The sequence below is a fragment of the Pavona decussata genome, unplaced genomic scaffold (assembly GCF_977016875.1).
Source record: "Pavona decussata unplaced genomic scaffold, jaPavDecu1.1 SCAFFOLD_191, whole genome shotgun sequence".
NCBI classification, from domain to species: Eukaryota; Metazoa; Cnidaria; class Anthozoa; order Scleractinia; family Agariciidae; genus Pavona; species Pavona decussata.
The window spans coordinates 1-288,358 of NW_028145600.1; the positions used below are offsets into that span (position 1 = coordinate 1).

The 288,358-nt window shown below is 39.0% G+C and overlaps 16 protein-coding genes, 4 long non-coding RNA genes and 2 pseudogenes across 33 annotated transcripts in view; 12 read left to right on the plus strand and 10 right to left on the minus strand.

Moving 5' to 3' along the window:
• The first annotated feature begins 21 nt into the window (after window positions 1-21).
• On the plus strand, window positions 22-990 carry LOC146462099 (uncharacterized). The gene has a single exon (XM_085086038.1). The coding sequence runs from the start codon at window positions 22-24 to the stop codon at window positions 988-990; it is 969 nt and encodes a 322-aa protein (XP_084942164.1).
• A 9,121-nt stretch (window positions 991-10,111) lies between these two features.
• Window positions 10,112-56,640, plus strand: LOC146462100 (uncharacterized). Its single transcript, XR_014857216.1, has 2 exons — window positions 10,112-10,320; window positions 56,256-56,640. It is a non-coding gene; the product is annotated as an uncharacterized LOC146462100 (long non-coding RNA).
• LOC146462101 (uncharacterized) lies at window positions 13,392-28,383 on the minus strand (annotated as a pseudogene). Its single transcript, XR_014857214.1, has 2 exons — window positions 28,320-28,383; window positions 13,392-16,469 (listed from the first exon to the last, which is right to left on the minus strand). The product of XR_014857214.1 is annotated as an uncharacterized LOC146462101 (transcript).
• LOC146462102 (uncharacterized) lies at window positions 34,687-80,632 on the minus strand. Of its 4 annotated transcripts, none has more exons than XR_014857211.1 (3): window positions 80,520-80,632; window positions 61,109-64,283; window positions 34,687-34,798 (listed from the first exon to the last, which is right to left on the minus strand). XR_014857211.1 is itself a non-coding variant. In XM_085085982.1 (2 exons), the coding sequence occupies exon 2, from the start codon at window positions 64,270-64,272 to the stop codon at window positions 62,908-62,910; it is 1,365 nt and encodes a 454-aa protein (XP_084942108.1). In that variant the 5' UTR covers window positions 64,273-64,283; window positions 80,520-80,632; the 3' UTR covers window positions 61,000-62,907. The 4 variants fall into 4 exon arrangements, 2 of the variants coding, with proteins under 2 accessions (XP_084942108.1, XP_084942109.1); XR_014857212.1 differs by lacking the exon at window positions 34,687-34,798 and adding an exon at window positions 35,163-35,496 and having other exon boundaries at window positions 61,968-64,283; XM_085085982.1 differs by lacking the exon at window positions 34,687-34,798 and having other exon boundaries at window positions 61,000-64,283.
• Window positions 47,565-48,434, minus strand: LOC146462103 (uncharacterized; annotated as a pseudogene).
• Window positions 80,633-85,865: 5,233 nt separating the features above from the next.
• LOC146462104 (dynein axonemal light chain 4-like) lies at window positions 85,866-87,941 on the minus strand. The gene is made up of 3 exons (XM_085086001.1): window positions 87,763-87,941; window positions 87,578-87,661; window positions 85,866-86,575 (listed from the first exon to the last, which is right to left on the minus strand). The coding sequence occupies exons 1-3, from the start codon at window positions 87,844-87,846 to the stop codon at window positions 86,411-86,413; spliced, it is 333 nt and encodes a 110-aa protein (XP_084942127.1). The 5' UTR covers window positions 87,847-87,941; the 3' UTR covers window positions 85,866-86,410.
• A 44-nt stretch (window positions 87,942-87,985) lies between these two features.
• Window positions 87,986-95,929, plus strand: LOC146462105 (endonuclease V-like). 2 transcript variants are annotated; one of them, XR_014857215.1, is made up of 9 exons: window positions 87,986-88,227; window positions 88,670-88,847; window positions 89,598-89,732; window positions 90,852-90,891; window positions 91,189-91,301; window positions 92,047-92,118; window positions 92,863-92,991; window positions 93,855-95,193; window positions 95,335-95,929. XR_014857215.1 is itself a non-coding variant. In XM_085085987.1 (8 exons), the coding sequence occupies exons 1-8, from the start codon at window positions 88,169-88,171 to the stop codon at window positions 94,032-94,034; spliced, it is 906 nt and encodes a 301-aa protein (XP_084942113.1). In that variant the 5' UTR covers window positions 87,986-88,168; the 3' UTR covers window positions 94,035-95,929. The 2 variants fall into 2 exon arrangements, 1 of the variants encoding a protein (XP_084942113.1); XM_085085987.1 differs by having other exon boundaries at window positions 93,855-95,929.
• Window positions 95,930-97,144: 1,215 nt separating this feature from the next.
• On the minus strand, window positions 97,145-97,775 carry LOC146462106 (anaphase-promoting complex subunit 10-like). Its single transcript, XM_085086000.1, has one exon. The coding sequence runs from the start codon at window positions 97,747-97,749 to the stop codon at window positions 97,192-97,194; it is 558 nt and encodes a 185-aa protein (XP_084942126.1). The 5' UTR covers window positions 97,750-97,775; the 3' UTR covers window positions 97,145-97,191.
• Window positions 97,776-97,804: 29 nt separating this feature from the next.
• On the plus strand, window positions 97,805-104,929 carry LOC146462107 (splicing factor 3B subunit 5-like). Its single transcript, XM_085086002.1, has 6 exons — window positions 97,805-97,867; window positions 99,914-99,950; window positions 100,731-100,776; window positions 101,489-101,612; window positions 102,912-102,973; window positions 104,649-104,929. Exons 1-5 carry the CDS (start codon window positions 97,865-97,867, stop codon window positions 102,960-102,962), a joined length of 261 nt encoding a protein of 86 aa, XP_084942128.1. The 5' UTR covers window positions 97,805-97,864; the 3' UTR covers window positions 102,963-102,973; window positions 104,649-104,929.
• Window positions 104,930-107,802: 2,873 nt separating this feature from the next.
• Window positions 107,803-112,289, plus strand: LOC146462108 (uncharacterized). Its single transcript, XM_085085988.1, has 2 exons — window positions 107,803-108,311; window positions 111,650-112,289. The coding sequence occupies exons 1-2, from the start codon at window positions 107,943-107,945 to the stop codon at window positions 111,989-111,991; spliced, it is 711 nt and encodes a 236-aa protein (XP_084942114.1). The 5' UTR covers window positions 107,803-107,942; the 3' UTR covers window positions 111,992-112,289.
• Window positions 112,290-113,718: 1,429 nt separating this feature from the next.
• Window positions 113,719-118,371, minus strand: LOC146462109 (uncharacterized). The gene is made up of 3 exons (XM_085086012.1): window positions 118,003-118,371; window positions 115,123-116,205; window positions 113,719-114,596 (listed from the first exon to the last, which is right to left on the minus strand). The coding sequence occupies exons 1-3, from the start codon at window positions 118,230-118,232 to the stop codon at window positions 114,392-114,394; spliced, it is 1,518 nt and encodes a 505-aa protein (XP_084942138.1). The 5' UTR covers window positions 118,233-118,371; the 3' UTR covers window positions 113,719-114,391.
• LOC146462110 (uncharacterized) lies at window positions 118,339-134,935 on the plus strand. The gene is made up of 13 exons (XM_085086011.1): window positions 118,339-118,571; window positions 118,694-118,849; window positions 125,075-125,212; window positions 126,654-127,227; window positions 127,623-128,416; window positions 129,748-129,864; window positions 130,556-130,642; window positions 131,266-131,388; window positions 131,488-131,561; window positions 131,879-131,968; window positions 132,913-132,966; window positions 133,230-133,277; window positions 133,399-134,935. Exons 1-13 carry the CDS (start codon window positions 118,449-118,451, stop codon window positions 133,754-133,756), a joined length of 2,736 nt encoding a protein of 911 aa, XP_084942137.1. The 5' UTR covers window positions 118,339-118,448; the 3' UTR covers window positions 133,757-134,935.
• Window positions 134,936-137,329: 2,394 nt separating this feature from the next.
• LOC146462111 (uncharacterized) lies at window positions 137,330-137,752 on the minus strand. Its single transcript, XR_014857217.1, has 2 exons — window positions 137,620-137,752; window positions 137,330-137,588 (listed from the first exon to the last, which is right to left on the minus strand). It is a non-coding gene; the product is annotated as an uncharacterized LOC146462111 (long non-coding RNA).
• A 1,580-nt stretch (window positions 137,753-139,332) lies between these two features.
• Window positions 139,333-167,915, plus strand: LOC146462112 (myosin-IIIb-like). 3 transcript variants are annotated; one of them, XR_014857210.1, is made up of 31 exons: window positions 139,333-140,172; window positions 142,871-142,996; window positions 144,186-144,331; window positions 144,613-144,764; window positions 145,430-145,526; window positions 146,388-146,465; window positions 148,299-148,373; window positions 149,023-149,107; window positions 149,624-149,736; window positions 150,713-150,839; window positions 150,976-151,094; window positions 151,650-151,869; window positions 154,199-154,302; window positions 154,554-154,651; window positions 155,236-155,311; window positions 156,553-156,599; window positions 157,669-157,725; window positions 157,851-157,908; window positions 158,712-158,792; window positions 159,328-159,452; window positions 159,676-159,727; window positions 159,858-159,923; window positions 160,221-160,320; window positions 161,143-161,341; window positions 162,289-162,459; window positions 163,180-163,273; window positions 163,879-163,978; window positions 164,653-164,786; window positions 165,548-165,611; window positions 165,712-166,356; window positions 166,743-167,915. XR_014857210.1 is itself a non-coding variant. In XM_085085975.1 (30 exons), the coding sequence occupies exons 1-29, from the start codon at window positions 139,734-139,736 to the stop codon at window positions 165,572-165,574; spliced, it is 3,366 nt and encodes a 1,121-aa protein (XP_084942101.1). In that variant the 5' UTR covers window positions 139,333-139,733; the 3' UTR covers window positions 165,575-165,611; window positions 165,712-167,915. The 3 variants fall into 3 exon arrangements, 2 of the variants coding, with proteins under 2 accessions (XP_084942101.1, XP_084942102.1); XM_085085975.1 differs by having other exon boundaries at window positions 165,712-167,915; XM_085085976.1 differs by having other exon boundaries at window positions 139,334-140,172; window positions 163,183-163,273; window positions 165,712-167,915.
• A 3,581-nt stretch (window positions 167,916-171,496) lies between these two features.
• Window positions 171,497-174,287, plus strand: LOC146462113 (uncharacterized). Its single transcript, XM_085086025.1, has 2 exons — window positions 171,497-172,917; window positions 173,693-174,287. The coding sequence occupies exon 1, from the start codon at window positions 171,765-171,767 to the stop codon at window positions 172,602-172,604; it is 840 nt and encodes a 279-aa protein (XP_084942151.1). The 5' UTR covers window positions 171,497-171,764; the 3' UTR covers window positions 172,605-172,917; window positions 173,693-174,287.
• Window positions 174,288-195,575: 21,288 nt separating this feature from the next.
• LOC146462114 (forkhead box protein C2-A-like) lies at window positions 195,576-197,636 on the minus strand. The gene has a single exon (XM_085086005.1). The coding sequence runs from the start codon at window positions 197,089-197,091 to the stop codon at window positions 195,946-195,948; it is 1,146 nt and encodes a 381-aa protein (XP_084942131.1). The 5' UTR covers window positions 197,092-197,636; the 3' UTR covers window positions 195,576-195,945.
• An 8,855-nt stretch (window positions 197,637-206,491) lies between these two features.
• On the plus strand, window positions 206,492-212,047 carry LOC146462115 (uncharacterized). The gene is made up of 2 exons (XM_085086028.1): window positions 206,492-206,650; window positions 211,328-212,047. Exons 1-2 carry the CDS (start codon window positions 206,532-206,534, stop codon window positions 211,623-211,625), a joined length of 417 nt encoding a protein of 138 aa, XP_084942154.1. The 5' UTR covers window positions 206,492-206,531; the 3' UTR covers window positions 211,626-212,047.
• An 11,809-nt stretch (window positions 212,048-223,856) lies between these two features.
• LOC146462116 (small G protein signaling modulator 3-like) lies at window positions 223,857-272,306 on the plus strand. Of its 6 annotated transcripts, none has more exons than XM_085086055.1 (31): window positions 223,857-224,027; window positions 235,285-235,475; window positions 242,748-242,811; window positions 243,277-243,410; window positions 244,130-244,207; window positions 244,756-244,815; window positions 245,190-245,246; window positions 245,725-245,859; window positions 247,165-247,281; window positions 248,143-248,283; window positions 249,039-249,122; window positions 249,822-249,917; window positions 250,853-250,984; window positions 251,409-251,463; window positions 252,870-252,917; window positions 253,157-253,227; window positions 254,392-254,459; window positions 254,710-254,797; window positions 255,827-255,881; window positions 255,983-256,032; window positions 257,367-257,425; window positions 258,859-258,952; window positions 260,502-260,572; window positions 265,473-265,521; window positions 266,075-266,131; window positions 267,373-267,401; window positions 268,350-268,412; window positions 268,830-268,889; window positions 269,837-269,900; window positions 270,496-270,535; window positions 272,088-272,306. In XM_085086055.1, the coding sequence occupies exons 1-31, from the start codon at window positions 223,952-223,954 to the stop codon at window positions 272,159-272,161; spliced, it is 2,460 nt and encodes an 819-aa protein (XP_084942181.1). In that variant the 5' UTR covers window positions 223,857-223,951; the 3' UTR covers window positions 272,162-272,306. The 6 variants fall into 6 exon arrangements, with proteins under 6 accessions (XP_084942181.1, XP_084942182.1, XP_084942177.1 ...); XM_085086056.1 differs by having other exon boundaries at window positions 270,499-270,535; XM_085086051.1 differs by lacking the exon at window positions 223,857-224,027 and adding an exon at window positions 229,559-229,788.
• Window positions 262,156-263,904, minus strand: LOC146462117 (uncharacterized). The gene has a single exon (XM_085086058.1). It carries the CDS (start codon window positions 263,758-263,760, stop codon window positions 262,156-262,158), a length of 1,605 nt encoding a protein of 534 aa, XP_084942184.1. The 5' UTR covers window positions 263,761-263,904.
• Window positions 272,307-276,029: 3,723 nt separating the features above from the next.
• Window positions 276,030-277,518, plus strand: LOC146462118 (uncharacterized). Its single transcript, XR_014857219.1, has 2 exons — window positions 276,030-276,399; window positions 277,445-277,518. It is a non-coding gene; the product is annotated as an uncharacterized LOC146462118 (long non-coding RNA).
• Window positions 277,519-277,540: 22 nt separating this feature from the next.
• On the minus strand, window positions 277,541-283,504 carry LOC146462119 (uncharacterized). The gene is made up of 2 exons (XR_014857220.1): window positions 283,265-283,504; window positions 277,541-279,582 (listed from the first exon to the last, which is right to left on the minus strand). It is a non-coding gene; the product is annotated as an uncharacterized LOC146462119 (long non-coding RNA).
• Window positions 283,505-284,357: 853 nt separating this feature from the next.
• The window catches only part of LOC146462120 (gamma-aminobutyric acid receptor subunit gamma-3-like), a 16,983-nt gene continuing 12,982 nt past the window's right edge, over window positions 284,358-288,358 (plus strand). For both annotated transcript variants that reach the window (XM_085086013.1, XM_085086014.1), the window contains exon 1: window positions 284,358-284,621. The gene's annotated coding sequence lies outside the window, so the exon portion shown is untranslated. The remainder of the gene's footprint in view (window positions 284,622-288,358) is intronic.

The following is a 288,358-nucleotide window of genomic DNA, read 5'->3' on the forward strand; positions in this document are numbered from 1 at the left end:
GCCACTATCGCTAACTTGGTGATGGAGTACATAGAAGAAAGCGCAATTGCCACCGCTACTCATCCTCCACGCTGGTGGTACCGATACGTGGACGACAGCCATGCGTGTCTTAAGAAGGATTACATACAAGAATTTCATGATCATCTGAATTCTGTTAACCCTAACATACAGTTCACCAAGGAGCTTGAGAAGGATAACGGGCTTTCCTTCTTAGACACAACGACAACTCGAGTACGTGGTCGCATACAGGTCAGTGTGTACAGAAAACCAACACACACAGATAAATACCTCGATTACAACTCCCACCACCCATCGCAGCACAAGAGGTCAGTCGTTAATACTCTCCTTCGCAGGGCCCAAGAAATTCCATCAACAAATTCGGGGCGGTCTAGAGAGAGGACACACGTCATCAAAGTGCTAAGAGATAACAACTACCCTCTGCGTTTTATTCGGAGTTGCAAGTCCTACCACAACGCTCTCCGCCGCGATTCAAATACCAACGACGCTTCCAGCGCTAGCGCACCTTCAACGTCAACATTTGTTGTTCTTCCGTATGTTAGAGGCGTCTCTGAGAGAATTTCGCGAGTACTACGCAACAATGGTGTTAAAGTGGGTTACAAACCTTGCAATGTTTTGCGCACGCGTTTCCCGAGACCAAAGGACAAACCTTCTGCTTTGCAGTGCCGAGGTGTTGTTTACAAGGTCGGCTGCACTGATTGCAATTTCGTGTATTATGGACAGACTGACCGAGCCTTGGAAACAAGGTTAAAAGAACATAAACGGGCAGTTCGGGTTGGAGATAGTAACTCCAAAATTGCGCAACACGCGAACCAGTTTGTCCATAATATAGACTTTGACCATGCGACAATTGTAGACAAGGCTCGTAATTTTCACGAGAGACTTTTTCTCGAGGCTTGGTATTCGCAAAGTGACAACCACGCAGGAAACGAACATATTGCTATCCCGGATGTCTACAAAACCCTCATGTAAACACGCGCGGCTGCCATTCATTGCGTTTTGCTGGCGTAGCACGCGCAGAACTGTGAACCGTTACAAAGCCGTGATTCAGTTGGCTTTTCAAAATAACCGATGAAGGCCGAAGTTGTTTGGCCGAAACGTCTTTGATGCTTCATTAACGTTGTTTCTAGCGTTAACAATAGTCAGTGCCAAACAAAAAGGTATTTTTAGTTCTGATGATGCCAATATGTTTCAGTGCACCGTGGGAAGGCGATATGATCTCCTCTTTGAAGCTGGGAAAGCCTGTTTACTCGTTCAATGGGTACTTGACGCCTCTTGTCGTTATGGCCAGTGTATGTGTACACCCTGTTATTGGTATCCATTATTTTGGGACCTGTGTTCAAAACATCTCTTGTCAATAAAATTTGAAGTCATGTTTCAAGCCTGGTGAATAACTGATAGATGGTTTTACAATGCAATACAATAAAATACAATACAATTTATTTTGCTCAATACATAGATACAGTGACACAGGAATACCGGCCAAAAGGAGTCGAATCTGAATTAGGTTCGACTCCTGTAAGGAGAGGGCTTCACGACGAGATTGCTCGCATAGAAATCGAAAAGCCAATGCAATTCGACCTATCTATATCATTATTCAATAAAAACATGAACCCCTCAAATAATCTAATTGTTTTAGTATAAATCTACTAGTTGTTCAAAACTGAGCAACAAGACAGGTTCACGTTTTTATCGAATAATGATAAAAATAGGTCGAATTGGATTGGCTTCTGTGTGCGTGCCTTTGCATTTCATTCAAGATAAAATATTAACAAAAACCGTTCCGATTTTCTCGAAACTGAAACGAGAAACCGAGTTTTTTAATTGTAAAATGACAATCAAAGATATACTGAAGTAAAAGTGCCCTTTGGAAGCCAAGTTCTCTAAAAAATGTGTCAGTGAAACGCATCTTTAAATGTCTTCAAAATTATAAAATTGCGGACTTTTAACTGCTTTTAAAAGTGTAAATGAAGTATAAAATCATCCAGTCTCTTATTTTGACTCCTCTTCTTTCCGTGAAAAATCTTCACACCATTTTTCGTTACAATTTTTGTCTTCTCTGAAATTGCCTCGACAAGTAATTATCCGAAAATCCTCTTGACAGACTCTTCGAAAACGAAACGAAGCCGCCGCCATTTTGTTGACAACCGCACACTGATAGGCTACTCACTCTACTAACTATCTACAACAGAATAGATAGTGAGTAGTGTAGCCAATAAGAGAACAGCAATCATGATAGAACACTAGTAGATTTATACTAATACTTGATAGCCGCGCCCAGGCCCCGCCAGCTCTGGGAAAGAACGAATGTTCAGAATAAATCGTACAAACCGTAAATGATTACAGCAGTAAAGTTCAAACTAGCGACAGCGAAATCTCACACTACATTTACCGCATTTACATTTACATTTTCAGTTTCTCAGTGAAATTGAGTAGTTTTGTGTTAGTATCAAAGGCCCGAATTATTTTGCATTATTCTCATCTATGTCCTCATTTTGTTTTCAAGAAACATAAACGCGAATCTCAATAATGTGCTCGGTTAATTACTCTTGGTAAGTTCAACACAGTAAAAAGGACTGAATTGAAGGCGGAAGTAACTTTCGCTTTCTCCTAAGTAATAATTATTGATTCCAATGCTAATGGACAAACCATGTATCTACTAGTTACGAGGAGTGAAATTTGACAATGAATTAGAAAAAAAAAAACGATTTCTACCTAAAATATGTAATAGTTAAGAAAGTAACATACAAAAACTTCAAAGTTAGTGTATGTACCGTGCTGGATAGAAATAAAGGCCAGGGAAATGTGAAGAGGAAGTGAATGACTTTCGTTATAAGCTTTTGTTATTCGAATAAAACAAAATAACACGGTTTCTTTGACTTTCTGCAACCAATGAGATCTTTGCTTGGCACATCAATAACAATAGCCCGGTGATGTCAGCTATATCTTGAGAACTCATTGCAATGAGCAGTGTCAGCTGAGCATGAGGCTACAGCTGTGAACACTTTCAATTCCGTCATTTCTCGTGCCGATCATCTTATGTCACTTTATTCATTAGCTTGTTTTCGTTGAACTAAAGTTGTCTCTCTGTTTTAAGCTTGGAATATTCGTTTTCCTCTTTGCTTTATTCTTATTTATTCAGTTTGTAGTAGATAATGAATAATTGATGTTTATCACTCTTTAATCTGCCCAACCTAGCTCCATCTAAACTTTCTTGCTATAGAAACCAGATCGGAAACGAAAACCGATTGTATGGAGCTGTATTGTTGTTCAGTTTTGTTTTGGCTAGGCAAATGATTGATAACCGGTTATGCGTGCAATCGCTCGTTCTCTGATATTTCGTATAGACGGACTGGCAAATAGAAATAGCACACAACCATCGAACCATTTTGTCCATACATGCCACTGACACGGTGTTAGTTAAGTACCTCATGTAATTGTCTTAGATTTTGTACCACATAAACAAAGAAACAAAGGCAGGCAAAGAAATACGTAGCGCTGAAACCTTTCTGCCAATCTGACTCAATGCTATTCAGTCCCGGAAAAGAGATTAAAATAATTATATAAGTAAAACTGTCTTCGTCACCCGGCGAGCAGAGGCCCTTCGAACTTCCTGTCTTCGTCTGCAACGGGGCTCACTAAAGCGTAATAACGCCCCGTTCAAAGCGAGTGTGATTCAGTTCATATTAAGTAAAATAGATTGTTTACAACAGGCTATAATGCCCGTAAGAGACTGAACAATGTGATCCGTCGGTTGAACATCTCCGGATTGCTTGATAGCTCTCCATCCTCTTTTTCAGTGGCAAAATGTCAAGCTGTGACCTGCAACGCCGTTCGCCATACCGAGTGTAGATCACCTCTCAGATCTGTCATGACTGAATAGAGACGGTTTCAAAAGGTATTCGATCGATTCCAAATTTAAAACTGAATCATTATTGATTTATTTTAAAAATAGCATTTATAAAATTAAATATTACTCGAGGAGGGATAGTAACAGCATCCTTGACAAGACGAATTTGCGCAAATATTGAGAACCTTTCGCGTTCACTTCTTCGACAAGGAACACAGATTATCATTTACCAGTTAGCTGACAAGAATTACCAGCTGGCTCCTAGCATGTAGGCAACTAATTGTCCTTTTTAATATTTTATTTATCTGAGTACGTTGTTATCAAAACTTTTAGTAAGATTATGTAAGCAAGATTCCTTGTGAATTACGAAAAGCCGTTATTACAGAAACGACTATAGGCAAGCGACTTCCACGTCACTAAAATCATTTTAAATCGAATAAAAGGTTAAAATAAAAAGTAGAAAGAAGACACTCACCTTGAAAAAGGGCAAACAGGACGAAACTGATCTCAATGGACGTACAGAATTTAGAGCTGGAGGAACGCAAGAACACGAGGCCGGAACAATAAAGAACTCCTCGTGGTTTCACTTTCGCCGAGGAGGCAGGTGGGACGGATTATGCCCGCGGCGACTTTTTGAACCGGAATAACTTTTAAAAATTTGACGAAGTCAAATAGAGTTCATTGAATGTGCTACCTCTTTTTAATGCAGAAAAATTACACTGAGCAGTTTTAAGCTGGATCGCAAGTAGGAAATTACTGTTTGGCTTTCTTCGCTGTTGCCTGCTTTGATGAAACAAAACTTACCCAGCATAAGAATTAGCGTGTTATACACAAAAAGCTGCCAATATACGAACACTTATATGAGCTAAAGACGTTAGGCCTTTACTGAACCCAAGGAGCACAATTTCTTGATAATTCAGTCCATAGCACCAGAAAAGCGTTATGGATGCCTATGGATTATCTGAGTGTTCACTATACTTATACTAATTAACGTATTAGCATACGTCATTGACCGACTATCGCGTAACGCGCCATCTGATTGGCTACACAGGTGCCGTCTATCGATCGATAGACGGCAGTTTGTCAGAGCGCGGGCAATTTAGCATGCATCATTGCACAAATATATCAAATTACTGAAATAAAAAGATTGTTTTGCTTGATAGATCGATCACTGAGGTATGCTAAAACAATTAGACGACTCGCTAGACGACTCTCTAGTAAGGGCTCGCTCTCGGTTTCTATCGCCTTTGATAGTTGCAGCTCGAGGCTTCGCCCCTCGCCAACTATCAGCCGATAGAAACCTTGAGCTCGCCGTTACTAGATAGCCGGGCCCAGGCCCCGCCGGTTCTGGGAAAGAACGAATGTTCAAGAAAAAATAGGCCTTATCACGGTTTTCGACGCCATTTTGACGGGTAGGCAAACAGGCTTGAAATAACAGTGTTTGTATGGAAATCCGATGTCAAATAATTTTCGTAAAACATCGCTTCTGAAAAATTCATGAATTGGAAACTTTTGGCACAAGGAAAAGGATTTTAAGGAAAAAATTGGAGGGATGTAGCTGTGACAGAAAGCGTCTAGTCGTGTTTTGAACTTTCCATACATTTCCCTGTATTTTTTCCCGCGAACTCTTTTTAGTAGCAGTTCACGGCTGGTTCGCTATACAGACAAGTGTATGGAAAGTTCAAAACACAACTGGACGCTTTCTGTCACAGCTACATCCCTCCAATTTTGTTCTCTTAAAATCCTTTTCCAAGTGCCAAAAGTTTCTAATTCATGAATTTTTCAGAAGCGATGTTTTAAGAAAAATACATGACAATGATTGGTTGATTAGGGGCGCTTTCCATTCAACGAAAAAAACCGGTTCAAGATTTCGGAATTTTTGCTGGTCAAATGGAACGGGTCCCTGAACTTGAGAATCACGTGAGGAGGCTTACAGTCAACCCAGGTCACGCGTGAACGATATTTTTGAAATTTGAACGGAGTTTAGAAATTTTGAAAATCGCCAACGAGATTTCAGAGTTCCCGTATAAATTACCCTAGCTTATTGACGTTATAAAGCTATGAATTTTTCTTTACATTGCAAAATTGAATATTTGAAGAATAACAATTGTTTCCCAAGTATTTTGAATCTTTTTTTCAGTTAATGCGTCTTTTTCGGAACGATTTCCAGAGAAATGTCCGACATTCCATTCACACGTCGGACATTACAAAGAGAAATTCGAATGTTCATTTCATTCTTGGAAATACTGTTCACGCGTGACCTGGATTGACTGTAAACCTACCGTTGCTGGTCGTAGGTAAGTGACATTCGTGGTTTAAGAAAACGTTGAAAATCTCAGACAAAAAACCTACAAGCGGAACATAAATACACTTCCGTAGCCATTTTGTTTGCGGTTCTTTCGGCTTGCGTGACGTTCGCGCTCGACCGGGGAGACTAAATCCGACACTCATCGCGAATGGGACACAGAAAATTCGGTAATTCCGGAAATTTCGGAAAGAAGGGTAAGCTCAAAAGGTAGTCCTAAATTTTCGGAAATTCTTTCCGGAACTTTTCCCGTTCCATTGGATTTCTGACTGGAAATTTCGGAAATTTTGACTGAATGGAAAGCGCCCTAGGACTAAGTTACAGGTGTGAGACATTATCCGTTAATAATCATTCAACGTACACCATCTTAACTACTCTCATTGAAAATATGGCATTCAACCTCAGCAACAATCAAAATTCACTCCGCACTAAGAAATTAAAACGTATGCCTCCAACTGACATTAAGAACGATGCATCTTATCAACCTGCAGAAAATAACCCAACATCGATGAATAATGCGGAACAAACTGATGCTGAAAATACCAACACTGTACGCAATGTCACCACTGCTCCTTCCAATCCTTCCAATGGAAATACAGCCAACTCTACTCCTAGAACACCAACAAACGTCAACCAACACAAAAAAAATCGCAGAACCCGCTCCCAAAACAATAACATATCACAACCACTACAAGACAAGGAAACAGTGATCAACCTTTCTACTGTACGACTTTCAAACTCTGAGACCAAACTATTATCACGAGGACTGACCTTCGTCTCCACCCCCAAAAGTGTCAACTGGTCAGAAATACAAGCAGATATCAACGATTTTGCAAGACGTTTACGACTAAAAGAATTCTTTCAACAACAACAACAACAACAACAACACCTTACTGATCCAAATCTTTCATCTGATCATGAAGTCAAGCGCTTCAGATGCAAGGGATCATGGAATCCTTCTAATGGAAGAGACATAGCCCTTGACACTTTTATCAATGCAGTCGAAAATGAGATCATGACCTCTAAACCAGCCACTATCCACAACAATCTCTCTATGGAAGAACGCAAAGCTCTCACAAAACTCAGGAAACGTTCAGATATAGTCATCAAACCAGCTGATAAGGGCTCTGGAACTGTTATAATGGACTACTCCTGGTATGTTGATGAATGCCGCAGACAACTCAATGACACTAAATATTATCAAAAACAATCTTCAGACCTTACAAGCAAAATACACGAAAGCGTCAAAGAATACACTACCCGTTTGCACAAAAATGATCTCATTGACTATGAGACATTTAAATACCTCTCATCCAACTCTGATCCCAAGACTGGTCGTTTCTACATTCTCCCTAAAATCCACAAACAAGGCAACCCCGGCCGACCCATCATATCCAGCAATAGCCACCCTACTGAACGCATTTCCGAGTTCGTCGATTACCACCTAAAGCCCCTTGTTCAGAATCTTCCTTCATACATAAAAGATACTACACACTTTCTTCTTCAACTCGAGAAACTGGGACCTCTACCGGAAAACGCCCTCCTTGTCTCCTCGTTATACACTAACATTCCTCACAACGAAGGCATCGAAGCCTGCCGCCATTTTCTTAACACTCGTCAAGAAAAATCCCTTCCTGCTGAAAGTATATGTGATCTCATAAGAATGATTCTTACAATGAACAACTTTTCCTTCAACAATCTACAAGTACACGGGACAGCTATGGGAACCCGGATGGCACCTTCATACGCTAATCTATTCATGGGTAAATTTGAACAACACGCCATTGAAAACGCTCCTCTCAAGCCGTTCGTTTGGTGGAGGTTCATCGATGACGTCTTTATGATATGGACAGAAGGAGAGGAACACCTTAAAGATTTCATCAGATACTTAAACTCTGTTCACGCGAGTATCAAATTTACCCATGAATACTCGAATTCCTCTCATCAGACACTCCCTTTCCTAGATGTCCAAGTCCACCTCAGCAACAACCACATCCAAACAGATCTCCACACAAAACCCACAGACAAGCATCAATACCTCCTCAAAACTTCATGCCACCCGAACCACACTAAACAAACTATTCCATTCAGCCTTTTCCTGCGAATCCGTCGCATATGCTCTACCGACGCTTTCTTTGATAAACGAAGCGAAGAACTCATCAAGCACCTGGTCCAACGTGGTTATAGCCGCTATTCCCTACAAAAAGATGCAATTCGCGTACGAGCCATCCCACGTCACGCAACACTACAGCCACAAGAACAGAAAGCCACAAAAACAGACAGAACACCCTTCGTCATATCCTTCAATCCTGCTCTTCCCAAAAAACCCACTGGAATTCATAAATGCAACCACCCACGATGCCTAACTTGCCCATTTCTTCAAGAAGGTCAAACGAACTACATTTTTTTCAACACTAACGAATCACGCAAAATTACTGACCACATATCTTGCAACTCCAAAAACCTAATCTATTTAATTCAGTGTAAGAAGTGCCACTCCCAATATGTTGGGGAGACAAAGCGCAAACTTAATGAACGTTTCGGGGAACATCGCAGATCTATCCTGAATCACCATCAACTACTCAACCCTACTCCTGTCTCGCTAAATTTCAACCAACCTGGCCACTCAATCAACGACGTCCAACTAATCCCGCTTGAACTTATACGCAGCAAACGTGACTCAGTTAGAAAGGCTCGTGAAGCTCATTTAATCAACAAAGCTAAAACATTGCACCCTCTTGGTATAAATAGACGTGACGAAACACGCCAATGACATGTCTCACACTTGTAACTTAGTCCTAATCAACCAATCATTGTCATGTATTTTATATTTTAAATCTTCTTTGTAACGATCCTTTTATGTTTCTCACTTTTCTTTTTTGTTCAGCCCCCGAGGAAGGTTTTTATTGCAAACCGAAATATCGGGCAAAAATTTGTTTTTTTTTAAAAAAAAACAAATATATTTCAGTTATTCTAGCTTTTGTTGTTTGTTCTATCAAGCTCGTCACCTCCGCCGTTGGGATCAGTCTGCCGTTAATATTTTGTATTTGAGATAATTTGCTAATCCAGGTCTACAAGTGATCCGGCACCACTCATTGGTTTGTCGCTGTGGAATTGCAGATTTTATTGTATCAATTACCAGCCGCTGTTCGGGAAAATGAGCCCGCGCTCACTTCCCTTCCCCCCTACCCCACCCCCCCTCCCCTCCGTCGGAAGGCTGGACCCGAGGGAGCGGCGGAAATCGAGCCTACTGCTAGGTAAGCTGGTTTTTATGACTTTCTTAAAACGTACGTTGCGATAAAAGCCAATAATTTGCTCGGTTAATTAGTCTTGGTAAGTTCAACAAAGTTCAAAGGACTGAATTAAAGACGGAGGTAACTTTTGCTTTCCCCAAAGTGATAATTATTAATTCCAATACTAATGTACAATCCATGTGTCTACTCGTCACGAGGAGTGAAATTTGACCGTGAATTAGGAAAAAAGAAATTGATTTCTACCTGAATTATGTAATAGTTAATCACATAGTTGATCACATCAATCTTCAATTGAGTGTCGAAAGTAACATGATGTTTGCTTCGGGCTTCTTTGCTAAGATTGGTTAAAAAAAATCTTGTACCAATTTCTTAGCCAATGACGAGAAGTTAAACCAAACCAGTCGCGATTTGCACGTTTTCTCGCGCTTGACGCAATGTACTTGTATTTGCTTGTCTCATCTTTAATATGGTTAACAAAACTCGCGCCACTTTCTCAACCAATGGGAATCCAAACCAAAACCAATTGTGTTTTCGCCGCACGCGTTTTCCTGCGCTTGGCGCCAGTTACATGTATTTGCTTCGAATTCTGATTGGCTCGTTGTGTTGTTTACATCTGTTGCGATTGACCACTGTAATTACTTTGATTTTGGTTTTACGACACTCAATTGGAAACCGCTCTATTGTGCTAGCTAAACAAGTCCATTATACATTACGTCTGTTTTGATTGTTTAGAGTGATAACATTGGTTTTGTTGAACTCTCAACTGTAAACCGCTCGTAAAGCAGTACGGACTTTGTCACACTGTCCTTATGATCCAATATTGTGTGCACACTGAACACGGTATTAAACAGCAGGGTATTCAAAATTTTATAATCTGAATGGTCAGGTTTCTTGTCTTTAATATTTTTAAATATTTGTGTTGGTCTCGTCTTGGTAAACAGGTGTTGTTACTTTTCAGATGAGCCTGCGGTCGAACATTCTTGTTTTACAGGCATGCAAGCCAGGCGAAAAGGTGCACAAAACGATTGATTACCAGTTGCCTCGTCTGCGTGCATTATTAGAAAAAGTTATTTATGGGAAATTCAAACTGTGGACCAGACCGGATCAAATGTGGGCCAAGCTCGGGTCGCATTGGTCACCTGTGGGACTTTTACGACTTTTCAATAATGGGAGTTGACTATACGAAGTAAATGCCAGAGATGATTATTTACTATAAGGTGCGTCAAGAGATAATCTCTAAATATGTACTCTTAGTGTGAGAGTAAGGATGTGTTAAAAATGTCAAGGCCAAAATTGTGTACTCCCTACTTTGGCATTGAAAACAGGTTGCAAGACAAACTCGCTCCCAGGGTCTCTCTGCTCCCTGGGACGCAAAGAAGGAGAGACCCTAAGATCGAGGTTGATTGTATGAGGGTGTTACTGGTAGGATTTTTTGTGGTTACAATTTTAAGAGCAATCCCAAGAGAGCAGTTCATTATATTATTTTATAAGTAACTATTTTATTTAAACTTGTTTTGTTAAAAGTGGTTCTCATCAATTACAGTCGAATCTCTTTATGACGGACACCAAGGGGACAGGGATAAGTGTCCGCATTATAGAGGTGTAAGTTTTAGAGAGGTAGGCTTCATATGGATTTCAGTCTCTCAGGGACCAAGTGAACTGTCCGTAATAGAGAGGTGTCCGTACTAAAGAGGTGTCCGTAAGGAGAGGTTCCACTGTATATATTTTATAATGTAAGAATTTATATAGCAGACCTGGATAACCAGCGTACCTTATTTGATACATTTTTTATCAAATTGTCAAATATATGTACTTGTAATATAAAAAGTAAATAGCAAGAATTTAAGAAAGTGACGAATAAAGCTCGAGCAATAGAGTTGCTTTACGTTCAGAAACACATATGGCTTGTTTGTTTGTTGGGCTTAGAACCCAGAGAACCCAGGGAGTACTTGGGTTAAGTTAGCTTTGGGAGACCCCACACCCCCCTAGAGAGCAAATCCCCTTCCCCTTTCCATACCTGTGTCCATGGGGCTCTTGGACAGGAATCCCATTATTTATCCCTTGGTTCATACCGCAACTGGTAGAGAATGCCTTGCGTCTACAACATTTTTTGTTGTTGTTGTTTGTTTTGTTTTGTTTTCTCGTTGTAAACATGGTCAGCAAAAAGCTGAGTCAGGGCATTTCTCTATTATCCATGGTTTGAATCGCTTCTTGAGTTTGAAGATAATGAGGACCAACATGGGCATGCGGGTGATTTTTAGTTTCAATACAGAGTTGGTCATAAGCAGTTCACGATTCCGAGTGAATAAAAAATTGACAAACAGACTAAGAACGTCTATAATCAACTGAATTTTAAAGAAAAGCATATGACACTTGGAAAATAATTGGAATATTCACAATACTGTTTACAAGGTTAGAAATATACCTTTTTGACTTTTTAGCCTTGTAAATAGTATTGTAAATCTCAAGCGGATATTATGGACAACAATTGGAGTATTAATGACTATATATTTTTCAGTGCATTAAAGAACTCTTCCGTCGCGCTGACTGTTATAGATAAATCGCAAAATACATAAAAAGAAAAACCTGAAGTCGTTGTTTAAAAGCTTTCTTAAATAGAAAATGGTTTTCCCTAGGGCAGTTTTTAAAATAAATACTGCAGTGAAGGAGCATTTTAAAAGGGTTTAGCGGTTGTTTCCATAAAGTTGGTGCAGAATAAGGTAAGGCACGTTAGCCACATGTTACTTTGTTGACTACTGGAGTGTTGGGAAGGGAGTTAGAGGAAGGGCGAAGAATACTTGAAGAGAGACATTCCTAGCTGTAGGAGGATGGATAGACCGGGTGTAGACCATGGAGAATCCGTGAGTAAACGCATACCGTAAAATTTCGAAATAAGCCCCTCCGTATAGAAGCCCCCCCAAATCAGAAACGCAAAAATACCTCCTATAATAAGCCCCCGGGGACTTGTAGTTGGTAAATATTCTCAATTAGCCAATTTTGAAACGCAAATTTCCCTTTAATAATAAGCCCCTCCGAATATAAGCCCACGGGGACTTGTAGTTGGTAAATATTCTCAATTAGCCAATTTTGAAACGCAAATTTCCCTTTAATAATAAGCCCCTCCGAATATAAGCCCACGGGGACTTGTAGTTGGTAAATATTCTCAATTAGCCAATTTTGAAACGCAAATTTCCCTTTAATAATAAGCCCCTCCGAATATAAGCCCACGGGGACTTGTAGTTGGTAAATATTCTCAATTAGCCAATTTTGAAACGCAAATTTCCCTTTAATAATAAGCCCCTCCGAATATAAGCCCACGGGGACTTGTAGTTGGTAAATATTCTCAATTAGCCAATTTTGAAACGCAAATTTCCCTTTAATAATAAGCCCCTCCGAATATAAGCCCACGGGGACTTGTAGTTGGTAAATATTCTCAATTAGCCAATTTTGAAACGCAAATTTCCCTTTAATAATAAGCCCCTCCGAATATAAGCCCACGGGGACTTGTAGTTGGTAAATATTCTCAATTAGCCAATTTTGAAACGCAAATTTCCCTTTAATAATAAGCCCCTCCGAATATAAGCCCACGGGGACTTGTAGTTGGTAAATATTCTCAATTAGCCAATTTTGAAACGCAAATTTCCCTTTAATAATAAGCCCCTCCGAATATAAGCCCACGGGGACTTGTAGTTGGTAAATATTCTCAATTAGCCAATTTTGAAACGCAAATTTCCCTTTAATAATAAGCCCCTCCGAATATAAGCCCACGGGGACTTGTAGTTGGTAAATATTCTCAATTAGCCAATTTTGAAACGCAAATTTCCCTTTAATAATAAGCCCCTCCGAATATAAGCCCCTTCCAAAAATAAGCCCATCAAAAAGGTCCTTTGAAAAATATAAGCCCCGGAGCTCATTTTCGGAATTTTACGGTATCCCAAGTATGTGTGAAAACATAACACTGCGGCCGTATGACTAATCCTTTATTATGCAAATACAGAATGATGGATTTCTCATCCATGCAGACTATCTATAAACAGAGTTTTAACTGTTTCCTCAAGTGTCTACCTAAAAAATGATACCTGCATTACAAATTTTAAAATGACCAAGTTTAAAGTCTTTTTGAGGACGTGAGCAAATTAAGGCGAATTTTTTCCTTCCTCTTATCGCTTCCTATCGTTCCAACCGATTTCAGTTCTCAGATAGTCTGAGTAACCTTGTTGTATTTATGTAGTGTTCCACATCTCTAGGATGTGAATAAAAAAGGCTGATATTTAAACTTAATTCAGGCTACGCTATCCACAATCGATAATAAAAATATTGCAGCTTTTGCAACTTATCGGCCGTTTAAACGGTTTCAACATTTGCTTCAACATTCGTTCAACATTTTGTTGAACCAAATGTCAGGGCCGGGGCGTTTGATCAGCTCATTGTTGAAGGTCAGTCAAATGCTGAAACCGTTTAAACGAGCCTTTATCGCCTAATTAGTTAGTTTATACACCCCACACAGCTCGACTATTAAATGTTATGCAATAACAGATTACAGTATGCGTATTTACATTTCCGCCATAAACTGTCTTAAGCCCAGGGCGATGAGAAGTTTAAAACCAACTACCAGTAGAGAGCTTTTGATTATAGTACAAGGACGACTTCTTGATCTCAGTTTTAAAGCCAAGTACCGAGAAGAGGTTTATCCAGCAAGCTTCATTTCACTCTTTGCGAGCGACAAATTTGACGCAGTTGTTTTGAATGATCATAGCTAAGCCCTTTCGTGATTAGCTGTGATTGACCCAATTTATCGGCAGAAGGTAATTCGTCTCTAGTAAAAATTCGGCCATTCCAAAATGAAAACGACTAGCAGCTACATTTCGAGGATTTGGTTTTCGCCACAACGTCGTTCACAAAAACTCGAAGTAAAATGACGACGCCTACCTCGTTTTCCCGCCAAAATGACACTGGTCACGCTTTCGCAGGGCATGGGTATGCTGCATTCTCAGCTGTCAGTTATACAATTGTAGCCATTTCTCTTGATTTCAGCTGAATTGATTTCGGTCATTTCTTAGCTATCAAACTGACTCACGCTTTGCTCAGACAAAATTTAGCCATCCTAGCTATCACGCTTCTTAAGGTTTCTCGGCTATCTGTTATGAAAAAATAAAAAAAAAACTCGCAATTTTTCTGCTAAAAGTAAAACTTTTGACCCGAATTCTCGGCTATCAGTTAACCCCATGCTTACCCTCGTATTATAATCTAAAGGTCTCTAATGATGCTGCTGCCTGAGCGCATCCCGTTGGTTATAAGCCCGTAAGCGACTTGATTTCATAAAATGCTTCTTTCGTTATATAGACAACTCCGTGCGAAATGGTTTACCTTACCAAAAGAAACGTTTCTGTTAGTGAAGACATTTCTTAAAAGTCTAATCTGCGACTTGCCTACTCGTATGATATGAGCTGATCGCCCATGAGTAAGGAGCCAATCAGCGAGAATGCTTGCGTACATTTCCAAGGACGGTCTAAATAACGATGAGGTATATTACTCATATGTGAAAATTAACATTTGGGCATCAATCGTATTTTTGACTTTAACATATCTCATCTACTTTGTGCTAATCAAATTTCCTTATTTTTTACGCCATTGTAGAAAAAGAAAGAACGGGCTAAAAAGGTTAAAAAAAGAAAAAAGTAAAAAATGTAACGGGATTAAAATATGCTATATTTACACAGATGGCTACACACTTCATACACGGTTCTTAGTCACAGTGCCATCAATTCGGATTCTGATTTTTTATACAATTAATTGTTGCAGCTTTTCTAGTTTATCGCTAAAATGAAACAAAAATAACACTTTCTGTCATTCAAGAATTCGAGTTCCAATGCCCTGCGAGTTAATTAATTGTTCTTTGCCTCTTTGCTCTGTCTTCGAGTTAGTACAAAGTATTTCTTCCGAAAAAACGCCCAGCAATTCCGCCTACTATTCCTCCTACAACACCACCCACAAAGGGAACAGGAATTAAGACTTGACCAATGGCTGCTCCTGCAGTAGAACCGGCTACGCTACTGACGCCATCAACAACTCTCTTCCCAACAGCTTTGTTGAAATCCTCTTTGTTGATTCTTCCTGCTTGCATATCTTTTTCCGCGCAGTGTATGTCATACCAAACTAATGCACCTTCTATAACTAGTCCACACGCTACTCCTCCAAGAAGAGATCCTCCAGCTTTACTTCCAGTCTTGGTTGTCGTCTGGCTAACAAATTCTTTTGTTTTAGATGCAGTATGGGCGAAAACCTCCTTAGTTGTATGGCGAGTCCCTGTCTTCGCGATCTCTTGGCCGCCACTTGATACAGCTTGGGTCAGAACTTTCCTGGTTGCCTCACGTCCAACAGCTCTTACCATCTCCTGTCCACCTTTTGTAACAGTTTGGGTCAAAACTTCGTTGGTAACATCAAGCATGTTCATGATATTTTCTGCAGTCTCTGATTCAGTGTGGGACGTTCGTCCATCTGCTGCCTTGTGCAATCTTCTTTTCGCGATTTCTTTCGTGATTTCTTTGTCTACTTCTTCAACCTTTTCTTTGATTTGTTCGGAAGATGAAATACCTGTCTTACACCACAGGGCAAAATGCTCACAGTTCAGGGTAAAGGCGCTGTATTCTCTTTCCCCCAGCCTGCTTTTTCCTACGAAAACAACGGTTTCCGCATCAAGGCATTCTTTGTGTTTAATTAGGTACACAGAATCATCGTGAAGGTTGTACTCCCCCCCTTTTTACTTTTGCCTTTCCTGGGTTCTTGGGAGGGAAGCAGTTATCCTCCAAAAACCCTTTAGCGGAATTGGAATACTCAATGACGCGTATTTCATCCTTCTGTGTATCGATATCTTCTACTATAGCATGATGCCAATATCTTTCATTTAACCTTGGGAAGGCGATATGATCTCCTCTTCGAAGCTGGGAAAGCGAGTTTACACGTTCGATGGGTACTAGATGCTTCTCGCCGTTATGGCCAGTATATTTGTACAAATCTATACTGGTATCCATTATTTTGGGACCTGTGATCAAAAAATCTCTTGTCAATAAAATTTGAAGTCATGTTTTAAGCCTGGTGAACAACTGATAGATGAATGTTTTACAATGCAATACAATAAAATACAATACAATTTATTTTGCTCATGCAATACACAAATACAGGAATACCGGCCAACAGGAGTCGAATCTGAATAAGTTCGACTCCTGTTAGGAGAGGGACTCGTAATGTTTTCTGTTGTCGACCTTGTTGACTAGCTTATTCATTGTATACAGCTATTTCAATTAACGTTGTCGGATCAAAGCTTAAAGCTTAAAGACATCTTCAAGGAGGCTGCAACCTCATCCATTTTGATATCCTAACATTTCTTTCATCCAAATGGCTCGCTATCGTATATCTTCACTGGACGGACGAGGCATAGCTGATTTTGATGAACTTATTAACCCTAACCCTAACCCCCACAGAATCTTTGATCCGACAACGTTAATTGAAATGGCTGTATAATATACAATTAAAGCAACAGAGAAATGGTCACTTTATAGTAAATTCATCGCTGTGTCATTCAGTGTACATGTCTTAAGAGCCAGTCAGCAAACCAGTGTCAGCTTCCGAGTTTGCCTGATGTGTTTCACTGACTAAAAATATATCTCTATCGAAACATTTCTTACTATTGTAAGCTGTATATCATTAAGCCTATCCTCGCTAGACTGTCCAAAGTTATTTGCATCTACCGAACATCACGACAAAATGTAATTCAACCCGAAATTTCAGTTGGGCTGGAGCCCCTTTCCTGGTTATGGTGTATGTGTAGTCACTTGAAAAAAATATGTTGAAAGCCTCAGAAATGGAAAAACTGGGCTTGCAGGCCAGTGTCAAGCTTTTGTTCAGAAATTAAAAAAGAAAGAATTTTTTTCCAAAGAGTGTGCCGTGTTCTGATAATTATACGGCTTCATATATTAAGGTAAGCTTTTTCTTCCTCATTTTTTATTTTTATTTTTTTTGCTTCTGCGGTGTAGTTCAATGAGGCCGTTTGTGCCGCCGAGTAGCCAAGGCGGAAACGTACCGTTTTTCAGTCACAAAACTTATTTACAAAAAGAATCCAATTTTCTGTAGTTTTTCACATAGAAGTACGTTATGTACTAAGTTGTCCCAGTACGAAGCTTTGGGGGTAAACGCCTGAAAAACGACATAAAAAAATTCCAAAGTTGAACTTTGTGTGTCGCACTATGCTGAAATACACGCTGAAATACTATCAGGCCATTCAATATGTTTTACAACTGGATTTGTCACGGCGCAGTAGTACAGAAGTACAGCCAGTTAATTTAGATTTGCAAGAGGACTAATTGAAGGTAAAAATATAAGAATTTATAAGGAATTTAGCGTCAATTTGCTTCGTAATCGAGCCTGTCGGTAAAAGATTCTCTAGTTCACTTAACCCCCCGGCAATTGTCTCGTCGAAAGGATGTAAGAGGCGAAAAATTTGAAAGTTCTCGGGCCATTTTTGAATTTGATTTTGGATTTTAATTTCGATTTCGGCCAAATGTCAACGATCTCCTCATTGCTGATCATTTTCTTCACCGTGGTCTTGAAACAATAGAGAGATTAAGCACCACGTTTAGACCGTTTACGGCAAACGGCAAAAGGCAGTGATGACCAGGTGACCATTTTTACGGCCCTACTGTCGGAACTGCTTCTCCGGATAATAAACTCACACTCGCGATTTAAACTCACACAACGATTTAAATGTTTAAGACACACTCCAGCTCGCTCGCCGCGTTTTTTTTTTTTTTGCAAGCTCAAACCAAGGTCGATAACATCCTATAATATTTAACAATTAGATTATGAGCTCGAGATTTCTATCGCGTGATAGTTGATGAGGGCGAAGTCCGAATCAACTATCACGCATAGAAATCGAGAGCAAATAATCTAATTGTTTTAGCATAAATCTACTAGTCGTTCAAAACTGAACAACAAGACAGGCTCACGTTTTTATTACCGTGAGTAGCACGAAAATTTTGCGGGAGTTTTATTTTGCGGATTGGCGACTTTTTGTGGTTTGCGGGAACAACTTTTTTTGCGGTTCGAGATGACTGAAATTTCTACTGAGAACAAATTTTTGCGATGCTCTGTTCAAGCAGCAGAAAACATTTAAGAGGAAGAAAGCTTTTAAAATATATTCAACTTTAATTGTACGATATGTTCAGTCACAGTTCACTCCACTTACACTGATTAGGGACATATCACTGTAATACCTTACTGCGGAAAGGGACTGAACAACTGGCAACAAAACAAACCAAAAGTCTTCCCCAACCATGCATAACAAAACACTGTTTCGTTAATACGGTTTGCCACGACCGGTATTACCATACATTATTTTATAAAGAAAGCAGCCGGTATGAATGTTTGAATTACCGATGCTGAAACCTTTGTAGGCATACAGAGGGGCTTTCGAGTGAAAAATGTAGCTAGTGTACAAGACTAACTGACAGCGGCCTGCTAAAATGCAAAACTTTGCACTGCTGTAACGCAATGAGACCGATTCAGTCGACAAAAATAACACTCTTGTCAAGTTGAACTTCTGCACTTCTGCGCAGGCCGCCGCAGAAGCGCCACTAGAACATGGTTGGTCTGCTGCACGATTCAAGTCTGTGCGTTCCTTCAGATGACCCATTCGTGTAAATCTAATGTACTGAACTGCTTTACTCTTGACAGATCTAGTTGCTTTGTGATGGAAAATCAGGTTAATGTTCTTGTTTAAGTCCAAAGTATACTGCCCAGTGGAACAAGTCTATTAAAAGCGGAGTTTGAAATTTGACTGAAGGGAGTTAATTTTTGCGGCGTTTTATTTTGCGGGTGTTCTTTTTTGCGAGAACTAATTTTTGCGGATCGAGGTCAATCCGCAAAATCCGAAAAAATTAGAACCCGCAGCACGGCCGGGTAGCTCCATCTAAACTTTCTTGCGATAGAAACCAGATCAAACGAAAACCGATTGTATGGAGCTGTATTGTTGTTCAGTTTTGTTTTGGCTAGGCAAATGATTGATGGCCGGCTATGCGTGCAATCGCTCATTCTCTGGTATTTCGTATGGACTGGCAAATAGAAATAGCTCACAACCATTTTGTCCATACATGCCAATGACACGGTGTTAGTTAAGTACCTTATGCAGTTGTCATAGATTTTGTGCCACATAAACAAAGAAACAAAGGAAGATAAAGAAAAACGTAGCGCGGAAACCTTTCTGCCAATCTGACTCAGTGCTTTTCAGTCCCAGAAAAGAGATTAATTAAAACTGTCTTTGTCTGCAGCGGGGCTCACTAAAGCGTAATAAGGCTCCCTTTAAAGCGAAAGTGATTCAGTTCATATAAAGTAAAATAGATTGGTTACAACAGGCGTTAATGTCCTTAAGAGACTGAACATGGTGATCGATCCGTCGGTTAAACATCTCCGGATTGCTTGATAGCTCTCCATCCTCTTTTTAAGTGGCAAAATGTCAGTCAAGCCGTGACTTGCCGCGCCGTTCGCCATTCCGAGTGTAGATCATTTCTTTCTTCTTCCCTAAATAGAGACGGTTTTAAAAGCTATTCGATCGATCCCAAGTTCAAACCTGAACCATTATTGATTTATTAAATAGTATCTCTCGAGAGGGGATAGTAACAGCATCCTTGGCAAGACAAATTTGCGCAAATATTGACAAACTTATTATCATGTACCAGTTTGTTGACAAGAATTACCAGCTGGCTCCTAGCATGTAGGCAACGAATTGTCCTTTTTAATATTTTATGTATCTGAGTACGTCGTTATCAAAACTTTTAGTAAGATTGTGTAAGGAAGATTCCTTGTGAATTACGAAATGCCGTTTATACGGAAGCGACTGTCGACAAGCGACTTTCACGTCTATAAAACTTATCAGTTGAAATCGAATAAGGTAAAAAAAAAATAATAATAAAAAACAACAACACTCACCTTGAAAAAAGGCAAACGGGACGAGACTGATCTCAATGGACGTACAGAATTTAGAGCTGGAGGAACGCAAGAACACAAGGCCGGAACTATAAAGAAGTCGTTTCGTGGTTTCACTTTCACCGAGGGGGGAGGGGAGGGGGATTCTGCCCCCGGCGACTTTTTGAACCGGAATAACTTTTAATTAAGAATTTGAGCAAACACCATGAAACTTCGTGACTCAGTTTTCAGAATTATCTAGAAAAAATTTTATGAGGTCAGGAAGAGTTCATTGAATTCTATGTCACCATAGCAGTTGATTTTTGACGTGGCGCTTTTTCAGCAAATGGAATATCCCTCTTCTTAATGAAGAAATATTACACTGAGCAGTTTTGAGCTAGATCGCAAGGAGGAAATTACTGTTTAGCTTTCTTCGCTGTTGCGTGCTTTGATGAAACAAAACTTGCTCAGCGTAAGAATAATGCGTTTAAATTATGGACAAAAAGCTGGCAATATATGAACACTTATATGAGCTAAAGACATTAGGCCTTTACTGAACCCAAGGAGCACAATTTCTTGATAATTCAGTTCATAGCACCAGAAAACCGTTATGGATCCCTATGGATTATCTGAGTGTTCACTATACTTATACTAATACTAGATAGCCGGGCACAGGCCCCGCTGGCTCTGGGAAAGAACGAATGTTCAAGAATAAATCGTACAAAACTAAACGATTAAAACAGTAAAGTTCAAACCCCCGACAGCTTCATACGACATCTCATTTGCCGCTCGCTCGAAGAGGAAGTGAATGACTTTCGTTTTAAGCTTTTGTTGTTCGAATAAAACAAAAATTAACACGGTTTCTTTGACTTTCTACAACCAATGAGATCTTTGCTTGGCATATCAATAACAATAGCCCATTGATGTCAGCTATATCTTGAGAACCTATTGCATGCAATGAGCAATGTCAACATAAGGCTGCAGTTGTGAACACTCCACGTCATTTCTCGTGCCGATCATCTTATGTCACCTTATTCATTAGATTGTTTTCTTTGAACTAAATTTTTCTCTCGTTTTTTAGCTTGAAATAGTTCTTTTTCCTCCTTGCTTTTTTCACCTTTTGCTTTATTCAGTTTGTGATAGATAATGAATGATTAATGTTTATCATTCTTTAACCTGACCAACCTAGCTCCATCTAAACTTTCTTGCAATAGAAACCAGATCAAACGAAAACCGATTGTATGGAGCTGTATTGTTGTTCAGTTTTGTTTTGGCTAGGCAAATGATTGATAGGCGGCTATGCGTGCAATCGCTCGTTCTTTGGTATTTCGTATGGACTGGCAAATAGAAATAGCACACAACCATTTTGTCCATACATGCCAATGACACGGTGTTAGTTAAGTACCTCATGTAGTTGTCTTAGATTTTGTGCCACATAAACAAAGAAACAAAGGAAGATAAAGATATACGTAGCGCGGAAACCTTTTCTGCCAATCTGACTCAGTGCTATTCAGTCCCAGAAAAGAGATGAATTAAAACTGTCTTTGTCTGCAGCGGGGCTCACTAAAGCGTAATAAGGCTCCGTTTAAAGCGAAAGTGATTCAGTTCATATAAAGTAAAATAGATTGGTTACAACAGGCGTTAATGTCCCTAAGAGACTGAACATTGTGATCGATCCGTCGGTTGAACATCTCCGGATTGCTTGATAGCTCTCCATCCTCTTAAAGTGGCAAAATGTCATTCAAGCCGTGACTTGCCGCGCCGTTCGCCATTCCGAGTGTAGATCATTTCTTTCTTCTTCACTAAATAGAGACGGTTTTAAAAGCTATTCGATCGATCCCAAGTTCAAACCTGAACCATTATTGATTTATTAATTAGTATCTCTCGAGGGGGGATAATAACAGCATCCTTGGCAAGACAACTTTGCGTAAATATTGCGGACAACCTTATTATCATGTACCACTGAGTTAGTTGACAAGAATTACCAGCTGACTCCTAGCATGTAGGCAACGAATTGTCCTTTTTAATATTTTATGTATCTGAGTACGTCGTTATCAAAACTTTTAGTAAGATTAAGTAAGGAAGATTCCTGGTGAATTACGAAATGCCGTTGATACGGAAACGACCGTAGACAAGCGACTTTCACTTTTATAAAACTTATCAGATGAAATCGAATAAGGTAAAAAAAAAAAAAAAAAGAAAAAACAACAACACTCACCTTGAAAAAAGGCAAACAGGACGAAACTGATCTCAATGGACGTATAGAATTTAGAGCTGGAGGAACGCAAGAACACAAGGCCGGAAATATATAGAAGTTTTCGTGGTTTCACTTTCACCGAGGGGGGAGGGGAGAAGGATTATGCCCGCGGCGACTTTTTTGATCCGGAATAACTTTTAATTAAGCATTTGAGCAAACGCCATGAAACTTCGTGAATTTGAGCAAACGCCATGACTTCGTGACTTTTTCAGAATTATCTAGGAAAAATTTCTTTTTAATAAAGAAAGTTTACACTGAGCAGTTTTAAGCTAGATCGCAAGGAGGAAAGTAGTGTTTAGCTTTCTTCGCTGTTGCGTGCTTTGATGAAACAAAACTTACCCAGCGTAAGAATTAGCGTGTTATGGACAAAAAGCTGCCAATATACGAACACTTATATGAGCTAAAGACATTAGGCCTTTACTGAACCCAAGCAGCACAATTTCTTGATAATTCAGTTCATAGCACCAGAAAAGCGTTATGGATGCAGGCCCGTAGCAAGGCTAAAACAACTGAGGGGGCTCAGCAATATGGTTAAACAAAACAACCCCCCCCCCAAAAAAAAATAAATAAATAAATAAATAAATAAAACAGACTGATTAGGGAGTTTAAGATGCAGCAAGAACATAAAAAAAAACATAAAAAAAGAAGATTTGGTAAGTAAAGTTGTTAAAAAATAAATAAATCAATAACTTTGCACCTGCATCACACTTTTACATTTTTTTGCCGTTTCTTTTACGTGGACTACCATGTGAAGTTTCCTAATTTCGCGTTTGAAGGAGGACGTAAATAAATGACGACCAATTTTTCTCTCTCTTGTAAAATTTGGCTTTAACCGGGCAGCAAGAATCCGACTGTGGGAGAATTTCTTCTCTGGCTCTTGAGAGGACATATTTGTGTCTTTCGACAACGCGCGAACACTAAATTGTTATACACTAAGGAGGTCTAAGGACATTTGAATTGCTATAAATGAGCGCATGCCTTAGAAAACAAGTAGTTTATTTTAACAGCTTTTAGGGCTTAAGATTGGTTGATTTCGATCCATTTTGGTTGTTATTTTCGATTTACAAGGTAGGAGTACCTTTGTTGTTGTTGTTGTTGTTGTTGTTGTTGTATATAAAAACAAACTGTTAGCGAAGGAAACTGAAAGGTAGTAAACACATTTTTATAGGGCTGTGAAAAGGCATTTGCAGCGTCAGAGTTTAAGACTGATTGCTGCACATTAATTTGGTTTAATTATTTATTTTTTGGCAAACTGTTTTGTGACTTCCAAAAATTCTGGGGGGGCTCGAGCCCACCCTGCCCCTCCCCCTGCTACGGGCCTGTGGATGCCTATGGATTATCTGAGTGTTCACTATACTTATACTAATACTAGATAGCCGGGCACAGGCCCCGCTGGCTTTGAGAAAGAACGAATGTTCAAGAATAAATTGAACAAAACTAAACAATTACAACTACAGTAAAGTTCAACTACCGCCAGCGAAATCTCACACTACATTTACCGCTCGCTGTTTTCAATTTCTCAGTGACATTGAGTGGTTTTACGTTAGTATCAAAGGCCAGAATTACTTTGCACTATTCTCATCTATGTACTCATTTTGTTTTCAAGAAACATAAACGCGAATCTCACGTTTATCGTAAACATGGTGCATAATCTCTCCAATATTACCAAAGAATTACACTTTTCTTATCTCGAAATATGTAAAAATAGGATTATGCCGTTAGGTAAGCTAGTTTTTGCGACTTTCTCAAAACGTACGTGGCGATAAATAAATTAAAGCCAATAATTTGCTCGGTTAATTAGTCTTGGTAAGTTCAACACAATTAAAAAGACTGAATTGAGGGCGGAAGTAACTTTCGCTTTCTCCTTAGTAATAATTATTGATTCCATTACTAATCTATAAACGATGTGTCTACTCGTTGCGAGGAGTGAAATTTGACCATGAATTAGAAAAGGAAAAGAAAAACGATTTCTACCTAAAATCATGTATGTAATAGTTAAGAAAGTAACATACAAAAACTTCAATAGTTAGTGTATGCACCGTGCTGGATGGAAATAAAGGCCAGGAAATGTGAAAAGGAAGTGAATGACTTTCGTTTTCTGCTTTTTTTTTATTCAAATAATACAAAAATGAACATGGTTCTTTGATTTTCTACAACCAATGACATCTTTGCTTGGCACATCTATAACAATAGCCTGGTGATGTCAGCTATATCTTGAGAACTGGCCATTGCAATGAGCAGTGTCAAAATAAGGCTGCAGTTGTAAACACTCTCCGTCATTTCTCGTGCCAATCATCTTATGTCACCTTAGTCATTAGCTTGCTTTCGTTGAACTTAAGTTGTCTCTATTTTTTGAGCTTGGAATAATTCTTTTTCCTCTTTGCTTTATTCTCATTTATTCATTAAAAATTATTTGGAAATACAAATAAAGTTACACTGGTGGATTAAAAGCGTCCTGAAATTATTTACAATAAAAATGTTCCCGACGTTTCGGTCGCAATCACGGACCTTCTTCAGGGGAAGTGAAAGAAAAATTATGCAGAAGCACAGTTATAAACAAGACGCTGATTAAAATTCAGGATATGTGTCATTTTTCTTGTTAGCGAGAGTCAAGTGTAAATACTCCTTGGGGAGTAACGCCCCGTCGGCTCGATTGAGTGGGTCATTGGCGCAATTAATCTCCCAGGCCTCGAGAATCTTTCTTTGGTGCCAATTATTGCTAGTCCTGAGAATTGTGGCCTCATCCCACGCGATGTCGTGATTTGTTTTTATCACGTGGTCTGCAAGTGCTGATTTTTCGCCTTGTCGCCGTGCGACAGCCTTTAGGTGTTCGCTTTTTCTTGTTATGAATTTTCTCTGCGTTTCGCCAACGTAAATCTTGCTGCAATTAGCACATGGAATGTCGTAAACGGGATCACGAGTATCTTCTTTATCCATTTGGTCTTTCCGTTTTGGAAACATCTTGCTAATTGTCTGATAGGGTTTAAATGCCACTTTGATGCCATGGTTTTCCAGAACTCTCTTAATTGGCTCAGAGGTCCCGCTACGTATGGAGTTGTGCTATACCCCCGTACAGATTCTGCAAGGGGGGTTGTATCTTTCACCGATGGTTTAAAGTTTCTGGCATCCAGAATGAAGCGCTTGGGGTATCCATTGGACTGCAGTGTCGATATTACTCGTTGTTTTTCCTTAATTTGGTCGGATTTTGTTGTGGGAATTTTTGCGGCGCGATCCATCAAAGATTTAACCACAGCTCACTTGTGCATACTGGGATGATGCGATGAAAAAGACAAATAGTGGTCAGTATGGGTAGGTTTCCGGTAAACGGTGGTGGTTAATCTTCCGTCTTCCTGGTGGTGAAGCATCCAGTGTAAACTTAATGCAGGGTTCAATTGAATTCAAATGTTCAGGAAAAGTCTGAGTACTAACGTTAACAGCTACATCTACCGGAATCGACGTAAACAAAGAGACGACATCGAAGGAGTTCTGTGAAGGCGTTGCTGACATCAATCTTCCGGATGACGACGAGCTTGTCTCCTTCGATGTCGTCTCTTTGTTTACGTCGATTCCGGTAGATGTAGCTGTTAACGTTAGTACTCAGACTTTTCCTGAACATTTGAATTCAATTGAACCCTGCATTAAGTTTACACTGGATGTTTCACCACCAGGAAGACGGAAGATTAACCACCACCGTTTACCGGAAACTTACCCATACTGACCACTATTTGTCTTTTTCATCGCATCATCCCAGTATGCACAAGCGAGCTGTGGTTAAATCATTGATGGATCGCGTCGCAAAAATTCCCACAACAAAATCCGACCAAATTAAGGAAAAACAACGAGTAATATCGACACTGCAGTCCAATGGATACCCCAAGCGCTTCATTCTGGATGCCAGAAACTTTAAACCATCGGTGAAAGATACAACCCCCCTCCAGAATCTGTACGGGGGTATAGCACAACTCCATACGTAGCGGGACCTCTGAGCTAATTAAGAGAGTTCTGGAAAACCATGGCATCAAAGTGGCATTTAATTAAACCCTATCAGACAATTAGCAAGATGTTTCCAAAACGGAAAGACCAAATGGATAAAGAAGATACTCGTGATCCCGTTTACGACATTCCATGTGCTAATTGCAGCAAGATTTACGTTGGCGAAACGCAGAGAAAATTCATAACAAGAAAAAGCGAACACCTAAAGGCTGTCGCACGACGACAAGGCGAAAAATCAGCGCTTGCAGACCACGTGATAAAAACAAATCACGACATCGCGTGGGATGAGGCCACAATTCTCAGGACTAGAAATAATTAACACCAAAGAACCTGGGAGATTAATTGCGCCAAAGACCCACTCAATCAAGCCGACGGGGCGTTACTCCCCAAGGAGTATTTCGCTTGACTCTCGCTAACAAGAAAAAATGACACATATCCTGAATTTTAATCAGCGTCTTGTTTATAACTGTGCTTCTGCATAATTTTCTTTCACTTCCCCTGAAGGTCTGTGATTGCGACCGAAACGTCGGGAACATTTTTATTGTAAATAATTTCAGGACGCTTTTAATCCACCAGTGTAACTTTATTTGTATTTCCAAATAATTTTTAATGTACCCACCTGGTGACAAACCCAGCTTCAATACTCATTTATTCAGTTTGTGATAGATAATAAATGATTGATGTTTATCATTCTTTAACCCGACCAACCTAGCTCCATCTAAACTTTCTTGCTATAGAAACCAGATCAAAGGAAGACCGATTGTATAAAGCTGTATTGTTGTTCAGTGTTGTTTTGGCTAGGCAAATGATTGATAGCCGGCTATGCGTGCAATTTGCTCGTTCTCTGGTAGCACACAACCATTTTGTCCATATATGCCAATGACACAGTGTTAGTTAAGTACCTCATGTAGTTGTCTTAGATTTTGTGCCACATAAACAAAGAAACAAAGACAGGTAAAGAAATACGCAGCGCGGAAACCTTTCTGCCAATCTGACTCAGCGCTATTGAGTCCCAGAAAAGAGATTAATTAAAACTGTCTTTGTCTGCAGCGGGGCTAACTGAAGCGTAATAAGACTCCGTTCAAAGCGAAAGTGATTCAGTTCATATAAAGTAAAATAGATTGGTTACAACAAGCGTTAATGTTTCTAAGAGACTAAACATTGTGATCCGTTGGTTGAACATCTGCAGATTGCTTGATAGCTCTCCATCCTCTTTTTAAGTGGCAAAATGTCAGTTGCCACGCCGTTTGGCATTCCGAGTGTAGATCATCTCTTTCTTGTTCAGTAGATAGAGACGGCCTTAAAAGCTAGTCGATCGATCCCAAGTTCAAACCTGAACCATTATTGATTTATTAAATAGTATCACACGAGGGGGGATAATAACAGCATCCTTGGCAAGACGAATTTGCGCAAATATTGACAAACTTATTATCATGTACCAGTTAGTTGACAAGAATTACCAGCTGGCTCCAAGCATGTAGGCAACGAATTGTCCTTTTTTAATATTTTATGTATCTGAGTACGTTGTTATCAAAACTTTTAGTAAGATTATGTAAGGAAGACTCCTTGTGAATTACGAAATGCCGTTTATACGGAAGCGACTGTAGCCAAGCGACTTCCACGTCACCAAAACTGATCAGTTGAAATGGAATAAGGTAAAAAATAATAAAAAACAACAACACTCACCTTGAAAAAGGGCAACAGGACGAAACTTAATGGACGTACAGAACTTAGAGCCGGAGCGGAACGCAAGAACCAAAGGTCGGAACTATAAAGACGTTTTGTGCATTCAGTTGCACCGAGGGGGAGGGGAAACAGATTTTGCCTGCGGCGTCTTTTTGAACCGGAATAACTTTTAAAAATTTGAGCAAACGCCCCGCTTGTTCTGGGAAACTCGGAACGCCTGTTCAAGAATAAATTGAACAAAACTAAACAATTACAACAGTCAAACTCAAACTACCGACAGCGAAATCTCACACTACATTTGTCGCTCGATGTTTTCAGTTTCTCAGTGAAATTGAGTAGTTTTGTGTTAGTATCAAAGGCCAGAATTATTTTACATTATTCTCATCTATCTACTCATTTTGTTTTCAAGAAACATGAACGCAAATCTCACGTTTATCGTAAATGTGGTGCATAATGTTTGTAATATTACCAGCAAACTACACTTTCATTATCTCGAAATATATAAAAATAGGATTATGCCGTTAGGTAAGCTGGTTTTGCATCCTTGGCAAGACGAATTTTCGCAAATTACACTTTCCTTCTCTCGAAATATATAAAAATAGGATTATGCTGTTAGGTAAGCTGGTTTTGCATCCTTGGCTAGACGAATTTTCGCAAATTACACTTTCATTATCTCGAAATATATAAAAATAGGATTATGCCGTTAGGTATACAGGGTCAGGGTTTGAACGCCCGGGCTGCACCTCCCTACCCAAGCATCTTTTGAGTAACACCCCCCCCCCCCCCCCCGATCTAGAGTAACGTTACGCATCACGCGTACGTTTATATCCTTGAACGTTTTTCAATGTTTCGTTGCTTATATTTTTAAATGAAATTCAGGGGAAAGCATTTGTTATTCACTTTTCATTTGAAGACAGAAACCTTTTTCTACATTGATTGTTTTTCTATAGTAATAGTGAGACATCTTTATCTATCTTGGCCCGCGAGGTCATAGACTGCTTTAGTTGCCAAATTTTCGGTTAAACAAAACTAACCTTGAGGCACTCAGGTTAGCCTAAAAAACACTCCAGTTAGCCTAAAGAGCACTCCAGTTAGCCTTAATAGCACTTAGGTTAGCTTAAATAGCTCCCCGGTTAGCTTAACGGTTAGCAGTTTATGTTGGGGTTGTTCATGCCTCGCATGTTTTATTCATGCCTCGCACGTCTGGCTCGAAAACACGGCCCGAAATCAAAGAACGCAACCAAGAATTTAAAAAATTTGATAACCACCAGGAAGACGGAAGATTAACCACCACCGTTTACCAGAAACCTACCCATACAGACCGCCATTTGTCTTTTTCATCGCATCATCCCAGTATGCACGAGCGAGCTGTGGTTAAATCTTTGATGGATCGCGCCGCAAAAATTCCCACAACAAAATCCGACCAAATTAAGGAAAAACAACGAGTAATATCGACACTGCAGTCCAATGGATACCCCAAGCGCTTCATTCTGGATGCCAGAAACTTTAAACCATCGGTGAAAGATACAACCCCCCTTGCAGAATCTGTACGGGGGTATAGCACAACTCCATACGTAGCGGGACCTCTGAGCCAATTAAGAGAGTTCTGGAAAACCATGGCATCAAAGTGGCATTTAAACCCTATCAGACAATTAGTAAGATGTTTCCAAAACGGAAAGACCAAATGGATAAAGAAGATACTCGTGATCCCGTTTACGACATTCCATGTGCTAATTGCAGCAAGATTTACGTTGGCGAAACGCAGAGAAAATTCATAACAAGAAAAAGCGAACACCTAAAGGCTGTCGCACGGCGACAAGGCGAAAAATCAGCACTTGCAGACCACGTGATAAAAACAAATCACGACATCGCGTGGGATGAGGCCACAATTCTCAGGACTAGCAATAATTGGCACCAAAGAAAGATTCTCGAGGCCTGGGAGATTAATTGCGCCAAAGACCCACTCAATTGAGCCGACGGGGCGTTACTCCCCAAGGAGTATTTACACTTGACTCCCGCTAACAAGAAAAAATGACACATATCCTGAATTTTAATCAGCGTCTTGTTTATAACTGTGCTTCTGCATAATTTTCTTTCACTTGCCCTGAAGGTCTGTGATTGCGACCGAAACGTCGGGAACATTTTTATTGTAAATGATTTCAGGACGCTTTTAATCCACCAGTGTAACTTTATTTGTATTTCCAAATAATTTTTAATGTACCCACCTGGTGACAAACCCAGCTTCAATACTCATTTATTCAGTTTGTGATAGATAATAAATGATTGATGTTTATCATTCTTTAACCCGACCAACCTAGCTCCATCTAAACTTTCTTGCTATAGAAACCAGATCAAAGGAAAACCGATTGTATAAAGCTGTATTGTTGTTCAGTGTTGTTTTGGCTAGGCAAATGATTGATAGCCGGCTATGCGTGCAATTTGCTCGTTCTCTGGTAGCACACAACCATTTTGTCCATATATGCCAATGACACAGTGTTAGTTAAGTACCTCATGTAGTTGTCTTAGATTTTGTGCCACATAAACAAAGAAACAAAGACAGGTAAAGAAATACGCAGCGACTGTAGACAAGCGACTTTCTCGTCACTGAAACTGATCAGTTGAAATCGAATAAGGTAGAAAAAAATTAAAAAAACAACAACCCTCACCTTGAAAAAAGGCTAACAGGACGAAACTGATATCAATGGTCGTACAGAATTTAAAGCTGGAGGAACGCAAAAACACAAGGCCGGAACTATAAAGAAGTGTTCGTGGTTTCACTTTTACCGAGGGGGGCGGGGAGACGGATTATGCCCGCGGCGACTTTTTTGAACCGGAATAACTTTCAAAAATTTGAGCAAACGACATGAGAGTTCGTGACTTTTTCAGAATTATCTACGAAAAATGTTTCCTTTTTAATGAAGAAAATTTACACTGAGCAGTTTTAATCTAGATCGCAAGGAGGAAAGTAGTGTTTGGCTTTTTTCGTTGTTGCATGCTTTGATGAAACAAAACTTACCCAGCATAAGAATTTGCATGTTATGGACAAAAAGCTGCCAATATACGAACACTTATATGAGCTAAAGCCATTCGGTCTTTACTGAAGCCAAGGAGCACAATTTCTTGATAATTCAGTTCATAGCACCAGAAAAGCGTTATGGATCCCTATGGATTATCTGAGTGTTCACTATACTTACTCTAATACTAGATAGCCGGGCCCAGGCCCCGCCGGTTCTGGGAAAGAACGAATGTTCAAGAACAAATCGTACAAAACTAATTAAGGTGGCCGAACACAGTTTTCTAGTATATAGGTGTTAGTAAGCGTTATTTGGAAACTACGTTCTTCTGGGTGCCCAAAATTAGCGTGGTGCAAGATCAACTAAAAAGGAATGAATTTTAATACTCGTTGTTGAACTAGGTCCCGTTGCCATGGCAACGGAGCGAGCTATTGACCGCCTACAAACAGTAGTTTTCCTTAATTTTTAGAAAATGCACTCGTTAGATTTTTTCCATTCTTTTGTCTCTAGAAAAACTCACAAAAGACTGACATAGTGACACTGCTTTCATGTACCTTTAACAGAGGGATCTTCTGTAAACATCCGTTTTGCACTTTAATGTTTTGTGGAGATACCCTCTGTCAGATTTGGATCTTTGTCTGCAGGTAATTTACGCTTTTAGAGAACTACTGTTTTGTTAAATTTCGCGAAATTCTAACGAGCGGTTCCTTAAAAAACAGTTCATTTCCATTAACACAACCAGTCACAAATTTTTGGTCAAATGCGCATGCGTGGCATTTTATTGGGTTTTCACAGCAAAGATTAAAAGAGTGCAAAAGGGTTAGCTCTTCGTGAAATCGCTTTCTTTGTTCAGTGATGAACGAAAAAGGGTTCACAAACGACACTGGATTATTTTAAGAGCAAAACTCAACTTTGTGATCCATTTGATATAAAATTAAGGGATCACTTTATCGACGCCATATTTTGCTTACCACAACCCTAGCGCACGCTTACTATCATCATTAAAAGAATAAACCTGTCAAGCGCGCGCAAACTGTGTTCGACCACCTTAAACGATTACAACAGTAAAGTTCAACTACCGACAGCGAAACCTCACACTACATTACCGCTCGCTGTTTTCAATTTCTCAGTGAAATTGAGTAGTTCTACGTAAGTATCAAAGGCCAGAATTATTTTGCATTATTCTCATCTATGTACTCATCTTGTTTTCAAGAAACATAAACGCCAATCTCACGTTTGTCGTAAACGTGGTGCATAATCTCTCTAATATTACCAGCGAATTACACTTTCCTTATCTCGAAAGATATAAAAATAGGATTATGCTGTTAGGTTAGGCTCGATTACCAGCCGCTGTTCGGGAAAATGAGGCCGCGCTCACCCGAGGGAGCGGCGGAAATCGAGCCTACTGTTAGGTAAGCTGGTTTTTATGACTTTCTCAAAACGTACGTTGCGATAAAAGCCAATAATTTGCTCGGTTAATTAGTCTTGGCACGTTCAACACAGTTCAAATACAAGACGGAGGTAACTTTCGCTCTCCCAAAAGTAATAATTATTAATTCCAATACTTATGTACAATCCATGTGTCTACTCGTCACGAGGAGTGAAATTTGACCATGAATTAGGAAAAGATCAATTGATTTCTTCCTAAAATATGTAATAGTTGATCACATCAGTCTTCAATTGAGTGTCGAAAGTAACATCATGCTTGCTTCGGGCTGCTTTGCTAAGATTGGTTAAAAATATCTTGCACCAATTTCTTAGCCAATAATGAGAAGTTAAACCAAACCAGTCGTGATTTGCACGTTTTCTCTCGCTTGACGCAATGTACTTGTATTTGCTTGTTTCATCTTTAATATTTAATTGTGATAATTGCCATTAGTACACTAATCTGGCAATGGCTGGTCAACGGCTAGCTAAACGAGTACAATATACATTGTATTAGCTAAACAAGTACAAGTACAAGTATATTGTATTAGCAGGAATTAGCAAGTACATTATACATACCGCCTGTTTTGATTGGTTAGAGTGATAATATTGGTTTTGTTGAATTCTCAACTGTAAACCGCTCGTAAAGCAGTGCGGACTTTGTCACACTGTCTTTATATGAAGAGACAATTATTTACTGTAAGTTATGTCAAGAGATAATCTCTAAATATGTACTCTTTCTGTGAGAGTTAGGATGTGTTAAAAATGTCAAGGCCAGAACTGTGTACTCCCTACTTTGGCATTGAAAACAGGTTGCAATACAAACTCGTTCCCAGGGTCTCTTTGCTCCCTTGGACGTGAAGAGGAGAGACCCTGGAAACGAGATTGGTTGTATGAGTGTGTTACTGGTAGATATTTTTTTCTAGTAACAATTTTTAGAGCAGTCCCAAGAGAGCCCAGTTCATTTTATTACTGAATAAGTAAATATTTTATTAAAAATTGTTTTGTTAATTGTGGTTCTTGTCAATTATATATTTTATAATGTAAGAATTTATATAGCTGACCTGATAACCAGTGTACCTTATTTGATTGATTTTTATCAAACTGTCAAATATATTCACTTATAATATAAAAGGTAAATAGCAAGGAAGTGACGATAAAGCTAGAGCAATAGAGTTGCTCTACGTTCAGAAATATATATGGTTTCAGTTTGTTTGTTTGTTTGTTGGAGTGAGAACACAGGGAGTACTGGGGAAGCCCCAATCCCCCTAGAGAGGAAATCCCCTTCCCCTTCCCATACTTGTGTCCATGGGGCTTTTGGACACGTGTCCCGTTATTTATCTCTTGGTTCATACCGCAACTGGTGGAGAATGCCTTACGTCCACAACATTTTTTGTTGATGTTGTTGTTGTTTGTTATGTTTTGTTTTCTCTTTGGAAACATGGTCAGCAAAAAGCTGAGTCAGGGCTTTTCTCTATTATCCATGGTGTGAATCGCTACTTGAGTTTGAAGATAAGGAGGACCGACATGGGCATGGTGATTTTTAGTTTCAATACAGAGTTGGTCATAAGCAGTCCACGATTCCGAGTGTATTAAACAATTGACAAACAGACTAAGTAAAACGTCTATAATTAACTGAATTTTAAACAAAAGCATATGACACTTGGAAAATAATTGGAATATTCACAATACTGTTTACAAGAAGATATCTTTTTCACTTTTTAGCCTTGTAAATAGTATTGTAAATCTCAAGCGAATATTATGGACAACAATTGAAATATTAATGACTATATATTTTTCTGTGCATTTGAGAACTCTACGTGCTCACTTACAGGTGAATCGTAAAATACATTAAAAAAAACCTGAAGTCATTGTTTGAAGTTATGGTTTTCTCTGGGGCAGTTTCTAAAAGATTGCATGACACTGCATACCGTATGACTAATCCTTTATTATACAAATACAGAATAATGGATTTCTCATCCATGCAGACTATCTACAAACAGAGTTTTAACTGTTTCCTCTGGTCGTTTGTAAGGGAGCCTACGCAACCACAAGGGCTACCTAAAAAATGATACCTGCATTACAAATTTTAAAATGACCAAGTTTAAAGTCTTTTTGAGGACGTGAGCAAATTAAGGCGAATTTTTTCCTTCCTCTTATTGATTCCTGTCGTTCCTACCGATTTCAGTTCCTAGATAGTCTGAGTGACCCACCTCTCTCAGTGGGATGTGAATAAAAAAGGCTGAAATTTAAACTTAATTCAGGCTAGCTACCGACAGTCGATAAAAAAAGATTGCAGCTTTTGCAACTTATCGGCCATTAAACGGTTTCAACATTTGCTTCAACATGTTATCGGGGCGTTTGATCAGCTCGTTCCACATTGTTGAAAGTTGGTTAAATTACAGTATGCGTATTTACATTTCCGCCATAAACTGTCTTAAACCCAGGGCGATGAGAAGCTTAAAACCAACTACCAATAAAGACCTTTTGTTTATAGTGCAAGGACGACTTCTTGATCTCAGTTTTAAAGCCAAGTACCAAGAACAGGTTTATCCAGGAAGCTTCATTTCACTCTTTGCGAGCGACAAATTTGACGCAGATGTTTTGAATGATCATAGCTAAGCCCTTTCGTGATTGACCCAATTTATTGGCAGACGAGTTATCCATTTTGATGGGTTATTCGTCAGACGGATAATTCGTCTCTAGTAAAAATTCGGCCATTCCAAAAAGACTAGCACCTACATTTGGAGAATTTGGTTTTCGCCAAAACGTCGCTCACAAAAACTCGAAGTAAAATGACGACGCCTACCCAGCCTACCTCGTTTTCTCTCCACAATGACACTGGTCACGCTTTCACACTCGGCATGGGAATGCTGCATTCTCAGCTGTCAGTTATAAAAGTTATGCTATTTCTCAGATTTCAGATGAATTGATTTCGATAACTTCTTAGCTATCAAAATTCACGCTTTACTGAGAAAAAAATTTAGCAATCTCAGCTACCAGTCTTTTTAAAGTTTTTCGGCTAACAGTTATGAAAAAAAACCCGCCATTTTTCTGCTAACAGTAAAAATTGTAACTAGTTCTCGGCTATTAGTTAACTCCATGCCCGCTGGCTATAAGCCCGTAAGCGACTTGATTTTATAAAATGCTTTTTTCGTTATATAGACAACTCCGTGCAAAATAGTTTAACTTACCAAAAGAAACGTTTCTGTTCAGTGAAGATATTTCTTAAAAGTCTAATCTGCGACTTGCCTACTCGTATGATATGAGCTGATAGCCAGCCCATGAGAAAGGAGCCAATCAGAGACAACGCTTGCGCATATTTCCATGGGCGGTCTAAATAACGATGAGGTATACTACTCATATGTAAAAATTAACATTTGGGCATCAATCGTATTTTTTGACTTTAACATATTATCTCATTTACTTAGTGCCCATCAAATTTCCTTATTTTTTACGCCATTATAGAAAAAGGAGAACGGGCTAAAAAAGGTTTAAAAAAGTAAAAAAGGTAATGGGATTAATATATATTATATTTACACCGATAGCTACACAGTTCACCCACGTTCTCAGTCGCGGTGCCATCAACTCGGATTCGGATTTGTTATACAATTAATTGTTGCGGTTTTTCCAGTTAATCGCTAAATTGACCCCAAAATAACGCTTTCTGTCATTCAAGAGATCAAGTTCCAGTGCCCAGAAAGTTAATGGTAGCTTCCTTGCTCTGTCAGAAAGTTAGTCCAATGCCACCTTTTCGGCAGTGTCTCAAAGACACCGCCCAAGAAGTCCACCTATTACTCCTCCAACAAGACCACCCACAAACGGAACAGGAATAATGACTTGACCAATGGCTGCTCCAGCAGTAGAACCAGCTACGCTACGGAAGCCACCAACAACTCTCTTCCCAACAGCTTTGTTGAATTGCTCTTTGTCGATTTTTCCTGCTTGCATATCTTTTTGCGCGCAGCGTATGTCATACATCGCTGACGCACCCTAAAAAACGGCTGCACAAACTGCTCCCCAAAGAAGAGATCCTCCAGCTTCACTTCCAGTTTTGGTTGTCGTCTGGATAACAAATGCCTTTTTTTGTGACACGAGTCCCTTTTGTGACGATCTCTTCTCCTGTTTTTGAAGCAGTCTGGATGAAAACCTCTTTGGTTGCATGGCGACTCCCTGCTTTCATGATCTCTTGTCCACCTTTCGGATACAGCCTGCATGGGTTACAACCTTATGAGATGCCACACTCGAACTGGTTTTAGCGATATCCGGTCCTCCATTTAATACAGTCTGGGCGACAACTTGCTTGGATGCCACATGCACCGTAGTTTTTACCATCTCTTGTCCACCGTTTGTTACAGTCTGGGAGTACAACTCTATTTCTTACTTCACGCATTACCATTACTGTGATCTCTTCTACAGCTACTGATACAGTTTGAGGCACAAGTCTAAATGCTGCCGTGCGCAATCCTGGTTTCACAGTTTCCCTGATTTCGTGTTTGCTATTATTGGCTACTCCCTCAACCTTGTCTTTTGACTTAAATGCACCGGTATCTTTATTTATTTTTAGATATGCAATTACGACGGAAATTCAACTTCTTTTCAATTTCTGTCTAATATAAACTAAAATTAAGACTATTATTGTTGCCATCATAACCATTATGTCTACCCATCTTTCTACTTGCTCGGAAGACGGAATGTGTGTTTTACACCACGTGGCAAAATGCTCACAATTATTGGTAATGAGGTGGTAGTTTCTTTCCCCCAGCTTGCGTTTTGCATTGGAAACAACTTTTTCCGCATCCAAGCATTCTCTGTAAATAATTAAGTACATATAGCCAACGTGAAATGTGTAGATTCTCCTTTGTACTTTTCTTCCAGCGGATTTGGAATACTCAATGACTTGTATTTTACCTTCCTGTCTATCGATAGCTTCAATTATAGCATGATGCCAATATAGCATATATGGGATGGCGATATGATCTCCCCTTTGAAGCTGGGAAAGTTTGAATACACGTTCAATGGGTACTTGATTCTTCTCTCCGTAATCGCCAGTGTATGTGTACACCCCTGTTTTGGTGTCCATTATTTTGGGACCTGTGTTGAAAGATCACTTATCAATAAAATTTTAAGTCATGTTTTAAGCCTGGTGAATAACTGATGGATGAATGTTTTACAATGCAATACAATAAACTACAATACGATTTATTTTGCTCAATACACAGATACAGTGACACAGGAGTACCGGCCAAAAGGAGTCGAATCTGAATTAGGTTCCTCTCCTGTTAGGAGAGGGCCGGTTTCGTGATGTTTTCTGTTGTCGACCTTGTTGGGTAGCTTATTCATTGTATATAACATACAATTAAAGCAACAGAGAAAGTCGCATTATAGTAAATTCATTGCTGTATCATTCAGTGTACGTCAGCAAACCTATGTCAGCCTCTGAGTTTGCCTGATGTGTGTCACTGACTAAAACTATACCTCTATCGAAAAGTTTCTTACTATTGTAAGCTGTACATCGTTAAGGCTATCCTCGCTAGAATGACCAAACGATTGCCCGAGGTGTTGCTAAGCTAATTTTTTTTTCGGTTCTTCGGAAAAATGGAGAAAAAAAAAAAGAAAAGAAAGAAATACCAGACAATGCCATCTCAATATAACAACAATAAAAGCCACAAAGTTCGGTATGACACTATTTAACGGTACGTATCTCTGAAGTTTCCTTTAAAATCAGAAAAATTGCACGATTTTACGATTTAGATAATATAACAACAACAACAACAACAACAACAACAACAACAACAACAATAACAACCGGTTATCAATGGTTATCAATGGAATGGAGGCGGATCCAGGGAAGGGGTTGAGGGGGTTGTTCACAACGCCCCCTTTAAGCAGCATTTGTTTCTCGTTATTATGTTTGATGCTTCCTAAATAAATAATAAATAAAGGATAAAGACAAGCATACAGAGGAATCTCTCAAACACTCCCGGTTCTAGTCCAATTGATCATTACAAAAAATCTGTGGCTATTCCCCTTCTTGATTCTCTGATTATTCAAAAGGAAGACCGATTTTCTGACGAGGATCGCTACGCCCGTCACTTGTTTATCTAGTACCCTCTATCATAGTTAATAACACCCTGGAGCTATCTGAAATTTCAAAAGCTATCTGGAACTTTGAAAGAACTTTTTTTTTTTCATTTTTATTAATATTATTTACAACATATTACCTACCCTACTTAACAATATAATGCTTACGCTACTTACAATATAATACTTTACACTTAAGAGCCGATTTCTGAAATTATCAAAAATCGGGCGTCAGTCGTGAAAATTCGAATTCCTTCATATTTTGCCCATATAATCTTTATAGTGGAGTATTTTCAAAAATAACGTTAAAAGTTTCGTCAGCGTGTTATTTTTTTCGAAATCGGGCAAAGTTTGAAATACGGCAAATTAGCGTCCTTTCGGTCACGAAACTTACTAAAAATTACCCATTTTCATCTCGCTCGTAGAAAGAAACGCGATGTCCTCCATTAATGAAATGTTTACAAAATATAAACACATCCCTCTTCTTCATAATGCCCTAGTTAAATTTAGATAAGCTTCTCAAACTCATTAATAATTCATGCAGTCAAAAGCCAATAAATGACCTCCATTTCGGTCAGGTGGATGAATCTTGATACCCCAATGAAACACCAGATGAAACACCACCAGGTTTTCATCTGAGATGAAACATGTTTTTCATCTGAGATCAAACATTTGCATTTTAATGAGATTAATTTCTTATTGTTTCATTTGAGAAGACATGTCAAAAACTCGGGCTTCGTGCTTTATCACGGGTTCCAAATACTGAGAAACAGATGAAAGCACTCGGCCTGCGGCCTCGTGCTTTCATCTGTTTCTCAGTATTTGGAACCCGTGATAAAGCACTCGCCCTCGTTTTTGACATATTATTTGAAAATTGGAAATGCTTCGGCCGTTTTCCACATGGCCTCAATATTCGCGAAGAAATGTACTAGCGTTTTTTCCTTTTATTATTTTTTATTTTTTGTTATTATCATTATTTCATTTGCTTCATATTTTTTACTGTCAATCACTTTAGTTTAACGTAGTTCCGCTATTGCGCAAATATTTGTCAGCTATATAAGCGTATGTCCCAATGTAAATTTCCATTATACCTGAAGAAGGCTGGTTTGGCCAGCCGAACTATAGTAACCTTTAAACCGTATTTCTACGTTGTGTCGGTCTCTGCTTCTTGTATCGTTAGAAGAAACCCCATTTCGGCAATTTAAAAATTTAGCAAATTTCACCCAATTTCAACACAAAAGAAACCCAATTGGTACGTCAACTTTGAATTTAAAATGAAGACATTGTTGAAGCACAACCTTTGTAGTTTACCGTGTTAAAATATTTCTGGCGGCAATGCAAAAGTACCCCGTCGAGAGACCAAAATGTGAAGGGTACTTTGACACGAGGAGAGCCTGTGAAACGAACAACGGCCGTCACGCTACATATAAAGTCCTTCGTTAAATTATCACTTGCGACAAAGAATATGTTTTCTATAAGCTGTACAGAAACTGCTAATAGTAGCTTATTCTCTGTTGAACTTAGTAGGATAACATTTTTTTTATGATTTTTTCAACTCATGTATTTTTACAAATGTGGAAGTCAGGATTAGGCACATTTTGCTGTTAATTGTGTAATTGGAAACTGTTTACATTATTCTGCTTCGGCTACTTTCAAAAATACAACAGTCAGGAAATACCAAAAGTCAGAGTATTTCTAAGCTTCAATTCATCTTTTGATTGAGGAAAGGCAATTACTTTAGAATTATAAAGCCAAGATGGTATAAATTCACTCAGAAGAGGTCAAAGTTAAAACGTTTTTGAGCACGGGGAGTGTATATTTGGCTAGACAGCTGGTTTAGGAACTTGAAGAGCTACATATTTACAGAGGTAAAATACGGAATTGTTTGTCGTTTGTTACTTGTTCGCCTTCGTAGCGCGTGGGAAGATAGTTCGGTTACCAGGTCCCACGCGGTTTTGATCACGCCTTAGTTTGTCAGAGTCACGCAGTTACAAGGATTTCAACTTTTTCCGTTTAAAAAGAGTTACTGGCGCTGCAGATCAGATCACTGTGGTAAGTCCCCCTTAGCGAGTTTTCTCGAATTCAGGGCTAGAATAAACTGCCAGTTTATAGCAATTTCATAAATATTTATATTGCGATGCGACAATCACAGCCGGATCTCTGCTGTTAACTTTGACCTCTTCTAAGTGAATTTATACCGTCTTGGCTTTATGTGTTTATATTTTGTAAACATTTCATTAATGGAGGACATCTCGTTTCTTTCTACGAGCGAGATGAAAATGGGTAATTTTTAGTAAGTTTCGTGACCGAAAGGACGCTAATTTGCCGTATTTCAAACTTTGCCCGATTTCAAAAAAAATAACACGCTGATGAAACTTTTTACGTTATTTTTGAAAATACTCCACTATAGAGATTACAGGGTGTTTCAAAAGTTCGTGGACATTTTAAAAAGTCTATACTTCATCCAGATTTCTTATATTTCTCTCCATTTTCTTGCAGATATTAACAAATCTTATTGTTTATCGATTTTCAGAACTTTTGTTTGAGTCAGATAAAAATCCCCGTTGAAATAAATATTTTCCCGCCAAAAGGTGCAAATCTGTAACGTGTGTGTTTCTGTACTTTCCCGCCATTTTTGTCTATTTTCAGTAGCAACTACATACTGTAGATTTTCCACGTCTTGGTATAATTTTTAATTATGAACCCTAAAAATGCAGTCTATTTAAGAGCAGAGGCAGCAATTCTAGGATCATCTGGAGTATCTGTTCGAGAAACGGCTAAAATACTGCAAAAAAGCAAGAGCTGGGTAGCGAAGTGGTATTAAAGGTTTACAAGAGTTTTACGACAAGCCAAGAAGTGGTCGACCATCAGTCCTTGACAGAACGGCAAAGAAAGTTATAGAAAAAAGCAAAGTATAAAAGAGGAAATTCTACAAGAAAAATCAGCAAACAACTGAAGAACAATGGTCTGCCTGGATCTGCACCAACAGTGTGGAGGTATATGTCAAGAAAAGGATAAACCTTTGAGACGAAAAAGAGCTTCCACTTCTGAGCAACAACCAGAGGAAAGCTCGCTTAGTATTCGCTTATAAATATCATAAATTTACAGCAGATGAACGGGAAAATTCTCTTTAGCGATGAGTACCTTAAAAAGGCCTTTTTCATTTTCCGAACCCTAAAAACGATAGCGTATGGGGCTTACAGGAGAGTCAAGTTCCGCCATCGTACCAATTTAAAGGAAGCGCCAAATGGATGGTTTGGGGTGGCATGACAGGCCGCGGCCTTACTTCCCTACATTTCATCCCGCAAGGACAGACTGTAACGGCAGAGTATTACATCACAAAAATCTTTGAGAGAGAAGTGGAGCCTCTTTTCAGCCGAAGATCTACAACAGAAGAGCCTGTAAAACGAAAGCTTTTCAAAAACAATAGCAGTGCGACCCTCGTTCAAGATGGCGCACCAGCTCATACGGCGAAAGCAACACAGCAGTGGTGCAAGAGAAACCTCCCGAATTTTATCCAAAAAGATGAGTGGCCAGCAAATTCACCTGACCTTAACCCCACTGAAAACCTATGGAGCATCATCGACGAAGCTGCATACAGAGATCCGATCCCTAAGACGATGGGAGAACTAGAATCAAGGTTACGGAACGCCTGGCAGAACATACCGCTAGCAAGCCTAAGGGAGCTAGCTCGTTCCATGCCGCAACGGCTCAAAAACGTTATACAGAACAATGGGGGCACTCTGGATATTGATGTTTCAACAGTGGTCAAAGGAAACAATGTACATAAAACTGGAAAACCTTCATTAATATCGGATTTCTAAAACTATCATTTATTTGTATTAAAATAAAGTGTCCACGAACTTTTGAAACACCCTGTATATGGGCAAAATATGAAGGAATTCGAAATTTCACGACTGACGCCCAATTTTTGATAATTTCAGAAATCGGCTCTTAAACACAGACATGCACAAAACGAAACTTGCTAATTAATAAATTGTGGCACATATAATATGTGTTTGACAGAAATATTATACAATCTAAAAGACGCTAAATCTACGTACATAATAAAAGGTTGATGGGAAAAATAAAGACATGGGCGCCGCTATGGAGCACTTAAACTAGTTCTTCAAGTTCAATGTGTATATTATAGGCCTTATCACGGTTTTCGACGCCATTTTGACGGGTAGGCAAACAGGCTTGAAATAACAGTGTTTGTTAGGAAATCCGATGTCAAATAATTTTCATAAAACATCGCTTCTGAAAAATTCATGAATTTGAAACTTTTGGCACTAGGAAAAGGATTTTAAGAACAAAATTGGGGGATGTAGCTTTGACAGAAAGCGTCCAGTGTGTTTTGAACTTTCCATACATTTCCCTGTATTTTTTCCAGCGAATTATTTTTAGTAGCAGTTCACGGCTGGTTCGCTATACAGACAAATGTATGGAAAGTTCAAAACACGACTGGACGCTTTTTGTCACAGCTACATCCCTCTAATTGTGTTCTTAAAATTCTTTTCCTAGTGCCAAAAGTTTCCAATTCATGAATTTTTCAGAAGCGATGTTTTATGAAAATTATTTGACATCGGATTTCCATACAAACACTGTTATTTCAAGCCTGTTTGCCTACCCGTCAAAATGGCGTCGAAAACCGTGATAAGGCCTGTTTTTCCAGCCAAAACCTCTCTGTTATGCAGCATGAAATGAATAAATTCTCAAGGGATTCGCTGTCTTCACCACAAAACGTACACAATGCTGTCGGTTTCAACTCAGCTTTGTGAAGAAAGGCGTTTGTAACTAAATATCTGTTCAAAATTTTGTACTGAAACTCGCGCGTTTTTGTGTTCAAAGCTACTGTAAAAGGTAATCTGTAGATCTCATTCCATTTGAAGCTTGCCCTACCAATTTTCCCTCGAATTTTGCTCGTGCAATTGGAGCACACTCAAAGTTGGAGCGTATTTCCCTTTAGGCAGATTTAAGCCCCGTTTATATGGAGAAAAGTTGTCCCGGGCAAGAGGGTCACCCTTCCAGCCGCATCAACTTTAGCGAGGGTTTATATGAGAAAAAAGTTGACCCCTTTGCCCGGCGAGCCAACAGGGCCCCCGCATGCTCTGATTGTCTCGCCCTAACGGAGTTGACCCGGCTAGGCGAGCCAAAGTGTTTATATGGAGAAAAGGTGGCCCGGCTAGGAGGGTGACCCTACCATCGCAAAAGGGTGACCCGGCTAGGCGGGTCACCCTTCTAGCCGAGCCAACTTTTTGTTTCTCATGTAAACGGTTCGCCCAGTTTTGTAAGGAAATGTAGGAAAAGTTGGGTCGCCCAGGGTAGCTCGGGTAGGCGGGTGACCCTTCTACCCGGGACAACTTTTCTCCATATAAACGGGGCCTTAGATAGTGCTTTACATAGAGCCACGTTTTGGTTGTTTAAACGCAGTTCAAAATAATCTGCAAGAACAAAGGCATTTCTACTATCGTGCGTGTTATTTGTTAATGACTTGCGGTACAGAGCTGGTAAAGCGTCAAGAATCCTTATTAAGTAAGAAATCTCTAGGGGTGATAGACCTGACTGTATTAGATTTTTCAGCACTATCAGATTGTTCTTGTCATCCACTAGATCCTCTATTGTTCCATATAATCACACTAGCTACATCATTACTCATCTGATCGTTTTTCATTTTCGATCCGACTGAGATTTCAGCAAAGCACTTTAGACACTCTTCATAGAACTCGGGTAGCTTTATAGGAAGCTTTTTAACATCAAAATCACAAGTCAAGAAAAGCTTTCCACCAACTAGTTTCAAGTAATGCAAAAAGATTAATTTCCAACGGCTTGGTTGAGCTTCGGCTAACTTTTTACAGCACATGATCTGCTGTGTTTTAACCTGATTCCAAATGTGGGGCTTTCAAACCAACACTCTCTACATCGCCTATTAAGGTTGACCTTTTGACTTTATCTTTTTCTTTCCAGATGAATTGAAATATTATTTTATTGGCTTCTCTAATTACATCCTTGTCAACACTTACTAAACCAGCTCTGTACATAAAAATAGGAATAACAAATGTCTTAACTACCTGTATTCTTCTAAGGATGGTAAGATTTCTCTAGTTCCAAAACTGAAGCTTTTCCTTCATAGATTTAAGAATTTCATCAAAATTCAACTTTCTCCATAGGCCTCTATCGTAAGTAAAATGGATCCCCAGAATTTTGACTGCTCTTTTAACTTTAATGTTCGTATTCAAAACAGCTAAATAGTCTAAATATTTAGATGCGTTTTTCTGATTGCCCAACAGAATGACTTCAGTTTTGTCTTCAGTTTAGTAAAAAGTCCGAACCCATGCAGTGAATCAAAGATGGGCCAAAATTGAAGGCGGTGAGAGCGTTATACATGAATTTATGATTTATCGAATCAAAGGCTTTCTTGAAGTCGATAGCAACTAATACTCCTTTGATTTTCTCTCTCTTCGTATACTCAAAAACATCATCATTTGTACGCACAGCATCAAGAATGGTTCTACCTTTTACATACGCATTCTGATTGTGATGTATGATGTCCGGTAGAACTCTTTGAAGTCTTGTCGCAATTGCTTTTGATCCGATTTTAGCATCAACATTGATCAGCTGAGAAATTTGCTCCAATTATAAATTTTCCGCTTATCTTTCTCTTTCTTTTCTATTAACTTGATATTGGCTTGTTTCAGAGAGTTGGATAGCTAACCCCGATCATATGCGCAATTCAGACTATCGACTAATAAGCCTACTACTGAGTTTCAAAAAGTTTTATAGAATTCAGCGGTAAGCCCATCATTGCCTGGTAACTTGATATTTTCAAATGATGCAAATGATGCAAATTATGCAGGAAGAAATAACTTACATTAATAGATTCAGCGTTGGTACTGTACAGATCAGAGTAAAATTGTTCTACTTCTGTCATAATCCTTTTCGGGTCTGAAGTAAGATGACCACTACTTGTAAAGATCTTTCGAATGCAACCTTTCTTTCCTCTATGAGATTCCAAACCCAGAAAGTATTTCTTGTTTTTCTCGCCTTTTTCATACCAAGTTGCTCTGGAGCGAATTATTGCGCCTTTGGAGAGATGATCGAAATGAGAATCGTATTTCATCTTAAGTTCTTCTAGGATTTCCGGATTTCCAGGTTTGAGACCGATGGGTCAGTTGCCCATGCATCTTCGCAATGTTTTTTTAGCTCTGTTTCAATTGTTGATAAGTCTGCTTTTCTTTGGCGTGCCATTTCTTTACAATATTTCATAGAAAATTGTCTCACTCGATATTTAACGAGATCCCACAGCACTCTTTTGTCATTAACGTCTTCAAATTCCTCGATCCACTCTGGTATTTTCTGATTCATTAATGTTAAGTAATTTTCATCCTCAATTAGACTCGCGTTAAATTTCCAGTAGAAAGTGTAACGATGTTAATTTATGTATGTTTAGTTAATTTATACAGTTTAGTTTACATCCAGGATCCTTAATTTGTTCGCCCGTTTCACTTGATGTATACTCGGCTTACAAGATTGAAACGTTGTGTTTAGATGTACAGGTGCTTCGTTGTCTGTCATAGCGAATACGTTACAGGAAGGGCCGTGTTTTTGTGACTCAATGCTATTAAATGAAATTGTGATCGCAGACTGGTCAGTCCTGATCGCAGTTTTAATATCCGTTTCTTCGACTTCATCTTGACAGGAGTCACTTATCAACCAAAAATCCAATCTTCTCTAGATAAGTGGATTCTTTTGCCTCCACGTGAAACGTTTACAATCCGGGTTACGAATTCTCCATATGTCAATTAAATCACAATTTAGACAAATATCTTTAACCCGCTTAGCAGATTCTGTCTCTGTAGGTGATCCTCCAAAACAGTCAAGGTCTAGATCGGTTATAACGTTAAAATCTCCGCCAACTATTACTTTCAGTTCAGGATCGGAAATAAAGTCGTCTAGGTTGCTCTGTATTTCATAAAAAAAGAAGCACTCTTGTTGTACTTTGTTTGGCGCATAGATGTTTCCGAGAATATAATCAGTACCTTGCATATATATTCGCGTTTAGCAGTATGTATCGACCCTTATTGTCTGTGAGGACAGATTTCGCTTCAAATTCTAAGTGATCTTTTACAAGCACTAGCACTCCACAACTGTGATTTGAACCGTGTGCAAAAAATATCGACCCTTTCCACTGACTCCTCCAAACATTTTCGACGTCTTTAGTTCTATAAGTTTCCTGTAAAAATATGACATTTGCGTTCTGTTTGTTTAGCCAAATTAGCAGAGCTTCTCTTTTTTCTAGAGAGCGAATGCCTCGAACATTTAAAGAGAGCATTTTAAAATTAACGTTTGTTTCTACAGGTGTCGTATCTAACGCCTGATTTTACTGAAATAGGTTCCATAGCGGCGTTAGAAACGTAACTGAGATGGAAATTTTGTTACGAATTCAAAAAAGCTTGCACAATGCCCGATTAACACATGTAACAATTGTACACCTAAATGAAGTAGACGTAAGCTTAAAGAAATACACCTCATACAATGACACAAAAGACTAAAAAAGCAAACAGTGAAAACTGCTAATTTTGCTTTCAAACTGGATCCTGCGACAAACATGCAATGGTGGAATAAATTAAGATGCACGGAAATACTTAGCTCCATATTTTTGCCTTCTGAAGAAAAAACAAACAGCCATTCGTTAAAGTAAAAAAAAAAAAGAAAGAAAAAAAGAAAGAAGAAAATTATATGTTCACTAATGTGCCTTCCACGTAAAGTTTATTGGGCTCTGGTCTGCTAAAGAATGCACGCTTACCCGCCTTGTTTGCTGCTGTTAGTTTAGGCATCAGCTTTTTCCTTTTTTCAACAATATCCTTTGGGAAGTCTGGCGAGATTCCTATCTTCTTTCCTCGTAATCTAGTTGCCCTATCCATTACTCGCTCTCTGTCTGGATAACGTAAGAATCGAGCGATGATTTGCCTTGGTTTTCCACTCGTGTTACTCCTAGGTTTGCCTATTCTATGCACTTTCTGGAATTCGATCTTGTCGGCGTCTTCGATGCCCAGTTCTGCTTTCGTGAAATTAACTAACACATCTTCTGTGTCATCCTCGTCTGTCTTCTCAGGAATTCCATGAAATCGAAGATTTTCTCGCCGCTGATACACTCCCATTTACAGGTTTTCTTGTCTTTGAGTCTCCAATTCTTCTTTTTGACCCTCCAGTGTCTGGTTTAAACTCTCAACTTCGCAGTTGAGAAACGCCATTCCTTTGTCGATTTCGTTGACCAAGACCCTTGTCGTTTCGAATCTGTCTACTTTCGTGTTTATCTCTTTGATCTTTTCATCGAGGCTTTTGGCGTAGCTTTCTAGAAGGTCGTGCTTCTCTAGCTTCTTTTCCATGTCATTCAGCTTCCTTAATACAGCGCTTAACTTTGGCAGTAGGTCTTCTGCCATTTCAAACACCGAATGGATTTCGTCGACTCAGCTTCGTCCACCTGTCCAAATTTGATTTCCTTGTCTTCAGGAGAGTGACAATCGCTTTCCGATGAGTCTGCACTGCTCTTTCTATCTTTTCTTTTGTAACTTAGAGATGTCTCTGCCATTTAAATGATTTTCTCACGAGGATCGCCACGCCCGTCACTTGTTTATCTAGTACCCTCTATCATAGTCAATAACACCCTGGAGCTATCTGAATTTTCAAAAGCTATCTGGAACTTTTAAAGATCTTGAATGCTTGTCTCAGAATGGTTGTTACTCGTACACTTGAAAGTTTCTTGAATTTGAGATGTCCGGCTGTGTCTGATCTACTTCGCTTTCGATTTTTCATTCAACTACGTTCGCAAAGAGCTGCGCGTGTCATGTGATCATTACGTTGTCGCTTTGGTCGGAATTTGCATCATCATCCGGTCGTTTTAATTTGAAAGAAATTTTTACTTAAAATAAAATTCAGTAGACATCAACAGCAATATCCAAACGCGGAGAATTTAATAAAACAATTATTCCATTCGCGCTTGTTGGATATGAGATTGGTTATAGCCAACTCATATCCAACGCACGCGAATGGAATAATTGTTAAATAGCCGCGCCCAGGCCCCGCGGGCTCTGGGAAAGAGCGTCTGTTCAGGAATAAATCGTACAAAACTAAACAACTACAGTAAAGTTCAAACTACCGACAGCGAAATCCAAGACTACATTTATCGCTCGCTGTTTTCAGTTTCTCAGTGAAATTGGGTAGTCGTATCAAAGGCCAGAACTATTTTGCGTTATTCTCACCTATGTACTCATTTTGTTTTCAAGAAACATAAACGCGAATCTCACGTTTATCGTAAAAGGGGGTGCATAATCTCTCTAATATTACCAGTTACAAGCGTCATCGACGAATTACACTTTTCTGATCTCGAAAAACATAAAAATAGGATAATGTTGTTAGGTAAGCTAGTTTTCATGACGTTCTCAAAACGTAAGTTGCGATAAAATTCAATCTGAATGTGCTCGGTTAATTAGTCTTGGTACGTTCAACACAGTTAAAAGGATTGAATTGAAGGCGGAAGTAACTTTCGTTTTTTTCTAAGTAATAATCATTGATTCCAATACTTATGTACAAATTTGACCATGAATTAGGAAAACCCGATTTCTACCTAAAATATGCAATAGTTAAGAAAGTGACACAAAAACCTCAAAGTTAGTGATGTACCGTGCTGGATGGAAATAAAGGCCAGGAAAATGTGAAGAGGAAGTGAATGACTTTCGTTTTCAGTTTTTGTTATTCAAATAAAACCAAAATGAACACGGTTTCTTTGACTTTCTACAACCAATGAGATCTTTGCTTGGCACATCAATAACAATAGCCGGGTGATGTCAGCTATATCGATCTTGAGAACCCATTGATTAATGAGCAGTGACAGCTGAGCATGAGGCTTTAGTTAAGAACACTCTCCTTTATTTCTCGTGCCGATCATCTCATGTCACCTTATTCTTTAGATTCCTTTCGTTGAACTAAAGTTGTCTCTTTTTTTTGAGCTTGGAATAATTCTTTTTCCTCTTTGCTTTATTCTTGTTTATTCAGTTTGTTATAGATAATGAATGATTAATGTTTATCAGTCTTTAACCCGACCAACCTAGCTCCATCTAAACTTTCTTGCTATAGAAACCACATCAAACGAAAGCCAATTGTATATAGCTGTATTGTTGTTCAGTTTTGTTTTGGCTAAGCAAATGATTGATAGCCGGCTATGCGTGCAATCGCTCGTTCTCTGGTATTTCGTATGGACTGCACACAACCATTTTGTCCATACATGCCTATGACACGGTGTTAGTTAAAGGGACACAGTCACCTTTGTGACCGCGCTGACCTGGACGCTAGTTTTTTGTCAATTTTGAAAAGCGTCCACTTCAACCCGAAATCAAAAGTACGCGTCGGCATCCAGAAATCCGCTTCAATCTTCCCAGTGTTTTATTGGATTTTCAATCTTTTACTGGAAACCTGTTTCTGAGTATGCTTTTGCTCATCCTATGATATTATTTTATCATATTTGGTTAAAAACAGTATGGATCGCGTCTCCAACGGAACATGAAAAGAAGAGGTGGGAAACGTGAAGGCGCCGGGCGGAAGAAATCGCCTGCGTTGACTAAAATAACGAGAGAAATCAATCAAAAACATTGGAGAACAAATCACCATTATATATATTTGGAAAATTACATTTTCTCAACCTGGCGAAAGGTTCGGGCGGTGGGAATCTTCGTAAACGATTCGAACTACGCGTCATGGCTGCTTGGTTTGGAGCTCAGACGAAGACAAGCTTCGGTACACAGTCGATTATCTCCTCGACAAGAAAAACCTCCAGTAGAACCTTGTTTTCTACGGGTCGAGCAAGCGTTCTTGCAACGACATGGGTTTAGTTCCTAAATTTAGATAACGGAAAAGTTGTAGAAACGAAATTATAAAAGCAAAATATTTGATTGAAAGCAGAAATAAAGCTTACCGTTAGTTTCGCTACAAAGTCGTTTCGCTACACTGCAGCTTAGTCGATTCGCTACGTCTTAAAATTGACATATTCTCTAATATTTGAACTCAATTTGCTTCTCATGCAAACACTGTGAAACGTAGAAACAGCTAAGATAATTTTTCACACGACCGGATACCAAAATAAATGATTAAATGATTCTTCGACTTCAGAGGTATTCGTTGACGTTTGACTTTCCCTGGACAAGTCCATCAGTAAATTCTCCATGGTATCAAGAAAATGAGTGTTCTAAAATGGCATTAGGTCTATAATCACTATAATAATTACGACTGGCAAATACTTCGACTCGACAAGGTTTGTTTACATTTTTCAAAGGATGCACTTCTCAGCGCGAGACTTGTGATGAAGTGTGATATGCAAATCAGCTAAGAAATGGTATCTAATGCGCATGTGCACCAGGTGACTGTGTCCCTTTAAGTACCTCATGTAGTTGTCTTAGATTTTGTGACACATAAACAAAGAAACAAAGGAAGATAAAGAAATACGTAGCGCGGAAACCTTTCTGCCAGCTGTTCAGTCCCAGAAAAGAGATTAATTAAAACTGTCTTCGTCTGCTGCGGGGCTCACTGAAGCGTAATAAGGCTCCGTTCAAAGCGAAAGTGATTCAGTTCATATAAGTAAAATAGATTGGTTACAACAAGCGTTAATGTCCCTAAGAGACTGAACATTATAATCCGTCGGTTAAACATCTCCGGATTGCTTGATAGCTGTCTATCCTCTTTTTAAGTGGCAAAATGTCAGTCAAGCCGTGACTTGCCACGCCGTTCGCCATTCCGAGTGTAGATCATTTCTTTCTTGCTCACTAAATAGAGACGGTTTTAAAAGCTATTCGATCGATCCCAAATTCAAACCTGAACCATTATTGATTTATTAAATGGTATTAATAAAATTAAATATCACTCGAGGGGGGATAATAACAGCATCCTTGGCTAGACGAATTTGCGCAAATATTGACAAACTTATTATCATGTACCAGTTAGTTGACAAGAATTACCAGCTGGCTCCAAGCATGTAGGCAACGAATTGTCCTTTTTAATATTTTATGTATCTGAGTACGTTGTTATCAAAACTTTTTAGTAAGAATATGTAAGGAAGATTCCTTGTGAATTACGAAATGCCGTTGATAAGGAAACGACTGTAGACAAGCGACTTTCACGTCACTAAAACTGATCAGTTGAAATCGAATAAGGTAAAAAAAAAAGGAGAAGAAAAAACAGCAACACTCACCTTGAAAAAAGGCAAACAGGAAGAAACTGATCTCAATGGACGTACAGAATTTAGAGCTGGAGGAACGCAGGAACCGTAACAAGGCCGGAACTATAAAGAAGTGTTCGTGGTTTCACTTTCACCGAGACGGATTATGCCCGCGGCGACTTTTTTGAACCGGAATAACTTTTAATTAAGAATTTGAGCAAACGCCATGAAACTTCGTGACTTTTTCAGAATTATCTACGAAAAATTTCTTTTTAATGAAGAAAATTTACACTGAGCAGTTTTAAGCTAGATCGCAAGGAGGAAAGTAGTGTTTAGCTTCCTTCGCTGTTGCGTGCTTTGATGAAACAAAACTTACCCAGCATAAGAATAAGCGTGCTATGGACAAAAAGCTGCCAATATACGAACACTTATATGAGCTAAAGACATTAGGCCTTTACTGAACCCAAGGAGCACAATTTCTTAATTATTCAGTTCATAGCACCAGAAAAGCGTTATGGATCCCTATGGATTATCTGAGTGTTCACTATACTTATACTAATACTAGATAGCCGGGCACAGGCCCCGCTGGCTTTGAGAAAGAACGAATGTTCAAGAATAAATCGTACAAAACTAAACGATTACAACAGTAAAGTTCAAACTACCGACAGCGAAATCTCACACTACATTAACCGCTCACTGTTTTCAGTTTCTCAGTGAAATTGAGTAGTTTTGTGTTAGCATCAAAGGCCAGAATTGTTTTGCATAATTCTCATCTATGTACTCATTTTGTTTTCAAGAAACATAAACGCGAATCTCACGTTTGTCGTGAACGTGGTGCATAATCTCTCTATTATTACCAGCGAATTACACTTTTCTTATCTCGAAATATATAAAAATAGGACTGATTATGCTGTTAGGTAAGCTAGTTTTTGCGACTTTCTCAAAACGTGCGTTGCGATAAATTAATTAAAGGCAATAATTTGCTCGGTTAATTAGTCTTGGTAAGTTCTACACAATTAAAAGACTGAATTGAGGGCGAAAGTAACTTTCGCTTTCTCCTAAGTAATAATTATTGATTCCATGATGATGATGATGAAAGTAAAGTCAAGTAGGTACGACTTGTTCTTTATTGTTGCAATGCTGGGATGGTCACTAAAATCCTCTTCAAACACTTATATCATGAGCCTGTGGCTCGGGGGACTGGGAGACCACCCCCTGTGTATTTGACACTAAATAAATTACTTACTTACTTACTTACTTACTTACTTACTTACTTACTTACTTACTTACTAATACTAATCTATAAACGATGTGTCTACTCGTTGCGAGGAGTGAAATTTGACCATGAATTAGAAAAGGAAAAGAAAAACGATTTCTACCTAAAATCATGTATGTAATAGTTAAGAAAGTAACATACAAAAACTTCAATAGTTAGTGTATGTACCGTGCTGGATGGAAATAAAGGCCAGGAAATGTGAAAAGGAAGTGAATGACTTTCGTTTTCAGCTTGTTTTTATTCAAATAAAACCAAAATGAACACGGTTCTTTGACTTTCTACAACCAATGAGATATTTGCTTGGCACATCAATAACAATATCCTGGTCATGTCAGCTATATCGATCTTGAGAACCCATTGATTAATGAGCAGTGACAGCTGAGCATGAGGCTTTAGTTAAGAACACTCTCCGCCATTTCTCTTGTCGATCATCTTATGTCACCTTATTCATTAGATTCCATTCATTGAACTAAAGTTGTCTCTTTTTTGAGCTTGGAATAATTTTTTCTCCTCTTTGCTAATACACTTATTTATTCAGTTTGTGATAGATATTGAATGATTGATGTTTATCAGTCTTTAACCCGACCAACCTAACTCCATCTAAACTTTCTTGCTCTAGAAACCAGATCAAACGAAAACCGATTGTATGGAACTTTATTGTTGTTCAGTTTTGTTTTGGCTAGGCAAATGATTGATAGCCGGCTATGCGTGCAATTTGCTCGTTCTCTGGTATTTCGTATGGACTGGCAAATAGAAATAGCACACAACCATTTTGTCCATATATGCCACTGACACGGTGTTAGTTAAGTACCTCATGTAGTTGTCTTAGATTTTGTGCCACATAAACAAAGAAACAAAGGCAGGTAAACAAATGCGTAGCGCTGAAACCTTTTTTCCAATCTGACTCAATGCTATTCATTCCCGGAAAAAACAAAGATTTAAATAATTATATAATTCAAACTGTCTTCGTCTGCAGCGGGACTCACTGAAGCGTAATAAGGGTCCGTTCAATGCGAGTGTGATTCAGTTCATATTAAGTAAAATAGATTGTTTACAACAGGCTTTAATGCCCCTAAGAGACTGAACATTGTGATCCGTCGGATAAACATCTCCGGATTGCTTGATAGCTCTCCATCCTCTCTTTTTAGTGGCAAAATGTCAGTCAAGCCGTGACTTGCCACGCCGTTCGCCATTCCAAGTGTTGATCATTTCTTTCTACTTGGCTAAATAGAAACGGTTTTAAAAGCTATTCGATCGATCCCAAATTCAAAGCTGAACCATTATTGATTTATTAAATAGTATTAGTAAAATTAAATATTACTCGAGTGGGATAGTAACAGCATCCTTGGCAAGACGAATTAGCGCAAATATTGACAAACTTGTTATCATGTACCAGTTAGTTGACAAGAATTACCAGCTGGCTCCAAGCATGTAGGCAACGAATTGTCCTTTTTAATATTTTATGTATCTGAGTACGTTGTTATCAAAACTTTTAGTAAGATTATATCAGGAAGATTCCTTGTGAATTACGAAAGGCCGTTTATACGGAGGCGACTGTAGACAAGCGACTTTCACGTCACTAAGACTGATCAGTTGAAATCGAATAAGGTAGAAAAAAAAAAACAACAACAACACTCACCTTCAAAAAAGGCAAACAGGACAAAACAGAATTTAGAGCTGGAGGAACGCAAGAACCCAAGGTCAGAACTATACAGAAGTTTTCGTTGTTTCTGTTGCACCGAGGAGGAGGGGAGACAGATTTTGCCTGCGGCGTCTTTTTGAACCGGAATAACTTTAAAAATTTGAGCAAACGCCCCGCTGGTTCTGGGAAAAAACGCCTGTACAAGAATAAATTGTACAAAACTAAACGATTACAACAGTAAAGTTCAAACTACCGACAGCAAAATCTCACACTACATTTATTGCTCGCTGTTTTCAGTTTCTGAGGGAAATTGGGTAGTCGTATCAAAGGCCAGAATTATTTTGCATTATTCTCACCTATGTACTCATTTTGTTTTCAAGAAACAAAAACGCGAATCTCACGTTTATCGTAAATGTGGTGCATAATGTTTCTAATATTACAAGCAAATTATACTTTCCTTATCTCGAAATATATAAAAATAGGATTATGCTGTTTGGTAAGCTGGTTTTTATGACTCTCTCAAAACGTACGTTGCGATAAAAGCCAATAATTTGCTCGGTTAATTAGTCTTGGTAAGTCTAACACAGTTCACCGGCAAAGGACTGAATTAAAGACGGAGGTAAGTTTTGCTTTCCCCAAAGTAATAATTATCAATTCCAATACTAATGTACAATCCATGGGTCTACTCGTCACGAGGAGTGAAATTTGACCGTGAATTAGGAAAAAATAAATTGATCTACCTAAAATATGTAATAGTTAATCACATAGTTGATCACATCAGTGTTCAATTGAGTGCCGAAAGTAAGTACGTCATGTTTGATTCGGGCTGCTTTACTAAGATTGGTTAAAAAAAAAAAAATCTTGCACCAATTTCTTAGCCAATAATGAGAAGTTAAACCAAACCAGTCGTGATTTGTACGTTTTCTCGCGCTTGACGCAATGTACTTGTATTTGCTTGTTTCATCTTTAATATTTAATTGTGATAATTGCCATTAGTACACTAATCTGGCAATGGCTGGTCAACGGCTAGCTAAACGAGTACAATATACATTGTATTAGCTAAACAAGTACAAGTACAAGTATATTGTATTAGCAGGAATTAGCAAGTACATTATACATACCGTCTGTTTTGATTGGTTAGAGTGATAACATTGGTTTTGTTAAACTCTCAACTGAAAGCCGCTCAATACAGACTTCGTCACACTGTCCTTATGATCCAAAATTGTGTGCACGCTGAACATGGTATTAAACACCAGGGCATTAAAAATTTTAAAATATGAATGGTCAGGTTTCTTGCCTTTAATATTTTTAAATTTTTGTGTTGGTCTCGTCTTGGTAAACAGGTGTTGTTACTTTTCAGATGAGCCTGCAGTCAAACATTCTTGTTTTAAAGGCATGCAAGCGAGGTGAAAAGGTGCACAATGCGATTGATTACCAGTTACCTTGTTTGCATGCAACATTAGAAAAAGTTATTTATGGGAAATTCAAACTGTGGACTAGACCGGACCAAATGTGGGCCAAGCTCTGGTCGCATTGGTTACCTGTGGCACTTTTACGACTTTTCCTTTTAAAGTCAACTCTCGCCTTGTGGACACCTTGTTATTACGGACTCCCTGATAGTGCGGACAGCAGCTAAATCATCGGCAAAAATAGATTACAGACGTTTGACTGAACCAGGAGGGAGGGGTCAACTTCGGCTTTTCGCAATCGGATTGCTTGTCCGGATGATGCGGGCCATCGTGACGTCACTTCCTGTAAAACCCGGGAAGTTTGAATGACTGATAAACTACAACCTCACCAATTTTTTTTCTTGGATGATCAGTCGAATAATTCTACGCCAGGCCATCAAAGAATCATAGCTATGTATTAACCTATTACCATAATACATGAAAACAGCATCATCACTCATGAAGTTAATATTTCAAGTATGAAAACACGCAAAAGTTTGACAGTGGTTGATAGCAAATGCAACAAAACAGTGACGGCCTGCGCCTCTTTGAAGAAAGACAACTTAAGAATCCAAAATAATTTAACAAGGAGGGAAAAGTGGGATCTTACTGTGGTTTAGAGCTTTCGATTGGCCATTAAAAACAATTATCTTACAACTTAATAAAAATGATCAGTGGGTTTAAACGCATTTCTCCGGTACTGTCTGGTTGAGCGCTCGCGAAAAGAAAGGCGAAAAACATTTTTTCTAAAGCTATCGGAAAAGCTACGTTACAAAGAAGCCTTCAGTACAAAGTAACTTGTCAGTTGGTAATTGTTAATGGGCAACGGGATTTGCTTTTTGCTTCATTATCTCACAAAAACAAGAAAACATGACAAGACTTCTCCTTGCGAAGCCGAGCGGCTGATACCAGCTTCAAGGCAAAATAGTCGAAACATTCTGTATCTAAACATCAAAATTCTAGGGGCAATGCACAAGTTTTGTTCTCACACGTTTAGAATTCATAAGGAGGGTTCAATTATTCACTAGACTAGTACTAAGCTTACTCAACTTCTGCTCTTACATAATTTTACTAATGAAATTCAACTGAAACGCAGCATTTATCGTCTCCTTGCTCATTCGTTTTGTTGATCATTTCAGGTGATATGGTTATTTTCGTGACAAGATTTCTCCGTATCAGAGATATAGAGAAAGCTGGAGATATTTTGAATATGTTTGGCCAGAAAACTGAGCACAGGAGTACGCGACTTGGTGTGAAATTTCGAGAAATTTCTCGCAAAAAGTAATGATCAGTTCAAAAGAAAGTCGGTTTCCTCGGGCGTCCGCATCTTTTGCAAGCTTTTTTAAAATCCTAGGTTGCTTAACAAAAGTCTTCTTTTCAAAGGTTATATGGCATGGGTAAATTAAAATAAGCTCATTTGAATCATCATTTTGTATCTATCAATAATTTTAATAATGTTGGAGGCAAATTCTGTAACTTCAGGTCAAGTTTCAGCAATAAACACAAACTTTTAATTTTCACTGTTTTTTCACTTTGCGAAACAAACGCACTGATCATTTTTACAGTTGAATATAACTTTCTAATCTCAACTGGAACGTTTGCAATAAGATTTGACCTCGTCCCAAGCCAAATGTCAGTTTCACCAGTACTTTGTATAATTAATAAGATGTAATTTTTCTGGCGCGGACAATCTCAGCTTTTTTGATCAGCACAAGTACACGTAACTCTTCACTGCAATATTTTCAGCATAATTCATGGTTGAAAATAAATGAACACTTACCTATATCGAGAAAAGAAGATTAAAAGTCTACTCAGCAAGAAAACAAACCCCATCTGGAGCCTTGCTGGAAAAAAAGTCGTTTGATGCAACAAAATCACCAGCGCCATTTTCGAAACTGGACAAAATCTCGCGCTTTACAGGAAGTGACGTCACGATGGCCTGTATCATGCGGACAGCAGAGCCCACGAGTTGACCTCTCCCTCCTGGACTGAACTGAATTCGTTCTGCAGCTACGGACTCTCGCTATTAAGGACGGTGCCTACTATTGTTACTGCGCATACGTTCTGCGCATCTCGAGATACTCGGGTTTCCTATGGGTAGTGCCTACTAATACAGGGATAATTTTGCGCGGTTTAAAAATATGCGGAGAAAGCAGAAATAAGCAAGTAGTTTTGGTATCTCAAAAGAAAAAGGGGGGTAACCATGCATTTTTCAGAGATAATTATGCTTCAAGTTAGGAAAAAATCCCATACATTGCTTTATACTTTGGCGCTCTTTAGAGATATTATTGCTTAGTTATCTCTGAAAAACGCATTGTTACTCCCAATTTTCTTTTTGGATTCCAATAGCCCTTGCTAAGATCTGCTTTTCCCGCATAGTCATAAACCGCGCAAAAATACTTCGGTATTAGTAGGCTCGCGGTCCTGAGGGTGTCCGCAATAAAGAGAGTTGACTATATGAAGTAAATGCTAGAGATAATTATTTACTATAAGTTGCGTCAAGAGATAATCTCTAAATATGTACTCTTAGTGTGAGAGTTAGGATGTGTTAAAAATGTCAAGGCCAGAACTGTGTACTCCCTACTTTGGCATTGAAAACGGGTTGCAAGACAAAGTCGTTCCCAGGGTCTCTCTGCTCCCTGTGGTTACAATTTTAAGAACAATCCCAAGAGAGTAGTTCATTATATTATTTTATAAGTAAATATTTTAATTAAACTTGTTTTGTTAATTGCGGTTCTCATCAATTACAGTTGAACCTCTTTATTACGGACACCAAGGGGACAGGGATAACTGTCAGCATTATTGAGGTGTAAGTTTTAGAGAGGAAGGCCTTATATGGATTTCGGTCTCTCAGGGACCAAGTGAACTGTCCGTTATAGAGAGGTGTCCGTATTAATGAGGTGTCCGTAAGGAGAGGTTCCACTGTATATATTTCATAATGTAACAATTTATATAGCAGGCCCCAGTTGTTCAAAGGCCGGATAACTTTATCCGTTGGATAAGGCACCATTCAGGGTCTAAAATATACTTCACGTTAAACGTTGTCCACGGTTTTCGTACACTCCTAAACTTAACTGTGGTTAGAGTGTGCATATTCGCTTGTACAAGAGGAAATACTGAAATCTTTGCACAGATTGAAACTGTCGGATAGTGACTTATCCACGGGATAAAGTTATCCGGCCTTTGAACAACTGGGGCCAGACCTGGATAACCAGCGTACCTTATTTGATACATTTTTTATCAAATTGTCAAATATATGTACTTGTAATATAAAAAGTAAATAGCAAGAATTTAAGAAAGTGACGAATAAAGCTAGAGCAATAGAGTTGCTTTACGTTCAGAAATACATATGGTTTGTTTGTTTGTTTGTTGGGCTAAGAACCCAGAGAACCCAGGGAGTACTAGGGTTAAGTTAGCTTTGGGAAGCCCCACAGCCCCTAGAGAGGAAATCCTCTTCCCCTTTCCATAATTGTGTCCATGGGGCTCTTGGACACGTGTCCCGTTATTTTTCCCTTGGTTCATACCGCAACTGGAGGAGAATGCCTTGCGTCCACAATATTTGTTGTTGTTGTTTGTTTTATTTTGTATTGTCTTTGGAAACATGGTCAGCAAAAAGCTGAGTCAGGGCTTTTCTCTACTATCTATGGTTTGAATCGCTACTTGAGTTTGAAGATAAGTAGGACCGACATGGGCATGGTGATTTTTAGTTGTAATACAGAGTTGGTCTTAAGCAGCCCACGATTCCGAGTGTATTAAACAATTGACAAACAGACTAAGTGGAACGTCTATAATCAACTGAATTTTAAACAAAAGCATATGACACTTGGAAAATAATTGGAATATTCACAATACTGTTCACAAGGCTAAAAAGTTTAAAAGATATCATTTTAACTTTTTAGCCTTGTAAATAGTATTGTGAATCTCAAGCGAATATTATGGACAACAATTGGAATATTAATGACTATATTTTTCTGTGCATTTTACGAACTCTACGTGCTGACTTGTAGGTAAATCGTAAAATACATTAAAAAAAAACCCTGTAGTCATTCTTTGAAGTCATGGTTTTCTCTAAGGCAGTTTTTAAAAGATTGCAGTGAAGGAGCATTTTTAAAGTGTTTGGTGGTTGTTTCCATAAAGTTGGTGCAGAATAAGGTAAGGCACGTTGGCCACATGCTACTGTGTTGACTTGACTGGTCTCAGTTGTTCAAAAGGTGGATAATTTTATCCACTGGATAGTTCGCTATCCGGCAGATAAAATGCGGCAAGATTTTCCCGATAGTCCTATAATTTGTGAACGGAGTAGAAGCATATGTCAAATTTAAGAATAGGATTGTGTGGAAAACCTGCCAGAAGCATTGGTTGGAGTACGTTTGCTACTCTGGATAGCGACTTATCCAGTGGATAAAGTTATCCGCTCTTTGAACAGCTGGGACCTGGAGTGTTGAGAAGGGAGTTAGAGGAAGGGTGAAGAATACTTGAAGAGAGACATTCCTAGCTGTAGGAGGATGGATAGACCGGGGAGAGACCATGGAGAATCCGTGAGTTAACGCATATCCCAAGTATGTGTGAAAACATGACACTGCATACCGTATGACTAATCCTTTATTATACAAATACAGAATGATGGATTTCTCACCCATACAGACTATCTACAAAGAGTTTTAACTGTTTCCTCTGGTCGTTTGTAAGGAGCCTACGCAACCACAAGCGTCTACCTAAAAAATGATACATTCGATATAAATTTTAAAATGACAAAGTTTAAAGTCTTTTTAAAGACGTGAGCAAATTAAGGCGAATTTTTTCCTTCCTCTTATTGCTTCCTGTCGTTCCTACCGATTTCAGTTCCTAGATAGTCTGAGTGACCTTGTTGTATTTATGTAGCGTCCCACATCTCTGGGATGTGAATAAAAAAGGCTGAAATTTAAACTCAATTCAGGCTACGCTACCGACAATCGATAAAAAAATATTGCAGCTTTTGCAACTTATCGGCCATTTAAACGGTTTCAACATTTGCTTCAACATTCGTTCAACATTTTGTTGAACCAAATGTCGGGGCCGGGGCGTTTGATCAGCTCGTTCAACATTGTTGAAAGTTGGTCAAATGCTGAAACCGTTTAAAGGGGCCTTTATCACCTAATTAATTAGTTTACATGATACACCCCACACAGCTCGACTATTAAATGTTATGTAATAATATATTACAGTATGCGTATTTACATTTCCGCCATAAACTGTCTTAAGCCCAGGGCGATGAGAAGCTTAAAACCAACTACCAATAAAGACCTTTTGATTATAGTACAAGGACGACTTCTCGATCTCAGTTTTAAAGCCAAGTACTAAGAAGAGGTTTATCCCATGCAGGAAGCTTCATTTCACTCTTTGCGAGCGACAAATTTGACGCAGTTGTTTTGAATGATCATAGCTAAGCCCTTTTGTAATTGACCAAATTCATCGGCAGACGAGTTATCCATCTTGATGGGTTTAATATTGGTCAGACGGATAATTCGTCTCTAGTAAAAATTTGGCCATTTCAAAATGAAAAGGACTAGCACCTACATTTCGAGAATTTGGTTTTCGCCACAGCGTTGTTCACAAAAACTCGAAGTAAAATGACGACGGCTACCTCGTTTTCCCGCCAAAATGACACTGGTCACGCTTGCGCATGACATGGAAATGCTGCATTCTCAGCTGTCATTTATAAAATTTTAGCCATTTCTCTTGATTTCAGCTGAATTGATTTCGGTCATTTCTTAGCTATCAAAACTCACGCTTTGCTCAGACAAAATTTAGCCATCCCAGCTATCAGTCTTCCTTAAAGTTTCTCGGCTATCAGTTATAAAAAAAAAAAAAAACCTGCCATTTTTCTGAAAACTTTTGACCAATTCTCGGCTATCAGCCAACCCACTGCCTACCCTTGTATTATAATCTAAAGGTCTCTAATGATGCTGTTGCCTAAGCGCACCCCGTTGGCTATAAGCCCGTTAGCGACATGATTTTATAAAATGCTTCTTTCGTTATATAGAAAACTCCATGCGAAATGGTTTAACTTACCAAAAGAAACGTTTCTGTACGTAAAGACATTTCTTAAAAGTCTAATCTACCACTTGCCTACTCGTATGATATGAGCTGATAGCCCATGAGTAAGGAGCAAATCAGAGAGAACGCTTGAGCAAATTTCCAAGGGCGGTCAATGTGAAAATTTAAATTTGGGCATCAATCGTATTTTTGACTTTAACATATCAACTCATCTACATAGTGCTTATCAAATTTCCTTATTTTTTACGCCAGTGCAGAAAAAGAAGAACGGGCTAAAAAGGTTAACCGGCAAAAAATAAAAAAATGTAGTGGGATTAATATACACTATATCTACACAGATGGCTACACAGTTCACACACGTTGACATCAATTCAGATTTGGATTTGTTATACAATCAATTGCTGCAGTTTTTCCAGTTTATCGATAAAATGACACAAAAATAACGCTTTCTGTCATTCAAGAGTCTGCAAAAGAGTCACCAAAAAGTCGCCCAAGAATTCCACCTGCTAATCCTCCTATAAAAGCACCTACAATCGGAACAGGAATTAAAACCTGGCCTATGGCTGCTCCTGCAGTAGTACCAGCTACGCTACCGATGCCACCAACAATTCTCTTCTCAACAGTTCTGTCAAATTCCTGTTTGCTGAGGTTTCCTTTTCGCATTTCTTCGCCCGCACAGTGTATGTCATACATCACTGATGCACCCTCAAAAACTGCTGCACACGCTGCTCCTCCAAGAAGAGATCCTACAGCTTCACTTCCAGTTTGGGTTGTCGTCTGGGTAACAAATTCCTTTGTTGCGACACGAGTCCCTTTTGTGACGATCTCTTCTCCTGCTTTTGATGCAGTATGGGTGAAAACCTTCCTAGTTGTGTGGAGAGTCCCTGTCTTCACGATCGCCCTAGTTGCGTGGTGAGTCCCTGTCTTCACGATCGCCCTAGTTGTGTGGTGAGTCCCTGTCTTCACGATTGCCCTAGTTGTGTGGCGAGTCCCTGTATCCACGATCGCCTTAGTTGTGTGGCGAGTCCCTGTATCCACGATCGCCTTAGTTGTGTGGCGAGTCCCTGTATCCACGATCGCCTTAGTTGTGTGGCGAGTCCCTGTATCCACGATCGCCCTAGTTGTGTGGTGAGTCCCTGTATCCACGATCGCCTTAGTTGTGTGGCGAGTCCCTGTATCCACGATCGCCTTAGTTGTGTGGCGAGTCCCTGTATCCACGATCGCCTTAGTTGTGTGGCGAGTCCCTGTATCCACGATCGCTTGTCCGCCATTTGATACAGCCTGCGTCACAACCTTCTTAGATGCCACCCTTACACCGGTTTTCCTTGCCGTGCACAATTCTGTTTTCATTAATTCTTTCTTAAACCTCTCTTTTAAAACCTTGACTTGTTCGGAAGATGAGACATTTGTTTTACACAACAGGGCAAAATGTTCACAGTTATTTGTAAGGAGGTTGTATCCTCCTTCATCCAAATAAAATTGTGCTGTGTCAACAACGGTTTCCGCAGGTAAGCATTCTTTGTGTTGAATTAGGTACACAGTATCGTCGTGAAGGTTGTGCTTTTTCCTTCGTACCTTTACCTTTCCTCGTCTCTTCCCATGGCTGCTGTTATCTCTCTTTGTATACGCTATGACGTGTATTTCACCATTTTGTGTATCGACATCTTCGACTATAGCATGATGCCAATATAATTTATACCGTAGCAAGGCGATATGATCTCCTCTTTGAAGTTGCCCAAGCCAGTGTACACGTTCAATAGGTACTATACGCTGCTTGCCGTTATAGGCAGTGTATCTGTACACCCCTACATAGATGTCCATTGTTTAAGGACCTGTTTGACAAAAAAAAAACAAACAAACAAACAAATGTGAAGAAATTAAATTATCTGTCCGTGGATTATATACATTCTCGAAAAAAAATGCAAGTTCTCCCAACTGGAGTCAAACCTATGACTTTCCGTTCGGATACTTTACCACTGGGTTATAGTACACTGGCGGGAGCTGTGCCATTAAACGCATAAACCAAGTTTAGTGGCCTAGCGGCTTCCAAGAAATCGATCTAGTTATTTCAATGTCATAGGTTCGTCTCCTGTTGGAAGAACTTTTTCCGAGTATACCTGACTTGTCACTCACTGAAAAGAAAAATACCTCTATCAAAAATCCCTTGTTATTATAAGCTGTGCATAGTTAAGCCTATCCTCACTAAACTAAATCTCGTAACCAGAATCATCAGCCTTTTTGATCATTGGATGGGCGCCGGAAGAGACTCTATCTGGGGAACTAGAATTGCATTTTAATTTTTCAGTGCCTCTCCTGGCGACCAGCCGCTGGCCAAAGAGCCTGAGGGCTCTGAGTACGAAATTGCGTTCAGACTGTGCTTTTTTTGCATCTTCCAAATCAGTATAACAAATTTAAACCTAACCAAATTTCAGTTGGGCTGAAGCCTATTTCCTGGTTATCTATGAATGCATCTTCACTTGAAAAAACAAAAAAACAAAAAAAAATCTATGCTGAATGCATGCTAAAATACTTACATGCGTCTCAAAATGTTTTACAATTGGATTTGTCATGGCGCAAAGTACAGCAAGTTAATCCAGGTTTGCAAGATGGCCATTTTTATTCTTCATTTACCGCTCGCTGTTTTCATTTTCTCAACAAAATTGAGTAGTTTTGCGTTATCACCGAAGGCCAGAATTATCGAGGAAACATTAGACGCGGATCTCCCGTTCGCCGTTTGCCGTAAACGTGGTGCATAATCTCTCTTTAGAGACATTACCAGTTACAAGCGTCATGAATGAATTATACTTTTCTGATTTCGAAATCAAGATAGAAGCAAGTTTATACTGTTAGGCAAGCCGGTTTTCAGGACTTTCTCAAAACGTACGTTGCAATAAAAGTCAACGTTTTGCTCGGTTAAGTTTACTCTTGTTAATAAGTTAAAAGGGACGAACTGAAGGTTGAAGTGACTTCCGCTTTCTCCTTTCTTCTGTGTTTACTCATTCCATAGATAGACGTTTGACCATCAATTGGGAAAACAATTTCTATGTACATGTATCTTAAATTTGTAAAAGTCGCGAAAGTAAAATGCAACAACCTTACCGTTTATAGTGCATGTACCGTGCGAGATGGACATTTGAAGAGGAAGCGACTGACTTTCGTTTCCAGTTATAAAATGAAACTTAATGCGATTTATTTGATTTTCTCATACAATAGCATCTTTGCTCGGCAAATCAGTAGCAGTAGGCCGGTAAAGTCAAGTGTATCATGAAAAACCACTAGAAAGGATCTGGGCAATGAGAAGTGTATGACAACACTCCGTAATGTCGCATGTCGCTTGTCTTGTGTCACCGAACTGACTTTTATCATCGCACTTAATTCGTTTCTTTCTTTTGAGCTTGACATTATTAAGCCTGTATTAAAACCTTCTCATCCCCAGACGGGATATTTGGTAAAGATATGTTTTTTACGCGGGTTACTCTGAGTGCAGACCGTGTCTACAATTGGGCTTGGTATCTTTCTTTTTTTCTTCTTTTTTTGTCTTTTTCTCCATGGTAGCTACAAATTTGCGCATTAATTACGGGCAGACCGTATCAAGGTTTTTAGTAGGTTGTCTTTTTTGCAAGAAATAGACTTCGGCCTTAAAAAAGAGAAGTTTATGGGTTATTCTTTACAACTACTTTAAATAATTTCTGTCCAGCGTTGTAAATATTCAGACTTGAACAGTGATGACGGAAACGGTTTGCAAAAAAAGTTTGCAAAGTTTACAATGCCGGCGATCACCACACGATTTGGTAGAATCGAAAGCGTAGAACACTTGAATGTGACCTTCACGACGTAGCCTACATGGCCGGCGTAATCGGGAAAGAGGAGAGCCCCGAACTCCCTCTTTTTTTTCTCGCTTCCCTTGCTCCCTCTCTCTTTCTCCGATATATTCTGCGACTGTTCTTTCGAATCAAAATGCCATCCGCTGCAAACCGTTCGCGGACGGTTTTCCTTAGCGCAGAGAGGGTTCTAGAGCCGTTAGAACAAAAAGGTGATGACAATGATGGCATGTCGAGTGGGGAAGAAAGCGATCTATATCGTCAACTGCAACATACAAGCGCCAGATCGCGGTATAAACTGTCCTGTGGACCGTGTTATTACGCAAGCACACAATGCGTTTTTTAGTTCCTCAAGGTTAGTTTTGCTTAACCGAAAATTCGGCAACTAAATCACTGTATGAACCCGCGGGCCAAGACAGATACAGATCTTGCTCACATTTACCACTGAAAAATAATCAATGTTATAAGTATAAACAGCGAAACATTGAAAAGCGTACGAGGATAACGTACGCGTGATGTGTTACGTTATTGTAGATCATACCGAAAATTACGATCTGATAGCGTCAGTGACCCAGCGTCATACAGATACATATTTGGACTCACGGTTTGTATTCTTTATTTTCATTTTTTTTTTTATTTGCCTAACACGACATGATATTTACAATACTAACACTACTAACAATTCCTTTACAATGCTCACAATATAAAATAAAAGTAATAATGTACAACACAAAAACCTATATCAAGCCCCTCCCTTTCAACCACACACATGTACACACACAAAGGCCAAACAGCATTCTGACAATAATAGAGTGTAAAAATTTCATATTAAAGAACAAACAAGTTTGTGATGGCAGTTTACATTTAGTTCTACGTAACTCTGATTTTTTTATTTTTTGGAGAGCTCGTTGAAAAAAAAGAAATTATTTATTAAAAAAAGTGAGGCAAAGGGTTCCCATTTACTACAATGCTTTAAAACAGAATTATTTTTCCTAGCAATAAATAGCTCTAAATCACATGTGGCTTTTAATTTCGCGTTGAAAACTTTGGGGCTAGTTTATCAGTTTATCAGAAGTTTCTCACTCTTAAAGAAGAGGTTATCCTCTAAAACCAAATTTCCAACCTTAATTATCCCACATTTATGAAGAAAAGCTTGGTATAGAGATTTGCCCTGACTAAGAATATGTTTATTGTTCCAAATCACTTGGTTCATAACATCTTCGTAGGAATCTACTTCTTTTGTTGTGAGGGATGACTAAGCATCGAGGCAATCTTTATAAAAAACTGGTAGAGAGATTGGTAATTTTCGAGTATCAAATTGACAGTGCAGAATAAGCTTACCGCCCACTTTCTCTAAATAATGGTCCAGGAAGAATTTCCAAGATCTTACATATACTGTTCAGCATATTTCTTTAGACAAATAATTCTCTGATCCAGGATCATTGATTCTACATCCAGCATTTTCAGTCCACCACAATCAATGTCGCTGATTAAAGCCGTACCATTCCAGATGAAATTAGTATATAATTCTTTATTTACCGCGCGTAAAAGATCCTTGGAAACATGAATTCGAGCTGCTTTTTACATAAACTTTGGAATGGTAAAAGATTTACCACATTAAAATCTCCACTAACTATAATTTCGCTGTCATGTCATCATTTGTCACGCAATTGACCAATTCATGTTTAATTAGATCGAAAAAAAAAACCGATCCGTTCAGTTGTTTTATTATATAAAACAAAAAAATAAATTTCTGGTCCTGTACCAACGCTTTCAAGAAAAGAAATCGTCCCTCACTATCGTGGTATACAGACTCAAGTTCGAATTCTTAAGTATTTTTTATCATGATTAAAACTCCCCTACTGTGCTCAGAGCCATGAGAAAAAAAACATGTCACCTTTCCACTGATGTTTCCGGATATTTTCTACTTCTTTGGTGGTATACGTTTCTTGCAAAAAACAACTGTCAGCTTCCCGCTTCATTAGCCATCCAAACACCGCTTTCCGTTTTTCAAAAGACGAATCCCTCGAGCATTTAGAGATATTAAATGCAAAATTCATTAATTACCTTTTATACAAATGTGCACCACTCGCCACCAAACTTGATAGTAGATCACCCTAATTTTACCTCTTACTTCGATTTATATTAAATTTGCATACCCCCAAAAAGAAAAAAACAAACTTGCAAACCCCTCCAACACAACACTAGGAACAATAGTTAAAGGGGAAGTATCACGAAAATTTGATGTCATTTCAAAACCCAAAAATGTTTGTCTGACAACAAAAACAAAAAATAATTCTCAAGTTTTGTTATAAATTATCACCCCAGTGAAATAAAACTGTTGATTAGTGCCTCTGGCCAGAGACAGAGTAGGTCGGAATGGATTGAAACTTGAAAAATGTTAGGCTAATGTTTTTCAGGTTTTCGTATTTTTGTTTCCAAAATGTGCTAGAACAGAGTACGAGTTGTTCCTGTCAAGAATTGAGTTGATTTCTCTCCTCTCGTTGTTCGAGAATTATTTTGTAGCAAAGTGAAGGTCTTATTTCACCATTTTTAACAAAAGAGGTTAAAAACTCCATGATACTTCCCCTTTAACATTAAACAGGAATTTTGAATAAAAGACGGTAACCAGAGAAAGTGTTGAGTTACCGTTAAATGAATCGAAACGAGATATAAAAGGAAAAACAAAAGCAAAAAAAAAATAAAAAAAACAAATAAAAATAAAAACAAATAAACGAAGATTTCGAATTTGACTCCAAGTTTCCCAATCCCAATCGCTCTCCAAAGAAAAAAGTATGTATCTTTGTCAAGACATGTTTCCTGTCGGTAAATATGCTAAGAGCATTTCGCGCAACGCTCATTACATCGTGGCCTTCAAAAACCATCTATGTGGATTGGGTATTCGAAATTTGTTATTGCAATCTTTTCCCTCCAATTGGAAGGATGTTCTTCACATCTTATACCGTGCCACGTCACGTCCATTTGGTTACATGCTATTGGATCTTCATCTTACGTCATCCGATGACGTCAGAGTCTATAGCTGTGTATTGAAGGACGAGGGATGGACGCGTTGTTACAAGAACGGGCAAGATGGAGATGAGTGAGCAAGAATGGAAAGATGTTCTCGGATTGAGTGAAAGTAACCTCGACTTTGAAAACGTGTTGCTAGACTATGATGTATTTTCGAATTATTTCAGTCAAATGCATCCCTACGACATGGGCTACTATGACCTCCAAAACGTCATCAATCTCATCAAGAACAGTCGATGGGAAGAGATAAGACCGTACGTGGAAACAGTCGGCGAAACGTAGTGCAAACTCTGTTCGAAAAAGCTGAAAAAATCCTTTACCAAAACGTGTTGATGATTTCAGGATATGTCCACTTACTGGATCCGTACGACAAGTACGACATGTGCATACAAGAGCCTCTCCTGAACGTATTTAAACTCGTCAAGGGCAAGAGATTCGATGAGATAGAACCGTACGTAGAAAGCATCAATTTATTCAGACAAGAAATGTAGGACCTGGAGGAAAAAGGTAGGAAAGAATGGAAGAAGATGATCCTTGTGGAGAATCCACTGAATTCGACGTGGATTTGCAACGATAGCGAGCCAAAATCCTTGCTTTGGGCGCCACGGGTGAACCCGAAAATATGTTGTCACCAGGTAGAGTGAGAAGAATCTACACTCCATTTCATACTGCCGGTGTTGGTACAGCCAACACAGCAAGAAGGACTATCACGAGAGACATCCTTTAAGACGCTTTGTAGCAGGCTAAAACTGATCTTGATGCACCGCCGTTAACGTCCACTCCGATAGGACTGGGTTCTCTCACTCCTACAACACTACCACCGGCTGTTCGTCCAGCAGGAATCGGTGTTCCTACACGTCCAAAGAGACCTAATCCTACTCCCAATCCTTCCTTGCAGTGGACACCACCAAGTCCAAGTCAATTAAGAATATCAGGGCGTAGAACCCCCAGAACACGAGTACGTGGACGTGCCCATAGGAGAACCACCACTACTGCTACTACCACCACCAGAGGTGAACGAGGAAGGAGAGAGAGAAGATGGTTCCAACACTCCACTTCCCTTTCATCACCTTCATCGACCGCTTCCCCCATAAATCAAGACGATTTGCAACAACATCTTCAAGTTTTACTCAATGACCAAAAACAAACAGCCGCTGGAAGTAGAATCTCGGGCATCAAGAACACCAATACCATCACGACCACTTATAAAGATGGAGGAGCACCGACTGCGAGCAGATCGTCATCGAGAGTATCCGGCTGAAATGGCTACAAAAGTGTGTCTGACGGAGGATCCATCCATTGGTGGCGAGTTACTTCAAAAATTAGATTCGCTTTACTGTGTCCATCACAAGCAATGGTGGTGTCATCGCAAGATGTATTATCATTTCAGGCTTTGTCACGGTTTTCTCAATAGAGCTTCTCTATTGGTCATGGTTGTCGGAATGATCGTAGGGTCCGTTTTCGAGAACAGCACCATCGTAACCATTTTGTCTGCTGTAGGAACTTTTATCAAAGGATGGAATGTTTCAAAAAATTCTCCTTGAAAGTTGACATGTCAAAATTTGCCTTCACAACCTTGCCTTGATAGCACTGAGAACCTACATGAGAGGATTACCCATAGAGGAAATGAACGGTTTTTTAATAAAGATGCAGACGTTGGACGAGACTATCTCGGATTTCGCTACACCTTTCACAGACAGTTGTTCACAAATATAAGAATCAAACTTCGTTTACATTCCGTTAGAATCCTTGGAGGGATGACTTAAAAAGGAGCAAACAATGACTTTTTCAACACTTTGCCATGGCAACCAAACGACGCAGACGGCGTCGACGAAGAAATCATGGTGGAATGGATTTGAAGGATATAGTGAGTGTTCCCGCCAAGCAAGGACTGAAGGTGGGAAGAGATAAGCGTTCTAAAAGAATGGGTGCGATAGGAGCCAGACGGCATTACAAGGCGAATCCAAGACCGTGAGCAGTATGAAAGAAATCAAACGCAGTTTACCCTTCATCAAATCGATTTTTCGTCAAGCCAATAGTAACAAGAGACAAGAGATGCTGAGACATGTCAATGCGGATCAGATCAACGCCGTGAGCGAATCGTGCACAACCTACTGAAGAAAAGAATTCCTGTCAAACCACCTTTGATGGCGCAATTGAGACAGTATATGAATGCTCCACGAGAAATAGGGAAGAAGAAGAATTCGATCAAGCGACGAAGACAGGTGGTGATAAGACAAAGAGGTGCCGGATTGTGTAAATCGATGAACAATCTTCTCTGTCAACGTCCGCTGAGACGCTGAAATCCTTTGTGGGATTGTTTCAAGGAAGCAACGACAAGTACGACGCCTTGGAAGAGGAACACAGACTCTTGAAAAGACGATATAAGACACTCGAAGAAGACCTTATTCCACTGAAATTTTCTCTATTGTGCGAAGAAGACGCAAGTAACGGGGAGGGCAATTGGACGTTCAAAATAGATCTCCAAACTGGGCGTAGAATTCCACCCACCCGTTTACCCGTACCTGGGTCCTGGCACCAAATTGGACAAGTGATTGAAGCAGGGCGACCGGCTGGACCTCGCCGCTAAACAGCATGACATGGGCTATTCGAAAGCAAAGAACATGCGAGACAAGTGGAAAGCGGATGAAAAATGGTCAAAGCTATCGACTGTTTACCCGACAAAAAGAACCTGATGGAAGGGGCGCCAGGGGTATCTTCAAGACCCAAAAACGTTTACATTTGTAACAAGTTAGTTCAAGTTAAGTTACACTTTTTGCGAAATTTGAAAAATAAAAAAATGTTCACTGTTCATTCAGTTCCGACTTGAGTCGTAGTTTCTTCTACGTCAGCCATTCCAACAAGATCTGACACTCCATGGTTGCATAATGTACCACACCCGAAATTTGATGATGCCCACAATCCCATACCTCGTAGCCAAACCCATGATGTATAAGTTCGTTCTCCTTAAGGTAATCATACATCTCAAGGTTTAAAGACGGGATGTCGAGTTCCTTCAACAAGTCTCTTTCAATATGTCCACCTTTGTAGGCGACGAAGGACTTTACAACGGACTTTACAAGTTAATTGTATCCACGTTCAGGTGATCTTGTGGCTTCGCTTTTTCAAAGTATGATGGTGTAAAGGGCACGCCATGAATACGCCGACGCACATAAGTCACCTGTCTCAGTTGACTGGGTGCTAGGTCAATGTACAGTATTGGCAACGAGTACATTATGGTTGCTGTACCCAACTCTCTGCAATGGAACTTGGAAAAATGGAAACCTTATATGTCTATTATTAGACAAATCCTCTCAAGGGCTTGGAGTTCCATCTTCAAATAGTCAGTCATGGTCACTTTGAGAATTAGCTCACAAGACAATGACAAAGATCCAAAACACTCTTTGGTTAAATAAGACCCCTTTCCTCCACTCGATCTGCATTGTGGGTAAGAGAAAAAGGGTATCCCCTTATGTATAGGTGATGTGATCAAGTCTACTCAACCTTATACAAAGGAAGCGTCACCTCCCACCATCATCGTTTCGCCACGAGTGAACGAGGAAGTAGTCGAAGAGTCAGAGGCTTACCAGTTGAAATTAAAGATACAACATATCGTTGTTTTTGTCTTTTGAATGGGGACGCATGCCTTGGTGGAAATTAGTAAGTAAGTGAGTAAGTAAGTAAGTAAGTAAGTAAGTAAGTAAGTAAGTAAGTAAGTAAGTAAGTAATTTATTTAATGTCAAATACACAGGGGGTGGTCTCCCAGTTCCCCGAGCCACAGGCTCATGATACAAGTGTTTGACAATATAAAAAAAAGATAATAACTACTAATTAAATTAAATAATTACATCTATCTATAAAGATAAATAAATAAAAATAAATCAGGTCAAAGGCAATTGCTGCATTGACAGCCTTTAAAATTTAACTTAGTTAAAAGTCTCCGAAAAGATGATGCATTAGGTGCGTTTTTTACAGCAGATGGCAACTGGTTCCAGATGTGTGACATCATGTACGCATATGAGCCATGAAGGAATCTACTATTGTATGAAGTTTGTACAACATTTAGACCATTGCTTCTAAGATTATATGGTGTAACTCGGGGTTTGAATAAATTGGCTACATAGCCTTGACCATTCTCCTTGAAACATTTAAAAAATATCATCAAAGATTGTTCTATGCGTCTATGTTCCAATGTATTCATGTCTGCCATCCTAAGAATTGATTCATAATCAGCACTTTTCCCCATGTTCATTATAGTTCGTAGACCATAATAGTTCGCATCTTCCAGTTTCTTGTTAAGTGTTTTACCTATACCCATAAGTAAAGAGTTGCAGTACTCAAAATGTGATAATACAAAGCTCTTATAAAGAAGCAACATAGTATTTGCCGGTACTAAGCGCTTAAGGCGGCGAAGTGCGCCTATCTTGGTGCAACTTAACTGTTGCAAACAATTCTTGCATATGAGTTGCTTCAGAAGATGGATAAGATGGATTTGAATGTCGAACGTGTGGTATATGAAAAAAATGTGATGGTACATTTTCAGTCTGGTGAATGAATGAGAATGATCTATTATTCTAGAAAGTGACACAGGCGTACACGTTCGACATTGAAATCCTAGCAGTATGCAGGATATCTGTCCCATGAACCTAGTTTAATGGCCTTAGCTCCCACGAGTCTCCTGTAGCTCAGTGGTAAAGCATCCGAACTAATAATCGGAAGGTCTTAGGTTCGACTCCGGATAGGAGCACTCGGATTTCCTTTTTCCGAGTATGTCTGTGTCACTTTCTAGAATAATACATCATTCTAATTCATTCACCAGGATGAAAATATACCATCACATTTATTTCATATTTAAGACATGTCTTGTCAAAAGTCATTAAAAATGCTTCTCCCAAATCGTATTCTTCGATGTTTTCAAGTGCATTTTTGCGTCAATTCAATCGTCGCAGACAGTGCTCTTCAAAACCGATGGCTCGGAATACAAGGCTCATAAAGGCTCATTCAGAAACCACCACTCTCGTGGTCACGGGACCATTCAATGGCATTGTACATTGGAGCAATCGGTAACATAACTCTTTGTCATTTTCTTCACAGATGCTAACCGAGTTTGTTGTATTTGAAGTAACTGTTTTCGTTGATGCATTATATGATGCACTCAACCAGGAAGATTGGTGGGACCAGGAAGTAACACACATTTCCATCACGTTGACTGTGTTAAGAGCAAGTCGTAGAAGGCCAACAGAGTTATTTACCGTTTGTGACAATTTTTTAACCTTTCTACTACCACGACGATTGCACTACTTACATGTTATCACTGAAAACCAACGTAACATGATTCATTATCGCAGAAGCCAATGGAACATCAGAACGTATTCTTCTGAGACAATGCTGTCTTACTGTCACAACGCTTCATCTCCATTTTTCGACATCGAATAGAGCGACTAAAAGACAACTTGACTCTTTTTTTTTTTCAGACCTTGCCTTCGTAGCAGCGGATTTTATTCACTTTCGTTTGTTTCCCGTTCAACCCCGATCCTGTGAGATCACTTTTGGAAGAAATTGCATCCACTTACAGAGAAGCAAACAGAAATGCTGAGCGAGGAGGTCCGTCTTTTCAACCGTTTGTAGGAATCAGTATTACATTAAGTGCTGCATTGAGACGAAGCAGACGTGCAGCGCAACGTGAAGTGAAACGCATTTCAGACTACTTTTTGAAAAGAGATGTGTACCATGTTACATTTTATTTCGAAGAAATCGCTCCCATTATTGGACATTACGATAATGAAGATTTTATGGTCTATACCACGCTCATGTAAAGAACAAAAAAGTTGTTGTTGTTGTTACCAAATTGTTGTTTTCACCATTTTTAATTGTATAAGCGAGACGTACAAATCAAAATCGTTATACGGGTCTAGATTTGATACCCTCTTCCGATTGGGACGGTTGGACGCCACTTGACTCATCCGACATACCTGAAAAATCACCAACATTGATCAGATAAGCGACATCTCCACCATAGAACCCGACCCAGATGCAGCTGATTTGGTGGGTGCCTTTGCCGAAGCTGGCAGACAGCAACAAGCACCGCGCCGAAAAAGAAAAAAAAAAAAGATAGCGTCCCCATTTCTAGACACGGTCTGCCCTTAGGGTATCCCGAGTAATTACTATTGCCTATAAGCACTTGTGTAAAACAAGATCTACATGTTTTCCTTTGTCCTAAATAGGGTCTTTAATTAGAGGGTGTTGTCGTGCACGAGCTGATGTCTAAGCGCTACTGGTAATCGACCTAACAAAAAAGTAAAAGTAAACGATTGTCAACAAGATGCCTATACTGGCATTTACGCGTGATGCTGTGTCTGATTTATTTCCATTGGACGCTTCGACGATTTTAAAGCTATCCTCTTTTCAAAATTGAAATATTTCGTTACGGTACCCTAGATCATCCCGGAAATTTCTTTCTTAAAACGTCTTGACAGGGGCAGGCACATATCTGACTCACGCGCTATTCAGGGCTATTTATATTTCCTATTTATCCATTGCGTTAAATAACTCGAGATCATGCCGGAAATTGCTTTCGGAAAACGTCATGACTCTGGGCAGATTACCTGTCTGACTCAGAAGGCAGAAGACAAATTGAATATTATTGTTGAAGACAAAAAGCTTTCCTAAATGAACACGGAAACCTTAAGTAGAAGTTGAGATCAAACCTTAATTTTTTTTATGAAGTGGATTTCCTGTAACGTTTGGGCATCAGTTCGACAAAGTCTGCATCGCAGGTATATTTTAAGCTTAGGCTTGACTCTTCCTCTCGGCATTTCAAAACACAATCTGGAAGGACAAATACCAAATTTCCTCGCGGCGAGCTGTCCACTGTGGAGTACTTCTTATACCTTTTTCTTTCTATTTACAGCTTCAAAAGGCTTAATTTTCTTTCTGTAAACAGCACATTTAAGTCTAAAACATTGAAACAATATGGCCACTTGCTCTACTCCATTCTAGGTACGTGACGCCACAAAAGTAAAAACCTCCCGTCCACTCCCTCCTGACATACACCAAGATATTGCATTCTGATTGGACCGTCATTGTTAAAGACAATAAGGACAATAGGAGACAAAAATATCCCCTCTAGGAGAGAAATGAATTTGATCCATATCCAACGAGTTAATAATTGAAAGATGCGCATTTGCGACTAAAATGAATCAAGATGCTATACTGACATTTACGCGTGATGCTGTAGCTGATTCATTTATTCCAATTGTATGCTTCGCAGATTGATAAAACTATCCTTGCTGATAGAATAGTTTGAGTCACGAAGATCGCGTTATGTTGTTTCCCTTGTGTTACGCTACTTATGGTTTTCCCAGAAATTTCGCAAATTCCATTACGATGACGTATGCTTATCAATGACCTCTTCTCAGTCTCCTATCGTTGTCCTAAAACTGTCAAACAAACCACGATTCCTTCGCCAGGAACTCTCCAATTTCCATCGTTTTAAATGTCGAGTGCTTCTTAGAAGTTATCCTTTCGATTTACCGCTCCAAAACGGTTAATTTTCCGTTTGAAAACGACACACTTGAGTCCACAACATGTTAACAATATGGCTGCCACAAATTCAATCCAGGTTTAATAAATGAATCAAATGATGCTTTGAATTCACACAGGTAGGGGTGAGTAGGTCCCCTCCCTCGTGATATACGCGACAAGAATGGATTTTGATTGGCCTGCTTTCGTTGAAAACAATCAGAACAATACATCCCTATTAGGAGACGGCAGAGTTTAATAAATAAACTAATGTACAGATTTTGTGACTACGAGGAAGAAAAAAAAAAGCCTATACTGGCATTTACGCGTGATGCTGTGGCTGATTCATTTCAGTTCCAGTAGGCTATTTTACAGTTGTGTGCTTAGTGACCTGGTCTTGGATTGTAAGCGAAGCTGGGGGTGACCTTGTTTTGATACAGACCTCATTGCCTTTGATATGTAAATGCAAACTAGTTAGCATAAGAACAGCACGGATCTACATATGAAAAGCAGTGAGGCTTGTATCAAAACAAGGTCACCTTCAGCCTCGTTTACAATCCGAGGCCAGGTCACTTAGCACGAAACTGTCAAATGACCTATTGTATGCCTCGCAGATTGATAAAACTATCCTTACTAATGGAATAGTTGATGTTACGCTACTTGTGGTTGAACCAGAAATTCCATTACGATAAGGTAACGTGGCCTGATCTTACGTTTTCTTTTCTGGTTATATAATTTCAATAAAAGTGTAAGATTACAAATTGCTCTCGTGACAAAAAACAAAAGAAAGAAAAAAAAAAAACCAGAAAGAAAATAGGCGAAAAGCTTTCCTAAATGAAAACTTTTAGTAAAAACGTCCTGACAATCAACCCTTTAATCTTTTTTGTGAAGTGGATTTTCAGTAACGTTCAAGCATCAATTCGATAAAGTGATGTGAAGTGTTTAATCTTATAAATGACCTCTTTTCCTTGTGGTTCTACAACTGCCAAAAAAAAGCATGATTCCTTCGCCAGGAACTCTCCAATTTCCACCGTTTTAACTGTCGAGTGCTAGTTAGAAGTTATTCTTTCGATTTACCGCTTTAAAATGGGATGAGAGGGTCCCCTCCCTCGTGAAATACGTGCCGATAATAGATTTTGATTAGGCCGCTTTTGTTGTAGACAATCAGAACAATAGATCCTCTCTAGGAGAGAGTAGAGTTTAATGAATAAATTAGTGTGCAGATTTGAAGCTATCACGACAAAAAAGATACGGAGCCCATTTTTAGACACGGTATGCCCTCAGGGCATCCCGCGTAAAAAAGAAAAAGAAAAAAAGAAAAAAACAAGAAATCTACCCATTTTTAGACACGGTATGCCCCTTAGGGCATCCCACGTAATTGGTGAATATAAAAAAAATTAGCGCCGTTAATAAGGTTTCTAATCCATGCTCGAAACAATCACGAGAATTTCCGGTATCTGTCAGATCGCTGTTATCTCGTGGTATTATTAACAGCTAATAAAATCGATTAAAATAACAACTAAAAAGTAATGATTTTATGCAATCAATGTTCTCGAGCTCCATCAGGTTATCACCGATTCAATTCCGCTACATCGACCCTTGGAAGCATCCCGTGTAACGCTCTTAAAAAAGTTTTTTTTGTGTGTGAAATTTCAATGTCATTTGGTTCTACAGTGATGTTGAGAGCTTTTGCTACCTTGATAACAACTTGTTTTTAACTTGTTCTAAACTCTACCTTGATAACAACTTGTTCTCGCAGATTTGTGATTACAAGGGGAAAAAAAAAGAGATACCCGACCAAAAACTTGTCACGGTCTGCCCTACAGGTATCCCGCGTAACAACTTAGTGAATATAATTAGCGGCTGTCGATAAGGTTTCTAATCCATGCTCGAAACAATCCCGAGAATTTTCGGTATCTGTCAGATTGCTGTTATCTCGCGGTATCATTAACAGCTAATAAAATTGATTAAAATAACAAATAAAAGGTCATGATTTTATGCAATCAACGTTCTAGCTCGAGCTCCATCAGGTTGTCACCGATTCAATTCCGCTACATCGACCCAAGCATCCCGCGTAACGCTCTTAAAAACGTTTCAGGTTTTTTTTATGTGAAATTTCAATGTCATTTGGTTCAACTGTGATGTTGAGAGCTCCTGCTACCTTGATAACAACTTGTTCTTACAGATTCGTGACTACGAGGAAAAAAAAAGGACACCCGACCGAAAACTTGACACGGTCTGCCCTACAGGTATCCTGCGTAACAACTTAGTGAACATATTTATAATTTAGCGCTGTCAATTCTAATCCATGCAACAATCACGAGAATTTCCGGTATCTGTCAGACTGCTGTTATTTTGCGGTATCATTTTAAGTACAAACGGAACAATTCAATAAGGAAGACTGCCAAGAATCATCAGCAGAAAACTATCGAAGTTTCCAGCATAACGGTGTGGAGTAAAACAGCTAATACAATCGATTGAAAAATAACAACTAAAAAGTCATGATGTAATGCAGTCAACGTTCTCGCGCTCCAACAAGTTATCACCGATTCAATTCAAAGTTAATGCTACATCGACCCAAGCATCCCGCGTAACGCTCTTAAAAACGTTTTGTTTTGTCTGGAATTTCGATGTTATTTAGTTCTACAGTGATGTTGAGAGCTTCTGCTACCTTAACTAGTCGCTTTTTGCTGTTTTTAATTGATTATTCAGCGATGAAATTGTCTTCTTTTATTATCGTATTTGAATCTGTGTTTAAATCCTTCATCTCTTTTCCATCGAAATTGACTGATTCTTTTAGGTCACTGAGCTGTCTTCTGTTGAGATTAACGGAGTTCTTTAATTCTCCGACGTCGTTTCTTTTTATAATTGTAGATAGATGTATTTGATTATCGATTAGAACGTTTTTGATCTCGACTAGGCTTGGTTCTTCTCGATTTTCTTGTGCCAAATAACATTTGAATGGCTACTACGATACCTGAGCCTGCATAACTTGTCGCCATGTTGGATTTCTCCGGTTCGAGTAACTTCTTCGAAGGATCCACGGTCAGGCTCCGGGTTTTTTTTGCGGAGTCGCACATTGCAAGAAGAAACAACAGCTTTAGAAGCCAGGAAAAACGTTAAAGTAATTTAATTAGTCGGACATATTAAACGAAAAGCACGGGTCGTCTTCAAGAACTCATACCTACTCTCCTTGCCATCTCTGATACCGAGTGTTGATCATTTCGTTCTTCTTCAGCTAAGGACGGTTTTAAAGCAATTTGATTGATTTCAAAGACAAAACTTAACCATGTCAATCAGTGGGGAATAGCAACTTTGTCCCTGACAAGAAACATTTTGGACCGAAATATCGAGAAACTTTCGCGATGACTTCTTCGACTACACTTTAGTCGACAAACTGATTACCAGCTAGCTCATAGCATGTCGGTAACGAATTGTTCTTTTAAATATTTAAATTATCTGAGTGGTCTGAGTGAGTTGTTTCGTGTGCATAACTGGGAAACATGTTATATTGTTGTCAAACTGACCTTTCGTATGATAATGTAAGGAAGATTCTAGGAAGATTCCTTGCGAATTATGAAGGGTCGTTGCGGAAACGACTGATTGAATAGATCATGAACTAGTTTCCACGTAGCTAAATTCAGTTACAATCGAAGGAGAAAACAAAAAATAAATAAATAAAATAAAAGAGCTCACCTTGATAAAACCCAAACAGGACGAAACTGTTCTCAATGGGGTAAAGGATTTAAAGCTGCGAGAACGCAAGAATGCTGGGCGGAAACTAAAAGGGAAGTCTTTGCGCTTTGACTTTTTGTTCTGTGGATACCGCCGACGTCGAAAGCCAATAGAATAACAGGAGACCTACTGCTGAGTCCCCTGAGATTATACTGGTGTCGCGCCAGAAAAGTTGAGTGCATGACCTCTCTCCTCCGCAGAGGCTCCATCAGTGGAGAAACGTAGAAAAAGGGAGGGGAAAGGAAGGTAAACGGGGGAAATAAAATCAAACGGGGGAAATAAAAAATCATATTTCTCTCCCCCAGGCTCTACTCGTTAAATTTCCCTCCCCCCAGGCTTTGTTAGATTCCTCGACCATCAAAGAAGCCTCTGCGGAGGAGAGAGGTCCATGACTGCAGTTCTATTACCAGTCGGAATTTCTCGGAATCCCGAGCGGAAAAAAATTCTTCGAAGAAAAGGTAAACGGTGAGCCCCACTGATCCGAAAGAACAGCTGCAGGCAGAAATGCGGTCACTGGAGTACGTTGAAGGAATATTTATATTTACATTATCCATGCGAATAAATTGCCGTCACAAGCTTGCAGTTCAATATCCGAGTTTTTCTGCTTTGCAGGATTGATGGAGATATTTTCACCCGCAACCTGGAGGCCAGCGTTGAGCGCAATATGTGACGAGGGAAAGGGCCTCAAAGAATATCGATTATTGTACCTGTGCTTATGCGCTACGCGCTTGTGCGGTTTCGGCAAGAGTTTTTCGCCATCCTTCATCGGAAACTTTCTTCTTCTTTTTCTGAGGACCAGGTTTCTTCTTAGTTTTTAATCATGGACTCTTTTCTTTTTTATATTTCGTCATACACGATACACAAAACGAACACAAGCGAAAACTTGCTGTGAATAAATCACAAGTTGCAAACGTAAACAAAAAGAAGAGAGGCGACATGAAACGAACGACTCCGGATGAAAAACATCACGGGAAACCCTGACACTGACACATTTTAATTGACTTATACTGTAGCACTCTGGAGGGTGTTAGAATTTCATTTTAAAAAACTTTCTTGTTGATAATTCGCGCACGCTTCAAGATTTGTGATAGCTTTTTTAAAATGAAACGAGACTAGAAATGTTTAATTTGGCCTCAACAATTTTTTTGACAAAAAAAAAAAAAAGTAAAATAAAAAATAAAAAATAAACGACTCTCGTAGGTATCCGGTAACCTTAACCCTGTCTAGACCGTGGGAGGAAGGGAAGGGGATTCTGCCCGGGGCGACATGGTTCCTGGACATTTGAGCTAATGCTATGAAACTCTTTGTGACTTTAAGGAAATCATCTGGGGAAAAATTTGATGAGATCTGGCAGTGTTCAATGAATTCTATGTTTTCATGCCCTCCTTTTTAACGAGCAGGCATATATAGCTCACCCACCCACCCAAGCCACGCTTTTAAATGTACATCCGTATGGCAGGCATGATCACATGGAGGATTAAGTCCGCAACGAGAATGTACTACATTTCGGCTGCAAACCAGCCATATTGACTTTGCGTTTCCCGAGGAGAGGGCTCAGTCTGCGTAATTTCATAGTAATCCTAATAAAACCAACCTTAAATGCTTCAAAGAATGCCTGTATTTTTCTAAAATTTGTATGCATATCGAAGCAGCTGTTTGTCCATAACACGCTAATTCATGCATTAGTTAACATTTTTAGTTACTCTCATATAAACGAGGGGAAAAAACCTATAATCTTTCTACGATTATAAACTTTGCTTCATCACTACGTAGCAGTGAAGAAAGCCAAACAAAGGATTTAGTTAATAGTAGTGTCAGGTCCGCCGCGAACTTCCCTGCTGACCCAAAGCCCTACTGTTTTTTTTTTTTTGAGGGGAAGTATCACGCGAATTTGGTGTCATTTCAAACCCAAAAATGTTTGTCTGTCAACAAAAGAAGTAGTAATTGTCTAGCCGGTTCTGTTATAAATTATCACCCCAGTGCTATAAAACTGTCGATTGATTGCCTCTGGCCAGAGACAGAGGAAGTAAGTCGGAATGGATTGAAACTTGAAAAACGTTAGGCTAACGTTTTTCAAGTTTTGTTTGCAAAATGCGCTAGAACCGATCACGAGTTGTTCCTTTTAAGAATGAGTTGATTCCTTTCCTGTTGTTGATCTAGAGTTATTTTTTAGCTAAGTGAATGTTTTATTTCACCATTTTTAACAAGAGTGGTCAAAAACCCCATGACGCTTCCCATTGAACCTCAAGTGCAGGGACAGCTTTGCTCCATTCTTCAACAATCTGGCCTAACTTTTGTCACAGGCGGAAAAGTTTATTAACATGGGGTAACTAATGTCTTTAGTTTTTGAATGGGCGAAAAAATGTCGTTCTGGCCCCTGTGGATAAATCGCTATCCAGCGGATAAAATGTACTTGAACCAATACATTTTATCCGCTGGATTGGGCCCATAGGGCTATGGCCTCCCACTCAGTCGTTTTTAGTGGACTCGTATTACCTTGTGGGGAGGAGGTAATACGAGTCCCCTAAAAACGACTGCGTGGGACCGGGAGGCTAATAGGGCTAATGCCAGCTGGGATGTTTTGGGAATTTTCAGCCGACAGCAACTCATAAATTCGAGAGAAAGGGGTTCTCGCTGTTCCCTAAAATTCTCTGCGACCGAAAATTTCAGCTAAAGATCCCGGAGGGCCCAAGAAAAGTCTTAGAAAACTGAAAACGTTGGATGTCCCCGTGTTCACCGGCTCTGAGTCAACCTCTCTTCCTCTGGCTCTTTGGGGCCATTCTCGTCCCCAGTGCCTTTGCCATCTTAGCGGCGGGGCCGTCGCGATCGCAGCTAAGAGGACCAGGCGGCTCTGTGGACGAGAATGCTTTGGGGCTGGAAGAAGAGAGCCCCTGTAAAGACCTGCAAACGTGGTTGATGCTGAGGGCATATTATTTTTATTTGTCTTCATCGTCAACTATTTTTTCTGTCACCAAAGGAAGTTGGAGACCTGCTCTGCAGTATTTTCAGTAATACCATAAGACGCGGTATCTCCTAATCGAGGTGTTTTTGAGCGTTTTTGGGGACGTATCCACGTGTTTCCAAATATGTGAATACAAAAGAGTCAGTATCTGAATTTTTTTCTAAATCTGAGCTCAATTCAGTACAGTCTCTGAAAAAGCGTGGTTGCCTTCAATTTTTTTTAGTTATAAATAACCCTTGCTAAGATCTTCTTTTCCGCATAGTCATAAACCGCGCAAAAATACCTTTGATTTAGTAGGCACCGGTCTGAGATACTCTGATTCCTTAAACACTCGGGGGAAGGGGTTTACTAAAAAAAATTAATCCGGGGGGGCTCCATCCCGAGGTCCGACCCCGTACCCTATTTTATACTATTTTTGGCAGAAAATTTACCCCTTTCGTATACCTTCCATTGATAAATGGTACCCCTTTCATATACATTCCATTGGAAAATAGTAGCCCTTTCACAAACCTACTTAGTTAAGAACACTGCTCTAAATGACAGGTTTCCCTACCCTTTCATATACTTTGGCTCGTGAAATCCCTACCCTTTCATATACCTGAAGGGTGAAAAAGGTACCCCTTTCGGGCGGAGCCTCCCTGTATAGGCCATAAACATGGTATTCCGGTATATAAAATTGTCCTGGCCTGGCCATTTACACCTTAATTTGCCAATCAGCCATCTAGATCGTAAACAACTGACAAACATGCTCCTCTTTCGACAACCTTTATTAATAAAATTAGCTTATGAGAATGCTTGGATTTTCCTTTCTCTGAGTATGCCTGTGTCACCTACTGAATAATACATCATTCACATTCTTTTCCAGAGTTAAAATGTTCCATCACATTTATTCCATTGCGCAAAATTAGGTTAGTTTTCAGAATAAACCATTCTGTAAACCGAATTAGAAACTTATGTCAGCATATTTTTCAAAGGACGCTCCACTCAGCAAAATTGTGCCAGAACTGAATGGTGACTAAATTTGCATAATTTTCATGCCCACAAAGGTTTGGAAGGAAGGAAGGGCTTGCTCCTTTAAAAAGAAACTAGAACTTCTTGGGTAAGGACATCCTGAGATGCACAGGGCAAATGTGTAACAGCAAAAACAGGGCAAAAAGAGATTGATTTCTGGTTCAGACAGAAAGGGGGGTGGAAACCAGGTCCCCTCATGTGGCTACAGAACCTAAAGGCTTCCCAAAGGGAGAAGAATTCAGACTTTGCTGGCATGGGGGCGGGGAGAGATTTGAGCCTTTTAAAAGTGACAAGTTGACACTTTGGCTTCTTGTCCAGTGGGAATACACAAGGTTCCTAATCTTTGGGTGAGTTCAAAAGGGCAAATGTTGGTTTTGTGTGATTGGCTTATCAAAAAGGGTCTCCACAACGGTATGTGAAGACTTACAAAATGAGCTCAGAGAGCGCAAAGCGCGATCATGCACCTTGCTTAGAAGCATGAAGTGCGATCTACAGAGCTCTAGCGAGTCAGAGTTAGAAGCAAGTGAGCAACTTTGAGAAAGTCTAAGGTATTTGTAGAAAATTTGACTGAATGTAAGTTGAACACTGTGTGGGTTTTGTAGAGTAGCATGTTTAGATGGGTGGTTGATAACGGATGCCTGCCCCTCTAATGAAAGTATCAGATTTATTTTATTTGGTTCTAATTTATTATGTACATGCAAAAGCTTTCACTGTTTTGCTAACTCTCAAATGAATGGGTACATGCATGTACACTGAATGACACAGCAGTAGATTTTTTTGGCGACTTTCTCTGTTACTTTAATTTATTGGTTATATACAAATTATGCTCATTAAAAAGAACTAATTTAATAGAGCTAGTGGAATTAAGAATATGTGTAGCAAAGCTAAGGCTAATGACCAACCACAATAATATTATCAAAACCCTGACTTCTCCACATGCTTGAAGTTTGGCAAAGGCAAGCATTTTGTGTTTCTGAATAAGCCAGTCAACAAGGTTGACGACATATAACCAGTGTTCTCACTAGGCCATGCCATTGGGGGATTCCAGCAGTTTCAAAACAAATGACGCACTAAGATGATGTAAAAGGGCCATCAGGGCGCAAAGAAGAAAAACAAAAGCTAACAAAATTCTTAACCAATGCAAAAGGAAAACAAAATATGTATGGCTTAAGTATGACGAGCCTGAAGATGCAATGCACTGCACTTTGTGCCAAGATAATGGCAAGATAAATTCATTCACGGCCAAAATTCAAATTTCCGAATGAGTATGCTTGAATTAGGCATGTTGTTCTTCATTTTTGGAGCTTGGACACTCGCACAGCAAAATTTAACAGTTTTAATTGTTTTGTATTCATTTTATTCAAATATTGACATTCTACAGCCATAATACAATAATAATACAGCAATGTATATAAAGTAAGTATTAGTAAAACTTAATTCAGTTACGATGAGACTGTGGTCAAAGATAAATTTGTTTAGCTGCCTACCATCTTTGTACATTCGGATTCCACAACGACCCAGTCTATCTCTCAAATGACCCACTTTTTTTGTCTTAAATTATGGGCCCTTGTTGGACCCCAAGATGCAAAATCCTGGTGAGAACACTGTATAACATTTGACAAAGTCCTCTCAACATAGCCATTCATAAAATCAATTTCTTTTAACAAAATATTACAATTGCTTGTTAGGACAAAAAACCTGCAAGGTAAATATTTTGATTTTTAGCCATGAGGATAGAGGGAGCCATCCCTGTTTCTTCCATTTTAAGGTGTCAATTGGTTGAGATATCACAAATATATATGACGTATCACAATAATTAATAAATTAATGTATGTACATACACAAGTCTTGAGTTCAACAAAGGATGACAGTTATCACTTCAAGAGCACTTCCACACACAAACTGCTACAGTTCCTCCAAAAAACATGTAAAGAAGATTTTTGACTTCATGCGTGAGTTCAAAGCCATATCCTTCTCCAACCACAGCATGCCACGATGAACCAAACTTCTTGTCCATGCTTTCTTTTATCATCTTCGCCGCTGCCTAAAATTTGAAATGATTGATCAAGATTAATAGAGAAAATTTAGAACTGCATTTATGGGCAAACGGCAAACATGAGATTTGTGTTTGTGTTTTCTTCGTAAAATGAACACATAGATGAAAATAGTGCAAATAATTCTGGCTTCTGACGCTGATGTAAAACTACTCAATTTCACTGAGAAACTGAAAACAGCAAGCGGCAGATGCAGGATTAACATGACCGCATGGTCATTTCTAACATTTGATGTCAACGTAATCTCTATAATATGTACATTCTATTAGCAAATAAATGATCAAATATCAAACAATTCAGTCAGACTAAGGTCATGAAAGGAAGGATACAAATAATACACAGTAGTGGTTTCATTAAATTACTGTGTGATTACATTGTTTTTGATGCAATATCTTTTTGATCCATTTGCATTGGCAAGTTTGCACTAGGCAGGCCAAACACAAATAATTGTTTGTTGTTCATTATTGTTCATGAGTCACAAAACAGCAGCTTCAAAGCAGTCTCGTGCTCATGCCATTGCACACAAGGCAGCATCTTGTGTCCTCTTGCAATGAGACTATAGCTTTAACATGTGATTTTGGGCAATCCAAGACAATGAACAGAAACCACAAGTACAAGCTTAAGGACACTGCAAGTCTATAACAGGGGTGAGGGGAAAGTAAATGATCAAAAAGAGTGGTCAACCCAAGTCCTTCTTCTAGGGCCTTAATCGAATCATAGTGAAGGTGATGATGACAACAACGATGATGATGATGATGATGATTAAGATCGTGGGGGGGGGGGGGGGGGTAAAAAACTGTTGGGATTTCCATTAGGGAGAGAGAGTTTGCCTACTTTTGCAATATTAGCATAAGTTGAGATATCATAGCATTAATGATCAAAATATTCTCAATAATTTCTCCAATGGGAGAAAAAAGTAAAAGGGCATGACTACCATTCCAAAATCACTCTCAATACTCCGTGTATACTGTATAACTTGAGCTCAAACAAACCTCGTTATTTGCTGAAAACTTCTCACAAGCTGTAACGCACAGCTCCATTGCTTCAGTACGCATTTCATCATTCATGTCCGAGTACTATAAAATAAATATTCAGGGGAAAAATTGGGAAAATCAAAATATTTTCGACCGCAAGTAACAGCCTCATACAGTTACACCACGACTTTCCAAAAACTCACACGAATTAGAGGATAACTGTGAAGCCTTTTGTAATCGTATCCACCACTTTCCTGTGCTACACCTCCTTCTGGATTTTCTGCCATGGAATCAGCACTTTGTTATGCAAAAAACAGTCTATCTCTTCCCAACACTCAAAGATGGCGGCGAAAATCAACTTTTCTCGTTGCTGGTTGCCATGGGAATATGAGGGAAACTTAAGCCTCACTTTCATGTTCGCGCGAAGGTGGCCAACCTTGGTAGTCTTTCAGCTGTTTTCTGATGCAAGGTTTCACCAAACCTCGCAAACTCTTCTTTTGTGACGTATTTCAGTGAAAGCGAATACGGTTTCTCCCAAAATGTAACTTCCATTTGCTGTGAAGGTGCATCGGTAACCGATTATGCTGGCAAAGAGAAACTGTATTCAAGATGGCTTCCAACAATTCGGAGTTGCCTGTCGATATGGAAATTGTAGAGACATGGAGGAGGTCTGTACGTTAAATCGACTGCAATTGCAAATCATTCCGAAGTTTGATTGTAAAAATTTTAAGTCCAAGTTGTCATGAGCATTACCATAACCAAATTTTTCAAAACTATGAACACTTGGATTTGGTGAAGTTGAGCTGTCTGACTTGAAAAGAGTTAGGTCACGGTTGTCTAGTTCCTAGGCCTCCGTCTTAGTACGATCAATCCAGAAATTTATCATTCAAACAGCATGAGGGATAGCCATGGAGAAGAACATTGTGTTGTCCCCCCCCTCCCCCCACCATGCCCCCATAAAAGGTTCTTTTTGTTTGGACTCCTCCACCCCTAGCCTCTGATAGTCCAATCTAGCTGGAGACCTTCCTTCAATTTGACCCCCTTCCCCACCTCCCGCCCCGATATGGAAAGTATGAAGATTTTCTGTAAACCAGAAATTTCAATTTCCAGGGAACAAATTGAACTCAAGAAGAAACTTGTGACAGAGGATTGTGTAAGCTGGGGTCTATCAGGTGATGAGCCTTTTGCAAAGTTGAGGCTGATTGGTGGAGTGGACATATCATTTCCCAAGGGAGATGCTGATCATGCATGTGCTTGCTTAGTGGTGCTGAACTTCCCAGACCTTGAGGTAAAATAGTTGGACAAAATGTTATGCAGGCATAAAGCCAGCATAACAGTGACAATTTTCTTTAGTGATAGTAGAGAAGGGCAGCAATTAAATCATTTCATGTTGCATAGGGCTGTTCTTGGTGTTGCAGCGCTGTTGGTTTATTTTCATTGCATTGTCTTGTGTTTGCAGGCATGGTTATATCAGTTTCTCTAATCAGGGGGGGGGGGGGGGCAGGGGGATAGGTTGGCATTGAACATTTTTCTTGGCTCAAATATAACAAAGAAATTATTTGTAGTGAAATAGCTCATATTTTATAGCCTGTGCACACACATCTCTTGAAGCAATTAAAGGAAATACAAAATAAAATGTCAACCTAGCCTCTCTCAAAATAATATTTGTATATTTTCCATAACTGCTCTACCTACCAGCTCTTAATCATCATGTGTGCAAGAACGTTTTTTGAACTTTAAAGAATTGATTTAAACTTTGGGAGGGGTAATTAGACAGGTAAGGTGTGATTGTTTGTTGCATTTATTACCAGCTCTGAGCAAAACAAATTTTCACATTGCAAAAAGTAGAAACAGTGTCTACTTTCGAAAACAATTCTGCAACAAGAAAATTTACAAAATTGCGTGCTTAGGTGGTATCATGGGGAACAAAGAATTGCAGCTTGCAAGACAACATTTACTGCATGACAAGTTCCAAGAAAAATGTTTCTTGTATTACTTTGTCTTTATAGTTAACAAATGACCCCATCTATTTCTCCAGGTTGTTTTTGAGGACCTAACCATGGTGCATTTAACATCGCCTTATGTTCCTGAGTATTTGGCTTTCAGAGAGGTTGGGTTTCTTGTTGATTCAATTTACAGACTACGAAAACAAAAACCAGAGCTGCTTCCTGAGGTGATTATGGAGTGTTGAGTTGTTAACCTAATTTGTCTTATTACCTCAACCAAAAAATCAAATTATACGAACATTACTTACCATACTCATTGTAGTTTCATTAATAAAAAAATAAATCTTAGTTAACTATTTATTATTAATATGAATCATTAAGTTTAATCTAGTCACTATAATCTTCTGCAGATGTCAACGGATTGGGCAATTCCAGAAATTATCCATACCCAACAACGGACGGCTTCCTTGTTTCAACCCCCCCTTGCCTTCGGAAATTTCAAAATGAATTACCCCCCCATGCCCTCAGAATTCCATAATCATGAACCCCGCCTCCCCTTCTGAATTTCCGGTTTTTCTGGGAAGTAACTTTTCGACTTAGCAACGCCTATATGAACAAACGAACATGAATTTATGCCTACTCAGGGCTGTGATCTAGCGGCACTAGGTGACAAGCTTTTTACTCTTCAGCGACAAGAAAAACCTACCGCTAGTGGCCAGGCTGTGAAAACTTCTTTTTAAGTCCGAATTTGGCTATAATAATAAACAACATTCACGGCAGCTTTACTCCTCTTTGTTTTCTTGTGCTGTTTTGACGTTTACAAAGCAGAATAGCTCAAATTCAGACAGTAAAAATCTTTCAGCGGTCAAGTCCCGTCGAGTCTTGTTGCATCCTTTTATACGTCATGTAGTGTGAACGAAAAGTGTTCTCAACCCATATGACTCATGTACTGTACATGAAATCTATCATGATCTATCGATGCTTGTCTTCTGCTTCCGCGGTCATACGTTCGTGGATAATTTTATTTACGAACTACAAAAGTCCACTACAATAGCGTTTTCAAGGAACTCACTCTACACTTTCTACTCCAGAAATCCCACCTGTGGAATTCATCAGTGCCTTCGGATGTCCAATCGTAAATACCCCCCCATGCCCTCAGAATTCCATAATCGTGAACCCCCCCCTCCCCTTCGGAAATCCTAAAAGCCGTCCGTGGTATGGTATGGATATTTTCTGGAATTGCCCATTAGAGTTTAATGCATTTTGCATGACAACAAAGAATAACTTATAATTTGTATAAAATATAATTTTCAAAAAATGAGCTAATAATATTGTTGTTTCGGTAGGTCATATTAGTTGATGGAAATGGAATGCTACATCCAAGAGGTACTTTGGAAACAAACTATATACATGACCTACATGTTAATTTGATATTTTAGTTTTGAATAAGTGAATAAGAACAGGTCACCTTGTACAGGTTAGTCTTAAATTTAAGCTGTTGGCTGTTGTTAGAAAATATTGTCTCCATGATACTGTTTCACTAGGAGTCTAGAAGGGATACAGAGCTTCCTTCATATTCTGCAATGTTTTGTGAACAAGAAATATTTCAAAAGTATTAGAGAATACTGATCCTATATGTTACTCCCTGGGAATAATTTCAGTCATTGATTCACAAATTTCTAGGTTTTGGGATTGCTTGTCATCTTGGAGTTCTATCAGACATTCCTACAGTGGGTGTGGCCAAGACACTTTTCCATGTAGACGGAATAGAGCGTGATTCCCAACATGCTGACCAGGTAAGAATTGGCATTAAGTCACCAATCCCCACCTCCCCTCCCCCAGGGCCCTCCATACTACTGAAAAGCATTCATATCATTGGAGTGTTTTGTTGGGATGAGGGATAGGGAGCTAACTAAAGGAAAGGAGCACTTTTGCAAAAAAAAAATTAGCACCCATTTTCCCCATTAAATTGCCAATTCCCAGATCTGGATTAAACTTAATGCCCCCCCCCCCCCCCCCCCCCCTCTGACCAAAAAACCTGAGGACTCTGGGTACAAGATAATTTGTGCTGATCACTTTTAGGGCTTAAAGGGTTAAACTAAGTTTTGGTATTGCTCATTTCAAGGCATAAATACCATGAGTTACAAATATGATCAGATTTATATTTTAATTACATCCATTTTGAAATCACTGGTGATCCTTGGAATCTGATTGGTCCAAAATGGTGCAATTTATTCCCAAATTGCACAATTTTTTGCTCTAAATTGCATCCTTTCCTTAGCCCATCAAAATGGAAATGAAGTAACACAAATAGAATATTAATATTGACAATGATACTCTGTGATTTCAAAATGAATGTAATTAAGTGGTAATTGAACTTCGTGTCGTGCAATTTTGGTCTGAAATCACACTTGTGATTTCAAATCAAACTCGCGCTGCGCGCTCGTTTGATTTTGAAATCACGCGTATGATTTCAGACCAAATTGCACTCCACTCAGTTCAATTACCAATATGAATAAATGTATTCATTTCTTTCAACAGATTAAAAACCTTCTCAAGAATAGTGGAGACAGTTTTCCTCTGCAAGGGTCTTCTGGTACAGTATGGGGCAAGGTGAAAATTGATGTTTTGGGGGGTTAGTTCATAGATTGAGCTGGATTATATTAGACTTTGATAATTAAGGCAGCTGCATTAGGGGCTTTGGAATCTGTGTCCGCTTGGATCTGAAGAAGCTGGCACTCCCTTAGTGACCTTGGTGCTGTCAGGACTAACTATGTATAGTATGAAAAACTTGCCTTGGAATATTCCCTGAAAGGAGGAGGAGGCATGGGTTCCAGCTGATGAACGGGAAGGGGGGGCACATGCACTGTATTGAGGTACATTGTATGCTGCTTCTTGAGCTGCAGTGGTTGAGAAGTTAACTGCCAAGTAACTCTTCATAATCTTTTGTTACTTTATGCACTTGTGAGCAAAAAAATGATGCAATTGCTTTTTAATCTCTTTGAATTCTGTAAGGTTTCTACGTACAAGTGGTTAATCAGAAAGATTTTTTAGTTGTCTTGTCTCAGCCAACAGCTCTTAAATAAAGCATAAAAAGGAACATTTCTATATTGTACAGTTCCAGAAAAAAAACCATACCCACCCCATGGAAGGTCATTGGAAATTCCTAGGGGGAGGGAGGTCTCAAAAGTCAAAAACTTTACAAGCAAAGTATGAAGCTAAACTGGAATTTCTTGGGGGAAGGGGGTGCAAAACAAAAGAAATCTTTACTGGGGGGTGTACATGGATATTTTCTGGAACTGCACATTGTTCAAAGCCTAGTATTAATTTTATTTTAATTTATAATGTGTTTCGTAGGCATTGAGGAGCACCAATCAATCTTGCAACCCTATCTATGTATCAGTTGGACATAAGATAGGACTGGGTACAGCTGTCAACTTGACACATACCTGCTGTCAATACAGAATACCAGAACCTATCAGACAAGTAAGGAACAAAGGAACTAATACTGTCTAGTTGATTAAACTGATAATTATATAATGCTCAATCTATATGTAGCAGTTACAAGGATTTCTAAGTTGATTGTTTAGAAGATTTGGCAAAGCAATTTGTTGTTCAGTAATACTGTATTTGTAAGCGTTTTTGAAGATGGCTAAAGTTCGATGCCTGAGATAAAACAAGATGGTTCATAATGTGAGACCTGCTTTTGACAGGTTTCATGTGCAAAATAATTATTAATATAAATATCATCAAAAGCAATTTTTGATCAGCTATCAGGGCCCGCGGAGCGGATTTTCAAGTGGGGGGGCTAACGCGGACGTGGAAGCGTGAGCCAACTAGGGATTTGAAATATTATTCTTCTGAAATGGCTAGAAATGCATCCAAATAACGCTAACATTAAGTTATTTTTTAATTGTTTTCAATGAAAAACAAAGAAAAAAACGTAGTACAACCTCATATTTTAACAAAATGTCATGAAATAGATGTATTGGCTAACTTCTAAGCTAAACTCAACAGACAGAAAGGAAGAAAGTCACCCGGAAATTTTAAAGTCTGACTCTTTGAACTTGCCAAAGTTTTTTCTCCGATTGTCATTGAGAGCTGTAAACTCATTAGCAATATCTATTAGACAAAGGTTGTCTGTTCTCTGTTTGTGAGTGTTAAGTATTGTCAAATTACTAAATCTTGTCTGTGTCATTGTCAAGCGCAGCCATGTTTTGAGTCTTCGAGCAGAAGAAAACGAAATAATAATTTAATCAGCCAAAAAAGTGGGGGGGCTAAAGCCCCCCCCCAGCCCCACCCTCTCCGTGGTGCCTGGCTATTGATAGTGTGCATTGTCATATCCACAGGCAGATATACGATCAAGAGAGTACCTTAGGCAGCATTATACTGAAGAACTGAAAAGCTGTTCTTGTAGGAAACAGGCCGGCAATGATGACACCACAATAAGAGAAATAGATGATGAAAGAAATGGAGGAAATCTTGTGGATGATACACAGCATGCACTTGATGATCTTAAACTTAAATAAATGAGGTTTTGTTTTTATAGAATGATATGTCTAGTAAAACCGTACGTGGACCTTCCTAGACCAATGAGTATATTTTTTCATGCTCTTTTAAGCACGCATGGTTAGTTGGAGGTTATATTTTATTAAGAAACAAGAAGCTCATACCAGAATAGCTTCTGGCACACTGTTTTGGGTAAGACAAAACCTGCTTCTTGTAAAATAGTTTAACTTACCACAAGAAAAAACTTTAACTTCAAATGAACCATTTTTTAGAGGGGTTTTCATTTGAGTGTTATAAAACCAAAACCAAAGTTATTACTCTGACCAATCACAAGAGACGCAAACAGCAGAATGGACCAATCAGAAATCAAAAGAAATAGATGTGACTGGTACCGAACGTGGAAAGCAGAGAAGCATTGGCAAAGTATGGAGGCAATGCACAATTTATTGGTTTTGATTTCCTTTCCTTTTTGTTGAGAAAGTGGTGGAAAGCAAAGCCAATAATTATATTTATTATTGAAAGCCAATGATAATACTACATAACACACCAATAATGTACAATAGTTAGTTTACATTACTTGAAATAGTATTTTAAAGAAAATAATGCGCAATAACAGCTGAAGCAAAGCTTAACTATATTGGCAACACATTTTTAGGGTATAATTTAATTTTTCTGAGACATTTTATATCAGGTTTTTATCAGTTAATCCATTTTTTAAAATCATAAATAAAATTTAGCATGTTAATGTTTTAGTAATTAAAAGTAACATAAACTTAATACTGAGACATATATCACAAGGTCAATTAATCAAATATTTAAATTATATTTCCTATCTAGCTACCTTGACCACCTCTACCTCTCTTTAATTTGTAAGCAGTAGAAAAATAACCTTGGACTTGAAAACCACTTTTAGTTCCTTTTTTTTTTTTAAATCATTTTTATACTGAGTTAGGTAATATTTTTTAGGGTAATGTACTATTGGAGCATTGACTACTGTCAGTGATAAAAGTAAACAAAAGTATTATGGTACTGCAAAAGCCTGAAGCTTATTACTGCAGGCCTGTTGTAATAAATACAATAATATTCATGGAAGTGGAATTATTTGAACTGTGGTTGAAAGAACAAAAAAGTGAATGATCATCGCAGTTATCTATCCATAATGTACAAATAACGCAGTGGGTATGTTGTAGGTTAAAATGAATCCCAGGCTAAAATGATTTCAACCTAGGTTGATTTGTATTTTCCTTTGTTTCAGATGTAAAATACAAATCAACCTAGGTTGAAATCATTTCAACCTGGATTTATTTTAACCTACAGCAGGTATTCTTTCATCTTTTGCATATCTTTAAGGTGTTAGAAAGGGGTACCACTTCTGTAAAAGTTGGAAAATGAAAGAGTAAGGAGTTGGAGCTCTGCGTGGAGCCTCCATCCATTGGACCAAAATTATTGCCAGACGAAATAATAATAATGATAGTAATAATATTTAATATTTTTACTCTGCAAAGTAACGTGTATATGAAATGAAGAAAAGTGGTATCTAAGATCATCGTACGAAGAATAAACAAAATGAACAAAAATCAGTCTGTCTACATACAAAACTACCTACTAATATCACTACGTGTATCAAGAGTTATATGGATTTAAAAAAAAACTACCAGTAGATATTAAAAATAACAATAGACAATGGGATTGCTGGAAGTAAATGACAATAGGTTATCAGTCGTAGGCTTCTCTGAAAAGATCAGTCTCGCATAGACTTTAAACTTCATAAAATTTCAATCACTGGGAAATTACGTACTCTGCACCCTATTTACTGGTAGGTGATGGAGAAATGTCTGGTAAATACCAGCTTGCCCTGTGTAAAATTTTGAGATGGGTTTAGAAATAAAATAACACAATAACACAAGTTAATAAAGTTAGTAGTTGTATACTATGATCTTCCACTGAGATGATCCAACTGAGGCGCCAGTGAGAAGACCGAGGAAGGATGTGTCATATCTGTCTTGTTAGGGTTGCCGGTGCTGCAATTTTGCTGGCAGATCTGTTGTGCAGTTTCTGTCTGTCACAGGCTGGCTTTTAGGGTGAGGAAGGATGTGTTAAGGTGGCTGGAAGAGTCTGCAGAAGCCTCGGCTTGAATTTGGAGATGCCATGACAGGTCCGCTTAAAGCTTTAAAGCCTTTTTTGCTCAGCATGCACTCCCTTGGTGCAGCTGGAGCCTTCCATGTAGAACAACTCCTCCTGGAATAGACCCTGAAGGGAGTTGTGTCCTAGCTGATGATGGGGGAGGGGGGGGGGGGGTGCCACGCAGCATGTTTAGGCACAGTGTGCTGGTTCTCTGTCTCAAAGGGATAAATTGTTTGTTTCCCAGGAAGATGAAGAAAGAAGTGAAGAATGCCAGGGATTAACTCCACTCATGTTTCCACCTTGATGAGTAGCTTGCCTCCTATTGTGCCAACAGTTATAAAAATACCAAGGGTCCAAGATACATGTAGCGTCTTATTTTCGCTTTCGCTCTCAATTTTTTTGTTTTTTTTTGTTTCCAATCTATTAGGTGAGGCCTGGAACAGGCATCCCAAAAGAGAAGTCTACATTTAGCAGTAACCAAAACTTTGAGAGCATGTCCAACAGTGGAATCCGGTTACTACGTTCCATGACCACTTCGTTCCAAACCACTTCGTTCCATCCTTTGGCCACTTCGTTCCACCAAAGTTTCATCGTTCCAACGAATAGTCACTTCGTTCCAAGTGTAAACTAAGCGAGTAAACTTCTACGTAATCTTACATGGATCTGGGATCATAGCAACCAATCATATCAGACTTCAGTAAAGATGAACCTGCTTCGAAAAAACTATCCTTTCTTAACTTTATTTATTAGTTTCAGACTGACGAAGATGCGAAATCATGTTTAGATTGAACATAAACGTGAAAAGATGTGCAACCACGCGTTGATCATAGCAACCAGTAGTTAAAACTTTTTTGCGCAGTCAAATCAACTTTCAGCTATCTTCCCGATCATCAGTTAGTCATCTTTGGAACGAAGTGACTATTTGGTGGAACGAAGTGGCCGAAGGATGGAACGAAGTGGTTTGGAACGAAGTGGTCATGGAACGAAGTGGCCGTAATTCCCAACAGTTCAATGTTAATAATTCATTACCTAGTACTTTATAATTACTTCACGTTACTTAATTGTGCTATACATAGCACACTCCACAGAGGTGAATGTCGGCATTTTGTACGTCCCGCAATCATTCAAGGGCGCGTGAATCTTGATCTGCCTCATGTGTGTGTCCCTTCCGTTTTGATGATTAGCCAATACGGCGATCTGTAGCATGTAAGTTCTCAAAGGTTTGTCGCCATCAGACAGCGACACGGTCAGCCACCCACTGGGTTCCTCGAGCTCTATCAGCTCTATTTGGTGCAAGTCGTGAAAGTGATTTCCAGCGCGAATGGATATTTTGCTGGGTGTGTAGCTCTCATCCGCCTTGTAGTCAGCGTACAGACAAATGTTTTGTATGGCTGTTTTTCTTCGAAATTGAATGCTGATTAAATGAGGCTGTGGTCCGTCCGATTGCCAATACGTTTCTAGATTTCCATCTCGCAATTGCTCTACTCCGAATCCGGGTTTGCACGAGGATAATGACCACACTGCTTGATTGCCGATTTCTCGGTAGTTTTCGCCGCTAATTCCTTCAATTTGGTGTTCGGTGTTCGAAAAGTCTTCCGTTCGAACCGCCATTTTGAATTTGGCGCTGACAATAAGCATGCGTTGCTGCATATCACCGCTGTTCCAAACACCGACGTAGCATCGACGTTCCATTTTGTTCGAGCACGGTTTGAAACAACCAGGAAAGATGGTGAGTTTTTTTACCAGTTATATTGTGTAAATTTTGGTTATTATACTTTAAGAAGTAACGGTATAGTCTAATTGAATCTTTAGCTGTTACAGCCATTGATTGCACAATGAGCTGCTACATACGAGCGTTAATTTCGTTCTTGGACGACAACTTTAGTCATGAATTGAACAAGCTTACTAGCTTGTTGAGCGAGTGAGCAATCAGTAATGAAGTCCAGATAATTTACCGTCAAAGTACTGAGGAAAAGTTGACTCTGTTGAAGTTGAGAATGCATCATAGTTTGGGTTAAATTTAGGATTAGCTCTCCTCAAGTCTGCTCGCTTTCGTGTCAGTAAGCTGGGCATGATGGCCAGCAGATAGGAGATGGCTCATTATCTTAGCACCATGCTAGAACACATTTTATTCAAACTTAGTTTGAGGAGATCTAATCACATACAAGCATTCTAATTAGGTCTCCTCGCCACTTTTTTCTTTATATTTTAGTACACGTAATAATTGTATGTCCTGTGTTTTAATTCCCTTTGTGGGGCAAAATAAAAACGACAACAATCAGAAGACTTGATACACTATTTGTCAGTTCACCGGTAGTGAGCCAAAAGACTTGTTTGTGGGGAGGTCTTCTTCAATTTCACTTGAATGGTGATCTTCTTAGTCAAATTATAGTGAAGGCATAATGTTTGTTCGCTGGAAATCTGTAGATAAATGTCTGTTTGTCACTGTGATGAAGTCTCATAAGCTCCCTTCAAATCAAAACACTGTAGTGTACAGTGCTTCAAAGATGTAAGGAATTCGACCATTGATGTAACTCCTGGTTATGAGAGTGCTAGTGTAACATTTGCACTTTACTCAGGAATGCTGCATAAAGACTTAGGGTGCGTTTTTTTATCCACAATTCTGCAATAAGAATGGTTGGTACGGAATGCTAGGAATATTTCGGATTGTCTGGAGTGCATAAAAAAACCCCCGTCGGTCCTGGCAGAGTAAACATTGCGTAACAAATATGGCGGCCGACGAAGAGACTGCCATTAAAGCCGTTATCGCAGCAATTTTCCTGGTACTTTTGGTGCAATGAAATTAGAAACAATGTTTCATGTTTCATTTTGTCCAAAAGTGTCACCTGATTTTTTCTCCGGTAGAGACGTATTTGAATCCGCAGCGCTCATCTCGCCGTCCACCATCTTGGATTTTCATTGGCAACATTCTGCTCATTCTGCCCCTGGGAGCAGAATGGATGGAATGGCATTCTGTCCATTCCGAAATAGGAATGTGAAATAGAAAAACGCGCGCATTTTACATTCTGTCCATTCTCATTCCAGAATTGTGAATAAAAAAACGCGCCCTTAATGTGACGTTGGTAACAGTCCAATAAACTTGATAATAATTCTTTATTTTGAAAAAGTTAAAGAACAGGTCATAAACCTGTCAGTAAACTGTAGCCGACAAATGGCCAGCAGATGGCTGACAGTTGTATAAGGTTGTGTTGTTTGTTTCTTTCAAATGTTCAAAATAGAAAGGGGCCAAACAAATCTCCATTGCCTGACCATGCATCTGCAAGGACTAATGAAGCAAAAATTAAAGTCCCAATTAGCAGACTTTAAGGCTGGTTTACATGTGCAGTAAGCATAAGCACGAGGTGGCATATGCAGGTAGAGTGAATTAAAATTTTGACGCCAAGATGGCGGATGCTGAGGAGGTATTCAGTGACGAGGAGATGTTGTATGTTGTTGCTTGTTCTTCTCTTGTGCTCATGCTTGCATTATCCCAGTTTACACGGGCGATGCAAGGACGCAAACATAAGCCAAGCACAAGAAAAAGGAAACATTTCCTTTTCTTGTGCTTGCATTGCCCTGGTTTACACGTTGGTTTCTTGTGCTTATGGTTGCGCTTATGCTTATGCTTGCATCATATGTGTAAACCAGCCTTTTAAAATCTACATTCTGCAAATACTTGTAGATAGAGCTGTTAAAGGAAAGTTCTAGTTGGCATCTTGTTCTACCATGATTGTTTTTGTATCATATTTAGCATTAATTTTTGTCTTAATTACAGACAGACAGATACAACATTCACAGTCAGCTTGAGCATTGTAAGTATTCTCTCTAATACAGATCAACATTACTTTTGCACTAGAAAATATTAATAATGATTTTGAATAACAAAACCTCATTAAACTGGATTCGTGCCTTTTTGTGAGCCATTTTAGAATGAGAATACATGGAGTAGCATTTTTGGCATAGTTTTTCATTACCCATTCTTTTTCCAGAATCCTAAAAATCGCATACCAGTTATTCTAGCCTGCTCCTTAGGGTGGAAAGAACAGAATTAACAAGTTTTCACTCCTCTGTCAGGTTTTTTTTTAAACTCTATTTTTTCCAGTCAATCTAATTTGGACCATTCTATTCAAGAAGAGACCTAACAAAAATTTGTCCTGGGTGAAGCAGAAGCTTGACTACTCAGTGGGGGGCTTAACAGACGGTATGGAGGTGGGGGGGGGGGGGGGGTGTTCTGAATGGTGGATGAATCAAATCATGCACATGATGTCATTTGCACTTTTACTGTTCAAAGCATCTGCATCTCCATTGTTTCGGTCACTTGGGTTTTTGAGAAAAAGCAAATAAATATTAAGTTATTACTTGACTGTGTATTTAGCGTTTTGCTCAAAAATTAAATATGCAATTGGTTTTCTTACCTAGCAACCATTCTCTGTGCCAAAGAGGGCTTATTTGGAGGAATTTCAATTTTTTTAAGCAAAATAGTCACATACGCCTCTCTTGCTTGAAACCCGTCAATGAAAAATGGCTTACCAAGAAGTGACTGATGATACATTACTGGACAGACTTGTGTTACTTTTCTCTTTCTCCTTTAGTGCAATCCAAGTATGTTGGTACTGGACACTCAGACACTACAAAATTGTAAGTACATGTACTTGAACTGATCATCATTTTTGATATTTAGTTATGTATTGTAAATTGTCCCTGAAAAACCCCTATGGGGAGTGTATTGTATGGTACAGTATGATCAGTAAGCCACTTCTATGGAGGTACAGAACAATACATAGAGGTCCAGATATGCTGATTGTCCAGTTCCAGAAAATATCCATTCTCCCCCCACAGAAGGTTGTTTGTTTTACACCCCTTCCCCCCTCCTCCTAGGAAATTCCAGTTTTGTGTAACACTTTGCTTCAAACAATTTGACTTTAAAGACCCCCGTCCCCCTAGAAATTTCTAATGACCTTCCATGGGGTGGGTATGGATATTTCCTGGACCTGCACATTTCAGAATATTTTTTTGTACGACTAGATTAATAATTTTGCCAGTTACAAAATACATTGTTTAGTTTTATTATTTGTTGTAACTTCAAATTTACCATGATTATGGAACAAAACCAAAAGGTTTTGAGACAGACAGGGTCTCAAGTTATTTTGAAATGTAAGGGTTAACAACAACAACAACAACAATTTATTTATAAATTCAAATTGCATAAGGGGCTTGTCCCGCAAATAACCACAAAGCTAGTTGAGGCGGGACAAGACGATCACGAGAACATAATGGGAAAAAAATTACAGTAGATTACAAACATGCTGGAAAACAGTTTCTCTGATGTTTTGGTTTGGTATATTTTCAGTGAATGGCTTGTGAATCAACACAGAGACAGTGCAGCATCTTACATTGGTCACTATAACTTGCTTGATTATTTTGCCTTGGTGGAGAATGAATCAAGAGCCAGAACAAAATTCAATCTGCTAGAGGTAGGTATTCATTCAAGCTGTTGAATTAACTTGTAGAAGATTTTTGTCCAGTGCGACCTTGCTTGGCTCAGTAAATGTGGTTTGTTGCATCCAAAATGAGTTGCTCAGAAACTCCTTGTACATAGGGGAGATTGATGCTATAACTAGAACTGCCTTTGTTTGCCGTGCCTTTGGGTTTGTGGGTCGTACCTAGAGGGGTCTTGAAAATCCAAGATTTGAAGTCATTATTCTGGAGGACTGTCCTCAGATGTTTCATTTCAGTTTCTTTATCCTGGTCCTCTGTGATGACTGTCCGGGCCCGATGGAAAAGAGTTCTTACTACCGACCTTTTGTATTCCAAATGGTGATTGGAATCCAAGTTAAGGTATAAATTTGTATGGGTGGGCTTCCTGTAGATGGTGACCTTTGTTGTACCGCTGATACATGTGTCCAGAAAGGATAACTTTCTGTCAGTTTCCGGTTCCATGGTGAAATTGACGTAAGGGTCCCTTGAGTTTAAGTGATCGGTGAACTTGTCTACGTCATAGTCCTGTCACTTGGTGAAAGTGTTGTGCACGTTTCTGTACCAGATCTCTGGCGGGCTTGCAAAAGTTGACAGGGCTTCCCATTCAAAATGTTGGCAATAAGAATTATAGGGGATACTGGAGGGCCCATGGCACATCCCCGGATCTGCCTATAAAACGTTCCCCTGTACTCAAGGTAGGTGGCCTAGAGAACGAAATTGAGCAGTCTGACGATCTTTGTAGCTTTCTATTTGTACATATTAAGCTGAGTTTTCATCATTGCTTACCATTAGTACTTTTCTGGTGTCATGAGGCCTTTGGGCTGAGAAACTCTCCAGTGAAGAATTGTTTAGATTACGTGGAAGCTAGCCTGTGAGAGCAGACAGAAAAGACTTCCTCTCTGACATGCTGGCTGTGAGCTTAAAGCAATATTTTATTACAAGATTCTTTTGTTGTAGAAAATGCTGAGACCTTGTGGTACACCGCCACACAGACCAGCTAGCTTGTGAGAGCCTGTGAGAGCTGACAGAAAAGGCCTCTGCTCTTAAATGCTAGCTGTGTGCTTAAAACAATATTTTACAGTCGGACCTCTCTTAAGCGGCCACCTATTAAGCGGCCACCCTCCATTAAGGGGCCACCTTCCAAAGTCCTGAATTATTATTTTGTCAGTTAAGTGCTGTATTCGATACCTCTATTCAACGGCCAACCTCTATTAAGCGGCCAGTTTTCAAAGTCCCCAGGGTGGCCGCTTAATAGAGGTCCGACTGTATTACAAGATTTGATTCTTTTGTTATAGAAAATGCTACAACCTTGCGGTACACCGCCACACAGGCCAGATCAAGATTAGGACACCACATGGTGCGTACATACAGTCATAAGTTCTGTTATACAAAATGCAAACCAGTGATAATGTGTGATCAGGTGGTTACTTTTGTAAAGAAATTGTGGTGCTGCAACGTTGGGGAGTGGAAACAAACGTTTGTTTTTATCAACAGAGCTGATAACCTAATTTGGCCACCGAAAGACATAGCGATGTTCTTTGATTAAATTGACGGTCACATTGAGAACTTAGGCACTCTTGAGCGAAATGAAAAATCGAGCTAAAATTGGACATCAGACGGGTATGCTCTCAGCCCTTCAATTGTAAACCTTTACCGATGATACTTATTTAAGGACGGTGCCTACTAATACCGAAGTATTTTTGCACAGTTTATGACTATGCGGAAAAAACAGATTTTAGCAAGGGCTACTGAAATCCAGAAAGAAAAATAGGGGGTAACCACGAATTTTTTAGAGATAGTTTAGCAACAATTATTCTAAAAAGCCGAAAAATACCAAGCAATGTATGGCGTTTTTTCTTTTTTCCAAATTGAAGCTTTATTATCTCTGAAAAATGTATGGTTACGCCCAATTTTTATTTTGATACCGAGAGCACTTGCTAAGTTCTGCTTTCTTTGCAGTTTTAAACCGCACAAGAATATCCCTGTATTAGTAGGCACCACCCATAGGAAACCCGAGTATCTCGAGATGCGCAGACGTATGCGCAGTAGCAAAAGTGAGCACTTTTTCACCTAAACGCCATTTTTTCGCCACTTGACATGGCTTTAATGGAAATATCTCGTTCACGTTTCAAGCAATCCAAAAACTCTATCATCATTCCTTGAATCTGTGTTGTGGGGTGTTTTGTGAATTTTTGAGTGATTTTTGGGAGGAGATAGTTTTTCTAGAAGGATTGGTAAAATTAAGAGAAATAAGAAACGTTGAAGATTTAGTGAAGTTTTAAAATTAGAATTTGTAGTTAATAATTAATAGACGGACACCAAGTTAGTCCACTAGCAACCTGGGGTGCTCTTGCCTGGGTATCAACTGTCTGTTAGTGTTCCAAAAATCATTTTCTTTCTTCTATCTCTTCTTAAAACCTCTTTAAATTTCATTCAAATTTAGGTTAAAAGAAACTCAACAGTATATCGACTACAGCATTAAATTTGAACTTGCAACCTGTTTCTTGTAGCTTGAAGGCGTTGTCTCGTGCAGTCTCTCATTTCCTTACGAGGGCTAACGTTCAGTGGGAAATATGTCAGGGTTGTTTTGACCGCAAATCCATTCCAGCATCTTTCCACTTCTCACTCCCTCTGGAGGGGAGAAGGTCTCTTTTTCCCATTCTAGGGGGTAGGGGGAAGGGGAGACGTAAGATGCTGGAAACGAGGTTGACTAGTATCATCTGAACACAAGAGTACAAATGAATGTTGCTAGAGCAACGGACGATCAAATCTGGAGATTGTGGGTTTGATTCCCGCCGAGGTCAAAGAAAGATTTTTTTTGTCTCGTGCGGTCTAGCATTTCCTTACTAGGCCTAACGCTCAGTGGGAAATTCATGGGTTTACTTGGCACTTAAACATACACTGCAGAGTTAATTCACTGATCCGTCATCTGAACACCACCTGGCCATTCAGGCATATAAAGCTGTGTGGTATGGCTTTAATCAGACTTCTTTCTTTCTCCACCTAATCAGTCGTCTTATTTTTCTTCCTAGATTCTTCTCTCTATGTTCGTTTTCATCTCTGCATTAGTACCTAACATTCCTGGTTCAACATTCATCCAAAACCAACGTGCTGTATGAATGTAATCGTCACCATGGATACGCCTGTAAATATAAATGTCGTAAAAGGTCTCTAAACGAACGCTACGTATAATGAGATCCTCTTTCGCTGAAGTGAAGTCGTTTGTTTTTCACTCTTGTGTAGGCTGCTCTGATTGTCCAATTGATCACTTTGACAACGTATTTGTTAATAATAAAGTGAAGTTTCGTGTTAAGTATGCAGCGTAATCATTGCTTCTTCTACTTATCCTTTTCCTCTGTTGACAATAAACTCTGTAAGGTCACAGCAACCGCGGAAGATAGACTCAGCGTACTCTGATATCTTTAGAAGACTCTTAAGTTAGAAACTTTCCGGCTCAACGCAACTAAGAAGAGTCAAAACTGCTAAAAAAAAAAGGAACTCATTAACACCTTGCAATTAGTATTGAACTTAAGGCTGCGGGCATGTATTAAGTGCTTGACTGTCAACAAAAGCGTAAGCTTAGCGTTTTTGCGCAGAGGGATAAACAAAACAGAGAACAAGTTTAATGTACAGTATGGAAAACGGAATGTATTTTGTCAACGTCAATTTTTAGCTATGCGAGAGGTATAAAGCGCGCAGCAAGAATACGAGACGGTTACCTTATGTACTGAACTTAAACTAATTAGCAAGTTAGCTTTTTAGTAATGGGTATATTAATGAGTAGTCTTCGGGACTGTTCATTAGTTTACTCTTTTAATTAAGTGATATTTTAAGGATTAAAATTCGCACAAAACAAGTGACGATCAGCCACGTACGTTTGTTTTTGTTGTGATGAAAAACCGACCCCACCGATTCATTATAAGGTGATCATTTTTTGTTTTACACGCTTGTGGTTTTAATTTTCTAGACGGCCCAAAAGTGAAAAACTAGACAACTATCAAATTATTTCATTTGTAAAACACTAAAAAAGAAACTGTCGTATAATTTGAGGTACGGTTCATCCATAGCTTTCATCTGAACGGTCATACTGGCCAAGTTAGGATCACCTTGTACAGCATAATGAACAGTACCAAAGGAAAGTACTGCTTAGTAGCTTTTATTTTTCATTTTAACGTACATTTTTGCTAAGTTAAGATCACCTTGTACAGCATAATGAACAGTACTGCTCACTAGCTTTCATTTAAATGGTCACACTTTAGGATTTCATCCACAGACTCGAACATTAGAGCCACCTTGTTAAATGATAAACAGTACCACAGGAAAGTACTACTCGGTAACTTTTATTTGAATGGTAACTTTTTATGGCTCAAAAGTAAGAACGACCTTGTACATTATAATAAACAGCACCACAGGAAAGTGCTGCTTAGTAGCTTTCATTTGAATGGTCGCACTTAAGGATTTAATTCACAGACTCAAGAGTTAAAACCACCTTGTACAGCGCAACAAACAGCACCACAGGAAAGTACTGTTCAGTAGCTTTCATTTGAATGGTCACACTTAAGGATTTCCTTACTTGTAAAGGAAGCTATTGTAAAAGAAAGACAAAATGCTAAAAACGGGAAGAAAATTGGGAGCGCTTTCCTTTTGAATGGCAAAACCAGTCGTTCTGGTGGGACAGCAAATGAAATAGTCCTTCCCACTAGAAATGTTTTCGGCAAAAAAGGAATAACTTCAGACGTATTCCTCTTTTCTCATTTTTACCGAAATGACCGGAATATCACTGAACCATTTCCCTCATCACCGTGTTCCTTGGCGAGATACGCGGTTTATTTCCCAAAATTGCCAGTGGAAAAGAACCATTCCATTTGATTCCCCAACGGAATAACTGTTTTTGCATATACATTGAAAGCGCTCGAGAATTGTGCTGTTCCATTTGGCAGAAAATTCTCATTGGTTTTCCATACAAATGGAGCGCCCTAGGTTAGAAGTAGCGCATATTAAAAGCTTTGATCTCTTCACAAACGATACGCTCTCGTATTGAGGACTGTAATCAAGTATTTAATTTGTCACTCGGGGTTTCATTGCTACAGTGCACGCAAGCTTTTCATAATATATTGTTGAAATTCCAGGGCTTACTCACTTTATTGTAGCCTGCGACACTAAACGTCAATTTCGTGGCCTTTTTCTGATCAACGTAAGGTTTTTAGCTGATAGAAATTAAGTCTCTCCATCGCTTACTGCCGAACTAAAAAAGCTAGCTAGTCTTTGATCGGAATTTTCTTCAAATATGATGAAAGGATTAAAGCTGTAGATTCTTAATTAAATACTCACGAATTTTGGTACGAGGTATTATCAGGAAATGAGCCTTTCCCGACAAAAAGTAATCTCTTGATGCAGCAATTTTTAAGGTTTCTGACAAGGTTAACAGGGCAGGTTTTCTTGCGATAAATAACCACAATGATTTTCAAATTAACGCGTTCTTAACAGGGAACTGTGTTTGTTTACTGTAATAACAGCGTGAAATTCATTTGAAATGTTACAGTGCAAAAATGGTCACGATGTGATCCTTTACGCGGTGAAAATGGAATTTTCACTAGTCACAAAGAAAACTTCAGTGCTCGTTCTAAAACTTTTCTCCGTTCCTAAAAAGAGATATTTCCAGAAGGATCAAGCGCGTCGAAGAAAACAAACCACTTAGAAGACAAAAGTCGGTGGAAGCAAAGAAAAGTATCTGCATAAATTTCAATGATGATCTAATTCAGTAATCCCCTCGTACAATAGCGAAGTGGAATCATTTAGCTATCATTATCATACTGTTGATTCGCGTTGACGGCCAAATGCAATTTATTTATCTTGATCTCCGAGTTAAAAAGCGATCGTTTACGACTGGAGCTTCACCGATAAGGAGCCTTTCAATAAGGGCAAGTTTTAAGCACCGGAAAAAACTCGGACAGTAATTAATTTTTGCATGGTTTGAAAGACTTTTCTGGTGGGCGCGACTAATGACATCATAGAACTTTTTGTTCCGTGCCAGTAATAAACCCTGCGCCAAGCTGTTTAGATAATGATTTTGTCCACACGGGAATAATCTTGTTGGCGTTTAATTGGTTATCGGCCTTCTCATTATAGACAGAGGGCTTGCTTTGTCAAATCCACCTTTGAATGAGTCTTTTGCATAACAGGGATAAAGTCAAGTGGCTGATTTCAATCCCCTAATCACTTTGCATCTGGCCAGACGGGCATCTTGTTGTGCAATGTGGGAGAGCCTGTTTCCAAGTGAAAAACGTTTACTCGGCAACCACGACTAGCCAAAATCTCGGCTTGCCATGGATCCGGTCACATCGTTGAAAATTATAGTTTTTCCAAGCTTGGAAGAGAAGATATTTGTTGGGGACAAGAGAGGTTTTTGCCCGGCTTCTACAAACGTGTTCGGTAAGTCAACACAAGGATTGACGCTCTTAGACAGACAAACAAGAAATGGCGAGCGAGCTGATTCAAGAAAACTAGCGGAGGAACGCAAGAACTTTAAGAACAAAAGGCAGTTTAGCTGTCCTAATATTATCGACTTTAACACGCTCAAATCTTACCAAGAAATTCGTCCCATGCACAAGCCAAAACGGATCTTCAATGGTTTCTTTCCGTCTCGAGTGCGGTCCACAAACGTCGGGTTACCAAATGGCTACAAAGAGGGCCAGGTGAGTTAGAAATTTATTACCGTTTTCCCACTGAGTTGAATTCCGTATAGTGCAGAGATTCAAGAGAAATCCTAAATTTCAATTTGTAAATCACTGAAAAAGAGACAATACGATGGGAAAATGCTGCTAGGGAGCTTTCATTTAAATGGTCGCATCTTAGACTCAAAAGATAACATATGATTCAAGCGGATCCGATTCCAACAAGAAAGTGTACACCGAGTCCTTTATCCTGAGTCTGAAGTAAGTTACAGTACTGAGAATCTCCTTATGAGTTCCTTTCTTCTTCGAAAACAGTCTATGCTATATTGAGCATGGACTGTTTTCCTTGGATACTGTTGTGAGCGATTGTTTATAACAAGTTACTTCTCCGCATGCCATTCGTTGAACTCCTGTATGCTATTTCTTGCGAGTATTTGTTCCCCCGAATTCTCGAGATAACTGGAGTCTCGTTTGTGTACCATACAGGTCTGTGTATGAAATCCCGAAGTGTAACCATGCACTCAAATGAAAGTTATCAAGCAACACTTTCACGGAGTACTATTTGTTCTTCAATAATCACAAAGTAAAATTTGACTTTCGCCCACTTTTGAATGTATATATATGTTCATCGTTTGGAAGAAGAGGGTAAAGGAATAACGCTTATGAACGTAGCCAAACGTTTGGCGAGGAGCGATGATTAAAGTTGCCATGGGACACCCGAAATAATTGAAGCTACGCATCAACTGTCACGGTACCGTAACTTATCTACCAGTCGATAGCTTGAATTATTGTTACAAGTAATAGTTTACATTTTTTTATCGTACTGAGTCAAATGCTATGGAAATCGACTGTTAATTTCGTCGGTACGCGATTTTAAAAGTGTTTGAGTAAAAATTTACGATCATGTCCTAATATTTCCGTTCGCTCGTTAAGAAAAAAAAATTGAATAAAGAAGGTCTACGGGAAGCGGCTTTCCTTTAAATGGTCCAACAAATTTCATCCCAAACAGACCTATAATCTGTACAAAGTCTACAAACACATTGCACCGCGGCAACACTTGGTGTTTGACTCAGCCTAGAATTGCAAATTAAAACGCAAGTTACTTTGAAACTGACTTTCATCGTGATCAAATCTGCGAAAAAAGACCCTCATTCTATGCCATAGAATAGACAGCACATCAGTAATATATAATCGACTGGTTGCAGAAATTGACCGCGTTCCCAGTATAAAGTCATTTTAAAAACTCAATGGTTTTCTGTCTTCAGTAAAGTGGTGCAATAAATTCCTTGATAAAGCTAAAAGTATTTGCATCCCTCGGTTCGCGGTCTCTCTTTTAACTGAAGGGTTTTTATCAGTTTTAAGTGGTGCGATATTTACCGCAGTAATACTGAAAAGTCAAGTTTCTTTCGGCTAGCGGTCTCCCCTTTTTACGATTTTATTGATTACTTCCAATGAAATTTGTTTATATGCTGACAAAGATACCACACATGGCTGCACTCCCTGAAAAAACATCTACAGTCTACAGTAATTAATATAGCTGTTTTTGACTGTTCCAAGCAAAAGATAAAGAAATTGGACGTCCAATTCATATAGTTTTCCTTCAAATGTTTTCTTAGCTCGCTTTATACGTGCGCTTTACCTCACTGCGGGCCTTTGAGTGCCGAATTATTATAAATTTGATCATTTTTCGAAATTCTTATTTGGGAAAATTAAACGAGTACTCGTCACTAACTAGATTTTTCACCACTTCAACATGTACATTCTGCTAGCTAACTAAACAAGTACATGTACCACAGGAAATTAAAAAGTACTATTAAACAGCTTTCATTTGAATGGCCACAGTTTGAGATTTCATCCACAGACTCTAAAGGAACCGACGAGAACAACCTAGTACACTGAAGCACCTCGACCTCACAGACCTGTCAACTCTCACGGTTTGACCGTGTGACTCACGATTTGGGGCATCAATTTACGGTCTCACGATTTGATCTCCAAATCTCACGGTGAATCATAAAGTACTTGCTCAGTAACTTTCATTTGAATAGTCACTCTTTACAGCTTTGTCCACACGAAATGAGCTAGAACGACATTACTAAATTCAATTGTGATTACTTATTGTTTTTGACTGAAACTTAACCTCTACTTCTCACAGTACTTAGTTTTTCACTTAACAGAATTCCATGCAACGTTAACGTAGGTGCAAGGTCTAACAGGAAGTTACGTTCACTTTTGAACAGTGCTGGACTTGTCCGTCTTAAAGGGGCAGTGTCACCTATTATCAGTGTCCCTTTGAATAACAAAAAACCATTTTTGTATGGTTATAAACGTTCAAATGACGGTTTAGTTTCGTCAACAACAGCCTTACTGGTGCACAGAAACCAGTATCATTCATCTTTGGCTGAGGATGGCTAGGATGGAAATGGATTGCAACTTGAAAACATTGGCCAATTTGTTCAAGTTCCTTCTGCCTATTTTGGAAAAATTTTCCAAAAACTGACTATATTTTATTCTTTCTCGGAGAATAATTTATATTTTCTTCCCAGTGCTGTAAGAGCAATTTCATGGCAGAAAAGAGGTTCTTAGTCATATTAATAGTTGAGCAGCTTTGACCAACATATAGCAAAGTCTCCTTGACACTGCCCCTTTAAAAGTCCGTGCATCGTATATCGTATTTACTGATTAAAGAGGGAGTATCAGGGGTATTTTGACATTTAATCGTGAAAATGGTGCGACAACACCTTCACTTAGTCACAAAATAATTCTAGAACATCAAGAAAAAGAAATCAACTAAATTATCGGAAGGAACAGTTCATGATCTGCTCTAGTGCATAAAAAAAGAAACGTTTTGGAGTTTTTGGTATAACACCAAATTTCAGCTTTGATAATAAAATCGTAGCAGACGTGAAACACACGTTAAGTATACAAAGAAATGTTGTGAGGTGTTCTTTACAATACCAATTCTCTACATGGGCAGGCTGTGACCTTTTGTGCTCTAGACCGGTCCGTCTGATCGAACACCAGATGCATGGCTTGTTACTTACCAAGCCCCTTTATTATTGATAACATCGACGAACACTCGTCAGATTGCCGCGGTAAAATATCTGTGATGAAAAACTAAAATATATACTAAATATTGCCTTTTGGTGGGTGGGGAATGAAAATATTAATTGTTTTGTCTCTTCAAATAATTGCGTCGGGAACTTTCAAATTGATTGCCACTGAATAGCAGTCGAATAATCCCCTTGGAGTACCTTGAATACTGAGTCCCTCCTGTTTATTTAGGGACGCACTGTAAGTTCAAAACTTTGTTTGCAAAGGTTTTGGGTCTAATTTTATTGGTCTTCTATTTTACTCAATAGGAAGTTACACTTGAAGAGCTCGTTCCAAATCCCAACAGCCCACCCTGCCACGACGGTGCAGTATTATCTCGGACCGCTACTTCACGGAACAGCAGCTTACGATCGGAGCCGATCACATTTCCGAACGATTCCGAGCCCCAGCTGTCGCCTCGGCTGTCCCCTCGCCAGCATACAAAACGAGACTCAAGAAGGGTAGTGTACTCACTGAGAAATGGCTCCCCCTCTCCCTGGGTGGACAGGTACAAACTAAAACAGAAGTCTATTTCAGCGTCAACTTACGTGGAATTAAGGAACAAGACTTCCACAACGGAAGAACCGCCAGTTCGAGGATTTTCGAGGTAGTACTACGAACAGAAGAAATAGCTTAAAACCCTTGGGACTCAGTCCTTTACCGCGGGTAAAATGAGTTTTCATGGACGGTAACTACGAACAAAATATGAAATAATGAAATCAACATTTTATTTATGACAAAAATGCAATGTGCTTTCTCTAAAAGGGGTATCTTAACTCGCGTGTTTACTTTTAAATGCAGTTTTCAGGTTGACAACTTGTTGAAAACGGCGATTGTGCAGTTACAGCAGATTTCAACAATGGGGTTCTGTATGTAAATACATTAAGTGAATGAGTAAATATTGATGTCACCTTCTGCTTGTGCCTCGTCATTACTGAAGACACTCCTCAAGACGATGTGTTCACACTTAGTTTAATTTCTTTACAATCAATCTCACAGACATCCCATTCGACTCAGTTCCCAGTCGTGTACTGTATGTCGATCTCTCTTTGAAAACAATCTTTCGTAGGTGACCACCTACCCTTGCTTACTAGTAACGAAGCGTCCTTTTAAATTAGTTAAACTGCCTGCCCGTGTGTACTCGACGAGCTATTCAGGTGTCTTGTCAGATTGCGTTTGATCTTTGACACTGTCGAAGCCACCCTGCTGACCCTGCTAGCAGAGCCTTTCTTTTGCTTGCTCGATTTTGGCGTTCAGTAAAGAAAAAGACAAGAGGAGGCTCTGCTCGTAGGGTGTGTCGAAGCAAGCCGCGAGGAAATCGTTTTCATGATCATAGGAAGAACAAAGTCCAATTCGGATTGAAACTAATGGGCTTACTTATAGTCTCGTTTCGACTGTTAGCATGATTCACTTCCAGGCTACTTTCGGAGAAAAAAAGCGGCGTCAAGATTGAGAAGAACAAGAACTTTATTTTTGTCCACCACATCATCATCATCATTATCAATGTTATCAATGGAATCAACATCGCCATCACTGTTATCGCTCTTGACTACCATTCCAGTGTACTAAATATGTCCTGTCGGAATGGATTGCAACTTGAAAAAAGCTAAAAGTTCTCGCAGTTTCGTCTCCAAAAATCCGCTGAAATATATAATGAGTTGTTCCGTTCAAGACTGAAACAGTTGATTTCTTAGTGTTCTAGAATTATCTTGTAACTAAGCTAAGATATTGTTGCACCAATCAAACCAACGGTCAAAAGCCCCGTTGACACTTCCCCTCTTGAACGGGGGGGGGGGGGGAGGGTCCATGGTAGAGAAAGGGGGGATGGGAAGGTAGTCAGGTGATGAGGGCTGGGAGATAAGGGTTTGAACTCTTCCGAATGTTGATTTCAGGTTTGCCGCAGAGAACCACTCTAGGTAACAAAAATAGAATTATGATATTCCATACACTTTTTCAGGCCGAAATACTCTTAAACCATCCTGCTTTTTCGAAGCAAAACTGTCAAAACAAAACAAACGGAAATTTCCCCTTACAATGTCGCTGCTTGATTGAACATTGAAATGCCAAGGAATGTTCACGTTTATTATTTTGTGTTTTCGCTCACTTCGAGTGACTGCAATGTCAGGTTTAAATACACGATGGAAATGCTGAGGTCACAGAGCTTCGCGTTATGAGACCATTGACCCTCTTAACGAGATTTTTACATCAGAAAATAAATATAGCAACTTGTGTGACTCCACTACAAAGGTATCCCCTGTAAGGTTGGCTGAAGTCGAAGGGAACAATAATTCCTAATTTCCTATACGCGACTTAAGATAATAACAATAAAAAAGGAAACTAAATCTGGGTGCTTTTCATACCTGTATATTAAAACGTGACAATTTTCAGCAAAATGTTTATGATATAATATGCCATATGACTGATTAAATATTTTCTTCTATATATGTAATACTTCTTTTCTTTAGGATTTTTAAGAAACGTTCTGAAAAATTCCGGCGAGGAAACGCTTTGATTTCCCTTAAATATTCATAATTCACTTTGTCTAATATGAGTCTCATTACTCATCTCTCTCTAAAGAGAGATCGGCAATATTCATTATTCCGAATGGTTACAACCCCAACGGTCATAAAATGCTTATTTTTAATCATTTTTTGAATTGTGATTATTTCACTTTTGCACTTCCCAAATAAAAGTTATTCTTTTTATAACAGATACGAAAATACATGTACATGAAAATATGTCGTTCCAGAAAATATCCCTACATCCCCAACGAAAGGTTTTTTTCGTTTTAAACCCGCCACCTCTCCGGAAATTCCAATTTAGCGCCTTATTTTCCTTTAAAAAGCTTGGCTTTTGATACTCCCCACCCCCTATGAATTTCCAATGACCCTCCATGGGGTGAGTGTGGATATTTTGTGGAACTACACAATCAATTTTTAGGACAATTTTAAATGAGGATTTTGGTGATGAAGGTGAATTTTTCCAGTCTGAGAAAGCACAATGATAGGAACTTATGCTAATGCTTTTTCTGCAAGTTGTATTTTCTCTTCAAGGTCTTGAGGATTTTTTAAAAGATTTTCAATGTCTGTCACACTCATTTCTAACAGCATTCCCGTAATTTTATCGGCATTTTCAGGATGCGATTCCTCAATTCTCTGATACAGTTGGTCTCCCAGCTCTTCCTTAGTAAAGTATTCTTCCTTTTCAGTCGATTCCCTGTAAATGAAACACACAACGTTTAGTCAAATTAGTAAATTGCTGTGGGATCCACATTTACATGACAAGGCAAGTTGCTGGATACGAGGGCCAGGCCTAAAAGAAGGCAAGGATGTGTTGGAGTTTGGTAGTTTGAGTCAGGTCACTGCATCATATTACCGGCCATATTACAGGAAACTTTCTCCAGGTGCCTCTCTAACCTTGTGTATGAAATGCATCTGAAAGCCAACAGAATCCCATTTTGTGGGGAACTATTTTTTTTTTTTCACACTTTTTGAAAGTAACGAGAGTCGTTACACAGAACATAGGGATCATCAATAACTTTTGAAGTAGTTGTCAAAGCTAGCGAACTGGAATGTTGTTGTCTGAGACATCTGAGACATGAGCATTTAAATGATGAAACACAAAGCTGGTGGCTACTTCAGTTCAAGTGGTTTCACAAACATTGCTGGCTGGCTGGCTTGACTATGCAATGGAAAAGTGAAACTTGTAAATTGTATTAGTATATGTGTTCTCAGAATTTTACCTGTTTGAAATGGCTGTTTCAGATTTGTGCTCCTCATCCAATATTGTGTCAATTTTCTCTTTCAACAGTTGCTTATTTAATACCAAGGTTTCCAGAGTACAACAAGCTTCGTTAGATTCCACCAACATTTCTGTTAATTTTTCAGCCCTCTCAGGATACCATTTGTGTATAACACTATACAGTTGCTGGGCTAATAATGAATGCCTTGTTCTTGAGTCAGGTATTTTCTTATCTTCTTGTAAAACAAGAGGAATTTCTTTTTCAGAAGTTGTTTCAGTAAGAGTTTTGGCTGCATGTGAGGCCTTCTCTTTAAGTGCAGCAGAATCTTTAAGCAGTAAATTCAGAGTTGTAATATCCAGTTCCAAAAGCATCCCAGTAATTTTACCCGCTTGGTCTGGGTACCACTCACTAATTATATAATACAGCTTTTCCCCAAGTAGTGTTTTCTCTGACTCCTGTTCTGCTAAGGATGCCGTTTCAGGTTTTTCTATCTGATTGTTTAATGCCTTCAAGGCTTGATTCACTTTCTCTTCAAGAGCAACTTGGTCTTTAACAATAACCTCCAACTGTTCTGTGTCTATCTCCAGAAGCATTCCTGTAATCTTTTCAGCATGTTCTGTATTGAGTACACTAACCAAACCATATAGCTCTTCTCCAATAACTAACTTATCACAATGTTGTTTTGGCACAACTTCAATCCGACCATTTTGCATTGGTTCAGAAGTATTTTGCAAAGCCCATAAGACTTCTCTAATCTTGCTCTCTAACAAGTCTGCATCTTTGATCAGATTTTCCAAACTTTGAAAATCCATTTCTAACAAGATTCCTGTTAATTTTTCAGCATTGTCTGGGTCTTGATTTTCAATTAAGGAGTATATAATCTCTCCCAAGGCCTGTTTATCTTTGGCAGTGCTATACTGGTCTGTAGACACTCCAGACTGATTAATTTTCTCGCTTTCTGGTATGCGACTTTTATCACTGCCTTGCAATTCCTGTAAGTGCAAACGTCCATCATGAAAATCGTAAGGCTTCTCATTGGTGTGATTTCCACTGTCTTTGTCCTTGGTAAACTCATAATTTTCCCTGTACAAAAAAAAAAAAAATTACTTGTAATTTGTGAGGAATGGTAATCTAACTATTAAGTAATCACTGTATGCGCTACTATATAGTTACAGAAACAAAGCTCTCCGCCAAACAAGCCATGCCTTTAATATCAAGGTAAAGCCCTTCTCAACCGATGTGGCCCACACATGCTGGAGCTTGGTAACTTTATTTATACACAATAAGTCCTTCGGCAAAGATTATAAAGAGATAAAAGATAAAATATATAACCAAAACCATCCCTAACTAAACTAACTAACCTAAAACACTATTAACCACAAACTAAAAGCTGCTTTACAAGGATGCTGTGTTAAAACTCATTCAAAAGTGTGGTGACATAGATTAAATTTAAAATCATGTAAAGATGTTGCTGCACGAAGGTCACTGGATAGGCTGTTCCACAACCTGGCTCCACTGTAAGAGAAACTCTTCTTTTTAAAGAAGATTTTCTCTTATATTTTAAAAATAATTGGTGCAGGGCTGTGGAAGAGCCAATTTATTTTGACCCTGTTACTCTAACACAAAGTGACTGGGGTGCAAGGTTTCTAGTCAGAAGAGTGTCCAGATATCCAAAGAGGATGCCCATGTACTTCTTGAAAATGTTCAGTGAAATTTGACTTAATCTGTTACAGCAGTTACCAATAACACATAACTGATACACATCCCAACCAAAAAGTCAAAGAAGTACCACACCACCCGACCCCCCAGGGTAACGGCAACTCTAAGGAAGCAGAATGCTGAACAGACCAATCATGAACCATGGACTCTCTGCTTGTGTTTGAGAGTCCAAGGTAGTACTAAACTACACATACGAAGTAGTGATCACTACTTTGTACATGGCTTCCTTCCCCCTATAAAACTAATTAAGGCCTCCACCTCCCTTGTCTTCCTTGAATAATATCATTTTCTGCCGGGTTAAATATGGAAAATTTACTTCACTATTTTCCATATTGTAATTATACCAATTAAAGCATCCCAAAATAATATATTTTACAACTAAATAATATTATTGGATAAAAAGATTCTTCAGAAGTGGATTAATTACAGTTAATCCCTGGCTGATTTGATTTTGGAACAGGCGTTCAAGAAATCAAAATTGCTATTCTGATGAAACTTACAGTTTTTCAGCCGTTATTTTGTCTCAGAGCCTTAACTTAAGTTTATAATTCTTCACTTTTACCATGGTGAATTCTCCCTCCTGTATAAAAGGCCTGGGCTTTAATTTAAGTTGTATTAAGCTTGAAAGGACCTTTTTGCTAGAGGCTTTTTATTTGCTGTCTGGGGGTGCTTAAAGAAATTTTATATCTCAAAATGAATTGGGTTTCACAATGAAAACAGCTCTGTCAAACTGGATTAAGCATGATTCATTGTAAATTTTTACTGGCTTTAGGTCTATTTGCGTGCTTGGAAGAAATCAAGACATTTCATTTAATACATCGATCTCCCTCCTCTAAAGAAATGGAATAATTTTAAGGGAAGGGAAAGGTTAGGTTTAATACTTTAAGATGAGAGCAAGGAATAATAATGATCAAATAAGCTTATAGGAATCAAAGAAATCTCGAAAACCTTTTAACGCGAAATAAAACAAAAATTAATTTAAGCTTAAATGACAAATAATTCATGCCTTTCGTTAAGAACAAGCTCTGGATAGGACAAACAATTCCCAATATTAAAGCATTTCTCAACAGCTGGTAAGTGGCACAGAGCTTTCTGTCACGCGATGACCAAAAAGATGACAAAGCAATGTAAAAGATGTGGAGTCATAGCACAATAGCATACCCTTCGGCGAAATTCGACGTGGAAAGGTTCTTTGCAGCTTTGTGAATTCTGGCCACCAGCTCTTGTCGAGTTGTTGACGTTAGAAGCCGTTCCAGATCATTATACTCGATTTCCAAAAGCATCCCGGTAATGTTCTCGCTACTTTCTGGATACATTTCATGTACTATTTCGTAGATTCTTTCTCCAAATTGTGCCTCTTTTTTCTCGCGTTCGCTCGCAGAATTTCCCATTTTGTTGTCGAGTCGACCTCAAAGTGACTCCTCTTGGGTAGGGTGAGTTTGATGCTGCTATTGTACTTTCAGGTTTTGTTATACCGGTAATATTTGTTGTATTGTTAAGAATATCCTAACTGATTTTAAGAGAATGTGTCAAAATTTTCATAAAAAAATATCAGCTCTTTCTTGCATGAAAAAGTTAATAATCATAACAAAAATATTTAATTGTACATGCAAAGTATATTGCATACTGACCCTCCCCTACTCAATCACGTTTCTATTTGTCACCAGATCACCTTTCATCGCCTCGGACAAATGAGGGTTTCAAAAATGGCGCGGGAAGATGACTTTGAGGTGATGGTCTCTTTTCTACACAATTTTTAAACCTCTATTTGCAAAAATGCATTATTCTATACGCTTGCTTTCAGTGGGTAGTGACCTCAACCTAACAAAAATGTAATTATTTGGAATTTTAGGAGCATTATTTGGAAGAAATGCCGCCTTGTTTGCGTGATTTGTTTAAGCAAACAAGCTGTGAACGAGACAAACGCTTTGCAAACAACCCTCGTTCCTCGACGGAATCTTGCAAATCGGTTTTGGAGGTCAGTGGAATGAAGCTTCCTCCTCCTCTGGTAAGAAAACGTAATGCTAAAAGTGAAATTCCGGTGTTGAGTTTCGGGGAAACAAAGATTTCGACTCGAGCTTAGCTTTAATAATTCTCGCTCTGTTGACACAATTTTTCGCGTCATCTCTAATTCTGGGGTAAACATTTATGGCGTTTAGTGCATTTTTCAAAACGTTTCACTTTTTGGCAGTGTATGTGTCCGAGAAAGATTGCAAAGATATTTTGCTTTCACTTTAAATTTTACACGCTGTTATTAAAAGTGTAAGCTACATTGTCGGATCACGCAAACAGACTAAAGTTTTTATGTGTTTTATACAAAGCTCAGTTGGCAGCTTTCCTAAGCAACCCAAAGCAATGTTGTTGGTATTTTCTTTAAGATATTCAAATGTTCTTGCATGCATATGGCTTCTGTTATTTACCGGACGGGTGCAATATCCCTCATGCCTTCCCATAATTTAACATTTCTTAATTATGTACAACTTGTTGTTACGAAAATATTTTTAAAAATTGCATATAGACTTTTCGGTGTGCGTAATTTAGTTTTGTGTTAACCTTTTATGCCTTAAATTTTCTGAATAATAGATTTCTTCTCTGAGTCACTTAAAACTGGTCCCCATGGTGCCATTAATTAAGCAGCACTGACATTAAAATATAACATTGTACAATTGATCGTTATTATACAATATTGATCCTGGCATGCATGACAGAGTATGTACATGCTTATAGACCTACAGTTTTAGGTGCAAATGGGAAGTTTAGGAAAAATTGAAGAACAGCTCCCCATAAACCTACCCTACGAGCAGAGGTTCCTTGGTCACTCAATCTACCAATGGGCGAAAACGTCTGTCTGATTCTTTGACTTGCCACTGTCCACAAACATGGACGAACCAATTATTAAAAATTATGGTTTCTAACCAGCTGTCAAATGGTTTAACTGGCTTGCTAAAATGTCGCGCAGAAATTTGGTTGGAAATTGGGAGCCAATGGGATTTTGTTTTGTAAATTGTTACTTGCGAGTAGAACGCTTGGTTTTTTAAGCCATTTGGCAGCACTTAATCCAACGTTTTGGTATTTAAATGGTTAAAATTGCTGTTGGGCACTAAATATTGATCGATACCTTGAGTGTGTGAATACATTTGTGACTGTTGTTGGGTGAGAACTTCATTTAAAGTGCCCATAATTGAATTTTTTTTATTTTCTCATCTGAATCTTTACATTACACGAAGAACGTCCGAGAAAAAATTTTTCGATTTGCATTTGCGAATTTTTTATGAATTTTAAATCCTATTTTATTGCGGTCCACCCGCCCCGCTGATGAGAATGCCGACAGGCTCACAATAGGGCCACGTGACATGGTCTGTGACGTACATTCAGGAACTCTCGAGTCTATGCACGCTCACTTGACCTTCAGTAAAGTACATTCGCGGCAGAAAGAAAATCGTCAGATTCACCGGTAGGAAGGAAAAACTTAGCTCCAAATAAGTATATTCCATGGCAGAAAACTTATATGACACGGAAAGTGAGCAAACCGCTGAAGAAAGCAGCTAGGACGAATTTGAAAGCGTCGAAGTCGAGGCGATAGATGGCGTCCACGAAACAAGTAATACGTGTGAAGATGATGATACACTCGAACCGTACGCGGACGAGCCGATAGCAGACGAAGAATGGCTAAAAAGATATCGCAAGGAACAAGAGGAGAAGGGACGACTTGAGGAAGATTTAACGAAACGCTTGGAGAATAGAGTGCGTGTTAGTGGATGGTACAGTTCTCACCTTGCATTTTGCATACGCGCTCTTCATTATCATCTGTCAAAACTATGGCCAAGTACTCAGACACATACATTCGAACGAATTATTTTCCATGTAGATGTACTTGTGGTAACTGTAGCCGTGATCTGCTAGCAAATATCAGCGAATGCTACTGCTGCAAGGAACTCGAAGGCAATTGGGAAGCGCTGAGTAGCAACATTGTTCTCGCGGAACTACAGGAAGGACACGTGTTGAACTGTGATAATAATAGCTTGTCTCGTTCTCTGAAATTTCGGCCGTAAATTTAATTGTAGGATGGAAGTTGTTAGCTTGTCCAATGAACAGGTTAATTTCCTTTTTGTCACTGTCCCACAGTTTACGAAATCCATTGTATCTTTTAGGCGCATACGTCTTGCGAAATGTTCGAAGTCTAACAAGAGTTGGCGTCTAATGTAATTCGTGTCTGTCACCGGTGCCGGGACAAATTTGAGCCCTTTAGAAATAACGCTAACAGGCTGTCGCTAAGTTGTTTGTTTGAAAAATTCTTCATGAATTTCTCGTGTTTTTCTCTTTGTGTCTCAATCCGGTTTTTTAGCCAATTTTTTTTTCTGCGCTCTTTGCGCTTGTTATTTGTTTTGTGCCCTGTTTTTATTTTGAACCCCCGTTGTGGTGGTTAGGTTTTCAGAGATAAAGCTGTTATACTTTTCAACATTTTTATTGTTTGCAGAATTCTGCAACACATGTGTGTACAATATTTGTTTGAGCTCGTTGAATTCTTGCTGCAGTTTATCTACCCTATCTACATCGTGGTTTACAATGTTTTCTGTGTTCGCCGAGTGCGACTGTTCTTGCATCGATCTATTTACATCAGTGGTAGCATTTGTGCTAGTATTTTTTGAGAGCTCGGTCTCAACAAAACTTCGCGGATCTCACGATCTATGAGAATATATACCAAAACAATTGAAGGGCTGGGAGCATAACCGACTTATGTCGAATTTCAGCCCGTTTTCGATGTTGCTCGGATTTGTCCAAACTTTTGCATGTGAACTGCAATTTGATTGAAAACCATTGTCCAGTATTTTTTTCACACCGCTTTGTGTTTCGTATTAATGCCATTGAGAAATTTTACCATCTTGTAAAGATATATCGGTAACATTATAGACACTGGATGACCAAAAGGACAATGCACTGAGTATTAAATACTTGTAATCAATATACACTCGTTGTCTTTGAAACATGGCACACGAAAGCAGTCTTTTTCGCGGGAGCAACGAAAAGAATGCTGTCACGCTTTTATTTGATTCTGTTACAAACTACTACGTATGTGACAGGAATGTCAGAAATGTAAACAGTTACATTCTCCAAGATAAAATGTGTCCATTTCCTGGTGTAAAATCCAGCTTTGTCCCGTTTGTCGACATATCACTCTTGATAACGCAAAATACTAGCATTCTACACGATTAACAGGAAGACATGTAGCCATTTCAACGATTAACAACGATTAACAACAATTAACGGCAGTTCTAATAAAAGGTACTGACTATCTATTCTTTTCACAAGCAGTCGGTGTTAACCGTTGAAAATCTATGTTAATCGTACTTTTATTGAATCATTGCCTTGAAATTGTCAAGTTAATCGTTACATACCAAATTTCAAGCCTGGCAAACCACAACTAAGGCGTGCAAAACACCTTGCACATGGCGGGATTAATGTCTCTGATGCTCCCGCGGGATTTGATAATCGAATTGAAAAATTGGCCACGGCACAGTCGTCACTACCAAGGAGGGATTCTTTGGACAACATTTCCACCAGTTCCTGTGAACTACATTCGTCAATTTCATAACTTTTCAAAAGATCCATAGATGTCGTGCGTTTACAAACTTCACCAAACAAAAGCGAAACCAACTAGCCAGTACGATACGCAAGTTGTTTATCCCGACTGCCTTGCTCTATTTTGGGCTTGTTACAACCCGCAAAAGCAAACCATGATATCATCTCAAACGTTATTTATAGAAACAACAACTGGTGCGACTAAACACGGCTCGTGGACAGTGGAAACTTTTAGGCTACCGATAATTTGGAAAACGAGTCTGGCGTGGACAAAACCTGTCAAGAAATTTGCCCTCCAAGCGCGTTCACTTGTAGACTAGCAAACTACCAAATCCCCCTCCCCCTCCCCCTGACTCAATGTTGTCTTTTGGGTCACGAACAGTTTCCTGGCAAGCATCACTTCCCATATCAACATTGCATAAGGGGGAGGGGGGGAGAGACAAGTAACTGTGGTAGAATTATGAAGGGAGAAACAGTAAGTGTGTGGCTTTTTGCCTGTCTGTGTTCGGTTGTCATTGCATAGGGGGAGGGGGTGGGAGGGAGAAGTAAGCAAGTGGTTTTTGTTCTGTTCATGTTTGGTTTTCTCTAGGAGTTTTGTCCATCATTGTAAAACCGCGAAATGTTTTGAAAACCAGGGAGAGCCAAAATTTGGACAAATCCAAGCGAAATCGAAAGGCGGGCTAAAATTCGACATAAGTCGGTTATGCTCTCAGACCTTCAATTACGCCATATTCTATAAAACTTGCGACTGAGTTAACAGTGAGGTCAAACTATAAACCTCAGAAGGTTACAACGCTTAGAATGTCACAAGCGGGTGTGAATATTCAGCATCGAAAGCTTACCATTCGCTTTTCCCAGCTCCTCTTCGAAGGTGGCTCTTGGTCTTGGTCTTCCTTTCGCTTAGCTGTTTTAAAGGATAAACACAAACGCGATGTCATCCTACTTCAGTTCACGTTTTAAGTTTAAACCTGAATTCATCAGCCTTGTGAAATCCTCGTCATTGAAGTCCATCGAGCACAAGGACGAGGTCTTTCCAGGCGCGCGTCCACATCTTCCTCCGCTTCAGCATAAAATCGATCCATTTCTTTCGCCTCCTCAGTCTTTGTGGGCATGTGGTGCCAAAGAAAGGAATCCTGTGCATGCTTATTCCATTCGCTTCGTCTTTGATGTTTCCACATCTCGCTGCAGAATATCTTTCCGGCATTTTCGAGAAACGTGCAGAAATACCGCGACTTGTTTTCAGTGAGATCCAGAGAAAGGCTGAAGTCACGTGTTCCTGAATCTACGTCACAGCTCTTGCTAAACCGAGGGGAGACTAATGCGAATGGTGGGCCAAAATGGCGGCAAATTTGAACGTCTTATAAAATTCATAAAAAATTCGCGTTTTATGCAAATCGAAAAATTTTTTCACTGAAGTTCTTAGGATGATGTTTAGATTCAGATAAGAAAATAAAAAAATTTCCGATATGGGCACTTTAAAACATTTGAGATGGAGTTGTTGATGTGGCATGCTGAAATGCAGGACTGGAATTGATGATTCATATGGTGTATTGTGGCATACATCGCGTATACATGATATGAAATCATACAGATGTTCGCAGAGGTTTCTCATTTGTCTGCTGGCACATAGGGTGATCTGATCCTCTACCAGCAGGGTAGAACAACTCTAGCTTTGCAAATACTGACAAAACTTCCCAGGTGCATTATATAGACTTAAAAGCCTAAAAAGTGTGTAATCAGTATGTACATTCCTAGCAAAGGAAATTTTTCCCACATCAAACTTACAGCTTTTTGTGACTTTTTAATTGGTAGCAAGATTTCTTCTAAAAGACTTGTTTACTTCTCTCTCTGATGTTTCCTAACATACCCAAGCTTTGAAGCGTGGAATTAAGCAATGATATGGCTCCATAGGCTTGACTGAAGTGATATTTGAAATGATTTATTTTCTTCTGTAAGTGTAGTAGAGTTGTTGTTTTATGTGACCCAAATGCTAATGTTACGTTGGCATGACCAAAGATCACGTTAGGACTACTTATTGTACCTTAATTAAGCCCCCTCTCTGGATGGATTGAACACATGTTTCAATAGTGCATTGTAACTGTTGTATGTAGGAGATCTTGGGCAAGTTTGCGGAGCCATCCCACGCAATTGCTGCCAAATAACAGTGTTCCAGATAAGAGAGGGGTCTCAGGTCAAAAACCCGAGAAGCCTGGCTTCCTGACCCGACAAAATGAATGGCAAACTTAGGAAGATTTAGAGAGAGCCACAGCTATTGACCCCTCAAAATTCTTCATTGACTCTCTGATTTTGAAAGTTATCTGGAACACTGAATTTATAAATGCCCAGAAATCAAGTTTAAACTGTGTGACATGGTTCCCTGAGAAATCCACCACTACATAAGCTAAGCCAAAGTTCTAACATGATAACAAACTGTCTGTAGGCCAAAGGAGAGCATTTTTGGTGAAAATTGGACTCTAAATGCCAAACCATCACTTAAACCCTTTTTCAGCAGGTCCTTTGATTAGTCAATTGATAGTTTTTTTTTACTAACCAACCAACACACTTTTACAAGAGATGGCCTAAGAATGTCTGTAAAGAGGTAGCTAGTCTAAACTAAGATAAGTTCATTGAAGAGTGCAATAATTTCTTCTAGCTCACAGAAGAAGATAGAGCTAAGATGCGTCAGTACAGACGTGAGGCAGTAAAATGTGAAGCCAGAATGTTTGAAAGAAGAAGAGAGAAGTACTCCGACTTAATCTTACAAGTCATGTCTGTAATGGACAGGATTCAGGTAAATCCAGTCAGCCGTACTTTAACCTAATCGTAGCTGTTACAAGTGAGACTGATGTACAATGTTTGTTTTCGAAATTGGCGTACTGACACAGTGTTTCAGATAAGAAAGGGGTCTCAGGTCAAAAAACCAACAGAGCTGGCTACCTGACCTGGCAATTGAAATGTTAAACTTAAGAACATTTGGAGAGACTCATCCCTACTAATCCCTGTAAAGTTCTTCACTCAGACTGCTATAACCCTTTAAGCTGTAATAGTGATCAGTATCAAATTTCTCCTTGTGTTATCAATGCTTATTCAACCCCTGACCTTATGAGAATTAAGGATATGATCACCCAAGGTGAATTTTCTTGATATTTCAAAAACTTCTCCCTAGTGCTTTTATAAGAAAAGTATGGGGACAAGATAGGAGAATTTGTTCCTTGATATTAGGGGTTAAAGGGTTAAGAACTCATTGCAGCCTGTAAGCTTAAATTACATAGTTACAATACAAACTTAAATATAGAAACTATGTATGTATTATAAAGCATCAAATCACAGAGGCTAGAATGAAACTATATTATATATACTACGGTACCTAACAATAATATATAATTAAAAACATAATCACAAGAGTTTTAGACTTTTAAAAACTCAAACACATAAAACAACTACCGTATTTACTCGAATAAGCGCCGCGGCGCTTATTTAATTTTTCGTGTCTCTTGTGCGGCGCTTATTCGAGGGCGGCGCTTATTTGAGGGCGGCGCTTATTAAAAGGCTCATACCACAAAGCCAAAACATTTCGATTGTACAAGCAAACGCTGACAATCTCCTTACTGCAACAGTTACAGGGAAGAGAAAGAGGGAGGTTGGGCTTGTCGTACCGGCGAAGTTTACAGCCTTCACGCAAGAACTGAAGAACGCGAACATTTTGAAGAGAGAACTGAATGAAAGAGCATATTGAGATATACTCACTTCGAACTGAAAAACATCACTATTGATGAAAATAAATTCTCATTGCTGGCTTACAACCACATTGCAGCGATTACTGTGTATTTTTATCATCTTATGGAAATACTCAAATAAGCGCCGCACCGGAGCTGCGGCGCTTATTCGAGGGCGGCGCTTATTAACCATTCCATTCCATGTGCGGCGCTTAATCGAGGGCGGCGCTTATTCGGAGGCGGCGCTTATTCGAGTAAATACGGTAAATGATTACTTACAACTAGAAAATAATTAATGTCATAAAACACTAGAATAAAATAGAAATGACTGTAAATTATATTATGTATCACTCTCTCTCTCTCTATATATGCTGCATATGAGTACAAAATGCTTTGAGAGAACTGAATTAATGAGGTATTTCCTGGTCTGGTTATTTCTTCCTGCAGGGCAACATGTGAGGTGGCATAAATCACTGCCTACTCAAGTTTCAACCAAATTTTATTTCATTTTCTTAGGAACAAAGAGAAGCAGAACATGGACACAATGAAAGTGTAAGAGAGAGAACTCTCACCAATGAAATTGGTGAAACAAAAGATACCAGCAGAACGTCATATGAACCTGATCACAGAAGGCAAACTTGGGATGTTCCTATGGGTGGAAGAAATTCAAAACAGGAACAGTTTACAAATTCCTTTCCAGATTGGACTGAAAAACAGGGCGACCAATCCAAGAGAGTTGATAGCCAGATGAGTTATTTACCAAATTCGGATGAGTCAATGCTTGTCACCTCTGATGAAAGGAGAATACTCAAACACCAGTTTACAGGACAAGTGGATTCTAGGGAACAAACTCGAAGAGTGCCACTGGGATTTGTGGGTCCAGATCTTCCTCTTAGCTCTACAATTGATAAAGATGCTTCTGATTTAAAGAGGCCATTTCCACAAGGGCTTTCTGTTGCTTCAAATGGAATGTTCTCAGATAGCACATTAGACGCAACTCAGAGGAACAAATCACTGTCATTTCAGCAAGATAGGAAAGGTTTGGAGTATGACTCTCTGGCATCTACTTCGTTGTCTGTGGCTTTTTCAGGTGAGTGAGTGAGTTTAGCATGAACATGTGATCATCAGAAATTCAGTTCTTGTGAGGTGCTAACCTACAATCATGCCCAATTTGGTACAGTGCTCTTGTTTCCTTTTATATGATTGGTCACTTGCTAAAATCAGACCAGGTAGAATCTTCCATAAGACCTTGTGCCAGCGGCCAATTTAGTGTGGCCATGGGAATCACATATTAAATTAGAAGAATTTCAACATTTTGGCAACCTGGGCCATACTGTCTCCATTGTAAAGTTAACTGGAATGGTTTTATTGTTAGTTACATCCCATGATTCATTGTATCTGTCAGCTGAGTTAAAAACACTAACTGTTAGCCAGATTGAAAGTTATGTAAATGGATATTTTACAGAATTTGTGGTTTCTTCACAGATTCTAGTAATGCTACACTGTATTCAGTGATAGAAACAGAGCCAAGATCAACTGTTCAACAACAAGCTCACCCGCAATCAGGAACAAATGATACCTATAATGGAGATTGTTATGAACAGCAAGCATCTACAGCTCAATTGAAAACTCCTCAGACCAATACAAGGTCTATGTCCACAAAACAAAAGCATGAACAGCAAAGACCAAAATCTGCTAGACTGTCAAAGGGACCTCCATTGTCAGACCAAGACAAGACCTTGGCAAATTTGGAAAAACTGAGACAAAAGCTTCTTGAAGAGAAGCAAAAGCACTTCGATGCTCTGAAGCAACAAGAGCTTAAAAGACTTCGAAAACAACAGAAAGAGGTACCAGTGGAGTTAGATCAGTCTTACACTTCTTCTCACTGCATTACTCATACACACACAACTGAGAGGCCTCGCTCTAGCTCCACACCTTCAACAAGGACTTTAGACTTCAAACAATCACCTGGAAATAGCCGGGTGATTGGCAGGTCATCACCTCTCCGCAGGCCTCTTTCAATGCCGCCCGGTGAAATGTACTCAATTCTTGAGCTCAGTGGGGAGAGTCTTGAATTTGATGCACATGACCATAGCACTGAACCTGAATCATCCTCCGATAAAGAGAACCATATTATGAATGGAGATTTGAGCATGAACAAGAGTAATGCTTTCTCCAGGAATGTTGCAGTGAGAATAAACAATGGACAAAACATGCATTTAAGCTCCTCTCAAAGGAGTGACTACAAGACCTCTACAATTCCAAGAGAAGGTTTTAAGGTATAGCCCTTATATTTAAAATATATCAAAATTAATTTACCTTTGGTCAACACTCACAATAATTGGACCTGATGCCTTAACAGCTGTCATGTATAATAAATATTACATGGGCATGTGGCATTTACTTACAGTATTTACATATACAATGTAGACTGATTGACAAGTTAGACTGAGTTAATTTCATTTGCAGTATATGCTTCAAACTAAAAAAAGAACTGTTGTCAGGTGTGGAATGCAAACCATAAACACTGTGTGACTCAGCAGAATAATGTCACAAACTAGAATAATTAGGGTGGCCAGGATGGAATAAAATGTCAAGTCAAGTCCTCTGGAATTAATGGTATTCAACATACAAGATTCAGTGTTCCAGTTGCTGGTGAAATGACCATCTTCTTCACTATCTCAGCCAGCTACTCTGCTTGGCACTTGTTTGCAAAGCATATCATTGTTTGGTTAGCCATCTACTTTTTATTAGAACTTTCTGACAACCCTGAGTTTACAGTACCACTCAAAAGTAAGTTACCACACTCTCACGAGACGTGATTCTCGTCTTGAGAGACGAGACAACCTTCTCACGAGAGCCTCTAAAAACTGTAAGTACGAAGCTTCATCCTCTTGCGACATAGAACATGAGCCTTAAAAGGGACAAAAATCATTTCATGTTTCAATCAAAGATTATGTAAATTTCACACAAAACCCATTGCTGACTTCATCTGGATTTTATAAAACCTGGAAAAATGCTACAGTGCGGTGAACATTGTTTTCAAATGTTGATTTACTTTTTGACTACTGTTTTACTGATCAGTTGAACCAAAATCCTATAACTTTTGTGATTTCCTTCATAAAGCCGTTTCAACTTTGATCGACCGATTCTTTCAACCAAGCTGAAGTGTCTGCAAGAATTACATGGCCTAGCCCTCGTCTCTCGAGAAACGAGACGTGACTGGCCAGTAACTTACTTTCGAGCGGTACTGTACCAAACTATATTCCATTGCCAGCCAGTTACTTTTAAAAGACAGCCATTGTAGTTAGTACAATGGTGTACTTTAGAATTTTTCCGACAACCCAAAGATAATTCAACAAAGGTCTTATACCTGACAATATCGCTGCAACTGTTGTTCATGCCCAAGGTTCTCTCCTTCCTCAAAAGGTTTTTAGAGTATCGATATAGACATTTACTAAAAGTATGATAAACACTTCTTATAATGCACTGTACCTGTTTCCCATACTTAACCACCAGGTCACTTTCTTTTTGCATTGGCCATAAAAGCCAGAACTTGCATCTTGTAAGCGAGTTGTAAAGAGCCTCATGGTATTGACATTTTTTGTAGTTTTTTGCGAGTAATGGAAGAGACAAATTTGCCAAACTCTCTGCACATGCTAAAGGATTTCTGACAAGGCTGTTGATGAAAACAGACAAAGTGCAAGGCTTGGTTAAGACAATTAAGGTAAGCAGTTTAGCTTGACAGTATATTTTGTATTAGAAAATGAACACTCTGTCTCGAGGAGATGAGAGTTTATCTCATCATCATCATTATCATTGTCATCACGATCATCGTCCTTCCAGCTGTCGTCACCGTCATCATCTTCATCATCATTGTTACCATCATTATAATAATCCTAGTGGCACTCCTCTTTGTACAGGAGGCCTTTTGGAAAAAGATGGTCCTGTTGGAAGATGTTCTTTAAGTAAAGGAATTTTATCCACAGCGCAATGTTGTTGGCGGAGGTTTAGAGGTCATTATTGTTGAGCATGTCAGACTTTCAACCTAAAAAGTTGTTGCTTTTTTTATGAGTCATGCTCACTGTTGTGGTGCCGTGTTCTTAGACAAGAAACTTCACCCCATGTTGTATTTCTTCATTTCGATGTGCACTGGATTAACATAGCCTCAAACTGATTGTGAAAACTTAAAATATGCTTTGAGCAACCTTGTGTTTGTCTGTATAGTGTCCCATCTTAGATGCTTTAAAGAAAATACACTATTTTGTTTTGGCAGTCAAGGCAAGCTTAAACCACCAGTCTGCTTACTGAGAAGTCAGACATGCTAACTTCAAATACATGTTTCCTTGGAGAGGAAGGGACAGAGGGAGGGTGGGAGAAAAAGGGTGAAGTTAACAAGTTGTGCTTTCATTTAACAGGACACCAGAGATGTTCTAGAGGATATGTCAAAAGAGGACACACAGACCGTGCAGGAAAAAATGTTGAAAGAAAATGTGAAGAGTCATGTATGTATTTAACAAAATTTAATAATTGTTAAGCAGTCGCATTGTGTACATGTATTTTTCAGTAAGTGGCAGAGGCATATGTGGGAAAAGAAAATCTGAGTCCTCCCAACAGGAGTCAAACCTATGACCTTACGATTACTTGTTCAGATGCCCTATCACTGGGTGCAGGTCAGGAGACTCGTGGGAGCTAGGCCATTAAACTACTGGTTCAAAAAGCTATTTCTGCTATTTTCTATTTAACCATAAATTATGTGAATCTCAATCTCAATACTTTGGAAGTGTATAATTATTAAAGAACTTTACAATTTATTGTAAGCTTGAACAGGGGCTCTCCCCGTAAAGCCCCAAAGGGTTTACTGAGAGCTCCTGCCCAAGCATAATTTAATATATGATTTGAAATGGGCAAATAAAAAAATGATTGATTGATGATTGATCGAATTTAAAAGTTTTGTTGAACTAAAGACATTACTTTTCTTGCTCACCTCTTGCTCTACCCTTTGTCCGACTGGAAAAAATTTTTGTGCTTATTTAGCCTAATGCTTGTTTTAGTTTTGCCTTGGGTAGACATTTTTCTTATGTTCACTGCACGTGCATTAAACAAATTTTTCCAATTATCTTGTCAGCTCAACGTGGCAAGGGGTAGTCTCCATGATGTCTTCTTTACAATTCATGTGAAAGAGAGAATGTCTTACATTGCTCACTCAAGGGGTGTAGCACGGGCAAAACAAGTCAAGAGAGTTACCAGGGTGAGTGACTTTGATCTGCAATGTGCAGTAAATTGATAAGCGTTTACTGATTTATAGAATGATGTCACTGAAGTACTAACTGTATTATATTATTGTCAGAGTTCTGCTGGTCAGTCAAAACTATCTGCTGTCACTTTACGAGCAATCCAGAGAAGACAGGAAGGCTTGGAAAAGTATCCTTGAATTTAACACTTCGGTAAAAAATTCTTCATATTTTCTTAATAATCCAACAGTTAAATGTAGGATTATCAGTAGTTATAAATGATCTCATGTTTGTAGATCAGTCTAAACCCTCCCGCACTCCCCCCCCCTCTTCCCCCAAAAATTGAGATAGAAATCTTCCCACTTTACATTGCACAAACACAATTAAATCTTCTCTCTTTTGTTGAAGATAGACTGAATTGGCTGAATTAGAAAATACTTATTGGATGAAAGGTCACTGTTTTATATATACCAGTATTTTTTTTTTGTCCTTAACCACTTACTATAGTCAAAGTTCTGTAAGGCAAACTGAAAATCCCAAGGTCAAGCCTAAACCAGAAGTTAGGGAAGAGAAGAAAAGAAAAAACTGGAATATCAGGTCAGTTCAGCTTTTATTACTACTGGTGGTAAACAATGGCTGTAAAGTGTGGGTTTCATTGCAGATGTTAGCACAGCGTCAACAAATTTGCATGACCATGAAAGCCCTATTTCCACAAAAAAGTAATTATTTAAGGACGATGCCTACTTTTGTAACTGCGCATACGCTCTGCACATCTCGAGATACTCAGGCTTCCTATGGGTGGTGCTTACCAATACAGGGATATTTTTGCACGGTTTAAAACTATGTGGAGAAAATGTTCAGAATCAACTTAGCAAGTGCTCTTGGTATCTAAAAAGAAAACTGGGGGTAACTAAGCATTTTTTAGAGATAATTAAGCTTCAATTTGGAGGAACATGCCATACATTTCTTTGTATTTTACTGCTTTTAAGAATAATTATTGTTGCTTAATTATTTCTAAAAAAATGCACAGTTACTCCCAAATTTCTTTTTGGATTTTAATAGCCCTTGTTAAGATCTACTTTTCCTGCATAGTCATAAACCGCGCAAAAATACTTCGGTATTAGTAGGCACCGTCCTTAATAATAAAATCATGTTACAATAAAGAAGACATGTAATGTAGTAGCTTTTGTAGTTACCAGTGTATTGCAAAAAGGGGGCCTAGCAAAATGAAAAAAGCCAACAGCAACAACTCGTGCAGAACTGGAGATGGGTGCTGGCAGTGAGTGGCGGAGGCACATACATTCTAATAAAAAGAAATAATTATAATTCCACTGGGTTAGGAAAATAATGAGATCCCGTTGTTGAGATGTAAATTATCTGGCAGCCAAATGCTCACCATACTATTAAATGTAGGCTTATTCAATTCTTGGAGAGTGAGACAATATTATGACTGAAGAATATCTTCTAAGTTGTCCTTGTAAAATATTATTAATTTTTTATCAATCGTAGCCTGTAACAGTTTTTTTTTCATCTATAAACAGAGTACTGAAACCGCAACTGGGGCATGTGTCGCCACCCCTACCAGACAGGACAAGGTACAGGTTTACTTCAACTTATAAATAAACAGTTTTTATTTATGTTGATGTAGTCAAAGAATTCAAATGAATATGTGTTTTTACTCCTCAAAGCGGTGTTAATCCTGTAACGTCTCTCTTTTATGTCAAGAAAATATTTCATATCCTTCTTCTCCTTGAATCTGGCCAACAAGATACAAAGATCCCAATTTTTTATGCACACGTCTCCACTCAAATCTTGGTGATTTTACTTATTTTGTATCCTCGTTTTACTACTCTTTTAGGTCTAAAAAACAAGCAAACAGACCCACTACAGCTCCAGACAGACCACTGTAAGTACACATCTACAGGCCTGGCCCCAGTTGTTCAAAGAGCGGATAATTTTATCCACTGGATAGGTTACTCTGATTGTTAGAATTTTTTAAATCTCGAATTGTTTTTTCTTTCTTTTAGAAATTCTAGGTTGCAAAAAGAGGAAACAGTTAAGCGTCCACAAACGGCAGAGCCAGTTCGTGCAAACCCTGACAGACCATCGAGGGTGAGCTTAGGGGGTGGCAATTCAAATCAACAAGCCAAAAGGCCTGCGAGAAAAAGTCTGGGAGGAATTCACCAACAGCCTAAGATGGTAGGGGCTTTGGCGAATACCAACCGCACTGTTCAACTAAGAGCGCAGAAAAGATTAAGCTTACCAGAGAGCGCTCAGCCAAGAGTGAGAGCCCATGTGGGAGCGCGTGATACGATACAAAGGCCACAAACAGCTTCTGAAGTCAAGAGAAGTGCAAGAACATTGGCTGCTAACTTTGCGAAATGATCAACAGTTCTGCCTCAAACATTATGATTCTGTTCATTGATAAACGTATAAAACTGACTGGAATAGATACGCCTGTTGTATCTTACATTAACTTAGAATTTGGAGGAATAAAAATGGGCAAAAAAATTCGGGAAATGTTTTAATGTCATCCTGGCATCAAGGTCAGATTAAAAAGAGTTGGAGCGAATGGGGGAAAAAGCCAATCTGAGATGGCAGTTGAGCTTATACACAAATTAAACAATACCTAAACAATACATAAATGACAGAAAGAAAAATGAAAGAGAAAGCAAGAAAGAAAGGAAGGAGGGAGGGAGGGAGGAAGGAGGGAGCTGCTAATTCTTAACTTGAGAATAATGCCAGAATATCATTAAAATGTTGTTCTTTTTCTTGCTTATTTTACTCTTAAATGAATACATAGTTAGTGTGTCCGAGAGTATTTAATGTGAACTGTTATGGTCATCCGTGCATGTAACAATTTTGGTAAAGTTCTTTCAGTGGTAGCCGTTGTTTTTCGTTTTGACACCTTTTCGTAGTTCTTGTAAAGCTGTTCCAACGACTTCCAACTTCGATTTAAGCTTTTCATGTTGCGGATGATCTTTCTGTCAGTTTGTTGTTCAAGACTCGTTGCCTTTGATCGAACATTAAAGCTTTACTAAAGAGGTTCTAACCCCTTGAAATGAAAGCACACAGCTATTGCTAAGTAGGCCGGAAAAAGTAACAAAAGGAAACGGTGGAATAAGTGTGCGATAGTGACTAATGTTCTCATTTCTAATTCACAGATATTTAAACCACTCTAACAACAAATGCGGAAATACCGGTATTTTTGAGGCAAGCACATTCTATAAACTTATAGCCACGACTTTCAAACAATCACAGCGTGTTTTGCTACCTTCTGTATAAGAGTCGGAAAAAGTTTTGTAGCCTATGTACTGTGGCAGGGCCTCTGTCTTTAAACTTGGATACACAATTGAATTTCTTATATGTGATGGTAATGCATAAAAATTTATTGTAAAGGCAGGCCATCTTTGGAGTTAAATAAAAATTGCATCAGTCGCTGCCGAGAAAATTTCCTATAAAAACTTGAGACTTGATAATTGTTTATACCCAGTGATGAAGGCAGTGTGCAAAAGGACATTTTCCCTTTTTGTAGAAATAAACTTAATAACTGTTCTGCCACTATTGGCCTTGCCTACTTTTTGCCCTGTAACAAGGCACGAGAACTTCGTGTTGAAAATTCTTGCTGATAAAGTGCTGTTTAATATTCTAATCTTGACACTACACTTTCGAAGTGGGGCGTGACCGGTTGCGTAAAGGCTCGAATATCGATTTCTGGTCGAAAAAAGCTTTTTCAGTTTTTTTTTTTTACAAAACAACTGTATAACACGTAACTAGCAAACGAGACCAAATGTGTCTCGTAAAAACCATACTTTAATTTGTTTTTGCACATTTTCCCACGTTTGCACTAATACCGTCAGACCCCTTACCACGATGAGCTTCTGGAAATTAACTTGACTTTCTTCATTTTCCTTTGCCATTTTGACAGTTTCTAGAGCATATACATAGATCGTAATGGCGGTCGAGTCTAACCAATGGAATGGCATTACCTAACTTACCGCCTTGTAAGGCATTGATATGCGTAACAAACTTGTCACCATTTTTTTTCTCTGAAAAATAAGTTTACTCTCAGGCCTCGTTCCACTCGCAACTGACGAGAGACCACAGAAACAGCAAAAATAGTGTCGTGTACTGAAGGGTCTGAAAATAAAAGCATACGGATGGAATATTCTTCCAAGCTAGAAAATCAATGTTCCCCTGTTCCCTAAAAAGACCCAACAGTTCCCTTTTTTCCCTAAAAGTTACTTCAAGATATCCCTTAGTTTCCTGAAAGTAAATGGCCAGTTCCCTTGTTCCCAAAACTCCTGGAAGGCCCTCTGTGATAGATCAACTCAAAAGTCGCAACAGAAGGTTTTGTGGTAGGGTGCCTTCTTTAGCTTATCTCAAATACAGTTGTGACACCAAAAATGCGACCTCCTGTCACCGTTACCTATACTTTCTACATGAGGAGTACAGGCGCTCATTACGCTATGATTCATTCTCAAGCGAGTGGGAGACATTTTGGAATGGAGTGCAGATAAAAATTAAATTGTGTATGTGTTAGAAATGAAGATAATATTTACGTCTTGATGTGTGAATATGGTACATCTTGCCCCGGCTGTGTTTGTGTGCATCCTAGTGGAGTCTACTCACCTTGTGGCAAAAGACATCTTTCCTATCTCGTGAAATACACACCTGAATCAAACTCTTGGGAATATATATCATCATGTGACATGGGTTTGAGGTTTGAAATTTGTGCTTGGCCAAAAACAATTTTATTTATTTTCTTGGTGGTTCAAAAAAAGAGGGTGACCAATACAGTCATCAATACACAGCCCTAACTGATGCTGACAGGTATGACCTTGGTACAAACACATGGAACAGAATAGCTGACCTTCAGGAGCTCAAAAGGCATGCTTGCGGCAATGAGGCACTATATCTTGTGAAGTGTACCATGAAACAACAAATGAATGGCAGTTTATAGCAAGGCCAAAGATGGTAAACAACTTGACGTGTTTGTGTGTTGATGACAAGTTCTATTTAGTAAAACGTTTTATTTCCAGCAAAGGAAACCCAAATCAACAGGACAGTATTATTGAATACTATGACCCTGGTAAGAATGAATGGCATGAGCCTGAACACTCCAGTACCTTTGAAATGGAACAACGATGTACTGAGTGTAGACTACAACAAAATTACTTTTGCTTGTTTAATGAGAGTGTTTAAAGGATCAAAATTCCTTCAGCAAGTCTCAATCCCAAAAGACCATTCAGAAGCTGGCAAGAAATGTGTGATCATGTGAACTGACATTAGAGGAATTAGTTCTGTTAGCTGTCAATCCAGCCAAATTTAGAATAAAATTGTGTTCACTAGCTTGTTTTATTCCTAGACATTGCACAATCAACTGAGACAACTTCTAAAGTACAATCAAAATTGTGAAGGTTTAAACTCTGTGGGAGGAGCTCAGCAACCACGTGTATGGCATTTGACTTGTTTGAAGAATTCTTCATCTAAAAAAAAGAAAAAAAAACCCTTCCTGCAGCCACAAAATAATCTGGATCAAAATTAATGCCCTCATTTTGGGTGATTATTTTCATCGTCATCTAAAAGTATATATGCTGTACAGGGGCGGGGGAGAACACTCCATAGCGCCTGGCACTTTTTTTGTATCTGAATCATCCAACAAAAGTTGACGTCACATCCGGTCCGAAAATGAGCTTGGCGGGAAAATCAAGATTCACCGCGACAGTTTCGTTCGTTCGGTAAGTAAAATGGCAATATTTTTTTAATCCTCTTCATTTTTTTTCCTTTGGTTTCGTCATGTTGAAGACAAATATGTTTTCTGTTCCCACACTTCGTTAGTTAAATGAATACGCTAAATAAGTATTCAAAACCTGTTGTTTTGGAGGCGTCTTCTTTCTGAAAAATGTCTGCGTTTCTCTCCCCTGAAGGGTTACGCAAATAAGTTAAAAGAATGAGTTCAAGGTGAGTTTCCTTTTATTTAAATAACCTATCCTGAAAAGTAAGCATTCTACTACAAGTAAGGCACAAAAAGTATGTTCGAGATGTGGGAGAACCCCATTATCACTCGACGTTTTTGTCGCCAACTGTTCAACAAATCGAGTTTATTTAGTATACCTTTGAGTCTTGCATAACTTTTATAGCTTGCGCCCGAGACGTAAATACTAATATTTATAGTATTTCTTCGCTCATTGCCACTGACAAATATACATTTAACCTCTTTTATTTTTTTAAATATATAAAAAAACCTCTTTTAAGCTCAATAGAGTTAGGTGCCTCCTTTTTTTTTCGGTTAACGAAATGGATTTTTTTTCCTAAAAAACCAACAACTGTAGGTTCGAAGAACAGCCGCTGCAGCCTAAACGCAGGCATGGAAAAGCCTTGGAAATGGCAAGGATATCAGACGTGTGTAGAGAGGACAAGAAGGTAATTCTTGTTGGTGATTCAATCACAAAAATTTTGGAAAGGTATGGTTCAACTTATTCCACCTACTTTCTTGCTTCTACAGTGGTGAATGCCGGTATTCCTGGAGACACCGTGGAAGCAATTCTTTACAGAGCCCTCAACATGCCTTTCCCTTCATCTGTTACTGACATCTCCCTTCTCTGTGGAACTGAAAACCTTTCTTCTACAGCAGCAGCAACCATTTCTGCAACTGTCATGGAAATTTTATTTATTCTTCACCAAAAATGCCCAACTGCTTCTATTCACCTCTTTCCAATTTTGCCCCGATTCGATAATTATCAGTCTCAAGTGCGCGTAGGTAACTCACTTATTAATTTTCAGGTCAAAGAAGCCTTTTCAGACAGTGTTTTCCTCCATGATTTGCCGTCGTCCCTGTACAACAGGAATGTGTACAGGGATGACAATATACACCTAACTAACAATGGCAATGATATCCTTGTCAGATGGATCCACTTCTGCATGAAAACTTCACCTGTTCCTCAACCTAAGCCTGACCTTCCCCCAGCTGCCACCGACTTTTCAAGTGCTAATGCTGATTGGCCTCCCTTACCCTCATCCACCCCAAAACCGAGTCTGTTTCTTCATTCCAGTTCAAAATCTAACCCTCCCAGTTCTAACCCCAACCGTCCCAGTTCAAAACTTATCCCCATCCGTCCCAGTTCTAACCCCACCCATCCCAGTTCAAAATCTAGCCCCACCCATCCAAGTTCTAACCCCACCCATTCCAGATCAAAACTTAACCCCACCCGTCCCAGTTCTAACCCCACCCATCCCAGTTCAAAATCTAACCCCACCCATCCCAGTTCTAACCCCAACCGTCCCAGTTCAAAACTTAACCCCATCCGTCCCAGTTCTAACCCCACCCATCCCAGTTCAAAATCTAACCCCACCCGTCCCTGTTCAAAATCTAACCCCATCCGTCCCATTTCTAACCCCACCCATCCCAGTTCAAAATCTAACCCCATCCCTACCCAACCCAGTTCAAAACCTAGCCCCACCCATCCCAGTCCCAAACCTTGTCCTACCCTGCACCCCAGTTTGAACCCCAGCACTATTCTACTTAATCCAAAACCTCACCATAATCAACCATCTCCAACGCCTAGCCCTCAACAGCCAAGCCATGCTTCACCTAGTCCAAAATCTGCCCATACTCAACCCAGTCCAAAACCAAACCTGATTGATGCAACGCCTAAACCCTGCTCAACTAAATCCAGTCCGAAACCCACCCCCACTCAACCTAGATCAAAACATCACTCAAAAAGACCCCCAACAAAACCCATATCAAAAGACAGCCCTACTGAACCTAGTTCAATTCCTGATGGAATCCAACCTAGTACAGAACCTGGGCCCACAAATCCCAGTGCAACGCCAAGCTCTTCGCAACCTGATGCCAGTCTAGCCGGTCCTTCTCGGTTACACTTTTCCATGTCAAAATTGTTTTGCATATATTTGCAGATATGCTTTCCTTTTTATGTTCTGATTGTTTTAGCAGAATTTTAGCCCCTGGTCTGAGCAAGCAAAAATTCTTATTGGCTCCTTATCATCTGCGATAAGTGACCGACTTTCCCGATAGAGAGATATCGCCTAGTTGCAGTTTTTCCCTTTTAGTTTTTCTTTTCTCTTATTCACTTTTCCTTGCAGTTTTCCGATTTTCTTTTTCTTTTTTCCTGGGATGGGAGCCTGGGGAAGTGATGAAAGAAGTTGTCGGTTTCATTGCTCCCGGGAAACAAATCCTGCGTTCTGATTGGTCAGCGACAACCGCGTTCGTGTAGTGAACTAATCTTTCAAACTGTGAAATGTGTGTGTGGTTTTGTTGGAGGAAATGTCGGCTTTATTTGCCCGTTTTTTCTCGTTTCTGGATTGATCTGGTGCACTAAAGGTTCTCATTGCACACAGCATGGCTACTAAGCATACCAACTCTCTGGAATTGAGCGATTTTGAGCACCTTCGCAAAGAGAACGCCGTTCTTCGCGACGAGTTAACACACTTGCGTGAAGAAATTTCCGGCGAAAGACGCACTCACGAGCAAATGTTGAAAAGTTTTCAAGCTTGTCACAACGAAGATACGAGGAAAGTAAGAGAGGAGAAGAAACTCACATCGAAGTTGGCAGAGGAGAACGGGGAGCTACGCTTGGAGTTGAAAGAGCTCAGGAAGCGCGCTTCGGTTGGTTTATCAACTCGAGATCGCGAGAAATTGAAACCAGACCAGGCTGATCTTGGCGCTCGTTTGCTAAATGAGCTTACTGGTTTGGGACAAAGGCTTGGTACGTTACACAGCGATTTATTATCAAGTCCTGTTGCGAGAAGCTTCAACGGAAAGCATTCTGCAAGTCACGGTGAGATCGGAATTTCTAATCTCAGTGAGTAATAATCTAGTTTAGATATGCTCGCGCGCACTGGTATTATCCATGTTTATTGATGCTGTAGAATCAGGTTATCCGTAACAGTTAAGGAGCAGATTATAGTAGATGAGACCAGTGTTGTAGCAGTGGATGGAAAAAATATTTGTGTACATTTAACTGATTCGAAAGGAATTATTTTAATCCGAGAAAATATTCAATTAATAGCGGAAGGTTTGATTTAGTAATTTCGTCCGAATGATTCGAATAGAATGTTGACATTCCATATTCTTTCGGAAAACAATCGATTAACAATGCTAAGCTGCCCTGAAAGATCTCTAAAGTTGAGTTTTTGCTTTGTTTAGAACATGAGGGTTTCTCTTAACAAAAATTAAAATAAATTTGGTGCAAAAATCGTTTTACATCTTCCTCCTCAAAGGCTGGTTTGTTGATCGTAGAGATGTCCGTGTGTAAATGGCTATTTTCTGAAGTTGCATGTATATTATGCTATTACGTACATAATTCAAGTGTTTTTGTCTGTATGGGCCTTTGTGGTGATTGGAGCTGTCTGTTTCGTGTTTAGTTTTGCTTCTGATTAACTCTCTTAAGTGTTCCATTAAGAGAAATTTAATTATCCCAGATGTGATAAATTCAAATTAAACTAGGTTTGGAATGCGATGTTTTTCTGTAATTGTTTGTTTTCCTTGGGCAGGCAACATTATTTTTCTGGGAACATGATACAATCAATAATTTAGTTCACAGACTGTAAAATGATTTGTGGTTAGTGCAGTGGGTGATAATTGCCTTGTGATCACAAACTGTGAAAAGTCAAATGGCCCCAACTCATGGTAGCTTTTAATAATTAATTGTCATAATCCAAAAGAGTTATTTTTGTAGAAAGCCTGATCTGCATCAGAAAACTAGCTAACACCAGGAAGCTAAGGGTAAACATAGAATTTTGAGTGCAGTTTGGGAGAAATTGAATTTTTGTCACATATTTTATCATTGCAAGTCCCTGTTGTACCATAGAAAATTACACAAGGAAAGTACTTGTCTATCAAAATGGATCACTCTCTCATGGCAGAAACTTCAAGTACAACAGACAGCTTTTATTGTTAACAGTCCAATTGGTGCCAGAAAGATCTAAGTTCACAATGTATAAACTACACCTTAATGGACATCCCATCACATGGGCTCCTTATTATCAACCCTCTCGCAGTGTACTGGCAGCTGCTGAGTGGTGATTTTGGTGCTTAGTTACCGCTGCTTTCGACTTACTAAGGGCCTGACTACTCGGCGAATTTCAACCCGGGCTAAAAGTTTGGCTTGGTTGGGAAGTTGAGATTATGCAGTTCCAGATAAATCCAACCCCCCCCCCCCCCCCTTCATCCATGGAACGTCATCGTTATCATCCTAGGAGAAGGGGAGTCTTAGAAGCCAAAGTTTTAGAAGCAAAGTATGAAGCTAAACTTGAATTTCCTGGGGGAGGGGGGATGCAAAACAAAAAACCTTTCGTGGGGAGAGTGTGGATATTTTCTGGAACTGCACATTTATGATGAATTTCTGCCTTGGCACAATTGAAATTTTTGTTGGGTAAAATCAAATCAAGATAAATTGTTTATTGAATTCACATTGATTTTGCACGGCAGCCCAAATTCACTTTTTTGCCCGGGGTTAGATTTGACAGTATTTACTTGAGATTTTTCAGCCCGTTTGACCGGTGCTGAAAGTTCCAGCCCTGTTTGAGCTGGAACTTTCACACTGGGCTGAGTTCCGATCCAGCCTGGAACTTTCTTCATTTAATATTATTACAAATTCTTTTCTAAGAGGATTTGTTAACAATTAAAGCCAGAGTGAATTTCAGCCTCGCTGAAATTTGCCATGTAATCATTTAGCCCCAATAAAACAGTTTGAGATGGCTGACTAATTGAAAAATTCTCATAAGCATTCTGAAGCATTCATAAATGTTTGAAACTATTTGCTTTAAGTTACTGCAGCTGATCTTCAGTTGTCTTCCTTTCTTATTTTTAGTTTTGGTGACCTTCTGATGCTGCCAGGAGCTTATTATCATAAAGCCAAGCCTCATACAGTGTATTTGTGCAGTGGCATTTTCACAAGCTTTTAAGATAACAAGTTTTTCACAAGTTTTTTTTTATGATAAGCTTTTCTTAAGAAAACTGCTATAGCTGTTCTTTGCAAAACCAAATACAGAGATTACTGTTTGAAATAGTTTTAGAATACTCTTTTAAAGGAAATTCCTGTCCTTCGCCAACCATGTTTAGTACACTTGTATGTCCCACATGGAAGAGTGACCAGTTTTGAAAATATTTTGCCAAGCTATTTATGTGCGATTTTCTTTGATTGGTTATTCAAAACCAATCGTGGGAAAGATTGATCAATCCAATAATCACCAAACCTGTGAAAGTGCCATTTCACTGACAAAACTTATAGAAGTTGAATGTCCCAAGTATCACAAATATTGAGCGGGAGGGAGTTCCAGTAGCACAAATTAAAAGTTAATATGGTTGTGATCTGGGCTATAGCATGACTTTTGTTTTTAACTGGTCTCCTGCACTCAGCCTGGAATGGGTGCATTTTTTTTTCTGTTTTGGATCACTCAAGATTTTCATATCTGGAAAAGAACTAAGAATGATCAAATTTCTGTAAACTGAAAATAACACTGCTCATTTTGTAGAGGATGCAGCGGCAGTCAAAGAGCACTTTAAGAAACTCAGTGCTGAACTGGTGAGTTTGAGATCCCTGCTGACAGCAAAATCAGGCATTGGACTGAATGGAATTCTACTTACGGATCACAGAGAAGGTAAAAACTTATCAAGAATCCATTGCATTCTTGGTAGCCTCAATAAGTATTATATATACCTTTTACCAACCAAGTTTAAGGTCCGTACTGAAAGTGATGGACCCAGTTTTTTCCCATTGATTTAAGGCCCAGGCACGAAGCACATGGGCCGTAAATCAATGGGAAAAACAAGGATCCGTAACTTACAGTATGAACCGAGAAAACAAGTTCAGTAAGATATTTATTTTATCTCTGAGGTTAATTGGGTGCGCACTAAAGGAAAACTTTCAAATTGACCAATCACACTGCATGTACTAACTGAGAGATGTAATAAACAGGAAGAAAGAAATAGATCAAATACAACATAACATGGTTTAGAATCCTGCTGGCAGGAGGTGGACCAGCTAGCTATAAGTGCGGGAGAGGGGTTGAATTCTGGACCACAGAGAACTCTAGGTGAACCTGGGACCTCTGAATTACAAGTCTGATGCCCTAACCACCTGGCCACGCTGCTTCAAACATAGAACACAAAAAGACCACCAACCTTTCCTAATAACAACAGTGTACATGTACATTAAGCACCCCAGTATCTAGACTATGAGGGGAGAATGGTAACTGCGCCAGGGATCCAAATCTTCAGCGCAAGTACCTCTTCTCTGCTGATATGTTTGTAGCTTTAAGTTTCTGCCTCTGTTCTCTGTCTTCTCGACATTACAGAAACGTTGTTTTTCTTGTCTAGATAGTGCAAAGGAAGGGGAGAGGGCTTGGGGACTGAACATCCTTTTTCCTGAATCCTTTGGTACTGTGTTCACTCCCCTTAATTAGTTTTAAAACCTACTAGTGCAAAGGAAGGGGAGAGGGCTTGGGGACTGAACATCCTTTTTCCTGAATCCTTTGCTACTGTGTTCACTCCCCTTAATTAGTTTTAAAAACTAGCTTTTTAATTTTTATTCATAATTATTGTAATGTGTAAATAAATTTATGTCTGTTCTTTGTAGCAAAAAGTTTTGTAATTAGAAAGTGCTTAATGGGTTAAATGGAATTAGCACTATGATTAGTATCATAAATTATTATTATTATATATTTATTATTATTATTATTATTATTATTATTATTATTAACTGTTAGAAGATGTGTGGTTGTATTAATTAGGTAACTACTAATTTTCTATTCTGTTATTGAAGTGTACTTGAAATGTTTCTTTTCCCAGTCAAGACCAGAGGTATGCCATCAAATTCCGTGGATGGAAACATAACCAGTCTTCCACCAGATGACTTAGTTCATGTTACTGGACCTATCACAGAGGATGCCGTCATCAGAGTGCTACAGCAAAGGAGTGCAGCAGGAGAGAATTATGTTAGTACAATAACAATAGGTGTTTCATCTGCTTATTAATCAATACAAAATAGTATTTTAAAAGTTATTTTGCATCCAAGTTCATTTTGACGCGCAATCAACATTTTTTTTTTTTGACCAAGAAATCACCAAGGTCTTCTCAACAAACTCCTAAAACTCCTTAAGGCATAGAGCTTGTGCATAGGGTTGAAAGGAGTGTGTAAAACCTAACAACTGATTAGAAGAGAGACATTCAATGATGATTTACATGTAATTTAAGACTTTAATACTTTTACTTTCAGACCAGCTTGGGTCCTGTGTTGATTGCTCTGAATTCATTTGACCAAATTCAGTCAAAGACAGGTCTCATGCCCAATCAACAGCTGCAAACAATCATACAAACTGTTACAAGGAAGTTGGCCTCCTCTGGTGCTCCACAGGTTATTGTATTGAGGTATGCAAGTCATGCTTTTTGTTGTCTGTATTTCTTTGTGTGGTGCAAGTGCAACAGTGTAGTGGTTAGTGTTGAAAGTTGGTGGATTGAGGCTCTGTCGGTGTGTTATTCCCTTAGACAAGAAACTTTGCTCCATTATTATTAATTGTCTCTCTTCACCCAGGTGCATAAATGGGTACATGTGACATACTGCTTGGGGGTAACCCTGCGATAGATTAGCATCCCATTCAGGGGGGAGTAGCAACCAATCCTAGCTGCTTCATGGTACTAAAACAAGGTCATATAGGCCACCTTGTCTCTTGTGTGACCTTAATTGTTAATAAGTTCCTTTCAAGACTGTTTTGGGTGGAAGCTCTGATGTAAATCTTCATTTCTCACATTAAATATGAAATATTAAATGTTAAATATTAAATATTAAATAATTAATATTAAATATTAAATTTTAAATTTTGAATTTTAAATTTTAAATTTTAAATATTAAATATTAAATATTAAATTTTAAATATTAAATGAGGAGTTCAATAAACAAGGAGATTCTTCAGATAACTGTAACTTGGCAGAGAGCTGTGGAAAGGTTTCATGTGCAGGTAAAACTTCAATTATAATAGGATATACTACTAACGATTATTGTCAGTAGTAAATCTTTCTTTGTTTGAAATTTTCAGTGGCAGTGGAGGAAGTGGAAAAACATTCACAGCCCAGGCCCTTGTACAACATCTGCTAGAACAGACAGGGGGAGGTCTGGATTCTGATATCTGCAAGGTTTGTTTACACATCATTCTATTTTTAGCCATTATGGAAACAGACTTGGTGTTTTCCTCAGTGAAAACCTTACCAATTTAACATTCTGGATCAAGGATTAGCAAACAAAAACTGTTGTATTTGCAAACACTGGGCAAGTGTTTAGGGGTTTCTTTCATTGTGGTGTATCTGACTTCCTGGTACAATTCTTCACTAGAGCCTTTAGTTTTGTTTAAGGTCTTTTAAAATCCTACAGGATGTTACACGGCAATCATCGTATAGGATCTTGTAAAATGTTACCAGGCTTCTTGAAGGATCCTATTGGATCAGAAAGGCATGATCCAACAGTAACTGTGGAGAAACTAGGAGGAAGTTGGGAGGGGCTTCAAGGTTTTTTGTTTGGAGATTACAGTGGAAGATCCTTGGAGATCTTTGAGTATTAGAAGTGCAGAGGCTTAAGGATCCCACTCAAGGTCCTATAGGATTGTTATGGCGATCTTCAAAGAACCTTGAGAATGTTTCAAAAGTTTCACCATGGATTCCCCCCCCCCCCCCCCACCTCCTATGATAGCAGAAATATCCTGATCTTGTTCTTTTTGGATCTTACAGTACATGTGTCTTTTTCAGTAAGTCAGTATTTGCTCAGTCTATATTAAGCTCATTTTATGGTTGAATTTTCTGTGCCATTGTCTGATCATAGGTAAATTGTGGTGGATGAATCATAGATGGCAAATCATGCTTGAAAATTTTTGGGCTGCACTCTGCTGTTAGTTCAAATACCTGTAAAACTGAATAAAATAATTTTTAAACAGCTGTTTATTTATTCATCTGCCAATCATCAATGCTAGCATCTATTTATTATTTTCATTATTTTTTTTACAGCATTTTCTAGCCTCTATCACTGTGCTCCAGTCTCTTGGGAATGCTAAGACAGCTACAAACTCAAACTCCTCCAGAATTGTAAGATTTACTTACCTCACTTGCAAAGCTGTTAATAACTTAGTTTTCATAGACAGTGAAGCTCTACCTGTAACTAGACAATTTACGAGATCTACTAGGACATCGAGAAGTAGAACTATTACTTATATTCCTAACCGAAGTAGAACTCTTACTTATCAACGTTCATTTTTCATACGCGCGTGCCGCACATGGAAATTGTTTTTCCCGCTGAGCTACGCACAAGTCACATCTCTTTAGCTTTATTCAAAACTTTATTACTTCAATATTATAAAAAGGCTTTGAACTTGTACGACGCTGATGACATTAGAACTTGGAGAACAATCTGTCCTAGGTGTAACACAGTGAGGTCTCTCCTATGCCCGCCAACGTGCTGCTTCTAGCAATTTGGTCTCCCGCCTTGTCTCCTCTCAAGTTTTATGCTTACATATTAGTAGTTTTAGTTGTTAAGCATGTTTTTTTTGTATAAATAATTAACTAGGGATGCGCTGTAATTGGCTACGCTGTAGTAGTCTCCCTGCCTAATTATTATATCTTTGGTATTTTTTTTGTTTCTATTGTTTGTTTCCATTCTGTTTGTATTTTAGTTAGGCGAAGCTAAATAAAAAAATAAATAAATTATAGCTGTACTTAATCCTACTCTTGTGGAGGTTCGTGATTGGTATATGACAAATCTTTTGACTTTCATGCAACTCAGGTTGCTCAATAATTGTGAGCCCTGCCTGTCCAGCTAACAAGGCCCTCTTTGTTCATATTAATAAGATTAACATTCATTATTAATAAAATGAAATTATGTAAATATTCAACAATGACTTATTGTTGTCAGCTGACAACTGTGTGAATCATTTGCATAATTCCTTGATGGTATCTTTTAAATCAATAATTGAAAAAAAAAATGTATTGCATAGAATGCATTTAGTTTTACTTAAAACTGGAATTCAATCATTACTTCCTTGTGTAAACAGTGATAAATGTTGCCTGCTAGTTAAGATGCACAAAATGTTAAAAATTCATTAATGAATAAAATAATCAATACATTGTATATTGTTGTACTACATTTTATATAAATAATATTGTTAAGTGAATATCTGAACTCATGGATTGTTCAAAATTTGGAGAGTTGTCTACTAGATATTTCTATTATTCAGGATATAAACGAATTTTTAAGCATTATTAATTAATTTGAGGTTTGTGGAATGGGTAAATATTGTGCACTGAATAGGGCTTTATCCACTGGATGTCAAGCTATTAAGCTACAAGATGTATTCAGGTCTAAAACCTGCTACCAGCTGAAATAAAATCCACTTACTGAGAAAAGGAGAAAATTGTATGAGAAGGTCAATGGTCTTATGAATGACCTTGTAATAATATTAGACTGAACTTACTAGATGAAACTTTTGTATGGGTACACGCTGAGTGCCAAATATTCAAGATCATGGATGTCTCCTGTATAGTGTGGTGGAGGGCCAGAAGTGGGGGAAGGTGCTAGCATCTGTAAGGAGAGCTGCCTGGCCACAGATGGCACTTTTCCTGTGGTTGTTATCTCCGTGTTTGTGTAAACAGATCAAAATATTATTAATGTGCATGTACCTATATGTAAATAACAGAAACAATGGAACAAGGTGTATAGTTTGTAGACTGCGAATTGGACCTACAAGCTTAGTGGCAGACCAATGGGAGGACCCCGAGTCACACAGCACCCCATTTTTTGTCTGTTGAAATCCAGTTCCCCAGCTCATTCAAATTTCTTGATCCACCACTGCAGTTGAAATCATAACAAATGAACTCATGATCGATTTGCCGCTTGAATTGTATAATTTTTGTTTTTCCTTCTAGGGTAACCTATTTGAGTTTCACATGTCTGATGGTGTAGTGTCAAGAACAAAAATCCAGTGCTACCTTCTTGATTCTGTAAGTTCAGGGAGCCATTTCTCAGACAACCTGATACCTTACTTGGCCTTGCTGAAAACTATTCTACAGGGATTTGATTTTTATTGAATTTGAAAGTTGTTTTCACACTCGTATGATAGACCTTTGGATTTAGAAAGTTGAGGAGATAGGAATGTTAAATTTGAATACGCATAGGTTTGAATTGATCTTGGTGACACATAAATGACAAATTGTTGGCTGCTCACACTTAGAGAGCTGCACATACACATGTCTTGCGGTTTAAATTTGTTATCTACCAGGGTGATGATTTTTAAACCAGAGGTTGGGGTTATAGGGAGGTGGGTCCGAGGGTTATCAAATGGCAATTTTTTTTAATGAGAAGCTAAGTGTGAAGCTAAACTGGATTTTTTTAAACAACTTTTATGAAACTTCACAACAGCATAAGGTAAAGAAAATTGATACGAAATGTTTACTCTACAAAGGGAGGGGCATTTAAAGAGGACTTAAAAACCTACATGTACACAAGGTATCCTCCATCTTGCAAAATTAAGCCTTCTTTGGTGAGTGGGGGGGGGGGGGGGGGGGGAGTTGGTGTATGGTTATTTTTTGAAGCAACACCGTAGATGTTGATCACCTGTAAGGTTAACAGGCTGTTTGCTCTGTTTAACAGACAAGAGTTGCATGTCCACCTGTCGATGAGAAGAATTATCACATATTTTACCAGCTGTTATATGGTGTAACACAGGAGGAAAGAGGTACAGCTATCAGTTTATCACTGGTCTCCCTGTGAAAACGACGTCTAATCATGAACAATATCCGTACCGATGATTTAATTATTACCTAGATATGGGTAGTAATTCTGATTGGTTGAAACAAATTTTCAGTGTAATATGCCTATATCACAAAAAAATTGTGGTTTAAAAGATTATGGAAAGGATCAATATTGGCCACCACTTCCTGTTGTGTCTTGTTGACTGCCCAGTAGCTTTCGTTTGAATGGTCATACTTTCGGATTTCATCCACAGAATTGAAACTTAGAACCACCTTATACAGCACTTGTCATGGGAGGTTGATTTGTCTTTCAAGGCATGTTTAAATTTGACCAGTTGTAATTTTATTCATTTTGAGATTTTGTCCTGACTTGTCTCCACTTGTTCATTGTGGTTTAACTGTGGAATTACATGTATGAAGTGTCTGATAGGGGATGAGTCATTGTTTTTCCCTCATTAAGCTTGACTCATTCCTATTTGGTTGACACCCTTTCTTTATAGTCAAGCTTCATCTCCAAGGATACAGTGTTCATCTGCTGTCATACCTCAATAAAAGTCCCATTCCTTACAACGAAGACGAGGAAGAGTACAGAGCAAAATTTGAAAGGTGGAGGGTACGTTCACATGTTGATACAAGATGTAGTCACTAAAATTACTGATGAATGTCTTTTTTAATCATCATTAATAAATAAATTAATTTGTTCTTTCATTTGATTAATTTGTTCAGTGATTAATTGACTGATTCATCTGTTCCTTTGTTTGTTCTTTGTCGTCATTTGCATGTTGGGTTTTTTCCTTATTGCTTCCTTTCCAAAATTAGTATCCTATGTAGGCATAATTAGGGTCATCTTGCAACACTTTTCCACTTGTTGCGTGACGATTGACCCCAATAACAGCTGCATAAGAGACTATTCCAGAATTGGATCATATTTTTTCCCTTAAATTGTTCACATTCTTGCAAGTCTTGTATACATTCTTAATCTGTACTCAAACCAAAGAAGCAAACAATTTTGAAACAAAAAAAGCAGAAAAATTAATAACAGCAACACCAACAACAAAAACAAACAAACAACAAGAGCAGCTTACCTGATAGCCTGATCCTGTATTGGTGGCAAAGCACTTGTCAGGCTTGATGTCTCCACTTGCATCTTTATTCCCCACTTCTCAAATTCATGTAGTATCCACTAGACAGTTTAATGATATGGACCTGAGCAAGTATGGAACATCCCTGGCACGAAATTCCTTTTTTTATTGTGCTGCAAAATGTTGCAATGAGTTGGACCATCAGATAAAAAATTTACTTTACCATCAATAAGCCATCTCAAGAAGACCGTGAAAACCCTCCAATTTTCATGACGTATAAGGCTATTTCCTATTGTATATAGTAGTTTTATTGTCTTGTTGTAATATATTTTCTATTATTTTCATATATTACATTGTTGTAATTAGTTGTAAATTAGCAAATTAGTTAATTAGTATTGTTGTAAATTAGTTCTGAAAAACCCACATGGGAGAAACTAATAAATAATGTATTGTTCTTAGCACTTTAGATTTACTGTACTTCTTTTCATTTTTGCCTTTTCTTGTCAGACTGCTCTTGTCACACTGGGAATCCCATTTTTAGATGTTTTGAGAATTTTAGTGGCAATCCTGCTCCTTGGTAATGTGGAATTTGTTGATGGCGATGGCCCAGAGCTTGATGTCAAAGGAAACAATGGTAGGTATTTTCTATAAAAAATAAAGCAATAAAATAAAAACAGTTAAAGTGACAGACTGCACTGAGTCTTCCATTTCTGGTTACTCCTTGTGATTATTTCTTATTTGTATATAAAATCCTGTGTGCTTTATTTTAGAAATCAAAGCTGTTGCGGCATTGCTTGGTGTGTCTGGTGTCTCACTGTACAGAGGTCTAACGACCAAGACAAAGAACATAAGAGGGCAGATTCTAAGGTCACTTTGTGACTCAGGAACTGTGAGTACTGTTACATGTACTTTGATTGTTTTTGCTAGAAACTGAGTTTTGAAGGGCTGTGTTTTGTTCATCAGTGGCTGTTGTTTCAGGGATGAGCAGTTTTTCCAGACCTATTTTTCATCAGAAATTTTGTACTGTTGACATACATGTAATTACTTTCACCCGATTAAGCTAATACTGGGTGAACGTGAAGTTTGATTCGAGTTTAATTTCTTATCAGTAAGTATTTTTGCAAAAGACTTGCCCATCAGTTTTGACTTAGACTTTTCTTTACCTTTAGCTTAATATCAACTTTCAAAAACATTTTTATCGAGTGAGATTAAAACCTCGATTAACTTTTACATGTGATCAGGGATTAGCATTAGTCAGCTTTTGAACAATTGGGCCCTGGATTAAAAGAAATATGACTACTACTTTCTCTTACAACTTGCTCAAGAATCTCAGCCCACTGTGTTGACAGGGCGCTGGAATGTACTGAAGTCGCTAAAAGTATAAGCTGCAAAGAAATGTTTAAAGTTTTTCTCTCAGTCCATTAAATCCATCTCATGTTAACAGGCGAATATAAACAGAGATGCTCTTGCCAAGGCACTGTACTGCAGGACAGTCGCTGCTATTGTGCGCCGGGTTAACAGCTACAAGAGACCCGCTAGCATGTTGTCAGTATCCCCTCATGGGTCCTATGAATCACTACGAGCAGCGTCCCCCGGACCTACTGGGTCTCTTGGGAGAAGTCCACTTAATTCCAGCAATGGTTTGCTAACGACACCGCTGTCAGGTTTGAAACTGATCATAAATCACTTTCACCCTTGAAGCCCCAGTATTGATCAGCATGTAATTTCTCCTTAAAAACATCACTGGTTGATCAAACAGTCAAGTGATGAGAATAAAGGAAATGATCATTTTAAGCAGATCGTCCTACCTAGTACCAATAGCAACATACATTTTAGGGAGAACACTTAGGAGAAAATACATTTAGATATTGGGGCTTTAACAACCAGTGATGGGTGGGGAGTAATTTTCTCAGTAGATGTGGGTAACAGGTGGCCAGCATGGCTAGTTTAATTTTCTAATTAAATTTTTTTTGGCATGAAGCAATGGTACAGTACTGCCTGAATCCATATACACATTGGCACGCGTGAACCGCAAAGGCAAAACGCATGAAGGCCCGCGAGAGGAACGAGACAAAACCGCGCGGTTCACAAGACGAAACCGGGCGCGGATCACGAGACGTACTCGCGCGGTTCACGAAACGAAATCGCACGGTTCACGAGACGAAACCGTGCGGTTCACGAGGCGAAACCTAAGTTGAGAATTTACCGCGGTCAGAAGGATGAGGCCCCGACACAATTAAGCGTCTTATGGCCTATAGTATTTTGAGTTTATTGTTTTCCGTTGAATAGAATTTTTTCTCAAGTAAACCGCATGAAACATGAAACGCCGCCTTAAAATACAGCCGTTTTTGGAATCGTCGCGTAGGAAACTAGTGTCGGGACTGTTTTAGGTGCATGGATTTCCACCATCGCGTAATTTTATGTACGCCAGCCGTCCATACACTTTCTCTAGCCGTTTAAATTCACGCCCTTAGATTACATGTGCCCCGCGTATGTGGATTTCTGTAAACAGATCCGGGAAACAGACGGCGACCTGTTGTGTACGTCTTTCCTTAGATCAGATCCTAGTGCATTGTGGTATAGGTTTAGGGAGGCGGTGTGGCCAAATGGTCAGAGTGATAAGGTCCTGGGTTCAAGTTTCCTCTCTGGTCACTAGCTTGGATTTGTTTCCGGGTAGTCCCCTGTTCAAATCTTCAACTACACTTTGTAAATAGCCAACTGGTAAGCCATCCTTGCCAGTTGGGATTTTTTTAAGAGTTATGTCGAGTTAGCTATGTTAATAGACCCTTCTCCAAAACGGCGGCCGAAAATTCAAATAACTTAAAACTAAAAACGTATACCAGCACTAGAAAGAGCACTTTTACTTTAGTTACCCTGCAAAGTTTCAGCATATCAGGTGTAATATCAGCTGAGAAAATGTAAGTTGAAAATGACAAATTTACAGACGTTTGTATGACTGGGGGTATGACGTATACCCCTAGTTATACAAACGTCTGTAAACTTGTCAAATTTCATCTTACATTTTCTTAGCTGATATAACACCTAATAACCTGAAACTTTGCAAGGTTCCTAAAGTGAAAGTGCTCTTTCCAGTGCTGGGATCAGTTTTTTATTGAGTTCAGTTTTAACTCATTCAAATCTGTTGCCGCCATTTTGGAGAAGGGTCTATAAGCGCTGCAGTGCTGACAGTTGTTTATCATCATCATCATCATCATCATCATTAGTATTATTACTATTTTGTCTAGCATTTTTTCAGATTCCCCTTTTGGTTCTGTAGTGTACCCATTTGATGATGTATGCGGGGTCAATATCCCTTCTTTTTGCCCTGTCATTCCAACAATCTGATCACCGTTAACAGGCGAAACGGAACATGCCAGCCAAAGGAACCACTCCAAAGATAGCCATCTCTGTCCTAGAAAAATGCGAGCGGCATAACACATCTTGCGAAAACACCCATCTTTAACCATGAGCAGAGATTTCATTTGGCACCAGACAATGAATTAAAACAAGTCTCCATATTGGGAAAAAATTGTAAAGAAACTTGGATGAGTTTCAAAAGCTTTTTCTTTGAACAACTTTTAGTTTTATCACTAGTAGAGGAACTGAGAATTGTTATTTATTTCTAAATACAGTCAACTCCTGTTATTGCGGACACCCTCAGGACCGCGAGTTAGTTTCCGTTATAGCGGAAATTTATTTCAGTCAAACATCTGTAATTTATTTTTGCCGGGGATTTAGCTACTATCCCGCGTGTTATCGAGGTGTCCGTAATAGCGAGGTGTCCGCATGGCGAGAGTTCACTGTATATAGTAGTAAAGTAAAAATTAATCCCAGAAAATGAACTTCATGCTAATACTTAGACAAACAACAACAAAATTACCAAAAGTGGTTTACTGGATAGTTCAGTGGAGGCGTATTCCATTTTGCATATTAGAGTATCAATTATTGTTCATTACATCTGTTTTATTTTTACTCCAAATTATTTTCTGCCAGTGAGCAGCTCATCGTCACCTGGACTGGATGGCAGTTTCCTACTTAACAGGGGAGCCTCTGGCCTCATTGGAATCTTGGATATGTTTGGCTTTGAAAACAGCCAGGTATGACCGCTAGTGTCACACAATACGATCAAATCCGGAGGTTGTAGGTTTGACCTCCCGTCCAACATTACAGTCAGTCCACGTCACGCCTGACCGGTATTTTTGAAATTTGAACGGAGTTTGGAAATTAACACGTCAGTTTTGAACATCGCCGGCGAGACTTCAGAGTTCCTGTAGAAATTACCGTAGTTTATTGAAAAAGAAAGAGTCCAAGCCTGCAGCTGCTTACATTCCTCTTTCTCTCGACGCAGGTGAATCAGTTGCAGCAGATCTGTGTGAACCTGTGCTCTGAAACATTGCAGCATTTTTACAATACTCACATATTTAAAAGCACGGATGAGTACACCAGGTAAGTAGCAATCTCATAAGGGAGTGGATAGCCTGTTTCAGGCTCCGTGAGACACGCGAAGGAGACGGCGAGGGGAACGAAAACGAGGGGGACTTTCTCTCTCCCAGTCCCCCTCGTTTTCGTTCCCGTCGCCCCCTCCTTCTCGTCTCTCGCGGAGTTTGGAATAGGCTAGGGAGCGGAGAGTGTCCCTAATTAGTGTACGGTACATAATAGCGAATATTGGTTTTATCAACAGAGTTGATAAGGTAATTTGGCAACTGTTAAGAGATTCCAGTGCTGACGTATTGGGCGTTAGCTCTTCACTCTGACAAAGGACTATCACTGAAAACGTCAGCTCTTTCATCTTTTTTCGACAGCCAGTTACCTTGTCAACACTGTTGCCAAAACCAAATATTTGTTTTCATTCCCCCATTTGTGCAGCGCCACAGTTTCTTTGAAACTAGTCCCCTTCACTGAACATAATACATTGACATTCAAATGATTTGTTTTATTGTTTTACTTGTAATTCCGTAAATTTGTATTCACTTCTGTGAGAAGTTTCATTTTACTGAAGTGTTATTTTTTTTAACGTCTTTATTTTACAGAGAAGAGGGTGTACTGTCAGATCTTGTGGTGGATTATTTTGATAATGCTCCTTGCATTGAGTTGCTTACCTGCCAGGTAGGTAACGGTCGATAAACATCCACTTTGAAATGTGTTGTTTAATATAAAACAAAAGAGAATCTCTGCTACGTTAGTGTGTTCATGATCATCATCATGGTCATCATCATCATCATGTTTCTTGTTCTCCTAGTGGTGAGTTCGGCTTTGTGCTCTCTACATTTAGATCGCAGTTTCCATTATGGGGTTGCGGGTGGAGTTTTTCTGTCGAGGTTTCCTATACTTAGCCACAGTTTCCAGTTATTTAAGGACGGTGCCTACTATTGTTACTGCGCATACGTTCTGCGCATCTCGAGATACTTGGGTTTCCTATGGGTGGTGCCTACTAAACCAGGAATATTTTTGCGCGGTTTAAAACTATACAGAGAAAGCAGAACTTAGCAAATGCTTTTGGTATCTCATAAGAAAATTGGGGGTAGTCATGCATTTTTCAGAGATAATTAAGCTTTAATTTCGGAAAAAAATCCCATACATTGCTTTATATTCTGGCCGTTTTAGAGATATTATTGCTTAGTTATCTCTGAAAAATGCGTGGTTACCCCCAATTTTTGTTTGGATTCCAATAGCCCTTGCTAAGATCTGCTTTTCCCGCATAGGCATAAACTGGACAAAAATACTTCGGTATTAGTAGGCACCGTCCTTAAAGGGCGTCGGACACTTGCCTCTCGCCACCGTTGCTCGGCTGCTAAAATCATTACCTGGGGCTACGATAACGAGGACATGCGACAGATGACGTCGCCAACAGAGCCTGTGTTGTGTGGAAAGTAATATATCAAACACGAGGAAGAGTGTTTCCTCCGATTTCCAAACACCGAGAAGTAGGTTGGAAAAACGAAGCGCAACCGAGTTTTTTTTAACCAACTTCGAGGTGTTTGGAAATAGGGGGAAACACTCTTTCGAGTGTTTGATATAGCTTCTCAAACTATTGATAATTCTTGGAGAAATTCGAAGTAAAAGTTCACAAAATTTAATGATAATTAAGATCACATTTTTAAGCCTCCTTCACGGTAGTGATTTGCTTTGTTTTGGCTGGATGAATTATTAATGAGTTTGAGAAGGCATTTCCCAGCATTCATGAGGGAAGCATTTATGACACTTGCTAACCTCACTGACACTCAATACCAATGGTTACCCCTCAACGCCAGAGTGTTGTTAAACCGTTATTTCTCTTGAGAAAGTAACATGCTCAGTGAAGCCAAATAAAATTATGAACTTTCTTTTTCATTCTTTTTTTCTGTCAGCGTGCTGGAGTGCTTACATTGTTGGACAAAGAAAGTTTATTTGCTAGGTGTGTATACTTATGTATCAATAATTAATATAAAAACTATGTGTATTGGCTAATATTTACCGAAATTAAACTCGTCTGCCTGTAAATTGGATATTAAATGATTTATCAGCTAGCAAAAAACTATTATCTTGGGCTTTCAATTGATCAGTGCATTATGCAGTCAAACGGCTTCTCCAGAGTAGATTTCAGATGGAATCATGTTGGACTGTTGATAACTCACAACAGATATCCTCTACCAGAGGCTCAGTTGGGTCGGAGGTTTTCAAACCAGGGCCCCGTTTCTCGAAAGTCCCGGTAACTTACTGGGCCCGATAAGTATATTTTGAAATTTTTTTTTCGCCGATTACACAGTAATTACAGAAATGGTTCTTGGCCAATGTTTTCATGGAATTGTAAGATTTAAAAATTTAGTATTCAAAGTCAACAAAAATTGACTTCTTTTAAGAAACATTTATCACCAAAGACACTTATCGGGCCCGATATGTTAGCGGGACTTTCGAGAAACGGGCCCCAGTCCATGTTTTTTTGTGTGATCTGGAGCGAACTACCCTGCCAGCTTTTACGAAGTCGTTCGCATCTCTGGTATTTCGCGTAGTTGGCTTGTTTAGCGTCCCCGAGAGACGTTAAACAAGCTAACTACGCGAAATACCAGAGATGCGAACGACTTCGTACATGTCGGTGAACTTCCCAGAAAGAAACCCTCTGCTAGCAGGGTAGGAGCGGGCAAGAAAATGGAGAAAAGAAACTCTTGTTTCGTGAATCCATGCTTTCAGCTTTCAGTGTCTCGCGAGTTTGGTCTTTCAGCAATATTTGTGCCTCTCCAATTTTTAGACAAAGCGATAACTGTTTTGCAGTCTTCGTATTTCGGTTTGAGAGTAATGTCCCTGACTTAGATATTAGGTAGATAGTTTATTGAAGCTATAGAATTACAACTGTAGTGCTGAATTAGACAAAACTTTACAAATGAATGCTTGAACCTCTAACTTTATTTCATTCTAAAACACTAGAAGACTCAACTTTTCTTCCTTGGCAAAACAGATATAACTTGAAACATTTGTTGATCTTTTAGGGGAAGCTATCAGAATTTCTTACAAAAAGTCAAAGCGCAACACAAAGACAGCGAGTGGTAAGTGGCCATACGTGTCCTGGCTGCGATTTATGTTTGAGAAACTTTTTTTTTAACGTATTTACAGTACGCTTACTAACGTCAGTATGTCCTCAGACTCACTTAACTGTAATTCCATTTTCCAGTTTCTTTGACCCGGATCCTGGAAGTTCTTGTTTTGGAGTATCGCACTACGGTGGAAATGTGAGTGAAAAAGCGTTTAGGGAAGTGGTCAAAACTACTACACTCGAACAGGACTAACTAAACCCCAAAATAGATAGTGGTCTCTGCCTGCACCCTCCTTGCTCAACCTCAAAAGGTGGTGTCTTTGTTGCATAGCCACCCCTCTATCCAGCAGTAAAATTAACAATGAGATTCAAAACCTCACTTTTCTTGCACTCCACGCTCAGCTGGAAAAGCCTGTGAAGGAGGCAGTTTCTTGTTTACCTAGCAATGCTGACACTTTGCTAGCTGTATATTTCTATGTCAACTCAAATTTTAAAGCCAATGGAATAAAATTTTGTTGGAAATGTTCATAAGATAGGTGGTGTCTTCGATAACCCCCCTACTCCCAGACAAGGTGGGTCCTCTTCAAACAAACTTGTTATGACCAGTTCCCTTATTTCTCTTTAAGAACCACGTGAAACTGTTCGTCATACTTGCTCAGTTTTTCTCTTTAATCGTCATACTCGCTCAGGTTTTCTCTTTAATCGTCATACTCGCTCAGTTTTTCTCTTTAATCGTCATACTCGCTCAGTTTTTCTCTTTAATCGTCATACTCGCTCAGTTTTTCGGTTTGTAGGGTACTTCAACAAGAACGCTTAACAAATGCAATTTGTTCCTCCATTTTAAAACAACTACATAATTCCGAGGTTTAGAAGGACAGGCTGATTGTGTTTAGAGGAATGCGCTGTTTGTGTTGATTGTAGTACTGTTTAAAAGTAACTGTTACTAGTATTTTACGGACTTTTTCGCCAGAACTGCGCTAAAACTATTTCTGTTTTCAGGTTGTTTATGATGCCAGCTCTCTCCTGAATATTAATCGTGACTCGATTCCGGATGACATAATCTGTGTCTTCTCGCGGCAGGTGAACATTTTTTTAAACCTTGCTTGTTTGAATTCATCAGCCTGTTGTAAATTTTTCTCTCAAAACGCTGAATTCCATTTGTTTATTCAACTTCACGTAGTTAAACTCCTAGCTTTTCCGCTGTTCGAATCTCAAGTTCATAAAATTCCTGCAATATATTCTAACCAATCAGGGGAAGCACGCGGATTTTAGGCCAATCACGTCAAACCAAACGTGCCCTACCTTGACGCGTTTTCCCGCGCTTGGCACCCATTGCATTTGTACCTTTTGAGTTCTGATTGGCTCATTAGCTTATCCACGTGTGTTGTGATTGCCTGGACTAATTACGTTTGTCTTGGTTCAGTGGAAAACTCTCTCAAATTATCAAATATGTGGTTAGCTTTACCTAAGTTTTAACTTGTAATTTAAATTATTAATGTGGAAGAATATCTTGCAGTTTTACCCAAGTAAAAGTTAGAAAGAGATGTCATTTCATTTTTGGAGGAAGATAGTGGATATTGATTTTATTTAACTCATCCTCTTTCTTTCCTTTCAGAACTGCAATTTTGGTTTTGCAACGCATCTTTTTACCAATGACTTGAAACCGCAGCAAGGGCAGACCACCGCTCCTAAGGGGGTACTACACAGGATATCACCCAGCCCCGCTCAGGAGCCACAAGGGTGAGATATTTAACTCTGAAGGGAGGGGAAGGGTAAACAAGTCAACAAAGTTGTTTGTTAATTTCAAACGTAAGTGCCAGATTCAAATGTTCAAGTTTTGGATGCCTGCTGCAGTATGCTTTACTTTAAAAGTAAAGAGGTACAAGACTCGCGATGGATGCTACAGACCGAAGTAAGGATGGGCACATAGTAACTAAACATAACTCGAAAATGATTTTTCTAGTCCTGCAGGATCCATGGATGTTCCTCTTCGTACATTTTCTCAAGGATTTCAGGTTAGTTTAGCCCGCTCCCGATGCAATTATTTGCTTACTTTTTCGTTCCTCTCTAAGTAAGAGTTCTTCGACTTTCTTCTCAAATAAAGTAAGCCAATGTCCTTAGCATCAATCGCTTTCTTTTATTCAGGAAAAAGTTGACGTTCTTCTCAAGACTCTGGTACAGTCTCAACCGACGTTTGTGAGATGCATCAAGGTAAAGCTTGCTCAGTTGCGCGCGTTTGTTTGTGTACATAAGAAAAACGACAACAGCTTTGATTTTTGAAAACATGTCTCGCCAACTCTTCTGTCATCTTCAGTTTTACTTCGTAAAGTACAATGTTGAATGCTAACGAGAAAACAAAAACTGAAGATGACAGAAAAGCTGTCGAAAAATGTTTTCAAAAATCAAAACTGCTGCCGTTTTTCTTAAACTTTTAGCCTGCCTACTGTTATCCAGACCGCTTTTTTGTTTCTACAGAAGGCCCTTCCATAACCTTTTTTTTTTGCACAGATCAACGCACGCGAGGAGCCATATTACTTTGATCGCGGAATTGTCAGCCAGCAGATTCGAGTGCTGCAGATTTTTGAAACTCTCCAACTTCTCCAGTCAGGTAGATGGATCTTAATTTCACTGATAAATCAGGCTTTACCCTCAAATGGTTCCTTTTTAGTTCCAATCCAAGGTTCCCTCCAAGAGGAAAAAGTAGAACCTCGAAGCGGATTAGTAATAATGTTTGTGGGGACGTAAAGAATTATTTGGAAACAGTTAACGTACTCAACAAAGTCGATGTTTTTCGTCGTGCCAACCATCCCTTCATTAGGAATTTTAAACACATTTAACTTTTTTCTCCATCGCCGGACTAATTTATTTATATTTATATTAATTTGTGTGCTTTTGCGAATATTCATTATCCGTTATTTAATTTTGCAAATTCGAATGCTATACTGGATGCTCTGGTCCCATTGTGTTTATCGTGTATTGACTTCAATATTGTGCATGTTGTATGTATTTATTCCTCTTATTTTGATGGCCGTAAGTTAGAAGACGAAAATAGGTTATTACGCCTCCCTCTTTAAATGAAGTTGTTGTAAAGCACCAATTCATTACGTAACAAGTTTGTAAGCCTTGACAATGAAAGGATATGGCATTGCAGATCAAGGTGGCGGAAACGGGAGAAAAAAACTTTGTTTTTTTAACGAGGTTCTTCCTAGTTCTGTTCATATTTAGGGACACCTAGCGAAAAAAAAATTAAGCAAAATACACAAATATTCTTTTCTGTTTTTCCAGATCGTTTTATGACGTTCCTTTGTTGCAGCCAAATCACGGTGAAATCGCACCGAAATCTCCGTTTATAAACTTTTGTTCACCGATATATAAATATTACATGTATACATACCACTTTTCTAAGCTAATCAGTACTGTTATGTTCCAGGTCTCGCTCATCGCACTCGGTTCCAGGCATTCGCGAGGAAGTACAGATTCGTGTCGCCTCGAAAGGTCCGCGGTCAGGAGGAGACTGGGTACGAGGATTGCAAAGCCATCTTGGAGACTCTGATGAGGAAAATTGACAGGTCGAAGAGTGACGTCATGTTTGGTTCATGGGTCCTGGGCAAGAGATATGTATTCTACAGGTAACTGAAGGCCAAGTCTAATAGTAAGCACGAGGTAGAAATCGATTCTCTTATGTTTACATTTCTTTTCTTATTTTAATGTAACTTCATGCACCTTGTAATAATATGGCATTGTATTGTTCCTTCTTGGCGAACAATAAATAAATAAATAGTATCTGTACCAAACACGTCACGAGTTTATCTAGATGGAAATTCATACTAGGACTCCATAAATCAGTCTTAGGGGGTTTCTAAACATTATCTCAAATTTGGCTGTTAGTCGGCCGAGAATGTTTAATAAAGGTCTTGGTCAGGGTAATTTTAGGCCCCGTACGAAAACTAGTTCGGATAAATTTGAAAACAGCGTTTCGCCTCAAAACGTATCCAAGTGTTTTGCGTCCACATATCATTTTCGTATCGTTTGTGCCGTTCACACTGAAACACATCCTCGCTCCTAGAAAGGCTAACTACACAGTAGACTGAGCATGCGCACATAACCGTTGTGGTGTCTTCGTTTTCACCGTTTCCACCAAAACACCTGGCTAATGTTTTTAAATTTATTCATTATGGAGAGTGTTTTTCAAAAAGATCCGTTTTAACTGGAGGGGAGGGAGGAAGATATGTTTTCAAATTTACTAAAATAGATTGGCCTCATCTACTTGCTTAAATAACAGCTGGGTTTTATTTTTTGCATTCGACGTAGAAAGAATGCAATCCTAATACAGATTGGATTCGAGATTCTATGGGACAACGTTGATTGAATGAATGGATATTGGGACCCTTATCTGGCATCCCCCGCAGATTTTGCAGGGGCGGGTGACATCATCACCAACTTGGTAAAGGAGAGAGAGTCTGGGATCGAAATCATGGAGGACGCTCCTTAATCTTTGATCATTACAAGTTTATTTATTTCGCCATACAAATTTTGGCTCAGTTTACATTTCCCTTATATGTCATTTTTATGACAGTGAAGTAGTCAAGCAAGAGTTGGAGAATCTTTATGATGGCCGTCACGTGAACGCTGCTGTGACGATCCAGTCCTGGGTGAGAAGATGGATCTGCCGCAAGAGATGGCCTAACCTCAAACGATCGCTTGAAATGCAAAAAAAAGGCCGACACAGCAGCAAAGTGAACCACAAGTAAGGAGAACTGAATAGCAACTTGATCAGATAAGGGAGTAAGCTCCGTAACAAATTGTGGTGTTTCGCTGCTGGAGGAGCGAAAACGAATGTTTGATTTTATCAGTCAACGTAACAAGGTTCGAAAGCTGGCGCTTCGAGCGCTCACCCATTGTCAGTCGAATTCAGACGAGAAGAGACCTTTGAAGAGACATTTGTTGTGTTAGATATTACCAAAGATTGATTCAGGCGCTAAAAATCGTTTGTGCGCCAGTGCTACGCGGCATCAACTTTTCGGACAATATTGTTGGGCTAAAAATCGTCGAATCGTCGTGTCTGACATCGGCTTTTATAAAGCAACAGGCTCCAAGAACGTGATTGATGTGAAAAGTGATAATCCGAATCATGCCCAGTAGGTTTGAAAAGTTGCACTCCGAGTTCTATGTGAAGTTTTAGTATTTTTCTTTCGAATTTGGTATATTTAGATAGGGGAGACTGCACATATGTAGCTACATCTCTTGTTTTATCTTCCGTCAATGTTGAGCTATGGGGCTAAATTCTGTTAGCATCAGGGAAAGGTCTACGGCTCCGAATAAGCTAACCGTCCAAGATTAAGAATTGTTCAACAACATGTCCGAAACTTTGAAAACTTGTTTCTATTTTCTCATTTCCGATAGTTTATGTATGCATGTATCGAGATTCGGCCTTCCTCTATCGTTTTTTTTTTCCTTTTTTTATCCGCAGCCATGTTCGTAGATCGATATCACCATCGGATGAGCTTCGTGTGGACACGAAAACAGCCGACCAGAATTGCTGTTTGTACGGACTGGACATGGTAAGTGGGACCTTATAGCACTCGGGTTCGGATTCCTGCAAACGTAGTTTATTCATTAAACAGAGGGCTTGGTTGAGTGTTTTGAAACTCCTGTACTTTGTTGCCTTGAGAAAAGTGAATGTAGCAAAATTTTTGTTTTGTTTTTTATTAATTGTTTTTAATTGCAATCTCAAGACAACAACAACAATGGCTAACAATACATTACTTTCAAGGTTACAATTTGTTATTTTAACTGGAAAGCCATTTAGACTACACCATACAACACGCCTCAAATCAGTTTGAACACTACTCCTTGGGTTCTCCCAGGGAGCCATATTTAAGTATCGAGGGCAACTGATATCACTGGCAGATACTTTAGACTAACACTTGGCTCGCTTCAGTCTGTAACTGTGAAGTAATAGGCCATTTCCGAGTTTGCTGTGAACCTCATGAAAGCGAAGCTAAGCGCAAAGCTTTTCATATGGAAATTAGTTTTGTTGGCATATGAATGAAAACTAATTTTCATAATAAAAACTTTGCACTTAGCCTCGCCTTCATAGTGAAGTTCAAAGCAACTCGGAAATGGCGTTTTTATGTGCGTCCCATTTTTGTGGTCATTTTTGCAGGAAACACCACCGCCTCTGCCTAAAAGCCGGCCATACACTGTGATGGGTAACATGAAGATGGGATTCCCACAGACTCGTATCATGAAGTTCGATTTTCCAGGTTAGCATTATCAAAAAGTAGCCTGTTCCATATCTCAGACAGTGATTTCTTTCATTTTCGCGGTTTAGCCGTACTTTCTGAGAGCCAACCAGGCTGCCAAGTAGTGATCACGTGATACCTGATCAACATCTCATTTCTCCTTTTCTGGGAAAGCAGTCCATCACAGGATACCCAGCTTGAAGCGACTAGAAGTATTACTTTTAAATCCGGAATGGGATAGTAGCCCACCGCATCAGACACGGTTCACAGTCCCCTATTTTTTCCATGGGATTTTCGAGACTTGTACGCTTCCATTGAACTCCGCCATCCTGGTTTGTAAAGGCGAGCGCAACCTGGGGTGAGGCTCCCCTCAGTAGTTTAGACACTCTCCCCAGGTTGCGCTCGCCATTAGAAACAAAGATGGCGGGAATTCGATCGAAGCGTACGAGTCTCGAAAATCCCACGGAAAAACAGGGGACTGTGTCTGTGAACAGTCTACCCATCACAGGATACCCAGCATGAAGTCAGTAGAAGAATAACTGCTCCCTCCGGGATGAGATGTTGGGCCACGGCTGGGCTGCCCTCGGACCTCTATAAAGTTTCCCGAGCAATTTACCGCTCACCCATTGATGCAGCTGTTTGGACAGAGCAGAACATGGCCAAACCGACTCTCTTTGTTTATCTTTTCGCTGTAGAAGACGGGAGCGAGGTTATCCTGAAGAAAGGAGAAGCAGTAAAAGTGATTCGAGCTTCTGAGAAGCGAGGATATCTTGTCGTGGAACACAAAAATACCACTGTCGACTTGCCATTTCAAGTTATGGAACTCAAGGTACGACGCTTTTTTTTCTTTGTCATTGCACCATTGGCTTTTACGTTAGAAAAGCGTGGTTAGTAACATTATGTAAAAAGTTTTGCTTACTCCTTACTTCAGAGAAAGTTACGTTCCTCGGGATCGTCAAGGTTAAGATTGGTTTTCTTCGACTTCAGATCTAAAAAATAGATATCAGTGGAGTATAAAAGATATTACGCTAATATCCAGTGGTTTTCTGTTTAAGAAAAGCCAAGGAAGTCGAGAGATAGTAGGTTATCCCTAATTAAAGTTTTTCGCTTGTTCACAATCAAAGCTGTCACAATCAAAGCGAAAAATTAAACTCGTGATGTAAGGAGTTCATAAGTGTCTTTGTCCTAGTCGGACAACACTGCGTTGCATGTGCTCTTAACGTGAACTCTCCACCAATCAGGAAAGGCCCTGGAAATTTGAGCTGACCAATAACATGGCGACTAAACTGACCAAATTATTCAATTCTGAACAACAAACAGAACACGACTTGTCGATACGTCGGGCACCAGTAGTCTACCCAAATCCGAGACGCTTGTTTTCAGAACATTATTTTCTAAAGGACAGCCATTATAAATGCTACTGTTAACCAGACAATCACCCTACAAACTGCTGTCACTCCAGGATGCAAGCCATTTGTTACATTTCTAGTTCATAACTTCGTAATAACTCTCGGAAATTCTGGAGCCTGCTTCCGATTTAGTCGAAAAATTAGGAAAAACGTTTTGACTGAAGAACTTAATTTTCTGTAGAATTCTCCAAATCCTTCTCCGAGATGACCAAAACTAAACGACGAGGAAATCGCCAACAAGTACGGTAAGATATTCACATTTCTCTACCATTCTTATTTTACCAATATCTCTTTTAATATTCTCTTGACATGATTTGACCCTGGTTTTCGTTTGACTTTGTGCAGGGAACATAACACCAATAGAATTTCAAGGTTAATCCAAGTTGGCAGTAGATGACAAAGAGACTGGGACAGAACTCCACTTCGCTGCAGGTCACGTGAGCGCCTAGTCTTCACTATGCATCCACGTGACTTATTTTCCCGTGACGTGGGATGAATTGTGTATGATCACGTACAGCACACGTGGTTCCTTTAAGGCGAGTTCACACTACAAACGTGTGCCAAGCTGGCGAGTGTAAACATCACGATAGCATATGACAAGCAAGTGTTCAAACTGCTAAGGGCAAACAGGACGAATCTCTGATCTCGCCGTTTTCTCAACAACTTTTTGGAGTCAGCAAAGTCGTACTTGACGTGTGAACGTTTGTTAAACAAGTGCTGTTTACATGAAACGCCTACCAGAGAGATGGGAATAGAAAGAATTGCGTCAAACTCCAATTTCAACAATGAGTAAGACATTTTGGAGGTTACACATCGTGTAACCTCGCATATTTCTGGAATTTGCCAACTTTTAAAGTTTGCCGTGTGAGGCGCCTTGAGGTTCATTTTTTTATCGCAAGACGCGGGGATCATCAGAATACCATGTGCATACTTGTTAAAAACAGAGAAAATACGTTGAGATTAGAAAGCACGGCTTGAAAACGCTCCCATGTGATAGAATTAAAAATAGCCGTGTGAATGGTAGAACGAGGCGAACCTTCGATCAAGACGTAGAATTTATGAAATAAGAGAACACTGTGGCCATATGTAAGAGTCATTTTCGATTTTAGACTTATTTATGTGACGTTGGCTGGCTGTAAAAGAAATATATGTTACGCAATCACCAAATGTTAGAAATGTTAGGGTTGGATTTTTAAATCCAACCCTAACAGGTTGCGGCTATGGTTAGGGTTATGGGTAGTGTGGGGTGATGCGTATCATGAGAGAACGACCAGCAGCCTCCTTCCCAGGCCCTTACGCTCTTATCGAATGAAACGAGACCATTTCGAGGCTTGAGGCCGAGCTCAATGGATACGTTATATTTTTTACGTGCCAAGTACGACTGTGAACGAGGCTTGTCCTTTTGTGCTATTAACCAATAAGAAGCGACCTAAACCAAGCTTAACTCGGCTGACATTGTTTTCTCCCGCACTGTACACCGGTTACAACGCATATATGAGTTAAAATTCAGATTGGTTCGCTGCATTGTTTGTGATTGTTCAAAGTTTGTGAGTTCTTTGGTCTTGTCGACATTGGCATGTGCCAAACCCTATTAAAACTCCCAAGAGCCGCCTCGCTAGAGACTGAAACTTTGGTTTGCAAAGTATTAAGAAACAAACAGCACCACCTGAAAGTACTACACACTAGCTTTCATTTGAATGGTCACACTTTAGCATTCAACCACAGATTCAAATGTCAATCCACCTATTACGGCCCCACCGGAAAGTACTGCTCAGTAGCTTTCATCCACAGAATCAAAAGTTAGAACCACCTTGTTTAACATAATAAACAGCACTGCAGGAAAGTATTGCTTAGCAGCTTGCATTTAAATTGTAACATTTTATTTAGCCTATTTATCCTATTATCAAAGAACAAAGTCTCCTATCTTGTCTCCATACTTTACTTATAAAAGTACCGGGAGAAGTTATTGAAATACCGTAATTCTCATGACCTCAGGAGTTGAATAAGCATTGATATTACAAGGAGAAATTTGATGCTGATCACTGTTAGCAGATAGGACCACCTTGTGCAGTGTAGAAAATGATGCCTTAATGTACCACATTGTAGGATTTCATACATAGCCTCAATTGTACAGCATAACAAATAGCACCACAAGGAAGTACAATCATTCACCAGTTTTCATGTCAAGTTAGAATCACCTCGGTTTAATGAATAAAAATATATACGATTATTAACGGAAGAGCGTACTTTTGTAGCAAGAGATCTATTTGGCAGAAAGCACTTTGTTGGCTCGACCTAAGGAGTTAGTCGAGAATAATAATCAAAATGCGTGCATTGAAAATAGTACAAATCGTACGAACACTGGCTTAACGTTTGTAAGTATTTACGTAAGGTAGCAATTGCTCTATTACCATATATAATGGCAATATTTTATTAACATACGCGCTTTAGTGCCTTAAGTGATCCCATGGAAGTATTTTCCTACGTGTATGAAATTGAAAGTACAGGTATCTTTGTAAGAAAATAAACATAGCAAATATTTCAATTAACATGGAGTTGGAATAAGCCCCCGTGCGTGTTTCGTTTCGACGTAGTTAATTGAGGGACTGGTAAAGGAACCTTGTTCATCTTCAAAGTTGATGATGGTGCTGCAGTTTATGTTGGAAGGGCCGCGACCGTGCACAATCCTTTGTTTTAACATTCACACTGCAACTGTTGGGCAGTTGTTCCAACACATTTCAAAATCTATCATGGTTTGTGCGCGGTCAAGACCAAAAATGCTAACAAAAACATACAGCAAAGAAGTTAGTTTGGCTTCATAACCATTGCCTTTTGCGGTTAGCTATGGTCTCGAAAGAGCCAAATTTAAAAGTTTCCCAAAAGGTGTGCGAGCACAGGTATGAAATGTTTGCATACGATGATTAAAAGAAGTTTTTGAATTTGCTTCTGTACCAACCACATCTTCGGAGACCCAAGGTCAGATCGGGATGAGATGCAGTTTTAAACTACTACTTAAAGTGTAAGTTGGAAAAGCTACTTGTGTCCCACCGATACTAAAAAAGTGAAAAATTACAAAAAATTTCTTTTACTGTAATGGTTCAGTCCACAAGACGAACTGTTTTCACGGAACCACTTTCGTCCTCTTAAGGCCCGTTTAAACGGTTTCAACATTTACCCAACATCCGTTCAACAAAAGTTGAACGGATGTTGGGCAAATGTTGGATGAACAGAGTATCCAAACGACTTCAACGCCATTCAACATTTTTAAGAACAAAGGAAATGTTGAAGCGATGTTGAGTGAAAGTTTCGTAGAACCAATTTAAATTTAATCCAACACACTTTCTGCAAGCTTTCAACGTTTATTTGCACTTTCAACAATGTTGAACGACCTGTTCAAACGCCCCCGACATTTGGTTCAATCAGGGCGCAGAAAAGAACTCTTTTCTGCGCCCTGGTTCAACAAAGTGTTGAACGTATATTGAAGCAAATGTTGAAACCGTTTAACGGGCCTTTACGCGGTACCCGCACTGATCACTTGACACCTGACTGACCTTTGCAACAGAAATTCCCTCGCCCTGAAAAGTTTCACACGCTAAAGCGGTATATGGTGCCAGCTGGGGAAGGCTGCAAAAAGAAATTTCTTTGTTCGCTACCGGCAAAACAAATCAACAGAATTAAACAGCATGGAGCTCTTTCAATAGCCGTTTCTGTCGCACAGGCCAACCAGATAAGTGGGCACCAAAGTGACGCGATTGAAATAGCTCCTCTATTGGCTAGAAAAAAATATTATAGCAGAACGTGGAAGCCAATCAGAGGTCAAGGTCTTAGACACTTCTTGAACGAGATTGCCGGAGGCGTTTCCACCCCGTCTTGTAAACTATCACTTGTCCGTTCCCGTCGTTTCGCCCGTGAGGTATTCGCCCAAACCCGAATTTCTGCCTCTAGGTCTCCGAAGATGTAGCCTGTGAAGAGTCAATCGCACGCGCCAAGGGAGGGGAGGGCTCTCTCTCTTCGTGCGCGTTCGATTCCCCTGTATCCGCCCCCTTTATGGCGCTTGTCACACGGGCTACCGAAGATACCCCGGGCCCCGGGGGGCTTACTTGACCCGTGTTTGGGTAGAGGGGTTCCGCTGGGGGTTTGAAACCCTGACCCTGTTTAGGACGAAACCCTCCCGGGCGAAGATGCAACAGTTGCTATTCCTCTTGTGCATAAAAAGAGAAACACTGTGTAACCGTTTTACCCATTAGTTGTGTCTTGAGAAAAAAAAAATGAGATATAGAAACTTAAGAAACACACAATGGCTAGAACAATTCAGTTCCATCAAATTGGATATCCTGCTTATTTTTTCTCGGACATACGCGCTCGGGGGAGCGTAGCGGGACCCACTTGAGCGAAGGACTTTGAGAAAATCTACCTTGTTAGAAATTAAATTTGATGTGGTAATCCTGCACTTTATCCCTAAACTGCTTGGTTGGCTTAATTCACCGGCTCTGGAATCTTTATCCAATTTAGCCAGGGTAAAAGTGTCATACGTGGTGGCATTTGTCTCAATAAGATAGACATGTGAAAATGTTTTCAACTAAGAAAACAAGGAAAAGCTTAGTTGTGGGCGGGGTGGCAAAATATTTGGCTGTGTGAAAACTGGAGACGATCCCCCACACGCAGCCAGGCTTCTCTTGTCCAGCGGAACACCAAGGCTGGTTTTGGTTAGTACGTTATTTATCTGCCATGTGGTGTATCATAAGGCTCCGCGATTTGCGCTGCAGCTAGTTAACAACTTCCTTTCAATTAAGTGTGAAGTAACTTGGCGGTGAAAAAGGCGTCATGCTTTTGCCACGAGTATTATCTTTCACGCGTTCAAAACACGAATCGAGGAGGAAATTGAGAAACGCCTGTAATAAAAACAAAGTGTATAATCACCGTATGACCTTACAATAATTATTCTTTTCTCCATTTAATCAATCTTATTTATGGCACAAAAAGGTCGTTTGATGTGTACCGATCTGTTAAGCTTCATAAAAGCTGTCTTCACCGAGCGCAAACCAAAGCCGCCGACAGTTTATTTATTGTTTAATTAAAACACTTGACTTCGAAAAGGTCGTGTTTTTGCGTGACCACGAGAAGGAAAATCGAGTTTATGAAAACAACTCTCTAAATTATTGGCACGAAAATCTGTTCGCATCAACACAAAAGCCGCGCTATATGGCTTGTTCAAGTCAGAACTTCTTGACGGAACAATGCATCGTACTTAACATGGGCCCACTCGCGTAAGCACGTGAAAGGTCTGAAGAACAATTCGGTGTGGGTGATTTTGTTTTGTTATTTAGTATAAATAAACTGCAGCTATCCATGTTCACACGCTGCAAATTTCTTCGAAAACAAGCTTTTGTTTGTAGAACTGGTGTGTCGATTCGAGGACAATGGAAATCAAGGGCGACATGTGAAGCCTTATTAGCTCGCTTCCGACTTATCGGGATCATAATCGAGACCTCAATAAAATCCTAAACTCATACAAACAGCAATATTCTAATCTTATCTCGCACGATCCTACGCGGTCCTGAGTTGTGTTTTTCTATTCATGCCATCTATGTGGCGCCATATAGAGTGAGATGCTATCAAGGAGATCACTAACTTCAAATTGTTCTAATTTAATTGCCGATTTCATTTCCTGACTTTTCATCTCTACTCAGAATCTCGAGCTAAATAAAAAGCTCAGAAAAGGTTGCTGCATTTCGTTGCGTAACTGGAACGTTGTAAAATGTCCCCAAACCCGCACGCAGATAGCCCGTCGAGTTTTCTGTAGTTTACATTTTTTGCGGCGCCAATCTAAACAAAAGGAAAAGAAACGAACCTTAAATGCTTACAAATGACTTAAAACAAACTTCCCGTATAAATATTTATCCATCTGCAGGCGAGAGATAATGGAGAAATGGACATAAAATTGAACAGATGATCGCTTCCACGGCCCACAGGAATAGAAAACCGAGACAGGTTTCTGCTCCGCGCTCTAACTTTATCGCTTAATACTTATTTAGTTAAATTAAACGCATCGTTTTAGAATGCAAATCGTCAGACTATCGGTAATAAGAATTTGCGAAAAAAAACACTGGCAAATTTGCTAATCCGAGCTCAACTGCTTGCCATGCATAAAAAACAGTCATTCGAACTTGAAATGTTTGATGTGTGGTCTTAAAAACACTTAAACGTGTACTGTAAACAAACAGTGAGACAGTAGTCTGAAAATCTGGAGAGCCTGGGTGGTCTACAAGGGCGTTCCCAGTCCTATATCCGTTTGAAGTCTGCTGAAATAGCACTAAGAACATTTGCGTTACAGTGTGCGAGAGCGTAACCCCAAGGAAGTCATCTCCTGGTCATTCTCTCTCTTGCACGACAGAAACATGTACAATACATTCACGCCTCTGAGATTTGGTCCGTATGCGACTCTAACCATCCCTAGCGGACAGAGAATCCAACAGCAGGCTTCGGAAACGCTGTGTTCGTGTTGTTATTTCAGTTCAAGGCTCAATTGCTGTTATTCGCCAGGTTACCGGTCTGGAGTCGGGTTCAATTATGGCTGTGCCGAGATGCTTCCCAAACCGCCCTACTCGTACGTGGCTTTGATTTCCATGGCCATCAAGAATTCGCCGCAGAAGAAGGTGACGTTGAGCGGTATTTACCAGTTCATTATGGTGAACTTTCCATATTACCAGCAGAGCAGACGAGGCTGGCAAAACAGCATCAGGCATAACTTGTCACTAAACAAGTGCTTTGTCAAAGTACCCCGCGACAAGTCGGACCCTGGAAAGGGCTGCTACTGGGCGCTGGATTCGTCTTTTGAGGAAATGTTTGAAGAGGGAAGGTTTTGGAGACGAAAGCGAAGGCCCAAGCACGCACAGTCGAGGGAAGGCGAAGACGAAAACGAGGTATCTGCCAGCTCAGGAGACGGTGATGAAATTCGTGACGAGAAATCTGGACAGAAAGCTGCTGAGCTCGCAAAGATGAATTGTGAGAGCGAGGAAAGGAAACGAGAAGCTTCACACGGAGAATTTCATCGCAGTGTGTCCTCGCAAATATCAGACGTAATGGAAGATCAGAACGGACAATGTATTTCAGCGCAAAATAAAAGACTTTCACCTCAGTGCCCCGATAACGAGTCGAAGACGACAAGTATGGCTGCCAAAAGCATTTCTCCTGCTCGCCGCTTAACATTCAGTATCGACAGTCTGCTAAAGCGATAACTGTTTTAAATAACTGTCAGTGGGAGAACAGTGGAGAAGATGGACCCAGTGACCAAAGAACTAGCTGTGAAATTTTGATGAACATCGTAAGAACATGACCGAGTTCCGCTGATGGAAGACATCGAAGCATTAGCATTAATCAGCTGCTCCCGTTTCGACCAAAAATACCATCGCACAACAGTGCTTCCCCCGAGCAAGTGGAGACCAAAGAAATCAGTTTTTTGTTTAACCTGGTCACATTTTACGAATGCACGTTAAAGAAGTAGATACATAGAACACGAAAGTTTAGTCCCATAAAGCGACTTGCATTAAGGTGGCCGAACACAGTTTTCCAGTATACAGGTGTTAGTGGACATTATTTGAAAACTACGTACTTCTGAGTACCCGAAATTAGCATGGTGCAAGATTAACTAAGAAGGAATAAATTTTGATACTTTTCGTTGAGCAAGGTGCCGTTGCCATGGCAACGCAGCAAGCTATTAACCGTCCACAAATAATGGTTTTCCTTAATTTTCCGAAAATGCACTCATTAGATTTTTTCAATTTTTTGTATCCAGAAAAACTCACAAAATACTGACATAGTGACCCTGTTTTTATGTAATTTTAACAGACAGATCTCCTGTAAATGTTGGTTTTGCACTTTAACGGTTTTTGAAGATACCCTCTGTTAGATTTTGTTTTCGGTTTGTAGGCGAGTTACGCTTTTAGAAAACTACTGTTTTGTCAAATTTCACGAAATTCTAACGAGCGGTTCCTTAGAAAACAGTTCATTTCCATTAAAACAACCAGTCGCAATTTTTTGCTCAAATGCGCATGCGTGGCTTTTAATTAGGTTTTCTCAGCAAAGATGAAAAGCCTACAAAAAGGCTTAGCTCATTGTGAACTCACTTTCTTTGTTCGGCGCTAAATGAAGAATGATTTACAAACGAGAAACTGTGTTATTTTAAGGGCAAAACTTACCTTTGTGATCCATTTGGTATAAAATCGAGGGATCGGTAGTATTTGCCTACCACAACCCTAGCGCGCGCTTAATAGCATCACTAACAGAATCTGTAAAGCGCGCGCAAACTGTGTTCAGCCACCTTAAGTCAGATATGCCTTTCTCGTCAGAGAAGTTCATCATTTTAAACGTTCTCGTTTAGTCGTTTATTTCTTTTGCAAATATTTTAGGAGATTCTTTGTGTGTTTCAAATCCTCTGGTTGTCGTCATATTTAAATCTGACTGTTTATCACAATTTAAGGTTAATTTTTAGATGTAAGTGTGCGGCTACTGTGGCGAGAAAAGAAGATTTTGGTTTGTAACAGCAATTTCAGTTGTCATCAAAGCACTAGTGATTTTGAGGACATTTACGCAATTGAGATCCTATTTCCTTTGGAAATTTCGACAACCCTATCTTAACTCGAGTTAAACAAAATATTTTACACTCAAATGCTTGTCCGCGAGTTATCTATAGCGGTGTTGCAGATTGCAAAAGTAAACACAACAAAACAAAGCTACAAGTTGATCTGCGTCCAAAAATTTTCTTGCACCGTGCGACAAAACAAAAAATTCACTGGGTAACTTTCGCAAAACACACTCGTTATTTACTCCTTCAGTCTTATAATAAACAATCAGTTGTGAAAAAGGCTGCTTCGTCATCCTCTTCAAGTATGCTGTAATTGTTGCGGCACGTAAATATAATTTAAACTATTAAGGCGTGGGCGAAGCCTTTGACGCAAGCGTTTTCACACATGGAACATCACGAATGCTTTGTAGCAAACTTACAAAGCAGTTGTTTCGTCCTCCAGCGCTGTTAAACAATATTTCAAGAAATATTACTGGAACTACAAAAATTTGCAAATATGACAAAATAATCCTACTATAAAAACAACTTGCCATAAATCTCAGTTGCAGAATATACACAAACCCTGATCCGCCTTTTAAATGGCAAATTCTCAGGGGTATCAATGACTTGTTTATCGAAAATACCAACGCGAAAAAATCTAAACTTGGCATTTCATTTAGACCGATTTAGCTTTTTTTTTAGTTTGCAACTTTCTCGATAATCTTGGTTTATCTCGCACCATAGAACAGGCCTCGTAAGTAGAGCTGAGCAAATACTTTTGTTTTTACACCAGAACGCTATTCGGAGATCTGTTCTTTGTTTTTCTTTCAAATTTAGCTTTAACTTAGTAACATTATTGATAGCCATTATTGCAGTGAGTTTAGTGGTATTTTACTTTACTTCTCAATGTTTTTTTTTTTCGTGTAAACGTGACGGACAGGAGAAGATTGCGGTTGGTTTTTAAAGCATTTCGCTTGAACAGCAATTCTTTTTTCCTTAACATAAAACCTGACAAACTGAGACCCGCGAGTTTGAATGTTGTAGTATTTTACCTTCATTCTCAATATTTTTCTTTCTTTGATTAATGTACGTTTGTGCATGGGAGTCGTTCCACATTTGGTCAAACCAGGTCAACCAGGGCCCGGTATTAAATCGCGCACATTTCGAAGCCAGCTATGTTACCCCGGGGATGTCCGCCGAAGTTTGTGTTCAGAGCAGGGTATTTGTGAAGAAAGAGAAGTCTCTATAGTAATATACATAATTTGCTTGGTTTCTCTTGTAAACATGACGGACAGGAGAAGATTGTTGGTTTTTAAAGCATATAGCTTGCACAGCAGTTCTTTTTCCTTAAAGCATAAAACCTGACAAATTGAGACCCGCGAGTTTGAATGTTGTAGTATTTTACCTTCATTCTCAATATTTTTTTTTCTTTTGATTAATGTACGTGTGTGCATGGGAGTCTTTCCACATTTCGTCAAAGGATCTCAAAGCAGGACCCGGTCTTAAATCGCGTACATTTCGAAGCCAGCTATGTTACGCGGGGATGTCCGCTGAAGTTTGTGTTCAGATCGGGTTAGTTTTGAAGAAAGAGAAGTCTCTAAAGTAATATACATAATTTATTTGGTTTCTCTTGTAAACGTGACGGACAGGAGAAGATGGTTGGTTTTAAAAGCATATAGCCTGCACAAAAATTATTTTTCGTTTACCATGAAACCTGACAAATCGACCCTTGAATTTCACTGCAATCCGTCAGCCCAGTGTGGCCGGGTTTGAGTATGTTGATAAAACTCCAAATGTTTCACCATTCAAAGAAAGCTACTGAACAGTGCTTTCTCTTCTTTGCGGAGCTTTTGTTTTTCTGTAACCCAGGTGTGCATCATGCATGGTTTTCCCTTTTAAGTTTGTTGGAGAAATTCTATACGATTGAAAACGAAGGCGGTGGGCAGTGGTTTCTCGCGGCACTACAATTGGATAAAATCGTCAAGTATGACCATTCAAATAAGAGCTTTTGAGACGAGCAGTAATTTGCCCAGCGCCCCTATCGCAGTTTAACAAACAAAATTTTAATTACTTTCCCCATGTAAAAGAAAAATATTTTTGACATCTTTGTCATTGTTGGAGGATCTACACGGTAGATTATTATGAATTTCTTATCTTGTTTAGACGTCGTGTTCCATTAGGCTATATTACCAAAAGGAAACCCGCGACAAATTAAAAATCCGTCACAACGATATGTCCCACGTTAAAAACTTTACTGACAGTATCACTGTTTAAATTCTCCTCATGCTCTTCACACAATTTCTATCAGTCAACTTAAGAGAATTTCGTTGCCATTATCTTTTGAAATCATTTTGCTCATTCTCAATTCTTGGTTATGTGATTTTGTTGTGTAGCGGCAAAGAGAACTTTCGAGTTAATCCGAATTCTTAATCAATAGGTTCCACAACTTATTTTCCATCAATTGAACTCGCTGTTTGTGTAGTAAAGCGATCGAGGCTCGCGGCAGATTGGGAAAGCAATTATCTCGCAGATGTGTCGCAAAAATTGGGCAATTTCCTTGAATGGGCGCGTTATCGCTTCTCATCTGATTTTTGCAACGATTTAGGCACAAATCAAAACAGTCGCTAGGTTATCAGTCGTGGATATATAATGCCCGTGTCAAATTCCTCCCGCGGTTCAGACTCTATGTCGACTGATAGCTGATGTTTTCTGCTCATTATCGGCGAAATGAACTTACTTAAAAATCCATCTTGTATTTCTTAAACAAAAGCTTTGAAAGGAATGACTTGTTATGGCTACGTTGAAACTAAAACAGCTCCTTGTAATTCCAAAGAGAAGACGCCGAGTAAAATCGCACAAGTCCAAAGTCAATGAAGAAATGGTTTTGTGTCTTTTTTGTGTTCGTCTGGAAGCTTCACCTTTTATTTTCTCAAACGAGAGCTTTGAATAGAAAAGCTTGTCATGGGTCGAAAGAGGGTCAAACAGGGAAAGGAGATTTTTGAGTCACTGAAAAATGTTTTTGCAAGTGTTTCATGTCATATTAAGGTCCGTCTCTAAGCCGACTTTCCAAACGGTTAGATCTATAACACTTGTAAATATTCTTAGTCTCGTGACGCCGTTTTCGACAGAGCTGTCAAAGAGTAGTTTAATTTAGCTAATTACTCAGCAGTTTTGCTATGAATAAACTGTAATGAAAGAAAGAAAAAATATGATTCGCTGCCCGATTTTCAAGGGCATCATAGTTCAAAGTATTTTAAGCTTGGTAAACAATAATCCTTTAACTCGACGCGACATGTTTAAGATTGCTAGAGGTTGAAATTTTATGGAGCTAACATGTTGGGAATACGTTGAAATTTCTAACATGACGAGTTTCAATAGAAATACGTTCGATGGATTCTTTTGTCTATGTCGGCGAAGAGAATTTTATTAGCTTTTAGTTGAGCATTTCATATATTTTGAAAAAAGTTTTCACTGAAGAGGATACTGATTTGTAATGTGTTTATTTTGTGTTATAACCACAACCGTTCAATTGAAAATTGTTCACGAGGGAGTGCATGCGTTCTCGCACGTGCCTTAACTTTATCTCTGATATCTAAGTTATGTCGCGTGCAAGGAGGAGTGATTTCTTGTTATTTTCAGGCCTCTTGAAGCAGTCAAGGGCGATACTTCCCCTAAACAACTTAATCAAATCAATTGTTAGGGTGAAGACTAATAATATCAAAAATCAATGTGCTTGAACTTTCATCCACGTTTTCAATATCGAGCGCAAAGTTTCTTCGGACACTGATCAAAATTCTAAGCCTGTGGAGTATAAAGCATGGCATTTTTAAACGAAGGATCTATTACCATTCTGACATGGGATTTCTAGGAATTTTGATGCTTGATAAATAGATTACTTTTATGATTTTCTATTTCCACTTATTGTGTACGACCTTATTTGGTACAACATGACGGGGTTTTTACAATAGCTCTCAAGCTCTCAGGTGGCATAATTCTCCCCCAATCAGAATGTTTCATACAAGTAGTATAGGAAACTACTTGTTTCCTCAAACACCTAAATTCCTGTTGTTTGAAATGGTGTTTTCCTTACCATGTCACGGTCATGCTTTGGGATGTACATGGATTCCCCTTTAGCGCAGTCTTCAATTCAAGTTTTGTAGAATTCTAGCTGTCTTTTACTTGCAGACTAATTTTGTTTCTTGTTAGGTAGTAGGTGGGTAGATAGGCAAGTTGGTGAGTTGGTTGATAACTTTATTTAAATAATCTCGAGTGGATGAGGTTGATTAGAAATCTTGCAGTAAAAACAATAATTTTACGATGTAAAAAAAATAATTACTCCTTGATCCCTTACTTTTGTCACGGACCTGCTGTTGTCTCACCTGGCATGGCTCCAATGCTCACTGGCTCGCAGTGATCTGGGCACATTTCTCTTAGATTGTAAAACCCTCAAAAACGTCATTTAGGCACACTGGGAACATTATAGTAGCTGTTTACAATTTATCTGCAAGAGTATTCTTATATCAGTTTGTTACAGGTTTGTTATAAAATCAAATTGTGTCAGATGTTCAGACAATTCAAACAAGCCTTAAACACCCCCCCCCCCCACCCCCCCACCGCCACCACTCCATAACTCGCAAAAATTACAATTATGAACAAAATGGCACTTGGAGTATAAATAAAACGTCCAATGAGAAGCGATGACGTCATATTATGTGAAAGTGACGTCATGATTGCCAAATGGCGGCCATCTTGGATCTGTCATCTTTGGTTTCTTTGATTTCGGATTTTCGTAAAACTTCAGGAAGTGCCAACATTGAATGAAGAGTAATCAAAACCACTAAAACAGCACTAATATGAACTAAAATTATCAAACTTTTACCGTAATAAAAGTAATGTTTTTTTAAAAATGAGATTTTCCATTTTCTGCAAGAACGCCTTGTCCGAAATTGGTTGCACTAGGTACTGACCCACCACATCAAATTGTTCCTAGGCAGATTCCTGAAAAAGTCACCGAGTTTCATGGCTTTTATGGAAATACAGTCAAACCTCCACTAACGGCCCCCTCTCCACAACGGCCACATTTTTTTGTCCCGGCGGACAGTCCATACATTACCTCTTGTTTAAACCTCTCCACAACGGCCACCTCTCTACAACGGCAACGGCCACTAAAGTGCGTCTTCGACTGCCAAAATAACCTCTCGATAACGGCCAGTACAGTTCTTTTTTGTAAAAACCTTTTTTTATAAACTGATGCAGTAATCGGCATTTGTCTTCGGAACATTATGTTTCTGTATCCATTTTAATGATATATGTATTTTGATTGTGTTCCATTTATATGCTGGTGAGTAAGCATAAATTTTCTGCAATAATATAGCCAATGTTGCAAACCTTGCTCGTTTCGTCTTTTTATCATTTTGATTCAAAGCATTATTTACATTTTATTGTGTATTTTATGTATATATATTATTTAAGATTGGATTACCATTATAGGCTACAGTAAGCATGAACTTGGCACAATAAACATGTTGTACTTCCTGAAAAAAAAGGTGTCCTATTACTCCCCTACCTCCCCATAACGGCCACCTCTCTGCAACGGCCACTTTCTTATGTCCCCAAGGTGGCCGTTGTGGAGAGGTTCAACTGTATTAAAAAGGTTATTGAACTTCAAAGTCGTCGAGAGCAGAGTGCCCCCCACCTCTCCACACACATACACGCACACACACCTCCCCCGCCGGTCTACTTTGGGTTAAGCTGGCTTTGGCTTAACAATGCTTCTTACCTGGCAAAAAAATCCACGGTTGCAATAAATCTGATAGAATAATTGATTTGATGGAAAACCAAAATGCAATTCCTAGTTTATGGTAGACCTCCGATGGTTTTTCTCAGATAGTTTCCAGTTGTTACAAGTCCTTTGGTGTTTCGTACTTAATGCTCACTCGTAATCAGCCTGATGTGATCTCGGATACAAATGCACATTTCATTGCGTTCTCAGTAATGAAGCAAATTTATCCGAGGCTATAGATGGATTGACGTCACTCAGTGGTACTCACTGTAACTGGGCTGTACATACATTTGTTCCCACGAAGGTATCGGGGGCGCGCGAAGCGAGGGGAACGAGAAGGGAAAAAAAGACGATTCCTTATATCTTTCACTCATCTCCCAGCTCGCCTCGTTTCGAGCGCAGTCTCGTTCATTTTGCTGGGATGTAATCCATGCAAATTACACGAGACGGTCGTACCATCAAAATGAAAGCCACAAAGCAGTTCCAAGTGGAGATGGGAGGGTGGAGTTGGTTGTTGGTGTGAAAGTGGGTCATTAATTTTGCCTTGTGGTGTAAAAATGACTCTGTTTTTGTTTTGTTTTCAAAGGAAACCACGACAGTGTATTAACGTTCATTGTTAAAAAACGAAACAACGAGAAAGGGGCAGCAACTAGATCATTCCTTATTAGAGCGGTTTTTAATTGAGTGTCGAAAGTAATTTCACGTTTGGTTTGGTTTTGCGTTGCTACGCCCTGTGATTGGTTAACAAAACTCGCGCCACTTTCTCAACCAATGGGAATCCAAACCAAAACCAATCGTGTTTTCGCTGCACACGTTTTCCCGCGCTTGGCGCCAAGTTCATTTATTTGCTTCGAATTCTGATTGGCTCGTTGTGTTGTTTACATCTGTTGCGATTGGCCAGTGTTATTACTTTAGTTTGGTTTTACGACACTCATTTGGAAACCGCTCCAAAATGTGATTTACCTCTATCAGGTTTGAAAACGGCTATGGGTTTTAAAGGCCACGCGTGCCTTTCTCGTCAAACTTCCCGAAAACATTTTGTTCGCTTATGTTCACAAGGTCCATTACCAGAAATTCGATTTTTTTTAGACATTAAAATAATCCCGGAAGCTCAAACGTTGAAAACTTTACAACATTAAGAGACGTATTGGGCTACTATGTACCATCAACCAACAAGATAAGAGCTTGAAAAATACTTCTCGGGTCCGAAAACTATCCGGAAGTTTTCAGAAACTGACCCCAGGTCTCAAAGCAAGCATGAAAAATAATGTCTCTTTGTTTGAAATGAGGTCACGCCCCACTAAAGATAAGTCCATGTACTCTCCCTTCCCCCCTCCCCCGAGTGATCATTACTTTCCTGTGGAGTAGTTAGTTGCGCATCATTAGGCGGTTCTAACTTTTGAGTCGGTAGATGAAATCCTAACGTGTGACCATTCAAATGAAAGCTACTGAGCAGTACATGCCTGTGGTGCCGTTTGTTATTCTGTGCGATGTGAGTCTGTAGATGAAATCATGGAGTGTGCCAATCAAATACGTTCCCTCCTTCTAAAGTGTAAGGTTGCTCTAATGGGTTTGAAAACTGCTGTATTTTGATCTAAAATTATGTTAGAGGTTGGAGAACGTGGTGGCATACCCCCACGAAGATTCCTTGAATTACCTTGCCCCTCGGGTGAGCTGTACTTGCCTGTGGTGGTACTTATGCACTTCAAGGTGATTCTGTGGATTAAAGCCTGGGGTGGGGGTGGGGCTGGAATGGTGCGATGGTGAGAACACTCGCCTCCTACTAATGAGGCCCGGGTTTCATTATCGGATTCGCTTCATATGTGAGCTGAGTTCGTTGTTGTTACTCGTCCATGCTCCAAGAGGTGTCCAAATTCCAATTCAATCTGGAAATTCCCAAGATAGCGCACTGTAATACTTTATTACGATTACGATGCTTGGTTCCTTTCAAGTGCTCAACGTGACTTTGACTGGTAACTATAGCTCTCACTCACGATCCAACCTCGTTCCCAGGGCCTTTTCCCTGGCTTGGCTGCGGGCTGTATTTGGCCAAGTTTTGCATGAATTATTTAAAACAATCAACCAATCAAAATGAAGAGTTCATTTGGACGATCCCAGGGCCTTTTCCCGCCCTGCCCCGTCCCGCCGCCAAGCCAGGGTAAAGGTCCTGGGAACGAGGTTGCTCACGATCTGGACATTTCCTATATAAACAACTGTATAAAAACTAACTACATGTCACTTATCCGGTGGGGGAGAGGGAACTCCAAGTTGATGACGACTGCGTTAATCTTCAGCAAGTTTGAAGAGAATCCATGCACGTAGAGCTCAAAAGGTTTCTGAGTCTCGTTTTGTTGGCGTAGTTCAAATTCATTGTCTTTCTCACATCACATCATCATGTAGGTCTAAACTAGGATCCCTCCCAAGCCCCGTGGATGTTTCTCCCGCTATTTCTAAATTCCTGTCAAACCATCTATGCGCACAAATTATAAGAAAGCAAGTAATTTTCAGTCTCATTAGATTCCAAGTTGAATCTTTTCTTCGGAATTCGTACGGCTGATAAGGAAAACGAGTAAGACTACGAGAGAGATCGCGCATTTTGTTTTATTACTAGCGGAAAATCTTGACTACAGATTCTTATAAACGCTTATGACTGCAAACAAAAGAGCTGTCCACTCGGTCGTCCAGCTGTTTATCTAGTTTCGCGGGTTCGTTCCCTCGGTTTCTCGTCCGTTCGTTTTCGCCGGCGAGCGCTAGGTGGACCGTTTGATCGCTAACTCGGTCATTTGGCTATCCGTTCGCTCGCTCGGATGTTCGTTCGCTCGGGCTTCCGTTTGTTCGTTCGTTTGCGTTTCTGGTTTGTTCAGTTGTTCCTCCGTTTGCCCAGTTCTCCTTGCTATTCATGGACATAAACATGTTATAAACAATAAAATTTAACCAATTAAAAGCTGTATTAAAAACATTACGAAGAAGTTTCTTTATGTTTTAATACCTTTGGCTGTCATGCTACAGAGAAAGATTTCTTCTTTCTTCACTGATCTGACACACAAATAAACATTTTGTGCGGTTAACGAAAAAGGACCAGAAGTATTAAAAGCACGGCAAGTATGCAAAATAAAGTTGCAAGTGTAGAAATTTTAATTAACGCGCTGAATAATGTTTTCCCAACAGATGTTCAACCTACGGTTCTAGTAATGTAACATTGGTTCAGTAAGCTAAAAAAGATGTTTAAAAGCCAAGACATTAGATTACAAGGAGCCTTTCCTTTTGCTCAAGAGGAGCGAGTAGCTGGTGTTTTCCGAATGACTTTAGAGAAACAGCTATTAGTCCAAGACGGCTGATCCAGTCACCTCAAGTCGGCGCAAGGAAACCGTGAACTGGACAAATCTCTCCTGAGTTTCGCTTTCAAAAACGAGAGTACCACAGACAAAGACAACTAAATAGCTTTCAACAGCATGGCCACACTTTAGGGTTTTGTCCGTAGACACAAAAGTTAGTCGTAAGGGAAAGTACTGTTCAGTAATCTCATTGCCTCGTCCCCAGTAACTCGGTCGAAACCCATAAACCCGCGCTTCACTTTTCTCCTTCCCATAAGCCCCCGCTTCGCGCTCGTTCCCATGCTCCATGTTCGCACTTATTCTCCCTTACAAAGAAGGGAGGAGACCGTGGGGGAAGCAGACTACTCATCATAGACTTAAAACACAACAGAAACAGTAAATACTGTCGTGGGAATTAATAAAGTGGGGTCACCCAATGGTTTATATCAGTGAATATCTCTTTGGACGCCTTGATCGCCTCAGAAATTCGGAGAATCCCAAGCCGAGCTTTTTACGGGAAAATGACAGCTCAAAATTTCGTATTAAACACTGCAAAACTAATTCCTATTGTTTTCAGAAGGGCAATGCCCCCCCCCCCCCCCCAAAAAAAAAAGCCGGTCAAGTGGCATTTTTGTATAACCAACAACAGCAAGTAAAATTTGAGGAATAAGATTCCATTCCCTAAAACTTTCTGCAACTTGAAATTTTAGCTGAAGAATCCGAACGGATCAAAATGAATTAGCTTGCAGAAATGTGCCACAAAACGATGTTAGGAAAACAGTAGATAACATTTTAGGTGTTTTGCTTGAGTGTTCCCCAATTTAGCTTTTAGGAATTTCGCCCACAAGCATAGAAGCCTGGTTCGTGTCTCAAGGTTTAGCCTCGGAAGTGAGATAATTGGAGAGACCAGAAGTTGTTTGCTAAAGTAGGGGATTTCGTTCTATGTAGAGTGGATTTAACATGAAGAAAACACATACTCTCTTGAATCATAGCGGGAATATCACTTTCAAGCTGGCTGAATGGCCAAAAACAACACAAACTCGCCGTAAACAAGCTTGATAAGCAGGGATCTTGTCTCCAAGGATTATTTGAGTTGAAAGAGGCATGTTTTAGTTTTCAAGGACCGCCGTAATTGGATCAACCTTTTAGGGATTTCCCGTAGCCAGCATGGCTAAAAGTTTGAAAACGATAAAAAGACATCCGATATAGTCTTGAGTATTATTATTCAGATGATTTCCTCAGTGGTAGCACCTTTAATAGAATGTCATAAGCCGTGCTGCGTAGACTGAGAACACCATACAAGGCGTTCAAGAGGATAAAGGGGATTTCCTCTCGAAATTGATGGCGCCCCTCTGTGGCGGATCCTCTGGGATTGAGAATTTGAAAACCGGTTCTGTTAGGCCACGAAAATATTAGTTTATGCATCGGATTTGCGGTTTTTAACTCTACAACAAATATTAATTTCAGCCTGCGAACAAGCGAGGAGTTTGCCTCGATCACGTACGAGCCGCGGAACCGTGAGAATGAACTAATGAAATCCAACAGGGGATTTAAAACTGGTGCAACTTAACAATTCAGCGGAACCACTGCCGGCCTGTTCATTTATTTTCTTACCCAATCAAAACTTCCCCGCGTTATGCACCGGTTGCAAACGTTTGGTCCGAGTTTCGATTGGTTCATTGCGTTACTGCGTTTGGCAAGCTGTCATAAATTAGATGGTATTACCTTTGTTTATGTCTCACAGAGTGTCCCTCTAAGTCGGGGGTTTACTGCTGATGTAGATTCCAGACAGATCTGACTACTTTCGTGGTAGTTTTCATTTTTGTTCGCGTGCCACTTTGTTTGAACAGTTACTTTATCTTGTCGTAGCTCTTAAAACGCTTATTTCCGGGGAGGATATCGTTCTAATAGGCTAGTTTAGTCAACTCAGCGACATCTCTACATTTCTAAGTCTGCCTTTAATCACGCGAAGTTTAACATTTTGTTTTTCGGGATCAATTTTCTTGTCAGCGGCTCTTAATACAGACATTTTTTAGTGCGATATTTAATAGCGGCGATTTTAAGTGCGATTTCAAATCGTCCGTTAACTATTGGGGTTTTTTCTTATGTAAAGTTTTGATAGAGTGCATCGCGTGGACTCTTCTCCCATCAATACACAATATTTCCATGTATATATATCGTAAAACTGCAGGTATTTGGAATGCATGGACGAGTTAAATCATAATCACAGTTGTAATCGCCGCAAAACTCGTTGTCACAACTATCTCAAGACTCCACCTTTAATCTTTTCTTGTGGGATAATAATAATAATAATAATAATAATAATAATAATAATAATAACCACGCGTGAAAAAAACAAAAAACAAAAAACAAAAACAACAACAACAACAACATTAATGTGAGTAAAACAGGTTTATCGATGGAATGGAAAGGCCTGACGAAACCATATGATTTAATCTTTTCTGTTTCGAAGTATGTTCGAAAAAAACTGCTTCTCTTTCATTATATTTCACTATTTGTTTCACCACTCCTTATAATTAGTACACAAGTATGAAATAGTTACAAAAATTTAACGTTAAATTAATTATAATTAATTTGAAAAAACAATTTATAATGGGGAGGAGAGGAGGGAGGTACCTCTGGTAAAAACTAATACTGTACCCCTTTGGAGCCATTCCGTCAAGGGTTTATTTTTAACGGACCGAGGGCGCTAAAATACGACTAAAACGTAATTAAACAAGCTTGAGAAACTGCAGCAAAGGTCAGGGGGAAGTACTATTTCATACAAACAGTCTCAACGTTAGAACCACCTTTTACAGCTTAATAAACAGTACTACAGGAACGTACAGCTCAGTAGCTTTCCAGTTTGAAAGGTCACACTTCCTAGCACTACACTTTAGGATTACATCCAGATTCCTAAACTTTAGGACCGTATTACATGAAGTGGCAAACTTTCAGCGAGGGAGGGGGGGGGGGGTGGTAAGAGGGCAATCATCAGTTTTCAATGAATTGTTTAAACACTGGAATGCCAGTTTATGAAACAAGGTGAAACATGACAAATGCAGAATCGTGAAAGAAAGCATGCATTCTCATTAACAGCAAGCCAAGGCACAAAAGTGACAGTCAGGCATGTACAAATTTTCCCAGTTACGTGGGAGGACACTCTAGATTTATTGAAATATACGTATTTCACATATTTCACTCCCATCTTTTCACCTCTAAGGGTATATTACGAATTCACAAAATGCCCCCAGCTCCCACTGAGTTGTCTTGAAAGCTCAGCCAGTTTGTAGAGCACTGTACCGGTATTGCAGAGGTCGTGTGTTCGAATCCCGTTCAAGGCTGAAATTTTCGTTGCTGCTTTATATGCAACGATGTTCTTTCATTCAGTTCAGAGTTGTCAAAATCGACGTTATGCTATCAACCATTTAACCGGTACAGGTTTCCAAGGAATGTGATTTTGAGTAGCTTTTGTGACTGTAATCGCAAAATCAAGACAGTTCAGTGCTATAATGATCCAAATCAAGAGAAAATAAGCTCTGATCATGAGACGGGTCTGATACCGATTAGGTTGTTTTCGTTGCTTATAAGGCGGCACCATAATACACTGACTTAATGCTCTCGTCTAATGCTTGTCTAATCCATCTTGAGTATTACCTTTCTTCAAGAAGTTTCAAAGGGCACAAAGTGTTGTTGAACACTCAAAACAACACAGTAATCGTTTCCTGTGGAAAAGAAAGCTGTTTCGTGTGGTTTATGGCCATAATTAGAGCATGACATGGATCAATCGTAAACGTTCTTAACGGAACGTGCTCTACCAGGTGAAATTCATGATTATACCTAAAATCCCCAGAGGTCGGAGGTCACTCCCATGTAATATGGGTGCTAGTCGGACCTTCTATTGTAAGGATATAAAATACAGGTTTATGAAATTTCGAAATGTCTGCAGTTAGAGCTACTAGTGACCCTCAGGGTATAGATTGAGGTTGAACTTAATAGAGAGATTTAGGATCGCGTTTACAGCAGAGGTGCTGATTCGCGTTAAAGTTCTGACGTTTGATGCTAACGAAAAACTACTCAGTTCTACTGAGAAACTGAAAACAGCGAGCTGTAAATGTAGGATTAACATGATCACGTGGTCATTCTGCCGTTTGCCGTAAACGCAATTCTAAATTTCTCTAATATCTCCTTATTACTCCCAGTAAAAGATTTTAGCAGAAGGCTGAGTTGACCAGTAATCATTCCAAAACCCCTTCCAACTTAACGGGCAAATAACTTAAGTTGAAAACAGCATGGTTAGCAATCTCTACTCGTAGGAGGCAGTAATACAAGCTTGGCGAGGAGTTTGAATCGGCATCGATTTGAAACAACTCCAGCTACTGGTCAATGGGGGACTTGAACTCGCGCGAGTTCTCGAGTTTGAAGTCCGGCGCCCTAACCACTCAGCCTAACTGCCTCCAAAAGTGTGTGATGGCCGGGTGAAACACAATCGCAGCCCCAGCTTTGTAAGAAGCTTGATCAGTTGCGAAAAGACAACCTGAAAAAAAATTTAAACGTTTTAAATTTAAACTTAACTTTTGTATATTTTAATAAATTTGTGCCAGTGATTCCTCAATTTAAAAACTGAGCGATTCCGTTACAGCTGATTTAATCACCAATAAAAATTGCGGGAAATGCCAGTTCTGTTTTTCTTTTTGTAGCATGAGAAACGACAAACGGCGTGGCCACAACCAAAATTTAAAGGAGAGGATATTGAATTTCTTTGAGATTTTTAAACTGAGCCTTATTCATTCAAATTCATGTTAGTGCATGTAAGCCAGCTCTCGAGGCCAGCAGATTTGCGAGGTAGCACCCTTGTTGAAAATAAAGATCTCAGTGAGGATAGCGTCTCATCTGAACGGCATTTATCTGTTTTAGTAGCTAACAGTTTATAGTTAACAATCTAGAATAACCCTCCGTTTAGGGAGTTTGCATTTCGTGACACGAGAAACAGATTTTATGGGATGTTATGCTGAGTGACTTCCGAGACTTTTCTTCAGTCTTATCTCTCGTGATTAACAGAATTGAAAGACTAACGGATTAAAACAGGAATTGTATAATTCTACCTGGTGTTTAAGCCGTGATAGGGAAGAGACAAAATGTCTCTATCCGTCTGTGCAGCTTGAAAGCTTTGTTCCGTTCACACGGAATTCACTGAGAGAAACTACCGAAAAAAATCTCAGGTAAACACAGACGAACAGTTTTTTGTCTACTTTTTAATACGGGTAAAATGTATAAATAGGAGACATCTAAGATTAAAAAGAAAAACAATCGCTTAGCAATTTAATTCGACGTCGGAACATAAACTTAGCTTATACTAATAAACACGGCAGAAGTCGAAAATGTGGAACCCAACACAATGTAACTTGATGCGTGCAGAACCCAACTTAAGTCGTAGAAGCCAACAATCAGAACCCAATGCAAATCGTGATCACGCGAACGATTTTAAGGGGTTATCGAAGCGCGCTTTGTTGCGTAATATATTAGACGGAAAACAACAGGAAACAAAGGTTATACACTGTATCACGCGTACAAGTGTAACCGAAATTTCCGGATTGCGCTAGCAGGATTATGAAGTGCTGTACTGAATAAAAAAGGTTCGAAAAACATCGTAAACAGCCGTTAGGGAGTTTAGAACAGATGATGGATTAGAAAACTCTCAAATCAATGTAAGTCAGTGATAGCGCAGCAAGTGTTGAATATATAGAAACGGATTAAACCGCAAAATTGTTTGAGCTATCTCGTTCTTTCGTCTTCCTTCCTCATTAATTCTTTATTTTTAATGAAAAAAAAAGGTTCTTAATCTTTCAATAAGAGATAATCTTGCGTGTCTAATCCTATTATTTGCTCATCAAGGGTGATTTAAAGAGATTTTGATCTGGCAGTTAGTTTTGTTTGGGTTGCGGTTTAAATCAACGTTGATAGTCATGAAAGACCTTGCCGTAATATATACATATTAAACATTCATGGTCTGGATTGAAATTAAAGCGCACTTTCTTATTTTGGAAGTGATTCAAATACATATTTGGCTCGATTAAAAGTTTCCTGAAAGCCAGAGGTTTTCTCCACAGAAAATACAGTTAGAAGAGCAAAAAACTTTTCCAGTATATCAACTCAAAACATATTTACCCCTTGTTTTTAGTGCTCGTTTCCTTCAGTAACACATCAGTTTGAAGAAATTGAATACTGTCACCTTCAAAACGAGAACTTCAACTGACTTGTTATGTTGGTTTAATTTCTGTTATCGAGATTCGGGGACCACTGAGTTGTTTGAAACTTGACGTAGGGCGTCACTGCTACCATCTGCCGTTTTACATATATTGATTTCTGCTGGGATGACCATTTGAAGGTAATTTTTATGCGACAGGCCCCAAATTACTGGATTTCTTAAAAAGTGAAATCCAAAACAAAATTGATTGAATTTGAACGAGCGCGAAAGACATCAACAACACATGCATCACGAACTACCAAAGAAGCTTATGAGCCAGGGTCAAATCATCAGTTTAAATACGGAGGGTTGGATAATTGATCATCAAGAAAAAAATGTTATTTATCGAGATCTTCAGCCGGATCTGTCACTTTACTTCTGGCAGAAGGGCAAAGTGCAAAGAAGGGAAAATTCCAAAAAGGTTATCAACTTCACCAAAAAGGATACTGTATTTCACGACATCGATTTTACTACATGCAGTGTAAATAAAGAGGATTTAATCAGTATATCGTCGTAAAGTATTGAGCCTTCTGTGAAGAATCGAACTGGAGTAGTTTCGTAAAAAGCACGCTGTGCGTTTATAGGCAACAGCGGTGCGGAAAATGACGCTTGGGGGATAAATTACAAAGGGGAAATTAAGGGAGTCTGCCAACTCGGGGACTGATCATAGAGCGCTTTTGTTGTCTGAGAACAATTCCATCGCCACTTCCCATCGCGTTATTTGTTCTTTAACAATAATCCTGACTGGCAATCGTCCATGGGCTTTATTACTGAATAGAGACATCAAGCAGCGAATGAATTTCAGGAAGATACACATTGTAAATGGGTTAAAAAGATTACTAAAAAGAAGGAAGAAAGATACTCTGCGTGCTCGGTTTTCTCTTTCATGGCTAAAAAAAAAGGCTAGCGACTGAACGGAGCCATCCAGGAAGGACTCCTCATAATAGCTAACCTTTGCTGTCTTTGTTATGATGCTGACGCAGAATTTATCGAAAGATCTCGAGTGTGCTTTTTCCTCTTTTTAAGTACCTCAGTTGCGAGTTCCACAGAACTGTGATGTCGCGTGGCGCTCCTAACACTTTGTTGGCATCTGAAACGCGTGCTTTATTGCATGAAAATGGCTTCCTTTAAGTGTTTCCGCATTTTTTGACATTTTATTACTAAGCATTAAATGTTTCTTGGCTTCTCTTATACAGTATTAAGAGGTTTCTTTTCCACCCCAAGTTTTTCTAAATTCTCTCGTGTCCGCCACGCGCGACCTTATCTTTTCACACTCGTTTTATTCGCACCTGAGCGTCAATTCAACTGAAAAGCAGCTGCAGTGAATCTTCCCATGTCACGATAAGTTAGGGAACTACTTGTATCAAAATAGCCTCAATGTTCAAAAATAATTGTTTGATTAATTGTCAACCTCAGGGTTAAAATCTGGGCTTGGCGTTGGCCAGTTGATTTTCTGGATTCCTAATGAAAATCACCTTTTTTGCATAAACATGGCCTGTGATATAGTCAAATTTATCAAAAAATTTTCTCACCGCGTCTTATTTGTCCCTATATTAAACTGATGTAAAATTATTACAGCCGGAAAAGAAACGTCCATATAAGAAATAAGGACACCAACAAAGACTAAGTATGATGCACGAAAGAAAAAAAAAGGTAGCGACTTGTGAAAAATTTATGAGCTCGTATTTTTTATGCAGATGCGAACATACATTAATGACTGTCAGCTATAAGGCTTAGTCCCGCCCGTTTCCCAACCCTCTCCTGCCCTACCGAACAAATACATGCGCTCAATCTGTAAGGTAAAATGGAACGTTTGTGTTTGAACATATCTAATACGTGTCTACACTGTACTCTATAATGATACTTTGAGCCAAAAAAACAAGAAACGAAAAGCTAAAATCAACGGTTTTATTTCGATCGGTGGACTAGTTCAATGTTGGCGAGTTTTCTTGAAAAAGTCTGAAAAGTTGACTGCATTTTGCCGACTTTTCGTCAGCGTGCATCAACCCATTGGATGTTTGCATCTGTGGCTATTTTTTTGACACCAAAATTTGATTCTATCAACTCGGGGTTGATAAGGTAAATTGACCTCCGTACAAATGAACACCGAGATTTGATAGCTGATCAGTGACGTTTTGAGCACTAACCTTCGCCGGTAAAAACGAATTAACTTTATCAATTCTCTTTACGCTTTCTCACCGACACAGATTCACCGACATGGTTTTTGGAAACAAGCGCAATTTTTTGTTGTCACAGTTTGTACAGTCGAAATAGTTTCATGAAAAAACAATACTGTTCCTGCAACAAGGCGCTGTCTCTTTGCTGACCAGCCCTCCTGCGCTTGGGTGGTCTATGGTCTAACCACGAAAGGATGTAGGAAACACCAAGAAAGGAACTGATGATATCAAACAGCCTCAAATACGAGAAAATGCCCGCATGGTTGAACTGAAGGACAATAGAGGAAATAGAACTAAAAATACACGCACCTTACCGCGGAAAAAACAGCCTACCCGAACCTCGATAGCTGTATTTAAACACGATGTTTACAAAGATAATACTGTGGCAGTGCTGTATAACTGTGATAAGATCACAAGTTTGTTGAACAAACTCATCTATGTTGCTTTTTATTTCGACCAATTGTGGTTGGTCAAGCACTGGTAAACATGTGTTTAAAATTGACCCTCGCAGACTGCCTTTCCACCTCCCTTGGTCTACACTTTTTGCGACTGTATTAGTTTGTTGCTGTGACATTTTCGGCTTCCAGGATACTAAAACATTACTAGTAGAGCTTGGTTTAACAGAATAAGTTGAGCTTAAATTTTTAACTAAACTGTCAGGAATTCTTAAAGTGACATCGAAATCTCCGCGCTGCATTCACTGAAGTCGCGCTTTTGTTTGTATGGAAGGGCGCTGCCGCCAGTCTTCACTCTTTCACTAAAGGTGGGACCGTAATCTCTTGCGCTTGGAATCTGTTTGAATATAAATTGAAAACGATTTTGTTAACTGAGTTATGCCACGCGTGTGAACAATTTTACAGTGTTAAGAACTTGAAAATCCGTTTTGTAAAGTAAACAGTGCAAACCTCAGTATAATAATTGGTGCCGCATTTTGAAAGATGATTATGAATATCGGAGCCTTTAATCTTGTTTTTAATTTGTCTGCATGCATGCATGCATGCATGAACTACTGACACATATTTTTTTAATTTAATATTTTTTTGGCCTCTATTAAGTTAAACATGATTGATATAGCTAACACCTCTGTATACAACGGCAAAACTGGTTACCTTGCTGCGTTGGAGCAAGCGATATTGCACAAGTTTAGTATTTTCAACTTCACTCCGTGACTGAGTCGGCGCACGTTTATACTTGAGTTCGAGCTCTTTCATAAATCTGCAACACTCTCCCATGGCAAGCAAAAGAAATTAATTACTAGTCAGTTGCTGAAAGTTCGGCCTCACTGTACGAGCCATTTCCATATTTTTATCCGCAGTTAAGGTGGCTCCATTTCATGCAGCTAAGCAAGTAAGAAAGCAAAACTCCACTTAGTTTCACACGCAAACTCACAACAGTTTACAGGCCGTTAGACAGGGGAAAGTTCTTCAGTAGAAACTTTGCTGTGTATTATTTGACAAATCAACAATACTATAGGCAAGTACTACTCTAAAATAGCCGTTTCATATTTAGTGCCTACTTGAGGATTTTATCTGAAGACTAAAAAGTTCAGTGAACACGACAGAAAGTATTGCTGTTACAAATAGCTTTCATTTAGTGTTCACACTTTAAAATTTCATCTACACAATCACAAATTTTGAGCCATATCCGATATTCGAAGTCTGTCTCTTGCTGGAGAATTTTAAAAATTGCAAACAGCAGCGCTTCGAATGTTACTACACGCTCTGCAAAGAGACACAATTTGTGAACAGGGAAGATATACTGAAAACTGATGGAATTAGTATACACTAAACAGATAAACCTTTTGTTGTCAAATTGCAAGCAAGTTCTTTGTGTGGTTTACGGTCACTGACTGAAATGTCTTGAGTGTTGCACGAGAGTTGAAGTTCACAATTGGCATTGGCCGCAGTTAAAACACAACCAGTCCCGAACTGAATCAAAAGATTGAATGATTTGAATGTGTTAGTATTTACCAGTCGTATTTCAACCTTCGCACAGAATCTTCTTGGTCAAGCTAGTGCATGATCGGGGGATGTACTCATGGTAAAATTTATACGTAAGGTGCAGTAAAATTCTGCAAGCTAAGAAAACCTGATAGTTGATTTTCCGCCCGTTTGAAAAAGAATCAAAACATTGCGGTTAAAATTGCTTATTTCGTCGTTTACTAGACTGAACGAGGAAATTAGACTAACATGAATAGTAAAATATAAACCTTAATTGCATGCTAGTTTAATTACATTGACGTAGAAATTTGAAATGTGTCGAGACGTTTAGCAAAAGGACACACAAGAAAAAAACTTGGCTTCAGTAATCAAACATTCTCTCACTGGCATCTGTGGTTTCGCGGAGGATGAACAGGGCTTTCGTGTGTTAGTGCTTGTTTCTAACTGTTTTGTTACAAAAATTTGGAGTGTTTTTTCAAAACATTTTGAACTCACTGGCTTTCTCGGTGGAAAAAATTTCACGAAATAAAATGTGAAAAATGGACAAGCGGTTTGTCACGCGAATTCAGACGAAATTTTGAAGGATTTACCGACTAAGGTGCTAAAGACAATACATTATACAATGAAATAAGAATGCATTTGACCTCAAGTTGAAAGGAAAACACGTTCTTAATATAAGAACGACATAGATTAATTGGACAAAAAAATCATTGTTTTCGATCCGTTGTTTTCGTGGCTTGCTTGAAGAATTCTTGCTGGTCACTGTTCGCCATGTGGAGCAGTTTCTATATTTTCACAAACCCCTAGATAACTTCCAATACACTTCTTGTTTTTACAAGGATTTTCTACGCGTAAGCGGATTTCAGAACGAGATTTAGTTTTTTTTTTCCATTAGTTAATTGTTTGAAAGAATTATCAAGGTGAAAATGACATACCAAGAAGTTCAAACGTTTTCTTTTGTCTGTAGCGAATTCTTATCCTTGCTTCACGTTTTTCGCGCATTCTTCAAGAACAGGTGTCGTGAGCGAACAAAGGCTAAAAAATAAAAACCAGCAATACAATTTAAACCTTTTCAATAAAGGTTTTATCCCCGCGGTGAATCCTTTATTCTACTACTGTGACCGCGGGAGACGCAATTTTTGACAGCAAGCGAACCCTTACCGGTAAAAGCTCGACCGACCAGCTAAAATAACAACAGCGGCAAGAAAGTTTAAACGTGCTAAACCGCTTTGCTTAATGCTGGCTTTTTGGTCAGGCAATTGTTGAAATCAAATGTTTTTGAAACAATTTGATGAGTTAATTACGACAAATAGAGGGTCAATGCGGCGCTGGACTCACCGAAAGCTTTATAGAAAGGCTTTTAAGCGAAATTGCCAAGTTATTTACCCGGTAAAGAAATGAGCGACAGAAGGACAGCAAAACGGCAATTTCGTTCGTTAATTTAGTTCCTGAAATAACAATTTTGGACTCCGGAAATGGCCGAGAAAAACACAATCCTTCCCTGTCAGGCCATGATTGAAATTTCCTCTGGCTGGGCTGTATGTCTTTGTAACAAAATAATTTGTTGAATTCTCGGTTTTTTGCCCAAAATAAATCTTACGTCGTTGGCGTATTTACTTAATCAATTTCCTTCAACAATTTCTTAAAAAAAGGAGAGAGCTATTTGTTTATTCGCCACCTTATCAATATTTACAGCACACATGAAACGTTCACAAATACGCAAGAAAAATGTTTATTCTGTAGACTAAATCGCCCAATACAGACGAACACAGTTGATAGGATTGAAAGCTATTCTTATAAGAGTGAACCTGTAGCGCAACTCCTTAAGAGGTTAAAATCCCAGGGCACGCCTCAAATAGTTTTTGATGAAATTTTAAAGAAAGTTTCTCGCGAGACATTTTTCGTTTGATTTGATTTGTCTCAGTCCAAGCGCAAACCTTGAGTTTTCGTGAGCTTGTATTGAAAATAAATTAGAACAAACAACTGGCAACTTCTGTAATCGATGAATTAATCTCTGCGGCGTTTGTAATTTCTCGTCTTTCTAATAACCTTTTAGCAGCGCTATTCAGGGCAAAATTAACGGGTGCTTTTGAAGAGTGGAATAGAAAAGGCCGCGATAAATCCATCAGTTTGTAAGATTTTTATCATTTCATTCTTTTATTTACAACACCTTCAACTAATGTGTATTATTTTTATCACTGATCTATTTAATACACGCCAACTCAAACTCTCGACCTTTCAAGGCCTTTTGGGAAATTTCCCTATGAACCAAAGGAGAACTTTCTACACTATATACACAATACTTTAATCTACTCTTCAAAAAACAGATATCAATGTCTTCCTTATCTTAAACAACGTTCTTGTGCAATTAACAATAGAATAACACAAACTGTAACATTTCATTTTGAAGCCATTAAGGCATTTAACTTGGTAACTGAAGATCGATGATCTGGTTATATTTTTGGCATCTGTTCACTGCAGATCACCGTTTTAGACGCGAGTGCAAATCACACTTACAGATCCTATTGAGTACCAGGCTTGAGTGTCCTTTGCGGTTCAAACTTTATAGCTAAATGGACGACAATTTAGGCAACTGCATTGCGCCGAGTATAGTCCGCCTGAGTTAGGCAATGTCCAGTATGACCCATAAGGCGCAAATGATGAGTTCTTTCCCGTTTGGTTCAAAGCCGAACAGGATTCACAAAATCCCTGAATTGGACCGTTGAAACGTTCGGTTGAAACGCCGAATCTTGTGGCAGGAAAATGCACCCCGCAATGAGATCCTTTTAGCTTTTCCGCACTTGAACTTGTCGGGTTTGTGGCTACTGTTACCAATGCACTCTTTTCTTCGCGCAGTACTTGTTCCATTCTTTCTCCCACTTGGCTCTTCCCCAAGATGTTGTCAATGCTAAACGGGTGAACGCCATCTACATAGGATTCTTGGTGTAAATCGCTGACTATCGGTGCGTCTTTAACCTCGTAGGTCAACCCAGATTTCTGTGGCTTGTATTCACTTTTACTATTGTTTAAAGCTTCTGAGGTTGCATTGTATGCTGATAGTAATTCAGGTAAATCTTGGGAAGTTGGTTTGGTCTTCCCCTTATCTTGAGGAAGAGTATTTTCAGCGGCTCTTTCTTGAGCTCCTCCTTTTGTCTTTAGCCCCGAGCCCACCTCCTCAGCGCTGACGGTTTCGGCTTCGTCTTCGTCTTCCTCGTCTTCAACCTTTCCCCGATAATTTCTTTGTCTTCTTCGCCTTCTTCGAAAGTTTCCCTCCTCAAACATTTCCTCGTATGACGGGTCGAGACTCCAGTAACATCCTTTTCCCGGGTCTGAGCGTTCGCGAGGGATCTTCACGAAACATTTATTCAGCGACAAGTTGTGGCGAATGCTGTTCTGCCAGCCGCGTTTGTTCAGGCGATAGTACGGGAAATTTTCCGTGATGAACTGATAAATCCCACTCAAAGTTATTTTCTCGTTTGGAGCCTGTTTGATGGCCATCGAGATGAGGGCTACGTAAGAGTATGGAGGCTTTGGGAGGGGCTCTTGCTCGCGGTAGAATATCCCTGTACCATGACAGTTCAATGGGAAGCCATTGCGACTCCACTGTGGATAAAATGCTGAAGTATAGCTCGACAGACCGGGATGAAAAGACGGCTGACACAGGTACGGTGAGACGTAACAATTACGATGCGACGAGAACATCTTCTGTGTCTGATGCGGTTGCCCACGTTTTCTGGAATGACAAGATAAGCGCTCACTCTCGCCGGTATGTATTGAGAAGTAACCGTGAAGTGTCTTGTCACACACTGAAAGAAAACTGGGCAGAGCTGGCAGTTTTATTTATGGACCACCAGCATTGTTTGTTTATAAGATAAGTACAGCTTTTGTGTCAAATTATTTATTTACAAACAATTCATAACGGCGCAACGACCACACATTTGGAGATAAGAACGGAAATGGATGGCTTGACAGAAAAAAAAAAACGTTCCTCATGAACTAATGATCTCTTTGACAACTTTTCATGTGGTCACGAGACGGGTGTAACACGTTTACAAATATTTACTTAAAAAACAGAGAACTGGCCTTTCATAACACGCGCAGATGATTACCTTAATTGTTTACAAGACGTTTTTGGAAGAAAAATCCAAACGCGTATTGCTCAAGTGCTTTCTCACTCGTAGAGTATGTTTCGTAATGCACTTCCGTTGAAAACAACCTGCAGTTCGAGATTGTTTGTACAACAGCGCGGAAAAGCTGTGTTTTTAGTTGAGGATCGAAAAGGAAATGAACTGACAAGAGATCAAAGGAGAGTGTAATGGTAAACCGTATTGTTATTTCTGCCAGTTTGCGAGACTGTGAGACGCCAAGGTTTTTCTTTCGTTTATTTTTAATACCCACTGTACGGAGTGACAAGAAAATGGTTTTAGTTTTGGACCCCGCTGCCTGTAAACATTATTCAGTTTAAACGTTAAATACAGTGCCAACCAAACACACTTAGTTAGGTGCGCACGCACAATCACTTTAATTTCGTAAGAAATCTTAACTAGGGCGTGTTTCCATTGGAAGAACGTTCATCAAAGGGTGTACCACCCTTGATGAGGAACGATCATAAATGGCTAAATACATTTGTACTTTTAGACACTTGTTGCCGCGTTGCTGGGCAAAACGTTTTCAACTCGCAACGGACGTTAATGCAATTTCTCCACGGGACACAAGACCGATGATTTACGATCAAGGAGTAGAAAGTTCAGCAAGCAGCCCCAGGGAATTTTATAGCTTGTTGACACGGTATGAGGCTCGAGAGATGGACGGCCAATAGATAACAAGATAAGAAAGAGAGCGAAATGACTCGAGATGATTTACGAGTAAAATCAACATTCCTCGGTGATCTAAACAAAAAATACTCCTCCATATGCAAAGTTCAAACCGCGATAAAAATCTCCGCTGCTATTTTCAGATGATTTGGTTCAAACTGAACAACGCCGGAGTAAAAATAAAAACGTCTCTTGATGATTGAAGGATAATGACGGCTATCTTCTTTGGCGAGAATCAGGAACACCACACCTTCAAATGTTGTCTCCGGCTGTGTTCCCAGATCGTTTGCTGTCCTTTTAAACGCATACTTGTGCAAAGTAAGGCAGTTTGACCTGTTCGGATGCTTTAGCTAAAAATTTAAATTGCAGAGAGTTTAAAGGGAGAGAATTTTAATTTATTCTCCGAATTTACGAGTTGTTGCTGGCTTTACGAAAACTGTGCTGGCTGACCTTTTGCCGCTGACATTTTAACGACATATTTGCCCTTCGAAAACGAAAGGAGTTATTTTTACGGTGTTACGAAGTTTAAAGCTGACAGTTTGCTGAAGAAAACTCTAGATTTTCTTTACGACTAAATCCGAATTTCTGAGGCGTTTAGGGCTATCCGAACAGATATCCACCGGAGTGAACTGTTGGGTGCCCTTGTAGAATGGTCGCTCCCCTTTCTTCTCTTTCTAAAAACAAAATTAGCGACCGTGTCATTGGGGAGGCATGCAAATTATCGCTATTAAATGATAATTTCTTTGTTTGTGGCTCAGTTCATGGCCAGCTAGACAAACACATTTTTTCGGTTGAATGGTGCTCGCTCATGTCACCTGCTTTTTGGAGACGAAGAGTCTTCAAGTATTAATAAAACAAATTGAACTCATCGATCAATGTTTCTCTCTTACCGCGCCCGACATTAAGAAATATAAGAGTGCTTTCTATTTACCAAAACTAACTTGCCAGACGGGCCAGTCTGTACATTGAATGCGTCATTTTGAATCGATGCTGGTGCAAAATCTTTTAAAAAAAAATCACTCCGAAACAAGTACGCGTTATTTTGAAGAAATTCGAAGGACTAGGACAAAACGTATCCTTTAAATTGGTACATTCAGTTTACGAACTGCCTGGTGTGGCCGGCCCGAGTTCTGACGAATGGAAAGCGCCATAAGATTAACTCCAAATTTAATTCTGTAAAATGAAATTAACTGAAGGAGTAAAATACTAAAAAGTAACTCTTCTGGAGAGGTTTACGAGTGGAACTTTCATTTCAATTCTCAAGCGCTGTTCACTGACACCAATCCGTCTTGATCGTTTTCATTTGCATTTTAGAAACGGAGATACAGTATTCTTTATCAGATGAGGCTTTCCATTCACACGCTAACGGACGGACGAGAAAGCTCCGAGAACTGAGATTTTCAAAAACGCTTCCTTAAGTCAGGCAAAATGTAGTTAAAAAAAACTGTTGTTTCCTATATTCTCACACATTTTTATGGTCTTTTAAATGGCAAATTTATGTAAGTTCTCACAGTTTGATCTGTTCGGTAATCACGGCTTAGCTGAGACTGATTTCAAATGTCAAAAAGTTTAAGGACGGAATCTTTTCCCTCGAATTTACGAGCTGCTGTGGGCTTTCCAAAAATGCCTCTAGCCGACCCTTTTTTTATCTTTAACGGCTGTATTTTCCCCTCCGAAAATAAAACGGAATGGTTTTTGAGAGTTGAAAATTTTCAAGGCAACCTTTCGTTAAAGAGAACATTAGTATTCCCCCCTCCGAAAACAAAAGGAAATAGTTTTTCAGAGTGCAAAGTTTCAAGGCAACTTTTCGCTGAAGAGAGCACTAGTTTTTCTTCATAATTTAATCCGAATGTCTCAGGAGGATAACGTCTTTCAGAAAAGCTATTCCGGGCCCTGAAACGAATCTTTGAATGTCCCTGAAAAGTGGAGATTTGAAAAAAAGGGAATCATCAATTAGGCGTTCACAAAAAAACGGAGGTTTTCTAAAGCATTGACGTAACATCATTCACAGAAGTTATATGAACGTTTCGTAGCGCTGGTTTTCGATCGCGTGTGGACAGCAAAACGAAAGAATTAAAGCCGTAAACGTGTCAGAGGAAGAAAAATGGGCGAGTTAAAGACGATTGGAAACACATGCATTGTGGATGGTGTCTCAAAGTTTGGCCCTAAGGGAACAAAGATAAGCAAAAATTGTTTCCATTGAAATTATTTTTGAATCAGTATTTTTTTTCCTCAAGGCTATATAACCTCCCATTGAGACATGTGGTGTGAGTTTGCAAATACAACGTACCTGCAACTTTATTAAAGAACTGAAAACTTGAAATAAAAGAACTGACTAGTTAAACTTCAAATCTCAGATTCCGTCGAAGAAGAATCGCATGCATGATACTTCTTCCTATGTGTTATTCAGACTTTCAAAATGAAGTTATTCTCTTAAGATTGCAAATAAAATGGGCTGAGACAATATAAGATAGCCATTGTTGTTCACCATCAATTATATATAAAGAAAATTAGCCTTCAAAAGGATGCAAGACAGACGGCACTGCTTCACGAAGAATAGGCTAATAATATTGAACACCCGGTGAGACTAGCCAAGAGAACAGCGAAACGAAGAACAATAAGGAGAAACAACATGGCGAAACTTATAATGTCAAGGTTATTTTACTCCATGATAAAATCTGTTCTTTTCCTTGAGTTGTGTAGCAGGGGCTTTTGGAGAATGAGCTAGAGGTGCCTTGTTACCTTCCGAGATTACATTAAGTGGACCAGATTTTCTTTAAGAAAGTGGCGTAGTATTTGTTGCAGAACCTGACTCATTCTCTTACAGGTAGAACTCAAGAGCAGTTTTACTGAAAAACATTTGTCATATAAGACCCATAGCCAATAGTTTTTCGACAACTCACAATTTTACTTGCGTAAGCTTAGCAAAGGGAGGAAATTCAAAATATATTACTTTTCGCGCCTTTACAAATTGAAGCTCATTTCTTATTCGAAAGAACAGCAAGTGTTCAACACCTATATGTGATTGACTTGACGCGGTTACAAAGGCTGCGATAATTCCTAAACTGAGAAAGATATACTTTTACTGAAAAATGTCTCGTAACAGTGGCATAGAGAAAATTAGAGATTATGACTAAGGTGAAAATATATAACTTAAGTTACGGTAGGCAAATTTGTCTTTACCGTCAGCTCTTTTTTTTTACCCTATTAATGCATTCACTTCACTTTCATACAGCAACGAAACCGAACATTATAGAGCCTTTTAGCCGGAATTATTTGCAAACTAACAATAACCTGTTCGGAATCTTAAAGGACGGTGCCCACTTTTGTTACTGCGCATCTCGAAATACTCGGGTTTCCAATGGGTGGTGCCAACTAATACAGGGATATTTTTGCGCAGTTTAAAACAATGCGGGGAAAGCAAAACTTAGCAAGTGTTCTTGGTATTTAAAAAGAAAATTGGGGGTAAACATGCATTTTTCAGAGATAATAAAGCTTCAATTTGATAAAAAAAATGCCATACATTGCCTTGAATTTTAGCACCTTTTAGAATTATCGTTTGTAAATTATCTCTAAAAAATGCATGGTTACCCCCAATTTTCTTTCTGGATTCCAATAGCCTTGCTAAAATCTGCTTTTACCGCATAGTAATAAACTGCATAAAAATATCTCTGTATTAGTAGGCACCGTCCTTAAGCTGAATGCTTGAATTTACAGAAAATTTTTAAGGAAAGAAGGAGTCTTATCTAAAATTCTGAGCTACTGTTGACTTCACGCAGAAGATCCTAGCTAGCTGTCATTATTCAGTTGCACTGTAAAGCACTTGTCTGTTAACAAAAAGGAGTTAATTCTGGCATGTTACAAAATGGCCAAAAAATTGTTTCACCAAGGAAGGCCATCACCTTTCAAAGGATTGAATCTTACACGTGTGAAATGCGACCTTTCCTTAGGGGAGTGACTCTAGAGTTACTGTTCGCTGATGGAGTAGAATAATACAAGGATTTTTTTCATGCCCAATCAGTGGCCAGTATTAGCTAAGCTTTTGGCAATCTATATGAACCAGTTCAAATTCCTGAAAAGTCCTGTCCGATCGGCCAGGGTTTTACTTCGTTCCTCTTAAAGTAACTGTTCCTGGTTCTCCAAGAACTCTGCATCCCAGGAGACGCGAGGCAGATAGTAGGGACGGGACGGGACGAGACGAAGATCGAAGATTTCATGGTAGCCTGTTAATCTACGCGCGAGAACAAAATACACATCGTGAGACGAAATAAGGGGGAAACTATATCCTTAGGCAGTCCCCTATCTTCCCTCTCTCCCCCATATGTTTACTAGCGTGTTGTGATATCTTTCGGTTGTTTCTCACAAACTGAGTACCTAGATAGAAGAGGCTAATTTTCATGGGTAAAATTTCGCAAGGTGGGAGAAATTCTGTCAACTTTCCTGCTTACTGGGCCTTGGTTCAGTCCAAGGATGATTCAAAGTTGTGAGTCAGGAGTTGCTGGGATGAGGTTTAGGTGACCTGCACCGTCTCGAGCGTCTTACATGGTTGGTCGAAAGGACAAACGAACAAACAACGGAACAATGGACTGTGAATGTTCGCAGCCCTTAAAAAGCAGATGTATCTGCAGGTTATGAGGGTCCAGTGAAAATATAGCTTTTGAAGGGTGCAGGTTTACTGGGTACTTTAGTTGAGAATGGCGCTAGCGTGGCGGCCTAAAGACCGGTGGTGTATTGAGAATTTTTTCAACAATAATATTCAGTGTGAAATTGCAGTTTGGAACTGTTTTCAAATTCATTGAATTATTGCCATACCTGAAAACTAAAAATAAAGGAAAAATATTGTTTTTTACGCCCTCGCAAATTCAAACATGTTTCACCTCCTAAACAAATAACTGTATGGCGACATTAGAGTTTGGTTAGTGTGTTTGACACCTTGGAAAAATTTGGTAAAATATTCCATTCTGAAAAGCAAGTGGTAATACAAACAGCACCACAGACAGAAGGTGCAAGAATAAACAGCTTTCATTTGAAAGGTCACAAGTTAGGATTTCGTCCACGTACTGAAACGCTCAAGCTACTTTGTGCAGCATAATAAATGGTCACACTCAAGGATTCCATCTACATACGTAAAACTCGAATCCGACCTGGTACAACATAAACAGCATCACTGGAAAGTGCTGCTCAGTAGCTATCATTTGAATGGTCACACCATACATACGCAAAAGTTCGACTCACCTTGTACAGCACATAACAAACCCCAGCACAGGAAAGTATTGTTACACCCAAATTTAAAAAGGAAGGATTTGTAAGATCAGTAGGACTCAGTACATTTAAAGCAGAATTTTCCTAGCGTCCCATGACCGAAAACTGAAGGTATTCAAGGTCTTGTACGGCTTTCTTGCGTCTCCATATTAAAAAGCACGTTATCCCAGCGATTTCTACATAAGGTTAGCTATCCTTCATGATCAGCTTGCAATGGCTGATTCACGTTGTTTCTTGGAACTGCTTTGTAAAATCAAACCAATATTGTTGAACGGATGACTACCACCACTATGGTTTATGTCTCTGTTCTTCGGATGTGGAGGGATGGAGGAACTGATCAGTAGTCAACAGGCTGCACTGAGTAGCCTAATAGCATGAAGGGTCACTTATTGCTGGGTTGGTATTCCCCCTCCACTACCAGGAAACTCACGGCAATATGACGCGGCAGCTACATAGCATTTCCAGGTCGCTTGCTCTTGGGCAATGTTTCGGTTTCAAATCTACCAGAGTTAGAGTTTTACAGTGAAAACGCAAATCACGTCAACAACAACAGCTACGAAATTCAATACGCAGAGTGAAAAGACGAGCCCTTTTGAAAGAAACAATTGAAGGCGCTCTTATTTGCTTCGGTTATCAGTTGTGTGTGGATGAAACCCTAAAATTACAGTATGACTATTCAAATCATCAAGAGTAGTACTTTTGTTTGGTACTCTGGCTTTTCTTTCGTTCAAAATTCGCTGGAAATTTATGGGGAAGAGGGTGGGGGGGGGGGGGGGCAAGAAAGTTTTATAGGGAAAGGCTCCGCCCCGAGGTCCAAACCCTTACCCTTTATACACCATTTTCAGCAAAGATAACCCTGTCATATACATCCAGAGATAATGGTACCCGTTTAACATACCTACAGCATAAAACTACATCTTTTTTCGGTTCGTATGTTCGAGATATTTTGCAAGGTCCTTTCAAATACCTAAATGACAGTTTTCCCTGCTCTTTTCTATACTTAATCTCGTGAAATTCCCACCCTTTTATATACCTCAAAGAGTTACCCCTTTTGGGCGGAGCCCCCTCCCCTCAACGTGCGGTTCGTTATAGGGAGTCCCCCCGGAATGTTTTAATTGTACTTTGACTCTGCATTACTATGCATAGGTCCTTATCAGTTCTAATTCACTGAAGTAGGTCTGCAACATGTCACCCAAAATAACCTGTTTTACATGTTTTGATAATCTCACAGCACAGGAAAATGTTTAAAGAAACCAGGTCACCCGATCAGGCATTGCGGCAAAATAATCCCATTCCACGCTATGGTACGCCGCCAAAAAAAATGGCTTCGTTGACCCTAAATATTTTGTCTTTAAAATAGAATAATAAGAAAGAAAAATAGACAAATTTAATTTTATAAATAACTAATTCCAAGCGAAAGGTTCCAGATGCAACGTGGCATTATTTCAGCTGTTGTTTGGTTAAGCTCGGTCCACGATAAAAAAAAAAAAATAACTTAGGTTCCTTGAGCTCTCCGATTTTTTCGATACAAACTACTAACATGACACACAAAGAACGAATTGATTTCAATAAATAGTGTTTCCGAAAACTCTACCAAAGATTCAGATTTTTGAAGTAGGCACCGTTAACATTTTTGTTAGAGGGGGGAGAGATGGCGGGCCGATAGGGGATACGAACCTCCTCGGCTTCCCTACCTTTCAAACCTGGATTTCCGCCCGGCTTGCTCCTAGTATGTCCCTTTGGGCCATTTTTCCATTAAACCATAGTCTTTTTGTCGAGAGACTATCAGTTGGTAATTTACCTTTGACGCTGTATGCTCTTTACACAAATATTAGTCGCTCCGAGGGCTTACTTGTTGTTTTAAGAGCCTAAGGCCAACTATCAAAGCACTGGCTCTGATTGATAGCCCTCTTTTGTTAGTATTGTTTACCACTAAATTTTATTCCGAACACAAGTCACTGAAACTATGGCGTTTCAAATCTATGCCTCATCACTTTTACCCTGCCAGGCGAAAGGTTAAAATCATGAATAACCAAGATACTTATACCACGAAAGTATTTTCTTCCCATTAAAATGAATTACAACAGAATACACGAAACTTTTTTGACAGGGCCAGTTCTATCATTTTGGGTCTTTCCATCCGGGTATTTTCGCGGGATGTACCCTACCCCCCTCCCCCTGAATAGTGTCTCTTCTTGTCCCTTATGAACACTCTCAGGGGGTACTCCCCTTATATAAGGTTGGTATTTGTGGCCCCAAAAGGTGTGAGTTTGGAGCCGTTATGTCCAGAAATGCACGCTAACGTGATGTGTGAACAGTATGACAGACATCACAAAGTGTCCCCTACCCTAAATTCTTACTAAAACACAAATAATTTTGTCAAACATGAAGTCATATGAAAACAACTTCAACGACTATCATTCATAGTAAGGTAATTAGGGGTGACTATATCACGGAGGGTTGGGTGACTATATGGATGGTTAGGGTTATGTGGTTGACTATATGGTACTGGACATGAGTGGTTTTGGTATGTAGCAGGGTAAAAATTTAAACCAGTTTGGTCTGAAAGTGTGAAAACGGGTATGGATTTTACAGAAACGAGAAAGGATTGTAGAAGCCAGGTCTGAAAAATTAAATGGGTATTGATTTTAGGGGTCGGATTGCATAAGTCTTTTCCTGTATTCCGAAGATTTTTCTCTCGCTCTTTTTGTGTCCCCGTCCCCAGTAAACCTCCTAATTAATCTCGTACCCAAATCATTATCAGGGTACGAGATAATAAACCGCCTTTAGCTGAGTGACTGGAAAAGAGCTCGAGAAAATCCTTCGGTAAAATCAATTCCAACAAATATTATATATAACACCCAAAAACCTAATGATTTTTTTCTCGGAAGTTCTTATGTGCAGAATCTTACACCAATAGAAAACAAATCGGCTTAGGAATTGTAACGTGCAAAGTCGAACTTGTAGGGAGCAGTGCGGTTTTTTTCCCAGAAGCCTTCACGCGCTTGCAATTGTCATATTTCATTGGGTATTACATGACAATAAAACTAACGTTTGGAAAACAAAATGGCCGCTCTTCGAACGTGGAAGAGTTTCCAGACAAAATACTACTTGATATCAAGTGTAAGAGGCTGGCAGTCAGTAAGATGTAATCAGCTGGTAAAACCTTCCTCATCCTTTGGAGGGTATGTGAAATATTTGTGGTTACAAGGTGGTTGTTGTTGTCACATTGTGGGGTATAACCCCAAGTTTATACTTTTTTCCCTAGGCGTTATGTAATCATGTTTCTGCATACATAAGGCTCACTTTAAAAGTTGAAGCAAGAAGCGGCAGCGGTGTTTAATATAAACACGTTTCACATAATCAGCGATGAGCTCGTTAAAAAAAGAAAAATACTTGCTTCAAATTTATCGATCGAGTCGCTAACCAAGTTGCTGTTGGGGCCAAAACCGTTTTATTTATCAACCCGCTGATGACTGGAACGTCTTTATATCTGATGAAGTTAAAAATATTTCTGACATTCTTGCTTTTAAAAGAAGCTGACATATTAGGAGTGTTTCTTGAATTTTTCATTTTTATGCTCATTATTTGAATCTTAATTTTTAATGTTTTCAATTCTTAGCTTTCACTGTTTAGGCATTTTATTATATTGTAATTTATCCCATGCAGGGCTACCCTGGGTGCCAGAGGTAATTTTTTTCATTTGAAGGGGGAAATGACGCGGCAAAGTTGCTGCAGCGAGGCGCAAAGCACCGAGAGGAAAAAAAATAACCTCTGGTCACACGAACCGGAAATCTCATTTCCATTTGAGAAATCAGTTCAGGAATTGAACCGCGTCGTTGATTGGTTTGACAAAAACAACAACTGTGATTGGATAGTTAAAACCGCAGCTTTTTGTGGGACTCAAAACCAGTGTTTGTCGCGGAAATCGGAGATTATGTGAACAAAACAACTACTATGGAGGTGAGCGAAGGAGAAAGCGATTTCTCTTGTTCCTTTCAAAATGCAGTGCGATACGCGTTAGATTCCAAGTTTAAGGAAATTCAAAACCTGAAACCAGTTCAAGAAGAAGTGTTGTTCAAATTTATCCAGTGGAATGATGTATTCTCTGTCCTTCCGACCGGCTCTGGTAAATCGTTGATCTTTCAACTTGTACCGATTGTCTGCTCGTACCTTCATGATCAAGGTTTTAAATAGCCAAAGAATGCTACACTGGTTGTTGTTTGCCCGCTGAGTGCTCTGATCCAGTCACATATTCAAGACCTTGCCGATCGCAGCATTGCAGCCTGTTCTCTTGGTGATGATAGCGTTCTGGATGATGACATATTAAAGCATCATATAATATTTACAAATGGGAAATCCCAAAACAGTGGATAATCGCCACAACATTTAGCTTCTTCGCATTTTTGCCATGAAATAAATTTAGTTTCCCGTAGCCATAAATTATCAAACTCATGTTACAAACCCTGCCAGAAACCCTGCTAACAATTTTAATCGGCGTAAAAATCTTCCTCAACGTTTTTCCAGCGTACCGATAACTTCACGGTTCGCTGCAGCACGTGCGATTGTTTGTCGTGTTCGGATGTCAGAAATGTCAAAAATAATAAAAACCAGACACCATGTTTCCCCGCCCATCGTGGAATATCTGATACATGCAACAGCACGGAAATGAGGTTCCCGGTTCGTGTGACCAGAGGTTATTTTTTATCCTTTCGGCGGTTCGTGCCTTGCTGCAGTGGCTTTGCTGCTTACTTACCTTCCTTCAAACGAAAAAATAACCTCTGGCACCCAGGGTAATGCAAGGCCCCTCTCAATCTTGTACCCAGAGCCCTCGGGCTTTTTGGTCAGCGGGTGGGCTGCAGGAGAGACTCTGGAGACAAATGGAGAAATAAAAAAAATTTAATTTTTTGATTGGCTGCCCTGTAACAGTTTGCATTGGTTTACTGCAGAAATCCTGCAGTTTCAGGGTTATAGAATTTGGCAAAAATGTCTTTCAATTTATGGATATCAAGTGCGCTGCGTCGACATAACCTCTCCCTTTCCCCCTAGTATCAAAGGACAAATTCTCCTATCTTACCCCAATTTTCCTATAAAAGCACTGGAGTGATGTTATTAAAATATCAAGAAATTTTGCCTTGGGTGATCATATCCTTAATTCTCATGACCTCAGGGTTTGAATAAACATTGATATAACAAGGAGAAATTTGATGCTGATCACTGTTAGGGCCTAAAAGGTTAACACTGATAGGTACACTGTAGTTATGTGTACTTCACATTATTCATGTATCATGCACAATGTGACCCCAAGCCTTATTTACTTTGCATTGGCCAATGAGCATGCCCTGTTCTAGATTACAAAATGTAATAAAACTCAGTCTCCGTCCGAATTGCCCCTTCCTAATTGTGTATTTGGGATAACTGATGTCAAACAATGCATAAAACAAATAGATTCCATTTGGCTGTGCCAAGGGAGAGTCGGTAGAGCACTGTATTGGCATTAATGAGGTCATAGGTTTGAATCCTGTTCAAGTGTGAATTTTTTCAGCTGCTTAAGTTTCATGCCTAAGTTACCCTGCAAGCAGAGGTTTTTTTATCACTTCTATTTGCTAGTCTTTAAATGTTGTTTTCTTTCCCTACGCTACGTGAATACTAGAGACACGAATGACTTTGTACATGCCAAAAGACTTGTCAGAAAGAAACGCTCTGCTACAATCCTGGCCAAAAATACTGGGACGATTTGTAAAATTCATCACAAACTGTACCCCCCATTGCTCATTGCTCATTCCCCCCATTCCAGTTGCTCTCAACATTGTTTGGGGGGAGGGGGGCTTCATTAAAATTGCAAAGACAGCTTAATAAAAACTTAGGATACTGGTTTAATATATGCAGAACAAAAATGCTCACTGATACTGCTATTTTGTGTCCTGTCCCGTGAATTTTTGGCCAGGATTGTAGCAGGGTAATGCGTAACTGCAATGAGCTCTCATTTATTAATTTTTTCATCTGCAGTTCAAATATATGAATTTCATATATCTCACTTCAGAATTTGTTTAAATATCAACTTGTTTATCTTTAGTGAGGATCACATCCCTTATTCTTATGACCTCTTTGATTGAACAAGTAGTGATGCAGTGTATAATAAAAAGAACATGATAGTCCTATAAAATTACAGTAGGTGTAATAAAGGAGCTGAGACATGGAATACTAGTAGATATTCTGAAGGTGGGACATGGTGGGTTAAGTAAAAGCCGCACTTGAGCCTAAGCCGCCCACAATACTGGAGCTTTAATAAGCCGGTTTCTGTAGCATGAAGCAACTAGGAGTATTGCTACCCCCCCCCCCCCCCTGGATGGGATACTAGTCCATTGTAGGGTTACCCCCATCACCAGTACCCAACTATACAGCAGGGTGAAGAGAGAGAATATGGAGCAAAGGTTCTTGTCTAAGGAAACAATACAGTAATGTAGAGACAATCCTAGCATTCGAGACAATAATTGTTACTCTCCAATCCTCCAATTGTCTTCAGGATTGGAAGTCTGATGCACTGACCACTACACTACGGCACCACTGGAACAATATGCTAAATGTTTTAAGTGGTGTGCAAGAAATACCCAAGCTCTTTTTACCAAACCAAAGCCGAGAGAGAGTGTTCTGTCTTCTGCTGGGTGAAATGGTCAATTTTTGCATGAACATGTAGCTCATTAAGTAATAATGAGACAAATGACAAGATTGTTTAAATAGTTGTGAAAATTATTGTAAGGCAAAAGAACAAATAACGGTTGTTGAGACCAAGTTTTCTAAGTCAATTATTTGCTGAGCTGTTACTATAGTGACATGATGAATTGTGCGCTATATAAGTATTAAATTTATTATCATTAAATGTATTTATTATAAATGAAGGGGTACCTGGAAAAATGCCCTAAATGTCTTCTGATAAATTGGTAGATTCTCCTTCCAAATTGCCTGTATTTGCTTGTGAAACAAAAGGAGAATTTGAGCCTACATCAAAAGTCACTTAGGGCCTTATTCCATAGAGCCCTTCAAATGGAGACTTTTTCATCTAGTTGAACTCACCCATCCATGGAATGAAATGTTGGTCTTTCTTGTAGGCAATGTTTCCATTGTTAACATTTCATGTGCCTTCAAGTATTGAATGAGGAAGCGAGCAAGTGACCTACAGAAAGGAGATACAGACACTCAACTGATTTCTTTTGTATTATGAGATTGAACCAAGTCAAGCGTAGCATCGGTAGTTGTGAACAAAACAAATCAGTCAAGTGTCCATACCTCCTTTGTGTATGTTGCTTTTGTTACCTATTTCTTTTTTATTAGGCATTTTGTTCAAAAATTAACCACACAACTAATTTCCCTGCGCGACAACCAGTCTCTCTGCCAAAATAGGGCTTATTTGGAGCAATTTGGAGCCACATACGTCTCTCTTGCGCAAAATCCTTCAATTATTACGTGTGTAATAGGCTGTGTACCAAAATACATGACAAGAACATTTAAGGAATACCACAGAGCATAAAACAAAACAAAACGTCACATTTGAAAGAAATGTGTTTATGTATTAAGCCTGGTGAATAAATGATAGAGGTATTTTTTCAGTCAGTGATGCAGACGCACTTGCAAAAAGAAATTCCAAGTTCTCCCATCAGAAGTCAAATCTGTATCTTCTTAAAAAATGATAATAATACACACAGGGTGTATCTGTTTTGTCATTTTTTACTGAGATGAATTGCCTTGTACATGGTGAAATCTGGAAAGTAGCCCAAGGAAAAGGATGCCAAATCTGAAAGTAACAAGAGTTTTCTTTTCCCGAAATTTATGGTACTGAAACTGCGATGTGTGTTCTCTTATAGGGTACAAGCGGCGCAAAGAACATACAGCAGCTCAAGTAAAGAAACCTCACAATCAGAGGAAGACCCTCGAAACAAGCCGATACAGTTTTCTACATCAAGGGCCCGGCACATGACTCTCAGTCAAACCCTGGGAATCGGTGTGGAAATTGACAAGAACCCTTCTAAAAAGTCCCTCTATGTAGGATTCCTCCTGATGGCTATCATGACGTACGTTATATTCTTTCTCCCTGAAGACGAGGATGACCTGGATCTTCTTGAGGTGGAGATTGAGAAGGAACAAGCTAAGCACAAAGCATAGAGATCAGAGAACGGTCTACAAGGATGTGGAAGAAGACAGGAACTGTGAAATTTTTACACAATGTGTGATGAGAAGTACATTTTAAAATCAGGCATTGTTATCTTATCAGGCCTGTTGGACTTCTGTTTTGGAGACAAACCCTTTCGCAAACATATTCTTGATGTCTGTAAATGCTGTTCTCAAACAAGCGTTGTGACTTGCGCAGATGGGGAAGTTTACGCTGATCTCTGTTCTTCTCTTTGTTGACACGCATGGCTTGTTTTAGAGAGTAAATTACTAGGGCCTGTTTGGTTTCTTTGCAGAGTTTAGTGGACCTGTTGTTACCAAACAGGGGCAGCTATACTTTTCAACTTTGTACACACAACTCTCAGATTTAATGGTAAATTGATGGTGGTGTAAATATGAAATGTTTTGACTCTTGAGGTGTCAGTGTTTCAGTTTTGTGGTGCAAGCGACTTCCAAATGATTGGCAAATGATCATATTCGAAAAAGCCATTTAAATGTCAAACCTTACTATAAAAGAACCACAACAAATAGGTACGCATTTTGTACATGTGGTTAGTGCTGTGCACGCGCTGCGGACCTGTTTGTTACGGACCCTCATTCACGCCACCCTAGTGTCTGAAACAAATCATCCACATTATTGTCGTAACTAGCAGACATCAAAATGCGGGCTGCGCGCTTTCAAAGCTTTTGAAACCCCCTATGTTGTAGATTCAAACCGAGTTCCGTATGGCCGATGCGCCGAGATATTTCGTTTGAGGGGTATCCAGTTGTTTCGTACCCACGGACGTTTCGTACTCGGACGATTCGACGACTCGACGATTCAAGCATTTTGAGAATGAAGTCGTCCCAAGATCAAGCAAAGTTACCCTTGACTGATGTTAGCTGTTTGTCCGAGTTGGGTACGAATCATCTGAGTACGAATCGTCCGTTGGTACGAAACGACTGGTAAGCGAAATAAGCGTTTTAGGAAGAGAAGTAAGTCGGTGTTCGAGAGCGGGTCCCCACTCCCCTATACAAGCTATATAGATGTGTGCGGCGCCAAAAGGTATAGTGTGTGAGCCGTTTTGGTCAGAAAACGGGTATGGATTTTACAGAAACTAGTATGGATCCAGGCCAGGTCGTACTGAAAATTACATATAGTTGTTAAATAGTTAAATAGGGTCAGGCAAGGGCGTAGCGACCATAAACGCACGTGCGTACCTCGAGAAATCTAAAAAAGAATATTTTATTTATTTATTTAATTTATATAGATTTTTTTTGCGAAAAGCGACTTATGCACATGCGAGAGTTTTCTCTTATTATTGCTGCTATTTTACGAAAAGAAAACTGTGTGAATATTGCACTATTCATTTTAATATAAGAGTTCAAAACCCAGTCATCACAACGGTGATGGTCGAGACACTTGTGTCAACCTGCGCTGCCGAACGCAGTTTTAGCGGCATGAAGGGACTGAAATCCCTCTTCGAAGTACTATAAGTGACTAGAGGCTGTCCTCTTTGGCAATACTTCACATACACAAGCACAAGAATGTGCATGGATATTGACAATCTAGTTTCCGAATTTTCCCATCGTAAAGGGAGACGTCTCGCCCTTTTCCTGTAGCCACATTCACATTTACAATACGCAAGTCCAAATATACACTTATATCAGAAATACCAAAGGCTGACAAATAAACAACAAAGTCACTGAATAGTTAGCGTTTTTTCATATTTGATTATGAAACTTCTCCCTTGAAAAATGGGAAATAGCATTTCCGAGGCCCTAAAAATAAAGCTTCTCTGGGGAAGCATGCCCCCACACTTCCTAGAGGCTCGCGAATTCGGCGATCCCCACTACGCCCTCCAGTGCGTACCTAAACAGAAAAACCACGCTACGCCTTTTTCAGGGTTTGGAAAGCGGAGCCACACACCCCCACCATAAAATCTGATGAATAGCCCCTTCCCAGCCCCTTTTCCACTTCTTCTTCTTTTTTTTTTCTGAGAGTATGATCGCAGGTTAGCGTGGATGCGTCACTGATAACATGTTAAGGAGTTTACACTATACAATCACAGTGATACAACGCTTTTTTCTAATCATAGTTCACGAAAATATTTGCCTAAACATAGATTTTGACCTAATGATGAAGTCAAACACGAACCGAACTCAGCTTGGATCCTGTCAAAAATCCAGCTACCCGTCTTCGAGATGTCAATCGGTACGTGCCAACCAGCCTCAAAACGTTCTTTTATGACGGCCACTGCATTTGGATCACGCTCTACTTCTTCAAACCTTTCTTCGTTTTGACAGTCAATGTTTGTTTTACGGCATCTGCTGTACAGTAAGTTTCGCTATTTTTAATCACATTTTTATCACATTTAATGATTTTCATTGATGCTTACAAACGTTACATTACATTTAACCTAGCTCAAATGTAATACTGACACTGGCGAATAAGTTATTACACAGAGTACTGACTTAAATTATTCACTGTATCACTGTCGAACTTTGCTTTATACAATACGATGTCATTACATGTTCAGATTTAATGTACACCTGATTTAAAACACTGCTTAGTTCATCTCTTACAATGCTACTTAATTTTAAGCTTCATACCTTATAAATTATATACACATACAAGCAATTTGTTACCCAGTCAACTATCCGTATCTTATTCAAAGTTGCAGTTCATTTAATTATTACCCCGAAGGACAGAATTTAATTGGAACCCATTTCTTCTTAAAAGAAATTATATTGCTTTTGTCAAGAATTATTTCTGTTTTTCATTTTCCACGGATCGAAGTTCCTGTCATGAATTCTGTGTATACATATTACTTGTAGCCTTTGGAAGGTATTCATTGTCGCAGGTGTTTCTATAGGGTCTAGCGATGCGGAGAAAATGATGACAGAGATGTCAATTACATCTAGATATTTAATGCAAAGCAAAGGGTAGGCGAGAAGATTTAGGGGAAATCGAGGACTGAGTGGGTGTATATTTGCCGTTCCTAAACAGATGGATAAGGGTTTGGGTCTCTTTCAGAAGGATGTACCTAAATTCAGGAATCCGGAATCCGGAATACAAAGAATGAAAATGCGTCGAAATGGAAAATTTCAACCGACGAAGAATAAAGTCACTTGGGGAAGAGTTTTTATAGCTCTTGAAAAATTGTAATATCAGTCTGGAGCCCAGTGAGATTTTCAAAAGTTTGCCTAAGACTTCAATTGCTCAGTACAGTTATATAAAGCCTATGGCGTTAATATTCCGGATAAGGCAGTCCCTAAATGAAAGCTTTAAAACACACCACAACGACACTTATCTATGTACTTGATTTTTTTATTTTATTTTATTTTTAATTATATTTTATTAGTGTTAGTATCAGTACACAAAACAGTAACAGTAAACTATACAAAGTACGTATACTTGTAAGCAGCAGCGTTTTCCAAGATTTTATGAAGTAAGTTACAATTGAGTTTATGTGCGGTACATATGTATATTATCATACTTACAAGGGAAAAAAACAAGTAACGACAAAAATAAAGTGTTTAAAGAAAAAAAAAACCAGTATATATAAAAAAGAATTACAAAAAAAAACCCCCGTATATTTCAGTGAATTTAGTAAGTTTGTTGTTTTGAATAGCAATTTCTCTTTGTATATTAACTTTTTCCATTAAGAGTGACAGAAAACTGTCGAAACACAGTTTTTCATCGTGTACTTGATGTCGACAACAAATCTTCCCATGATTGCGGGTTTCGGATTTTAGGTAAAAGAAAAGAAATCCGGTCTGGAACATTTCAAGTTCATTTCTGATTCCTGACCTAATGGATTCTGGCAATTCTCTCGCTGAGCACATTGATTAGTGGTAAAAGTACTGAACATATATCGTAAGTCATCTTTTAGCTAATCGAGATGTTGCCATGCGGCGAAATATGTTCTGAATATATTTCTTATCTATTGTATTATCGTCTTAGCATATAAGCATTAAATTTTATTTAAAAAAACCCCTGGCTATTGCGTAACCCAGTTCCAGATTTTTGATTGGTTACGGATGGTTTAGTGGCCATGGCCCATTGCATTATGCCATGCAAAACTTAAATGATAAGAGTACATGTCAGGGAGAATAGAATTCGAAAATATCACTAAATCAGCAAAATTTAGCGATTTTTCATGCTTGAAAACTATTACATATTTCAGTCACGCCCGATGGATACGAGATGATTTTAGCCAACGAGGCGCACATCCTCGTTCCTGGGGTGAGAGACCCTGAGAACGAGGTTGGTTGTTTATCATCTTGCGGTACTCAACGCGCGTGGAATAATTATCAATTTTATTTTTAGTGTATTTTAGTTTTTTTTTTTTTTTTTTTTTATAATAACGCTTCTATATTTTTATCGCTGGTAAATATTTTTGGGATTGTTTGTTATTAGAGATATCCTATATATCCTATCCTATTAACTTGCCATCAGGCGCCTTTTTTTCCGAGCGAAAGTCGCTTCCGCCGAGCCAGGGAAAAAAAAAAAAGGCAGCTGATCGCATGTGTGTGTAGGATGCGCGATATAATAAAGTTATCTAATGATGATCCTATTTTGACCTATTCTTGATTCTGGTAAAAAGTTGTTGTGCCAGACCTGAGATTGAAGCCCTATAATTTAAACTGCTCTTAGTGTCTCTGAGTTCGAACTTTCCCTTTGTCCCAAATATCGACAATATTTACATGTAAGTTGTATCAACGGTCCAGGGGCGGGGGAGAACACTCCATACCGCCTGGCACTTTTTTTGTATCTGAATCATCCAACAAAAGTTGACGTCACGTCCGGTCAAATTGGCGCCCGGCAGCCTCTCTCGGCGAAGTCGAATTATGGCGTCCGGGTCAGGCATGATTTCTTCGGATTTTTGAGCCATCCGTATCAGGAATTGTCAACTGTGGATATGAAAGATGTTGTAAAGATATTGCTTCGACTTCATGAGCAAGGGTTTTCCAAAGAAGTGATTTTTTTCTATTGTTTTGACGGAAAATACGAGACAGCTAAGCGTCGTGTCATGGCGAAAATTTCACACTCTCAAAACGAGTGGCGTTCAGACTTTTGGTTCTTGTGGCTTCTGATCGTTCAAAAGCTGAAATTTTATTAGCCTATCCCGTGTGCAACATAATGGAGGAGACATCGTCAGTCATAGTTTGCAGTGTTAACATCGGGAACCTAATTATCACTCGACGTGAAGTGTTGGAAGCCTGTATCATTGAAGCTGTTCCAATTGTCTTCGTTGTAAGAGACTCGTAATCTTCCAGGTGAGTAAATCTAGTTATCTTCATTTCCAGTTCTTTTCTGCCGACGTAAGTACCTTTACATTCGGGCTTTAGAGTAATGAGTCGGTTTTGTGCTTCGTAGTTCTTTAATAAAGACGCCAGTGACGTTCAATTAATAAATAGCTATAGTAATTCTCTTATCTGAAATGCATTCATATCATGTTGTCCTGCCAGTGCAGGCTTGAGGAGGGGCTTGAAGCCATCTCAAACAATAAATTAAATAGCATTATTGCGAATGACATTATTTCTCAAGTATTGAAAGAAACAACCCCTTCACCCTTTGTCTCATTTGCACTCTCGCCACTTGGGTGCTCATGGGTTAAGGCTTTTTATACATTTGCATCATAATTATGCGCCTGTGACATCAAATTGTGGTAAGAACAAACAGTATTCCACAAGCCACGGACAAGTGGCATGACTGATGTTCTTACCTTGTTTTGAAGTCCTCTTTGGGTTATCAAAGGACATATGGAAGGCCAAATGGACTTTGAAAACTCTTTATGGCTGACAATGTCATTTGTACATCATATAATTATTTACCAGTTATTTCAGTTATGTTAGTTGGTGCCAGATATTTAAGGGTGGGGAATTGTCTTTCTCTCTGTGTCCAAGGTTGGGGAAGAGAACATAAAGTAGAGAAATATACATGTATATATTTGCAAATTCCTGGAGGTTACTCTATCAGCAGAAATTGACCCATACATTAAGTTCTAATTACATTGTCTCCTTTAAACCAATGAAATTCAAAGTTCATTTTCACAAGGAATACACCGTATTCACAAATGGCGGACACGCGTGGAAAAGACTGGCACTACGCATCAAAACGAGGCGTTTTAGGATAAACAAAAAAAATTTCCAGCAAATGAAAGCTTCTAGAGGGTCGATAAGTGCTGAGTTTCTAAAAATTGAGTTTTTCTGATCACTAAGTCCAAAGGAGTTCAAGTTCTAGTGTTTATTATTTATTGGTTGGCTTCTTGTAGCAATCTCAAATGCAAACTAGACACTCACGGGAAAAAACTGAGTAAGATTGTTTGTGTCAAACCTTCGAGTGTAATGTCTACAGAAAATATGAAAAGTTGTTAGAAAGATCTTCACTCTAGCACGAGCCACAAAGGTTTATTCAATGTATTTTTTGGAAAGGGAATCAAAACAGGTTTCGAAGGAAAGAAAACGCATCTACAAACGGACGCAGTTCCAAAGAGGGTTGCGTGGTGATTACTACTCGGAAGTTCCAATCACAAAAGCTACAAAAACAGACTCCTACTATTGTGCACAGCTCTAATGCCTAAAAAACGAAAACAAAAGGAGGTGGAGGGAAGCTACTGAAAGAAAAGTTTAACTAAGGAAGCAATATGTGAGCCAAGACCTAAATATCTCGGTACATTTTAGGCACTTTTTCCCCGAAATAAAAAAGATATCATGCATTGCAAGATTGGCCAAGATTCATGCAAGTCTTAGTCATTGAAAATGTGGCAGTTACCAAAGTCAAGAGGAACTACTGGAAGTAAGGTATCAATTTTAAGAAAACGATCCTGCAAGGAAATTCAGGAATGTCACTCTCTAATACATTATATTGTAATACATTATATTGTAACTGCATTACAAGGAATGGCAAGTTTAGGAACCCAGTGTAAAGCGAAATACGATAATCTAATTCTGACAAATTACCTAGTTAAGTATGCAAATCTTTAATGATTTCAACCGAAATGCCGATTAAAAAGCCACAATGCTGTGTTCTCTAGTCCCTGTTTCACGGAATCCAATTTTCTCATTCAGGCAAGAAATGTTCCTTCTCAGCTTGTTCCATTATTAAACAATTGGATTTTGGTGACTTGATTGATTTAACAAATTATTGTTGTTTACTGCACGGCTACAATATAAATGAATTGAAACAGACAAGTCTTGGTTCACCTGTTGCTTCTTTTTAAATTATTCGTCCAGCCGTTTCTCTCCACATCCTTCACGTCTTTTCGTCGTCGTCTTCGTCTTTTTTTTCTTGGTATTATAGCAGCTTAGACAAATGGTTGTAGTCTCTCTTGTGCTCGGAACGCAACTCTCGTTAGAAATGCATCCTTTTGTATGTTCATTTTGTTTCCTTCAAGACCTATCTTACCTTCGGTTTCCGGAAGACATACCAAACAAACTTCTGTAGCATCTCTATCCATCTGCGCTCGAAAGTTGAATCCTTTGGAAACAAAAACTCTAACCGATTTGTTTCCGTGATTGTCTATTTTGCATTTGGGATTGCTACAAGAAACGAACCAAGAAACACTAGACCTCTCTCGTTCGGAATAAAACAAGCGATCTGAAAAATTTGCTGTGCTAAATAGTCTCTCTGTGAGCTTGTACTCGCAGGCAAATTATTTTTTGTTTATCCTAAAACGCCTCGTTTTGATGCCTAGTGCCAGTTTTTTCCGGCGCATCCGCCATTTGTGAAGACAGTGTATATTGAGTTCTGTTCAATTTAGTAAAAAAATAAAAAGTTCACTAACCACACAGTCAGTTCAAAATCCACACATCAGTTCAGTGACAGTAGACCTCAATTGAAAGAATGAATTATTCCAATGGAACAGATAAGAGGAGAGGGGAGGGGAGAGGGTTTTACAGGAGCGTGGTCCATATTTAGAGTAGGCAGAAAGTACAAGTGAAACTAATAAGTATCTATGTATTACAAATAATGGTAACAGGCTTACATGCATTTATAAAATCTATTGCCCACTTATCCATTGTTTGTCTTTGTAATCATATTTGGCAACAGCTGCCCAATAATGTAGCTTTTTCTTGGACATAGCTCCACTTCCTTCTTGTCAATGATGTAGATTAGTGGTCCGTTGGTAAATTTGTAAAAATCTAGAAGTCCTATGGTTCATTGAAAATCAAAAAGTCAAATAACCATAGCAATAGTTCAAAAACACACATCAGTTCAGTGACAGTAGGCTTATGTAAGAAAAACTATAGGTGATGTGTTGTCAACTTTCTCTTCTTCATGCTTGTCAAGGATGCAAATGAGAGGCCTACTTGTAAATTTCATATTAGTTCAATTCAAAGATGGCTTAAAAATTCAATCACTACACCAAAACAACAAACCTCCCACCCCTCCCCCCCTTCTCCCCCCCAAAAAAGGGGATTATATAAATGTATATATTTGTTAACCACCTGGGTGATAGCAGACCTCAAAATTAAGAAAATGTACTGGTGTGGGTGTTTTTAGTTCAATGGGTCCTGCAGATAGGGAAAGGGAAGGAAGTGGACAAATATGTTTGCATTGTATTAATAGGGTTTATAAGTTATATTACCATAGTTTAAAATTTTCCTTACTTGCATGAAGTTTTTGGGGATTTAATGCTTTTAATTTTTCTTTTTAATTATTTTATTTTTAGAGATTTAAACAAAAACTCAAAAGGAAAGAGACTGGCAAATCCCCCTAAAACGGCTACAAAGGAAACAGACAGTGAACTGAAGAAAGCAACAAGACTGGAAGAAACTGCGATGGCCATACAGTTAGCAGAAGACAAAGAGGAGCTTGTAAAAAGGGAAACAGGGATTGTGACACTTGAGAGAAGAGTCAAGAGACAAGAAGAGTCAGTTAAAAAGTAAAGCAAACATATTAAAAAAAAAAAAACAGTAATGGAGGCCCAGTGGGTGGCTGCCCAGCTAAGGCATATGGCTGGTCAGCTTGACAGCTTGGCTGACCAAATTTTGGATCATAGGAATACGTCAATGTAATCAAACATGATGCTCTACACCAATGTGAAAATTATTGTCAGCAGACATTTATTAGACTTTGACACAGTAAATTATAGTAAATCATATACACTGTAGCTAAGTGGCCATTGCAGTTACTCCTGGTCTTGTCGCATTCTTCCTTAATTTGCTGTCTGTTTCCTTTCTTGCCGTCTCAGGGAGATTTGCTGGTCTCTTTCTTTTTGAGTTTTTGTTTAAATCTCTAAAAATAAAAATATTATAATTAAAACGAAAAATTAAAAACATTAAATCCCTAAAAATTTCATGTAGGCAAGGAAAATTCTAAACTATGGTAATGTAACTTATAAACCCTATTAATATAATGCAAACATATTTGTTTGGAATTGGAATTTTATATAAACTTAGATACTATGTCTCTATGAATACGCTTAAACAACTATACTATATGCTCATATATCTGTATTGAAATTACGGGTCAATGAGCTGGGGTACTGCATGCTAAACAAAATTAAAAAAGATAAAAATAAGCCATATTACTGCCTTCACTGCATCTTCTTTGCACACAAAAGAGATAATGCAACATTTTACTCTATTAGAAATCCTTAAGGTAGAGAACATTTTTAAGTTGAAAATTGGTTCCCTTGTGCATAAATTACAATACAATAAAGAAAAACACCCCCTGCACTCCATGATATTGTTTTTCTAGCTTATGATATCCATAAATATAATATCAGATTTGCCACTAGTCAAAACCTGTACAGACTAATTATGGTTTAGCACGGTTTAGAGTAGTGGCATCACAAACCTGGGAAACAATTCCAATGCAAGTTAAGTGTCTGCGCCACAATGTTTTTAAGAAGAAATACAATCTTTTTCTACTTGATAGCCAAACAATAATATTAAAAAAATTTAATGCATACTATATACTTATATATTTGCTGTAAACACTTTTTTTCCTTACTGTTGTATTTTCATCTCCCAAGCCTAATTTAACTAGCAGAGCTCTTCAATCAGTATTATAAATTCTACTTTCCCCTATTTTATTTAATTGCACAGAGGTATTTTAAAAACACCCACACCAGTAAATTTTCTTTATTTTGAGGTCTGCTATCACCCAGGTGGTTAATAAATATACATACATTTATATAATCCCCTCCTTTTTTTTGGCGGGGTGGGGGGTTTGTTGTTTTGGTGTGGTGATTAAATTTTTAAGCCATCTTTGAATTGAACTAATATGAAATTTACAAGCAGGCCTCTCATTTGCATCCTTGACAAGCATGAAGGAGAGAGAATTGAAAACACATCACCTCTAGTTTTTGTTACATTTGTCTTCTTTCACTGAATTGATGTGTGGTTTTTGAATTGATTGTGTGGTTATTGAACTTTTGAATTGAATTGAACAGAACTCAATATTCCTTGTCAAAATGAACTTTGAATTTCATTGGTTCAAAGGAGACAATGTTCTTTCAACTTAATGTATGGGTCAATTACTGCTGACATTGTCAGTCAAAGAGTCTTCAAAGTCCATTTGGCCTTCCATGTGCCCTTTGATAACCCCCCCCCCCCGGGGGGGGGGGACTCCCCTATATGGGCAATACGGAGACGTCCCGCTGGATAGGGTATGGTTTTTGGCCTCTCTGCCCTGAACAGGGTATATAATTTCAAACGAGTCTGCCCTGGACCTGTCCTAGACAGGGTATGGTTGCAAGACCGTCGTCAAGGATTTGGCAATACAAAATCAGAGACGTTAGTCTGTATTTATTTTAGTGAACAATGCTTCACGTCAATTGAGTTTCCACTTATGGTTCACCGCTTTTAATGCGAAATTTTGGGATTTTTCGCCATCACTTCTAGGTAATGTATTATTTTATCTGCCGTGATTGGCATTCGCGTTTCAATGTGTGGAACATCACGTCTGGTAAGTGACAGTGGGCCTTTAAATGTTATTACTAATGCCAATAAACACTTGTGTAACACAAGAGCTAGATGTTGTCCTCTGTCCTAAATACAGTCTTAAAAAAGAGGACATTGTCCTACACAGGGTAGGTATTTAAGGCTTTTTATACATTTGCATCATAATTATGCGCCTGTGACATCAAATTGTGGTAAGAACAAACAGTATTCCACAAGCCACGGACAAGTGGCATGACTGATGTTCTTACCTTGTTTTGAAGTCCTCTTTGGGTTATCACCGTGGGGGGGGGGGGGGGGGGCACTTGACCCATGTTTGGCTATAGGGGTGCTGCTGGGGGTTTGAAACCCTGACCCTGTTTAGGACGAAAATAACCTTAACCCATGAGCACCCAAGTGGTGAGAGTGCAAATGAGACAAAGGGTGAAGGGGTTGTTTCTTTCAATACTTGAGAAATAATGTCATTCGCAATAATGCTATTTAATTTATTGTTTGAGATGGCTTCAAGCCCCTCCTCAAGCCTGCACTGGCAGGACAACATGATATGAATGCATTTCAGATAAGAGAATTACTATAGCTATTTATTAATTGAACGTCACTGGCGTCTTTATTAAAGAACTACGAAGCACAAAACCGACTTATTACTCTAAAGCCCACATGTAAAGGTACTTACGTCGGCAGAAAAGAACTGGAAATGAAGATAACTAGATTTACTCACCTGGAAGATTACGAGTCTCTTACAACGAAGACAATTGGAACAGCTTCAATGATACAGGCTTCCAACACTTCACGTCGAGTGATAATTAGGTTCCCGATGTTAACACTGCAAACTATGACTGACGATGTCTCCTCCATTATGTTGCACACGGGATAGGCTAATAAAATTTCAGCTTTTGAACGATCAGAAGCCACAAGAACCAAAAGTCTGAACGCCACTCGTTTTGAGAGTGTGAAATTTTCGCCATGACACGACGCTTAGCTGTCTCGTATTTTCCGTCAAAACAATAGAAAAAAATCACTTCTTTGGAAAACCCTTACTCATGAAGTCGAAGCAATATCTTTACAACATCTTTCATATCCACAGTTGACAATTCCTGATACGGATGGCTCAAAAATCCGAAGAAATCATGCCTGACCCGGACGCCATAATTCGACTTTTCGCCGAGAGAGGCTGCCGGGCGCCAATTTGACCGGATGTGACGTCAACTTTTGTTGGATGATTCAGATACAAAAATTTGACGAGTCTTCTCCCCCGCCCCTGCAACGGTCTCTTGTAAATTCTGGTTTCTTCGCGGGGTAATATGATTGGCTACTACTGATGACGTCACGTAAGCGGTCAATCTGTGGGCCGCCATTTTGAAAATGGTTGTGTGTTTTGGTGCCCTGTTTCGTGAGGTTGTGGTCTTGCAAAGGTTTGCCGAAAAATGGAGTTAGCCAAGCAGGTGTTCGGCAGCAGCGAACGAAAATCAACAGAGGGCTACAGCATGTTCAGTATAAAAGGTATGTTGCCAAGATTTATGCGGAAACTTTAACGGTCACAGCTTCATTCAAATCGCTGGACCTTTGTATCGCGATCATATGGAAGGGATAAATAAATAATGAGGTAGGAAGATCAGAAAAACTTTTCAGGCGTGTAGTTTAAAATAACTGAGATTGTTAGCGAAACACAGGACGAAAGACTCAAGTTACGTGACTGTATGACAGAGTGAAAACTCGTGTGAACTTGCTTGTAATTTAGACAACTGTTTGACATCTGTAGCCGAGCAGCACCGGTGAAGGAAATCCACGTATCTTCCGTCTCTTTTTGTGTTAGATTTAAGCTTAATAGCGTGTTTTGCTTTTATAACACTTCTGTAATACTGTTTTCACTCATACATGATGAAACCTTTCCGAAATTAAACAAGGAAGTGGAGTGTGTTTTTGGACGTGTGTAACTTGATGCTGTTAATTTGATTTGAGAAAATCCGTTCGATGTTACTAATAAGCTTATTGTATTGTTCTAGATAGAGCTGATTATCTTGAAACTAAACATCTATCGTTCTGGGCATTTTTTGGGAAAAAAAAAATTAATCCTACTGATCGAATTGAATGTAGGTCAGGCTTTTCTTTTATCTTGTTTTCTTCCTTTATGGTAATTTTCTTATTCTTACAGAAATACAGTTATTTCGATTGGTTTATTATATTGTTCTATTATTGGTAGCTATTGTCTTCTTCTCAGTCGATATCAGGGTTATCATGCAACAAGTCTCTCTGTATTAAATGACAGCTTAAAATGGAATAAAAATTTTGCACTTGGGTTTTGCAGTCAGAGATAAATAATTTGTTGTGACTGACAAGACGTCTATACCAAGATACAACTGTACCTTGTCTCTGTTCAAAGTTCTCCATACATGTATATTGGGGCATTTTGAATATGACCTTCTACTAAAGTGTGTTGTTTCCTGTTCACTGACTGATGCAATATTTGGTAAGATTTCTGAACAGCCCCATACATTTATTATGTATACATTTGTGCAACTCAAACTCTATTCACACTTGCCTTTTTTGGAAGAGGGTTAGTGTGACAGTGCCGTACATGTAAAATCAATGCTTGGGGCCATGTGTAAAATCTTTCCAATATTTTAACAAAGTAAAAAAGTTCCTGATTCATATTCATCACATCAGTTCAATATATTGACCATATTAAACACTGAACTTGTTAGAATTGGCTTGAAGGGTGTGAATTTTATTTCTTAACCATTAAATTCCCAATATTTACTTGCAAACTTTTAGGTCATGAGTATGTATTACATTGTAAATGAAATGATCAACAGAATAAAATGTCTTGGTGTTTATTAACTAATTCTCGTAACTGCAAACACAGTCAACTCTCTAGTAAGTGACCACCCTTGGGGCACGACAAAGTGGTCGCTTATGGGAAAGATCAACAAAATAAGTCTAATACTGGATTGATTAATTAATGACATAAAAATATTACCTTAGCAGCTAAAATTAGGCAAATAGAAACTAATTTATTTGATTTTTTCACATCTATTCATTCTTCTGATGAAACTTTGTATAGTATTTTGGAACAGATCACTGCACATAACAATTCCTGTTTACCTACAGATCTAATTATAGCCATCTTCTCTGTCTGTAAACTGTTGTTATCTGTCAGAAGTCCAGGGTAGTGTCATTAAAAATTGAACTTTTGTCACTTCTGAGTAATGATTTACTAACGATCATATGTGATTATGTTGGGTGGTCGCTTAAACAGAAAACAAAAGAATATGTGTAATTTCTGGCCTAAAAAGTGCTCGCGGTCCCTTAAGAAATTTGAGAGGTGGTCGCTTACGAGGGAGCTCTTGAAAAAACAGTATTTAACTGAGAAACAAAGTCGCTTACGGGAGGTGGTCGCTTACGAGAAGTTAAGGTCGTTATGAGAGAGTTGACTGTAGCACCATAAGAATATTCTTTTGGAAGACAATAAGGAGAATATATTATGAAAGGTGTTCGTCATCATGGTTTGAAATGATAGCTGAGTTAATCGTCAATCGTCAATCAGTCGACACCATCGCCTGATGAAGACCAGCAGTAAATGTACATTGTATAGCGGTTGAAACGTCGTGATCCACATCTATGTGACTCAATCGTGAGACAAACGATCAACTCAGCTATCAAGGAGAATATACTTGTTATTGGCTGACTTAAGGTTACTTATAGGGAAGGAAGGTTGAATTTTTCTCAAATAAATTTTTTTAGATATTGTTGAAACAAGAAAGGGATGCAAAGTTTTTGAGAAAATGGCCGTTAGAAATCTCAAAAAGAACGCGAGCTATCTGAAAAACAAAGTTTTGTAGGAAACGTGGTGAGCGAGTGAAGGTGTCATAATCCAATTTCTGCGGGATTGTGTTGATATATTACGCGGCAAAATTTACCCGCAATCTCGAATAACCAGCAAATTTGCATATTTTTGCCATCGTGTTCATCACATATCACGGCGTTGTATGTAAAATTTTACTGTGAAACAGCGTTCCATTTTGGATTCAAGCATTGTGTAAAAGGTTGTTATGGAGAAAGCGAAACTAGAAAAATCGCCTTGGGTGAAAGTTACGAAAAAAACGGGCCCAAAGAAGGTCAAAAAATCATTTGACGAAGCCTAAAAACTTCAGCTGGCGGAAAGCGACAAGGGTTCTTTGTACAACCAGTCAGATTTTCTTTCAAACCCATCCTTGTCAAAAGACATCAGGCAAGCCGGATAAAAATAACTGCCTCGGCAGCAGAGAAATTCGAGGACAAGAAATCGGATAGTGGAGAGTCAAACATCAGTTCGGAGTCCAAAATCGAAGATGCCGGCAACAATTCAGTCACTTTCGCCGTTGTTGACCGGCTGAAAATAAGCAGCGAACTTTAGCGCGCAGCCTCGTGTACTGATAGGGGTGAGAAGTGCGTGTCTCTTGTCAACTCCGCTGGGGCTGCCAGTTTCATGTTCTGCGTCTATCTGCCATTTTCTTCTTTGTTTTGGTTTCGCCGCTGGCTTTCTCGCGCCAGACTTAACTTTTCCCATAAAGAAATCGCTTTACAATATTACAGTAACACTAAATGCTTCCGCGGGGAATTTCGATTGTTTCTTTTTATCTACAGAACTCCCCAGGGAATGCTTCTTTGTGTTTGATTGGCCGGCGGCGTGAGCGCGTTGACAAGTATTTTAATGAGTTGCGAAAACTCTGTAAATGTTTCACGGCCAAAAACACGGCTTTTGTGTTTGCGCGAATTCCCCATCTTCAAATGAATTAATAGGGTATGTAGATTTGCCAGATTTCAACGAAATTTGACCAAAATGGTCATCAGATATTAATGCATCAAAGTGTGTCAGGCTTTTACGAAATTCAAAATATTTTTCCTGTGACGTGTTAACATCTGGCGCGACTACAAAAATTTTCCATTGTCCATCGTTAGGATGGGTTTTCTCACAAATCAATAGGAATAAAGAAAAAGCCTGACACACTTTGCTAGCCTATTATCTCCTGATTGATATTGTGCAGTCTGTTTAGTTGTGCGCCTTTACATGAGAGTGGGTAATTCAGTTAGGTACACGTCGCTAGTATTGAGTTTGCAGGCCTCTGAGCGCTTATGTATCCAACAAAATAAAAAAACATTGATATTTTCGCAAACTTCAATTTATCAGCTTTACAGTGATATATAGTTTTCCGTGGTTTTATCGAAAGCAGCGCGCGTATGCTAGATTTTCCTGAAGGCACTCGCGAAACATGGAAGTAACCTTAACCTTTGCAGTAACAGTGTTGGTTATGTTGAATCAATTGTAATATTCAAAATCTAAATCCAAAATGCCAAGTTGTTAAGTTGCAGGTACAAGAAAACTGTGATTAATTTTATACTCTCAATAATCAGTTGTTCATTTTTCTTCCTATAATGAACACTGTAACAGTGACATATCCATTCTGAAATAATAATAACTTTACTGTATTTCAGATGTGCAAATAATTTGTTTGCCATATTCAGATGTACATGTACAGTACAACATAGACCACAAGTTTGAGAACCCGAAATGCTGGTCATATGTAGGAATCACGACATGAAAATTAAGACTCTTTTAGGAACTGGCTGATTTTATCGAAAATTCAGGGCTTGAACACAAATGCGGGTTTTTACTCAGTCACGGTGGGTCAGCGGGTTTAAACATTCAAATGCGGGCCAGACCTGGCTGGCGCTGGTCACTTGGGGTCTATGGTATAACAACCTGTTGAAATTTACTTTGAGAATATTTTTCAGATGAGTGTCGGAAGTAATAATTAGGGACGTGTTCTTTGGTTTTGCCTTTCTACACTATGTGCTGTGATTGGTTGGTAAATATATGTACTTGTGCCACTTTATCAGCCAATCCTAAACAAGACCAAAGCCAGACGTAATTTATTTGCATGCTTTTCCTGTGCATTCATTTGCTTTCAATTCTGATTGCCAGGTTTGTTGCGCTGTTTGTGTCTGTTGTGATTGGTGAGAGTGTTAACATGTACATGCACTTTGGATTTGGTTTAATTTAATATGACACACTTAAATCAGAAAACTGCTCTAAAACTTTAAAAACTTTGTGGTGTAACTGGCTATACTGCCAATGAAAACACAAAACATGTCACAATCAAAATTTACAGCAGAATATTCAGATTTTAGGGACCTTTAGGGGCATAATAAAGGGCTACACAATACAGCAAGCTTCAAAATGTAATTCCACTCCTTCATATGGGATAAAAAACAGTGAATGACATGGCAATGTGAGCATTGTTAACTAATTTTCTGTGCAAGCTTTGTTTATAAGTACACAATGCTATTGCCATGGCAAGCATGACTTGTAAACTACATTCTATAGCTGAGTGAGAAGTGGTAATGACAAATGCAAAATTTTGTGTACTTCAAGACATTTAAAGTTTGATTCTTTTATGTGCTGAGTATGACTGAATTCACATATTCTTGTGCTACTTTGTAAGTATTGCTGTATTAAGACATTATATGTACACTGTAATAAATATTGATAAAGGAGACTACTGAGTGTGAATAACTCTTGAGTCATGGCACATTGTCATGACTAATGAGGCAGCTAACAATAATTATTCCATGCTGTTACCTTGACAATACTCGATCCTTTTAAAATAGCTTTTAGTAATGAGTTTACTATTCTACTATTTTTTCGCACTTACTTGTGCTTAGTACATGTATAATTTATATTCATGCATTCACGCACTTTTTATCATTCGTCAAAAGCTGTGCACAGTCTGGTAGCCGAAAGCTTATTTCTTTAAACAATTTTTGGCCAGAGAACGTTTTTAGATTTTAAGATGTATAATCATGGTCATTTTTACTAGAATTGTAATATTTTAATTTATCGAAATTGGTCTCTTGTGAGTCATACTGTGATACATGTACCAAATAATTATGTTGGAAATTATTAGCATAAATTGCAGGCTGTGGTTTATAATTTAATTGACTTGAACTAAACAGGAGGGCTGCTTGTGTTTAAAGAATGAATGGTGTACAGAGCCTGGCATTTTGGTTTTGAAGACAATGTGATAAAGAACCTGTTCCAATGCACAGTCTTCTCTCCCTTGTAGCACTGTGTGTTTCCAGTTTTTGACAAAAAAAGCAAATGAGACGTTAGCCATGTTTTTACTTGCATTTTATCCCACATTTATCAAATGCTGTTTAGAGTGTCATCCCTCGGTTTACATGCATGGCAATTTCAACAAAGTTGTTGCCCGTAAAAGACCAGGTAAGATTTTAACTGTATTTTTTGAGTCTGAAATTTCTAAACCAGTTACAAGGTTAGGCTACTTCCTTATGGAACTGACATGGCTGCCTGTTGTTTGGATGAAGGGCCACTGAAATTTCACAGCCTGTACTCCAACACTACAGGATTTAACACCTGTGTATTGCGCCCTTAGGAATTTTCTGAGGGGACAGCCTTGATTTAATTTTAATTTTCTTGGAAGGTCACTGTGGTGCGTTTGGCTTAACATCCAGGCATTGTGTTTTTGTCGTAATTTTAATGTTTGTTTTCATGTGTGTTAGAATAAAACGGCTGAAAATGTCACTAAGGTAATTGATTGATATCGCTCAGACGGCTCACTGTTTCTGCTGTTTGCACTGCCAAGAGTGAGTTTTACTTTGCGAAGTGTAATGGGGAGGGTTCTAATATTTAATATTTATGTGGGGATAAGACCTGCAACTAACAGCTCAAGTTATTTGACAGCAGCAAACCAAAATATACACTGTACTAGTGTCCGAGGAATGGAATCCCAGCAGCTAGACTGGTGGTCATTTGTAATGTCTAGTATGTAAAATAATTATATTCTTTCCTTTTTATCCATGAATACCACTCTACTAAGAGAACGTTCTCTTTCATTCGAAGCCCAAGGAGGTTGTTAATGGGTCATAGTTTTGTAAAATCTTATTAAAAAAATTGTAGTGTATGCATATCAGATTAAATCTTGCTAACACCTGAGGGTTTAGTCAGGAAGCTTTTTCAAGTTGATTTCTCTCAAAAGAGACGTTTAACAATCTCTCTTGGGCATTTAATTTTGTGATCTTTCTAGATAGTAGTGCCATATTTTATTATTACAGAATATACTGCATTAAGAAAGTATTAATAATTAAAAATTACCTGAAGAGTAATATTGGCCACAGGCTTATAAATGTTACCACTAGGTAACCAAAGTTGGTTTTTAGAATGTCTTTGTTCAAAATTAATGGAAGACAAATTTGTTTCAAAATGTCACCAGATACATGTATTTCCCTAGAAGGCCACATCTGCCCAAAAAACACATGATTATACAGCTGTAGCTATAGTTAGTGTTGAAGTACTTAACCCTGGGAAAGGGGGGTGGGGAGGGGGATTGCCACCTACTGTATGCAGACTACAGTAGCTTTGGATGTTACTGTTACTTATAACTTTTTAATAATACATGTATGTACATGTATAGAAGCACCACCAAGCCTTGTGAATATTTCAGAAATTTATCTGCCTGTGGATTAAACATTTTTGTGTGATAAGCCAATGTGTAAATATATTTTCAGTGACCACACAGATCATGGCAAACAAAATAATTTTGGCAAGGAACTTTTTCATCTGTATTTAGAATATTTGTGTGCAACTTTCCTTCCTGTTTTTACATACACTGTACACGTAGGTCATTTGAGTGCTCTTCTTTTAGTTTTGGTTAATAATTACTCTTTGGAAGGTTTTGGTGGTTGTCTGAACTTTTGGGGAAATCTAGACATCCAAGATTGAAATCATGATGTAATTCCAGTGTCATGTGTCATCATCACTTCGCATTTTGGACCTCAAAGACAACAACGTCCAACGTACAGTCATGTACTTAATTCACCCTCCTAGAGTAGCATAGATGGCCAAGATCAAGAAACACTCAAGAAAGCGACCATGTCAGGGACACTGTGAAATTATAATACACTAGCTGTCTTTTATTATGTTACTGTTGCATGAATTTGCATGTCCTTAGTGAAGTGCCTCAGGGCACACAAACCATATCTCACTTGATCATTCAGTTGAATTGGGAATGCTAATTTGAGAGCTGGGTGGGGTGAGGGGGAGGGGTATTAGGGATGGTGGGCAATATACCAAGATCCAGCTAGTGTCACAGGGAACAACCAAAACAGTGAAATTGTACGTATACAGTGTACATGTATAATAATTATATAACAGGCTACGCTTTTTATACAGTACTGCTTGAAACCGCATGTACATCGGCTTTTGACACGAGGGCAGTGCGCTCATTTTGCCGTTTTTATGGAAAGCCACCCATTTAACTAGGGTGGGACATTTGTTCTAGGATCAATTTCTACCTCTCTCTTGAGTCCAGTCTTTGTTCCTCCCTGCGAGACTCTGGGGGAGGAGCGCTAGCACAGGCTCATTTTCCCAAATAGAAGCTGGTAATAGACCCTTCTCCAAAATGGCAGCCGAAAATTCAAATAAGTTAAAATTAAAAACGTATACCAGCACAAGAAGGACCACTTCTACTTTAGTAACCCTGTAAAGTTTCAGCATATCAGGTGTAATATCAGCTGAGAAAATGTAAGTTGAAAAATGAAAAATTTACAGATGTTTGTATGACTGAGGATTGACGTGTACCCCCAGTCATACAAACATCTGTAAATTTGTCAAATTTCATCTTACATTTCCAAAGCTGATATAAAACCTAAGATGCTGAAACTTTGGAAGCTAAATACTAAAGTAAAGGTGCTCTTTCCAGTGCTGGTATCAGATTTTTATTCAGTTCATTTTTAACTCATTCAAATCTGTTGCCGCCATTTTGGAGAAGGGTCTATTGAGCCTACATTTATTCAGGTTCAAACACAGTATTTGGTTTGAGTTACAAGTATATACATGTATCACAAATTGTGTAGTTCCAGAAAGTACCCATGTCCCCTCCCCCCTACGGAAGGGATTTTTCTAAGACCCCCCCCCCCCCCCCCCACTAAACAGCTGTGGACATTAAATTTTTTTTGGCCCTTGAGACCCCTTCCCAGCCCCCTGGAATTTTCAATCTCTTCTGTGGGAGGTGGGGGCGGGGGTGTATGGATATTTGTATTTTCTGGAACCATGCACAATAGATGTGAAACATTTTGTGAGCTTAAAGTTATGAGAAACACTTGGTTACCATTTAATCATTTAAACTGTACAGTTCCTTTAGAGAGATTTGGCATAAATTTATATTTCTTTCTTTCTAAATGTCACTGGAAAAAAGTCGTTTGCAAATTCAAATTTGCTTAACTGTAAGTGTTAAAAATAGTTTTAAGTGAAATAAGTGGAATGTATAAATTACAAAACTTATGTTTTAATGCACTTTAATGCTGATTTTTGCTGTTCAAAGAAAGTTAAAGTCAAGCAAATCAAGGCAAAATATACAGTCCGACCAGCTGCAGCGCATTCTTCCTTGGCTGGTGTGGTACCCATGGTTGCAGATCTATACATGTTTGTTAATTTGCTCATTTGACAGAAAAATTGATTCTAAAATAGCATTTGAAATTTAAATCTTCATTGACTTTAATCTGGCAAATCAGTTGTTGCCTTTTTTGGAAGTTCTTGAATACATTTTGTGAGCTGTCATCTTGTAGTCGACTCCTGTAGCCATTTTGGAAAATATTGCATTGCTCAAATGAAACCTCTAGACTGCAAAGTGTAAATGCAAATGGTGGTGAAGGACATAAAGAAACAAAAGCCTGCTTTATTTGGGAGCAAACAACTGATACGAAATGTTGTGTTTTGTTTAAACAAAGCAACTCTCTCAGGTACTGCCACATCACATGCAATTTAATTTTTAGGCTTCAGCTAAATTTATTTACAAAAATCACTGTTGGAAATGTAAATTATTTTTAAGAGGACTGGGGGAAATCGAATTCGCTTCAATGATGTGTGTAAAATTAATTCCTGAATCTCTCTAAGGAAAAGGGAAATTTTGGCAAGTTCAGTGCTTCATTGTAGCTGATGGAAAACTTTAACTGCTGTGATAAATTAGTAAAATGGTTTGCATTGTACGCCGCTATACATGGCTGGCCAGTGCATGCTCAGTTTTTGGCCTAGTTGGATTAGAGTCCTTGTGTGGAGTCCTTACAAACTGAGAGTTCAGATCTGTGTTGCGAATGGTGAAGGGAAATGTAAAATCTGCAAGAAGAATTTATCTTGTATGTATCATTAATGCTTTTAATTTGAAAATGCAAAACGTTCTATGTTACTTTATTTCCTATGGCTAATTTCCAGTATTCTAAAAGATTGCTAGAGCTTCTAAACAATGAGTGGGTGCTAAAAATGCTCTGTTGCACAATATAAAGCTCCATCAATGTTTTGTTTCAAATTTGTAAATGATTCACACAATAATTTAATTTGCATTTAAAATTATGTGTCCAATGTTTTTTATTTAAAAAAAATATGGTTAAATTTGATTGTTTGTTCACTCATTAAGACTAAGTGAACAAGAACTTGTGAATAGATAAAAAATTAATGGATTTTTAAAGGTCCTACATGCAAGTGAAAGAAATTTGGCAAGTGAATAATACATGTACAGTAGTTTCAATCTTGATTAATCCCTTTTTAGGTAGAAATTAATTTAATCATTACGATGTTATGAATTGTACTTATTTTAGTGCTCAACCTAATGAGCAGTCCAGAATCCCCCATTCAGGACCACAGCCTTTGCTTCTAGTTTCTGTGCTTTTTCTTAAGGTCCCTCCTGTTTTTCTCTTCAAAATTTCCTTTTGTTGGGAGAACTTGGATTGTCTTTTTCCCAGTATGCCTGGACTGTCAGTGACTGATAAATGCATCTTTCTCAATTTTTTTTCGTCAAGATTTTGAATCTTAATGTCAGCATCCTGACCACCCTTATATGCCATTTTTCAGCTCCTGCCCATTTTAGTACCAGAAGATCTAGAATTATTAATATTACTAATTTTTATTGCTGTCAAAAATTATACATCTTTTACTTTAATAAAAATTTGTTGATAATTAATTTTCATTGACAAGCTTGTGAGCCATTGGTCTTAAAAAACAAGAATATGTACTAGGTAGTTTTGAAAGGTTCTCTTACTGGAGCTTTTAGTGTGGTCTACAGTTCAATACATGTAAGGCAAAGCATAGTTTTGTTTTACTTTGTTCAGTGTGCGTCCTGTAGTTTTCTCATTAAATATATATCTCGGCAGGATTTAACTTCTGAGTGTATAAAATTAAATAAATACAAAATAATATGCTGTAACTGTCTGGTAAACTATTTTAAGTTCATAAATTAAAATTCAGTTATAATCACCTGTAAATATTATTCTGTTAAAGTATTAGCTAGAATTTAATAATTATAGCATGTGATAATGAAAGATCACAATTTTCTTGAATGATTACATATATCTCACTACAAAATGAATATGAGTTTAATAATCGCAGAAATTTAAGCTCAACATTCTTGTCCCTTTAGAACAATACATTTGTTGTTCTAAAACATCTGACAAAAACTGACATAAACATTCTGTAAATTCAACATTTTGTCATTAAAGACAGTTGTTAGTAATTTATTTAATTTATATTCAGTGCTTTGACAACTTGTTTATGATTTTTCCTGACCTTGATCTATGCAAACAACTTTAGCACAGTCGCACACTTACACCTGTTGTTTGTTCAAGAGAGCGTGGGACCACAAAAAACAATGGAAGCCATGTATTTAATATTATTTTTTAGCTAATTGCAGGACGGTATTTTTATTTTCAGCTCCCACACTGAGTGAAGACGAGGATGAAGATGGTGGACATGATAACACCCTTGCATGGGATGACTCCTCCATTCATGTCGCTAGTGGCAGCACTCCAGTCAGTGGCTCCTTTGTACCTGCTATTGGAGGCCCATTCTCTGCTCTCACTCCCAGCATGTGGCCACAGGATATCCTTTCAAGAATTCAACAGGTGCATACATATGTTGCAGGTTAAAATGAATCCCAGGTTAAAATGATTTCAACCTAGGTTGAATTGTATTTTCCTTTGTTTCAGATGTAAATTACCTAACCTTAACAAAGGAAAATACAAATCAACCTAGGTTGAAATCATTTTAACCTGGATTAATTTTAACCTACAACACATACATCTTGATGAAATGCTTCTTCTCAATTAATTTAAAATTAAGGTTGCCATTATCTTATTTCCCTTAAAGAATTTCATTTCCTTGGTAGGAAGTAGAGAGGGTTGTTTATTTGGAACAGGTGGATGCGATCAGCTTGGTATTTTTTTGGTGCAAGTTTCAAAGTAGTCAATAATTATGCAATGGAGATCAAAATACATTTGACTCAAATGAAATAAATATAGAGAAGCTGCGATGCAGAGAGCAAGAAGGAAGAAGAAAGAAACTGCATAGAAATCTTTGATCTGATTAGAATTGCCACCTTTCACACCTATGTCATGACGCTGAGTGACACCTCCGCCTAGCTAGTATGTACATGTAAAATGATACCCACAGAATATGGGTAATGTTTGAGGTATACCTTTGGAGCTACAACCAGTTGCAAAAATAGTGAGACACTCCAACCAAAAATCGCCCTTTACCACTTCAAATTGCTGCCGCTCATAAATCTGTGAGACATGACAGTACCCCCCTCCCTCCCCTCCATACAAAGTTGTTCCTCCAAATTTTGAGCGTCATCTTGCATTGCTAACAACATTGATAAGGGGGGGAGGGGGAATGGAAAGCACGTGATCACGGCAACTTCATTTAAGGCCAAATATGTTACAGTGTCTCAAGTCTTTTTGCAACTAGTTGTCTGAGTTAGGGGTGAACATCCAGGCCCTTTTCTCGGATGTGGAGGAACGTACAAATGATGTTGACCTAAATTTGGAAAATACAACATCTATTTAGTACATCACTGGACATTTTAGGGTTCTAATTGGGGTGGAAGTGCGCTAAATAGGCCATTCGAATTCGTGGCATTGTCAATTCGCTCTTTGTGACGTTACGGAGTTTCTTGTTTTCTTCCGTTGTGTAAAAGAAAATGGTTTATCGTGGACATATAGATGCACAGACGAAAGCGTATGTGAGATGTCTTCGTTTGCAAAGCGATTTAACTGTGCGTGAAATAGTACATCTCTGTGGTATATCTCGGGCGTCCGTTTATTGCTGTTTAAACACAAACACTTGCGACAAGAACAGACAGTCACGCGGGACACGCGGGAGGCCTCGTGCAATAACTGGACGAGAGGAAAGGGTTATTGAACGAAATATCAACAAGCTGCGCAAGCAAGAAGGGAATTTTTCATGCCACCGAATAAGAGCTGAATCAGGGTTACATCACGTATCTTCGTGGACAGTAAATCGTATGTTAAAGCGGATGGGATATCGCTTCATGGAGGCTCGAAAAAAAGGTATCTTAACGGACAAAGATTACAGTGAACGTCGTCAATTTGCTCGTACGGTTAAAAGGACCTACCCGGAAGACTTTTTCCAAAATGGCATTTGTTTTTACCTGGATGGGGTCAGTTTTTATCACAAAACCAATCCGTTGGACGATGCAAGAACACCTCAGGGGAAAGTTTGGCGTAAACGGAATGAAGGACTCTCGTGCACTGCCAAGGGTTCGCATGTGGGCTCCGGGGGTAGAGTTGTGAAAATGATTGTGGCTATCTCATATCGGAAAGGGGTCATTTATTGTGAACAGTATGATAAACTGGATGGGGATTACTTCTCTGCATTTGTGCGTAGAAATTTTCCGAAAATGTTTACAAAGAGCGGTAAACAAGGTTCTAAGTTATTTGTGCATGATAATTGTCCTATTTTGAATTGTGCAAAGGCACGACGAGCTGTCAAAGACGTTGGGGGCAAATTATTTGCTATTCCTAAGCGCAGTGGCGATTTAAATCCTATCGAGAATGTTTTTAATGTAGTAAAGCGTGAGTTAAGGAGACAAGCGATAACATCACATCTGACATCTGAGTCATTTCAAGAGTTTGCGCAACGAGTGAAAAGTACGCTATACTCGGTGCGAAGAGAAATTATTGACAATACTATCGGGTCAATGTATAAGCGATTAGATTTAGTTCTAAACAGTAGAGGCGGCCGTACTAAATACTAAAGAAAAAATTGTCTAGGGGAGAATGAGGCCACAAAGTATTAAACACAAGTCTTTGCTTTATTTTGTGACTGAGGGAAAACAATGTCACACTATTTGGTTATGTCACGTCGAGAATGCGTGACTTTTGCAAGATCACAATAAAACCAAAACACTTGCACTAATGTCATTTGTAGTCAATCCTAAATAGTTATAAATGGCCAACGATAAAATACAGTCAGGGGTGAAAGCATTCCATGTGTTATGTATCATTTTATGACGGTCTACCATCACAACACGGTCTACCATCACTACAGTAAGAAATATGATATGTTATCTATTTTTAAGTCATTCGCTATGGTAGACCGTGTAGACCGTCACTGCAAAATTCGAGCCTACTTAGCAAACAGTTCACTTTAGGAAATTTAAGTCCGAAAGACTTTTCAATCACCGCAACACACCCAGTGTTCAACTTTTGTGTTAAAACTGTTAAAAGAACAGACAACAGCTTCCGCGAAAGAATATCTGCTGGGAAACTTTTCTAAATCGGCGTGGCTGTAGGTGATTAAATACACTTGCCGAACAGCTCTCGCATTCATAACTCTCTCTGATGCACCCGTGTTGCTAGCTTTTCCTCCAGCGTCTGTACTATTTTCTGTATCCGTGGTGTCCGAGTCACTGTTGCCATACTCTTTGAGAAATTCCATTGCAAACAAGTTCAGAGAGTAGCAAATAACCATGTAAGTGGCAAACTCGCGTTCGCCGCACTTTAATTTACGAACGTGTAAGTTTCACCTGTCGTAATTGCAATGCAAACACGTCCTGAAAAATGTAACTAGCTTAAAGCAATTTGCTGAAATAAGCGTGTATCACAATGTATATTCACAAAGGTCTAATTTTCAAGACTCATTTCTAAGCAACTGGTTTTCCCCTTAAAACGGCACGCGATCACAATAGAACGTGTGTTTATGTCCCTAACAAGAACGTCAACAAACGCTTATCTCCGAAATCTAATGACGGTTTTGGCGCAACCTATGCACGTAAATAAACTTGTTTGACGTTAATGCTCAGTAAATAACTTTGAATCACGTCCTTACAGACCGCACAAGCGAAAATGGCCTTATATCACTTCTTTATTTCCAAACTTAGGCATATTTTCTGACTTGCTAACTGAAAACAATGAAAATTGCGGCTATGACGTCATTCCAAAAATAACCCAAAATTACCTTTCTTCCTCTGCCATTTGTAATCCATGAAACATCCACCAATAAAACCCAATTTTGCCAAAACCCCTCACAAATAGCCAAACGTAGACCACTTCCCAAAGCGATCCATAAACTAACAGAATGCTCATACAGCGTCAAAGCGCTCAGACAACCAGTTGCAAAAATAGTGAGACACTCCAACCAAAAATCGCCCTTTACCACTTCAAATTGCTGCCGCTCATAAATCTGTGAGACATGACAGTACCCCCCTCCCTCCCCTCCATACAAAGTTGTTCCTCCAAATTTTGAGCGTCATCTTGCATTGCTAACAACATTGATAAGGGGGGGAGGGGGAATGGAAAGCACGTGATCACGGCAACTTCATTTAAGGCCAAATATGTTACAGTGTCTCAAGTCTTTTTGCAACTAGTTGTCTGAGTTAGGGGTGAACATCCAGGCCCTTTTCTCGGATGTGGAGGAACGTACAAATGATGTTGACCTAAATTTGGAAAATACAACATCTATTTAGTACATCACTGGACATTTTAGGGTTCTAATTGGGGTGGAAGTGCGCTAAATAGGCCATTCGAATTCGTGGCATTGTCAATTCGCTCTTTGTGACGTTACGGAGTTTCTTGTTTTCTTCCGTTGTGTAAAAGAAAATGGTTTATCGCGGACATATAGATAAACAGACGAAAGCGTATGTGAGATGTCTTCGTTTGCAAAGCGATTTAACTGTGCGTGAAATAGTACATCTCTGTGGTATATCTCGGGCGTCCGTTTATTGCTGTTTAAACACAAACACTTGCGACAAACACTTGCGACAATAACTGGACGAGAGGAAAGGGTTATTGAACGAAATATCAACAAGCTGCGCAAGCAAGAAGGGAATTTTTCATGCCACCGAATAAGAGCTGAATCAGGGTTACATCACGTATCTTCGTGGACAGTAAATCGTATGTTAAAGCGGATGGGATATCGCTTCATGGAGGCTCGAAAAAAAGGTATCTTAACGGACAAAGATTACAGTGAACGTCGTCAATTTGCTCGTACGGTTAAAAGGACCTACCCGGAAGACTTTTTCCAAAATGGCATTTGTTTTTACCTGGATGGGGTCAGTTTTTATCACAAAACCAATCCGTTGGACGATGCAAGAACACCTCAGGGGAAAGTTTGGCGTAAACAGAATGAAGGACTCTCGTGCACTGCCAAGGGTTCGCATGTGGGCTCCGCGGGTAGAGTTGTGAAAATGATTGTGGCTATCTCATATCGGAAAGGGGTCATTTATTGTGAACAGTATGATAAACTGGATGGGGATTACTTCTCTGCATTTGTGCGTAGAAATTTTCCGAAAATGTTTACAAAGAGCGGTAAACAAGGTTCTAAGTTATTTGTGCATGATAATTGTCCTATTTTGAATTGTGCAAAGGCACGACGAGCTGTCAAAGACGTTGGGGGCAAATTATTTGCTATTCCTAAGCGCAGTGGCGATTTAAATCCTATCGAGAATGTTTTTAATGTAGTAAAGCGTGAGTTAAGGAGACAAGCGATAACATCACATCTGACATCTGAGTCATTTCAAGAGTTTGCGCAACGAGTGAAAAGTACGCTATACTCGGTGCGAAGAGAAATTATTGACAATACTATCGGGTCAATGTATAAGCGATTAGATTTAGTTCTAAACAGTAGAGGCGGCCGTACTAAATACTAAAGAAAAAATTGTCTAGGGGAGAATGAGGCCACAAAGTATTAAACACAAGTCTTTGCTTTATTTTGTGACTGAGGGAAAACAATGTCACACTATTTGGTTATGTCACGTCGAGAATGCGTGACTTTTGCAAGATCACAATAAAACCAAAACACTTGCACTAATGTCATTTGTAGTCAATCCTAAATAGTTATAAATGGCCAACGATAAAATACAGTCAGGGGTGAAAGCATTCCATGTGTTATGTATCATTTTATGACGGTCTACCATCACAACACGGTCTACCATCACTACAGTAAGAAATATGATATGTTATCTATTTTTAAGTCATTCGCTATGGTAGACCGTGTAGACCGTCACTGCAAAATTCGAGCCTACTTAGCAAACAGTTCACTTTAGGAAATTTAAGTCCGAAAGACTTTTCAATCACCGCAACACACCCAGTGTTCAACTTTTGTGTTAAAACTGTTAAAAGAACGGACAACAGCTTCCGCGAAAGAATATCTGCTGGGAAACTTTTCTAAATCGGCGTGGCTGTAGGTGATTAAATACACTTGCCGAACAGCTCTCGCATTCATAACTCTCTCTGATGCACCCGTGTTGCTAGCTTTTCCTCCAGCGTCTGTACTATTTTCTGTATCCGTGGTGTCCAAGTCACTGTTGCCATACGCTTTGAGAAATTCCATTGCAAACAAGTTCAGAGAGTAGCAAATAACCATGTAAGTGGCAAACTCGCGTTCGCCGCACTTTAATTTACGAACGTGTAAGTTTCACCTGTCGTAATTGCAATGCAAACACGTCCTGAAAAATGTAACTAGCTTAAAGCAATTTGCTGAAATAAGCGTGTATCACAATGTATATTCACAAAGGTCTAATTTTCAAGACTCATTTCTAAGCAACTGGTTTTCCCCTTAAAACGGCACGCGATCACAATAGAACGTGTGTTTATGTCCCTAACAAGAACGTCAACAAACGCTTATCTCCGAAATCTAATGACGGTTTTGGCGCAACCTATGCACGTAAATAAACTTGTTTGACGTTAATGCTCAGTAAATAACTTTGAATCACGTCCTTACAGACCGCACAAGCGAAAATGGCCTTATATCACTTCTTTATTTCCAAACTTAGGCATATTTTCTGACTTGCTAACTGAAAACAATGAAAATTGCGGCTATGACGTCATTCCAAAAATAACCCAAAATTACCTTTCTTCCTCTGCCATTTGTAATCCATGAAACATCCACCAATAAAACCCAATTTTGCCAAAACCCCTCACAAATAGCCAAACGTAGACCACTTCCCAAAGCGATCCATAAACTAACAGAATGCTCATACAGCGTCAAAGCGCTCAGACAACCAGTTGCAAAAATAGTGAGACACTCCAACCAAAAATCGCCCTTTACCACTTCAAATTGCTGCCGCTCATAAATCTGTGAGACATGACAGTACCCCCCTCCCTCCCCTCCATACAAAGTTGTTCCTCCAAATTTTGAGCGTCATCTTGCATTGCTAACAACATTGATAAGGGGGGGAGGGGGAATGGAAAGCACGTGATCTCGGCAACTTCATTTAAGGCCAAATATGTTACAGTGTCTCAAGTCTTTTTGCAACTAGTTGTAGCTTGACAGCTTGCCAGTCCTTCTTGAATACTGTATATTAAACTTGACTGGTGAGCTGCCAAGTCAGTAAAATAATTTAATATATAATAAAAATACAGCTGCTTAATTATTCATGTACATCAAAATGCTGAACTCATCTGGTGAGCTGACAATCCGCTGAGCCACTTCAGTAATGCTTCTTCAAAAACTTTTCCTCGCAAATGCGTTATAAAACTTCTGATCAATGATCTCAGATTGTCTGATGAGACAATGATTGGCAGAGATGACTTTGTTGATAGCTTGTCAAGGAACCTACCAATCAGAAATGAGAAACACAAATTCACAGAACAAAGAAACCTCTCCAGATGTTTTAATTCCTCCCTCTCCCCAATCCCTCCTCTTTTTACTGTTAATTTGCATAAGTTATATTCTGACTATAAGAGGTTTAGTTTATTAAAGTAGATTAAATAGTTTTCTAGTCTGGGATGCAAGTCATCTTATTATACCATGAGCAGTAGACAATGTGTAGATATGATTGTTGGCAAAATTGAAAATGGTTTAGAACTTGGTTTTGTTAAACACCATCTAAACTGTCTTTTAATAACTGATCCCATGTGTTTGAAACTCTTCAGACAGAGGATGCTGGGGATCGCCCTACAGGACATTACGATGAATTTGGATTCATGGTTGATGGAGGTATGGTGGATTTGTTGTTCTTGCACCATTATAGAATTCTGTTAAACTAGTCAAACACAATTATTGCAAAAGACAGTGGGTAGCATATAATTATTGTAGCCAGACAAGCTAAGGCTCTTAACATCTAATTTCTCCTTACCATGTCACTGCATACTCAAACACACATGTCATGAGAATAAAGGAAATGATCACCAAAGATAACATGTCTTGATGTCTAAGCAAATATTCCCAACTAGCACCATAAGGAATAGCTGGAGAACATTAAGGAGAATTTGCATGTTGATACAGTGCATCCTGTCTGAAATTACCTGTGCATGTTTTTGACTTTAGGTTCAAGGTGCTATTAACAGTTTTCTTATAAAGGGGCCCATCTAATATCTGTGACCTGTATAACAAACATACATATTGTATGCATGGCCAATTTATTGACTGTACCATGCATCTTCATGCTTTTTTTTTATTCAGATTCAGAGTTTGAGCACAAAGACCCTGACCCAGGTAGTTTTGTGACCAGTGAAGATGAAGGAGTGAGACTAAAATGGACAGCTTTCTTGGAGTTCACTCAGAATCAAGATGTTGGCGACATGACATGGGACAAGGTGTGTGTGTACACGTGTTCAGTGTTAAGTAAAGGCCAGGTCTCACCATTCATTGCAATGTTTCAGACAGTATTAATTATACTGTACAGTACATGTATGTGCATTAGTAGTATTTTGAGTGTGTGTTCACCCAAGATAACACTTCCTTAGTTTACTCAATCTGGGCAGGACACTCAGTGTTGCATGTCAGTTGTGTGCGCTGTTGCAGATAATACTGATTGTTCGGGGACAGCCTGATAGGCCCTGTCCACCCAAATCCATTTTTGATCAGTTTTATTTGAAAACAGACCTATCCATTTCAGCGATTTTTAAAGAAGGAAGGTCTTTTTCTCCACCTAATGCTATGAAATAGATGACATGTACATGATGGAAATTCTCGAAAAAAATTTCCGAGTCTCCAGCAGGAATCAAACCCACAACCTTCCATGTGCCAGTTACTAGTCTGGATGCCTCATATCATTTATTTAATAGCTGGTTTTTTGTTTTTTAAATATTGAGTCATCATTTTCAGAAACCATCATTGTCATTAGTTTTTGCCATCCAAAGTAAATTTTATGTAAACGTTTAGGCCCTGTTTGCTTCACATGTGACCAGGAGCTCAGCTAACCAAATTAAAGAGTTTCCATTTACATTTATTTAGTAAAATTGGCCAATGTGTGGATTTGTCTTACCCACAATATTGTTTTGATTTAGTTTAATTTCCATGTGTTCTTTCTCAGGTGTCTCCAAGCTTCCCTCATTCAGACAAATTGCGAGAACTTGTTTATCTTGGGATTCCGCACAGCATGAGAGCCCCAGTGAGTGCTGACTTGATGCCATTCATTTTTGCCAGTAAACATGTATATTAATAACATGCATCACCATCCATTAAGGGTGACCAAAATAGCCAAAGTCAATCATCTCTGTTTAAAATTGGCACCAACCAACTTTGATGATTCTCAAGCCCAAGGATTTCACAGTAACAATCATTTTCAGTACTGTGTTGTTACCTTTTTGAAGAAACTACATTTAGTTATTCATCAGACATGGTGTTTAAATTTCTGGAAAGGCTAATTTGTCTGAGCCTACAACAAACTCAACTTACAGTATGTGTGTTTCAGCACTGCATGATGTTGAGTCTTTGATTTACAGCATACAAACGTGAGTAACATCACTGGAAGGCGTCAGGTCTCTCATCTTTGCAGCATCCTAATGCTCCAACATTATTCTCAGATTGAAGATTGGCTCTTGTTCTTTCCTAAAACAGTTGAATACACTGTACAACAAAGCATTTACATGATGGACAAGTCATGTAAAAATTCGTAACAGGATTCAGTATTGTCTATTTTTTTAATGTTTTTCTAAGATCTGGATGAGAATTTCAGGAGCTCTGCAGAAGAAAATCAGCAGCGATTTTACTTACAAGGTAAAGTTTTACTTAAGGTGTACATTGATGTATAATTTGTGTGTTGTCAAAATCAATTTTTAATTTAATGTTTTAAAAAAATTATCTGACTGTATGAAGCCTAGTGAGTGAGAGGCACTGTTTGGTGAGATAATTTAGTGAGTGGTAATGTACAGATAATTTAATTCCCATGCATCATTAGTGGGAATTTGCTGCTTTTCCTCAAATTATCTAGTACTGAGTAGATAAAATTGATTCACTGTACGTAAGGTATATAACTTAAAACTGCACTTTAGTAGACAGCGTTGTGTTGGTAATTGGAAATTTCACACACTCTTATTGTTGTACCTTGTAAACATTCATTTTAATAAAATTTCTTTAATTTCCATTATTAGCAAATTGTGAGAGCAAGTGCGGACGAAAATTCTATTATAGCGAAGCAAATTGAAAAGGTAAGACAGACTGACCTGTATTTCACAATAATTGATATTATTATTGTATACACTTTGATTATTTTTGGCTTGTAAGGGTGTTTCCTTAACTGTGTTTCTCATCTACAGTTCTCCTAATTCTGAGCTTCAACTATAATCATTATGTTACTTTATTGTATTTCTCAGTTACTACGCGCGGTGTGATTGGGCAATTCTGCTGGCCATATTTCACTGTACCGCGGCTCACTAAATTTGGAAGTTGTTCCTTTCCCACGTGCCTGATTAACCACAGAGATGTAATAAATATATTACTAACCTAATGTTTTCCCAGTCTGTACTGTAAGTTGTGGATCCTCATTTTTTACGTTTTGCACTTGGGCCATAAATCAATGGGAAAAAAGTTGGTCCGTAACTTACAGTATGGACCCCAAACTCGGTTAGTAAAAGGTATTTATTGTTTCCTTGAATTTATTGTTTTTTTTTTTTTTTTACTTCCTAGGATCTAATGCGAACCATGCCCAACAATGCATGCTTTTCATCACAAACAAGCACTGGGCTGTTGCGACTTAGAAGGATTCTAAGATCACTTGCTTGGCTGTACACAGATATTGGTTACTGTCAAGGAATGGGCATGGTAAGAGAAAAAAAAAACTTTAACCACCTGCAGTCAAATGGCAAGATTCACACACAGCTCCATAAATTAATAATTAATATACATTATTTATATGTACATTTTGTGACTCAAACTCTATTCATGCTCGGTCATTGTTCGATGTGTAGGAGTACAAAATAACAATAAATGTCCTATCCCTCATTGGCTAGTATGACAGCAATGTACATGTAGTGGTGAATATAATAATTAATATAATTGTAACAATATATAATGATTTATATAATTATTAATGTCAGTGTATAGGACTGTGGGCAATCTTTCCCTGCCAAATTTATTCCCTGTGTGGTTCAAGACAGGTAAAAGTAATATAATTATGATAATAATTATCTATACTAGAAAGGATAATAATCACCCAAGATAAGGGGATTTGACCTCATTTGACTCACTTTTTTTGTAATGTGCAGTTCCAGAAAAAATAGATCCCCACCCCATGAATGGCCATTGGGAATTCCTAGGGGGAGGGGGGGTCTTAAAAGCTAGAATTTTTGAAGCAAAGCAGGGTGCAAAGAAAGTCAGCTTTACAGCTTGCCCTTCGGGCAAGCTTTGGCTAGCATGTCAGTACTAGCCCGAAAGCCATTTTAACTAGCCTGAAAAAAAAAAATTCACAAGTGGTATTAATTTATTCACGATGTGTTTTAATTAGGTGATTATTTATTACCCGACTAGTTAATTAGTTAGCTGTTTCTTAATAATTGATAATCCACCATAATTTAACGAAACCTTTAATTAACGGTAAAAATGTGAACTATCAGTTGGCCTGGTAAGAAACTTAACACATTGGCACAATGATTCCCTGGTAAAATCCTTGGTCGTGATTGCCTTTGTCTTTCTTTCATTATAAACGTCAACTGATAATTAAATGATGAAGTAAAGAATTAAGGTGAAACAAGCAGCAAGAAGTTCCAAAAATTTGCAATTGTTTTTCCTGAACACAATATAACACATCTAACTGACTAGTTAACCTCTTATGAAAATTTCTACATTTACATTAAGTAAAAACTGTATTTTGTACCTGTTCAAAGTCTCATTACATTTTGTGGTCATTGGAACATACTTCACTTGCCCGTCGGGCAAGTGATGGTCAGAATCCACTAGCCCCGAGCTATCGGACACGACTTTCTTTGCACGCTGCAAAGTAACAAGCTAAACTGGAATTTTATGGGGAGGTGAGGTGCAAAAATAAACCTTCCGTGGGGGAGTATGAATATTTCCTGGAACTGCACAATCTCCCTAGAGTTCTAAACTGAAGTGCTTTTTACTGTGCAGATTGTGGCATCTTTACTACTGTTTGTTGAAGAAGAAGATGCATTCTGGTTGATGTGCACTGTTGTAGAGGATCTTGTTCCTACGTCATATTATTCAAGTACTTTGATTGGTGTTCAGGTGGGAATTACATTTAGCTACATGACTTGTGTAATAAACAATTACAGTTGTCCATTGCTTGTTTTCTCTTTGACGTACATGCTAGAATTTTACAGTCTGATGATTGGTGACCTCCTCAGAACAAACCCATGGTGGGGATGGGGGGTACTCCTCAGAAGTTTTGATGGGGGCTCAGTGCAACTTTGTTCTCCAAACTTTGACCCCAGACCAAAATGTGTTATTTTCTAGTACCCTTTTTAAGACCTTGGTCTCTGGAATTCATACCCCTTTCTGTAAACTCCAATTCCCATTTTATGACTTTTGAACCAAAGCGGTTAAAATCTATACGCATTTTCAAACCAAAATGGCTAAGAAACCATACCCTTTGGTGCGGCACAATTGCCTACATGTACAGCTACATATACCAACCCCCGGGTGAACAACAGGCTTGGTTGACTATTATCAAGTATACTTTTACTTGACACAGAATGTTTAACAATGTATATGTTTTCATGAAAACATATTTTCATCTTTTTTGAATACTTTGATTATGTCATCATGGTTTCTAAGTTTTTCTTGTTGTAATATCATGTAATATCACAATTTTTGCAGCAGCTTGTTATTGGTCATCATTTTCTTTGTGTGGTTATTGTTAGTAGCATCATTTCACTTGTCAGGGGTAATTTGACAGTAGGACCCCATCATGCCCTCCTCCCCTCTCCACTAGTAAGCTGATAGGATTGTTTGCTACGCAACTGTGTTAGCAGGTCTGTATAGTGGTACATGTTCTTACAGTGCATGTTTGATGAATTTACTTAAAACTTGTTATCATCTCATTCTGACTGGGTTATAATGCAGCTATGTGAATCAAATCTCTCACAGGCTGATCAGAGAGTTTTGCGGCAGTTGATTGTTAGCTATCTTCCACCTATGGATGAACAGTTAAAACATCATGACATAGAATTGTCGCTCATCACACTTCACTGGTTCCTGACAGCTTTTGCTAGTGTTGTACACACAAAGGTAGGGTTACGTGAGCAAGTCAATTTAATAAATGATCATACAAAAATGATGTAGAACTGTTCATTGTAGCAAGTAATTTAAGTTATTATTAAAGGTGTACAAGAGATTTATCATAATGATTGTGTAAGTATTTAGATGTTCATACAGATTGATAATTGTGAGTCACATTTCTGATTTGGAATGGAAATCTTGTGTTCACTGTGAAGAAAACTTGCGGTGTACCTGTGATGCAGGTCTTGACAGTCACTGTAAAATAAATTATTGGTTTAAGAACAGTGCCTTCTTGTGCTGCTGCGCATACGTTCTGCGCATCTCAGGATGGTCTGAGAAACTTCTAATTCAAAGGTATTTTGTTTGGCTTATGACTATGCAGGAAAACACAATTTTAGCAAGGGCTATTGAAACCCAAAACGAAACTTGGGGGAGGGGGAGGGATCGATGCATTATATTTTCAGAGATAATTAATCCTCTAGCTAACATGTGCTTTTCCTGCTTTATAGTCATAAACTTTCTCTGTATTAGGAGGCACTGAGCTTTGTTCAGTCAGAGGTTTCAATAAGGGCTACACAGGGCAAATTGGCTGTCTGTGAACACAAACTTGTTTGCCAGGCTGCTAATTTTATATCATAGCCAACTTTTTCAATCGAAGAGTGTATCACTATGCAAGTTTCCACCACATAAGAGACTTTTACAGTGCATGTATGAAGAGTATACTGTAATTTGAAAACACTTGCTTATCTTATTAATTGTCGCAGATCCTGTTAAGAATCTGGGATATATTCTTTTATGAGGGCTCAGTGACATTGTTCAGAATGACACTTGGAATGCTGAAAATGAAGGTTAGCATTTTCATTTTAAACTCTGTCTTTGTAATAATTGTGTTGAGGATACCAGTAATTTCCATGAAAACATACTCAACAAGGTGAAGTTGAGTTGACTATTATTGATATACAAGTCATTCACGGTAGACATGAATATGAGCAGTACCCCATTACAGAAACTATGGGAAGACTGGTATAAGGAAGGGATTATGAGATCATTTGGGTAGGTACATGTAGATGGATGGATAAAGTGCCAATGAAGTGTATTTTTGGGCAGCCAGCTTTACATATGAATGTGTAGGAAATATTGTTTTACATTATTTTAGATTACCCAATACATTACCAATGTCCATCAGTTGAATTAAGGCTTGTAGTGACCTGAGCTTCTATGAATTGGGGAGGCATGCACCCCCAGAAAATGTTTAAAATTAGACCCTTAGAAAAACATGCAGTTTCCTGCACTCTGGAACAAGGTTTAAAAATAAATTTTAATTTGTTTTGCTTCATGTGTATGGTTATTAAACTAACAATTTTACGGACCAAGGATCACCCACAACATGAAGTAATTTTAGTAATCTTAATCTTAGGTGTGTCGGGTTACGGTCCCTATTGACAGCTCTGATTCCAATACAAGTGTATACCTTTTCCTTTAATGTTAGTATTTTCATCATAATGGGCATTTTGTGATGTGGTGCTTGTTACTACCCCGATTTACAGGAAGATGTAATTTTAAAGTTGGACAATTCAGCGCAGATCTTCAACACTCTGTCAGATATACCTGGTGATGTCACTGATGCAGCTCAGTTATTAGAGGTATTTACGAGGGAGGGGATATTAGTTTGGACTGAGTAATTGTATTTCCATGCATGATATTTAAGTAAAATGATGTTGCCTTTATTTTTACTTCGCTTACACCTACTTTTCACTTAATTTGCATGCTGACTTTTTTCAGTTCAGCCGTCTGCGTGTTTGCTGTAGATTTGGCTCTGGCAGATACTAAATGTGTTTTCTCCTTAACTGGGGTCAAAAAGTAGAAACATTACGTTAAAATTAAGGTTTTTGCTTTGAGAACTCAAAGCTCATAAGTTTTTTTTATGTGTTCGTGAGTTTACTAAATCATTCTGTGATTTACTAAAAAAAGTTTCAAGTTCTTTTAAAGTGAAGTATAATATGTATGTGGAGACTGATTGGCACTGTGTCTGAGTGTGTTTACTGCACATGTAGCTGTTAGAAAAACACTATCACTATTACCTTGCTCAATGTTAATGATTCATTATTCCTATTATATTCGTTTTCATTTTATATTCTTTTTTTCCTTTTGCTATCTTTTCTATTTTTTTGTTCTACTTAATTTTAAATAAATGAGTATTGATATTAGTTTGTTGGCATAGGCTATTATAAGGGGCACAGTATTAGTTTTACTGGAGGTGCCCCTCTACTCTCCTCCCCGAAGTGAAATGTATTTAAGTTAATGGTAATATTATTTATTTAACGTTTGTAACTATTTAATACTTTTGTATTAGTATTAGGAGTGGAGAAACCAAATGAATGAAATGAGATGAAATGTTATAAATGACACATGGAAAACCGATTCACCTTATGGTTCCTGAAACTGTCAGAACTTGTTTTAGTAAATCATAAAATGAATTAGTAAACGTACAGACTCACCAAAAACCTTACCAGCTGTGTGCTCTCAAACTAAAAACCGTATCTTTAACTGAATTTTTTTTATTTTTTGTGTTTTTCAGGCTGCAAATAAAGCCTCTGCATCATTAACTGATGTAATACTAGAGACACACAGAAAGAAGCACATGGCATTCCTTATGGCTGACCTTGGAGTCCTGGTGGACAAGGAGAGTGGAAAGCAAATGTCTAGAGATGTAAGCAAGCTACGTACTTGATGCTGTAATTACTATACATGTAAAAGTTTGTTCAATTTACTGCAGCAAAAGTTTTCCTGTGTCAAGTACATGAGAACAGAATTACCACATGGAATGCCTGGACTTCCAGAGATTTCAAAAATTGTCAAAGTTGAAGCAAAGTTAATAATAAATATCCAAAAGTAAAGCTAGTTTTCGAAGTTGAAAGGGCAAAAATAAGTAATTCAAAGAAGCGCCTACAAATGTAAGTTGGGCATTTGTTGAAGTACACACATCACATGTATGTCATTTACATTAGAGATTCTGGCCATAGCTGTTAACTAACTCTTATGTTTGTATTAGGCTTTGTAAACGTGCCCACACACTTTCAGTTCCCTTTTTAATGTCAAATTATTGATAAAAAGTAAAATTATCTTTTTGATAGCGGCTCCAGAAAAGGACCATTGCTCCACCAAGAACGTTCTTTGGCCTGTTATTTGGTGAGTATGTATTTCATTGCTGTTACTTTTTTTTTTTTAACAACAATTTAGCCAATGTTCTGCATCAAAATTATCTGATGTTTAATCAAGTAAAAAGAGTCAGTTGCTCCGTGAAGTTGATTTGTTGCTGTCCGTTATTTAGAATTACGTTAACGGCAAACGGCAGAAATGACCACGTGACCATGTTTATCCTACATTTACCGCTCGTTGTTTTCAGTTTCTCAGTGAAATTGAGTACTGTAGTTTAGCGTTGGGATATGCCGCAAACACGATTCTAATTCTCTCTATTGATGGGAAAATATTTGAAGGGCGTGGCACTAGAGGAGCAAGCATTGTGTGACCCCCCCCCCCCCCTCAAGAACACAGATTTCCACACTCCTAGTTTCAGTTGTTTCAAATAATTAGCCAGCACTCTCTTAAAAGGGCGATTTAGACGGTACGATTTTGCCTACGATTTGTCGCATGCGACACGCATACGCCATACCTACAACACAAATCGCGTCGTGTAAATCAACCTACAACATCCTTACGACAGACGCAAACAACACGAAAAATGTCGTAGGATTTTAAAACATGTTTTAAAATCCTACGACAATCGTAGGTAAAGGCAATGTTGAGTGGCGAGAGTTGTGTACGGTTTTTACATGACGCAAGCAGCGCGCGCTCTAGAAATCGCATGTGACAAATCGTAGGCAAAATCGTACCGTCTAAATCGCCCTTTAGGTTTGAGGAGTTTGATTTGTTGTCTCCGTGCTGTTAAAGACGGCGCCTCCTTTTGCCACTGCGCATTCGTTCTGCGCATCTCGGGATGTTCCGAGAGCCTCTAATTTCTTAAGAAAAATGCACACTAATTCAAAGATGAGTTCGCTCGGCTTATGACTATGCGGGAAAAGAAGATCTTGTCACATGCTATTAAAATAAATAATAATAAAAAAATTGGTGGTAACCACACATTTTATAAAGACAATTAAGCTTCAATTTGCAAAAATATGCAATTCATTGGCGTGTACAGTCATCTCCCTTTATTGCAGACACCCTCGGGACCGCGAGTTAAAGTGCTTAATGGCGAGAGTCCGTAATAGCTGGAATTTATTCCAGTCAAACATCTGTAATTTATATTTGCCGGGGATTTAGCTGCTGTCCGTATCATCGGGGTGTCCGTAATAGCGAGGCGTCCGCAAGGCGAGAGTTGACTGTATTTGTTGCTTTTTGGAATTATCGTTGCTTAGTTATCTGTGAAAAATGCGTGGCTGCCCCCAATTCTCTATTTGGATTCAAATACCCCTTGCTAAGATGTGCTTTTCCCGCTTATTCATAAACTGTGCAAAGTTACCTCTGTAGTAGGAGACACCGAGCTTAAGCCAACGTGACTGAGTTAACGTTTGAGTTTTGCTCTCTGCGTTTAGGGAGGAGTGGTGTTTCTTTGCAAAAAGCCAAAAACATCAGACAGACAGGTTGGTGTTACACGTAACTATATAAACACATATGTACAACAGCTATTTCTACAGTTACCATTTCAATTTTCCACTTTGGTATATTGTAGCAAGGTGGCATGAGTAGTTTGTATGTTTTGGTACTTTATTTCTTTACTAAAATACACAAAAAGAAATCACTGCTCCAGCGGTACAGTACATTTGCATTAATCCAGACAGCCCCATGTTCATATAACAACGTCTATTGTTGCCATTTACAGAACTGGTGGCTGATTTAAGAGAAGCCATTCTTCACGTAGCCAGACATTTTGATGCTGTCGATCCTAAAAAGGTAATACACAAAGGCAACCTTGACTTTAGGCTCCAATTGCATAGAATTTATACTTACAATAGCCTGTTCCGTGCGGGAACGTCATTTGAGGACGAGAGAGCACGTGGAATAGCCTGGACGCGGATCTGTTTCGACTATCGTAGTGGTATTCTCGAGGCGCGCGCCGTTGTCAACTGACGTTCCCGTTCTCTTGTTAAATCATCCTATTAGAGTGGGGAATTTATGCAGCGGCGACGGTAACGAGAACGCAACATAACAAAAGGTTTAATGAGGAAAATCAATCGCTCTTTACTTGCGTTTGAAATCTGGTACACTTCTTAGCCGTCTTGCACTAAACAATAACGTCAAATAGCCAAATTCTAGGTTTTGTAGAGAACGTGGGCACAAGCCGTAATTTTATTTTCTCTTTCTTAATTTGAACGCCATTCCTACCAATTTAGTTCCTGGATAGTTTGGACATATTGCACAATTTGAACAAGCTGGAATAATCGTGACGTAGTTGAAGTAATGTAACGTAACATTTTCATTAGCGTTAGCCGTCGTCGTTGCTTAAGGACGGTGCCTACTATTGTTACTGCGCACACGTTCTGCGCATCTTGTGATACTCGGGTTTCCTACGGGTGGTGCCTACTATTGTTACTGCGCATACGTTCTGCGCATCTCGTGATACTCGGGTTTTCTATGGGTGGTGCCTACTAATACAGGGAAATTTTTGCGCGGTTTTAAACTATTCGGGGAAAGCAGAACTCAGCAAGTGGTTTTGGTATTCAAAAAGAAAATTGGGGTAACCATGCATTTTTCAGAGATAACTAAGAAGCGCCATACATTGCTTTGAATTTTACTGCTTTTTAGAATAATTGTTACTTAATTATCCCTAAAAATGCGTGGTTACCCTCAATTTTCTTTCTGGATTTACATAGCCCTTGCTAAGATCGGCTTTTCCTGCATAGTCATAAACCGCGCAAAAATACTTCGCTATCAGTAGGCACCGTCATTAAGTTCCCTTATTTGGTGGGGAGACGTGTCTCCTCGTGTTTTTTTTTTTTTTTGGCGCGCACAATCCTTCGCGCCTTCCAATGGTTGTGTCTGCTATCGTACTATCATCTTTCCAAAGTTTTTTACATCGGGCGTGCTCGCAAACAGAACCTTTATGTTTTCCTTTAGGGTCTGGAGGTGGACTACTCAATTGAGAGTCATTCAAAAGACCATGAACGGTTCATCAATGTAGCAAGGTAAAGTGAGCAAGTAGGAAGTAACATGATATGTTTACTCTGTTACAGTTGGGAATCTATCATGTACTTAATAAATTAAAAGAATAAGACATTGCGCCTTTCGTAGCCTTTTGACGGCATGTTTTCATGTATTCAGTTGTATCAGTTCTTCAAAATGCGGTGTTGTGACGATATGCTTATCAAGATTGTGTTTGTCAGGCTTTAAACTTTATGCTTCTTTGACAAAACCCATTTTTGTTTGAATCATCAGGAATCGGCGGCGAAGAGCCAAAGCATTGTTGGATTTTGAAAGACACGATGACGATGAACTGGGATTCAGGAAAAATGACATTGTCACAGTAAGAAAACAGCATGCAATGCTACTAGTATTCCGCCTTACACAGTCAGTGTTCTTGTTTAGTTTTCGTAACTTGTGAAGAATGTTGATACATATTGCTCCACTGCGTTTTCCAGCGAGGTGATGCATACTGACAGCATTTGTACCCAAATCTACTGGGTGATATATAAAGAAATTGAAATGCTTGAAAACTGCTAATCCGTGAGGGATTTTGTTCAGATATAATAGAGAGATTTACATTTGTACATGTAGAATCACGTTTACAACAAACAGCAAACGGAAAAATGACCACGTGACCACAATCATGACGTTTGCCGCTCGCCGTTTTCATTCTAAGTGAAGCCGAGCAGTTTCGCGTTAAACTCAAAGGCCATGCAGAATTATTTTACACTATTCTCATCTACAGTATTTACGAATTGTGACGAAACGTATGCGTGAATTCGACGTTTGCTGTTTGCCATAAACGTGACCCAAAATCTTTATTCTTGATCTATCATCAGTGAATGCTGAGGCGATGATAAAGAGTCCGTTGTTTAGTCGTTTTAGTCCATTCTCTGCATTGTAGTTTACTTCGCACCTGGCGTGCGTTTCTCAAAACTCCCGAAAACTTTTCGGGCCCGAAAAGCTCCCCGTAAAGTTCCCGAAAACGATTTCTGGTTTTTTCTCAAAGCATGCGAACATTTCTGACCCGAGAAAAGTCGCGTCATTTTTTCCCAATAATATTACGGGATTTTTGAGAATGGCACGCCTTATCGCTTTGCGGTTTCCATGCAACCAAACAGCGTGGTGATAATAAAAGCAATCTAATGCATCCCGTGACGATGGACGACTCTCATGCCTTTCTTCAGGGGGAGGGGTTAATGGTCCGAATGTTTGAAGCAAGAGGAATGCATTGATAAGCCTATGTTGCTCCCATTTTCAACTGCCAAATAAAAATATCCAAGCCGTCAAAGTAAAAGTGACGGATGAACAAAATTTTGACACAATCTGGAATACAACCTCATGAAGCGCATCTTTGGTGACTTTGTAGATAATTTCACAGAAAGATGAGCACTGCTGGGTGGGCGAACTGAACGGACTGAGAGGTAAGCTGTTTTAAGAGCAAACTGCTGATCATTTATGGCCGGAATACCATCAACCAGAAAAGAGTCACTGAGTCAGTCTCCTTTGTTTGAAATCATTTCAGGCTGGTTCCCTGCAAAGTTTGTCGAGATTCTGGATGAGAGAAGCAAAGAGGTAGGACATTCATATTTTAATTTTCACAAAATGGTTTCGCTCAGGGTCAGCTGCATGGTGGAATGTTTTGAAGGAACTGTCACATTTCCATGTTTTGGTATCCCTTTTATTTTATCTCTCCGTTCAGCAACCTACTCTACGTTAACGCTTTCCTCCTCCCTGAAGACCCTGTATGCATTATTTCCTAGTTTTGCTCAATGATGCCGCCTTTCTCCTTTATTGAATATAGTCGTAGGTTGGTTTAACGAAGATCACTGTTAATGTTTCACCATCGCACCTCGAAAAAACATTTTGGAACTAATAACAAGGCTGGTGAATGTGTAAATTGAATTACTGGGTACTCTTTGCAAAGTATTATCGCTACCAGAAAATGCGTTGAATTCATTTAACAATGGAGTAAAAGCTTCTCCTTGAAAACGATTTTAGCCCAATGCGAATTTGGAAGGTGCTTCAACCTCTTGTACCCGTATTCAACCCCGCCCCTTGGAACAATTATTGTGCTGGGTTTCGTTTCCTTCCTTCCTTCCTCCCTCCCTCCCTTCCTCCCTCCCTTCCTTCCTTCCTTCCTTCCTTCCTTCCTTCCTTCCTTCCTTCCTTCCTTCCTTCCTTCCTTCCCTCCCTCCCTCTCTCCCTCCCTCCCTCCCTCCCTCCCTCCCTTCCTTCCTTCCTTCCTTCCTTCCTTCCTTCCTTCCTTCCTTCCTTCCTTCCTCCCTCCCTCTCTCCCTCCCTCCCTCCCTCCCTCCCTTCCTTCCTTCCTTCCTTCCTTCCTTCCTTCCTTCCTTCCTTCCTTCCTTCCTTCCTCCCTTCCTTCGTTCCTTCCTTCCTCCCTCCCTCCCTTTCCTCCCTCCCTTCCTTTGTTCCTTCCTTCCACCCTCCCTCCCTTCCCTTCCTTCGTTCCTTCCTTCCTCCCTCCCTCCCTTCCTTCCTTTCTTCCTTCCTTCCTTCCTTCCTCCCTCCCTCCCTTCCTTCCTTCCTTCCTTCCTTCCTTCCTCCCTCCCTCCCTTCCTTTCTTCCTTCCTTCCTTCCCTCCCTCCCTCCCTCCCTTCCTTCCTTCCTTCCTCCCTCCCTCCCTCCCTCCCTTCCTTCCTTCCTTCCTTCCCTCCCTCCCTCCCTTCCTTCGTTCCTTCCTTCCTCCCTCCCTCCCTCTCTCCCTTCCTTCCTTCCCTCCCTCCCTCCCTTCCCTCCCTTCCTTCCTTCTTTCCTTCCTTCGTTTGTTTGTTTGTTTCTGTTATGTAGCATTTTGTAACTCAACTGTTATCTGCAGTTTTCTTTTGTAACCTGTAGGTCTATGTTAGTGCGTCATTTGCTTAAAATATTTCTCTCTTTGTTGTTAGTATTCTACTGCTGGAGATGATTCTGTATCCGAAACTGTAACAGATCTCGTCAGGGGCGGGTGAGTGAACCAGCAGACACATTTCAGACACTTTTAACCTTCCCTTCCCATAATCAAATCGAGAAACTAACATTGCTCTTACTTTTGAGTCTGTGGGGTGAAATCCTGAAGTGAAGTGAGTTCTATTTTTGTAATGTTTAAAACACGAGCAGCAGTGTTTTATCGGGATTTAAAACATCAAGGCGCAGCCGAGTGGTTTTAAGGCTGGTTTCCATATGATCGCAGATCGCAGATCGCAATAAGGTCTGCGATCGTATGGAAACTACTTCTGCGATCGTCTGCGATCGCGATCGCAGAAGATAGAACCATGTTCTATCTAAAGGGTGGTTTCCATATGATCGCGGATCGCAGATCGCAAACAATCAGAATTGATCGCAGACGATCGCAGGAGATAGAACATGGTTCTATCTTCTGCAATCGTCTGCGATCATGATCGCAGGATCGCAGACGATCGCAGAAGTAGTTTCCATATGATCGCAGACGATCGCAGACCTTATTGCGATCTGCGATCCGCAATCATATGGAAACCAGCCTTTAGATAGAACATGGTTCTATCTTCTGCGATCGTCTGCGATCACGATCGCAGGATCGCAGACGATCGCAGACCTTATTGCGATCTGCGATCTGCGATCATATGGAAACCAGCCCTTAGACCCGATAAAACACGTGCTGCGAGTTTTTTGAACGGCTTTAAAAACATTCCTGGAAAAGCGTATGTCAAGAGAGTTCATAACAATGATGCTTTTGTGAACGTTGGAAATTAGCATATGAGAAAAACATTAAACACCGCATACTAATAATGAGGAGGTTTTATCGGGTTTTAAAACCACTGCACGTGATGTTTTATTTATTGACAAGTTTATGAATTATTAATTATTAATGAGCTTTTGAACGTGCTGTACCAGTGGGCTCGATTTCCGCTGCTCCTTCGGGTCCGGTTCCGGTCATTTCCCAAACAGTGGCTGGTAATCGAGCCTACTTTACCAGGTGATTGTGACTTTGAAGTCTGTGGGAAAAATGCTTAGCTGATAATCAGTGTTTTCCTGTGATGTGGATATGATGTGGATGAAATCCTGAAGTATGACCATTCAAATGAAAGCTACTGAGCAGTACTTTCCTGTGATGTTGTTTGACTATGCTGTACAAGGTGGTTCTTACCTTTTAATACGTATTGACGAAATCCTAAAATATTTAAATTTCAAATAACAGCTACGGAGCAGTACTTTCCTTGTTGCACTGTCTGTGCTGTCCAAGTTGACTGTAATTTGAGTAGTTCATGGACTAAAATTTACCAAATTGCGAAAAACTGTCAATTTTTAAACCTTTGCACTATTTGCCGAGAAAGGGCAGAAGAGTTTGAGTTTGCAAAATGTGTTCGTTGGCATACTTACTTAGTTCTGTATTTTTGCTTGTTCATTTTATCAACCGTTCAGATTGTGTCCTGCTCTGAAGTCGATATTCCTGCATGGTATGAGAAAGCCTTCCATCCTTGGCGGGCCTTGTCATCCTTGGCTGTTTTTGGAAGAGGTGAGTGTGGTCTCGGACAACGGATCATGATTACATTGTTTTGATAAAGTTTTTAAAGGGAACCTTGTCCCACAAAAAAATCGAAACATTTCTAAACTTCCACTTAATATTGCATTTAAAAGATTCTCTAAACTAAAATAGGCCATTAAGTTGGGCGATAGGACTTGAAGCACGGCATTTCTTCAAATTTGTTTTTCGAAGAGTCCGCCCTACAGAAATAAAAATTGCTATCCTACCGAAACTTTAGGCTTTTAGTTATTTTATCTCTTTTAGTTAGTATTTCTTGCCTTCATCGCTTTTGGCTACTTTTTATATATGTAATATTTCTCAAACCATGAATAATTCTTGGGGAAATTCAAAGCAAACGCTCATGATAAAAAGATCACATTTCCAAACCTCGTTCACGCTAGTGATTTCCTTTGTTTGCATGAATCGTTAATATGTCTGAGAATCCTACTTCAAATGGAACATCAGCATGCACATCGAAGCCAGATGAGACCTTGTTAACGTTTGTGACAAAAAAAAGTGAACTCAGTTCGAACAGCAGTTGATGTGTTCATTGTTGTTGATACAGTTGTGCTGGTGTTTTTCGCCATCCTGGTTGTTCTGCCTGAGAGTCAATAGTTTCAGTACAACCGGTTTAATTCGTCTTCAGTGCGTGAAAGGATTTTTTTTGAAAGTTTTAAGGTACATTTACATACTACTACGGGGCGCTTGAGTTCTCTGCGTCGTACAGGGCGCGGCAGTTAAAGCTCAATTGACGTTCATTGGAACACTTGGACAGAGAATTTCAAATTGATGGAACTCCTAAATATTGTTTTGGCCATCTGCCTTAGAAATCAAACACTGAATTTCGTGAAGATATCTACTGTACGTTTTTGAGGACCGAGGTAATTGGGTAATATTGAATCTCGACTTTCTTGCCCCTTTTTTCAGTCACCCGTTTCCCTCTTCCCTTTGTTTTTTTGCGGGCAACCACTGCCTGCCCTTTCAAAATTTTTCGTTGTAGGCGGCAAGAGCCATTTCCCCTTGCCTACTAGGAGACCTGGCCCCGGTTGTTCAAAGAGCGGATAACGTCATCCAGCGGATAAATCGCTATCCAATGGAGAGAATGAATACTGAGCTGGCTATCTCTGATCTCGTATCCAACAAGCACGAGCGGAATAATTGTTTTATTAAAAAAAAAAGAAAGAAAAAAAAACCACAAAAAATCGGTAAATCTTGCTGATTTAGTGATATTTTCTTTTCCCTCTGACGCGTACTCATGCCGTATTTGTGGAAGATGGTATAATGGCTCATATACCATGGCCGCTTAACCAATCAAACCTCTGGAGCTGGGTTATCTAATGAGCCGGTTTTTAACAACACATTTTATCCCCTGGATAGCGACTTATCCGCTTGATTTGTTATCGACTCTTTGAATAACTGCGGCCTGGGGTCAACTCCAGTGTGGACTGAAGAATGTGACAATCAGTCCATTATGGGGACAAAATCGCCAACCTAGGAGCGTTGTTAATTTTTACAACAAAGATTCGTTTTTCCTGTACAGGCGAGCCAAAGAGAAGTTGACAGAGATTTCCAGTCAGTGTATTCCCGGCTAGTTCTTTGCAAGACGTTTAGGTAGGTATAGTACATGTAGCTCCAAGCATATCTACAGCTCCTACTGAAGTAAAGAGCTGAAGTGCGAAAGTGCTACTTGTCTGTTTTTTGAAATACCCGTGTCATATCTACAGCAGTGCCATTAAACCTTTAACCCCTAACATCAAGAACAAATTCTCCTATCTAGACCTCACACTTATAAAAGTACTGGGGAGAAGTTATTAAAATATCAAGAAAATTCACCTTGGGTGATCATATCCTTAATTCTCATGACCTCACGGTGAAATTTGATGCTGATCACCGTTAGGGCTTGAAAGGGTTAACAGGAAGCTGCTGTAGCAATACAACTTTGTTATAAACGACAAAAATAAGATCTCGGCTCCCAGCTTACGAATGAGGCTTCATAGCTCAGTTGAACATTACAGTATTATCCCTTACAGTGTAGATAATGTTTTTGCTCTTGACTTTGGTCAGTGTTAGGCTGACATTGCGGGTTAATGCTAGGTTGACATTGGTTAGGGTTACGCTGATATTGGTCAATATTTGGCTGACATTAAACAAGGAACCACACAATAAAAGGAATAGCTCCTCCCGCTTTTGCCGCAAAAGACAAATTAACAAACCTCGAGCTTTATTCACGAGGCAAATCCGCATACGAATTTCAAATTTGTTCTGTCAATATTCTATTGTATCTTGGCGCACGGACTCTGCGATGTTCAAGCTCAGTGTCGACAATGAAATGACTGGCGGCTTGGCCAGGGCAACGTTCCTTTTATAGTGCGGGCCCGTTTGATTGATCGGAAGGTTGGAATACTGTATGAAGCTGTATCAAAAGTCTTCTTCGAAATATTTAAGGTGGCTGAACACAGTTTGCGCGCGCTTCACAGATTCTTTTAGTGATGCTATTAAGCGCGCGCTAGGGTTGTGGTACGTAAATACGGCGGTCGATAAAGTGATCCCTCAATTTCACATGAAATGGATAATAAAGGTAAGTTTCTCGTTTCTAGACTCTTTTTCTTTTCTTTCCGAGCAAAAAAGTCATTCACCAAGACCTTTTGCATGCTTTTCAACTTTGCCATGAAACCCAATTAAAGCCACGCATGCGCATTTGACCAAAAAATTGCGACTGGTTGTTTTCGTGGAAATGAACTGTTTTCTAAGGAACCGCTCATTAGAATTTCGTAAAATTTGGCATGAAAATAGTTCCCTAAAAGCGTAACTCGCCTACAAAGAGAAACCTAAATCTAACAGAGGGTATCTTCACAAAACATTAAAATGCAAAATCAATATTTACAGGAGATCTGTCTGTTAAAATTACATGAAAATAGTGCAACTGTGTCAATGTTTTGTGCGTTTATCTGGATACAAAAAATGAAAAAAATCTAATGAGTACATTTTCTAAAAATAAAGGAAACCTACATTATATGGACGTTTAATAGTTTGCTGCGTTGCCATGGAAACGGTACTTAGCTCGACAAGACGTACGAAAATCCATTCTTTCTTAGTAAGTCTTACACCATACCAATTTTGGGCGCCCAGAAGTACATAGTTTCCAAATAACGTCTTCTAACACCTGTACACTAAAAAAACTGTATTCGGCCACCTTAAGTAAATGGCATTTTGCAACGCCGATTGTTTGGGTGCTCTTTAAAGCGCCCGTGTACAAGTAACAAAAGGTTTGCACTTGTCCAAATAGCTACTGGAACTGCATTGACAATGGCCACTAAAAGATGCCTTTTCCATCGTCTTCGCCAAACAGCCATGACAGCCATGTTTTGATAACGGGTCACGATCGCTAGAGATACGCTGATGAAAAACCACTCGATCACCAGCGGCACTGAAGTATGAATGGCAAATTTTTGCAGCAAATTTAGAAGGGAATTATTTTGCAAGTAAATAAATTGATACAAGCACAAGAAGCCGTTAACAGACACTATAGCAGTTGATTCAAACAACATGCTCATGATGACGATATCAGCGGTTAGTCTCTCATGGCGAGGAGTGCGAAAACTCCCCCAAGGGACTAATCGTCCTTTCCATAGCGTGTGACAAATGTGATCAATCACAGCTATTGTGCTTCGTTCTATGACTTCTGCAGCGCCATGAATTATTCCAAGAATAGCGATGGATTGCAAACTGTCAAGATCCGCTTGTAAAACTCGAAACATAACCGCTGAGCCAAAGTATAGCGGCGCCAAAAGGACATACGAATATCCCGGATGGGTTGTGTTCCACAACCGCTGAACACAAATTCGCGACATCACCTTGAGAAGGACTCCAATGAAAGGAGCGAACAGTGCGATTAGCAGTTTGCCTTTTTTGGCTTGTTTGCTGTACGCGGGGTAAATAAAATTGGAGATTAGAAAGGCAACCATGAAAGAAATACAAGTTGGAACTGTCATTTTGCCAATCATACTAGCCAGTTTCTTTACCGATCGCACGCAAAAGTGACCGGCCAGGACGTATATCTGTATGGAGACGTTGATCACGAACAAAGCGTAGAGCGGGAGCCGGTAATAAACGTTGATGTAGTAAGGTGACCCTCTTGCTTGCATAACTACACGGTAAATGGAATCCAAAGAATACGTGAAGCTGCAAACTAGGAAGAGTTTTCTCTTCACGCCTTTCACTTGATATGAGCGAAAAAGAAGTAAGAAAGTATTAAAGGAAAAGGCGTAATAAATGGCGCTGGCGCACAGATCAAAAGCTGCTCTGGCCCATTGCACACGTACGGGAAAATACTTCATCTTGCAAAACCGGCATATCAGGATAGTATTGTAGCAGAGATAAGAGACCAACACGTATAGTGTTCCTATGAAGGCAGAGGTAAGGAGCGAAATTAAAGCCCCAATGTACAGTGATTTACACACTGTACGGAAAGCGGATGGTCTGAGTCGCTTCCACGCCATGGCCTTATCTTCAACTTTGTGATCTTCTTGCGTGTTTTCGTTGTCATCTGGCGTGCACGCGTCGATAACCTTTACGTCGAGACTGCTGGACGTTAGATAGTCCAAGCTTGTGGCTTCTCTGTCGCTGTATTCTTGGTAAATAAGTTCATCGACAGGGTGATAATACCATTCCCGTCCCGTGCTTTGTAGAGGATCGTAGGCAAACAGTTCAGGTTCTTCTGGGTTGTAGTGCTCCGTCACGCCTCGTGTAAAACTGTACACGATGTGGCCAAACAGCTCTATCAGTGTACTGCTAGACATCTTTGCGGTACAAATCCTTAATACCGCCTTCCGTCTTTATAACTTACTTGGTTCAGAGCTTGCTGAGCAGCGACGCATAGTTGCAGCCGAAAACAAGCGCGTAGCAAGAAAAACCAGAGAGGCCAGCGCTTCAGCTCAGTCACCCCCAAAATGCAAGACCTGTGACAGACTGAGAGAGTATCGTGCTCAGATTGGACTCATCAGTCATTCCGTTCACACTTGTGCAACAATTGAAGTTGTGGTCTTCATCGACATCGAGGGACAAACATCATCATCAGCTTTTCAGCTTGATGATCATGTTTCTCAATCAACTGCTTTGTTTTTCCCCTTCTTTCGAAATTTCCTAGACACTAAATTTCTCTTACAAGTAGCACGTCAGCTTTCAAAGGATAGCTGGGAGCCCCACAGGAATATTTTTATGTCAAATGATTTTATAACTTGTTATTCAACTGCGCTTTAAGCGCTGTCCTTCACCCTTCTATCAGCAATCGCTATTCATTTTCACTTGCTTTGTTTATTGTGTTTTTATCATTAGCGTTCAGCTTTATGTGCCGTACGTGTGTTTCATTTTCATTCTTTCAGTCAATCCTCTCCAGAGTCTCTCAGAAACAATTAAGCTCTATAACAGCACTTGTGTTTCCTAATCATGGTCATTTGCATTTGAAACAACACTGCTCATAGTTGGGACGCTTGCCAAAAACACGGCACGAGTTAGAAAAACGTTGTCACTGTGCAAGTGCCACATATAAATGCTCTTCCTGTGTCCTTTTGTTTCACTATTCAGGAATATTCATAAACCTACGTCATGTAAAGCCCACCGCTCTTTTCAAAGCCCTCCCCCGTTCCTAGACCATGGACTGTTTCAGTTTCAGACAGTTTGTAGTTGTATTTGAATTCCTTTATTGACGTTTAGTTGGAGTGTTGGGACAAATTAGTGTTACGGCGATGCACAAGTGGCTACATGTGTAATTCAATAAAGTGTTATACAATTTGACAAAGCGATTAAGAATTCTGTTCTATTTGAAATGAGACACTTTTCATCTCTATGAATCCCTTCACCCTCTCCTCTACTCTGATAAAAGTCCCCACTTTGGACATTTGAAGAAGTGCTCCCACGGTGTCCCCGGGTTATAGTTTTGAAATTTGTTTACTACCGAACTCATGCCTTAGTTAGCCTTCGGGTCACTTGATCTTCTCTCTGACAGTAAATGAAAGTTTCATTTTTTACTTCCCTGTTTTTATTAAGCGTTTGAAGAATTTACAATGACGAGAGGCTTTTGCTGCGTAGGGCTCAAATAGCTCGGCATAATGTCAATAATGTTTCTGAGTGTTCAAACAAACTAAATAAAACGGACGTCTCGGGAATGACCACTTTATCAGCGGAGCCGACGTGACAGTTTCAAAACGCTTGTGTTTTAATACTGTATAATACTTTTCATTGTTTGATCTGAGGCAGACGGGTTAAGTAGTGCAAAGTTTGAAGTAATATATCAAACACGAGGAAGATAGTTTCATGCGATTTCCAAACACCGAGAAATGGGTTGAAAAAACGAGGCGCAGCCGAGGTTTTTTTTTTTTACCAACTTCGAGGTGTTTGGAAATCGGACGAAGCTTTCTTTCGAGTGTTTGATATAGCTTCTCAAGCTATTAATATTTTTTTTGGTGTTCTGTACTGTTTTTGCTCAAGAGTAATTGTGTTGTGTCTTCGGCAGATTGGACGAAGATGGGAAAGTTCTCTCGCCGGAGGAAATTCTTTACAGGGTAAGTAAGTTGTAGATTGCTAAATATAGCGCAGGAAGCAGTACCAGTGTCTACAGGAAACAGTTAAGAGGTCACTCTTCACACAGAAGCGAAAGTCAGAACAACGTCGTTTCCGTCGAACGGTCGCACTTCAGGATTTCTTCCATTCAGTCAAGCTACAAGGCAACCATCGAGCAAAGTATAAAAAAATCGTCATTTTGCAAGCCTGCAATGCAGGCGAGCGCCTCTCTCTTCCGACCCATCTCCCTAAGTTTTGAAAATCCGACATGGCGACTACGATACCGAGATTCTGGCACGCCACCCCCAACCCCACCTCCCCGAAAACACCTGCGTTTACGTTGCAGGCTATCATCTTAGGGACTAGGGACAATGCATGCTTCTAAATTCTCCCAAATGAAATGCATGGCAAACGATAAGGAAGATTAATGGCTAGCTTTGGGGCTGCTGGCTGAAAGGCTGTTGGTTTGAAGGTTTCAGTTTCCCTCGGTGTTTGTTTCTTGTGTCACGTATCTATGTACCGTTCCGTTAACCTTTGAATGCTCTTTCTTGTCAGGCGGTACAATCAATTAACATGAGTCATGACGCAGCGAACTCACAAATGGACATCAAGGTAAACTTTTGCAATTCTTATTTACTGAACTTTGCTTTCTTTCGTATACGTAGTGGTAACTTATGTAAGGCATCAATTTTACGGCTCATTTGAATTTGATTATACAAGTGTAAATACTGATCCGTTATGCCGAAAGATTGTACTTCAAATCTATAGAACACAGAATGCAGTTCGTTTACGGACGTCTACAGGTGTACCTCTATTCTCCGGCGCTCGAAGGAATTTACACACAGCTTAGCTAAGCCCAGAGACAGATGTCATACCTCGCTTGAGCCGAACCCAAATCCTTAACAACAACAACAACAACACCTTATTTAGACAGGATAAACCAGAATTACACAGAGTAATTTTCATCCAGGCCCTGCTAAATAAAAAAGAAAAAAAATAATAATCTAATACTAATGTTAGTTAAAATACATAATCAGCCTAATTAGGTTCATGAACTTCGGCGTTTGAACCAGTGAAATTCAAGTGATTGTATTTACGAAAAACAGGTGAAGACCGACGCTGAGTAGAACGCCGATATTCACACGAACCGATCCAAAAACATAATGGTCCTGGCTTTAATTGAATGTAGCTGGCCAGTGAGGCCGGTTTTGCTATATATTTCTCGTTGCAATTGAGTGTGATTGCACTAATTAATTTCGACGTTTGACTGGACAGGTGAACCTAATTAAACTTAGTTAGGTAGACCTCAACATTGACACCGGGAAGAAAATATTCATAATTAATTTTTAGCGACTTCTCTAAAATGCACAGAAAGAACTTGAAAAAATTGGCCAATTTTTTCAAGTTGTAATCTACTTCCATCCTATCCATCCGCAGCCAAACATAATTGATAGTAGTTTCTGTGTTCTAGTAGGTTTATTGTTTACAAAACTGAACCGTTATTTTAACGATTCCATTAAAACAAATACGTTTTTTCACTGAGTCAGGGCTGTCATTGAAAGGCGGGGGCCGGGGATTTTCCCCGGTTACTAAGAACGTGGCACCCGGCTATTTTCGTAGGAAAATAGAAGAAAAATAGAACCAAAAGAAATTCGTAACTGTTTGATTCCTCGCCTACTTGTTGTATTTATCCAGCAACTTGAAATCTTAGTGACAAATTTAGGCCATTCAAAGAGACTAAAAAATAGGTGACACTCGTATTTTCTTTTGTTCCGACGCAGAGAGGGGACATATGGAAAAGACGTTGTTGTCTGCGTATTATGTACATTAACTTTTAATTTTTTTTCTTTCAGTTCCGCTCTCTTATCTGCTACGGCCTAAAGTGAGTATTGCTCTTCTTCACTGTTCCTTTGTCTGAACTCTGTTAGGACCGTTACTATTGAAGGTGTCACGTAATAACACTTTACCAGTTTCCTTCTCATATTGCGTGACCACCGAAGATTAGCTGAATAGAAAGCTTTGAGCAACATCATCATTAGCACCTTGAGTTTCACCTTGGAATGTGAATTCACGTTGTAATGATCTATTGTGTGAACAATTCAATTTGATTAATTAGGCCGAAAGAACCAGGGCGCTACGTTTGTTGGTACGGCTTCAAGTTTCCAGTCTAAAAAGAAAAAGGGAAAGTCACCTTGAATCTTCAGGTTATCCTTACCTGGAAAACCTGAAGGTCTTGGGCAGTTGATGAGAATTGTGAGAATTGTGAAGCATGAGAATTGGTTAGGATGATAGAGTTCGAAGCGTCTATACATAGCAAGATCGTGGCAGGAGAGGAAGCAATGACCCGCAGAGGACGCAAACGCTTTGCTCTGATCCGCAAAGATCAGCAGAGTGAAGTTATCTTTACCAATAGCACGTACAGCGCATGACATAAGTAGCACCACTTCTGATCATGAATGGACAACCGTGCACGCCAGCACGCCACCTACTTGGATGGGATGTCGTGTTAAAGTAAAGTAATATTAAACGTTCTGCTCTTGATGATGTTGCGAAGTTCAATACCGTTTCAATTATTTCTTTTCCTGCCTGGAATTGAGAAGATTTTTTTTTTGCACACACGTACTTATGAATAAAGTGTGGAATCGAGAAGATGTAAGAAGATGTAATTTTGGTCTTGCCCCTGGGTGGGGCATTGTACACTCCCCTAAGCTATACCGTGGGTTTTTCGGATATATTGGCAGACCCCACTGTAGGGTATTTGTTTTGTGCCTTTTTGTATTCACACAAGAATAAACTGGATAACGTTTTTACTGTGTGTTATTTTCAACAGTGAACAATGCCTTCATTTATGGCTGGAAACGCTGTGTTCGTGTGAAGATATTGTCAGCAAGTGGTATGTGATATTTCAGACCGGGACGGGGAAGGGTGGTGTTTGTGTCACCGTTAGTTGTTAAAATACACTTTTGGTACCCTTTAAAATTTTGTTCCGTTTCAAAATCTTACCATTTGTCGCTATTGCCGGCAATACCCTTTGAGGTTATTAAAAAAACTAGGAATTTCAGTTTACTGCTTACTAAAACTCAGTATTACTTTATAGTAAGGCTTCTTAGTTGTAACAGACTTTGCGGCGAACAAAAATGGTGTCATTCCTTGTTCTCGTTTCATTTAGGCAGTTTTAAGAGGTAAAAAAAATGTATTACAAATTCGTCCGCATCCTTGTAAATATGCCTCTCACAGATGTCTGTTAAGGTTTGTGACAAGCACACTGTTCGCATTTATCACAAGCTAATCCTGTTCTGTTGTATCCTAGGTATCACCCATGGTCGTTTCTTCGAAGCCCAGGCTGGGTACAAATCAAGTGTGAACTCAGGTAAAAGAATTAACAATCTGACATTTTTTACCTGCAGTTGGAAGGCGTTCTTTAAAAGCACTGCAGTAGACTCCCGCTTCTTCATTCTCTTAAATAAAAGAAAAAATTGTTCGAGTGACGGTGATGTATGCAAAGGAAAAGTCTGGTCGATAAAGGAGTTTTCTGAAAGGACAAGGCTAAGAGAAAGTGGAACACATTCCTCAAGAGGTTATTGAGACATGGGTAAACATATTTTTCCAGGTGTGTTTCGAGGCGTTGGCACTGCCCCTTTTAACAAAATTGGTTTGATAGCACTGAATCTTGACGATAACGCGTCACGTTTGGACTAGCTTAATCATCTTGACTTCAGAATCATTTCTGTAAGCTTTCACGCAAACGTCCTCTCTTAAAAAAAAAATCATTGGTGAGTTTTTCAACTAATAGGAGAAAGCAAGTTTATACATGGCACAGGCCGTTATAGTGTCCCTTGAGATGGTGGATTGAACTTTCGAGGAATGGATCCAAAGGCCGGCCATTGGATAACGTGCGATCAGGCGTTTTTTCCCTCGGGAAGGGAGAGAGATTTGAAGGGGAAGGGAGGGGAGGGACTGAGTAAGGGGACGTAGTTCTAGGCTCTTTTCATTTTAATATCATTCCTTTGACAGCAATCTTTACTCCACGTTGTTTCTCTCTACACATCAGTCAATTTGCACGTAATGAAAGTCTAATAATATTGTGACGTGCAAGTTTGGGCCCTTGTTTTCACAGGCACAGAGAAAGGAGAGATCAACAAACGTTCGGAAACAAGTTTCAGTCAATGTAGACTATGACTTTGATCTCAGGTGTATAAATAGGTACCAATAAAAAACAAAATTATGGGGGTGGTCCTAGGGATGTGTAATTCTTCAACTCCCTAGAGGCCTCTTGGGTCGTGATTTAAGACTTAGCTTTCTCCTTTCTCTCTTCAGAACACTCGCGTCCTTCGCGTTTAACCTAAACATCGACTGGGAACTAACTGATGACCGCAAGACTGTAAGTAACCTGTTCGTCGGTGGCTCTCTTTCCAGCTTTGCGCTCACTGTTTTCTCAAGCTAACACTCCAAATCAAAACCCTCTTATAAAGTTCAGTATTTATAGGAGTATGCTGATGTATTATATCTCGCTGTAGTTTTTCCAGTAAAATGTCCAGGTACTCGTTCTTTTCTTGTTGCTGTTTCTATCAACTTCATCAGTTTCACTGGGACCCGATGTCTGCTTTTCTACATACCAGTGTTTACTACATCATGATACAAGACCCCACTCTTCATCTATAACTGTGTTGGATACTTTTTGCGAGATAAATCATTAGACTAACAATTGTCCGGAATTATTTGGCATAGTCTTTCGATTGTCTTACCCATAAACGCACCAGCGCTTCAAAGCTTAATAAATTAATACTCGTGACAAACTACATTTTGTGCTTAAACAACAGTTTAATTTTGCGATCAATGCCTGTTTGTTATAAATCTGCAGGCTGGACGACATTTTCGAGTTGTTTTGTTTGGGATATCAGTATTATCCCCTGCAAGGCAATAAACTCCGTATCTCGGGGCTATACGGCTTGTATATTAAACTGTGTGTTTCATAGCAGGTTGTAGACGGGTACGGCGATCAAAGGAAGTTGCAGGTTGGTTTTTTTTTCTGGTTACATCTTGGCATTGAACAAGAGATTTAATGACCCAAGGCGACTGCTGTATCGTAATTCTAGTCATGGAGCTTGTTGTTTATTTCTTGTGCCATTTAATATTTTCAGATATTTTGAAGTGGACGTGTCACAATTATGTTGCACGTTGAAATGCATGTTCGTTTGATTGCCATTTTTTGGCCCTCTATCGAAACACGCGTAATACACTTTCAAGGCCTCTGAACAATTCTCGTAATGTTTCATGCAACTAACGTGTCTGTCGGCGGCGTAACAAAATTGCGATAAATTGAAATGTCATCAAACATTGTGTAACACGCCTTATATTTAACAATTAGATTTTGAGCTCGAGATTTCTATCACAGAATAGATAGCGAGTAGCGTAGCCAATCAGAGAACGGCATTCGTGATAGAACACTAGTAGATTTATACTAACTAAAATTAGGAAACACTGGCCTTTCCTTCGTGCTCAAATTTTGTCCTTTCTTCGTTAGGGCCGTTTCAGGTCCACTTCGGGTCCACGCCACGTTTCCATCGTGGCACTTATATAGTAATGTAACTTATAACCTTTCGACCCTTGACTTGTAACCTAATGACCTTCCCTTTCAGCTTTGACTTAATAAGTTTGTAATGCCAACACTTGCTTTCTAACTGCGTGTTAGCTTTCCTTGTTATTCGGTAAATAAGCTTTATTGTAAGTAGCTTCAGATTTCCCCTGTAGCTCCCGTTTTTTAGTAGAATAGCTGTTTTGCAAGCTGTCCCTGTTTTCGCTCCGGGATTGCTGAGGATTTTGGCGGCATGTGACTTTTGTTCTCACTCCGATCATAACTGGCGGCGTAAAGATAGTCTTACCATAGAGTACACATAATACACCCAGAAACCTTGAATGTCTCTATCCACCCTCGAGAAAGTGTTTAAGGTTGTTAACATCAGTGTATAGTTACGGGTTTAATTAGAAATTATTGAGCAAGTCCTTATCGGTTTAGGCAAACGTTTGCTCAAGGGGCTAACGGTCGAAGGGTCAGAACTCGAATGTCTTTACGCTGGCCAATTTACCTTTAGTTATCAACTGTTGATAAACCAGACATTCGTTTGCTGAAAGTATCTAATTTTCGCTTTCTTTCCCTTTTTTGTTTGCTGTTTGCCGGATCTTTAGGAGGTAAGTATTTTTACTTTTTAGAATAGTTCTTTGACTTTAAACTTGTCATAATTGTCATCCATTGTGAAGCATCGAGTCCCTGATACAAATCCTTATGAAAATGTGCGGGATAAAGGCAGGTTTTCATATGATCGACCATGATCTCTGACGACCGTGGCAACAATCTTCGTTAAAATGGCCACATGTATTAGTGATCGTCCGCGTCAGCCAAGGTATCATACACTCTTTACCCTCCCCTCCCCCTCCTCCCCTCCTTCCCATCCGTGCACTCGAAATATAACGGACTCAACCTTGTTATTAAGCTCTTGTAAGGACTGTGGGTTACCTGTTCTATATGCGCGTTGCTTAGTGGCTCAGCCTTTTGTTCCATCTTACCCACAGGTCACCCAACCAATGAAGGATGGTGTGAGAGACATGTTGGTGAAACATCACTTATTCAGCTGGGATCTTTAAACCAGGCAATCGTTAAATTAAACCTGCAGAAAATATTTGTACTCTGCGCCATTTCGTGCCGCGCCAAGAGAGCAAGTTAAAGCCAAGCAAAAAAAATGCAATTTTTTTGTTTAATTTGACTACAGTGGGGGAGACAGGCGTGTATTATGACATGTTATCACCATGACGACGAACCCACGTTGTTCGTGCTGTTTCTGATTGGATGATAATTGTTAGAAACCCTTCGTGTGGCTAGCGGTTCTTTCGTTCCTCTACTGGTTGTTATAGGTGTACTGTAGTCTACAGAGCTATAATTGAAATAGATTTGCCAAGCAAATCGAAATACTTGTTAGCTTAAGCTTATATGTCTTCATTTGATTGTGTAACACTTTGTTGTTTATAACGAAGTCACATTCTTTGTGAATGGAATTTCGTAACATTAAGTTTTAACAGTAAAAATCTCCAAATTGTGCTCTCTTGGTCGGACTCCAAGTAAAGAACGGTACTGTCACGCTATGGTGGCACTTAATAAGAACGATTGTAAGGTTTAAAATTGTTTGCACCGTAATGTGACCAGAACCATTGATGTAAAGATAGCAGCAATATAGCTGTTAAATTCAACTACATTAGTAGTCTATGAAGGGTGCGGTTTTTTGGGAGACTGATCCGAAAACGGATTTGTGATCTCAGATCATTCGGATCATGCCGCATCAAAGGAACCGACGAATCCTTGTCCAGAGTGGATTCGTCTGTTCATTTGATGCGGCATGATCCGAATGATCTGAGAGCACAAATCATTTTTGGATTCTCCCAAAAAAACGCACCCGAAGCCTCTGCGCTCACACACTTGCTTGACACGAAGTGTTGCGTGACATTCTTAACGGAGACAAATTATAACCCATTGTAAATTATTAGATTGATGTGCTACGTCCTAAAATAGAGTGAATTTATGGGAAAAGAATATACGTATAACTATTGGTAAGTTTTCAAAGAAAATGTTATTTAGTTTTCAAAAATAAGGTAATATTTTGGTCTTATTGTTCGAAGACCCTAGTCTGTCATACAGAAGTGGTGTAAAGTCGTAATTACCTCCGAATTTAAGAAAACCACATTCAACCGGTAACTTTCACTTAAGTTAAGACTTAGTAAGCTGTTTTGTGTTGTATTTTACCTTTCATTGAAATGATGCGATGAAAAATTTACAACGACGCGTTGACGGATACTTTTACCGTAGAACGCGATGCTTTCATCACTATTCAATAGTTCTTAATTAAGCGGACAGTTTAGTTTGCTAATTAATGATATACTGAATTGTGAAAACTATTGATCAGTACCCTTACCGTAATCTCGTACCCAGATCTTCTCGCTCTTCGGGAGAGAACATCTGGTAAAACCCGGGCCATTTTCATTGACCAATCAGATTGGAGAACATGATCGATTTCACCAGGTGTTTTCTCGGTGGACAAACATCGGGGTTCGAGGTTACACTTACCGTTTTGCAATCAGTAATGTTTTTTGTTTGTTTATTTCTATAAGCGTGAAAGGTTATTATTGATCAGTCATATTAGAATGTATCAGTGGATGTTTCTTGGCGTGAATGCTGAGTGAATGAATTTCTTGTGTGGCGTGACAGAGAATTTTGAGACGTCTCATACCGGTCACTAAATGAACGGCAAAGGCTGTTGTATTACTTGTCCAAGGATTGTGCTTTACGAGAAGAAGAGGTACAACATGTGTAACACTGTAATGGTCGGTAGAGTTCTCGAAATGGGAAAATGGGAGGTACTCTTTCATCCCTGAACTATTGTAGGTCAAAAGGGGGAACTCTCTTATTTAAAGGGGAAGTATCATGAGGATTTTGACCTTTTGTGGTGAAAATGGTGCGACAACACCTTCACTTAGTTACATAATAATTCTAGAACATCAAGAAAAAGAAATCAACTGAATTTTTGAAAGGAACAACTTCATGATCTGCTCTAGTGCATTTTGGAAACAAAAACGGGAGAACTTAAAAACAGTTTGCCTAACTTTTCAAGTTGCTGTCCATTCTAACCCAGACCATCTCTGGCCAGAGACACTCATTGATAGTCTTAGCACACTGTTATGTTAATCTACAACAACTTTGAGCAATGTTTTTTAGGTTTCTGTTTACAAACAAAATGGTTTAAAGTTTTTGATACGACATAAAATTCCCGTGACACCTCCCCTTTAAGTTGAGTAGGTATATGCTGCACCACAGGGTGTGATTTCAGCTCTGAAGTAGGCTAGTTATTTGGCTATTCTAGTCTTAAGAAAGGTTGAGTTTATTCCACCTAGATATTTTCCCTTTTGGAATGATGAGAGAGTAAATATTTCAGTCTGAAATGGTGAATAAAATAATCGTAGTTTTGTAATGTAATAGTTTTAGGGTTTCCACTATTGGGCCATACCCCCCCCCCCCTACCCTCCTCCAGTAAATTACTTACCCGCTACTCAGATGTAAGGTGGACAGTGGATTTAATTATAATTATTTATAAACTTAAAGTATGCAGTCTATGAATTCTTTAATCCCTGCATCGCCATCGTTCATTATTTTTCCAAACATTTTCTGGAGCTTTCCTTTAAGACTTGGGTTTCAATCAAAACATTCGTTTTGCCAAAGATGGCGCTTTCCAGATGTGGGGAAAAGGTCCCGAGAGCTTGATGGCCCGGGATTAAACGGTTCAAGTAACAAATGGAACGATTTAACGTTGTACGACTCAATAGATGTATTTAATTTCATTCTCGTCAATTAAAATTGTAAAAACATTAAATTGTAAGGGTATCAATACCAATAAAATGTATAACGAGCATTATTAAGACAGATACATTGGAGAATGACAAATGTTGTTGTTGTTCATTTCCTCCTCCTCCTCCTGCTCCTCCTCCTTTTTCTTGTTCTTCTTGTTCTTCTTCTTGTTCTTCTTCTTGTTCTTGTTCTTCTTCTTCTTCTTCTTCTTCTTCTGCTGCTGCTGCTGCTGCTGCTGCTGCTGCTGCTGCTGCTGCTGCTCCTCCTCCTCGGGCCTTGAAAGATACGTTCAATCCTTTTTCGAGGAAATTCGAATATTGTAAATACAGTTGTATTTGAGTGCAAACAGGTATATGGAAGAAACCAACACTTTGGACTGTGTTCGTGTTGGAAACATGCTACAACGTCTCGCTCTCCACAAATTCATGTTTTTATTAGTCCCGGTAACAACCTCAATGAAGATCCTGAAAGATAACAGGTAACAGTACACTCAATTTCTTCGTGAAAATGACACCGGATTCGGCAGCTTGCGAGGTTTGTGGATTAAGAATGTGGTGAGTTGATTAGTTTTAGTGTTTTTAAAGTGTTCGTCACAGAAACGTGTACATGTTTCCAGCTGCTGATAACAATGTTTATTTTTCTGTTACGTTTAGAAGTTAATTAAATCACTTTGAAAACATCCCAACAACGTTTTAGTTTGACGCGTGCATGGTTAAAGTTCTTAATTGTTTAATATTTCGTCTTATCTCGTGTAGACAAAATTTACAGACAAAATATATCCTCACCTCGACTAGACAAAATTTAGAGGTGCTACGACTAGCAAACACTGTATGTCTACACTATACTGGGTAGCTCGTGCCGGAACCAAAATCATATCGGATCTGTCGGATAGGGCTTTCGTTCACACATAAAACGCTGATTTCGGATCGATTTTTGTGCCGGAATGATGCTGCACTGCTTGGTCTTGAAAGGGAATCGTCACATATCGGATAGGTTTTCGTGACACTTTATTGAGTGGTGCGAACAGAGAATCGAACCGAAACGGAAGTCAACAATGAGGAGCGAGGATTGGATTCTAGTGGAAAGATGGCGGCGGTTTTGGGCCAACTAGAGGGTTGAGAAAAGGTAACATCGGCCTAAGGGAGGTGACGTCATCGGGTTATTCTTCGGAGCAGCCACGAACCGAGATCCGATTATACCGGAAATTGACCTGCATTCACTCTCTTTCAGTAGTAATGGCGGACGACGTCGGGGAAATAAAGACTTCGAACGTTTGTTAGGATTCGTTATGGTAGAATACAGAGTTCTTTCTACTTTCGTTTCTCGGCGTCTGAACACTGACCTCAAGGATTTTACGTTCGATTTGTGGAAGAAACGTGGAACTATGAAAACAGTCAAGATTTGCTCAGGTAACATCGGCCTACGGGAGGTTAACATCGACCTAAAGGAGGTTAACATCGGCCTACGGGAGGTTAACATCGACCTAAGGGAGGTACGTTTTATAGCACCACGTTTGTATCGTATGAGTTATACTGGCACAATCGTACACATGGAAAGCTTATTTGCCAGCATTAAAACTTACAATCTTGCAGGAGCTTTTCTTATTATTGACCTGAGTGTGATTTCATTAATTTTATTACCAACTCATAACATCCACCTACAGGAGGTTAACATCTACCTAAGGGAGGTACAGTGGCTTGCAGTGTATATTTTATAACTTATGTATCATAAAAGTCAATTCATAGGCATAGAAGCTTACTTTCTAGCAGGGAAACTTGGGATCATAAGGAGCTTTTCTATCATTGACTTGAATTTCATAAATATTTTCATTTTTACCAACTCATAACATCCGCCTATAGGAGGTAAACATCTACCTGAGGGAGGTTATGGTATTATAATAAGGAAGGATTGACTTGAAAAAAGCTTACGAATCTTAAGGGGCTTTTGCATTTCGTGTACGTGCCGTTTTAGAATAAATTTATTTATAAAGAGTTATTATTATTATTATTATTATTATTATTATTATTATTTGAAAAGCCTTTTAATCTCACTAGAATGAGATTTATGAGAGTTTTCTCATTTTTTTATTTACACTCATAACATGGAATATAATATATTATTATCAATATTATTTTTTGGCAACACACTGACCTATGCTGGGCCATTTATATTCATCTAATGAAACAATTTTACAGCCATAAAGATTTGTTGTGAGAGGTGTTATGGGTTTAAATAGAAAAAATGCAGGTGCATTAAAATAGCATTATACATGTAGCTGTTATGATGATTAAAGGCAATTGTTTTCTTGTTGTTGTCGGTTTTTCTTGGTTGACCCCATCAACCTGTAATTTCCGCATTAAATTTTGCTAGAAGTGACTGTTTATGACTGTTGAAATGATAGATCATTTTTAAAAATATAACCCTTAATATGTCAGAATTTATTTTAATTTAATTTGTGATCACTTACAAGAGGTTTGACTGTTTGACTGCTTACTACAGTACATTAACAATATTGGTTTTATTTTATTTCTTTTCAGAATGCAATACTTAAACTATGCAGACCGCTGAAGAAACTGCTGCTTCAAAGACACCTATGACTCATCAATATTCCTCAAGACATTGTGTACAACAGATGTTGTTGAACTGTTATTGTCAAGCTTGACCTCTCGTCATGAGGCAAAATTATGTAAAATTTGATATTCAAGTTTGTAGGGTTAATTGATGGAGGATCTCCCATATAATGATGGATTGGATGCAAATGGTCATAATTTTGTTCCTCTCTGGCAGGAAATTGTGTAGATTGGTATATATGTACCACTTAGAGTGCAAAGATACAAAATGACCAACATTTTTAAGTAATGTTTAATTGGAAGAAAGATTCTTAGTCCTTTCTAGAACTTAAGGACGGTGCCTACTATTGTTACTGCGCATACATTCTGTGCATCTGGAGATACTCAGGTTTTCTATGGGTGGTGCCTACTATTACAGGGATATTTTTGCGCACTTTAAAACTATGCGGAGAAAGCAGAACTTAGCAAGTGATTTTGGTATCCAAAGAGAAAATTGGGGGGAAATCATGCATTTTTCAGAGATAATAAAGCTTCAATTTGGAAAAAAGCGCCATACATTGCTTTGTATTTTGCTGCTTTTTAGAATAATATTGTTGCTTGGTTATCTCTAAAAAATGCGTGGTTACCCCCAATTTCCTTAAATTTGGCTTTCAATACCCACTACCAAGATCTGCTTTTCCCGTATAGTGATAAACCGTGCAAAAATACTTCGCTATTTGTAGGCACCGTCCTTAAGCAGTTGTGAAAAGAAATCCCAAAAAAATAACTGAGGGTCTTTCTTCTACTTAATCTTTCACCTGATATTGAAATGTATCTTTCAAATATCCATATTCAATTACAGTTATGGTTGCTAACCTTTATGGCTGTTGAGTCAAAAAGATATGACATAAAGAGCTATTATTTTGTAAGTCAACAAATCTGTACCTCAAGTAAAGGTCAAAATGAAATCGAGCCATGCCATGAACCTTTGAGTGTGCTTTTCAAAAGATCCAAATGACCACCCCTAAATGTTTTCATTTTCATGTTTTAAGCTCATGACGTGTCATTTGTTATCAAGTAAGCTCTATGCTTCTAAATATGGGTGGAACTTTGTCATGAGTTGGAGAACAAGTCAAATTTGAACAAAATATAAATGCCTTGCCCCCCCCCCCCCCCCCCCTCCCACATGGCATTTGATCATGTACCATGCCTGGGAAGAAGGGAATTGAATTTGGCTGGGGTAGAGAAATTGAACTGAATTTACACTGTACCTTTGGCATTGGAGAATTTGGACTTTTCTCTTTTTTTTTTTTTCTTCTGTTTGAATACAATAATTATTGAACAACTGAGACAATATAATATATAATGCTCTTTATTCATAATGATAGTACAAGAGAGTGCATGGTAATAAGTAATACCTGTAAATCGATATTGAGATGCCGAAGCCGGGGGCTTATATGGCACAATTCATACAGGAGATTGGTCAAAATGGTGCAATTACTTTACAGTTTACAAATAAATAAATAGATAAATATTAATGTTAATAATAGTGGTGATAATAATAATAATAATAATAATAATAATAATAATAATAATAATAACTTAAATGAAAAAAAATTAAATAACAAATAAAATATTAAATTAAGCTAAGCCGTGTATACGAGAGTTCAAAAGGACATGAATTCACAATTTCATTGGAAGTAATCTCTAAGCTTTTGTCTACAATTCAAGATAGTAAGTGAATTACCTAAATCAAGAGGGTTGTCATTCCAAATTTGAGGGCCTTGTGCATGAAGTGCAAAAGCCCCTTAAAATTCATAAGCTTTCTTCAAGTCAATTCTTCCCTATTATAATACATACTTGCATGGTGCTATAAACATCATGACCTCCCTCAGGTAGATGTTTACCTCCTGTATACGCAGGTGGAATTGTTATCACTTGGTAAAAATAAAATGAAATTCAAGTCAATGATAAAAAAGCTCCTTATGATCCCAAGTTTCCCTGCTGAAGAGTAAGCTTCTATGCATATGAATTAAGTACACAATGTCTTTTGTGGAATTAATGAGTCATAGGTGTCTTTGAAGTAGCTGTTTCTTCAGCGGTCTGTGCAGTTTAAGTATTGCATTCTGAAAAGAAATTAAATAAAACCAATATTGTTAATGTACTGTAGTAAGCAATGAGAGAGTAATGTACAATCGTCTTTTAAGGTTTCTTAATAATCATAACATTCTCTCTGACAATCAGTATGGTTTTCGCAAGCATCACTCCACGGCTAGCGCTTATGCTCTTACTTGTTTATATGACAAAATCTCTTCCGCCATTGACAATAAGGAATGCACAGTTGGTATTTTTATAGACTTGTCCAAGGCCTTTGACACCATTGATCATAACATTTTGATTTCAAAATTAGAGCATTATGGTGTTCGTGGCACTTAACTTAGAGGGTTGGAAAGCTATCTAAGCAATAGACAACAATATGTGGAATTTAATGGTGTCAGTTCGGAGTCTTGCGAAATTAAGTGCGGGGTGCCTCAGGGTTCTATACTAGGTCCCCTACTCTTTCTACTCTATATAAATGATCTGTGTAACGTGTCAAAGGTCGTGGATTTTATTCTTTTTGCAGATGATACAAACATATTTTTCTCCCACAAAGATTTTAACTTGCTTCCTGGAATCTTGAATTCTGAAATGCTTAAATTAACTCAATGGTGTCGAGCAAACAAGCTGTCCATTAACTTTAAAAAATCAAATTTTATGGTTTTTAGATCACCCCAAAGGAGGAAAACACTTGATATATCTATTCAAATTGACAACAATGCAATTGAACGTGTGAAAGAGACAGTATTTTTAGGTGTTATCCTCAATGAGCATTAAAAAGTCATGGAAGCCTCACATTCTTAGTGTTTCTGGAAAAATATCAAAATCAATGGGTATTATTTATAAGTCTAGTTTTTGCCTTCCCAAAACCTCCTTACGCTCCTTGTACTATAGTCTAGTTTACCCTTACTTAATTTATTGTGTTTCTGTGTGGGGATCGACATATCAGTCTAATTTAAATAGGATTATTGTTCTGCAAAAGAAGATAATCAGAATAATATCTAAAGTTTCTCTTGATGCTCATACTGGTGTTCTTTTTAAAGAACAGGAGATTTTAAAATTCTCTGACATTTATTTATACCAAATAGGTAAATTTATGTATCTTTTTAAAAGAAGCTTACTTCCAAATTATTTTCGCGATATGTTTACTCTTGCAAGCCAGATACATTCTTATAATACAAGAAATTCCAACCTTTTCTATAAATAGGATAGAATGGGAATTTCAGTGGAATCCACGGGGTGGCTCTTCCATCCACTGTTTCCAGGTCGAATTGAAATTTGGAAATGTTGGTTTTTGTGGAGGGAGGAAAACCGGAGTACCCGCAGAAAAACCCTCGGAGCAGGGATGAGAACCAACAACAAACTCAACCCACATATGACGCCGAGACCGGGAATCGAACCCGGGCCACATTGGTGGGAGGCGAGTGCTCTCACCACTGCGCCATCCCTGCTCCCACATATACCTTATACCTTCTATATACCTTATTGTCGAACTAATCTTCGAAAATTCTCAATTCGGTTTCAAGGTCCTACGCTTTTCAACTCGCTTAGTCGTGAAATTCAAAACAGTGAAAGTATCAGTTTGGCAAAAGACTTAGAAAATTCCTTCTTTCTAAGTTAAATTGACTCTTTGTTGAGCTACACACCTTTTTCTCTTTTTTTTCTTTTTTTCTTTTTTTTTTTCTTCTTTTAAAAAAAAATTAATTGGAATTTTCATTTAGTACCATTAACTTCTATGGTTTATCCTATAGTTCCAGGATGCCTATAGTTAATAAGCCCCACGCTTCTATATAGGCTTCCTAGCCTTTAACACATTTCACCTTGTAAATAGTTTAGTAAGAATATTGTGTATCATCTTTAATGTATTTATGTTGTATTTTTTGGTTAATGGCAAATAAAAAATGAAGCAGTCAAACAGTCAAACCTCTTGTAAGTCAGATCACAAATTAAATTAAAATAAATTCTGACATATTAAGGGTTATATTTTTTAAAAATGATCTATCATTTCTACAGTCATAAACAGTCACTTCTAGCAAAATTTAATGTGGAAATTACAGGTTGATGGGGTCAACCAAGAAAAAAATGACAACAACAAGAGAACAATTGCCTTTCACTGTATTCCATGTTATGAGTGTAAATAAAAAAATGAGAAAACTCTCACTTATCTCATTCTAGTGAGATTAAAAGGCTTTTCAAATAATAATAATAATAATAATAATAATAATAATAATAATAATAATAATTATTATCATTATTATTATTATTTATATATAAATTTGTTCTAAAATGGCATGTACAAGAAATGCAAAAGCCCCTTAAGATTCGTAAGCTTTCTTCAAGTCCATCCTTCCTTTTTATAATACCATAACCTCCCTTAGGTAGATGTATACCTCCTATAGGCGGATGTTATGAGTTGGTAAAAATGAAAATTATGAAATTCAAGTCAATGATAGAAAAGCTCCTTATGATCCCAAGTTTCCCTGCTAGAGAGTAAGCTTCTATGCCTATGAATTGACTTTTATAATACATAAGTTATAAAATGTACACTGTGAGCCACTGTACCTCCCTTATGCACTTGTCATCGGCTTCCCCGAGGGGGGGGACCCCGGGCTGATGTGGGGGAATATGGGGACTTTATGGGGACTTTGCAACAAATTTCTTCCCTTGTGGTGGGGGAAATGTGGGGACTTGGATTTTTGAATGCCCTACTCTCGCGGAAAATATGGGGACTTCGCTTATGTTCAACTGAGAGGAGATTGGGGACGATTTTTGTTCGCTCGATCGATGGCAAGATGGCAGAGGAGAACAAGAAGGTATGTTTTAAAATCCATTGTTTTTTGTCTATCAAACAGACCATCCGTCAAAAATTTGTACGTATTTGTAGGCATAGGCAACTTTAAAATTCCTCTGGGTATATATTATTGTTTATAGAGGTCACTGTTAAAGGTCAACAGGTCGTCTTTTGTTAGTGATATAATAGAAGCGGTCTGTTAAATTGTTAAGGATAGAAAAAGTTGATTTTTTTTAAATATTCACAAGAATGTTAATTTCTGAAGCATCACAGCAACTGTTCAGAGTACTCAGGAAACTTAAGGACGTTTTGTTTAGCAGCAGCAATGAACCATCATGATAGTGTGTTTTCCCTTGTTCTTCATCAGTCCGGATAGATTGAAAACAGATTCTGGGGAATTCAGGACTGAATGAAAAGTTGAAATTTTCACCATACTGCGCATGTACAGTAAGAGGAGTGATTTATAGCAACTTATGGAGTATTCGAGAAAAAATAATTAAAGTTTAGTTTTCATCAGAATGCAAAGTCCGAGTGTTTGCCGACGGTTTAAAGAACCCAAGTAAAGTTCTGAAGTGCATCTTCAAATCCAGTTGGGTTCGCCAAATACTGGGGACTTTGCAAGAAACAAATCCCGCACGGGTGGGGAAATACAAGAACTTTGAAATACACAATTAGCAAAGTCCCCATATCAGCCCGGGGTCCCCCCCCTCGGGGAAGCCGATGACAAGTGCATTAGGTAGATGTTAACCTCCTGTAGGTGGATGTTATGAGTTGGCAATAAATGAAATGACACTCAGGTCAATGATTAGAAAAGCTCCTGCAAGATTGTAAGTTTTAATGCTTGCAAATAAGCTTTCCATGTGTACGATTGTGCCAGTATAACACAATATACGATACAAACGTGGTGCTATAAAACGTACCTCCCTTAGGTCGATGTTAACCTCCCGTAGGCCGATGTTAACCTCCTTTAGGTCGATGTTAACCTCCCGTAGGCCGATGTTACATGAGCAAATCTTGACTGTTTTCATCGTTCCACGTTTCTTCCACAAATCGAACGTAAAATCCTTGAGGTCAGTGTTCAGACGCCGAGAAACGAAAGTAGAAAGAACTCTGTATTCTACCATAACGAATCCTAACAAACGTTCGAAGTCTTTATTTCCCCGACGTCGTCAGCCATTACTTCTGAAAGAGAGTGAATGCAGGTCAATTTCCGGTATAATCGGATCTCGGTTCGTGGCTGCTCCGAAGAATAACCCGATGACGTCACCTCCCTTAGGCCGATGTTATCTTTTCTCAACCACCCTAGAGCCGCCTGGGCCTCTTAGCCGCTGGAGGCTGGGCATGAGGACCTCGTGCGAAGGCCCCGCCGGCTAAGAGGGACAGGAGGCTCTGGGAACGAGAATGGGGCCACTTCTGTTTTTTCCAGGCCGGAGTATTTTTCAAAACGGCATAGTGGAAACATAGCTTAAAAGCTAAGTATGAAGGAAAAAATAATTTTTTAGCTCACACCAAAAGCGTTTTGGTACCCGGTAATTAAGAAGGACTCCTGTCATTTGCATGCTCTTTCAAAATTAACTGTTTGATTGTTAAACATACAGTTTCTTGGAGATTCTTTAAAGAATCCTTGTATTTACATTAAAACTGAAGGCTTTAATAATTGATCAGCCCAGACGAGAATCGTGAATAGATAATCCCTTAACTCGTAATTAAAAGCTCTGAAAAATGGACAAACATAAAAGAGAAAACATCAAAAATTAGAGCTTTTCCTGGTCCAGTAATGAGAACGACCCTAATACGCATATATGGGCATTATTTTTGTGTCCAATACAGACAGCATATAAATATGCAATGAACAAGACGAATAAAGGGAAGATTTTCCTTAGCTGTAATTAAAAAGGTGCTCCTACAGAGAAAACAATATTTTTCCTCACTGGTGTTTGTTTTTCAAAACCGTATGAGGTATGTATGTATATAGTAGACAGAAACCTAGCAGATAGGTAATTTAATCAGATACTTAAAATTCGCGCGATTTAAGTACGCTTTAGATATTGCAGGGTTGCTACATTCAGGTTTAAGTTGAGTTAATATATCTGTACATAACGTGGTTGAAACAAAGAATGCGAATTGAATGATATTTCGAGTTGAACAATTCCTCAGCCATTTTGAATCGCGAAATAACACAGCATACGTTTCACGAAATTTTTTTGTCGACGTCGGCGGGAAAGTGATCATCAGTGAAGCGGCATGCAACTTTTAACAGTTATCCTACCAACAAAGGTAAGTAAATCTCCGTTATTTCGATTATTGTTGTCAAGAAAGTGTTGCAGTTTGTATCTGTCTTGTGGTCAGTATTAACTCCACCTATGATAAGTGACTGCTACAGCATAAATTACCGTTTCAAACTCGAGAGGAAAAGCTGAATTTGAAACCCACTTTTGAAAATTTAACTGCTTTCCTTGTGTTGAAATCTGATGCAGAAAACACTCGTAAAAAATTAACAGAGGAAAATCAGAACAAGTACTAAAAAGAAGTCCGTTTTAAGCCCGATAACTGTTTTAAGAGCATTCCCAACTTTATCTGTTTTCCTTTATTATGCAGTCTCTTAAAATATTGTTTAGTATCGAATTATTCATAGACAAGGTGGCAATAAGTATTTCAAATGATTTTGGATCGGTCTCCAGACAATAAATTAAACTGAAACTGCTGTGTAAAAATACCAAGGAAACGTTGTACGCAATAATTAAAAACGTTTGAATAAAATTTTTATCATAGTAAAGCAATATTTTCAGGGCCATTTCCTTATCAGTTCTAACAAGGGGAATGAAACGAATAAAATGCGACGTTGCGGATTCACTTGTTTTGGGAATCATTTCCTCTCGAAAATGCTGTTGTATATAAACTATAACACATTAAATTGACTGCTAGCTGAAAAAAAAATTCATTAATGACACATTTTGCAGCCTTTTTACCTTGCACATAACGCTGCTACAATTTAAAAATATTAATTAAGGTTTCTTTTTCTGTTTCGCTTTTTAAGATCTCATTAATAATTACGAATGTTTTACAGCCATCATTCCGTTTGAATACAACAGGCCACGCCTTCATTGAGAAAGCTAGAGTGCACTTAATCAAATTATGTTCTTTTCTTGAGAAATGGGTAGAGTTTCGCAAATCTCCCATCCTTTCATCAGAGTTACCCGAAGGTTCACGTTTTGGATTTCTGTTTGGAAGGGCTTAATCGTCTCAGAAATTCGGATTCAGCTGTAAAAAATATCTCAGGCTTTCTTCGGCAGACTTTCTGCTCAAAATTTCGCAACATTAAGAAACTAATTCATTTTGCCTGAGGGGCTACTATGTCGTTAAAAAATGCAAAAAAAAAAAAAAAAAGAAGAAGAAGAAGCTCAGCTAGCATTTTCGCAAGGCCAATAGTGGTCCTAAAAATTCGGGGAATAAAATTCCCTTCCCTAAATGGCTTTTAGCAATTTAAATTTTCAGCAAAAGCATCAGAACAGGTCGAACTGTATTAGCTCACACAGATATGCCTTTAAAATGACACAAAACGATCAGAAAACATATGACCAGGTTTGAAGTATTTTGGTTAAATGTTCTCGTGTAGGAACCCGTTCGTTCATCGCAATTGAAGAACAACCTTACAATTAAGGTCATAAAGGCTTCTATCTATTTTGTGTTAACCTGCTTGACGATATTTAATTGACGAAAAAACAGACAGAGGATCAAAATGGAGCGCCTGTTTGCAAAATGCTAAGTTTATATTCCATTGATGTGTTGAATAATTCAGAACTTTGCCGGAATAATTTACAAGACGGATAGTGAAAAGAATAATCAACAAATGAGCTAAAACATAGATCAACCCTTCCTTCATATCCTAGTCTATCTTTTTTTTCTAAAGCATCTAGCTTGATCTGCCCATTCATCCTCTATAATGAAAATTCTTTTATCCTGATTCAAGTCTTGGTTAAAGTTTTAATTCTTCAGACGGTGTTAAGCGGCTTGAAATCACTCAACGGACTTGATTGTTAGTAAACGTCCTGTATGAAAGCACGGGAGGGGGAAGATGATTCAATGAAGGTTTAAACGAGGGAAGCTACACTGGGAAGTTCAAATCTTTACCCTTTCACATACCAACTTTTACCAAGACGGCCCCCTTTTCACATAAGTAAAAACGAAAAACATTCCCCTTTTCCTGAAGCCCAAAGATGAGCCCACGACAGAAGATTGTCCACCAGTTAATCTACAGCAGGACTATTTACAATAATCTTTGCGTTGCAATTTATGCCAGGAATTTCTTCTCAGTTTGTGCTCGCCTTCCTAATTTCAATCCTTTTTTCACGGTGTATCTTTTGGGACCCTTTAAAATACTAAAAGTTTATACTCCAATGCGTTTTCGCATACAACTAGGGCAAAAATGACATTCCTTTGAGGAGGGACCTCCCCCTCCCTCCGTCCCCCAAACCTTACCTTTAGAAAAGGAATTCGAGATCTTCGATTAACAATTTTTTTTGGGAAATATTAATAACTTAAAATAACTTCATACATCATTAAAAGTACATCATTTTGATTCCCCATCCCCTCCCCCCGAAAATGTTCGTTTACTCAGTTCAGGAGCCCAATGGTCTACGCGGCGTACAGCTCCCATGCTGGGCCTTTGCTGCGGTGTTTAAGCAGATCGCTATATTTTTAGACTGACACATGGGAATACTATTTCCCGCGAAAATTTAAATTCCGGTTCACATGAGCATCATGAAAAGCTTAAAGGCCCGTTTAAACGGTTTCAACATTTGCTTAACCTTCGTTGAACAAAAGTTGAATGGATGTTGGGCAAATGTTGGATGAACGGAGTGTTGAAACGAGATTCAACACCATTCAACGTTTTCAAGAATAAAGAAAACGTTGAATCGATGTTGAATGAAATTTTAAACCAATTTAAAATTGATTAATTCAACACACTTTCAACAAGGTTTCAACATTTTTTAAGGGCGATTTATACGGTACGATTTTGCCTACGATTTGTCGCATGCGATTTCTAGAGCGCGCGCTGCTTGCGTCATTTAAAAATCGTACACAACTCTCGCCACTCAACATTGCCTTTACCTACGATTGTCGTAGGATTTTAAAACATGTTTTAAAATCCTACGACATTTTTCGTGTTGTGTGCGTCTGTCGTAAGGATGTTGTAGGTTGATTTACACGACGCGATTCGTGTTGTAGGCATGGCGTAAGCGTGTCGCATGCGACAAATCGTAGGCAAAATCGTACCGTCTAAATCGCCCTTTACGCTTTCAACTGTGTTGAACGCCCTGTTCGAACGCTCCCGACATTTGGTTCAACAACTGTGTTGAACGCATGTTGAAGCAAATGTTGAAACCGTTTATACGGGCTAGTAAGGCTCCCGTGGGAGATCGGATTTGTGGCAAATTCAATCTAAAAATAAATATATCTGTGGAAACGCCGTTACACTAATATATAGGAGTTGTACGATAAGGGTAATGGGCTTTTGCGTGTAAGCGCGACTTGAAATTTTCGATAAAGAAAAGTGCATTTTTCATCACAATGTATCGGCGATTTTTATAATTATTTTAGTTCTTGCTAACGCTAATATATTATATTCAGCCCAGTCAAGTTAAAGAAAAAAGCACCACCTTTACCAATTTTAATGCTTCAATGTTTGTAAAGTAACAAAGGAATAAAACAAAATTGTTTTCCTTTTAACATCACGGTGTAATGCTTAGTAATTAGAATTTCAATTCACTCGCTATTGGCCTTCTGATTCTAAACAGTAATTTAAAAAGGCGATGGGTGGCTGATGTCAACATATTGGGTGGGAATTATTGTCTTTTTTAGTGCACAACATTATCTTTATCAATGTACAAGAAAAATTACTTGTTTAACTACGTGTTTTTTTTTTAGCTTCGAAATGTTACATAAAAGCACAATTGTGTTGAATGCTACGCGCACAAGGTTGAACGTGAAATGACGAGTAGAAGTCCTAGGGT

What these genes read in the sequence shown, in the direction of transcription:
- LOC146462099 (XM_085086038.1), top strand. Translation starts at nt 22, where the DNA reads ATGGAGTACATAGAAGAAAGCGCAATTGCCACCGCTACTCATCCTCCA.
- LOC146462102 (XM_085085982.1), bottom strand. Translation starts at nt 64,272, where the DNA reads ATGGACATCTATGTAGGGGTGTACAGATACACTGCCTATAACGGCAAG.
- LOC146462104 (XM_085086001.1), bottom strand. Translation starts at nt 87,846, where the DNA reads ATGGCAGAAAATCCAGAAGGAGGTGTAGCACAGGAAAGTGGTGGATAC. An exon ending in ACAGTTATCCTCTAATTCGT is followed by an intron (nt 87,662 to 87,762) that starts GTGAGTTTTTGG and finishes TTTATTTTATAG; the next exon opens with TACTCGGACATGAATGATGA. An exon ending in AGTTTTCAGCAAATAACGAG is followed by an intron (nt 86,576 to 87,577) that starts GTTTGTTTGAGC and finishes TTCAAATTTTAG; the next exon opens with GCAGCGGCGAAGATGATAAA.
- LOC146462105 (XM_085085987.1), top strand. Translation starts at nt 88,169, where the DNA reads ATGGCTTCCAACAATTCGGAGTTGCCTGTCGATATGGAAATTGTAGAG. An exon ending in ATTGTAGAGACATGGAGGAG is followed by an intron (nt 88,228 to 88,669) that starts GTCTGTACGTTA and finishes TTCAATTTCCAG; the next exon opens with GGAACAAATTGAACTCAAGA. An exon ending in AACCAGAGCTGCTTCCTGAG is followed by an intron (nt 89,733 to 90,851) that starts GTGATTATGGAG and finishes TTGTTTCGGTAG; the next exon opens with GTCATATTAGTTGATGGAAA.
- LOC146462106 (XM_085086000.1), bottom strand. Translation starts at nt 97,749, where the DNA reads ATGGCGGTTCGAACGGAAGACTTTTCGAACACCGAACACCAAATTGAA.
- LOC146462107 (XM_085086002.1), top strand. An exon ending in CACTCAGACACTACAAAATT is followed by an intron (nt 100,777 to 101,488) that starts GTAAGTACATGT and finishes GTATATTTTCAG; the next exon opens with TGAATGGCTTGTGAATCAAC. An exon ending in CAAAATTCAATCTGCTAGAG is followed by an intron (nt 101,613 to 102,911) that starts GTAGGTATTCAT and finishes CTTTTGTTATAG; the next exon opens with AAAATGCTACAACCTTGCGG.
- LOC146462108 (XM_085085988.1), top strand. Translation starts at nt 107,943, where the DNA reads ATGGATCCGGTCACATCGTTGAAAATTATAGTTTTTCCAAGCTTGGAA. An exon ending in ATGGCTACAAAGAGGGCCAG is followed by an intron (nt 108,312 to 111,649) that starts GTGAGTTAGAAA and finishes TTTACTCAATAG; the next exon opens with GAAGTTACACTTGAAGAGCT.
- LOC146462109 (XM_085086012.1), bottom strand. Translation starts at nt 118,232, where the DNA reads ATGGGAAATTCTGCGAGCGAACGCGAGAAAAAAGAGGCACAATTTGGA. An exon ending in ACGTCGAATTTCGCCGAAGG is followed by an intron (nt 116,206 to 118,002) that starts GTATGCTATTGT and finishes TTTTTTGTACAG; the next exon opens with GGAAAATTATGAGTTTACCA. An exon ending in GAAACAGCCATTTCAAACAG is followed by an intron (nt 114,597 to 115,122) that starts GTAAAATTCTGA and finishes TTTCATTTACAG; the next exon opens with GGAATCGACTGAAAAGGAAG.
- LOC146462110 (XM_085086011.1), top strand. Translation starts at nt 118,449, where the DNA reads ATGCAAAGTATATTGCATACTGACCCTCCCCTACTCAATCACGTTTCT. An exon ending in TGAAGCTTCCTCCTCCTCTG is followed by an intron (nt 118,850 to 125,074) that starts GTAAGAAAACGT and finishes AATTTCTTCTAG; the next exon opens with CTCACAGAAGAAGATAGAGC. An exon ending in AAGTCAAGAGAGTTACCAGG is followed by an intron (nt 131,389 to 131,487) that starts GTGAGTGACTTT and finishes TATTATTGTCAG; the next exon opens with AGTTCTGCTGGTCAGTCAAA.
- LOC146462112 (XM_085085975.1), top strand. Translation starts at nt 139,734, where the DNA reads ATGGCTACTAAGCATACCAACTCTCTGGAATTGAGCGATTTTGAGCAC. An exon ending in GTGCAGCAGGAGAGAATTAT is followed by an intron (nt 144,332 to 144,612) that starts GTTAGTACAATA and finishes TTTTACTTTCAG; the next exon opens with ACCAGCTTGGGTCCTGTGTT. An exon ending in TATCGCACTACGGTGGAAAT is followed by an intron (nt 157,909 to 158,711) that starts GTGAGTGAAAAA and finishes TTCTGTTTTCAG; the next exon opens with GTTGTTTATGATGCCAGCTC.
- LOC146462113 (XM_085086025.1), top strand. Translation starts at nt 171,765, where the DNA reads ATGTACAATACATTCACGCCTCTGAGATTTGGTCCGTATGCGACTCTA.
- LOC146462114 (XM_085086005.1), bottom strand. Translation starts at nt 197,091, where the DNA reads ATGTTCTCGTCGCATCGTAATTGTTACGTCTCACCGTACCTGTGTCAG.
- LOC146462115 (XM_085086028.1), top strand. Translation starts at nt 206,532, where the DNA reads ATGGCCGCTCTTCGAACGTGGAAGAGTTTCCAGACAAAATACTACTTG. An exon ending in CCTTCCTCATCCTTTGGAGG is followed by an intron (nt 206,651 to 211,327) that starts GTATGTGAAATA and finishes GTTCTCTTATAG; the next exon opens with GGTACAAGCGGCGCAAAGAA.
- LOC146462116 (XM_085086051.1), top strand. Translation starts at nt 229,680, where the DNA reads ATGTTTTTACTTGCATTTTATCCCACATTTATCAAATGCTGTTTAGAG. An exon ending in TTGGAATGCTGAAAATGAAG is followed by an intron (nt 249,123 to 249,821) that starts GTTAGCATTTTC and finishes CCCGATTTACAG; the next exon opens with GAAGATGTAATTTTAAAGTT. An exon ending in CGGAGGAAATTCTTTACAGG is followed by an intron (nt 265,522 to 266,074) that starts GTAAGTAAGTTG and finishes CTTTCTTGTCAG; the next exon opens with GCGGTACAATCAATTAACAT.
- LOC146462117 (XM_085086058.1), bottom strand. Translation starts at nt 263,760, where the DNA reads ATGTCTAGCAGTACACTGATAGAGCTGTTTGGCCACATCGTGTACAGT.